The sequence below is a fragment of the Haemaphysalis longicornis genome, unplaced genomic scaffold, assembly GCF_048455015.1.
Source record: "Haemaphysalis longicornis isolate Haplotype H1 unplaced genomic scaffold, Haemaphysalis longicornis Haplotype H1 scaffold_10, whole genome shotgun sequence".
NCBI lineage: Eukaryota > Metazoa > Arthropoda > Arachnida > Ixodida > Ixodidae > Haemaphysalis > Haemaphysalis longicornis.
Window position 1 is genome coordinate 95,686,508 of NW_027526204.1, and position 288,358 is coordinate 95,974,865.

The window sequence follows — 288,358 nt, forward strand, 5'->3', positions numbered from 1 at the left end:
TAACGACAACAAAGCAGCAACAACGCTTCCCACCCAAACCCCTACAGTTTTTCTTGTAGGCACATCGCTTGGACACTTTAAAGACGGTAAGCATACAAAACGCATTTGAAAAGTGGCAAAAGGGACAGCTACTTCTTTTGTCAATTTGTTTTTTTTTTTTCGCATCCCAGGATACGGCTTAACGGAGTATATAAACGGTGAAGCTGTTATCATAGGTTTTGCGGCGGAGACTTTCGTTTGTTTACGGGCACCCGTCAAATCATATCATATATACCATGCGGCATTAAAGGCTGCAGGATCAGCTACACGAAAGACGTCACGTTGCCTTACCACCTCAAACAATAACAATCAATGGGTTTTCACAGTCGCGGCAGTGATATTTTTACGACGCATTCCCAAACCTATAGGCGATGAAAATGGCTGCGTGCCCCGTTGCAGCAGCTGTCGCTCACACATGAAAATACAAGGGTGGGAAGAAATAGACTGCGCCGAAGAGCACGAAGACGAGAAAAGGCCGGAACGATGATAGCGACGTAAAAGCGAGGAAATCGCGTGACATTCACAGCGTGCTTTGCGCCCGCTTGGACCACATTCGAGAAAGCACGAATACGAAAACGACCACGAATAAAAAAAAAACGAAGGAGGGCGGAAAGTTCTTGGCGTTCCCTCGGACGCAAACGCGATCGTTTCTGTCACGCGAGCCCCGTCGAAGCCGAGTGAAACACCGTCGCCTTTTACGCCAGCGACTCTCATTGTTTTCACAGTGACGAGCAGAATCGGAACCAGGGCCAAGCGGGGAGAAGAGAAAGGGGATCGAAGCAGCAAGTGAGGTTGAAGTGACGTTTTCACGCAATGACGTGTTCGCGCTCCCCACTTTGTTGTCCACGCAAACTCGTCCGTTACTCGTCCGTAAACTATGCTTTAAAGGTAGAACCTTTTTGCGCGGTTTGACAGGAACGGAAGTGGAGGCGGGGGCGAATCCAAAGTGAAAAGTTTGCGCCACTGCTTTTCCGTCTTTTCAATTTTTGTCACGCGAGATACAGAGGTCATCGTCCTTGCATTGGCGGAATGCTTAGGCTGTGACGTTTCTCAGAACGTTTCTTGGTCAGCAGGGTCCCGCCTGTGTGTCGAGCATTGATCGAAGGCACCCCTGGTTTACTGCTCTCGATCGAAGTACGTTTCCTTAGTACATTGTCCTGTTACGTTTTCTGTCTTGAGTGGAGTGTAACGCCTCGTCTGCGTAGATTTGACGAACGATTAGCTAGCAGAAATAAAGCGCTAAGCGTGCGGGTTTTTCAATCTGTCTCAAAGCACGTGGAGTGGCTTTAATATCCCAATTTCTTTTATAACATGGGTTTTGTGATGAAGCTGGTATTTAAACACTTCATCAGTTCGTCGATCGATTGAACGATCAGTCAATCAGTCAAATGTTTTTTTCCCCATAAGTTTCAGGTTAGATCCCGAGAAAAGCAGCTCTACGCTGCTTGTATTCTGCTGTTCGAGACAGGCTGATTGTGCTTAAGAGGGCGCAAGGCAAGTGGGTTTTCGATGGTAATTGGTGGCGGCTGTTCCGTCACGTCATTAACAGCACAAGTGCTGTGCAAGCGTAAACCATGCGTGTGTGACTGCCCCTCAAATATTTGAGATTTCCGCGTTTTAGATGCGAAAGCATCTTATGGTCTCGGCATGTCCCGCGTCGGCGTCCGCACTCACACTGCGCAAGCGCAACTTTACAAGCGCAAGCGCACAGCTGCGCGATACTACACTATAAAAAAAAGAAATAGTTAGCGGCACCCGCTTTCGATCCCACGACTCTCTGGCCGCAACGGGATGTACCCCGTGCTCTTCCCACTGCGCTACAAATCCGGGACTGGAGCAAGTGCTACGAACGCGCCTTATGTCCTTGACTCATGCAAACTACGTCAAGAAGCCACTGATACAACGAAGGCACGCGAAGCTGAACGTCAGCGGAAACAACGAACTGAAAACTTTAGAGGAGGATGTTGAATTTCCCGTGGGAAAGCTGTGGCGGGAAGCGCCACACGCCTTGTAGCTCAACCAGTCCCGTCCGCAGCGCCTCTGATGCTGATTGTGGCAGGATGCTCCTAGGGATTGGCCAATCAAAGAATCCATCACGAGATAGGTTCGCGTTCAACCACCGTCGTCATCTTCCCGTAGGGGAACCGCCGAAGAAGGAGAAGGAGAAGACAAACCTGCGAAGAGGAGGGCGTGTACATTGCTCTCAGCGGGGGCACCAATGTCAACAACCTTTACCGCACCAACGCTGACGGAGACTACCGATTCTACCACAGAGACAACATCGACAAGAACATGATGGACGAGTTTCGGCGCCTCGAGAACCACCACCTACTCACCGTAACACAACAGTACTTGGTTGCCTTTGCCACCGGTGTCGACCCGGACGCGGAATTCCCTCTGGCGCTAGTAAAAACCAGATCACTCAACATAACGGCAACATAATGGAACCACACGGAACCGCCACGATGCTTCGCATCCTCATCAGGGTTCCCCACGGGAAGATGGTGTAATTTTTTCGCTAATGCGTCCAAAGTTTTCAAAAATCCACCGCTTTCATAAAACCTCTCAAAAATCTTCTTCTGACCTGATATGTTTCCTAATTTCTTTTTTTTTTGCTGGTTTGACTTTTGTAATTTGCTTGCGCAGTAGTTTTTGTGTACTTTTGTAAACCGTTAGTATTTATTTGTGTATAATGATTATTTGCTTTTTGAGTGCCTTTTTATGTACATAGGTTAATATTTTAGTAAACTCTATGCGGAAACCCTGCACTGGATGTTTTGCTTATTTGTTCCCTTCATTAATGTTTTATTGTACTTGTTTTCACTTCCGCTGTTGCTTTTATAACATTTTTTTGTTTACTTCACCACCGAGGGTCCCAGTGCAGTTGCTGACTCCGAGACCCTTGTCTGTAAATTTTCTTTGTAACCGTTTACTTTTGTTGAATAAACTTCAACTTGACTTGAGTAAAAACGTTCTGCCTTTTCTGCGAAATGTGCGGAACGCCGCTGTCCAACACCGGCCGTTCGTTGTAATCACCCGTGAGACGGGGAAGTCTACAACACATTGATCGTGCGTGCACAAGCGAAAGCTTGATGCTGTTATGAGGATGCTGCTCGTCTTGCGGAGCACCGCTGTAGTGCGAACTGCGGAGCTTGTTGTGTGAGCTTTGTTCCGTACTCGAAGCTTTAGTACTAATAAGCAGGGACGTAAGGAAGTAGGCATCCTCGTGCTACTCCGTGTTAGTACCCACAATGATTGCATACTTGTGATGAGAATAAGCAATACATGCTCCACTTGTACCCCCGCAGGTTTGTAGAAGGAAGAGCAGCTTCATAAAATTGGATGTGCTTGACGCTTCTTTTAGACCTTTTGGCGAGACCACACAATTTTCATGCGTCGCCACTTGTGTCACTGTTGGAGAAAGAATGAAATGATTTCTACTATTATTTTGCAGATGATTATGGGAAAACCGGGACTTACGTGGTGGTACCAAGCTGAAACTACAAGCGGCGTATAAAAGTTAGCTTTATACGGCTATTTCGCTTTTTTACATGTTTTAGGCTTGTAGTATGATTTCAGAATTCTTCGCAGAGCACCAAACAGACCTATATCTTTTAATAAAAAAACAGCGATACTTTCGGTTACCTTCTTGTGCTTTACACGCGGTGTGCTCAATGCTAACGTTGGACAAATGATCTTGACATTTATGAAATGCACAGTCCATCCTAGTAGCTAAGAAAGTTGTTTGCGTATGTACACCTTGTATCCATAGACGCTGTTGTTTACTAATAATTTGATGCAACTGTACGGTCCACGTACTGGATGACTCCCACACGCAGGGAAGACACCTACAGGCTTGAAAGACAAAACTTAGGTGTGTCTCCCTTGCTGACGTTTTTGCAGCGTACGAATGACAAACACATCAGGGTTGCGCAACGTTCGTTCGAGCCGAGACACCCGATGTGATCAGCTGTTGATGGACACGGTGTGAGCGAGGCGGGCACCTGTATTTGAGGCATGGCTAAGAGTGTGAGGCTTCAACAACCTCCAAAATGTTGCTAGCGTAAATGCAGGCATAATAATACTTTACGGCACCAGCTGCTCTCCACATTGAACAATCGCATGCCTTTCCCCGCGAATCTGACATCTTCATTGAATGACGCCACAATGCAGAGCTATTTCGGCGGCACGCATACGTGCTGTTAGCTGAGGGTCCGCGTTCAAAACATACTGCGGAAGAGCTCACCCGGGATAGATGGACGTTTGGCCTGCCCGTATGGCTAGCGGCAAAGCTCCAGATTTCTGCCGCTTTTTCAGCAGCTTCGCAATTCGCCTGGGAGCGCGGATTTGCTGCCAGACCTGTACTAAACTTGTAAAATATGCTTTCCCCTTCTCCTGCGAGCTTCCAGTTCAAGTTTAAGCTCTCAGTGTTGTCGTGACCAATATGTACAGGAGAAATGTGAACCGCTATTTCAACATGTTTTAGGCCATGCACCGTGTTTTTTCGGTTATTATGACCTCTTCCAAGTATTATAAACCCAGTTAGCCTCATATGTCCTTTTCATCGTAAACCTCAAAACCCATTCCACGCCGTCTCCATTCATATATTAAGTGGACAGCTTTCCTATATTAAACAGCCCTACAGCGTGGTGTAGCTTCCTGCTGAGCAACCCAACACACTTATGAATCGACGCATTTTCAAACCTATTCCTCCAGTGACCCAGTAACGGCCGCAAATTATCGCGTCAATCTGGCCGCTGCGGGGTCAAGCGTTCTGTCTTTTGCTCCATCACGCGATTCTCAACGATGCAGAGAAAAAGCTGTGAAAAATAAAACACGTTCGGTTGGGAATTCACTGTGATTCGCTTAGCACGGATTCTCATCCCCGTCTAACCGACGACAGGGCAAACGGAAGCTTCTACAGCATCACCTATATTTTTGCCTTTCCCTCCTGGGTGATGATTCTATTCGTTTTTGTTCTATCGCCTTACTCGCTCACAGCAAAAAGGGGATCAGGCGTAAGGGGGCGCCGCACGGGCCCTGAAATGGGGTATTTCTGTTGCCAAGGTGAACGTAGCTATTTGTAGAGTATGTTAGTCTTTTTAATCATCATTTGCCAATAGGCGTGCTTCCTTCATCATGGAAGTGGTTTACCATGAGCACATTTCAGTTGAAATCAATGCAATTTCGAAAGTGACAGGAATTGATCAACTCCTGCTAAAGATAATTAATGATGGTGCTGATGACGATGACAACGACGATAATGATGTTGATGAAGCTTCCCAACATGTAGTCCTGACGCGCGAATGTGAGCGCTCGGTATCATCTGATGTCGCCAGCTTCATAAAGAAACAATCTATATAGTGTGTCAATCCAAAACACGCGAGACTGAGATTTTATAGCAAAGCATTCTGTGTCTCACTGAGGGTGAATGGCGCGTCGGAAACGCAGTGCAGGAAAGCCACCTTTCTGTGTCAATTATGAGGATCGTGGCTTAAATCAAAGAAAAAAAGTGCTTCCCATGGTCGGAATCGAATACGGGTCGCTCGCGTTATGAAGCCGTCGTCTATCCGATTGCATCTTTCTAGGGACGGTCGAAGCAATTTGGAATTTGAGAGGGGTGCGTGGACGTGCAAAATTATGCAGAAAATGCCCTCCTACGTCTAACAAAGACGATTGTTAAACGCGAAGCTCACTTTGTGCCAAATCAAACGGCCAAGGGTCAAAATCAAGGCTGCTGCGATCAAAAGTCCAAACTGCGTCCGAGACAAAAACTAAGCTCAACGAGTCAAAGTCCAAACTCCGAAGACAACCAACTAATTCCTCACAGGAATGCTTAGCGTTCAACCATCGCCGTCGTTAGACGGAGACATGCATAATTTTTACTTAACTGCCTGGTGTTGATATTGAGCATCTGTAAGAGCCAGCCGTATCACAAGAGACAAATGTCAAAACCTGTAATCTTCTGCGATTTCCTGGGGCATATATATACGACAGCGCTGATTACGACGGCTTTTAACTTCAGAAATTGAAGTAACGAACACAAGCGTAGCAACATAAATGAGTCATATCATCGATTTAATGAAGATTACACTTTTTTAGTGCAACAGAGTGGCACTCCCATTTACCAAATGCTCCCAAATTAGGACTTTCTGCAAATGTTTGTCTGACTTCGTCACATCTGCGACAATAGTTTTGTTGGTCCTGGAATTTTTGATGAATGAAGTGACCCAGAAAACCTACCACAGATCCGTTTGGCCCGGTTGCTCTGCCTCTCGGTCTTCGATACGCGGCCCCGGCCGCAAACTAGTTTCGCGTTCGCGTCCGCTAGAACGATAGATCGCGATTGCGGTTAAGGGCTTTTCGTAAGCTCGCATTGTTCACAGGCCTCTGGCAGATGCTACACTGCCCAGATTAGGAGGTCGTACAGCTTTTTCCCACCATCTTTTTACGTGCATGACTATTGGCTGCTGCCACGATGTATTTCGGCAGCCGCATGAAGGTGAAATTTATACTGGGCCACTCTAACCGAGTGATTAGCCTCTGAGTGCCGACTTGAAATTAAGGCTTTCTACTTGTACAAAATAACTCGACGAGGCAACTCGCGCTGTCTAAGACGTCCGGCTAGAGCAGTGTTCCATTCAACGCGTACAATTCCTTGGGAAGGTATTTAAACTTTGTGGCTTACGGACCAAGTTTTCTTCCTCGGTTTTTGTACAATTGTGTTTTTTGTGCGTGCCCTGGAAAATAACAGCGCCATCTCAGTTTTTTCCCATCAGTGAGTGTGAAGGCGAAGCGTTCATAGGTACAACCTGTCGATACTACTACCACTAGTGGTACGTTTCACATATGCCAACATTTCTTGGCACACAGTTTGACGAGAGGCGACTTAAGAGCAGAACACAAGTACGTGAACAAAATTACAGGATTATTTTATTGGGAAACTCTCGTCGGATCGGTATTTAGGAAAGAAATGAGAAATTGAGCGGTGTGGGTTAATTAAAAGGGTCGAAGAGAGGGGAGATTAAAATATAACACAAACGAAAGGCAGCGAACAAAACACTCTGTTTCGCGCTCCGCGAAATGCACCCACCAAACAACACCAAAATGCACAACTGAGTTCGGCTGGTTTCAACAGCACAGGTCCCTCAGCTTCCCTAGTCAACTGAAACAGAAACGATTGTGGCGGTGCCTTTTCACTAATACTTCGTCGTGCTCTATGACAATTCCCTGGTTAGCAGTTTAGGCTGAAACTTTTTTGCTTGCTGCTCACTGCTGTGAGGTTTTACCAATTAAACGTGGGAAGAAAACTATGGCCGCCATTTGAGGTCCAAGACTGCAGCAGTCTTGGACAACAGAGACTGGCCCCGCGTCGGAACACGTAGCGCAAACCTTAAAAGGGTGGCACTGGTCTAACGATGTCTATGTGCACCAGGGGGAGAGCCAGGTGAAATGTTCCGCTGTCAGAAAACCTCCACCCCACCCCCTCTCTCCACACCCCTAAAAAAATATTTTTCACCAAGCAGCAAAATGTCTAAGATATTGTTTGTGGGGATCTTATTCTTTTTGTTTTTTTCGTGTGGAATGTGACAAAATTGCAGAATTGCTTGGGTTTGGGCGAGTTGGTTTTGCATATCGACTTGAAATTTCAGCTTGAACACAAAAAACGATAGGACTTAGGAAGGAAACACGGACACAGCACTGTGTCCGTGTTTCCTTCCTAAGTCTTATCGTTTTTTGTGTTCAAGCTGAAATTTCAAGTCGGAATGTGACAACACCGGAAACAAATTTTCTGGCTACGCCACTCATAGGGACCACTCCGAAATGTTCTCGGAGCTGTCGAAAGCGGCGACGCGTTTTAGATGGCCAGTCAGTATTTGGGTTATACTAATATTCATTTCAAAGGAATAGGTACCTTGTAGTAAGCGCTGTTTTCTTGTTTACTTAGAATTACAAGTCTGGGAGGCAGCCCACCATAGTACCGCGAATTTCACCGAGGTGGCTTATGATGTGAAATCATGGCGTCTACGTCTTCGTTGTTTTAATGGCGGAAGGAGAGTGACGCTGCGGCAAGCATTTTGTTCGGTAATAATAGCAGAACTTCCCTCTTTGCAAAACAACTTATTTTGAGAAAGGCTGACACTTTAGTCCTGCACAATCAGGGTGTTGTCTTCGTCCCGGAATTGCATCCTCAGAAGCGTAGTTCTGGATGTATTTACGGTGTCCGTTCGTTTCATCGCCGTGCAATGTTAACGCTCGCCACTCTGTTTGTTATGCACTGCGCTGTACTCCCACTGTTTGGCCGCCGTGTTGTAACCATGCACATGAGTCATTTTCTAGCGTGAGCTGCAATTGCCGAGGTTGAACAGTTTCGCGTGGCTCCTGGAGAGCCCTGCTGTGCAAGCGCGGCACGTGACGGCCCGGTCCACTTGATGGTCATGCGAGGGGTGGCTGGGTGTGGAACCGATGGCTTGTGCGTCGCAGCAACACCGACGTGGGCCTGTGGGACCAGCTTAGCTCTGGGCCGATTGATGACGCTGCGCCGGAGCTGCTTGATAAATATACATGCGTTACATATTGCGTATACCATGTGTGTCATTGAAGCATCAGTAAGCATTATAATCAAGCTAATCCTATACAATCAGGAAAGCTAGGAATAACCAGCTGAACCTTAACTCACGCTACGAATATCCTGGCATAGCCGAGCTAAGCCACTGCTAATTTTTCCCGGTGCTGTTACTTTTGCTTCACTGCCTGTCTCCCTTCCGCTTCCTGTATCGTTTACCGCGCTTACGGTCACCCTGATGAAATCCTCCGCCACAGCAAGCGGCAGTGTACCGGCGTCATGGTAGTGCGTCCATGACATCGGCACAATTACACCAGACCCAACATAAACCGTGCCTGCTTGCTTTATGGGAGCACTTTGTTTCTCTATTCGCCAGCCACCAAATTAGAGCAAGCAAAGTCACAACCTGTCGGTTTTCTTTTCTTCTAATTTTTATCTGCAATCTTCAGTTCAGAGGAGCTCGGACACGCGGTGCTTTTATGATCGCCAGGATCGCCTATACTTTCCGATGCTCGCTTTATACGCCTGACCTTGGAAATGCAGGGCTGGTTGGAGGGCGTAGTACACATAGCGGATGCATTAGCAGAAGTGAACAGAACATATCATTGCCGTGGGGCACATAAACGCATAAAAAGAAATTAGTCACCGCTGTGCACCTGACAGGTACTCGTCTGTTGGCCGGTACGAGTTTGGCGTACACATTAAGAGATGTGCGCAGTTTTCTTCTGACGTCGTGTACATTCGTCCCTAGATTGGACTTCCTGAGTCGTAGGGAACACAGTTTTAGAGCCAAATAAAAAGTTTGGTACGGGTCCTTAAGTAGCCTTGTTCCCAACAGATCTCAGTGGCATCATAGGCAATGTTAGCAGCAGAGCTCCGAAGAAAAAGTGCTTTAAAACAAAAAAATACTTTGTAGGAAAAATCTGAACAGCTCTGGAAAAATGTAATTATTATAAATAATTAAATACATTTTTTTATTTTCGCATATATGTGTCTTTGCTTTGGAAATAAAAATAATTTCCCCCTTCTGAGAATACGTTTAGCGAATAAAATTCTTTTGCAAACTGACAGCAACCGACATTCGACGTATGCGAATAGATACGAGCGGTTCAACAAAAAAGGCTGACATACTTATTATTTTCTTGGCATGTGAAGGTGAAAACCTAGTTGGGCCATCTGTTGATCTGCTCTTCATGCGGGAAACGGGTGCGATGTTGTATCTTCAGAACATTCTATTATGCCGTAGGGTAAGCTCTCGCAATTATAAAAACAAACTATCCGTTGAACATTGCGGCCACTCCCGCCAAAAATTGACCACATGACACAACGGAATTTTCGAAAAGAGCTATTTTCCCACACAAAAAAAATGAGAATTATAAGCCAAAAGGAGATAGTGTGGGAGTAGCGAAAAGACCTTAAAGTCTAGCGTCCCTCATTTTCTGTAAGTTAAAGTTAAAAAATCCTGAAGTGTTTACTCGCGGATTTGCTTGAGTAATGTTTATACACGAAACCACTCGATATCCTTAGACACCTAGAAATTGGCACATCACGCTGTCCTTAGGTGATGCCAAATCAGTGAGATAGTAGGTAGGTCGGTGACTCGGTTGGCCTGTGACTATTTTTGTTTGTCTCAATTCTTACGCCGTGCAGGCTTGTCTCACAACAGTGTGAGATTATCGCGAGGTTCCCAATGTGTCTCGAAATCGACCACAGGAGGGTCGAAATGGGCGCTAAGAATTTTATGAAGCAAGCGTCTGGAGTTCTGGTTTAGCAAATGCGAAAGAAAAGATACAGCTTGCGCTTGCGAGTGCCTCGGGGCCCGTCGTTCGCCAGCCTTAAGAGAGTTGCTATTCCAGCACTGTATTCCAGACAATGGCCCTCTCAAATTTAGCATGTCCCGCTTGGGATTTTAGAGCGAAAGCTATACTACGTCTCGCAAGGCCATTCATTGCGTCGCAATGACCTTGAGTAGCCAGAGCGCAAATTTGGAAGGCGGGACGTCGCACCGCGTGATCTCCTCCGCTGCGGAGGAGCGACGTAGCTGCGCGGACTCCGAGCCTCACTGCCGCGTTACCACGTTACCAGGAAAGGGTTTTCCGGCTGCTTCGCCGGCGCGTGGGCGCTCATCTCGCCATGGATGGCACGCTGGGTGTGCCGTCTGTGCGTGGGGTTCAGTGGCCGCACCTGACTGAATCTAATCATTCAGTTCAATCAATCTATTGATGAGTCACTGTGTGCATAGTACTTAAAAAAAAGAAAAACAGACCTTTCGCTTGTGATGAATAGGTTTACAAGTGCTAATATGAACATTTTCCTACCTTCTTTTCCTTCACTTCTTGACGGAAACGAACAATTTCCGAGGTATCGTTCGAGTAAAAAAAAACTGTGCTGCAATGCCCAAATGCACACGGTAAAAGTGAAACCTAAATTCTTACCCTAAACTGCGCCAGGCTACACAAAAACTGATGCTCCCAGTTTCGAGACATGTTAGTCACTAAATAAACGGCATACATAGGAAATACACTCCACCTGTGTCAAATCGATACTTAGAGAAACAGCACTTTCGAACGCTCACCTGCCCTTGTTTTCGTAAAGAGTACCTTAGCCATAGGGACTGGTAATTACCTACCGCCTGATTCTCCTCAGCAGGATCAGTGTAAAGGTAGAGCAAGAAAAAAAAAACCAGTGGAAGTAGCTAGCCGATATTCAATCAAGTGTCGTGATTACGTTACAAATATGGTTAGGAATAAGTACCCATTTTACTGGTGCACACTGCAGATGCCCCTGCGGCGTCGCTTCATGCCCAGGAAGCATTCCATATACGGTATACAAAAAGAAATACATTGTTAATAAAGCAATAGTGCAACTACCCTTCATGCACCGATTTTCTTCCTTGTTAACACATTTGTGTGTTTCTTCTCTTTGCGCAGGTATGTACCATCGAAATATTCCTTCGCCATGCGATCCAGGGGCTTCAACTCTCTGTGCGAGTCGTTTCAAGTGTTGTCGGTGAGTGAAAGAAGCTTTCCATTTGCCCATAGAGGGACACTAAACGTTGAGACATTTTCTGGTAAAACCGAAAGAAGATAGCTCTCGTAGCTTTTTCTGCTTGCGTATGGTTGCAAACGCTACTCTGTCTGTTGGAAAATAAACAAACAAATCCAACATTTAAACAAACCCAACATTTCGCACCGTTAAGCGCGAAATATTTTTCGCACGTAACTATAACTGATCGTGGAATACGAACATGTTCTAAGCCATGTGTTAAGTTTTTTCCTATTTTTTTCCTCGTGGTGGTTTGAAAGATGGCACACTGAATGTACTGACACACATCGAAGTTGCACGCGGGTAACAAGCTCTGCGGCACTGAAGCCTGTTTTTTCATACCGTAAACAACGCGCACACAAATGTGCTTGCCTGGCGCAATCAAAATTCGCATGTATCTCCCACATCTATTAAAAGCTAACCGGCAGGTACCACTAGCATTTATAATTTGGCAGTACAGTCTGGTATAGTTCTGGCGACCTATTCATCTATCGGAGGGGCAAACGCTTAAAATATCTGGTACGTGTTGTGGGCTTCAATAAAGAAAACACCGGAGGCTCCCAGTGAACATTATTGACTCTTTTCTTTTTCTGCTGGTGTAAATTATTCTCATGATAATGTTTGGTTCTTGCTGTTTTTGCTGTCGTCATTCCCTTCGCGTTGACTTCTGTACCATTGACATAATGTCCTCTGGTGCTATGTAATGCGGCGTACGAGCTGCAACATGGGGCGATAGAGTCAGATGCTCGTAAGACGCCCGGTACGAACGGGGAGAACCACGTACAGGAAGAGGTTTATTCCAAATAATATAAAGTGTCACTACAATGATAACAATCTAATAGCATGTTTGGTTGTTCATAGGTCACGGGACTACTATCGTCCGATATGTTCCCACGATAGCCAGTGCTCGAAAGTTGCGGATGACCTTTACCGAACGCGCCTTACTGAACAAAACTCTACCCTACCGCAGAGCACTTGAAAGGGATCTTTCGAAGATCCCTTTACAACAAGGGAGCGCTTGAAAGGGATCTTTCGAAGATCCAAATACAACAATATTACGATGGCCAGGATATCAGGCGCAGTTCTGCAGTCAAAATTCTCGGTCTCACCATACAAGGAAATGCACGGAAAGAACTAGTCTTATCTGAACTATCATCGACATTCATTCAAGTCACGCACAGGCCACAACTTATCGCCAACCACCATCGCGGCTTGAAAGAACAAGATGTAATAAGAATGATTCGAGCGCTTCCAATCTCTCGAGTTACCTACGCTGCTCCATACCTCTGCCTCACCAAAAGAGACTTGAATCTCCTCGACAAACTCACACACAAGGCATTCAAACAAGCATTTGTCCTACCTATCAACACTTCTACTTGGCGGCTTTTACAATAACGATTCATAACATGGTTGCAGAATTCATTGAAGGCCACATTGACAGTCAACGTGTCCAGCTCACTCAAACGCCTGCGGAACTTTGGTTACTCAAGCACCTACTCTTTGTGTAACCAGCATATCCTGCCGCTTTCATATTTTCGCCGAGGATAGAGGCCTGCTATACGGGTTCCCCCAAAATATCCAAGAACATACATCCTTATCTCCATGCGTGGAGAAGGCAAGCACGAAGTCTAACCCACGAGAACATTTATGGAAACCGTTCGGACTTCGCGCATACAAACGCTAGGTCACCACTAAATCAGCCCTCATAACTTGTGCGTCGATTATTACAACATCCACGCACATTGGTGAAGAACTGCCGAGTGCACTCGCGCGCATCCACAGCAAGAGCTCGGTCACCTTAACTGACTCTCAAGCTACCTATCGGAGCTTTTTGGCGGGAGGGCGGCCCCACGAACTTTCTGACTCCTCTCGCAACATCCACCCCCCACAAAAACGTCGCCCTTGTCTGGACACCCGCCCACTGTACATTGACGGGCAATAATTTTGCCCACCAGCAAGCCTGCGCACTCTCCTCCCAGGTCCCAGAAGAACCTGCGGAGTCCCCACCATTGGTCATATTCCAGGCAATTACACAGCCATATCGATTCGACAGAAAACATTTCTCCCAACCGCACTCCAAGTTGTCCAATTCAGATGAAACGGCTCTTCGTTGCATCCAAACGAATACCTTCGTCCATTAAATTCGCTTACACCACATGTTCGCCACTCAATTTCCCGCCGAATGCACTTTTCGCTATAAGCCTGGCACACTAGCCCTCATTTCATTAGAGTGTGCACATATCCCCGACCTTTAACCTGTTTCTTCCCTCAACATCTCTCTGAGCTGTGGGAAAACCTGATTACCAGTGACCTCCTGGACGTCCAGAGAAACATATGGGAAAGTGAGGTTAGCCAGTCTGGACGCCCTAATTGGACGTCCAGCAACTCCTGGCAACTATAGGGTATCGGTCGCCCGGCCATCACTTGGATTCCCGGACTAGGAAACCCCTCCTCATTCATGCCTCAAGGAAGTTTCGTACTATTACTGCTACCACTACTCGAGCTGTCAGGCAAGCAGCGCTTCCCCATCGAGCTGAAATGCCTCCGAAGCGAAGATTCTCATTACCCTTTCCGTTCACCTGAAGCGCCGTGAGCGTGCCCTTGTCTCAGCGGGATACCGTAACCCTTGCCCTTGTCTCAGCGGGATACCGTAACCCTTGCCCTTGTCTCAGCGGGACCATAACCAAAGCACTGGGTGTCATCGAAGCACTCGAAGGACGCATTATGTATATAGGCAAACCGACACCCACGTTGAGGTGTGCAAAAAAGTAAACAGACACAGAAATAGACTAAACTTTGAAACAAAGATAAAATACCCCCGCATAAGCTCGCCCCCAAAGGTGAAAGGAAGACGGCCGCAGGGCGGAACCCGAGACGGGTCAAGGGTCGGTGGCAGTGCCGCTCGATCTCACTGCTGCTATTCTTTGTCGCTCCCTTTGTACCACTGTGTCCTTTAAACACCTTCTAGGTAACACAAGGCCTGCGAGATAACGGTCGGAATAAACACTGAAAGGGTTGTTTCTTTGATTGAGTTTAAGTATTCTGTAGAGTGGCAGCCAACGCGATTATTTAGCACCTCCTTTTCCTAACGGCTTTCGCAAGACGATGAAGGCCATCGATGTTTACAGTAGCCACACATTATCATAGGGCTCTGTAAACTATAAGGTGCTCGCGGCTGTCGCTTTATTATATCGGTACTCTTCCTTTCTCTCGAGCTAGCCTAATACCTTAAAGACCGTCCTGGGGTGTCATACAGGAGGTGCCTAGGTCCAAGCTTTACCGAGAAGCAATAAGTGCCTGCCCAAGCCGCAACGATGTCTAATCAGGCCGACAAATGGTCATAAGCGACGACCAGCGCTTTCTTAATCGCGCAAATAGGGCCGACCTTCTTCCCCTGTGACAGAAGATTGCAATCTATTTCGTTGCTCTTCGAGACTTCGGCCCTTATTCTTGTTCGTAGGACATCATCTGTCCTCTCAACCCAAGAGCTATTTTACTCTGATTCCGAGAGGCGCCCGCAACCAACATACGTCATTTCTGCGTCCCTATGGGTGACCTTGCTTTTTATCACCGCATTTTCTTCAGCGTTCTCTTTTTTTCTTGTTTAGTAGCGCCTGCTTTATTCTTTCCGGTTATTCTTTTGATTCTTCGGTTTTTCTAATATATCGCATCTCCTGTTTTCGTTCCTAAAGAATAAGTCATATTACTCATCTGAGCATGCCAGAGTTCCTCTTTCACATTTTCTGCTATCCGTTTTCTCAAATTATCTGCTCCAGCAATCAGACAGTTTCTGATCCTCTTAAGGAAGGAAAAAAAAACAACATAGTGTGTTTGTGCTATTCGAAACTGAGATATTGCGGAAACGATAACCCTTCGGTCTGAACCTGTTCTCGAATTCCGATACGGGATATTTGTTCTTGTGTAAAAAGGTGATCTTAATATTTACCTTGTAATCCGCGGTGGCCTACCTCTTGTTTTGATCATTCTGAGCCGGCTGGTCTGCCAAGGTGTTTTGGCGATGCGTTTAATATGTAGGGGGGCTAGATTATCCCGCAGTTTACGTGCCGGTTCCGTTTAGGACTGCAGTGTAGGTTGAGTGCGGCGTGGTTTACAAATGGTGAGTTCGAAACCATGGAAATTAGGTAAAATAAAAGAAAAGAATGATACGTGGGTACGACAGCATGAGTGTTAGGGGCAAATAAGGCTCAATGATACCCGCTCTCCGGCCCCTCAGCGTGTTCTCCACAAATATAATCTTGTGGTCGTGTCCTTCTTTTCTTAACATGAATTTCACTACGTTTGCATATCCCTTTTTCGGCAACGTCAAAAATTGATAAATGGCAACGTTTCGGCACTGATAAGTCATTCGGTTTAATACCTACATAATGCTGGAAGTCGTTCGAGCTGCTATCCCCTTTGTTAGGAGATAAATTTTAAATTTCGGGGAATAATTAATTTTTGCCTCTATTTATTAGGTCGCTCCAATCGGTGGGTGTGGATCTTTTATGCCACCAAGGTTAAACTGAACATGCGTACTGGGACAACGAACAAAATAAACTATAAACTCAAAACACTACGTATATTTCGGAGGACACTTCTTTTCATATGTGTGAGGAGGTCTACGGGGAAATTTCTTGAGGCATTTATTGTATCTTTTGTAATCTGGGACCTGTCTAAAAATATATTCATTTATTTACTGCATTTTACGACCGTATTTGTTGTCTGTTTTTATGAACCCCGTACTGTGCAATAAAGAACTATTGAAAATAAAAATCGTGATGTCCAGTCTTGTCTCTTTGGGAAAAACTTGTTTTTCAAGGTTTGTTTTTTGTGGATTTTGTTTGGCTTTAAAAAGGTAGAGACATTTTCAAACGCAAGTTTATGAGTTTCTTTTTTCTGATATGCGGGTTTGTAACCCATGTTCTTTAAAGCATGTTCTACGCAACATTCCTTTATGCCTACAAGTGGTGCATGCATTTTATCTATCAACAATACCCTAACTTTGCCTCCTTATCGCCTCTCTCCTCATCCTAACGAAATAATAGGCCACTTTAAAGATTGTCTGACGTTACTGTGTAGGACTTATGTTTTTGTTTGCATTGCATGTACTGGCTCCTATTGGCACATTTTTTATCGTTTATTTGGTCAATGAAGCCTTTATTAATTTATAGCGCCTGAAAGAAGAAACATTTACTATGCGACATTTTGGGCGGCCGCAACAGTTAAATTAACAGCAGTGACGCGTATTCGTCTTGCGATGTTGAAATTTGAAAGTTGAAAGCTTATTGCGACATCATGTGCAGGAATGGCTATACAGTTGTCGAGGGGGACGGTCAAAAAGGCTACAAAAAAAAAGCCTGACATGTGACAAGGTGACGTCCCTCTTCCCCCCTTCCGTTTTCGCACAACTCTACTGGAAATGGCAGGTCTTTTGTGACAATAAAAAATAATAGAACAATGCACACAATTAACACAAGAAATCAGCTTTCGGCTTTCATAAAGAAACAATATTTACAATAAAAATTCCAATAGAACAAAAGCACAGCAGCTCTCAGATTTGAGGGAACAAAAAGTAGAATTCAAGATTTCACAGTAAGAAAGTAGAACAACAGTTCCTATTTTTCATAAAGAAACAATAATTACAGTACAAGATTTCATACAGCGAAAAAAAATTACCTCTAAGTTTTCTGAAAGAAATAAAAACTTAAAATACACGTTTTTTATTGTAGTTCTAAGATGTACATGTCTAACTTATTTTATATCCTTCTTTATATTTAGCATCTTGTGCCATGGTTAGAATTGCGGGGTGACTGTTTAAAAAGTTGGGAATCTGGTAGCTCAATTTCTGTCATTGGACGAGGTCCAAGATTGGAGTTCGAAACAGTTTCGGTTTCGTTTTCGTGAAACAATGTGTTCGGCATCATCCGAAGTTGGCTCTGGCTGGGCCTTCTCAATATCTAAGAAATCGACATACCGCACTTCCGCTACGTTGTCGGTTTTAGAATGGGTCAGATAAGCCAGCCAGCAGAGCTTATATGATCGGAATGATCTCTAGCCGAGCAGTATGCAGTCGCTGCACCCCCTCCGCAGCATCAAAGACGCTCAACTGCGAGGCGCTCGACACCCACCCTCTTTGGAGTTTTCCTGGCTCGTCCCTGGGTCATAAGAGGCATGTTCACACCAGGCCGACAGTCGCCTGATTCAGCACTGGGCCGCAACCTTTGTCAACACCATGTCAACGAGAACTGGCCAGCGCGTCAGTGCCAGTCTGCATGAAGTCGGCCAACTCGCTCCTGGAGAAATGAAAGTTGTAGCACAAAATGGTGAATGTAGCATAGAAAACATTAAAGTAAAAATAAGTCAACTCCAAAAAAGACCCTGTGCAATGGGGGTTCGAACCTCCTCATTTTGACTCGCCACATTTATGGCTTCAGACCACTCAGCCATAACCCCTGGGGTTTTGGGGAGAACGTTTAAACTATATATCATAAAGGCCGTTTATTGTTTTCAGTTTTAAGGTTCCCAGCAGCATATATGAGTATTTCGTGAATAACGCTTGCTCTGTATGGGTATCCCAAATCTCAACGAATACTTTATGACTGGCGAGTGCGTCCCTTTGGCAGGGAAAGCGATGGCAAATGTGTGGTCGTGATGATGATTGCTGTGCTAGTTCACCATGTGCGAAAATCGCTTCCCGTACCTTTACGATTTACGATATGTTTTTCTTCTTCTTCTTCTTCTTCTTCTTCTTCTTCTTCTTCTTCTTCTTCTTCTTCTTCTTCTTCTTCTTCTTCTTCCTCTTCTTCCTCTTCTTCTTCTTCTTCTTAATCATCATCATCAGCAGCAGCAGCAGCCTATCTACGCCCACTGCAGGGCAAAGGCATCACCCATTAATTAATCTTCATTACCCCGGTCCTGTGCTAACTGCGACCAATTCATCCTCGCAAGCTTCTTGATCTCCTCTGCCCATCTAACTTTCTGCCGCCCCCTGCCACGCTTGCCTTCTCTAGGGATCGACTTTGTTACCCTTAATTATGTTGCCTTTGCATTACATGCCCTGCCCATGTCCATTTCTTCTTCTTAATTTCTACTAATATGTCCTTAACACGCGTTTGTTCCCTGACCCACTCCGCTCTCTTCTTGTCCCTTAATGTTACACCTATCATCTTCCGTTCCATTGCGCGTCGAGTCGTCTTCAATTTAAGTTGAACCCTCTTAGTGAGCCTTCAAGTTTCTTCCCCGTAGGTGAGTACCGGTAAGATCTTACTATGTGTTTAGTTTATTTTAATTTTTTAATATCAATGTTAGCTTCGGTGACTCTTCTCCCGCCTTTGATTCACTCTGGATTTTCTAGCAGTGTATTAGTCGCACAGGCATATGCAGCTTACTCGTCCTGTGAAGCGAAGTCAGCGAAGCGTCGTTCCATGTGCGCTTATGTGGAGGTACCCTGACTTCATTATTTTACTAACTCTGATACACTGTATAAACTAACAAACTCTACCCATATTTTTCCGGGCACAAACCTTGTCGTGGCCTAATTTTAACTGAGCGGCGGTATTCCGACCAGCCACCGCCGGACGGCCCACTGACACTGTCGGAGGGTCGGCGAACCATGCAGTCAAGCCAAACCTCCTATTAGTAAGCGTCACGCAAAACGTCCTAGAAAATCGGCACAAAGGAGGCAGACAGTGGGACAGCCCCTTCAAATTATATTTCTACTAAATAAAGTCACGTAAACGCACCCACAGTGGTCGAAACATGGGCTACGGACTCTGGACTTCCATAAGCGCAAGTGATCCCGCCATGTTTACCAATCACTTCACCATCCCTGTAATGAAATGCGCCTTGGCTATGGTCACAATTAAATAGGTATTGCTGTCCCCACGCGCACCTCGGGGTAGTTTCGCTTGACTCCTTCATCATATAAATCACGTTCTCTTCAAAATCACGCTATAACTACAGTGACCTGGAAACAAATCGAATTTCGATGGTTCAGTCATTTATTCATTCGCTTATTCACTCATTCACTCTTTCGTTCATTCATTCAAGCATGCATTCAATCATCCCTTCGTTCGTTCGTTCGTTCGTTCGCTCGTTCGTCCCTTCATTCATTCATTCATTCATTCATTCATTCATTCATTCATTCATTCATTCATTCATTCATTCGTTCGTTCGTTCGTTCGTTCGTTCGTTCGTTAGTTCATTCATTCATTCATTCATTCATTCATTAACTGATTAGTTCAATCACAGGACATAAACTACAACTATTCATTCTTCAACCTAAACAGGTATTTGCCAGTTTGGACGCTCACTTGCGCATTTTTGTAACGGGTATCTTTTAATAAAGTCGTCTCTCAATAATCATGCGTTTTTTATTGACATTTTCGGTTTACTAGAAGCTATGAGCTGGTGTCGGCAATTTTACAAGCAATTCAAAGGAAGATGCTCAATAATTTCAAGCTAAAACCAATTATATCGTTTAAATGGAAGGTATTTCAAATAAAATACATCGAGGTGATCGCCATTTATCGATGAAATTGAATAGTTTACGCACCAAAACACTGTCGTGCTCTGAACTCGGTGCCATTGCAACTCGGGCAGCCCACAGTCGATAAATCACGTCAGTTGAGATAAGCACCAGCGTCCACATTGCTCTCTTGGCAGTCCCTCAACCCTTTTTCGATGCGGAGCAGCTTATGGTCGCGTTTGTTCCCTCTGCCGTTGTGCGGCGTCTACACCCCACTGCGCATGCGCATCCTCCGCCGCCTCCTCTCCTCTCCTCTCCACAATTCCTCCTCTCCTCTCCGACGCTGCTGTCCTCTCCGGCATTCCTCCTGTCCTCTCCGGGATTTCGCAACGAATGACAACACCTGCGGCTCCACGCACGATAATGCGAAGCAGCTTAGGGTTAGAGGCGCGACGGTAGCCGCTGCATCCTCTGCTGGGGGCGTCACTGCAGCTCCGTGGTATAAATGACGCGCGCGCGCGCACTCCGCTCCTCTCATTCTCCTCCGGCCCCGCCGGTCATTCTCCTCGACCCCATGGCTGCTTCGCATACTCCTCAGGCTTCCTCTACGGGAAGATGGTGCAATTTTTGTTTGTTTGTGCAAAGCGCCATGTGAGCGGTTTGCGTGGCTCACGCTTCAGGCTTAGAATTTAGGGCCAATTCTGAACTACTGTAATTACCCGATTCTAACGCGCCCCCGATTCTAACGCGCACCCGATTTTCCTGGCAAAAAAACCGAAAAAATTTGCACCTCCGATTGTAACGCGCACGGAACTTTGTGAGCAAGAAAAACGAATGCGAGAGAAACGGGCGATTTATTTCTCGAAATAATCTCACTCATCTCACTCCTGGTCGCTCTCCGCTGACCACAACATCTCGTTCTTGGTGCCGTCAAGCGCGTTCGCGATGCCACACTTCATAAAGAACGTTCAACCATGATCGATGGGATCGTGGCCCATGCCTCGCACGCCCATCCTGCGAGCTTCTCCAGAGGCGCACGCTTCAGCCGACCGCTCGTTTTGAACTCTTCCTCCATGTTTTGAACGCGTGAGAGCCGCTGCCGCCATTGCTGTTATCAAGCGCGCAAGTGGAACGATTTGACGATTTGTGTGAACGCCGATAGGAAAGCCTAGGCGCCTATGCTATAGTGCCTAGAATATTCTAGGCACTATACCTATGCTTCCTGCGTATGAAAAATCGTTGCTAAAAGCTTTGGCGCCTGCTTGAGATGGCGATGGTGATGGGCGGGACGAAATTTCCGTTGTTTCGGCAGTTTCGGTTTCGTATCCGATTCTAAACCTATTTTTCCGGAAAAAAAGTGCGCGTTAGAATCGGGTAATTACGGTATCACGGCAACCCGAGTCATACCTTCGAATGGGTTACGAAAGTCAAGATTGTGAACAAATGCAGCATGCAGAAGGCAGAATTTATTCGAACTAATCACAATTCTTTTACTGTTTTTTTTTACTTGAATTTAGGTTACTTCAAAGTTTTTTTGCGTTCCCCGCGGACGTTGCATTAACGGGAGCCGACTGTAAATATTTTGAAGGTAATTTTTTCCGTCCCATATAAATACGTTGCGGAAATATTTCATCATCAACGCTCCGAGTCTTGCGGAGATGAATGTTCTGGCGAACAAAACAATACCAAACCAACAAAAAAGACAACCTATTAGAGGAACCACGTAATGCCTCAACCTCAACAGCCACTGTCTCAAAAAAGGGGGTGGGGGGGGGGGGGTAGACTCTATATATCATCTATTCGAGAAAAGGCAAGACAGCCACTTGAACCTGCGACTTCTGCATGTCCACTGTTTTCCCTTTTCGTGAGCGATGGCCGACTTCAAAGTGAATTATGCATTATGCAATTGGCGCCTCTGAGGCGGCAAGACGAAGACGCATTCGGCCCCGCTTCTCACCTTGAAATTCACGTCTGGGTGTGACGCTGAAAGCGGGCTTAGAATTCTGAGTGGCAGCTTTATCATACTCCGCTGCTGCGTACGCCTGCCACTCGCTGTTGTTGGGGAGAAACTGCCGAGAGATTGCGTTTTGTTCACGTTGCCGGCTGCGGTGTTGTTGTTTTCTTTGGTCATAGCTAAAATTTCTAAACATAAATGCAAGTCCGGAGCAGTGCGGGTCCACAGTCCGCCACTAGCAGTCCGCCATTGGCTTTGCATTTGCCGTGGCTTGGCGTCTGGCTTGGCTTGGAGTCGTGGCGGTTTGTGACGAGGCTTCGGCATTGGAGGGGAAGTGGCGAACCTGCATTGTATCGCGTGTATAAAACCTTGAACAGGTGAACAGTAGGAATGTTAAATGTTCATCAGTTTTGGAGGTATATTCAGTATCAAACAGCTAACATTCCGAGAAAAGATTGAAGCGCTGTAAAACATTCGCCGTGGTTGAACGCCGTTAAAGCAAGTTTGTCTAGCCATAGTTCGGTCCTCGCGCCGAGAGCGCGCAGTGAACGCTCACATAATCGCACTAAGAGACAAAAAATGCAGAGGAAGCTCAAATTCACGCTTACGACTTAAAGGTAGCGAAGGTGTACGCAACATTCACGACCATCACGGCGGTTTAAGCCCCCGATTGCAGACGATCTGCTTCTTCTGCGCTGCCGCAACGACCTTTACTCCATCATTGTTACTATAAGTGCGAGCTTCCTTCATTTTTTTGGAAGTGATAATCATTTGACATCACCTTGGAGGGGCGTACGCTATGACGTCTTTTCCTCGTTCCAAACAGGCGTTGCCACGATTACGGCAAACACTCGAATCTTTCTCGTTCCGAGCAAGTTTTGCCACGGCTACGGCGAACGCCTGAGTTTTTTTTTTTTTAATCTTGGCCCATCTCCCAAAGTGGGTATGCGTACCTTGACAAACGCGCGCCGAGGACGACAGGCGGTCGCCGCGAGGCACGCACACACGAGCGCTCGGCATCATCTTCGTTTAACTGCCTGGCGGTTGCCGCGAGGTACGCTCTCCCCTGCATGCGCTCACGTGAGCTCGGCATTTTCTTGCTATTTTTAACGGCGGACACGACAAATAACGATTTGATAAACAGCTTCGCTGTCAAAACGCCGACGTTGCTCGGCGCAGTCAACACTGCAGACGCAAACGCGGAGTAACTTGGATGCAACCAGCCCTTTGTTGAATCATTTACTGATTTCCCATGTCCTTACTTTTCCCCATATCCCACTCTCTGCAACCTCACTCAGTTGGTGCGAACGAACGATTAGGTGCTTTCAAACCGCGCAACCACACGAGGCGTTCACCTAACCATGGCTGAGCTTGGTGGTCAGATTGATCAAACGACGTGTTTTTTGGCGTTCATCGTAAGCGCACAAAAAAGTTAACACACGGGCACAGAAGACAAGGACAAGCGCTACCCCCAATTGACTTTTGTTGAATCAGGGTGAAATATATGCCAGCAAAAAGACAAGCAGTACAGAAAAGGTTACGATTATACAGAGATTAGAAACAGTGACCAGATTTGGGGGAAATCCCTAAGGTGGAGGAAGATTCTGCGAAGGAAAGTTTGACATCCACATAAATGTAGCCGCGCGGCTACAAAGGAAAGCTATACAGCTTTCTCAGAAACTTCGCAGGTTAAAAAAAGTCGTCCTCGTCCAGGACGAATTTTTCTTCAACTTGGAAGTTTCGGAGAAAGCTGAGAATTTCTGAGAAATTGCTGAGTGTTTTGCAAAATTTGTTAGCCCAGCTTTCATGTACGACCACAACATAAACACCTCTACACGCTCCCTCATATAATGCCCTATCGAAGATCGGCATCAATCATGTAGCCGGGATCCGTCCCAAGCGGATGACCAGCTTTTCAGAAGTGTTTGAGCCGAAAATATCGTGCTATGTACTACTCACCGGTGATATATAAAGTACAGGCATAAGAAGAAGGCGCTAGCAAACTCTCACAGTGTTGTATTAGAAGTGTTATCGTAATCAAAAATACAAAGAACGATAATGGCTCTGTGCAGGAAAAACGCAGCCTTTGTTCCCAACAAATAAAACAGCCTTTTAGTTAGCGAAGCCTTATTCAACTACCGGTTGGGCATCCTTTTTTTCAACAACGTAGCAGGAACAAAAAGTGGCCAACCGGAAAATTGAATGTTTTGCTAACTAAAGAGTTTTGTTTTGATGTTTGTGTTTCATTTGGAGATTTATTCTGGTGGCAGTTAAACAACTTTGTACTTTGGCCTCACCCTCGGAAATTTATCTCAAATGTATTTCTGTCTTTATTCCTGACACGTTTGGCGATTTAACATAACGCAGTGTCTAGAGTGCCGTCCGACGTCATTAGAACATATAAAACTAGGCAAGCCCCGGCCAAAGCACCTATTTCTTTAGTGTACAGGATCCGTCTTAGCTCCGTAATCCCAAGGACGGAGATTCGATACCGGCTCGGCCTCGGTTGTTGTTTTTTTTTTTCATCTTTAAATTGAACTATAATTTTTATGGCTTAGGTTAGTTTTGGTGTTCCAAATAATTTCTTTGTGTGCGTTAGGTCATGTTGTGTTATGTTTAGGTTAGGTTGTCTAGCTTTACGTTATCTAGAGCGATGTAGTGCCATACGCAGCAATTTTGTAATAAAACGCCGGTTGACATCGATATAGTGGAATGCTTATAATACCGTCGGACGGCACTCTAGACACGGCCTTAGCATAAAAATGAATGGATGGATGAAGAATAAAGTGCACGAAAAAAGGATTTGGTGGTGTTTAGGGGCCAGCTCTTGTGTACACCTAATTTTATTTGGGTTTCTCTTGTACTATATTGTAACGCGGCTGTTGACACACAATACACCGGAATTGTAGAAAAACTTGTAGAGCACTCTAACACCGCGATAACTACAGAGAAAAAAATGTTGGCCGGATTACGTCCACCGCCTCTAAATGAGTGCTCGCATATCGAGTGCCTATTTCTCCCCACGCAACATTCAACTATTTCGAACTCAATCCCTCCGGTATCCCGAGAATTATAGGTAAAAAAACTGGAAAACGCAAACGTGTTTCTGAAGCAAGCATCTATCGCTGTAGCCTAGCAGTTGCGGTGAATATTGTTGCCTTTACATTCAGTAGCCTACCCCGACAATTAGGCCCAACCTTAGTGTTAAGTAAAGTTAAGGTCTTATAGCATACCCACTCGCGGGGATTGACTCGTTGATCAAAACAGCGTTGATAACAGCAGCCCTCACAATCTCACAGCTCATTCAATATGTCCCTTTTGGCTACGGTGAAAATCATACGAACCACAAAGTAGTTTTTTTTACTTCTGTATTTTTGTCAATAATTGCTTCCCCCAAGAGTGCTGGCTTTTTGAAGTAGTTCGCACCGATTTCAGCGCTCAGAAGCTCAGATGCTTATTCGGACGCTTATCCGAAAACTCAGGAAACGTACAAAAGCATTAGTCACCACCCATAAAGTACAGGTAAAATACTTCCAATGCCATTTATTACGGATAAACTCTTTGCATCAAACTGCATGACCAAATGCAACAAACTAGAACATGTAATGCAGTGGTCTAAATTGTATAGCTCGTTTTCTTCCCAGTTTTTGTGTAGCGTTTTTTGGGGGGAATATATCGCCTCTCCTCACAAGAGATAAAAGATAAAATGACGTAAATAAATTGTGGGCCGTCCGTTTTCCGTTTTAGTGCTAATTCGGGTAAGTCAATTGATCGAAATTTCAACGCGTGTAGGCACTTCAGAGTTGTGTTTACTCACAGCTTCATCTCAGGGGTTAACGACATTTAAGTGCATCGACCCAAAAAACAGACAATATACAAAAGTGCAGCATTGATAGCACCCCATGCACCAATTCCCGCCGGCATAAGCCCCTTACGGCCCGTTCTTGAAGCCGTGCCCAGCATTCATTTTTTTCTGACACATGGTTGAGCTTGCTTCATTTTCTCCTCTGAGGCAAAGTCAAGAATGATTTATGCTGTCCCTCTATGGCCGCCCACCTCCCACGAGTAGGTAGTGCTACGGGGAGTCTTCCCAAGAGGCTTACACCCATAATATTAGAAAGAGGGCAAAGTTTTGGTCCACAATATATCTGCAGTCTGTTTTTTATTCGCTCCACTATCTTCAATCTCGCTGCCATTCAAATCCCACCTGCCCTTCTTACTCGGCCCTCTCTCTTATCCGCTGAACCCCACTCCCCTCCTTCACACAGTGCCGGGTGGCAAACTGGGCTCAACACCTGCAGTTTAACCTCCCGTCATTTCCGTCTTTTTTTCTCCTCCTCCTCTTTAGCGCCCACATTCTACAGCTGCCGCTTGGCGTTTCTTTGTCTGGTAAGGTAACCTATAGCCGGTATTCAATAGCATGGAATGCACGCAGGCAACCATGTGAGTGCGCCGCCATATCTGTGGCCAAGAGTCTGTTGCTAGGCGACGTTGTGCGCACGGCCCGCAGTTGAGGCACCCCACTTCTCCTCCATGCAACCATGCGAGTGCGCCGTCACTCGCACGTCGGGCTCCGCGGGATGGCGGTACTTGTCCATGCTAAGCACGACTGTGACACACATGACGGTGTTTCACGTTACAAACTCTACCGAACGCAAAGTATTGCCTCGAGTTCATTGTGAGTGCGAATAATAAATCTGTTCACGCCACCGTTTAGAATCGGATTGGAACGGAGCAGATATGACGCACGCCGGTGTTTTTTTTTTTCGGCGTGCGGCCGCAGTGCCCAAGCCGCGCCAAGTCCGTGGCGCGTCGGCCATGTCAGTGGCCGTTTCCAGCGTTGCCAAGCGAAGAAAGTGACGGATAAACTTTTCAACGAATACCGCCTATAGGTTACGCCACCGAAAAAAATATATCAGAAAAAAAGGAGAAAGGTAGTATACTAGTGTCAAATGGAACATCGCTCTCAACCACCCGTGTCTGTAGGCGCTGATCAGGCACGCGGGTACATGCTAAGGTTCCTTTTATCGGGGTGTTCATCCTTAGGTGCGAGCCGAAGAGTATCTAGCTTGAGAGGTGCCGCCCGCACCTACCGTTCTCTCGGCGGCATGGGCGTTTCATGTAGAATATGTTCCTATAAACCGCTAGCCTGCCGCTTTGGCGACACTCCAAGGACGGGCGTTAACCGAGGTATTTAGTCTGTGCTCTGGGAGATTTCCCGGTTTCATGAAGTCCCCCCTCCGGGGAGAATGGAATTTAATGTCCCTCTTTGTTTTGGCTCACGCTTTCACGGTGTTTGCAGAGTGGAGACATGTAGCCTTAAGTCAGGGTTCCGCCTCTGTAGTTTTAGCGTTGTTACAATGCATGCGGCAATGTTCACATCTCACTGCGCTTCTCGTCGGCACCAAGGACAACGCGAAGCTTACTACATGCTAGAAATCTTCGCGAAAGACTATGGTCACCTGGAATGGCAAAGGCGATGCTGTGCGTATTTTTAACGTCATTTGGGCTTCTTCAAAGCCTCCAGAATAAATCCTAGTTTGCTATGATCCTCTTCTGTATGGGCACCTACCTTTTTGTGCGTGCGCACGCGCGCGTGTGCGCGTGAGTGTGTGTTTTTAATTCAGTTAACCCTCATCACATTTTCCCAAACCGTCTTAGGTAGCAACACCTCCATTGTATTAACTGGTAAAGTATCAGGTGCGCATTTCGATGCTAGAGGATTCAGTCCAAACACGGCGTGTATATTTCATACCTGTTTCTTCCGTAACATTTGAAAAATGGACACGCTCATTAGAAAAGCCGCATAATTACTTTCCCTGTGTTTTTCTTAGCGTTCTAGACTGCTGTTCATCACTTGTGTATATATGTCAAGGAGTCTCCTATTTCTATTTGTATGAGCTGCTTATACACACAAACATTAATTCAGCCGTGGGTGATAAAATTTAATAGAATTGTGACAGTTGCAGAGAGAAAGTTGCACTTACTCCCTATTTCCACATTTTCGAAGCCATTGCCCCTCTACTGGCGCAAGTCCGTAGTTCCCGTTTGCATTTATCTCATACAGTTCAACATTTCTTATTCAACCCACCGTAGCAGCCCCCGTGCGGGGTAATCTGGCAGCTGTGAAGATGGAGTGCTAAGTACAGGCGGCGCCACAAACGTAATCTCGGCCAGCGGCAGCCGCAGCCGAACACAGTCGTTTCATCATCCATTTTTCTCCGACAGTGCACAGTTGTTTCCTCTTCCTTCGCCTGGCTGCGGGCGATTCGGCCCCTCGATTCAGGCAGGTTCATAGTTCATAACATTGCGTAATACACACTCGCAGGCCGTAGGCCAAGCGCTCTCGGTGGCGTTTAGATGGATTACTGTGACGGTAGGGCGAATTTATTATATCTACTGTGTATCGGCTTAGCGCAGTTAGGGAAGGCGTAAATTGAATGACCCGGGCTATCTCTAAGCCGATTTCGAACATCTTCTGGGCGTTCAGGCCACTGAAATGCAAGCTACGATTTGACTACACGTGTCGTCGCCATTTTAAATACATATCAAAAATGGAAAACGACGGGTTACTTGTGGATGATTTATCCCGCAACTTGTAAAGAGTTCATTTTAGCTTACGCGTTTATGAGTGTGTATATGTCTCGAAAAAGGCGAGGGCCGGAATCAACTGTCCCGTAGTAGCGGCCCAAAAGGGGTAAAATGAAATAAACGCCTTGTCGCTCATTAATGCCGGAAGACGTCAACTTTTGTTTGCCCCAATACTTTGTGATGCTTCCAGCGTTTGTGTAACCATGTCCCTCGAAACTGTGTGAAAGCCAATGTGGCTTTTGCGTAGAGCAGAATCTAGTCGATATCTGCCTACACCAAAAGTGCGCGAAGGACATCACATGCCCTGAGTTGGCATGCCTCGTGTGAGGTCGCAAATATCGCGCTGCTAATGGGGCTGGCCACTTATACCTTCCTCTTAGTACATCATATGCAACTCGTAACTTTCCAGCAAAGATGACTATATTACTCTTCGCGCCATACCTCATATAATCTTCTCAGTGATGCACTAATGACCACTATTGGGGTCCAATGTGAACAACTTAGAAACGGAGTGGAGGACACAGAACGCAAATTGAGGGAAGGAGCTTGTGCAGAATCTCATGCAAGGCGACAGCTGTTGGCTAGTATTACAGCAACACAAAGTAAGATAAAGGGATAAAGAAGGTAATGAAGATAAATTACAAAACAAAAGTACGGGAATCTTCTGGACAACCAAAGAATCGATGCAACGATCCTCAAAGGCTGATCCACTCGTTGCTCTCTAGCTGAGCTTTGGGCCAACTCTTCCCTTTAGGTGACCTTTTTTTCTGGATTTCTTCTGTGCTGGCTAGACCTTTTTCTGCCCCGCTCACAAGGGTAACGAGGGTAAGCAAATCACGCGGCTGTTCGGCATCCCCTTTGTTTGCCAAGAGGTGATCCGAATGAAAGCGACCATAGTCGTCATGGAAGCGCCAGATTGCCGGCGGGAAAGCGCGCTCGTTATCGCGACTTCCCTGCGGCCACCAGATGACGGCGTTCACGTCCTCTGGACACTTGGAAGGGCATGTTCGATCGTCGTTTCGTCAACAACGACGAAGAGGACAACACCGAAGCTAGTTTCCAAGCAACCAACCATGGAACCAACAAACCAACTCGGGAGGACTGTGGTAGCGACAGCTGAGCAAGACGTAAAATGGCGCCTCCTAAAAGCCTATTTTGTCTGCCGTGGGGCGTTTGGATGGGTTACGTTTGTAGAACGGTTCTTCCTTCTCTTTTAAATGCATGTTCATACGGACATTGCCATTGACAGGCAATGCCTGATATGTTTCCTTCACGGACACGTCACTGCAACTCCTTCGAGCTTTCAGAACTACGCAGCATGCGCTTTACTTCGCACGTGCTTGCTTTTCTTCGGCGTAAGGAAAGACTGCTAAAAATTCTAAAATGCCGGGTACATATATGCCTCTTTCTGCTTTTTCACGCCAAACGCATTCCTTGAGCAGCCTTTGCTGCTTTGTTTTTGATGGCTCTATTTACCTGTATCTTGTAGCCACTGTGAAAACACTGCAAGGTATTACTTGTGGGTAATAGAAAATCTTTTGGACATTTCTGGCAGTACCAACGTTTAAATTTAGCACAATTCACTGAACTGAGCATGCTGGCAATTTAGGATCAAATCTTTGTTCATAGAGAACGCAACGAATCCATTTACCGAGCGCTTTTTTCTTTTTTCGTACGGGAACCTATTACCCTAAAAACTGCTACGTTTGCACCAGAACGCTGCATAATACTCCCAAAAAGTTGGATAGTTGTCAGATGCTCATTTCTTCTCAAAACATTTGATACCTCGCAGAAAGTTGGTCTTTACGGTGTTCTCGAAAACAAAGAAACTGAAAAGAATTTTTGGCAGTTTATCTTCAATAATAATGCAATTTAGCGAATGCTGGCCAATGAAGAGTATGCGGCTGTCATCCGGGGAGAGATGAAGGGCAATGTTGATCAGGTAAAAACAAATCCCGTAATACATAGGGTGGATACCGTGTTCCGAACCAGTATACCTTCGCCTGTGTCGCAGCTTACGGGATAACTTCAAAATATTTTACATAGCAGCGGACGTTATGTCCCTGTGATAAATTATGGCATCCCTGCACTTGGTTTCTCATAGAAAGACTCAACCGAGATGAGCAAACTAGTACGAATCCTGTAACAGAGATAAAACACTGATCAGTCAGTGGAGCCCAAATTTGGCACCTGTTCAAAAAACGTCTGAAACAAAATTCAATCTGAAACAAGGTTTTAAATTCAATCACGTCAATTTCTTTACAAGGCAGACCGACAACAAACCACACATAATAAGGCCACTCTTTGGAACATATTCCCCCTAAACACGCAACAGACACAACAAGGTTACCCTGGCTCGATTACGGATAGGTCACACACATGCAACACACTCCCACCTGCTCACGGGACCTCCAAGACCCCTGGGCAGCAGGTGTGGAGATGGCCTAACCATGATCCACGTGCTACTTCAATGCAAAGCACTCCACCCAACACGACACAAACACTTAGCATTTTCCTGTCTGACGATCCCATGGCTTCCGTCAAGCGTGTTTTCAACTATTTAGCGGAAGTTAAATATTTAAACCTGATTTCATACCACGCATAATCACAACTTGGCATTCTACACCAGCCATCCTAATTGACTTTCACGGATTTTACTTTTGTTCTTCTAACCGATTTTAGTGCTTACCTCTTCAGCTCTCATGAGTACAAACTGTTTTGGCGCTCTTTGTCCTCAGTCACCCTTGCGCCATAAAAATCCAAACATCATCAAAACTCCGAGAAATTCTTTTCCCCAACAGATCTACAAAGCAAGGCCCGAAGAATGTACTCAGGACTGTGTACACATCGTGTGCCTGGATTTTTTTCTCAGACCACTCGCTGCTGGATGCACGGAACCAACAAATTCTCAATGGGAACCGGCGTTTTATATGCCTAAAAAATCTACGCCATGTTCCTGTTTCTTTAAATTTATGACAGCGAAGATGTTCTTGGAGTTCTGGCGAGGGACAGTGTGGGCTCGAGGCCCTCGTGCTGAATGAATGTGTTCGAGTCCAGCTTGATGCACTCGAAAACATATTGGATTGCTGGTGTTTGTTTCTAACATACTACGCGTTCTCTTTCTTCATTTCATGTAAGTTTTTTTTTTTCATTTTGTATGACAGAGATTGAGACTGCTTAGCAGCGCGCGCTGAACGCGGAGGCGGACAAGGAAATAGACGACAGGAAATGGAATATGCAGGAGCGCATTTTGGTAGTACAGCATTATACGTTGCACCAGTTGTATTAAAACCACCGGCGGCGCGTTTCTTCAGCAATTGCGTGCACTACGCACTGTTGGCCTGCGGTCTCTTCTGCGGTAGTCGTAAAATAAATGACACCGGAAAAACCTGCGCCATGTCTATGCGCCATGTCTATGGGGCAAGCGACATCGCCACAGACTGTACAGACCAATTAAGGCAAACATGTAATTCTGTAATAGGGTGGCTGATCAGGATAGCCGAATGAGAAAGCGGATTTAAAAAGGCGGGAATCGATATATTTTCTGAGCGTTCGCTGAGAAATGTCCCAGGAACAGAAAAAACCCCTACGATCTACAAAATAGGGATAAATTGTCTCTGGTCATGATCGGAGGCGTAAATTTGTTGACCAAGCTATAAGGAGACTCCGATCTTTCATCCGTTTTAAAATGAAGCGTATCGGTGTATAAAATAAATAAAAATATTTTAGCATCTGGCGGAACACACGTTTTACACACGCTATTCCGGAAATGTACATTTGATCGTCGAAGCAGCTTCTATTTGGAGGGGAGTGCATTGACGTGCAAAATTAGACAGAAACATCACGCACCCTTTGTCTAACGAAAGACGATGGTTGAACTCAAAGCTGTTTTTTTTGTACGAAATCAAATTGTGAAGCAGTGACTCTGCGAGGCAAGAATTCGTTCCTGTGTTGATCTCATGCGGTCAGCAGTTTTGTGGTATCGTTCACACTTTTTAGCCCGAGCTGATTTAATACATCCTGGTAACTACCAAAAACACCAGACTGATCCAGGGTAAACTAAGCCATCACCGGTACAAATAAACTTTCGCCATTGCTTGCTTTTTTTGTTTTTGTTCTTGATTGACCGGGGAACTAACCACTAACCATGGATTTAGGCAAAATCTTTCGACCGTGACGCAACTGGTAGAAACAATTGATGACTTTGCAAGGGCTTTGAACAACAAATAAAAAATTGACTGTATTTGTCTTGACATGTCCAAAGCTTTCGATAGAGTACCTCATTGTGCCTAATTAACAAGTTGGTACATTTTGGTGTAAACTACAATATCACACAATAGATTCGCGCATACGTAACAGGCAGAACTCAGCACGTAGAAATTGATGGCTCCAAATCAGATTTACTAGACGTCACATCGGGTGTTCCGCAGGGGTCGGTGCTGGGACCAGTCCTATTTCTTGTTTATATAAATGATATTGCCCAAAATATTAAAAAAGACGTTAAAGTACGACTCTTTGTGGATGATTGCCTGGTTTGCAAAAAAAATTAACAATGGAAACGATTCAAAAATCTTTGATGACGCCCTCCTGGTTGTAGAACACTGCTGTGAAGCTTCAAAAAGGAAAATCAATAAAGAAAAAAAACTTGTTTTTCGTGTCACAAATAAAAAAAAACATGTTATTGTCTGTACCTACACCCTGGGACCCTGTACACTTGCCGCAGTAAAAAGTCTTAAATACCTAGGAGCAACTATTTCTAGTGATCTTAGTTGGAAGTAACATGTAAAAAGGTTTGTTCAACTGCAGAAATTAAACTACGATTTTTGCGTAGGAAGCTTAAGCTCGCTTCGAAGGACGCCAAATTAACTGCCTATATATATCTGGTCAGTCCGGTATTAGAATATGCTGGTGTCGTATGGGATCCTTGTGAAACATGGCTAATCAATACACTTGAGAGAGTCCAACGAAGAGCAGCCCGATTTATTTTGTCTTGTTACTCGCGAAGCCATTCCGTTACAGAAATGTTGCAATTACTTAATTTACCTTCCCTAATGGGAAACAGCGCAAAAACAAAACCTGGACAAGAAAGACCTATAGCAACAAGCCCAACTCGCAGTTTTTTTACCTTCCCTAGCCGAACGACGCCGCCTAGCTGGAATAAGGTTTCTTTTCTTACTCTGGAAAAACCATTTTAAAATAGACACCTCTCAATACTTAGTACCACTACAAGGCAGAGCCCTAAGACGTACACATGAACATATTTTCAGGATATCTCAACTACACGTTAATGCATACGCAAATCATTTTTCCCCCGAACAATAAATGAATGGAATGCGCTACCAACAACCGTTATCCAGAGTGACTCTGTATCACAGTTTGAGGACAAACTGAGCGAGTTATGTCCTAAGCAAAAAGTGCATTGTGAAAAAAAAAATCTACCAAACTGGTTGTGTTCATTTGCTTATAGATATTACTGTTAGGTGTGTTCTGTTGTACTTCTGCGGTATTAAATCCATACATTTTTCAAGTGACAATACTGATGTATAGTTTGTGTACACTCTGTATAATGTACTTCCTTGCTGTTCTTCGATTTGTGCTGTAACCCAACCCTTGTAACGGCCTCCAGGCCAACAGTATGCCTAAAATAAAATAATAAATAAACAAGGGTATCTGAAATGTTTTCATTCCGGTGGACATCTTTTCTCGATGCGTACTCCGGACAAGTGTTCCGGCGCTTCTCTACCTTTAACCTCCCCGCGAATGTACCGGGGCGTGGAAAGTTAACCAGGGCTTCGGGCTGCGAGATTCAAGTTCCTGGCCAAAGACGTGGTGGCGGTGGTGTTGCGGGGACGCTCCTGAGTAATGCAGTACGTCGTTGGACCCGTCGCGCAGGCAGTCCATTAATTAGCGCCTTACGTATTCCTCCCCATCTCCCCACGTTTCCCCTTTCTGATCTCCTTTCCGACAGTTTCCCTCTCGCCCACAATCCTATTTTCCCTCACCCCTCACAAGTTTTCCCGCTCCAACCTCGCTGACATTCGATTTGCGCAGCGACGATGAAGGGCCCGCAGCCGCGTCCACCCACTCGCTTGGCCCGATGTTGTTTACCTCGGCGTGGACATGTTGTGTTGTTTCATCGCTGAGGCAGTAAGGAGGGTTGTGTGCTTTAGCGTCGGCTGTTTTGGCCCTGTGGGATTACCTGAGCCGAAGGGGACCTGTTTGCGAATTACGGACGTCGCGGAATAATGTCGTGATTGGGACATGTAGGAGATTGGATGTTCAGTATGGTACGAGGAGGCATATTAAATGCAGATCATTTCAGTAACTCACGATGTCACCCGTGTTGACGTCCGTAGTCGTAGTCCGCACCCCTCCCCCTCCCCCTACACTATATAAAAAAATACTATCCGGCGCCTGGTTTCGATCCCTCGACCCTGCGGGCGGAACGCAATGTACATGGTGCTCTACCCACTGCGCCACAAAGCCGACACAGAATGGGAGGCTACGAACGCGCCTTATACCCTTGACTCATTCAAACTACGTCAAGAAGCTGCTGATACAACGCATTCACTACCACCAACTCCCCAAACACTAAACGTTAACGCGATACACCCACCCCCTATGCGACGCGTTTACTCGAGTCCCCCTCGCGGGGAGATGGGCCCAATTTTTTCGTTGTCGTAAGAAAACCTCTGCGCGCCGATGTCGGTTTAATATATTGGGGAGCATTTGGCGCCCGAAACGGACCTTGTGAAGCCTGAAAACTTTGTTAGGCCACAACAAGAATTTGCGGCAGTTATAGAGGCGTTTCTCTGGGAGCGACTGTAAGTCTTGTGAAGCAGTCCGACGGAGATTCGTTGGAATAACATATTACGGACATGTAAAAAGAATAGTGTATGCGGCAGCAATGACCTTCTAAGCCATGGCCTCTTGGTTGTTCAGAGTGCTCATAGGGGGCCAAGAGATATAATTTTTTCTTACGATGTTTGAATGTGAAAGAATACGAGGCCGCATAGGTTTCTTCTTCAAGCTTTGCGATGAAGAAGCATCTGTAGTTCGCCGGGCACCGATATACTGCGGTGCATCTATCACTCGTATGTAAAGAGGTGCTGAGGTTGGATGTATTTTTTTTACCAAACCGCGAGGCTATCTTTATTTTATTTTCTTGTGTTACTTCAAACGTAAAGGCACGAAAACACTAAACAATATTCATTGCCTAAGGGAGGTATTACTGAGCTTGTGCGATTGCATTTTCGTGGGAAACTATTTTCTACTGCTCCTCTCACTCTTACGTCAAGACCTGATAAATGTTCACCTTTTCAATCGCACGTAGCCTCTTTCTTCTACTGAACGATTTCGAAGCTGCGAGTTTCGTCTGGCTGCCGTATTCAGGCCACAATGGCCCAATTGTCCTGCCGCTTTTATCCCTTGGGAGAGAAAGCGCTCCACGACAATTTCCCTACTGGGTGCCAAAAAGAAACAACAAGGAGGAAAAAACCACAATGGCGGCGGTTTCACAAAAGCGCTGCCAACAATGAAACCGGTGATTTAGGGCTAAACACTTCGTTTTTCTGGGCGTCCACAATCTCAATTCAGAAAAACCTCGAGACCAGCGATTTCGTTTGTAACTCCGCTAGATGAAATATGCGGCCACATACAGTCAACCGCCCCCTTAACGCTAGAGCTCCTTTATTCCTTCCTCGTTTTCCAAATTCTTTTTTGTAGGCTTGCTTTGTGTTTTTGGAGAACCGTTGCTTTGGGGATACAGAAAGGCGTCACTTCATGAATTATATGAAAGGTCTTTCAATGTTCATGTTTACGAGCACTTTTACTAGCTTAGTTCGAGCGCTGTGGCATTGCAGGGGTGTGCCCGATTATTCTCTTTCTACTTCATTTGAACCCAAAACATTTCGTGTAAGTGAAAAATGTTTCTGGCACTTTCTTTTGGAAGCCTCCAAGGGATGCGACTTGTTTGAAGGACGAAGAGGCCGACATTCAACTGGTGACGATATTCTTAATGCGGAAGCGTTAAGCGGTCCACTGTGCAAAAAGCTGGCGTTGTTGCTGTATTTACAAAAACGCGACTGCTCCTGTAAAAAAGAACAAATTTGAGCCTGTGTGGCAACTGAACCTTGGTCTCCAGGGTAGGAGAGGAGTGGTGAGATCCGCAGTACCTGAGCGCATTTTCGGCGGCGGAATAAACGTTAGTGTAGTTAGCCGCGTAGCAGGCAAACGTGTCCGCACGTGAGAAAAATAGATGCACGCCAGCTACCGAGAAGTCTTATCCTGCGAAAAAGCAAGTGCAGTCCGTCCTCCTGTCGCGGTAATTCGCGCTTAAGGACGAAGAAACAAAAGCAAAGAAAGAGCAGGGAACACAAAGTAGCAGCTGATAAGTCATTCGTAACTAACGCTACTTTTGCGCTCTTTGCCCTCAGTCGGTCTAGCGACATTAAGAGCCACGCATCATCATCATAATCATAATTATCGCCTAGGAAGCAATATTGCTTTCGCCTTAGACGCGCGTAAGTGGACGTTAGTGCGCCTAGCAATTTTTAGTAATGATCACATTGCAGGCAGGCAGTTGACAACGCAAACCTGTCCTGACGAGGAGCGCAAAACGCCGCCATGGCGAAAACGCCACCCGATTTAGTACCGAAGTACACGCTGCGGCAATCCTGTGGTTCACTTGCACAAAAAGCAACTCAACCGAGTAATTCCTGCCGCCAGTCAAACACAGTCGGCGAAAAGCGACAACAACGGTCATACAATTTCACTCGAAATGGTGACCTGCGTTGTGTCAAAGCGTAATGCAGAACGCCGGCGGCATGTCACCGGACAGACCTTTTGAAACAAATCGTTACAAATCGTAATTTTATTGTATGCTGCATGTGGTGGTTAGTCGACTGCATTGTGGAGAAGCTGTACGTTAGTAGTAGTAGTAGTAGTAGTAGTAGTAGTAGTAGTAGTAGTAGCAGCAGTAGTAGCAGTAGTAGTAGTTGTAGTAGTAGCAGTAGTTGTAGTACTAGTAGTAGTAGTAGTAATTGTAGTAGTAGTAGAGTACCTTTATCGGAAAGAGAGGACACTGGTCACGATAGAGGAAAGGAATGGCAACTGAGGGACAAGCGTAATAAACACATGGCGATACCATTTCATTCACGTTTAACACGACAAACCCTGCAAGGTGAAAGGTTGCCCATTCTATGCTGTGGTTTCAGAAAACGGCAGCGATTTTTTTCATACTTCTCATTTTGTATTTCGCCCTTTAAGATTTTTGTTCCTTCCGATCCCCAAGCCCCCAATTTTTCACAACTGCCCAAAAAAAAGGAAATAAAGAAAGGCCGCGTACTAGTATTCGTTGAACTAGAATTTTTGAAACATCGTTTGACATTTACTGTACCCCGCTTCCCCTGCGAGTATCCAAGTCAATTAGGAGAACCTCCGCGGTATCTCTTTTCAACAGCTAAACACACAATGTCAATGCCTTCCTTGCATCGTAACGGTGACAGCCATCCCAGTTAAACCGCGCCCCATTCGATCTTCCATTTCTTTTCTATCTAAGCCATTCTTGGGGCACTTTTCTAAAGACGCCATAAAACTCGGAACGACCGTCCATCGGCGCATCGTAAATGTCGCAGCGCAAAGAGCAAGCCCGCCCTCGCTGGTTGTAACGGGGATGACCCGGACGGGGCATGCGGCGTCGACGCTTTTAGGTACGACCCCCACTAACGACACGCTGCGCATTGAAACGGCTCAGAGCGGAGCTGAGAACAAGGAAGAGGGAAAAGAAATATATGCCTCAAAGAAGCCAAGAAAGAAAAATGCTAAATCCTGCAAGACAATCAACGATAGCCGCAGCGAACGACAGGGGGCTCCACCTGCCCCCGCAACAACGGCTTTGTGTGCCGCGACATACCCAGGGACAGGCCATTCACTGGAGTAATCGATGCGCGCTCCCAAATATTTTTTTTCTCTTTTCTTGCTTCAGTTATGTCTTTGTCGCTTGCGTCCTATGCAGGGCTTTGTGTCACATTGTAAAACCGCGGAGTTGTATCAAAATATTAATTACGACACAGGCAAGAAGCACGCGGGGGTTCTGGGGGTTATGATGTGGCGTTCCTCGTTTAGGGTTAGTAGAAGCGAAAAACAGTTTGTGTGGAAGGCGCAATTCCAGGCGGTTTTGTATCGAGTATCTCTTCATTTTTATGGCTTGATATGGTCCATAATAAATGCGATAGAGATGCAAGTAAATAGCGGCACTATTTCCGTTATGTTTGCGGTATTATTTTCTTCGTTTTATCGTTAGCCCTAGTATTCGCCGTCAGTGGTTGTTAGGTTGTGAAGAATGCTTCGATTAAAGCCTGTAAATGTATCAGATCTTTTCATGCTAAGACATTGTGCGCAGCATCAAACCTCGGAACATTGCGGTTCCAAACCATTGTGCGTGATCTTCGTGGCCAACTCAGCTCCGAATTGCAACAAGGTGTTCCTGGAGACAGCTTCACAAAACATAAAGAAAACCATGCCAACAAATAGGCGTTTCATGGCTTGGCTTGGTGTAGGCCTTTCTCGACACTATATCCTGCTGGCCAAGGGGCCATGCATTGAAAACCAAAGGCGTGCTTGTTTTCTTTAACCTTGGTGGTTATTGCTGCATATTGGTTCCTTCGAATGTAGGAGCGGACAGAGCAACGGCTGGTTTCCGAAGTCTCAAATAGACTAGTCATGGTCTCGCTGGAACTAGTGACGCCAGCCGGCAATTGCGGGATTCGGTGTTCACTGCTGCGTCTGTGAATGTCGCGAGATAATAAAATGCAATTGGTGTTCTCTTCCTGTTTCGGAAAAGTTAAGTTGAATTTCTGGTTTGTAAACCACTATCGTTGTTCAAGGTTTAAAAGTCAGAAATTTATGGAGTTCCGTAAAGCTTGATGTCGTGCTAGTTGGTGTAACATACTTTGGAAGGTAAGTTCTCGTGTTATGATCACAGAGACGGACACAGATAAAAGAAAACTTCCACTTTCACAAGAAGACGGCGCAATATTATGCTCACCCAGCGTGAGATTATATAATATTTTTTTAACGACAGCAGTTGACCGGCCTCGACCCCCGCTATTTTTATACGTTTACGTTTTACCTTTGTGACTTCCCTTCCCCATCTCTTCGGAATTTGTTGTCTCATTCTGTGTTGTTCGATATCTGCTTTCGTCTTGTTTAAAATAAATCAGTGATGAGTAAGCGCCGTCTTCTAGTCGTCGATAGTTTCTGGTTGATAGCACAAGCGGCAGTTGTCTGACCAAGGGTTCGACATCCCTTTTTCGCGTAGCCATGGTTTAACTGAAAGCGTTTGTGAATGAAGCCTAAAGGGGTCATGAGGACAAAATACAAGTTCGTTTTATTCGAAAGATTTCGTGTTTTATAGTGCTCCTAGCGCTTGTCTTGCAGGAAATGATGCCGTATGCACTGAGAAATGTTGGTTAAAATATTGACTCTCCCGCCAAATCCTGCGTTTTCGGGGCGCCAGTAATGAAGTCATAAGCGCGCGTATACAAACGAACTTGCACTGCGTGATTCGGCTGCAGCACTGCTTGCCGTTAGTCTTCCCAGATGGTGCTAGCGTACTCATGCACGGACCGTTGTCCGCCGTTGCTGTGTTTTTCGACCGTATTTGCACCTGACTTGTTTTCGTTACTGCAGAAAGTAATCGTTTCGTGAAAGATGGAATATCCTCGACAAACAGGGTCACGTAAGACAACGCCGAATGCGCCAATCGGCCAGTGCGTGTAAGACAACTCGAAAGCGGCGGACTGCTGTGCAGCTAAAGCAAGCATAGTGCGCGCAGTACCAAGAACAGCACGCATCGGTACTTCTTTGTTTACGTGTCATTTCATAACTTCCACTGGTTATCCCCCCATTCTGATTGTTATAAAAAAAATGTGATCCCCCCATTCTGATTGTTATAAAAAAAATGTGCCCTAAACTTAAGTGCAAATAGTTCGTTCGGCAAGCTAATAAGCTCTGCCTAATTTGCGTTTGCTTTCGCCGGCCTCCGCCAATCGCAGAGCTGGCTGGTATGGCATCAATGGTAATGTCGCGAGAAAAAAGCGAGTGGGTAGCATGACCACTTCCTTTTTTCCTGATTATATAGCCTATTTGAGCGAAATGTGTGTTAAAAGTGGTGTCAGTATGATTCTAATGAGGTAAGCTTTCGAATGAACCAAACTTGTGTTTTTCCTTCATTTCCTCTTTTGAGAAAACCTTTGAGGCATTTGGCGGCACGAACATGCGCTTGACGCGGTATAAAACGTTATTCTTATGGTCCAGCAAGTATGGCTGGCGATAAACAGGCACTGAGAACCGTATATCAATTAAAGTGTTCGTCATTGCCTTCCTTGAGAGGCTAAACAGATACTACCACGCAGTAAAGAAACGAAAAGTATCCGTAACTTCCTTTAGAAAACCCCATGGCGGCCTCCCGTTAACGTCACCCGTAGAAGCAAGGAGAAAATGTAAATGATAACTTCTGCGCTTTTGAAGTATAGTAAGTAAAAGTGAATGATACGCCAGCTTGTAGAGGAAAAAAAAAACGAGACACAAGTTGGGGCACAAACATATGCATTAACCAAACACCAACAGACCCCAAGGGAGGAAAAACATTATCCCTACGCATTGGCTCCCATTCAGATGCCCACACGATGGTAGCCAATACCCTGTGTAGAACCTGGACTTTCGTCCGCGCGCAGTGCAGCACCTGAACCACATAAACAAGCAGCGCTACCAAGAAGACATTGCAGACTTGTGCACGGGCAGATTGCTCCGCTTCGCGTGGTCGAAGCGGTTTTGATTTTGAGAGGGGTGCATGGACAGCAAAATTAGACAGAAAAATCCTGCACCCCACCGTGTGGAAAAGTCGATGGTCCATCACGAGAAAGCTTTGCTTTCAACCATCGTCGTCGTTAGACGGAGGGGCGCCTGATTTTTGTTTCTCGTGCTGGGGTATTCGGCATTTTAAGGCATTTATGTGTTCTTCAGAGTTATGCCCTGCAGGGAATCTTTATCTTTTTAGCTTTCCGGAAGCACATTGAGGCCAATTTATGAGGTTCCGACTCGAGCAGTGGTTGGATGTTGTCGAAGTTCTTTCCTTCGTATGTGCTTTTCTCGCCATCCCTTGCCGTGTTTAGGGTTTGCGGACCGCAGTCACGGAAATCGAAATGACGTTCTCGTTCCCTGTGGAAGCCGTACGGAGAGAGAAGACGATAGAGGGCGTATTGTTTTCAGTGGTCGTTTGCTGCCCAGAGAGGCCCCAAAATGAAAACTTAACAGACTGCCATCGGCGTTGACTTTAGGCGCTTGACTGCTCCTTGTTGCTTGAGGCACACCTGCCTGTCCATTGTGCTGCCTCAACGTGTGAACGCAATAGACGGGGGCAAAGCCTCTAAAGGCAAGCATGGGAGTCGTTAAAAGCGTTTAGAGTTAAATATAAGGCTGAGCGACACTTCTATTAATCTGCACGGCGCAAACAGCGCTGTTTTAGTCAACTTGTTTGAATGTTCCCCGTGCCCACCTGTCGTTTCTTAGATTTATTCGGGTTTTTACAGCACACTTATTCTTGTGAGTGGGTAAAGGGGCGCAGATTGTGCGAGACGGCTAATATTAGTAGTTCTGTTGCCTTTCCCGCCGGCGAGTATTTGCAGTATAAATGTGCGTGTGTTACCAATCAAATGAAACATGAAAGCAGCGCTTGTCCCGTGTTTTCTCTTAGTCTTCGTTGACCTTCGCGCTGGAAAGCGTCCCACAGCTGTGAACCACTTTGCCCAACAGCATATTCTTCTGCCAATAAACACGACCATCGGTGTTTCGCATTCGTAAATTTTACTGTCTTTGGAAGTAATCAGTTTGCTCATGGAAGAAACGAAGTGAACCGTGATTGTTTTGAGAAGTTGCACAAAATAACATTTTGTATTGAAGAACGCAGCGGTTTCGAAAGAAATGCGGAAAGCGGTCTTTGCGGAGGCTGCGTCTCTAATGCCTGTGCTACAAGGTAACTTTCAGTTGACAATGGGACTCTCGCCCAAAACTACGTACCATGTATTTACTATGGCTCACTCGATAGACAGTTGGTTCACCGGCCTTCGGAAGGCCTTTGAAACAGCCGTGTAGCACAGGCATAAGGAAACAAAAGGTATACGCGTATTCCATGACACCCTCGTAACGATAGGCGTCTGTTTTCCGTCAGCCAAAGGCACTGTAATCCCAAATGTCATATTTGTTGCGTTTACGCGGCCCTTTATTCAACGAACAAAATTTCTGAAATAAGATACGCTATTTCGCTCCGGGGCTAAAATTACTCATTCCTTGCAATCACCATTTCCTGCAGTTCAAAACCCATTCGTGAACTTATTTTTTCACAGTGAGATATCCCCCTCACAGCAGAAAGATTTCGCCATCAAAATCGAAATCAGATAGCTGAAAGTAATATATGTAGAAATCGAAGGCTGGAAAATGACCCTCTCAATGCTCAAGGGTGCTATGGTTTTCTTTCTCCTGCATAACGGAAGCGTCCGATCCTAACTGCTTCTTTCTCTAATAATGATCAGAACTAGGAGATGCTGCGTTCACTTTTGCTACGAGTGCTTGCGCTGCGTGTGGTATGAAGGCTTCGCCAAAACCTCGAGGATCAGTTCACAATCGTTGCCGTCGTATTCTCTCAACAGCCATGAGGCAGTAATCTAAATTACAAGATTCGTCCGATTTTTTCAAACTCTTAAATAAAGAATAAATGTGGCTTTATTTAAAATAAAAGCTCACTATCTATTTTAAAAGAAACAACATCTCGGTTGTTTAGACATTCCCCAATTCCATAAATATTACCATTTTGTTTATTTGTGTTCCTCATGTAGTACATCGGTAACTAAAGAAATAAAAAGAACGTGATGACATATACTCGTTTTTTTTTTTCGAACCAGTGTGAAAACAGTAACTCCCCCATGATCTTTTTTGGAATTGTTGGAAGCATCACACAAAACTCAAACAGGGGCCTTGTGCACGTGAATTGCTCTAGTTTCTTTCCCGGAAAACTCGCCTCCTTCATACACTGCCGAAAAGAGCTCCTATTCGCCACTTTGCGTATCACGCCTCAATGTCAAGGAACGTCTTCCTGTCGCTTTAAATTCATGGCAGCGAAGATGTTCTCGGCCGTTCTGGAGGAATAGGCATTATGACAAGGTTGCATACCAGAAGGAACGTGAGTTTGCCTTGATGCCCTCTACGGCATTAGGAATTTTCGTTTTCTCCTTTTGTTTTACCGTTTATATTTGGTCGCTTTCTCTACTTCGTCGGAACTTCTCCTTCGTTTCGTATCACAAAGATTTAGACTGCTGACGAGTGCGCGGGCCGAGAAGCCGGACAGGAAAGTACCTGATGAGTAATGCAATATTCAGGAGCGCATTTTGGCTAGTCCAGCATTACGCGGCACCCATTGTATTCGAAACACTCATGGAGCATTCCTTCAGAAAACCCATGTACTACAGTCGGTTCGGATGAGGCTATCTCGCACGAAAGTTCTAAAATAAAGGCTACCTCACGCTGCGTACGATTCGCCCTTCGCACGCGTTCGTTACCCGAAGAACTCCAAGTGGGGGCTGACATAGCCTTGCTTGTGCGACGCTACGTAACCCACCTGCTTATTGCTTAATAACCACGGTAGAGCACGGCAGTTTGAGGTGGGTGGCAGGGCAGTGAAAGTGGGGAGCGAATATGTCTACTTAGGCCAAGTAGTGACCCCGGATCCCAACCATGAGGCAGAGATAAGTAGAAGGATAAGAATGGGGGGAGTGCATTCGGCAGGCATGCTCAGATAATGAGAGGCAGCCTACCTATATCCCTGATGAAGAAAGTCTATGATAGCTGCGTGTTGCCGGTACTAACCTACGGGGCAGAAACTTGGAGGCTCACTAAAAGGGTTCAACCTAAATTTAGGAGGACTCAACGAGAAATGGGACAGAAGATGACAGGTTCAACATTGAGGCACAAGAAGAGAGTGGAGTGGGTCAGGCAACAAACGCGTGTTAAATACATATTACTAGAAATTAAGAAGAAGAAATGGGTGTGGGCATGCCATTTGCGGCGAAGGCAAGATAACCGTTGGTTATTAAGGGTAACAGAGTGGATCCCTAGAGGAGGCAAGAGTGGCAAGGGGCGGCAGAAAGTTAGATGGGCAGGTGATATCAAGAAGGTTGGGGGTAAAGTGGTCGCAATTAGCTCAGGACCGTGATAATTGGAGATCCATAGGAGCGGTCTTTGCCCTGCAGTAGGCGTAGATAGGCTGACGATGATGATGATGACGTAACCCACCTGGGTGACTTATCATAAAAATGTTCTGTATAGAGGCTCTCATTTGTTAAACGGTCATGAAGTCAAAATACAGCTTCGTTTAGGTTTAAATAACGAGTTTTTGGTAACTCTTCCTCATTCCAAACGCAAAAAAGCGTTTTTTTATCGGAAATGCAAGAAATATCACAAAAGTTTCAAAATTCGCGCTACAGTGACGTGGCACAGAAAGCAGTGACGTAAAATTGGCCAACCTTAAAAGCATTGTTATCAGTGTGTTGAGTGTACGTTAGCGTTTATGCGACCGGAATACACTGAACTTGGGGCCCCACTACAACAGCACAGTCATGTTTCTTGGCCGTGGCTTCGGCCAGCCGCCGCCGATTGCACAAACAAGACTCTGACGTCATAGTTAAAACCCTGGAAAGCGGCCATGGAGTCGCCCCTGTTTCACATGCTTTGCCTAATATATTCATAAATTGCTTGAAGTCTGCGATAAAATTCCAGTGTAAAATAATTTACAGCCGTTTTGTATATAACTGACACCCTTACACTATTTCATAAAGCTAAAAAAATACTGTTTGAAAGGGTGCAAATAAAAAAACAATTTAAGGAGTGTATTCTTGTGTTTCATTTAGGGTGTAAGGGTGCTGTAAACGAAAAAAAAAACACTTGAAAGGCTGTTTTCTATTGCTTGTTTCTCTAGGGTATAAAAGGTATAGCAACGTACAGTGATTTACACCTTCAAGGTTGTAAATAATTTTACAGCGTACTCGTTCATCGTACCGTTGACCTACGGCTCGCCCCCTGACATCTTTGAAACTTTGTTGAGCACGCACTTACTTCCTGTCCCCAATGGGCACCCAAGAGACGTGTCTTTTCGTCGGAGCTAAGCTGTGTGAGTGGTCCTTCCTTCACGGTGGCGACAATATTAACGCATTGTTTCCGACCGCAACTTACCCAGGAGGCCACCAAACCAAATGGTTTCGGGTGCACTACCACGTTTTGAGAGCATTTGTAACGGCTCTCAGAAGAATAATTAAGAGGTGCCGAAGACTCCTTACTCAGTGCATGGGCGACAGTCACATGTTAATTTTGCCGTGTGAGTAGATCACACGAATCAGCCGTAGGCTTCTGACGACCGCTCTCATCGTCACGAGCAAATTTTGGCGTGTGGGTACGTGGGAATTGTTGGCGGCGGGCACGTTTCCACCACATCCAATGTGAAACTGCGGATCGGCCATGCGTGGGCTACTAACGGCAGCTGCTAGCTTCACTAACCAATTTACCTAAACGGCTATGTTGTTAGGGCTATATTCAGCCAATACGATGGGTATCTTCCATGTTGATCCCAAGGATGTTGTATAAAGGAGGTTGTATAAATTTTTATACAACCTACTTGGTCGATCCTAAGGACCTGTCACGCAAAGTTCAACAGTTTTACGCCGAGCTTCGGATACGGCGTGACGACGTTAGCGCTGAATGCGTAGCGTTTTGACTAATGTTGGTCCGTCATATGCTCAACGGGGACGCCAAGCCACTACATGCCCTGTTTGCAGCGACATTACGAGCCGCTGCCAGAGGGGACGTCAAGCCAACGCGTAACCACCTTCGCGGACAATGGGACTGAAATTGTGAGTGGGCGTGTTGACATGTCAGCCAATGGGATTTTTGGTACCTCTGTAAGCACACTGGCATCACGTACAACGCCGACGCCGGATTTTCGCAGAAGGGGCTATGGAAGGATGCGGCATTGTTATGAAAGCGCTCGCGCCTCCGTTCGTAGTTTTATCCTCCTACGTCATGGTTTTGTATCTATATTTAACGTCCTGGGCCCCTTCCCCTTGTCTATGAATGGTAGCAAACTATGTGTTTGCGTTGGGATAATCTATCTGCTTTGCCACCTCTTTACCGTCCTCCTGGTACACATACCACCCAATTCAGATGCTGCTACACGCCCACTATTTTAGAAATTAACTTTCCGTAGCCGGATGCGAAAACTAAAGACACTCACCCGAGAGCAGTTTTTGTGCATGCTGCAGCGATTCTCTGAACGCCTCTCCGATGGCGAGGCTTAACTCGTCCGTCTTCTCTGCACCAGCCACCGTTGCATTGCTTGCGGATTTAAAAGGCTGCCGCAGTTGATCGTATTCTTTTTTCTTTTCCTAGTGTCAAAAAGGCTTTCTGCAAAATGCGCTGAACTTTATACACACATGCGCATTACAAATCGATTTCCGTATATACCTTGGTGGTACGGAAGAAAAGCCTCAATTTCTTCTGTTTTTGTCCATTCTATAAGGCTCTTCGCTCGGCCTCTTAACGGCTTAAAAACTACTCGCATAAAAACACATGCAATTGGAAAGTGATGTTTTGTAGGCAATCTTGAAACATTTGTTTATTTTCTTCTCTATCGCCACATTTCTCAATCTCTGTTTCTATTTGAAGTCCTGCTTTTAGTTTCCGAATTTTTCGAGAGGTGTAAAAAATATTGCAGTGTTGACATTGGGTTTTTTTCTTCACTTCATTTTGCATAGCGCCTGTTCTCGTTTCACAGCATCGATGGTATCAAGCTGCCGTCAACATTTCAGTCACTTTCAATTCTAAATATCCTAATAGGCCTGACTTATTTAGCGGCTTCTACGCGTGTGGCCCCTTCATATTATGGGCAGTGCCCGCGGCAGGCAGAGTCATTAGCCCGAAAAAAAGGTTTTCCCAACCTGGCGAACCCCTGCAAACGCCGCGACACAACAGAATAATATAGCTTTTATATTCACACGCCACTGGACAAAGTGTTCAATTAATATTATTTATTAGGTAGTTTAACAGAAAAAGATTATGGCTGCAAATAACGCCATTCAAAACCCTTTCAAAATCTTCAATGGCTGTTTAAACGAGTCCAACACACCCGGCAAAGCCAAAATCTTGGGCCGTCATTGCGAATGAAACACACTCGTCTCACTCGCCCATTATTTCTTCCCTGTGTTTTCATTTCCGTTTCACAGTTGCCGCTTCCGAGATCGCCCGATCGATTCCTTCCTGCCGGGGAATTGCCAGACACCAACTGAGAACCCTCATTTTATGTCCGCGTCATTGACGGCTTCCTTCGCGTATTCGCTAGGCTATCGCTGACGATAGGGTATAAAAGCGTCCGCGTTTAAACCCTCCGTCGCTGCGGGGTGCTACAGCAATTTGCCATCGCGAGCTCCTCGCACGGCCGTCTTTGAAAACTTGGAGCACTGAAATAGGCGGGGCAGACGAAGTTGTATCGTAAGGGAGACGCTTCCGACGGGGCTCTAGTCCTCCAGTTCCGATGCGCTACTGTAACCGTAAATTATAACTGATGACCGGGAGACAACTCATCCATATGAGAAAGCCCTAGCTTGCTGGCGCCCATTTTAGGGCCGAAGCCCCTTAGAGGCTCCGGCAGTTGGCGTCTCATGTCGTCGTCGTAACCGTCGTCTCATTTAGTCACACTACTGAAACACCGGGACACTCGTTTACGCCTCGCACTAGAACGTAACGTATACTAAAAGAACACCGGGGCGCTCGTTTACGCCTCGCGCTGGAACGCTTCGTAACGTTTACAAAGAAAACACCGGGGCATTCAATCAAATCAAATAAAATCAAATCAGTTTATTTTCCACAAGTGGATGGTTCCTCGCTTCCGGTTCACGCTTCCGATTCACGCTTGAACGCTTCGTGCTTAAAGAAACGAGACTTTTACAGCAAAGCTGACGAAGTTCCGGGAGCATCGGGCGATCCAATCTACCTCAGAAATAGAGAACATTAATGATTGGGTTTCATCAATTCGAAAAGATATTAAATCGGTAACGCAAGAAATGAAGACTACGGTTCAGACTCCATGTGTTGACCCCAAGTTGTTACACATGTGGGAGGCCCGCCGCAGCCTCATCAAGAGGTGGAAGCGGCAACGCCACAACAAGAAACTTAAAAAGAGAATAGCTGCACTCTCTGAGCAGGCCTCAAAATACGCAGCGGAGCTCTGCAATCAAAACTGGCTGCAGCTCTGCGACGGGCTGCGGGGGACCCTCAGCGCATCCAAAACCAGGAAACTGCTGAGATACCTCATTGATCCTGCGAAAGGCAAAAGCGTGACTTCCAAGATAATTCAGACCATTATACACAAGTTCAAGGGATCGCAAGAGGATCTGCTCGGCAAACTGCAGCAGAAATACCTGCCCACGCAGCCCCCTTACGAGGCCCCTGATTACATGGGACATCCAAACCCGCAACTGGATGCGCCCATTACCACGGCTGAAGTGAAAGCAGCGCTTCATAAAATCCGCCGAAATACCGCGCCAGGTCAGGACCAAATCACAAACAAAGCTTTGGCCAACCTCGATGAAGCCTCTATTGCATCCCTTACGCGCTAGTACAATGGCTGCTGGGAGCGCGGAACTATACCACTCGAATGGAAATCCGCCGAGGTCCGCTTAATACCTAAACCAAACAAGGACCCCGGCATCGAAACCCTACGGCCGATATCGCTCACGTCGTGTATCGGGAAGCTGCTCGAACACGTCGTGCACAACCGGTTGCAAAACTTCCTCGAAGACACGAAGCAGTTGCCACCAACCATGTGCGGGTTCCGACAGCATCTATCGACGCAAGATGTATTGCTTCAACTGAAGGAGGACATTATAGATCGCGCCAACAGACGCACACCTAAAGCCATCCTAGCGCTTGATTTAAAAGGGGCCTTTGACAACGTCACTCACGAAGCCATACTGACTAATCTCAATGAACTCGGATGTGGAACCCGCACGTACACTTACGTCAGGGACTTTCTCTCTGGACGCCAAGCCACCCTCAAGATTGGAGACTTTCAAACAAAACCCATTTGCACCGGCGGACGCAGCACGCCCCAAGGAGCGGTCTTGTCGCCCCTCCTTTTCAATATTGCCCTCATCGGCCTGCCTGCAAAACTGGCGTCAATCCCCGACTTACACCATGGTCTTTACGCCGACGATATCACGGTGTGGACCGGTGTAGGCTCCGTCGGGGAGGTGCAGGACCGCATCCAAATGGCGGCAGATACGGTGAACAAGTATGCCAAGAATTGTGGACTCTCGTGCGCCCTAGAAAAATCGGAACTGCTCCTAGTGCGCCGTAAAGGCGGTAGGCGAGCTGATGCACCTTCAATGCACATCATGCTGGACGGTGCCACCTCACGTCGTGGCACCTCACGGTGCCACCTCACGTGAGGTGCCACCTCACGGTGCCACCTCACGTCTCCGCAAATCAAAATTCTAGGCATGATTTTCCAAGCAGATTGCGCAAACACAACGATGATAAGGAATTTGGAAAGCACGAGTAGACAGATTGCTCACATGCTTCGTGGGATCACGGTCAAAGGAAGAGGCATGAAGGAGGCTGACACACTTCGACTTGTCCAGGCATTTGTCGTCTCAAGGTTCACCTATGTTACGCCCTATGCTCTACTAACGAAGACTGAAAAGAACAAGTTGGATACGCTCTTGCGAAAGGTGTACAAACAAGCGCTGGGTTTGCTATCCTACACCTCCAACGAGTGTCTCCTCAAGCTTGGGCTTCACAACACAGTGGACGAGCTGATTGAGGGCCACCTGCTCAGTCAGCGCTACCGGCTATCAAGGACGGATGCGGGCAGGGCCCTTCTACTGAGACTGGGCATGAACATCCCTGATCGCCCTCTAGAATCGACGGAAAATATCCCTGGTGAACTACGCCGTAACATCACAGTGGCCCCCTTGCCAAGAAAGATGCACCCGCAGTTCCACGAGGGACGGAGAGAGGCGCGAGTTAGAGCCCTGGAGAAAAAATATGGCTCCAACGAAAATGTTTTTTACACGGACGCCGCCGATTATGCAAGAGGCGGAGTCATGGTGGCGACAGTTAACTAAGATAGACAGCCACGTCACGAGCCTCACTCTCACGATAGTAACGACGCTACAGGCCGAAGAGGTAGCTATAGCACTGGCGATAACGCAAACACCTGCGGAAGTAGTCATCACGGACTCTCAGTCAGCGTGTAGGAGCTACCTTCAAAGCCGCATCTCACACACCCCAATGAAGATCTTAAGCCAGAACCCTCAAAAGAAAAAATTCCCCGCATTTCCCCGAGGGGAAGAATGTGAAAGTGCGAATGCACGAGTTGAATTTGCGCGGTTCGGTAATGTTCGCGAAAGAGAGATCACACACACACACACAGCTACAAAGAAAGAAAGATGCATTTATTCACAGACACCTATTTGTGTTGTCGTTGTACTTGATTGCTAGAGCGGATCTCAGCTTTGAAATTTCGTGTCAGTACTCCTTTAAGCGGGTGCATTAGCCCTTCTCACGCCCGATTCCTGGCCAATCCCCCACGTGGGTATGTGCCATGTCAGCGGCCAGGCAGCGCGCGCCCATCTCCCCCCGTTGCCAAGGAAGACGAGGAGATTCCTGGCCAATCCCCCACGTGGGTATGCTATGCGGACATCGCCGGTGGACGCAGGTTCAGGGTCGCTTAAGAAGTGCATCGCACTTAAAAAGGGTATTGGTTGTCTGGCCACCCGCTCACACTTCTCTCCGTGTCAATGTCTTTGCCCACGAGACTGCTCGAGGTCTGACCAGCCGAGCGCCGCGAGAGAGTTGGCTAGAGACGGCCACCCCCTTGACATCATTCCAGGAGGTGACGCAATACTACAGGCTAGCCCGGCTAACGCTTCCCCCTGCACACCCCTCTCTCAGCAAGAAAGAGGAGCGCTACTGGCGTCTCCTGCAAACAAACACCTTTCCCCATCCTACCAAGCTGCACTTTATCTGGCCTACGCAATACCACCCGCAGTGTCGATTCTGCAAAGCACCCTGCACTCTATACCACATGGTGTGGGAGTGCCAGCTCAACCCCTCAGTTTCCGCGATTTCTAACCCCTCGGTTGAGCAGTGGGAAGGAGAACTGGCCAGCTCGAGCGCCGAAGAACAGCTTCGGCTGATTCACCGGGCTGAGACGGCTGGACGCTCCAACGGGGTCCTGGACTGAGGAAACCGACCACTTGGCTCTTTTTCTTTTATAAAGTTTACTTTCTCTCTCTCTACCCCCAACGAGTTCATCTCCGCTGACGAGAACACCAAGGCGCAAAAAATACGCTTATACACTGCATGCTTCGCCCCTCCACACGTTTCAAATTAGTGGAGATGGCCCGGGATTTTTCTCTAAGCGGCTTCGGAGCGCGTCCGAGTGTCAGCGATGGGCCGTATGAGCTGATGCTAACGGTTATGTTATGGTCACCGGGGCGTATCTATGGACTGTGTGACCAGGATATTCGCTATCATAACTGAGGTATAGTTAAATCATCAGCAAACTGCGGTGTTTCTGTCAAGGCGAAAGTTTAGGTGCCTCATGTGCGAAATAGAGGCGTTGTTGTTTTGTCCGGTTGAATAAAAGAATAATGACTGATAAGTAATTAGCTGGACGAATAAAGTTGCTTAGGTCGGATGAGGCTGGATTGAGATGGAAAATAAACAAATTAGTGGAAACGAATGATTGATTAGCTATTGATAATAGCCATTTTCAAGGTAGGAATGAAGTGGGCTAAGAAATATTGATGCGGATTGAGATAAATAAAGGTAAATTAAGAAGTATTAAGCTAAAATAAAGTGAATTACGAGGAATTTTATATTGAATTAAATTAGCTCGAATAATTTAGAATTAGATGAAATAGAATGAAATTAGAGAATTAAGGGGGATTAAGGTAGATTAGCATAATATCTAGGGGTATAACGGTAAGACTAAGGTGGAATAAAGTGATTAGGGGCGATTTAGGGGGAATTAGGATTAATTAAAGTGGATTATGATGGATTCAGGCTAATAAAATTACGTTGCTGCTGTATCGCCATGGTGACGTCTATATAAAGGGCCCCCGTCGCAATAACACGCCAGAGAGAGAGAAAGAGAAAGAAAGAAAGAGAGAGCACTTCTAAGAAGCACTTATAAGAGGGAGAAGGACCTCTAAGCGAGGGAGGTGGCCGGCAGCCGGAGCTGTGCGGCATCCTTCATGGCCCGGGCTATGGTGATCTTCTGTCTCTCCGGGTCAGAGCAGCTCAACGCTGTCAGGATCCCAGAGCTCCGAGGAATTGATTTGAGAGAGGGGAGCATATGGACAGGCCCACATGAGATGTAGCACGGTGGCCTTGTCTCTCGTCTTTTGTTTTCAAAGCACGGAAGAAAACAAGTGTCCCGAGCATTTTTTTTTTCAATAGTTTCAGTTTCAGCTTCAGTTTTCCGTTTCAGTTTTTTCTCGTATTGAAAATACAGTGTGCAAAAATACATATACAAAAAGTGCATGCGTCGCTTCTGTGCTTCTTCTGTAATTCTTCTATTTTTTTTTTCATTATACAGCCTGATTTTATTGCGACGGGCCATTTACTACTGTTTGCATTTATTTAAATATACGTGTGTCCTCAGACGGACCGAAAGTGAGATAAGGTGCTCTCCTTTAGCGGCGTCGCCCACGTTCGGCATATTTCCGCTTCGCCTTAAATTGAATAGACAGCGCTCCCTCCGTGAACGTACACGCCTTGGCGTTATTCTAATTGGCAGCGTTGGCGTTCATTTCATTTTTTTTCATAGATTTATCGCAGGCTGGGCCGAGTCGTTGGCTTCAGATATAAATATGATGGATGTGCGGCGTGAAGTGGCCGCGGCTCACAATGTTGAAGAAGCAGCCTGACGTTGTCACTTTCTTTCTCCTGGTTCAATAAGTGTCGCGAATGCCTGAATTGCAAGTTTTGAATGGTTGCTTAAAACCCGCGTTACTTGTACTGTTCTTAAGATATCCGTCCTGCCTTTGCACTAATAACTGACACAGCTGTCTTTTAAGAACTACTTTTATGGAATTATTTTCTCAGCCTTTGTTTCAATCAGCTAAGGTTTAAACTGTCACGCCACCTTACTGGGTAAGGCTTTGCCGATTCAGCGCGGAGATGTTACGGCAAACGTTCATTCCGCCATCCTTTAGCATCTATGCGCTACTTACGATTGCTTGCGGCTTTGTACTGTTTTTATAAAGCTTCTTCTTACAACCAGTACGTTCATCTAGATAGTCAGCTGTCTTCTTTAAGTGAAACAAATCACCATTTACTTACTTCGAAAATCGCGCTCGTGTGGCTCCGCTGTCAGCCAATGTCAGTGGTAACCACGTTACTCTGGTAAGGGAGCTTCTGGACGCACTGGAGGAAGTTTCATATACATGCGAGTGTCACTGCTTCCTGTTTTCAAACCCTCGGCCAGACATAAGTTCTAGTTGGTTTTATTTTTTTCTTTGTTCGCTTTCGCTTCTCGTTTCCTTGTTTTTTCGTTTGCTTTGATCGTTTGTTCTTGTGCTTGGCGATTCATTCCTCTGTTAGAGCTCCAGCATAACTCCGAGAGGCATAGTTTTGTGGATGTTGGTACCATAACAGTTTTTTGCACTTGCAGACATGTATGGCCATGTTAAAATATCGGTGGTGTAATCCGCAAGTGCTGTCCAGCGGAGTGCGTGCTTGATGAGCCACCTACCACCGCCCTCACACCCACAGGTGCAACTATTGGCGTTCTACGTGGCTCTGCGCATGTTCAGGCGCCACCTGGTAGCGCGGTTCTCAACTTGTCTTTTTATTAGTATGAATAATGCTGGTTCTATGGAACACTCCGCAGCCGCGTGCCGACCTTTTCTCGGCTTCTGAGGGCACCGTCAACCCCTGTTTTTTACCTCAAGGAACCATTTGATGCGTTCTCTGTAAAAAGTGATCGAAGCTCAGATGGTACACTGTTGAAGCTGTTATCGGTTCTTCGACCTGTAGTGGTGGCACAGTGTCCAAGGCGTTGTGCTGCTGAGCACTAGGTCGCGGGTCCTATTCCCAGCCGCGGCGGCCGCTTTTCTGATGGAGCCGGAAAGGGAAAACGCCCGTGTGTACGAGATTTCGGGGTACGTTAAAGATCCCCAGGTGGTCAAAATTAATCCGGAGCCCTCCACTGTGGCGCACCTCGACGCCTGCGCTGCGTCGGCATGTTAAATCCGAGAATCAACATCATTAAACCCATCAGTTCTTCTGCTTGCTAAGTGGGCTGCGTCCTATTTCCTTTGTGTACTGAGGCAGAGCCTACTTAAAGTGAATTATTGAGATTAACAGCTTTTTGGAGAAATAAGTATTCGCAAACTAAAGCAGGTAATGAACGCTTTGTTCAGAGCACTTGCTTAATAAAGACTCACAGAAAACACGTAAACTCAAATATATCGCATCTATTGGTTCATAACATACTTATTGTTTGAGTCGCACAGCGAAAATTTAAACTGGTATACTTGTTCATTAATTTTTAAACCGATTTCATCATTTTGAGCTTGTTTCTCGACTCTTATTCGGAAATTAGAAATGCCGCTTGAGTACCTTCAACCTCGTATTATCAAATGCGTCTTATTGTTGCAAAAAACGCTATTACAAGTTACCGCGATTGCAACGTTCGAAAAAGCTATGTCTATAATAGGCCACCTTACAAAAACGAAGAAGACACGTTTAGGCGAATTTCTTTTCTAACTTTCCTCAGCACTTTCTCTGTGATTAAAAACTGCAAACTTAATGCAGCAATTCCTAACATAAGGATGCTTCGTCTTTTCCTCTTGTTCTTCGTATAGCATCGAACCCACAGTAAAACAGAGTGATACTCCAAAAAACCTAACCCAGGAACCCGGCAAAGTGCAAAAAGCTACGCTTAGAGCTGTTCACAAAAATATTTATGCGCACGGATATAGAACACGCAAGGAACTATGCCGCACCCACAGCACTGCCCCGAAGAATAGAAGAAAACATCAACTAAGCAACATCCCACTGCACGCTCTGGAAGACAAAAATTAACCCCACAAAGCTTCAATCAAGAAAGGCTACCTTGAGAAAAGTAAAAAAAAATAATAAGTGGGCTCTCCACCCAAACCGCCAACGTTTAATAATTCGATAACCTTTCAGAACAAGAGAATTCTTCCATTGCCTTGAAACAAAGAAGATCTTAATGTGAAAAAGAAACGCTTACCGTCGCGTCTCAGATGAACCTACACGGTGGTAGCGTAATTACTTGCCCCAGGAAAACCAGGAATTTCCCGTGATCTCCTCGTCTGTATCTTTTTTGGGGTTTGCATTGCGTTTTCTTTCTTTCACGCAAAGTTATACTGACTTGCATGCATATGAACAGTTCCAGTCTGCAATAAACACCCAGAAATCAATTAGCTAACTGCCGTTTTATTGTTCTGCCAAGAGCGGAGACAGAGACAGGAGCTCGTTAAATATACCGTGCAAAAGGACTACCGACAACCGCGATATTTTCTTGTTATCATCTTCAATACTTTTTCACGGCACACGTACCGATATTTGTATTTCTTGCTTTTTTTGTTTGCACTGGATACGAAGCGGTTTCTCGCTTCTTGTAGGTTGCGGACATCTCAGCGGTGAAAGTTTTCATTTCAAGTCGCTGTAATCGCGACTTCTGCGTAACTCCGACGTCTTGCGTTGGAGGGAGTCGACGACATTTTCGTGTGTGCGCCTCTCTCGGGGTTTGGTGGTACTTTTGCAGAACTGTTGTGTTCGGTTATTTTTATAGTTGTTGATGAGCCTTTCTTGTTTTTATTTGCTTTTGTCTTCCGAAAACAAGGGGTTTGGCATTGTGCGCAAAAATCTGCATACAATGCTCTGCATTCTTTCTAAACTGAAAATAATTTTCACCCTGAAGAGTGTAAATCACTGTCAATAACTGACACCCTTACACCCCAGCAAAAAAACAACAAAAGAAAACACCCTTAAAGGTTCTTGTTGCTCAAAACACCTTTACAGCAAAAACACCAGAATACACACTTTTAAAGGGTGCTCCATCATAATTACACCCGTCAAAGGGTGTTTTCTTGTTTTATGATAGGGTGTAAGGTGTTGGTTACAAACAAAAAGGGTGTGAATCATTTTGGAGTGTTTTTTTTTACTTGCAGCGAGATATTTGGTTCAAGAATACACCCTTTTAAAAGGTGCTTGATTGCAATTACACCCCGTCAAAGGGTGTTTTTCTTTGTTTTATGATAGATTATAAGTGTGTTGGTTACAAACAAAAAGGGTGTAAATAATTTCGCAGTGTTCCTTTGACTTGCAGCGAGGTATTTGGTTCAAAAATACACCCTTTTAAAAGGTGCTGCACCATAATTACACCCCATCGAAAGGGTGTTTTTCTATGTTTTTTGATAGGGTGTAACGGTGTTAGTTACAAACAAAAAGGGTGTGAATCATTTTGCAGTGTTCCTTTCACTTGCAGCGAGGTATTTGGTTCTCCACATTAATTGCAAGCTTTGCGAGGATAAGTTTTTTTTATAATGTGGACTTTACTGTGTTTTTATAGCTCTCAGTAACCCAACTCTACGATAAAGCAATGGCGATAATTCTATATCTGAGTAAATGTAAAATAAAAATTGCCTTTCCGCAAAGTTTACGTTGGCGCTACGTGTCCGCGGAACGACACAAAGCATATTTTGTTCTACGCAAAGTGCACACAATATAAGCGAAAGGTCGAACAGGGGACCTGATGATGTGCGAAAATGCTTCCTTGTGTTCTTACAACGTCCGCTGTAGTCATTGCAGTGCCCCAATTGCCTGTTCAAGGGACTAAAAAGCTTCAAGCCTGCTTCACCGTGGACCACCATGTACCACGGCAAAGCTAACCCACAGATTCTATTCAACGCATGAAGAAGTTACCATAAATGTATAACACAACATCTTAGGGTGTTCATGGCTTCCTGATACAGATTGACAGCATCGGCTCGTTCACAATTCATTGATATTGCGTTATGTGTTTTCTTGAACATTGCGATTGTATTGCTGCTTGACTTGATAAATCATTGGTATTGAGTTGGTACCCGCCGCGGGGGCTCAGTGGCTGAAGCATTGTGCTGCTGAGACCAAGGACACGGATTCGATGCCGGCCGTGGTGGCTGCCTTCTCATGAAGGCGAAAAGTGAAACCTCCTGTGTGTCGAGATTCGGGCGCACATTAGAGAGACCCAAGTGGTCAAAATTAACCCGGAGCCCTCCACTCCGCCGCACTTTATAGTCAAGGTTATGTTCGGCGCGTGAAACCCCACAATCAAATCGATATTTCGTTGGTACAGCGCTGGTATCGGTGGTTTAGCTAAGAATCGTGAACGTGAACTTGAGGTATCCTACCACCACCTGCAGTTATTTCGCTAACTCTTTTTAGATTTGACTTGATATTCTTCAGATTTCTTTATATAAACAAGCCACGCTGCTTACCTCACGTTCGACGATGCGCTGTACTGTTCTATACAACGTGAGCAATGACTAGGTTCGTTTCTCATGTAATCAGCAAACCCGCTAACTTCTCGCTTTCCTGGGAAATTCAAATTAGGGCGCCTGTTTTGTTATTTCAATCTTTCCCGGGTGGAGGAAGTTTCTCTGAGGAGGCTTCGGGCTGGGGTGGCTCTCACACCTTCAGTCACCTGGACTTGGAGACCCGCACCAGAAGACCCAGGAACATGTCCCAAGTGTCCGGCTTCGGCGGCTGCAGCTGATGTTAATCATCTCTTGTGGACGTGCACAGGAACCAGAACAGCTCGGGACAGTGCGCTAAGAGTGGTTGGTCTTCGGTGGGATAAACCGGGGGACTTCAACCGGTGGGTGAACGAAGACCGCTACTGCAGGTCGCTGCTGAACTTTTTACATGAGACCGGACTCCATGCCTACCTTTAGACTTGTACAGGGTCATCAATTTCCTGACTACCTGTGCTTTTGTACCCGGTATTTTTATTCTACTTAATGTCTTATCTTTTCTTTATATGCCGCATGGCAAAAATGCGAATTTAAAAAAAAAAATCTTTGTCAAGCGCAAAAACATTTAACGGAAGAAAACAAAGCTTCATTTCCACCACACTGTGTCAGCAATGTCAAAGTGTCCTCTTTGCCATGTTGAAGATTGACAAGCGAGTTTGGTTTTACATCAAACAAACCTGCAAATGTAGTAGCAATCGAATGCTGTGCAGAATGACTCGTCCGTATTCTCTTCTCCTAACATCGACAAAAGTAAATCTCCCCCTCTGTTCGTGGATCTATCCGACGCTTTGTAATTTCATCTTCGCGGGCAATTCCCGTTTCTTCTTGACGTCGTTTTCAGGAGGTGCGAGCGGTGATGGAGATACGTACGGACTGCGAAAAAGTTCGCTCTATATATCGCGCAGCGCTGCCGACTCCACCAGTGGACGTGATCAGCCCGCAGTCGGGCGTTGTTGCCCGGTCCGCATTCGACGGCCGTATGACGCCAGCCTCGACCACCAATTCCCGGTCACCAGCTTACTCGCGTACGCACGCCCTTTTGTTATCCTGCCGTTGCGCCCCACTTACCCTTCTCTGCACCTTTCTTCTTTCGGCACGTCCACTCTCCGCTATTTTTCCGCTGTCTTTTCTTCTCTCCCTCCCTCTTCCCCCCCCCCCCCCCTCTCTCTCTTCGTTATCTCCCCTATATTTCTCCTGGGAACAATTTGCGCAGTCGGCGTTGCAAACATGATGAGAATGGCGGAGAAAAACTCACCTAGGAGTGCTGCTTCCCCGCACTTATCCATGGCAGCGTCAGTGGCATTGGTACTTGTCTGTGTCGGCAAAACTCCGAGTACGCAGTTCGATTGAGTCTACGTCGGTGGTGTTGTACTTTTGGGTAACGGCGACCTTAAGAACCAGTTCCCAGCAGACGTGTTAAGTGAGGAAAAAGCACGACCAACTCTACTTGGTCGTGGGCAAAAGTTGTGTACCCCCGGAGTCATAAATCGGTGGCACAAAACGCGGAGGATGATGCCGTTCCCCTCTCTCACTCGCTTTTGGTGTGTGTTTCCGTTGGGGCGATGAACAAGTCCACATTTGTAGATGATGATAATTTCGCGGCAAGCAGTGTTTGGTGCGTCATGCCACAGGGTGATTACCAAGCGACCCGGTATAAGTTAGCTGCGAGGACGTAGAAACAGCAATATCGCAGCACTGATGAACGCCAAAATGACTGCCGTTGCTGACTTTCGTGCCTGAGTGACGGTACAATTACGCCGTATCTAGTGACACGTACTAGCTTAAACTAATACAAAAATGTCGTTAACCTTCCTTCCAAGTAAGAAACATGCCCGTGTTTGATTTCTGTACAAAAGCTGCGACAAAAAAGAACACCGTGAAACACCTCAGCAATGTAACGTTAGAATATACTTGGTTACGTATGGCTTCGGCACAATGGAAACACGGCAAAATTTTGGCGCATGTCGCTGCCTGTTAGCGTGCTCCTGGACACTCAAACAGCAAGAGATCCGTGTGTGCTAGGTCTAAACGATGACAAGGAACCACCTGGTTGGCTTCGCAACCTTAATATATTTATAGACGTCACCTACTGAACGCCAAATAAACCCACGTAGCATGCGCTGTACACGTGGAAATGTTTCTTTTTTAATTTCATGCCATTCCACCCTGTAAAGTAAGAAGACCAGCGAAGATATTTCGTACACTACATGGAAGTGACACAGAAGTTAGGTATACGCTCGCCGTAATTTAACGCGGGTTAACAAAATTAGTGGAGAGCTAGTTCGGTGTTCGCGCGGAAAGCGCCCAGTAAACGCGCACACAATTTCTCCGCAAGACGAAACACAAACTCGGCTCGGCGCAGTTATCGGTCTAGCCGCGAACGTGAACTGTACTGCGGTGTATCCAAGGCCTTCTCGTAATATCTTATAAATTATAACCTTATCTTATAAGTTATAATGGCACGCGCCATCACACGTTCCCCCTGTCTCCCTATCCGTACCCCTTTCATGAAACTAACAAGCGATTGATTAAACACTTTCACTGCACAGACCCACGAGGTGCGCTCTTGACCTTGGCTGTGCTAGCCGGGCAGAGTGGCACCACGCGAAACAAGCCGTTTTGCGGGTTTGATCTGGAATTATAAGGTTCGGTTAAAAAATATCTAAAAGCGCGCAGTAAATGCCATGTAACCCGCCGTGGTGGCTCGGTGGCTATGACATTGTGCTGCTGAGCGCGAGGATGCGGGTTCGATTCCCGGCCCCGGCGGCCGCTTTTGTGATGGAAGCGAAAAGTGAAAGCGCCCGTGTGTTCCAGATTTCAGCGCACGTCAAAGGAAATAATCGTAAACGCAAAAGGGACTAAACGTAAAAGGGACTAATTAATCTGGCGCCCTCCACTAGGGCGCGTCTCATCACCTGCGTAAATGCAACACGTTACCCCTCCCCCCTTAGTCAATCAATTAAACGCCATGTCGAAGTGGTGACAGAGAAAGTTATGCATCAGGGCTGTTAAAGCTAAACCGCAGCAGAGAAGTGTCGTGATATCGGTTTTTCGTGGCTGTTAGGCCTGTGAGGGCAAGTTCTTGCCCGACAAACTTTTAATTAATTTAATTAGAAGGAAGGCTCTTAATTAACGCAGAAGTTCGGCGGTTTGTCAGCCCGACCTCTACTTCGCAGAGCATCGCAACTTATCGAGCTCACGAGCGCGTGCGAACCGCACACGCGGCCTCGTTTTGCGTTGCTACAATAACAGCGCGGACGGAACGCGGACACTGCTTCTCCACTTCCGCGATTTATGCGAAAAATGCACCCCACAGACCTGGGCATCGAGAAGAAGCTCGTTAGGCGAACATCGACGATTCTGTTTAGGATGATCGATCGAAAACCGACGAGGACGAGTTGCCGTTCCGTTCTGCAGCGCGGAGTGCATACAGAACATGCCATGCGTGTACGCAGGCACTTGTTACTCGTCTGATCGAATCTATTTGGCTACGTCGAGCCAGCGGGGTGGCTCAGTGGCTAAGGCGTTGCGCTGCTGAGCACGAGGTCGCGGGTTCGATTCCCGGCCGCGGCGGCCGCTTTTCTGATGGAGGCGAAAAACAAAAACGCCCGTGTGTACGAGATTTGGGCGCACGTTAAAGATCCCCAGGTGGTCAAAAATAATCCGGAGCCCTCCACTAAAGAGCGCCTCATTGCCTGCGTTGCGTCGCGAGTTGTCCTTGTTTGCAGTTTTAAAACCGGGCAAAGGCCTCATAACGCAATCTCATCACCTCAAGATTGTCCCTTGGGATACCGAGCATCCTAAAGGAAAGCAAAGCTGTACAGGTGCCAGGATGGAATGTACGCCTGTAGTGGCACAGTATGAATGCTAAGCTAGGAAGACGCTGGTTCGCTATCCTAAAATTAGCGAATGGAAAAAATCTGTACAAAAAGAGACAGTGTCAGAGATGAGAAGATGAAAAACACGAAGGAAGCTCACACCAACGCGTAAGACTTGAGGTATGCACATCACAGAAAACGCAGTGAACATCCCGCCTGAACTAAAGACCCGAATTATTGGCCGTCCAATACTCCCGAACATGTCCCCTCAACGTCATGAGGGAAGACGCATAGCAAGAGCTGCTGCGCTAGAAAAACAGGACGGAGGACAAGACCACGTCGTCTATACAGACGCGGCGGTATACGTGACGTACGGGGTAAGATCGGTGGCCGTTACCTCCTCAACCGACCTCCTTTCCAGTCTGACGCTTCAGTCCTCTAACACGCAGCAGGCTGAAGGGACGGCTATCGCCCTTGCCCTCTCCCAGACAAACGCCAAAGTAATTATTACGGACAGCCAAGCCGCCTGCCGAGCATACCAAGCAGGTAGGATTTCAAGACAAGTGCTTCAGGTTCTTCTTCAACGACCAGCACAAAAGCAGGTCACAATCATTTCGACCCCGGCCCACTCTGCTCTTCGCGGCAACCAGACGGCACACGTCCTGGTCCGAGAACTGGCTCACCGGGCACCGCAAGAAGAGTTGGAGCGAACCTGGCAACCGCTCCACACATACGCCGACATCACCCAACATTACCGACTAGCGAGACAACTCTATCCACCAGTCACCGCTCAGGCCACGAAAGAACCAGAAGTCATCCTGAGACAACTGCAAACTAATACGTACCCACACCCAACAAGACTATACGCCATCCATCTTACTCTCTATGATTCTCTATGTACTTATTGCCATGCCCCAGGCACACTCTACCATACTGTCTGGGAATGCTAACTAAACGCAGGTCTTCCCCCATCCCCAACCCATCACGCGCGCAGTGGGAGAGTACGCTGGCCAGCTCCTGCCCTGAAACGCAGCTTTTGCTAGCGGAAAGGGCGAAGACTGGCGGCAGTACCAATAGAGTCTTGGATTGAAGACCCGACCCCAAATATGATTGCTTCAATTGTGATTAAAGTTTATCTCTCTCTCTCTCTCTCTCTCTCTCTCTCTCTCTCTCTCTCTCTCTCTCTCTCTCTCTCTCTCTCTCTCTCTCTGTTTTGCTACAAGTGTTAGCTTCCTTCTTTTTTGCCCAAGAGCGCGCGCCATTGCGCAATGTCCGGAGGAGAGTGACGCGCCTCGCGTCGAGGGGTATAAATAAATGACTAGGGCTAGAAGCGACTGCGGTGGAGAGGAGTATTATGGGGGGCTCTAACCATACTCCCTCCATACTTGGCCATGCTGCACTGGACAAGAGAGAGAGAGAACAACCTTTATTAATGCCTTCAATTAGGAGCGAGCCCCGAAGGGGCGAACCTCTAAGACGCGGCCACGACGTCGTGTCGGCGTGCTCTACTAGCCGCTGCCAGACCACGCACCGCAGGTCCCGGGGTGTGCCCGGATCCCGCAGGCACGATCAAAGGCAATACACAATGAAGCAGAGCGGGAAAGACAGTTTACAAAAACAGGATAACGCCAACTTAGCGTCGCTTTCACCTCCAAACAAGAATGCGTCGCTGGGAAGGCATTCTTTAGGTGCAATATCAGCCATTGTATATCAATGTATGGACGCCGTAGCATCTTCTTATTTTTATTTACTTTTTTCCGTGCGCTGAAAATTGTTGGTTTACGCTATAGGTCTGTGGCCGGAGATGATCTGCCGAATCCTAGCCATAGACAGCTACGATTAAAAAGAACAGTAAAATATGTAGACGTTCCTAAAGCAATGCCACATGATTATCCCTAGGGTAGGAAAACAAAAAAGAGGAATAAATGAACCTCCCATTCTTTTCGTTACGCACGGAATCGACGTAGAGATTAAGAGGTAAATGTTCAACGCTCACAAAGTACGTTACGGGCGCTCAATGTAATAAGGAAATTGGAAAGGAGCGAATGCCTGAGTACAATCAAAACCAGGCGCTCCCTGCTTTCCCTACTCCTCATAACGCCTCTCTTTATTTCCCCAGAGAAATCGGAGGGAAAACGGTTCGCGGAATTAAAGTAGCCCTTCCGCTGAAGTTATTCTCAGAAACCGGCTTAAGGAAGGCCAAGAGAGCGAGGAAGTCCTTATGGAATGAAAGGCACGGCGAGGACTTGGTGCGAAAAGTCAGAGGGACGGGCGGCGGTTTACCATTCCCTACCACGTAATAAGGCAATAAGTGTTCAGCTTAGCCTTGTTCACCGTCGTCCTCTATCACCCGAGAAGAAGACTCTTCGGGAGACGTAGGGGGGCACGTCATTTCCGGCACCGACGTCGGCGCGGCACCTCTTCCCCTTACAGCCTCCTGCAGCTCTGCTCCGAGTCGGGATTGATCGGGGCTTTAGGGCGTCTCCGTGTACCGCCCCACCGAGGGGAAGTCACTGGCTCTTCCTCCTGGTCTCGTCTTCTATTTATGTTCGCTGTTGTTACTGCGTGATTACGTACTCCGCCTTCGTTCTTTCCCCCCTCACTCCCCCCCCCCCCCCCCCCCCCCCCCCCAACCAAGTAAAGTCGTATCTCGCCTCTTCACTCGTGAATATGAAAACCAAAGCTCGCTCTCTTCGCTGTGCTAGAAACGTTTTTCCGCGAAAAATGTTTTCTAATTCCTATCCTGCATGCATACCCGCCTTTTCGTTTTCGGTTTCGTTTCTAGAGCGTAGTCGGCTTGCGTGGCTTGGAAACCAGTCCTGCTGCAAGGTGCGAACATAGGCTAGATTACTAAGTAACATGCAGTGATTTTTTTGTTGTTGTTCAAATTGCAAGGTACTTTGGTGGGTCTTCAATATGAACAGTTTATTAGGGACAGGGAACCAACCAGACAGCGCGCTGGAAGCAAGCACCACCAAGCTGCACAAGGTTCGCACTCCTGACAATTGGTCTGGATGCAAATGCTCAGCGCTGCAAACGAAGTCCTACCAAATCCGCCCAGAAATATAAAAACTACGCCTTGTGTCCGCAGCAGAAAAACCCTCGGGCGTACAAGGAAGCGTCCTTGGGGGCACGCTACGAAAACTGCTTCACAGAATGCCTTCATCCTCATCTTGGGCTTCCTTTTTCCCTTCCGAGTTCCTCTCCTCTCGTCCGTTGGCCCATCTAGCGGGTGGGCCTGGGCATTCGGCCGAATGGCCACCACAATGAATGGGTTGGACACTTCCCTTAATTTCCGGACGTTCTCTTTGTCCTCTGGTCCACGCACGGTAAGTTCCTTCAAGTAGTCCCATCTTCCTTTTATTGTCATCATTCTCTTCCGTCATTTCTCTTTTTTTTCTCCTGGTTTCCGACGGCTAGCATCTTTGTTCGCTGAAAGGTCGTGCAGCCGCAAGATTGAACGGGAAAAAGATGGACGCTTTTTCCTCCCATGCTCTATTCTCGGTCTTCAGTATACTTGTTGACTTGCCTAGTGGAGCCAGGAAGGAACGAACAAAACGACAACTCATAATGACTTACTTCATGCGTATTCACGACGCGTTGGCATTGATGACTCGTTCATGACCCGCACTTTTTTTCTAATGCTGATTGATGACGTCGATGTTAGTCTGGAGACCTGTTTTATTCTCTGGTGAAAACAAAGTGGGTCACAGCTTTATCCGGTTCTAATTCGTCTTTGAAACACTAAATGTAATTATTGGCAGTTAGTGTAAGAAGGCAGCTGGGCTGGTTAGTATCGCATTACGACAGCGACTGAGCTCTTATCTCGTCTGCTGTCGGCCCTTGTTAGTAAGCGCACTCAAATGCACTTGTAAGAGGAGTCTCGGAAGAGTACACGCCGCATGAAGCCAATCTGATGAACAAGAGTTGTGCCAGTGAAAATAACTTCGTAGAATACGCTGGAAAGAACATACTAGTTTCAGCGTATTAACGCTTTGAGATGAAATATTTGAACACCGAAAACCTTACACGCCGTGTTATCTATGCTGCGTTGGTTTGGTGTTGTCGACTCCTGGAATTCTTTTAGGGCCCAATCGAGTGGGACATATCTACAAACGTTTTCTTCCTGTGACCGTCTGTGCGCGCTTGTGGATGCGTAGTGGTGATAGGAGTAAAATGAAACCATTGCGAACACATCCTAACTCACGATACGTCCAGTCAAACGCAGCTTTCGCGAAAATTGTGTCCTGTGCCCCCAGCCCTGCTCCGCTCTTCCCCAAAAACGTATCACCGATGGTGATTTGCTAACTCTTACAACAAACGCGTATTTTCCCTTTCCATCATAACTCTTTCATATATTGAGTTTTGTATACCTATTTTCGGAGGAAGTTTCTGTAATTTTTTTGTTGTCTTCGTCCTAGAGTGATGACAATAGGACGTTTTTTGTATTCGGGCTGTCATATATTACGTTTTCGCTGTATGCCGATGTACTGTCCTCTAAAGGCGCACGTATGTTCTAAAGTAGTATGCTAAACTTGCTTCCTGTCTGCGAGTGTGTTTTCTTTCTCACGTTTTGTTGCCTCTGTTCTAAAATTCGGCGTAGTAGTGGTCGTCAGCTCCCGATTATCTTTGTCCTTTATTTTGTTAGCACTTAAATATTCGGCGCCATGTTAGGATATGCGTTCGCATTATCTATTGTGCTTTTCTTCGCTTATAGTTGACCTGTTATTGCGTTCATTGAATTGTGTCTGCTTGTGGAAAGTCATCGTTATTGTAAGGTAACCTGTCCGCTCAAACTTAGTGTTCCCGCTGTTGGTCCGACATGCAAGTACCAAGTTTTTAATGAAAAAATTTATCTTTTACTTCTGTCCTGAACCATCGTGTTCAATGGTGTCACTTCAACCGTAGTGCGAAGCGACCACATTTGTGATTATGGATTCAGTATCCTTCCAGTGCCTGTCAAGATTCTCACCCTTCCTCCGCAGAAGGTAAGAACGCATGTCGTGGAATCCGGCATAATTGATCTCAATGTCATAGGAGCGTTCAAACCATTTTCCAAATTTCGAAGCAGACAGAAAGTTTGGCCTTTCACTCTAGCCTGCAAGTTCGAAGTAACTTTCGCATGTGGCTTTGTCTATAGTGTAATCTTCACTGCAACGTCCTTTCCCTGTTTCGGTTTTTCGTCCTAAGTGCACGCTATGGAATCCTAAATACTTGTTTTCCCCTCAACAGAAGTTCTGTTCTGTGGGCTTTGAGGTGTAGACGGTTTACCTTTGTCCAGGAACACAATGCTTTGCCTTTGTATTGCCCGCACACTAAACGCAATCTACTGTGATCGGTGGTATCACCCAAAAGCTCTTGCTAATTTTTCCTTAGGACACCTCAACTGCGAGTTTTTTTCCATGATACTTGCTGTGGGCTATTAAAAAAGTCGGTTCTCATCCATACTTTTGTTCGTCCTGATGTCCTGCGAGTTGAGATTTTGAGTCCTGCTACAGCGTCAGCTAATTCCCCCCTTCTTCCGGGCGATCGAGGGTTCAGGTCAGCTCGCACTACCGTGGTGTAGCCCTAGGTGTTTCTGTTTTGGTGAAGGATGGCCGATAATAATCGGTCTTTCTTTTCCTGATGGGCAGCCCTTCGCCCTTTGTTCAACAGCCTTGGGCATGGCCGCTGTTAGTGCATATTTGCCTTTGTGCCCTACTGCCGAAAGCCCAGAGAGCGCATTGATTGGCCCAAGGCTACGAAGAGGACACGGTGTTGTGCGCTGAGGGTTCATAAGGAAATGCCCTAGCATCTTACACCTTACAAGCGAGGTTTGCTCTTGTCGTTTTTTTCCTTGGATGGGCCGAGCATGCTCAAGGAGGTTCTAAGAAAATGCTCGTAGGATGGATATGCATTGATGTCTTATAATCGAGTCGACTATCTGGCCAGTGCCTTCAGTTGGATGTCTTCGTGACGATCAGTGCTAGACTGCCCTTCCCTGTCGTTCGTACGACCATACTGCCAAAGAACGAACAAACCATATCACTAGGAAGTCAGAAAGGGTACATTTTTCCCTTATGAAGAGAGCACTCGCCTTTGCGCGTTATCGTTCGAAATAAAGCCACATATTGAAACTACTATAAGGTTACCCCACGAATGAAAGTCACTTTTTCTATATAGTTGTTTACGCCGGTGTATTTTGTAATACAGGCCACCCTTATTCATTCGACCTCGATTATTTAAATCTGACAACAAAACTCAATCCAATTAACGCATATCGTTGACGTAAGACGCCGTGCATTTTAATACTGTCAATTTGGTTTCTCCCTCAGTGTCGCCTGATTTTGGAGGCCATTCCAAAACCGAATTAGTAATGAACGACTCAAAAGGCGGTTCAAAACAGGCGCTACTTTTAAAGCAGTTTTTGTTCCGAATAGAAGCTGCATAGTTTTGTTCAGCCGAACCGAATAAAACTTAGGTATTAAAAATTTGGCGCAGTACTTTCTGAAAGCCGAAATCGGTACAGTATTAACAGGTAGAATCATGCCACAAGAAAGTGTTTTGATGTTGACACCTTATACGGACAAAGGGAAGCTTACCTACGCTTAGAAAACGCGAGTGGGTATGGGAGAAGAAATAGCCGGTGTTCGAAAATGCATTTTTTGTTTTTTTACTTGTAAAATGCTTTCGCTTGTAACGGTCTCGCATCTGCAATACTTCAAGAGATTGAATCTAGTTCCCAAAACTACCGGTACCCCACCCACCACCATGAGAAGCATGCTTTCATTTATTTGGTACAAAAAAAGAGTGACGGATGAGAATAACTGTTTCTCCTTATTCACGATTCCAAGAAAACGTTGTAGGGAAGGTGTCACTTGCATGATATTTTTCTTGCACCATGGAATTGCTTTCTTGTGCCAAGAAATGTTGGGAGAGAGTACTACCGTGTGCTTTCACGACACTTCAAGGCGCCGTCAAGCCTATATTTTTGACTGTGGGGTAATAAATGCTTAACCATGTAATACGAAAAGGGGTGGGATTTTGTTGTAGAATGGTCATATGATCGACGAACGACCGACCGACCGACCGAGCGACTGACGGATAGAATGATTGGCTAGCTTAAGCGGGACATCCCACGTTTTTCTAGGTACACTGTATCTGAAAATCCCATACAAGCAGATTCTAACAAAACTCATCTGACAAATTCTGCCCCATTAAATTTTCTCCACCATTTTTCTCTGCTCTTTGGAAGAACCTTGTGTTCACTACAGACGTAAATGGCAAACGCACTCCAGCGCCGAGCATATAACAAACCAGTGGAAAAAACTTCGAATAATAAATAGTGCAAGCCTGAGCAATATAAAACAAAATAAATAAAAGCCGGAGAAGCAAGAGAAAAAAGGCTTTCCTCACTGCAAGCAGGCCAAAACGGCCGAGAACGGCCGAGGACAGCAGACGATAAGTTTCCAGGCCAACAGAGACACAGAAAAGGGCCAACTTCGAAGCAGACGGCTCTGCCCAGCCATTGTGAGCGCGGCCAGAGCACTGAAAGACCGACGCTGTGCAGATGGCCTTCTCTTTGTACGTTCGAAACCGTCTGCCCTGCCGTGTATACTCACCCTCCACCATTCTTGACTGCCTCGTCCATCATCGATACGGGTTACGGTAGCCTTTTCAATCCTTTCGCTTTTATTTCGCCTTTAAGGCTGGCGTTGCTGCAGCACGCCTGTCGCTTTGATTCCACGGTGTCCATTCAAAGTCGTCGGCTTCATTTTTGACAACTTGCCATGTCGTTCTTTTCTGTAGCCCGAGCAATATACCAGGGAGTTCATGCGGAGACAGTTGCCATAAGCCTACATTGAACCCTGTCATAGCCGATTGGCCTTGCCATCTATTGTCATTACATTCCGGGCCAACTGCTCACAAGCGCACAATGTCAAGCCGTGGTTGTGTTTATTTGAGCTCTTGTGGAATGTAAGAGACCGGACGTGTTTCGGCCTTCTGGATGGCGAATTGCAATGTCATCCGAAGGGCGAATAAGGTACGTACTGGAGGACTCAGTCGATATTTTTTGAGCCGAGTGCTAACGCGATATTGCGCAGTCTTGTTTATTTGGGGAAGCAGTGACCGGAATGTGCGTGAAATGAGAGGATGGCTTCTGTTCTGCTAACAAGTGTGTCAAAATGAATGGCAATCTCTGCTTTGCTGCACCTCACGCTATACTTTTTGCTTTACGACATGCCATCAATTTTAGCTCAGTTTCGGCCTTTAAGCAAACCGCTGCTTCTCTGGAAGCAACTTTAAAATTGTTTTGTTTTTGATAATAATTTTACAGAACCCTGAGAGAAAAAAATTAGTAGGTAATAAAAATCAATTATTGCTTCACTGAGCCAGCCAATGAAAATCATGCAAAAGCAACCACAACATCCTGCCTATAAACCGTTGTTGAATGTACCTGTGCGAATGTCTGCTGCTTTCTGAGCCTGTAGCCAGTGATGTTCCGTGGGGGAATTTTGTCTTTTTGGGGAAATTTTCGGATGTAATTTTAGCTAAAAGAAAAAAAAAGGGAATTGTGAATAGATTCAGGGAATTTTAAGAGTCGCGGAGTAAAAAAGCAAAAATATTGCCATTAAACGGTACCGCGCATCATTAATTACTTTGTTGCGTTTTTAAATTTCACTAACACATCCACGGATTTGCGTTCAAATCTCCGCAGTTGTCTTACCGCAAGACACAAGCATCCAAGACCGCTTCCAATAAAGTTTATAAAACACGAGGGAGCATAGAGGAAAGAATACTCTGTGAGAATGAGGTAGTAAATCGTGAAGCGGCGGTGGCTGAAGGGCTGACGCCTGTTCGCTTGTATTCCTGCGCAATGTAAAAAAAAAGTATTTCGGGTGTGCCTTAGTCCGCATTCTAGCAGTCAAAAACCGACGGTGACAGCAGTCCCGGCGCTGAGCAAAGATCATCTTGATTACCCAACAATGTGTAGTTATTTTTCAAACGGGCAGTTGAAACTTGACTCTTTAGCATGCAATGCAAGCAGGCCATTTGGTGCAAAGCGTGAGTACATAGTCAAATGCTGGTGAGCGGCATGTTTAGTGGAATTTAGTTCACACTGAAACTCGGGTTCACTCAACGGTGCCTGCGTCCGGAAGGCTACGTAAAGTAGACATAGGTGGTGCTGTCTAACGGCGAAAACCGGACAGGAATTCTCGTAAAGATCTATCAGGGTGCAGAGAGAGAACACAGGGAATTTTGAAAGGAATTCTTGAGAACCCTGCGGGGAAGATATGCTAAAAATAGGGAATTTCTGAACCGAGAAATGGGAAATGTCCTCCCCAGTACGGAACATAACTGCCTGTAGCATTGTGTTACACCATAAAAGTAAGAACGAAGGACACCGAACTCCGACACCGATTTCCTGTGGTCGACACTGCTCGCACTCCCGCAGTGATTGATTAATTGATTGATTGATTGATTGATTGATTGATTGATTGATTGATTGATTGATTGATTGATTGATTGATTGATTGATTGATCGATTGATTGATTGATTGATTTATTGATTGATTGATTGATTGATTGATTTATATCTGCGTTTCCTCTTGAATAAAAAGCGATTTGTTCGTCAACTCTTGTGTGTCCTCTCATCAGCTGTGTCTTCGTGTGCTTGCGCTCAAGTAAACAAAAAAATTTACACCAACTCTCTTAATCTGAACGCTAACTTCTTCTATAAAGTCTTCATATACATTACTAAACCTAAAACAGTCCGCAATGCATAAGGGCAATAATAGCTGCGCATTTTTTTGTGTGTTTGGTGGCTAAGCCCCTTAGGGGTAGGGCTATCTGCGTCCCATGCCATGGTCGTCTCATTTCGTCGTTGTATCATGTAGTCACGGCACCGAAACACCGAAACACTTGTTTTCCAACGCCTCACGCTAGAACGATTCATTTCCACGGAAATACGGGTGACGAAAAAAACACACCGAGACACTCTTTTTCAAAAGCCTAGCACAAGAACGCTTGGTTCTCTAAAAACACTTTAAAGGCACGAGACTTACAGACAAGCTGTATACCTCTACCTTTCAGCGGTTATATCTCCGTGGCCAAAAACACCAAGGCACCAAGAATACACTTATGCACTGCATGCTTCGCCCCTCCCCAAGTTTCACGTTACGTTTTCATCTCTGTGGGCGAAAACGCCGAGGCGCTAAGAACATACATATACGCCGCATGCTTCGCCCCTCCCCAGGCTTCACTTTACAGGAATCGGCCCGTAATTATTTTTTAAGCAGGTCTAATGGTTTAAAACCAATTTCCGCGATTTTATTTTAAGTGCTTTTTAAGAAGCTGATATATCTTCGAAACAGGACACATGCACACGCATATGCACACGCCCAAACATGTGCTGGAACACAAGAAAGAAGTGCAATGTTTGAGTCATCGGCCTCCCAAAAAGTTCCCTTCGGAATGATTAAAAACCCATCTTCACGGCGGTCTATCCCAGCTCTTATTATGTTGGCCACCCTTTTCTTAGCTTCGATCTCCTCGCTTTAAAACGTGTCGTGAACCACCGCCCTTTCTGACGTGACAGCGCGGAAGTGCGTTCTTGTGTGTTTTTTCCACCAGGCAGGACGCAAACTACACGCCCGCGGGCGGCGTGGTCGCCCTTCTCTGTCGTCGCCAGGATCGGTATGACCGATGTGGGCGTGGCATCGCGACGACTCTGTCGCCATGCTTCTTTTCGAATATTGCTGTATTGTCAGTGACGGCATCGCTGCGTTCGCTCGGTCGGTGTTTCCAGTCTTGTGTATGCCAAAATAACCCGGCGGGAAGTGATTAATTAGCTTCTGTTATACGTCCGCCTCTAAAATGGCCACAACAAAACTTGTAGTACTACTGATGTTCGAGCACTTCAGCTATATCCTTGCGATAGAGTTTAATGTGTTGTGTAACATTCAACAGCCGGTTGGTTTGCACAGTGCTTAGGCGGGTATAAATACGATCATATGAAAAAAAAACGTGTTAGCTCGTGTCTGTGAGCTTGTCAATGACATTACGGATCAGTTAAGTGGCTCAGACTCTCATCATTGAGTTTACGTACAACAGTGCAATGTTCCATCCCGAGAAAGGTGCAATACCGGCACTAACGGCGCAATGCAGCACGTCAATTAAACGTCTGAAATGCCGCACCCCACTTCTAAACCGACGTACCGAGCCACTTTTATTGCCAAAAGGAATGTGTATAATTGACCTGAAGAAACATATTAATTAAAAAAAATCATGGGCTTCGGATAAAAGTTCAAAGAGCCTTTCTTATACAACAGAGGGTTAAAACGGAAGCGTTGGCCCGTGCAACCTGAGTACTCAAAGTCGAAAATCCAAACTGCTCCAACCATTATATTCCCGGCTTGTTCATACATGGTAACACACTGAAGCTGCACCAGTACGAGCTCTCATGCGTCCAGCTTCTTTAATAATTGACGAATTGCGGTAACCCGTTCTGTGGGAGTAGAAAATGGCCAACCCTGTGAGGCAAGGATTGGCCTTCTGGTGTCAATCGTGATGTCACAAAGCCGAGCTCCCCAGTCGAAAAACCCAACAGGAATTTCTGTCGCACAACAGAAATTTCTGTCGCACGACAGAAATTTCTGTCGCACGACAGGGATTTCTGTTGGGACTACAGGATGGTCTGTCGTGCGACAGGAAGTTCTGTAGTACAACTACAGAAAATTTGTCGTACGACAGGCATTTCTGTCGCACGACAGGAATTTCTGTTGGGACTACAGGGTGGCCTGTCGTGCGACAGAAATTTCTGTGGTACAACTACAGAAAATCTGCCGTACGACAGGCATTTCTGTCGCACAACAGGAATTTCTGTTGGGAATGCAGGATGGTCTGTTGTGAGACAGGAATCTCTGCAGAATGATGACAGAATGTCTGTCGTATGACAGAAATTTATGTAGTACAACAGACATATCTATCATGCGACCGACATTCTGCAGTCCCCACTACAAAAACCTTTGTAATATAACTACAAAATTTCTGTCGCATGAGACATTTCTGTTGTACTCTCATTTAAAAATTAAATGTAAATAATGAAACATCGAGGAGGTTTTCTTGAAGTAGGAGATAATTAAACGGTTTTTTATATGCCTAAATAAAACCCAAACGTCCGCTAACTCTTTACCTTTTAATGTGCGCACAGCGTGGGTTGAAGTATTTCAAAGGGATTTAATCAGGCTTAAAATCTCCAAGCAATGATGGCATCTCACTTGCTGGCGGGTGGTTGCGCAACATATCAAATTTACAGTTTTACGCCTAATGTATATGCTTGTTTTTTGAAAAGCGGCAGGAGACATTGGAGTCAGCGCGGAAGGCTGCGAGGTTGAGGCTACGGGAGTGTTAACACTGCTCCCCAAATGAAACAGTACAGAAGTCAGGAAATCGCTATTTTCCAAAGTTTTGCACAAATGAAGTATAATTCTACTTATTCAGTTGAATATTATCTTGAAGCTTATCACATAACTTGTGCTGAAGTTCTTTTGTTCATTTCTCAAAGCGCTTCAGCTTCTTCGTGAAACCGGCTGCTTCTGTTCTCAGGAAAACTTTGACGTACATCTTTCGTCATGGTCAGTTTCCTTGTTATTTTTTTTTCTCTTCCCTTCAATCAATAAGTGCCGCCGCCTCATTAAAAAGAACTTAGCAGCTTTCTTTTCATTTTTGCATGAGCCATAATTTCAACGACGACTGTCAATAAATATCAGCTATAAAGCTCCAAAAGCTGTGTTTGATTTTTTTTAAAACCGATTATTCCAGAAATGTAGCTTCTAAACTTACATGATATTATAATATTTCCGTTGATTTTTTCGAGCACACAGATAAAACTATAAACTGATTAGAAAACTGCCATAGCATGATTCGACGCGGCCTAATTCCGCGTCGAATCAGGATATCTCAATTCACAGTGCCGAAGAAAGATGGGAGTTTAGCTGGCACAGTCCGTTCATTTTTTTTTTGTTGATAGCCTGCAAAAGTTCACAAACAGTGTAGCCCTCGCGTCTTCCTAGACTTTCGGCCCGACGAAACATCGTCTAACACGCCGTGCATTCTTTTGCGATAGGACGGCAGATGGGACCCAACAACTTGTTTAAATTTTGCACATCCTCCTTTAACTGGTCATTAATGCAGCGACCAGTCTACCCTACATGCGACTTACCGCATTACAACAGTCGCCATGTCGCCAAGCTACCAGCAGGTCGCCCAGCAGCAAGTTCTTATAAATTAAGCTAAATATTTACTGTCGATTTCTGCACACAAGGCAGAGTTCGTTAAACGTAAGCAGCTGCATACATTTCGACCGTGATCAGAGTTGATCCCAGAACTTCCCACGAAACAGTTCGTTCGTTTCTTGACAACACTGAAATCATATCACGCCTGGCACCCATAAATTTTCTGGATCAGCTACACAAACGCGGTCGCACTGCCTTATCGCCTGCAACGATAACAATCGATGTGTCAATTGCACCAATAAGATTTTTAGGCATCATTATCACCCAGAGCCGGGAAGAAAATGGCTGCGTGCCCCATTGAAGCCACCGTACCTTGTACGCGAAAACAATCACGGGAAGAAACAGACGGTGGCAAAAAGCAAAGACGGTGGCAAAAAGCCCTATACACCAGCCATGCGCATTGTGGTTTTGTGATTTTACTTTTGTTTTTGCTGATTTTACTTAATGGTTAAGGTATCACCTCTCATATACGACTATTGTTTTGGCGCTCTTTGCCCCAGTTGGCCTTGCGCCATAAACATCAAACCATCATCATCAAAAAGCCAAAAGACGAGCCAAGGTCGGAAAGCTTATGGCAACGTCAAAGCGAAGAACTCGCGTGACATGCACGGCGTTTGTTGCGTCCGCAGGGACCACATTCGCGAAAGCAGGATGTCGGAAACGGCTTCAAGCAAGAAACTAGAGAGAGTGATAAGTCGTTCGCGTACCCTCGGAAGCAAACGCGATCGTTTCTCTCACGCAAGCACTGGCGAAGCCCCGTCAGACATCGCCACAAGTTACACGAGTGACTCTCAGTGTTTTCAGAGTGAAAAAACTCCCACCTCCCCTCGCGGGAACCCCTGTGTAGATGCGACGCATAGGGGGTTCACGTTGCAGCGTTGGACAGCGGAGGAACGGCGCTGGAACGATGGAGCGGAGCGGCGCAGGCACCGCGTTTTATAGCGCGCATAACGGTGAGGGGACGCGCCGGCGCCAGTGCGTCTGCCGCGGCTATGACTCAACACAATCAACTTTAATCCAACCCATTCCAAATCCAATCCAATCCAAGCCAAGCCAATCCAATCGCTATCGGAGAGGAGAGGGGGTGAGCGGCGGAGAGCGCAGCTGGCGGGGCGAGGAGAATGGGGGAGGGGCGAACGCCAACGACGACAACGCCGACGACGCCGGATGCAGGGACAAGGCGAGTGAATGAGATGCAGTCGCATCTAAAACAGATTCCGAGCTACGACGATGCCAGGGAGAAAGGCGAAGGGGAAAGGGGGGTAAAAGCAAGGTTGAAGCGACGTTATTTCCCACCTCCTTCTTCACGTGCGGTCTTCCATCTCCCACCAGGAAACTTTGTTTTGAAGGGAAATCATTTTTGCGTAGTTGCCCAAGCCTCATTCGGCAATTCTATCAACAGGCGGATTTTTTTTAATCCGGTGGGAATTGTCTGGCACCGGGATTCGAACCCCCATCATTCTGCACACAAGGTGGATGCACTGCCTCTACGTCATCGCTCCACCCGATTTCGATTATTGCAAATGGGGAACAGCATTTTTGTATGCCTGGATGAAGCGTTTGCAGAACGAGCAAAAAAGGTCGCGTCGTTCAACATAGGGAGAGTTTCACTTCTTTTAATTTTTTCTATTATACAAGCTATTATACAAGCACTTTGTTGAAGTTCACTTTTATATTGAGGCATTTCATACCTGAAAGAAGGTCCCACGATCAAACAAAGCTTTGCCGTTTTTGTCCGTGGTCTACTATAAGAAGCAGAAGAAAGTGCTTGTTGTTTTAATATTTAGGTTTTACTCCCTTTTGTACAGGGAGTGCAAAGATAATCGTTTCCTCAACTTTTTTTATGAACAGAAATGATGCAGTAAACATTTTCACTCTCTGCTTCACGTAACAGGTCTAGATAGAGAAATTTGTGGCAGGTAATAGAAGGGCTTAGTACTTGTGAAATTTGTCGAAAGTGTACATAAGGACGTAACTTGGGGAGGCAAGGGCGGATAGGAGTTTTTTACATACTCTAAATCAAATTTTGCTGAAGCAGGACAGAAAGTAAGTATTTCATTTTACAAAATTTTCCGTGAAAAGGCGTCTTCTATAAGGTATAAAATCACAGGATTGGGGAACTTGTTAAACTGCTCTCACTCTGCCGCAACCCCAAATTTCTAATCGCGTGTTGTAAGTTTTAATTGCACACTCGTCATAAACTAAAAAAAACGCGACTCTGGTCTACTGTACACCCCGTATTGCAGCACTTGTTTTGGAATCACCTGCAAAACAGGTGAGTTTTCAACGATAGCAACATTGTGCTCGATTTATTGACTAAGCAATCCTAATAAAAACCTGTAAAGTAAGACACGAGTAAGAAAAATCGAAGCCTAGTAACAAGAAACACAGCGCAGAATTTAATTTACTTACTTTCCACGAGAGAAAACGTAAAAAAAAAACAGGACTCGAGATAGAACACAAGTCTGAGGGCTACTCTGTATAATTACATCTAACAACAAGCCTCTACGCTACTCTGTATAATTACATCGAAGATAAAGCCTCTGCGTCCACTTTTGTTCAGTATAGGGTAATATATTAAGGCTGAGGCTCTGTAGCCTCGCCCTAACCAAGCCATGCACTCCAACGTAAAGGAAGAAAACTGGCGGGCAAAGTTTGTACCCGCCAACCGGATTAGCATATCATTACCCTCCAACAGAACTTTCTCGTTAGCCTGCCAATGGCGTAATCCTTTGCCCTTTTGTCTCAATGCACACATGTAGGGTCAAAAGACGAACAGCGTGCCGCAACGACGTGGATTCAGAAAGACTATGTAAGACAAAATGAAGCCCTGTATCACGGTATTTACAGCTTTGACGCAGCTTTTCAAAGTACCTTCTGTGTAATTTTAAAGACGATGGTCTGTCTTGGGATGCTTAAACCCAGAAATTTTGGTTTGTCTGTATGTCTGTCTGTCTGTCTGTCTGTCTGTCTGTCTGCGACGCGATTCAGCCACCCGGCCAAAGCAAAACAACGCCTGCGCAATAGTCTTATATAGTCACAGCTAAATCCACCCGTCTATGTTCGGTGTAATGTTCATACTTGTCAACATTGTTGAAGAAGAACAAGACATTACACAAATATGAGACAACAAATCAATACAGAAGTGATATTTGCAGTGTTCCTTTATAAAAAAATCAGACATGCTTGACTTTTGCGAAATTAAATACTTCATCAACTGCAGAAAAAGAATTCACTCCGCCGTCGCCTGCTGTCGCCCGCGCCATTTTAAGAAATCAAGTGGCAAGAGTTACGAAAGGTTCCACTAGATAGGCTCCACGTTCTAGTAAAGTACGTTGTTGGGCTAGTTGGTCGATCATTATTAACAGATGTATAGTACGATGCATCAATTAGCGCTTGCAAATTAGCGCTTCGTCCTCGTGCATTCTTTGTCCTTCGTCTTTTTTGCGCTATACATCTGTTAATAATGCCCCACGTTCTGCTTGCAACGCACGTGGAGTAGGGAAACGCGGTTCTATAAACGTTGAAGTAGGGCGCCTCGATTAACGCGCGTCTTCGCCGTACGGCAGCGTTCGCATCGAGTCACCCGGTTTGGAGCAGTGGAACGCGGGAAATTTACAGTGATTGAAGCAAACCTTTCGCGTCTTTACCTTGGGAGGAGCGCGACGCAAGAGAACAACATGAGAGGTGAGCGGGAAAGCGAAGGGAGGCATTTACTTCGCAAAAGCCGATAAAGACTATCGTCTTTTGACGGCATTTGCAACGAAAGGAGCAGATATGCGGCCAATTTTTTGCTATAAACCACTGCCCAGTTGTTATTTGCAGTTAGTGTACCCCTTCCGCAATTCTCTCTTTGAGGCCGTAAGGTATTATAAATAAATAAATAAATAAATAAATAAATAAATACATAAATAAATAAATAAATAAATAAATAAATAAATAAATAAATAAATAAATAAATAAATAAATAAATAAATAAATAAATAAATAAATAAATAAAACTTTTGAGTGAAAAAAAGACGAAATTGTGGGTGTACATCACAGGCAATGGTGTCGAAGGTATGTTAAGCTCTCTCGTCCGGAGCCAAATCTGCGACGGGATATAGTTCGGGCAAAAAGACGGTGGGGCTCCTCCTCTACGAACCCTGCACGCTACACGAGCATTTGTGCTCTTTTTTTCAGTAATGATCCTCTACACCACAGTACGTAAGCCGATAGCTTCAAGCGCGACAATCTCTGCGCGGCGTATAACGGTAATTATACCTGGGAGCGGGTAGTTGTAAAAGCTCTGATCAAGTTTACTTTCTTTTAAGCGCGCTCTCCCAGGCGCACGCATGAGTGTGTCTGCGCATGTTTGTCTTTTACATTACTATATGCACCTGACCAGATGCAAACATTTTATTTATTTACTTATTTATTCATTTATTTACTTATTTATTTATTTATTTATTTATTTATTCATTTATTTATTTATTTATTTTTTTATTTATTTATTTATTTATTTATTTATTTATTTATTTATTTATTTATGTGGGACTTTGCTGTCGCTACTGGCGTTCATCTGAGAATGTAAAGTTTTCCCGATTTGACAGCACCCTCCCCTTTACCACCTTCCCCTTAAGAAGACTTTACAACGCGTTACCATGCACTTAAACGTGACTACCGGTAACAACCCTGCCACCACACCTCATGGCTTCATCTAAACTTTATCCCCACCCTGACGTTCTTCAATGACCCTGACGTTCCCTCAAGCACAGTGCCGCAGAGCTTGCGGAACTTTTCCCGACAACAAGTCAGCCCCTGGCACTCCTGCTTCAGGAAACGGGAGGTGCGACCCCAAAAATTGCAGGCTATCAGGACTACTTTGTGCCATCCATACACCAAAAACAACGCGGGGGACAACTCAAAACAGAAGCACAATACGCCATATTTATCAGGAAAGACATACCTCACACCCAAGTTGATACCTCTTCTTATTGTACGGAAATACAGGAAACGGTTGCTGTTCGCTGCCCTATTACAAGACGAGCTATCTCTTAGCATCTCATTACGCCGCCCTACAACAATTTATCGAGCTACTCCTGGCGTTGATTCTTCTTGGCTACCTAATTTACGCCAGCAAAGCCCGCACGACAAACTCCTCTTCGTTCGAGATTTCAACGCAAAACACCTGGCTTGGCACCACAATACAACAGACCTTTGCTGCCAAGCACTTGTCGATAACTCTACAAGAGCAGGGCTGGAACTTCAGAACGATTTCGATTACCCCACCCATCACGGGCTTCACTCAAATCAGACGGATACTATCCTCGATCTCACGTGGGCCTCAAACAGTGTAGTTCGCGAATGGCGCAGTTGTACGTATTCTATGGGTTCAGATCCGAACATATGAACTTGCACATTGCTATTTATATTTCGTCGGTATGGCACCGTTATACGCAACGCACCAACGTTACACACCGGATTGCACGGGCCGGAGCATTGCGCAAATCCGACTGAAACCACAGGCGCTCGCAAACCATCCATGCGAACGAAACCAAACGGGTTGTCACCGAATAGTTTTGGTGAACACACGGTCCGCTGAAGCGGAAGGAGCAGCGCACGGTGCCAGGAGCGCGACATTCGCAAGTCGGCGTCGATCTTACTGCGTGGTCGTTGCCTTACAGGCTTCTCCGCAGGTTATGCTGCGCGTCCCCCGTACACGTAGGCACTGGCATCTAGACGCCAACTGTCGGCGCTCATTAGCGTCATGATGCACTACTTCTCTTCGGCTCTCCTAGACGGCAGCACAATGTGAAGAGATGGTTATAAGGCGCGTTTGTCGCCCTGTTTCCGCGTCTGTTCATAGCGCAGTCGGGAGCGCGTTTCGTACCTACAGTTGCGGCGAAAAGAGTTTGTGGTTCAAATACCGGCGCATCCGCGTCGAAAGATGTTTTTGTGGTGATGTCATTTCCGGGACGGATATGACGTCAGTCAGATCTTGGTGGACCCCGGCATAAAACACTTTCGGGTTAAAAAACGTACATTTCACGTAAAGACGGCGTGGTCTTAACAATAGAGCGTGCGTTTTTTTTTTCTTTGTCCGTCTTTGTGAGCACACCCAGCGCAACTTCCCTGTAAAAAGATCGACAGGAAAAAGCTGTTCGGCGTGTTTAGACTGTCCAGTGCGTTCCCATCCCAAGTGCATTTCCTAAGACCGTCCTTGAGCATGCTCGGCCCACCCAAAGAGACCATAAAGATAAGAACAAACTTTGCATGTAGATGTAAGATGCTAGATCACTTCTTTACGAACCTCCGCGCACAATTCCGGGCGTTCATTGAAGTCTCTGGCCCATGCACTCTCCGTGCTGCCACCACTAGGGCACAAAGGCCGATATCCCCTAACGTTGTGCATCTCCACGGCTGTTGAGCAAAGGGCGAAGGGCTGCCCATCAGGGAAAAGAAGACCGATCGTTATCGGCCTTCCTCCGCAAGGGGAGGAGGCGCATCGGGGGCTCTAATGACGGGAGTAAGAGCCTAGCCAGTTCTTTTCTTTTTTTGCCCAGAAACAGGCAGGCTTAAAGAAAGGCACTAAGGGGTTCCTCGCTTTTAAGAGAAAAATCTCGGCCGCATATTCATTACCTTCGATCTCCCAACCAAAGGGGGGAAATTTGCTGACGTTGTTCTCGGATTCAAGATCGAAACTCGCGGTGCCTCGGTATGAATTAATGCATGGATGAAAATCGACTGTAGCAATGACCCACGTCTGGTATTCGCCGCGAGCTCGACATGTAGGTGGCGACAGCGTCGCGCTGCTAGTGTGGATGCTCCGCTGAGCGGCCCGTAAGAATGCACACTGTGGGCGCACTTCGTTCCTTTTTCTCGCCGTATGTGCGCACGAAAGGTGCAAACAAGAGTGGTATGCTGTAGTTCGGTTCCTCAACGTTCAATGTATAGCATGGAAGCGGCAGTCAGTTGTTATTACTACGCCAAAAAAAGCGACGACTCATCGGGAATCTCAGAAAGGCCGTAATTGTGACAATGAACTTGTACGCTGTGGCTCGTAGCAAGCTCGATCTTTCCAGACTATGGCTTTGAGCCTTCAATAAAAGCATAAATAGAAACAAATCAGGAAGCCTCGATCTCTGAAATTCAGTTTACAACGGCAATCTCAACCGCTTTCACTGGCAGCATGACGCATTCTTGCATTTGTGGGATGCTCTCAAATGGTAACACTACTTAACTTACCTGAAATTCCTTCTACGAGCTTACGATATTTTTTGTGTGTTCAAAAGGCAACATAAAATTGCTGAATTTTGATCAGCACAGAGATATAAATGTAACCGCTCTAACGGGTCTTTTAAATGAGATTTTAGCGACTCTGAAGGAAGGTTTGATGAATAACGGTTTGGGGTCATTTATTTACGGCTTTCGTCGCAAGTGAACTTGCGAATGGAATAGTCAACGCACGCAGTACAATCATGATCTCATGTTTAGCTAGGTTTTTGCAAAATCACAAGCAGGTTTACAGCGTGCAAACCAAGCTTCTGGGACCTCACAGTGAGCACAAATTTTCTGTTACGGCTGTTCTGTTGACCTTTTGCGTTCCTTTTAAAATCTAACAGGTGCCTGCAACAGTGAGATGTGTTTGCATTCTTGGGTATAAGGTCGTTTACCAACCCTAAAGATGGCAATAGATGAAATTGCGCTGTTGCATATGTAGTAAAACATTTCCTTTTTATTTCTCGTTGCTAATCAGCGCAACGGGTTCCCGGTAACTACTTTGTTTTGTAAACTGAATATCGCCTTTGTCTTGACATTTAATTCTTAAGGATTGGTAAACAATTAAATTCTGTGCATTTCGTTTTTTTGGGGGGGGGGGGGGAAGGGGAGGGGGGGGGGGGGTCCTGCCAACGTTGCAAGAGCAGCGAGAAGAGAACGCATGTAACGCGCGCGAAAAGCCAAACTATGGTTATCAGTATTACTTACAATCGAAACTACACTATGCGTCGTGTTCTGTGGCGGTGAAAAGGCAGTACACGTATTTTCAAAACTGATTACCCCTCTCCCCCCCCCCTTTGGTCGGAGTGATTGTCCAGGAACTGTGGGACGCATTTTTCGAAATTGTATTGAAAGCAAGCATTGTGGAAAAACAGCGAGTCATGGCACACACTCCTCACACATGTGGGCAACAACGTGCATTATATAATACGCGTTTTCTCCTCTTTCTTTAAACTTAGGTCCACCTTAAGAGGTTAAGACGTGACCAAATTAGACATTTGGTTATGCTGAGTGAGACACGTTTCTGGACAAGGTGATTCATGTCGGATTTGAAAATGATATATATGAAAATGACACACGAAGTGCCACATTACTGACGCAAACTCACAACTGCTTAATTTTACCGAAAAATCCCCCCTAAATACTCTTGCGCATCCATAGAAACATATTTTAAATAATACGTAAAATTAGCAACTCGATACAGTTGAATAAATGTTTATTCCTCCTCCTCAGTGTAAACAACGACTGTCCACAAATGGTATTTATTTTAGAAAAGGTACGGGAAGGACATGATCACACAGGCGCTTGCGGGTGTAAAATACGTGTCCGGTAATGTATGGGCGATAGCGCACTGGTCGTGTGCAGTGTAAATTTTTTTGTTTGTTTGTTCTTTCTATAAGGACACAGCGCAATTTTACAAGGGTGTGGAATTTGCACGCGTATGCACAGGTCTTGTCGCGTCTTACCCGTTTCGCGTACTAAACTTTTATCCTTTAAATAATCACCACGCCACCTTCAAAAAGCACCCTTCGACGTTCCCGAAACGGCAGTCGACTGCACTCAACAATACGAAAAGTGCAATGTGTGGAAGCAATGTTGATAACACGTTTCACACTCAAGCGGTGACCACAGCGAAGATGTTTCGTGGAATTAAACCAGCGGATTAACCCGCAACGGCCGCTGATTATTGCGTTTCTAGAGGAAATGCGCACGCAGAGGTAACTATGTCATTGCTTACTGCCAAACAAGCACATATATTGGTTGTTTTGTCGTGTGCAGCACACGTCTTGCGCGTCACGCAACGTGAAAAAGCAGACGACGCGAGAGCGCCATCCACACTAGGAGCGGTTCGTCCCGCCGCCGCCAGGGGCCGACTGTGTTCGCGCTCGGGGCGAATAGGAGGAAACTAGCACTCTCTCTCTCTCTAGCACTTGAGATGCCCTGAGGGAAAATAAGTAAAAGATTCTGGATAAGACCAACGATTATAGAAGATTGCGTATGGTACGAGGGCAATAATAACGCAAAGCTTTGTGCTTATGGCCATTTGTCAGCAGTCTGCACCTCAAGACTTATGCAGGAGTCCTGCCGCACTCAGAGGCCCAGGCATAATCATATGCAGGCGACTTCAGAGCGCCTCCTTTTGTTGAAAAATGAAAACAGGGAAATGATGTCGGAGTAAGGTATACACGCACACCAAGCTACATTCGAAGTTATTCTTGAATTTTCTGGCTGGATAGACAAGATAATAAGCCTTATTACCAAGTCCGATTTCGTTCTGTCCGTACGCTTTCCAATCTTGGAAAGTAGTAAGACCACTTCGATGGCATTTACTACCATCATGAGGGGTGTCACTACCAACGTTCTTGACTATAAATGCTCAGGGTGTTTATAAGCCCTATCAAAATAATTAATCCGCAATAATTACGGTAAAAGCTTTGCACTCCAATTGCTATGAGTCCATTCAGTTCTACGATATAGTACCAGAGCAAGACAGAGAATGTGCCATGGAAGCTTCGTAATTCTCCGAAGGACCAACAGCGTCGGAACTCACAAGTGTGCAGGCATAAGTAACCTTTTGATAATTAATACCTTCTACAGATGCAGTTCATATGTTTAGGAACAACGAACAACCAGCTGTGAAACGAGGGAGACATAATTCACTTCATCCAACGCTAATATTCATTAGTGTGTAAAATGTTGAGGTGCTATTGCTGAGCGGTGTCAGCACGGGCAGCTGAGGTCCAGAAGTATACTAAATACGAAAGTAGACGTAACCAAACCACCATGGAGCAACAACAAAATCGCGGTCAGAAAAAAAAGCTGACTAATATGCTTCACAACAAAGTTTCGCCCTTAGTAAATGGGACGCGAATGTACAGTGTAAGAATATCTGTATAGAGCCCAGAACGCGATTTTATACTGTTGTCACTCTACGGGAAGACAAACGGGAAGAAGACACCGCACAGAAAGACAAATATCGAACTTACGTGCCTGACGAGATCTTTTGGGTAGTGCCCTGGAGTACTAGGGCTAATCATAAAGCCTTCGTCAAAATGGTCCCTGAAGCAAGGTTTTATGACTTACAATGCGTTCGCTATGATTTTGTTTGTCCTCCTGACACCTCACCGAGTCTAAAAAATCGAACCCACGTGGTACCCAGGAGCCTGTGCGGGAGACATTAGTTGGGCTACAAATGAGTCTACGAAGTAGTCCAATGCTTCAAAGACACGTAACTTAGCTAAGAAAAGTCGAACATTTTCGGTGTCAGTCCAAAATTTTAAAATTTGGTGTGTTAGTTGAAATGTTTTAGCTCATTTAGTAAATACGCTCATAAATATGTTCGTACAAGAGTAGAGGAAGAAGCTTCTTCACAAGCACCAGCTAGCTCGTAAAAGCGGCTTCAGGAGGAGTGAGCTCTTCTTGAAGTGCACTCACAAATACATTTGAGCCCTCCGACTAAAAAGGACACCGGCAGCCGGAATGAAAACTCAATCGCACTCCAAATGCAATATCAATCAGCCCAGCCGGTTGCTTACACTAATAGCGTCTGATTACACTTAAGGAGTCGAGGAGGGATGAGAACCTCTTGAACATGAAATCCTGTTCGTTTATAGCAGGAAGTAAATCAGTTCGTGAGGCTCCGACGTCATGAATCATTTTTGGCGAACGGTTTGGCTCATGAATGAGTCATCGGTGCCAACACGCTGGTGAATACACAGGAAGTGAGGCCGTAGGAGTCATTATTTCGTTCCTTTTTGGTAACTCTATACGAGTCAACAAGCGAAGTAAACGGCATACCAAGGAGACAGCAGGGAATAAAGACAGCTCACCCTTTTCGCGTTTCATCTTGCGGTCGCGTTAACGTTCAAGCGAGCAAAGATGCTAGCGGTCGGAAACAAGAAACCAGGAAGCGAAATGGAAGAAGGGAACGATGATAAGGGAGGGAAGGACTACTTGAAGGAACTTCCGGCGGGTCGGACCAGGGGAAGAAAAGAACGTCCGGAAATGAAGGCGAGTGTTCGCCCCATTCATTGTGATGGACATTCCGCCGAATGCCTTGGCACAGCCACTAGACGTGCTGACAGAAAACGCTTGCTTTGAAAAAGGAACGAGGAAGAGAAAAAAAGGATGCCCAAGATGAGGAAAAGGGCATTCTGCGACGAAGTTTTCTTAGGGTGCCACAGAGGACGGTTCCTGCTCCGGAAGGTTTTTGTTCGGTGAACGCGGAGGGCGGCTTTTGTCTTTCTTGACGTACTAGATAAGATTTTGTTTGCAGGGCTGAGCGTTTGCATTTGGAAGCGTCCACTGGTCAGGAGCGGACATCTTGTGACGCTTCGCAATTTTTATTTTCACAACGCTGTCTGGCCATTCATTGTGCCTTTAAGCTGTTCTCGTTGAGGTCAAACCAACGTACCCTGAGAATTGAACCAAAAACAGAAATCACTGCCCCTTACATAATAATCCAACCTACCATGGCAGCTTCAAGCAAGACTGGTGAAACGGTGATGCCAAAGCCACGGAAATAGATTACGCCAGAGAAACAAATCCAAAAAGGAAAGAAGATTATGCACGCAGGTTAACAATTGAAAAAAAATTAAAATGATAAGACTTCTCTAGCGCCGCGAAGAGAGCGGGCTCGAGTTTGCGGATTCGCGATGGAAGGGGTTAGATGGGACAACTCATCGTGATAGAGGAAGTGAGGAGGGTTAGAAAATAACAAAAATGGTGCTCGTGATCACGATGAGGGGACAGTTAACACAAATAGGATACGAGATCGGGACGAAGGATACTGACTTACCCTTCCGGAGGAACACAAACGAACATATGCGGGGAATATCGTCTGAATCACGGCCTATGCCTGTCTTTTCTTACGTCCTTTCGTAGAGCTGAAAGTGGTACGGAGCGGCGCATTATAGCCACGATCAATCACGACTCCCAGTCTAGCCGTGGGACGGTAGGGGAAGAGGACATCCACCGACGTCGTGGCCGGAAATTACCTCCTCTGTGGTCCGAGGCGTCTTCTTCTTCGGGTGACCGAGCAGGCGGCGAACGACGCTAAGCTGAACGCTTACTGCCTTATAAAGAAGGAGGGATGGAAAAGCACCACTCCGTTCCTCTCACCTCCCGCACAGAGTCGTCGTTGTACCATTTCTTTTATAAGATCTCCCTCGCTGTCCTTGCCTTTCTGAAAGCGGTTCCTGAGCAGAACTTCAGCGGAAGGGCTGCTTTGACTCCACAAAGTTTTTCTTCCCATTGTTTTGGAGAAATAAAGGCATGTGGAACAAGGCTACATAAAGCAAGAGGCGTGTCATTTTTTTATTGCTGCTCAGGCATTCGCTGCGTTCTCATCGTCCTGATTACATTCAGCGCCGTTAACTCATTTAGTGCCCGTTGAACCCTCTCCTTCGAATCTCTTGGGCGATGCCATTTTTTAAAGAAAGACTAGCAGTCTAACGTTTGTTTTGTTTCGTCTTTGTCTTCCTACCCTCACGTCTTCCTTCTTACAATTTTCTACCTAAGCCGACAGATGTCGTAACCTTTAGTAGTTGTATACATTATGCACTGCTTTTGTGATTTTTTTTCGCGTTCAGTACGTTTGTTCTCACGATAAAGTACCATACGAATGCGAGAAGCGGGACCGGTGCGCCGCCTACAGCCACCTTTCCGCAACTTCTACGGGAGGGCCACGCATGTGACAGCCGCTCATGCGGTGTTTTGGCGTTTTCTCGCTTTTTTTCCCCTGTGTACGACCTATTGCGGAACCATAAATTCTCACTATAGGAAATGAAGAACAGCTTTAGAACACGTGAAGCAACGACTGGGCTCGGCGGGACAATCAGCGCCAAAGAAACCTTTCCCGGACCACATTGGGAACTAATGTTTTTCCGACCCAGTTCTTTTTATTTAAATGGGCCATGAAAACAAAGTAGAAGTTTTGTTCAATAAAAAGAGTTATCTACCTCTAAAAGAAGAATAGCACATTTTTGGCAAAATTCAAACCAATAAGCGACATATTAAGAGAAAACTGATGAAGCAGTGGCGACTCCACCGCCACTTTCCGGCGCCATCTCTATGACGTCACACAATCTTGTTGGCGCGATTTGTGGACAACGACCTAAGGTACCGCCAAGGAACATAACTGGGTCATTGTTGTGGGGCCCCAGTTAGGTTTGATAGTATCGTTTGAATACTAAACTGCAATTAACGCACTGAACATTAGGTTCCTATTGCTGGCGCATACTACGCCACTGCTGCCCATATACGTCACTGTAGCGCGAAATTTGAAAGGTCTTGAATGTTTTCCGCGTTTTTCTTTCGCCTGTTTTATTGCTGGAATGGAGCTGAGTGAGTTACGAAAGTGTTGTGGGGCTCCAGCTCCGTTTCATAGTATCGTTTGAATGTTAAACTGCAGTTAACACACTTATCATTATGTTCTTATTGCTGGCACATACTACGTCGCTGCTACCCATACTACGTCACAGTAGCGCGAAATTTGAAAGGTTTTCAATAATTCCCGCGTTTTTGTTTCGCGTCTTTTGTTGCTAGAATGGAGCTCAGTGGGTTACGACAGGGTAGTTCTTTTGAATGAAATAAAGTTTGATTTCGTCTTCATGGCTTCTTAACACAAATGAAAAAAAAAAAAATGACAAGCCTATATTACAAGCAACTTCAAGGGTGCTTTCTTACTTTCTGATGTGTGGGAAAGTTCGCGTGCGCTTTTGTCTTTGCTGCTTGAACTGTTCAGAGGCCCGCCAAGGCACTTTTCAGAAATGTAATCCAGAATCGAAAAAGTTGCGGGAACAAAAATTGCGAAACAAGCTTGCAATTTTTGTCAGAAATATTGCTTAAATTCGACCGCCACAGTGTAACGTTTCTGCAGACGTAGCCGCACTATGAACCGTCGTGTTTATTAAAAGGGGGTGAAGATTGCGACGGCGCAATTTTGAAAACAAGCAGTGGATACAAAAAATATGACAAAAAACAAGAAACGTTGAAGGCGCCACCTCCGCACTGGACTGATTGCAGACGACAAAACTGAAAAACCCGTTCATGCGAGGAACCGCAAATCGGCTCGAACAAGATAGTTCGTGCGTTGCTTAGAATGAACGAGGAATAAAAAATAACGAAATCAGAAAAAGTTGTACAGCGGGCTGCCAAACAGGTAGAAATTGAAGCCGGAGGTTCGCTTTGCGGTGATTTTTCTTTTTGGCTGAGTTGCCGTTTGACATTCTGGTGAAGCAATTCCCCACCCTGAAGGCGCTCAGTTTTATGCAATTCCAATCGGTGGAGCATAAAATCGCGTGGCAGCAAAAGTCGAAAATGAAAGCCGTCTGGAATTTGGGATTTGTAGTTCGAAATGGGGCGTATACTACTGTATATGCCCTTGTTAAGAATGTCTGTTCTATCAGAACTGACGAGTTTTTGTATGGCTTGTTTTGTGGCAATCTCACATGCTCCAAACTTTTGTATTTAAAAGGGGTAGTACCTGCCTTAAACCCTAACAATTTCGGTAAGATTGAACAACTCTTATCTGTGAATGCGACATCGTTGTGAAAGTCAATCATTGCCATAGAAGCTATTATATTTTCTTGCGCAACAGAAGCACACAATTTGTCAAAATCGAAGTCGTTTCTTTGCTGTTGGTACAAGTCTGCCCTCGGAATAGTTGGCCCGCAGAAATTATTTCCCATCGTTGTTCTTGCTCTAAAAACGTCGACTTCGCTTTTGCGACCAAGAGCAAAGTTCCGAATTCAAAAATTTAGGGAAAAATTACTATAAACGAGAGCAAGGAAGAACAGGTTCTGTTAACTTCCATAATAGCAGATCTGAAATCTTTCGAAACGAAGTACGATCAGAGAGGCGAAGGTGGAGGGAAAGACGTTAAGTGTGGCCTACATTAAAAGAGAAAAAAATCAAAGAAAACAAACGGGAAGCACGTGGCATTTCCTTATTTGAGAAAGCCGCGGTCCAGCACTCCTCCTCGTGCCCGATTGACCAGCTACTCCTGTTCCTCCGTTGTCCCACAGCCCTGGGAAAACGGAAGGTACAGAGTGCGAATAGAGTGTGGGTCGTTCTCATACGCGGGGGTATTTTGATCCTGGTACGTCACAGGCAGGGCAGTTGATGGGCTATGTAGACGACTGACGCTGTTGTAAACAGTCACATCAACGCAGAGGCAAAAATTCGAGGGTCGCGACCATGATGTAGCAAGCAGATGTGTATATTAAATTTAACGAGATGGTGACCCTTGCGCGAGCCCGGTATACGCCAAAACGCACAGAGGCTTCATAGAAGATGGTTTTTTTAAATAGGCTTCCATAAAGAGGCTTCAGGAGAGAGGCTTCACGAATTTCTAGTAAACTGGTAGAGATATGCCAATACTGCGGTCGCACTAAAAATGCCCGCGAGCGTGAAAACGAGCGAGCCTAAAACGCGGCTCACTTGGAGCGAAGCGTATCCAGCTCCGCTAGATGAAACACAGGAAGGTATTATATCTTCTGTGCTAGAGCAAACTAGATAATGTGGGATCTGTGGAATGGGATAATGTGCGTCCCGGCGGCTGTGGCCGCTGCGAGAAATTCGTAGGTTGAAATCGCTTCATGGTGGCCGTGCCTCACTGGGCCCAACAGCAAAACGACTTAGCCACTGAGACACCCCGGCGGGTGTGTTAACAGCGGACTCGCATAGCTCAAGTCGCACACCGGGAAAATGCTTCTACCAAGCCATGTTCGTTTTTTTTTTTTTTTTTGTGGAATCACATTTTGTCCACGGTTTTGTGTGATGGAATATACGCAGTGCTTTAAAGCTTCTTACGCTCGACAAGCTCGGTAACTGGGCTGAAACATTCGACCCTGCAGCGTTCTGCATACCGATAAGCTTTCCAACGGGTTCCAAGGTGTATTAAAAATTTAGCATGGGTCTTTTTGTCGCGAAATAAGTTTCACTGTTCTCTTTGGTCCCGAAACAAGAATCTGGATAAGATAGGCTTACTTACCTTTGTCTTAAAATGCCGCAATATATAATGCATTCTGCTTGCCGTATTTTTTTGTACGGCACGCGTTGCCATAGTACCTTACGCTGAACAAGAAATAACTTCTACCCCGGATCGATTTATTCGCGTACCCCTTATTTAGTGGCCCTTACGGGTAGAGCGACACGTTCTGTCAGGAGCTTTTAAACGGCCCTTAGAACGAATGGCGTGGGCAATTCTTATGGAAAATTTCCCCGCACTTATATTAAGGGGAAGAAGCGTTCGTTGTTCGTAATGCTCGTAATGAAAAAGTAAAGAGGCGGAAGCAACCTTCTCGCCGAAGTTTGCGGAGCGCAGGAGCTGGAAAGTTTTATAGGCGGAAAAAAAATTAGGGTATTGGGAGGTAAATTATTAATGTAATAGATTAATGAACGTCGTTCTCACAAAAAGCGTCTACCATTCCGAGAGAAAACAGCTGCGCACGCCATCTCTTTTTTTTTTTTCGAACGCTAGGGCGTAATTCTACTTCGCGAGACAGGAGCTAGACAAACACAAGAGACTTTGATGGAATCCCTCCAATTGCTTTCAAACGTTAACCCTTTGATACCCAGCGTTGCTCAGGAGCAACAACGCAAACAATTTTTTTCTCGCGCGCTTTGTCGTTCTTTGGGAATTCAACACCATGTGCTGACAGGCGAAGGTACCTGGACCTTCAAAAAGGGAAAAAAAGAGCAGCCCGTGTATTGCGCGCTAAGAAAGCAGACTTGTTTATGCATCTCGACACGCATCGACCGGGCGGCTTCATGGGTTCATGACAGATAAGGGGAATCGGGCAATTTCGTTGCTATTACACATGATAACAATACAAACTTAAGGTTTATGGTCTCTACTTGAACCATAAACCATGCTGATCAAGGTTGCATTCTTGTTCAAATGATTTATGAATGAGTGAGTGCTTGGTGTTGTTTGGAACCAACACCTCATTTTGTCGGTCCTAATACACCCAATTTCTTTCTGAATTTATATTCGTGAAGTTTGGAGTCTTCTGAACATCAAAGGGTTAAGCACATTGATGCTATCGGGTTAATTTAGCCACTTCACCTAGAGTTTGCCAGTCATCGAAGGTAAGGCGCTTACGCAGGGGCTCGCCACTCACAAAAAAGGGCTCTCTTGAGGACAAGCCCCCAACTGTATTAAAGCACTTCCTAAAGGACCAACCGTATCGAAAATGCTTGAACACATGCTCACTGCTGCAGGGCCTCCCTTCACTTTATTTTTTAAGTGCGAATGCACTTTATAAGCGACCCCAAACCATCCACCGCCGGCGGCGGCGGCGGCGGCGTCCGCAGTGCTCCTCTATATTTAAAAAATAAACAGCATCCGGCGCCAGGTTTCGATCCGAGGACTTTGCGGCCGCAGCGCGACGCTCTACCGACCAAGCCACGGACACGACGCTGATATCAGTGTGAGTAACGCGCCTTATATCTTTAACGCATTCAAACTACGTCGTCAGCGGCGTGCGTTGGCGACTCAGCGGCGTTATAGCGGCTTGATAACTGCATGGTGTACACGTGATACTACAAACCCGATGGAAGAGATGGAAGAGAAGGCGGCGAGGCGGTGGGCTTCGGGGGCCGAGCGCAAGCGCCGCAAGCGGGCCGACAACCGAGCATTCGCACTTTCACATTCTCCCCCTCGGGGAAATGCGGGAGAATTTTTTATCTTCTTACCTCTGACACTGTTTTATGCTTTGCCACTACACGCTCTTAGGACTGGGTCCTCTCACCGCAGCCACCACTGTTGGGAATCAGCCATCCCAGCGCAGTCACTACTGTTGCGACTGGCCGTCCGAGCGCAGTCATCTGTGCTGCGACGTTGCCTTGCTCCGTTCGCTATGGACGCGGCGCAGAGCTGAGCGACGAAGTTCTCAAGCCGACGAAGACTTGAAGCAACATTTACATACAGTATGTACAAAGGTAACAAAAGCGTAGTATATCTCGCACAAAAGCGACAGCACGCCTCCACTCGAGGCCTCCGAAAAGTGCCGCCTCACTGTACTTCCCGGGGGGGGGGGGGGTCCGTTGCGGCTGCGGCCCCGATCGGTTTGAATTGCTCCAATTAGGAATCTCGCTGGCCCAAGTTTGGATCCGACGAATGAAAGCAAAGCGATTGCGTCGGCCGAGCCGCCACGAAGGGAAAAGGAAAGCCAACACAGCGGCACCCTCTCCAGGCAGGTCACTGCGCGTCTGCCGCGGGCCGTTTTTCCAAGGCATGATTCGGCACAGCCGTTGAGAAGTGACAAGGAAAGGCGACTCTGCGGCGCCGCCAAGTTGGGGTACATCTCTGCGCCGGCGGTTTGACAGAGGTGTGAATCGGCCCCGCCGTCGTGCGTCACCAGATGAAGCTAATTTGGGCTGGGCAGCCCAGCTAATCACAGCTAGTGATTGAACATAATGAATATACATGTAGCCATGAACAACGAAATACTACATTTTCAAAATTTTACAACACGCTAGATAAATAGGAAACACAAGTGCGGGAACACATAAGACATTCTAGAAAACACTGCGATTTAGGAAGCTTCACGAGAAACAAAAAAATACAACAATTGTAGCATACAGGTATGTTGATCTTGGGGTACAAACACAGTAAGAATTACAGACTGAATAACACGCGGTGTGGAAGAATGGGAACCTTTATGCGTCTGTTCTCAACCATAGCCGAAGTAAGCGTTTCGCGGTGGTTAAGTAAGGGATATGGGGGTCAAAGTGAAGCTTGATAAAATAAAGTGGAATATAGAAGGGGCCACTTCTTTTACCAAAACTGGTGTTCACGCGAGGTATAACGAATCGCTCAGTGTGACGTATCGGCTTTACTTCAATGTTTGCTAGTTTTATGAATCTTTAAAATAATTCTTCATCATTACATCAAAAATGCGCTTCTGGCAGAAAGACAACATGTCAAAGCAATGCATAACTTATTGAAGACCGTAATCATGCTATCGCTTATCATATGCAAGGTTAACAGCAATTTTATTCAATATTCGCTTTATAACGCTTAATTTGTAACGGGAAGCAAAACCATAAACAGTCAAACCATGTTTGATAATACAGTCACCCATACATTTAAACACCATTTTTATAACGCAAAAGTCACAACACGACCCCAGAGAATACAAATATATACAATCAAGCGCAACCATTTAGCCACCTTCTCAATGTGCAAACTCCAGGATAAGGTTTCGTCAAAGATCAAAACTAAGGTAGTTCACATTGTTCACAAGATCAAGTTCAGAGCAGGAACAACCGAAACATTGAGTAATATGGAGAAAAACAGAGTAAGTCGGCGCTGGGACTTTATGCCGGCTATGAAAACATAATAACTTCGTTTTTGATGTGTGAACAAAAATACTGCTCATGTTAAATCAGTCGACCAAAACACACACGCTTTTTTTGGATAATGGGAGCACCATCGTCGTATGTGTCGTAGGCCAGGGCAAGAACTGTGTCATCCCCTTCAAGAAAAATTTTTGATTTCTAAGGAAGATCGCGCATTTGGTTAACATAAATGTAAATAATAAAGGCCCAGTCCAGACCCCGGTGGTACTCCATGGTCTATGAGAAACCCTCTTAGGAAACCCTCTTTCGTGTTTGTCGTGAGAAGAGCGAGATGAGAGTGGAAGAGTGTGACATATGGGCGGGGTAGAGAGGCATTTATGTCACAAAGGCAGCATAAGACTATCGTGGTTCGACGACATTTGCAGCGACGGGAGTGGCTGATTCGTGGCCAATTCGCGGCCTATTGGTTTCTCTTTTTCTTTTAGCTCTTGCCCGTAGTTATGAGATCTCATCTTCATGCTGGGGACAATGCTTTTCGCGTTTATTTTTTCCATTGATAATCTCAAGAGCCCTTCACAAACCTCTTTTGCGCATAACTGGAATGCCCTGCTGATAAGCTGGCTCCTCGCTGTGAATGTGCGGGCACGCAAGAAATCTGAAATTTCGTGATATAGCCCAATAGGTTCGTACAGAGTAATCTCAAGGGCCGGCGTACACGCGTGTCGCGTTCTGTATGCGCGCTCTGCAGAACGGGCCCGCGACTCATCCTCGTCGGCCTTCGATCGATCATCCGAAGCAGACTCGTCGGTGTTTCCATAACGAGATCGTTTTCGAGGCTCAGATCTGTGGAGGCAATTTTTAGCCGGCTCTTCCATAAGAATTGCATGTTGAGAAGCAGTATCCGCGTTCGGTCGCCTCGTTATCGTACCAACGGGAAACGTCACCGTGTGCCCGCTTCGGAGGCGCTCGTGAGGTTGATAAGTTGCAAACACCTGTTAAGCAAAGAAGGCGGGCTGACAAACCGTCAAACTCCCGCCTTAACTAGGAGCCTTCGGTTTAATTAAAAGTTCAGCCGGGCGACAAGGCTGCTTCTCAGGTCTAGCAGGAATCAAGGCGCCGGTTGTGCGCCAGCTTGCTTCTCCGGTGTAGCTGTGAGAGCATTCATGCGTTGCATCCTCTCGCAATAACTTTGGCATGGCGTTTACGGCGCGCGCTTCCAGTCGTATTTTCACACCAATTCACGTATATACAACAGACTTCATTTGCTGTTTGGTTCCTGTACCCGATGTCCTTCAATCCATTGATGTTGCGAAGGTTACATAGTACTCGTCATATTTGGACTCATTTTCTGTGTCTGTTATCTGCGCCGTTGAAACCAACGTTGCGCTCACTATCATGAACCGTTTATTCCACATTTAATATGCCCTTAAGTAGTAGCCAAGTATATTCTAACGTAACCTTAGTGAGGTGCAGCTTGCTTTTGTTTGTTTTTAATCTCATATTTCTCATAAAATCCAGCGCGAGCTCGTTTTACGCCAACGCAATTAGTGTATCAGTTTAGGCCTGAAGAGAGCGAAGTGTTTAGGGCTAAAAGAAATTAGGCATTTAAAACTGACCAAGACTCTGTGTTGCGCAAATGTGTAGATTAAGAGCCCATTTTCCCTTCTGCCCTCCATTCATTCCAATAGCGTAAATAAAAACAAAAATTAAAATACAAATACAAACGGACTCCCAAGAAGGCGGGGATTATTAAAAACATAAAATTTTCCAAGCCCACGATTCCAGCCGAGGCTAGCTGGGTCCGCCAGACAAGTGAGGTATCTAAGCAAAACTTAGCCGTGAAAGCATCCTCCCCTAACAAAAAGAAAAATCCGATGCCAGATACAAGAACCACGCGAACACCGATAGCAAACCGGGGAGAACGCAGCCTCTCGCGAATAGCAAGTGGGGAAGTTTACCCAAGGAGGAAAATGGCGTATGGAAACGCTCCCATTGAAGAGAGCAATAGTGTACAGAGAGAAGCTCGTAAGTAGGGCGCCCACTAAATGGCATTGCCTTTTCCCCGTCTCTCCACTTCTGCTGTTTATCTTCATTTTCAAAGTAAAGAGGCACCTGAACGACTAGGTGAATCCACAGACCATTTACATTTGGCATTACTACTTTTCGAGCCACTTATCGTAAAGTTTTGGAACATTCCTGCTTTCGAAAGAACTCGCGCCGTAGACATTCTGGCCCGCGCTGGCACGTAACCGCACACAGAATGCCTGACAAAAAACTGAGACCGAGTGCATCACTATGTGACGCCGTATTTTTCCCGTGCCTCGAAGTGAGGGTAAAAGTGCTCCAGCCCACAAGGTTCGTTTTGCGTTACTGAGAAGTAGTTTAGCATCAGTATTGGTTTGTAGCATGTTCCTTATTTTTAACAGACCTAGAAAAGTTTGTACTTTTATCAAATTGTATAAACACAAGGCGACTTGAAACTGGAGAGCTGTTCGAACGAAAACTAAAAGTGGATTTAGGGAGTCGGTGGGGGATTTCGACGAATAAACGTTTGTTAGAGACGCGTACTGAAGCCTAAATGAGTAGTTAAAGCAGAATCAGCGATAAAGACACAGAGCAGGAAGAAGAGGCAAACACACAACACTTCGGGTGTGTTTGCTTTCTGCTCTTTTTCTGCGTCTTTTCCGGTGGTTCCAACTAGGTACGTCATAAACCAACTAGCCCAGCAATTTATTCCCTACGTGAGAAATTCCACCCTGCTAATTACATACGTAGCCATCAGGCGAGTAGCAAGGCCTGTTCACTCTAAATATCTTTTTGCTTAGTGAAGCGAACGCGGGAATGTGCCGTGTCGCGCATTCACAATGGATATCCCGTAGGGACCAACACGTGGCCATGACTCATGGCGCCATCTATAGGCTTGTTCGAGCTTATATGCACGTGCTTCTTATTCTCTGTCTAAACGCAGTAGGACTGCCTGGTTTTGTGGTATCGAGATTCCGTCCGTAGCTGTCCCTCGCACAAACCACGTTCAAATCCCGAAGGACTCGGCTCTTACTTTTTTCTAGTTTTACTTAAAACGCCGCCTTTATTTTTATCACGCTTGGTATCTATGGCAGATTAATGCATTTCAAATAAAATTTTCGGTGATTTTATTGCTTTTAGGCCAGTTCCAGCTCTTCTTTTTAATTTCTTTCGTACTTTTTAGTGGCTTGGTTGCTTTTGTTTCCATTTTGGCTACTTATCCTTAACATGTTTGTAAATTAGTGTGATTTTATCAGTCGTTATGTCGGTTTCTGTTGTGAATGTTTTAAATTCAGCGGTTTGTTTCGTTAAGGTCAGCTTAACTATCCCGCAGTTACCTGAGCAAAAGCTAGCTGGGGTAAGGGTATGTGCATGATTACTGCTTTTATTTTGGATTGTTTTCTATGTTTTGGGTCAGTGCTGCATGTTATTATTTCATTCAGAATGATTTTCCCCTGCTTTAGGTAATTCATAGCTGTCAAAAGTGCCACAAGCAGACACGATACCGTACGAAATATGGTTTCTGAGTACACAGCCAGGTCAGAAAAAGCAAAAGGAAAGCGACGTAAGTAAATAATGGATAAAAATAATAATGTAAAGGCATTTTCGACAAGTGGAAAGTAATTCTTCTACATTCCCTGCATCATAAAAAGCGATGAGATGTCGTAACGTTTTGTTCTAACAGCGACTCCGAATTATCGCGCAATTGTAGCTGAACTGAAACCAATGTAGTTATTTGACACAACGCACAGTCCTTCCATGCCTTCGACTACACATACCATTCAACCCTACGACTGCGTCATGCCAAAGGTAATGCCCTGGCAACATTTACCACGTTTTAACCGCCAGTTGATGCGTTTGAAAGAGGAGAATATTCATATACACTTTAGACGCCTTTATCGCCTCCATGAAAACACACACACACAGACACACACACATACAGAGATAGAGAGAGAGAGAGAGAGAGAGAGAGAGAGAGAGAGAGAGAGAGAGAGAGAGAGAGAGAGAGAGAGAGAGAGAGAGAGAGAGAGAGAGAGAGAGAGAGAGAGAGTACCATCCGCCACGTGTTCTGTTATCGAATACTTGCTTCGGAGCAGAAACTTTTTTCGTCACACCGACCACATCTGCTGGGAGCCGATTCTTAACGTTGGCGTTGCCCCCCAAAATGAGAAGCCGCTGTAGTCGATACATAATCGAATTCGGTACTTCGATATCCACAGACTGGCAAGCACCAACACCACCGTGGCTGCATTAGATGACTGCAGGGTCGCAGCGCTGCAGGCTGAGCGTTTCTCCGCCATGTATTGGTCGTGTTGTCCACGCAGTCTGCGCGAATTGTTCCCCCGAGAAATATAAAGCTGATAACGAATGAGCAGCAGAGAGAGAGAGAGAGAGAACAGAGACGGAGAGTAGAGTGGTGATGTAGAGGGAGAACGATGGTGGAGAGAAGGAAAAGTGCGACGGAACGAGGGACCGATAAAAGGGGGCCCGTGGGAGAGTCAGAAGGTAACCAGGAATGGGCTGTCGGCAGCGTCGGCGTACGGCGGTCGAATTCTTAACGGGCAACTAAGCCTAACTCCGGTCTGGTCACGTCCGCCGACAGAGTCGGCAGCGCCGTTCGATGGATAAAGCGAACTTCTCCTCTATGGCCATACGTTCCCTTGTCACCGCTTGCACCGGGTGCAGACGACGCGGAGAAAGAAAGGGAAATTTCCATCGAAGATGAAATTCGAAAACGCCAAGTTCCCCCACGGATAGCGGAAGATTTCTTGGTGTAAATTTTAGGAGAAGTGAACGAGGAGTAGTCAGTCTGAACTGCACTACCTAGCTTTCAAATTTTTTCCTATGTTTTACGTAAAACAGAAGTCGCTTGTCGGTCGTTGACCTGACAAAGGGGAACTTCTCCCCTGCTCATTCAGTGTTCTGGAACTGAAGTTTTTGGTTAGTCAGGTTAACAGTTCTTGCAATAAAGTAAGATGAAAACAATAGAGCACAACTCACTCATTTGAGCTCCCCAGAAATTTGAGAGATTTTAGTGCTCGTTAACTTCTTAATAAACGACCTTACTCGTGCCCGCGGTATATGAAACAGAAACTGGTGTTGCGGATGTACTTTTACAATCAAGGCGTGCGTTTTTGAACAGGGAGTATGCAGCGCTGCTGGTGTACATAACCAGATCTTAAGAACAGCGCGAAAAATTACAAAATAACCAGAGAAATGATCTCGGGTCACAGGAGGAGGGTAATACGTTAAGGTGACGTGACCCGCTCTCTAGATAAACAATGTCATCGCAATATCGACGATTAGGGAAGTCAAGTGGGAATAACAATGACGATAACGGGCATCCGCAGCACTGATTTTTTCTTCGGACAAGCTCATAAAAGCCGCTGAGATGGCCCATTACCCGTAAATAGGTCAGCACAAAAAATGACAACGACTCCCTGAAGCGCCAGACGTTTGGTTTCCACAAAGGGCGACATTAAAACGACTTCAGATAGAAGCACCACCGCGGAGATGTCTGCAATCAACCATAAACGCAGAAACCACTTCGTCTCGAGTGCAAGACAGAACAGATGAAAACAAACTTCTTCTGACTGCGCCAACAAAGACAGTAAACATTTAAAAATTGATCAATTCCAAATAAAGCACAGCATAGCAGACGTTATTCCTTCCATATTCCACCGTGCTTTTCCAGGGGACGTTATCGGGGTCGCCAATGAGGGCCGAGCATTGAAATTACAAATAGATAAATGATTTCAGGGGGGTTTGCTGCGGAATGAAAATGTTGAAACACATGAACAGCAGGGCGAATGGTGCGTGAAAGAAAGAGAACGACATATAACGAATTAAAAATATTGAGAGAAGGAGAACACGTGAAAAACCACTTGAAGGAGTACCTCGTTTTCGTGGGTAAGCAATTACGCTGCTTGTGGGTGGGTTTTGGGGGGCCGTAAATGTATGTTTTTTATGTATTCTTCTCTTGTCATTTTTAAGACAAAAAAAGACTGTCTTTTGTTCTGACAATGAATGAAACTTATTAGGCGTCAGCCGTTTTGGGCAGCAGCGCAGTTTTTTTCTTTTTGTTTCCTATCCCGTTAGTTCTCCGGGAGTTTGCTGTGTCAATGTTGTTAGGCTGATCTTTTTTTATGTGTGTCGGGCGTGTCTGCGGTTTTCGGATGATTTGTTTCGTGTATCGTATTCGGCACATATACAATTTTTGTAAGCAGGTCTACGAGTGGCTGTGTGCGCTTTTTCGGGGTTCCTGTAGTAGATTTTCAGATTGAGCACTGTGTTTGAAACTATTCGCTTTGGACCCAATGCGAAGAACAAAACGAAAGGACGCAGTGGCTCATTTTTTGATACTCAGTGCTCTAACTTTGCGGCCCTAAATCAGGAAGTAAGAGATAAGTATTTTAAGGAACGGAATACCTCTGAGCGTGTTTTCTTCATTTTGATATGGTGGCTTTCTTGCAGGCATAGCTTTTTGTAGCGTTCTAACCATGGCAACTTGAAATAGCGCTTGCTGCAACGCTCGGACGCCATTACAAATAAGGAGTTTGAAAGTAAGGCTTCGGAATTTTTCATCTGAGATATCGCATTCGAGAAGGGATGCTTTCAGTAATGAAACTGGTATAGTAGTAATGGAGCAAGTATGCCCAAATGACATCATGCGACTCAAACAAGAAACATGTTACGAGACAACAGATGTTGTATATTTCGGTTTAGGCGCTTTCTATTAGTCCCTAAGCAAGCACTGAGAACCATAGGTTTATTATCTGGTTTGGCGTTCTCAATATTTATTTATCAGAAAAGCATTTATTCTCCTTCATTCCGGTGAAGTAAGCTTTGGTTATTTCCGCTCAAGGATAACGGAGCAGCGCCCTTTGCAAGCGAAGAAACAGCATGATTGCAGCCTCGGAAATATTGCTTATGAGCTGCGTTCAGTTTTTAAAGCGAAAGTTATAAATGGCCTATTACGCAATAAAGCAGGCGTTGGTGGCGGCATCGGAAATCGAGAAACAGCTCATCCTGGACTGTAAAGCGTTCCATAGGAAGAGTGCTTTTCGCAATATTAATAAAAAACTTAAGTTGAGGACTGCGCTGCTAGGTAGCACCTATGCATGCGCAGAGCCCCGCGGAAAGCCGAGGTTGTCAGCTGTGGATGTGATTTGGGTGCTCGGAGGTGTTCACTGGAGTGCGTTTTATTTAAGCACACGCCGCTTACCTCAAACAGCGGCTTACAACCACCTATACTCGACGCGGCAAACTACCATGGGAACTCAGCGGGCATTAAATTAGGCACTAGTGCTTTCGCATTCACAGCATACAAGCAGGACACAGGTGACCTCCTAATTTTTTTGTTCTGCACGACCTTGCAGAAACTTGAGAAAAAATACAGAAAATGTTTTTTTTCTTCCATATTCACAGGTACGATGTTCTTCAAAAAAATGAAGGGAGCTCACACAAACGCGTAAGACTTGAATGTAGCAAGGTGTACCTAACCTTCACGACCACCAAGACGGTTTAAATCCATAATTGCAGCCGGTTGGCTTCTTCACTGCTGCCACAACCATCTTTATTCCGTCATTGTTGCTATAAGGGTGAGCTTCCTTCACTTTTTGGAAGGGATAATCATTGGACATCATCTTGTACGGGCGTACGCTATGACCTGTCTTTCTTGCTCCGAGCAAAGGTTGCCATGATGACAGCGAAGGCTGGAGATTTTTTCTGGCCAATCTTGGACAATCTCTTAAGTGGGTATGCTGGACTTGCAAACGTGCGCTGATGACGCTTGGCGGTCGTCGGGAAGCCCCCACACGCGAGAGCTAGGCTAATTCTTCGTTTTGTTAACTGCAGCGCGGTCGCTGCGATGCCCGCGCTCACGTGCGCACACTCGGTAATTTCTTGGTATTTTTAAATGCGGACACAAAAAATTACGATTTGTTAACGAGCTTCGCTCTTAAAACACTTGAAACAATTATGTTCTTCTATTGTACTACGCCCGGCCATTGTTTACCAAACAATTTCAATGATAAGAAAATAATGCAACCATTTTTCCAGGATAATAACGTAAAAAGAGGTCAGTTGCGTTGCCGAGTAGCCAGACGGCTGAGTAGGCGGACAACTTTCATTGGCCCTTTTGCAGACCTTCTTGCAAATAATGCACTAGAAAGCACGTTGGCGTACAGAATAGAGGGACTAGCCGCTAGTCAACCGTGTAGGGTGCAATTTCTGTGTGCAACACACATAAACCACGACAGCTCCTGTGGATTATACACCTTGTATTTTAATAAATTCACATTTGTCTGCTTTGATAAAACGGTTATCGTACCACGTTTCATAATGCTCAATATGTTAAACCTCTAACTTAAAGCAATCGTGTGTATTTCTAATGCTCCTGTTTCCACACCCGCTCGTAAAATATCAACCATGTATTAGAATTTGCAACGCTAATACCCAATACAATCCAAGACGACGAGATGTAGCGTACCGTCGAAATGCGGAGAGACTTGAGTACGAACGTTCCACCGTAGGAGCTTTTATAACGTAAGAAAAGCAAGTGAGCAAGGGTATGGGCAGCAGTAAAAAACAACAAGCGAATAATAATACACACACAATAACAAATAGTGAACAAGCAGCCGAATAAGAAACAAAATATTGAAGGAAGGAGCCGCAGAACTAACGAACAAAGCCAAAGAGAAAAACGAGAAATTGATGGGGTGAAATGAACGAAGACAAATAAATAACATGAGCAAAAAATTGTGTCTAGTATGGTCAGCGAAGCACTCCAATTTACCTCCGACTTAGCCTGGTCCGTTCATAACAAGCTTTCTTACCTGAATGACGTGGTTACCGCTCACAGTGGCTGACAGCGCAGCCATAGAAGCGCGATTAACGAAGTAAAAGGGTGATTTATGGGAATTATAGACGACAGCGGACTATTTAGAAACATAAAATGATCGAAAAAATGCTGCCTTAGCAAAAGAGTACAAGACAGCCAGCAATCGTAAGGATGTAAGCAATCGTAAGGATGCAAATGAAAGCGGAAAGACATGTAGTGCGCAACGTTTGCATCCTCAATTCGCAGTCTTACCGTGCGAAGCGGCGCAAACATTTCAAGGCACCTGAATACAAAACGACTGAATTAAAATACCTTAGTATTCCCTACGCACTTAAAAAAATTCCAGAAAAGTAGAGTTCTTGGAAAAACAGCTCATTGATAAGTGCAGCAAGCCATCTTGGTTTCAAGGAACCATCAAAAGGTGTAAAACGTCTGGAACTCGCGATACTTCCTGAATCAAAAGAAAGAAACAAGGAAAGCCAGGCTGTTTCTCAAACGTTCTGTGCCACATAAACTTCGGGTGGTATATCTGTCATATTTATGTTTGAAGCGAGAGACTCGGTACAACCGGCCATCAATTTAAATACGGAGAAAGAAATGAACGCCCACCCTTCCAGTTAGAACATCGGCGAGGCATTCACAATCACGTAGCGGGCGCTGTCTATTCAACTTAGAGTGATGCGAAAAGACACCGAAAGTCGTCCCAGCGGATAAAGAGGAACATGTATATCTCACTTCTTGCGTGACTGCGGACACCCATTTATTTAGATTAATACGAGCGGTAGTAACTTACCCGTAGCATGAATTTTAGCTGATGGTCTTAGCAATATAATCGACAGGAATGATGACAATATAAATGTCAGAAAAAGTACAGCACCGAGGCACTATTGAAAAAAAATTATCGGGACACTCAAGTCTTTTTGCGTATTTTGAAAGCGAAACCCTCCGCGTGTATTGTGAAGGACACCTTTTTTTATGTACGTCCAAGAGTTGACAAGGGAGCGACGCTATCTTACAGCCCTTTATCCATCTCAATTCACCCAAAATCGTTTTGATCCACCCTAATCCACCCCAAGCCATCTTAATCTACCCTTGTTCGTCTTAATTCGTCTTAATTGAGATCAATTCAACCAGACCCACAAGAATCACAACCGTCACCCACTTTTGTTCACCGTAATCTGGTTTAATTTACTTTATTCACCTTAAAGATTTTAATTCATCTCTTTTTATCTTAATGACGATGGCTGGATTTTCATGGCAAAAGGCCAGCTAAGGCAAAAAGCGCCCAAACCAAGTGATTAACCAATGCAAATCAAACGGTAACTACAAAATTGCTAAGCAGGAGTCAATTGAAAAATCCTAATCGCGAAAAAGTACTCAAGAACCACTGAAAACATTTTGTTGTGTGGGTGTAGGGGCTGCATCACCATGTATCTAATTTCGTCTGCAGGCTGCTCAGCTTGTGAAGTTAGTACGGGGCGTTGTAAGAGGTGCTTGACTTACTATATACTACAGCGTAAAAAACTGCTTTTCAATTGATATTTTTTTGTTTCAAGTAAGTGTTAATTTGTTTAGTGTGCAGAACTGGACGCGTGCTAGAAGTGTTGTGCAAGTGTGTTAGCCTGGTGCTCAAGTGTGACCCTTGGTGTGCTGACCAGGGGCAGGCTTTGTGTCTGTTGCCTTTCGAGTTCCTGTATTCGCGTCCAGACATTGTGTGTGTCTGTGTTCGAGTGTGTGAATGTGAGGAAAGTACGCCAGCTCTCCCACTTTGCCTCAAGGCGCACACGCTTCCCAACAGCCTTTGCCCATTTAAAAGATATCAAAACGTGAGAGAGAAATTTTATCGGTAAGGCAGGTCCACACAAAATAGATCAGCGGGGTTAAGTCACCACCGTGACTTTCGGCACTCTGTATTGGCGAAGGCAATCCCGAGAGGCGAATGTGGTGAACAAGTGCTTGGTGAGCTAAGAAGTTATTCTTCAGGAGTCGCCAAAAGTGCTCTTGATTGTTGGTTAGCTCAGAGTGCGCAGGACAGTATTCACAGCAAGCGAGGTGGTAATGCGTAGTGATATAATGGTACGTGACGAAGTGATCCCTGGTTAACATTGTTTCGTGGTGCGAGACGAGGCTGGAAAGTTGCGAAAGGACGTCGCGAGTAGACAAACGGGCTGGAAGCCCGTCATCGAGTTTGGAGGAATGCTGGTTGAATAGAGGGGAAGCGTGAAGCGGGCGAAATGTATGTTCTCCAGAAACTTGTCAATGTATGAGGTGAAAAGTGACCGTCGACGTCGTCGGCGGAAACACTAATTGCACCAAAAGTCACGTCATTTTAGCGGCGAGAGCCGTGCAGTGGTTGGGAGCGATGGTGCAGTGACGCCGTTGCTTGCCCTGGTATTACCACATTTAATTAGTCCTAAGTGCTTCTGCGAATTTTTTTTCAGGCCAAGGTAACGTTATACCCTGTGCAAAAAGGAATCGCTGCGCTAAAACGGCCATGGTAAGCTCTTCTTGACGAGCGCTGACAGTTTTATCCCCGCTGAAGTTTCTTCGTACTACACTTAATCATGGCTGGTGTACCTTAGTGAACTTCGTGTGATACAAAGAAATAAAGTACCGGAAACCCTGTATCCTTAAAAACAAACCTCAAAGCAGACCAGCGCCTGACGTCCACGCGGGCGATAGTCTCTTGAACTCGAAAAGGTGAGCAATAGATATGGCCTAATTAGGCGCTGCAAATTATGAAAGGGGCAAAAGCCTTCAGTCGATTTAAAGCCTTTGCGCTGAAATCACAACACAAACTGCCCCATTTATCAGCTCCTCTCTGGGAAACAAGTAAACATAGATGAACAAACATAGTAGAACAGCTTTTTGCTCCACAGGACCTCCCAATGGAACGAGCAAGTCATATCAAACTTCATGAATACGGTTCGCAAAGCCAAATCGCTGCACGGAATAGCAAGAAAAGCAAGTACGAAGGACGAAATCGCGACAAATTCTAATGGCTGGTAAGCGTGGGAACGTCATAAACTGGCTTGATCTGCTTCTACACAGGTTTATACACCAAAATGATTACTCTTGGGGCATTAGTATGCGATTTGCGAATAGCGAGGTTCCGCAATTACTCGGTTCTAAGCCCGCCCTTTTTTCATGATCTCGGTGCCCAAACTGTGGGGGTAGGGAGGGAGGGAGGGCTTAGGCTCAAAAAATCGTAACTCACCTCCCCCCATTTTCGCGGCGGTATTACGACGAGACAATCACCATGACGCAATCACAGACGACGAGACAATCACAATTACGACGAGACAGTCATACCTGTATCTTATTTAACAGACACCATAAGAAAAATATTACGGCCCCTTTCTTATAAGAAACGTGGTTAAAACACGAAGGTTTCTCCCGTACAACTGAGACAAAGTCCGAAATTCAAAATTATTCGACCATGTCGGAATGGCGCAATGGAATAGACGTCGGCTTCATGACGTGAGGGACCTAGGGACCATTCGGACCACGGCAAGCATTTATTTTATTGAGGCGCTTGATTTGCGTTTGTCGAAACTTATTGTGGCCTTTTGGATTAATGCCCTTGATTTTGGACTTTCACTTTGAACTTTGAAGACATTGGCTTTCGATCAGAGACAGCTTCGCGCAGGGCCGTACCCAGAAATTTTTTTCGGGGGGGGTTATGAATTTTGGGAAGGGGGTAGTTTTGTTGAAAGCAAGAGTAAGTATTGTTTACGTGCTGCCTGGAAAAGATTTCGGGAGGGGTTTGAACCCCCAAACCCCCCCTCTGGGTACGGCCCTGGAGCCTTCGCGTTTCGACCATCTTTCACTTTACCCACAATAATCACCATCTTCAGAGAAAGTTGTCTTTTCAGTCATGCGTTTTAGAATGATGTCGCCATCATTGAGGCATTAAAAGCTCAGCTTTAAAAATAGGTACGAAGAGTAAACCCACCGCTTACATCTAAATAATCTGTCACTCTCACTACAGTCACTCACTCCAGTCCGGCGCCTGATTTGAACAGCCGCTCTCAGTATCCCACAGCAGGTCGGTCGGTTTCTGATCTGTCGAAGGGGTTTGTAATCAGACACTTTTTTTAAATTACTTGGCCACTAAGTCAACCTGGACCTGCTTTGTGCCTGGCCGCGTGCGAGAAGCTGCAAATGGATCCGCTCCTACAGCTCCGGCTCAATGAGCGAGCGAGCACGCTTAACTGCCTTCCCCACAGAAAAGGGGATGTTTATAATCATTGAGTTGGGGGGGGGGGTCGAAGTGGAGGGGTACTTAGAATTGCAGGGTGAGCAATTGGGCAAGTTTGAAATACGTGTTATTTGGATGTAGCGACAAAAACCACAGCGAAGTAGATGAAATACAAGGCAAGCGTTTTTTTGAAAGTGAAAAACTTATTCTTACGAAAACATAAAGACATAAAGATTGTATGCCCGCACTGAGCAAAACACACAGATGATGCAAAACCGAATGGCTGCAGTGCTCTATAATTAGAATGATCCCATGAACGGCATCGTTTCTATTGGTTCGCCAAGCGCATTCCTTCATCTAACCAGAGAAAACCCGCGAGGGGGACTCGAGTAAATGCGTCGCATAGGGGGTGGGTGTATTGCGTTAACGTTTAGTGTTTGGGGAGTTGGTGGTAGTGAATGCGTTGTGTCAGCAGCTTCTTGACGTAGTTTGAATGAGTCAAGGATATAAGGCGCGTTCGTAGCCTCCCATTCTGTGTCGGCTTTGTGGCGCAGTGGGTAGAGCACCATGTACATTGCGTTCCACCCGCAGGGTCGAGGGATCGAAACCAGGCGCCGGATAGTATTTTTTTTTGTATAGTATAGGGGGAGGGGTGCGGACTACGACTACGGACGTCAACGCGGGTGACATCGTGAGTTACTGAAATGCTCTGCATTTAAAAGATCCCTCCCCTTTCTCTCCTATGATGTGCTTGCTTGGTGCTACAATCCAAGACGAACTCTGGCGGCAACAGTCGCTACAGCGTGCAGATGCAACCTCATTGTATTCATGCTTCCAGAGTGTAAGAGGAAACGGAAACAGTTGTATGGAAAGGAACCTCGCGGAAAGAACAAAAACCTTTCAAACATTAAGCAGCTTTCTAGCTGGAAAGAAACTGTACTGTTGGTATAGACCAGGGGCGAGGAAACAAACGTTACAGCAAATCACATTTCGGCAGAATCGTCGTGCAAAAGCCGAACTTTGGGAAGGTCCACTAAAAAGCGGTGCCTGCCTCCAACTTTTCAGAATTCAGTTTCTCCTAGACATGAGGTATGGATAACGACAGTGCTCGGATTCAAAGAAGGATCTCAATACTTGAAGACGCGCTCATCGGGGATATGGGCAAGGTGTCGCAGGAAAAGATGAGAGAGAGAGAGAGAGAGACAGAGAGAGAGAGAGAGAGAGAGAGAGAGAAAACAGATTTTCTCAGAGCCTTGTGTTAAATGCCGTATCTTTAAGAACATTATGAACCACGAGAAAAACGCATGCCATCTGCGAAGGAAGAGGATGAAACAAATAATGAAAAAAATTGAAAAACTCCCAAGTAACTTTCCCCATCAAGGATAGTCAAGCAGGCGCGGTGTTTAAGAGAGTAAAGAGAGGAGGGTACCGCAGTAACGTTCACGGCAGTGCTCAATATGCCTACCCACATTTTCTTTCCGATGTATTGACCAGAAAAGCGCATGCACACCATGGGAAGGAGGAAAAGAGAAAAAAATCACACATAGGCAAACAACTTGAACAAATCAGTATGCAGATGGCTAAAGACATCTCCGCCCGGCGTGTTGCAGTCTGATCGGGTGAGTTTGCGCTCTTCCATTTTCTTTAACGTTTCCTTTCACTATTGACCTCAATCCTGCTGCAAACGGGAATTTTATTCCGGGATGCAGCGACATCGGGCGACGTAAGGGAGTCTGCCCTTGCACCGTGCCAGCATGCTGTCTTCAAGCTCCTGAATCTGTTTCCTTTTTTTCCGCCTCTTTGTTCGCTGCACCCATCGATGAGACAGCGGGCTGGTCAAGGGAGAGATGACATGTGCCCGGAAAAGAAGATTCGACGCGTCTAGGAAATCCGAAGGAACCGAATGGAGGAGCAGTATCGCGGGGACTCTATACTGCATCCGCAAAACAAGCCGCGAGATAGGTAAAAAATAAAACGCGCTGATTTCTAATGCGCACATTCGCTGCGAAGCAAAAAATTAAAATATTACAATGTTTAAAAAGTCCGCAGCTGTGTTTCCGCAATAGAAGAAGTGAATATACTATTGAACAGGGGGCAAAGTAGTCGGGGGCCAAATAAAACCCACCAAAAGATCGTGGGGTGCCAAAGAAAACCAACCGCGTCTTGGCAGACCAGTCTTGACATCCGTACTATCACATGGAATTTACAAGCATAAAGGTATTTTACTGCAACGTAAATTTTAAAAAAACATCTGCTCGTCACTCTTCTGAAATCGCACCTCGGCGATTATAAATCTGCGAGGAGCTGACTTCTAAGAAGTACTAAATTACCCTAGGGAGTTGTTGGAATCGTAGCATGCTTATCCTGGTCCTGCTGCCGGAAATTGGTACGAGTTGCAAAGCAAGGCCGACTCGAAAAAAGTCTGACGTATTATTAACCTTTCAGCCCTGATTGTTATTTGCCCCAAAAACTACTTTCTGTGCCGTAAACTAAATTTTAGGGCTCCCATAGGCCCAAAACAAAATGAAGCTAGTAGTGTGAGTAGTAACTGACTTATAACTGACTCGCACTCTCGCAGAGTGCGAAAGAAGACCTAGGCCCCTCACGGCAAATCGAAATACTTACAACGAAGCTTCTCGGTCACCTGAGTTCCTAAGCGTGTGTGCGTGGGCTTGTGTATGGGGACGTACGAACGCGGGGTAAGACGAGCTTCCGTACGTGCAATGGTGACACAGGCTAAAATTTCAGCGTGCTCCGGACGCCGTAATAGAGAAAAGTACTCAGGCACGGTACGAGCCAATTACTCACTGCACAACGCCGGGTTTCGCCACCTTGAACAAAGTCAGCGAATCCTGCTCTCAGCGTTATTTCAAGTATTTATCAAAGAAGCTCCTTTTACACTTGTCTATGTAGCGACATCATTACCACCCTATCTACGCCCGCTGCAGGGCACAGGCCTCTTTCATTATTCTCCAATTACCACAGTTATGTGCTATCTGCGACCAATTTATCCACGCAAACTTCTTGAGCTCATCTGCTCATCTAACTTTCTGCCGCCCCCGGCAACGCTTGCCTTCTCTAGGGATTCACTCTGTTACCCTCAATGACCAACGGTTATCTTGCCTTCGCATTACATGCCCTGCCCACGTCCACTTCTTCTTCTTTATTTCTACTGAAAAGTCTTTAACACGCGTTTGTTCTCTGAGCCACTACGCTCTGTTCTTGTCCCTTAATGCTACACCTATCATCATTCGTTCCATTACGCGCCCAGTCGTCCTCAATTTAAGTTGAACCCTCTTAGTGAGCCTCCAAGTTTCTGCCCCATAGGTGAGTACCGTTAAGGTGCAGCTGTCATACACTTTATTCTTTAGAAAGAATGGCGACTATGAACGAACACTGAATGCTTAACACACGGCCAACCTTTCGTGCTTTGCTTAATGAACCGATCTATATTAAAAATGTCTGCCTCCTATCAGGCTTCGGCAGGTCCACCTGCAATTGTTCTGTGTATGTTCTACCAAGTGTCTTGCCCGGCGGTAAGAAGTGCAAAGACGTTGTAACTAAGTTTGATGTACGAAGGAAACTCGACTGTGGTTTCGCACGCAATCACACCAGAGCCGCGGCACACACCCTGTCACGTGATGGAGCAAAATGACAAATTAGACGGAAGAACGCGAGGAGACCACGGGCTACTGTAAGGAGCATCTAGTGCTCGTAAACGCGCCGCTCTGAAAAGTCAAAGAAACCGCAGCGACTTAAATACGAGTAGAGGGATACAACATGCGTAAAACGTAACTGTGCGGCTGGTAGCTACCATTACCCAAGCTTCTACAGTTTTCCGGATAGGTATATCCTTCATACCGCGCGTATACAGTTAGCATATAAAACCCACTCGAGACATAGCAAAGGGAGAATTATCAGGTTTTGAATTCTTTGCGGCTTTCCGGAACAAGGAAAAAATATATAGCTTAAATGTTCAGCTATTATCACCCTTTGTCCCAGATATCTAGACGACCCCTTTCGTTTGTTTCCCGGCACCCGTGAAATCGCATCGTGCCTGTCACCCATAAATGGCCGCAGTATCGGCTACACGAAGCACGTCGCGTTGCCTTATCTCCTCGAACAATAACAATCGATGTGTCTAACCGTGGCACCAATGAGATTTTTACTACGCAGTCTCACTCATTCAGGGTAAGAAAATGACTGCGCGTCCAACTGAAGCCGCGGTCCTCTACGCATAAAGACACAACGATGACAAGAAATAGACGGAGGCTGATAGTCAAAAGACAACACCGGAAAGATCATGGCGACGTAAAAGCGAAGAAATCGCGTGGCACGCACGGCGTACATTGACTCCTCGAGGATAATATCCAAGCAAGCAAGACAACGAAAAACATTACAAAAAAGAAACAAGAGGCGGCCAAAAGTAGTTCGCGTAGCATCTGAAGCAAACAGGATGGTTTCCGTCACGCCAGCACCGGCGAAGCCCCGTGAAACAGCGTCGCCTTTTATGCCAGCGACTCTCATTGTTGTCAGACTGATAAGCAGAGTACTAGCTGAGGCGATGCCAGGGAGAACGGCGATGAGGGGGGAAGCGGGAAGTGAGGACGTTGAAGCGACGTTTGCGTGCTATGGTATATTGACGCTTCCCTCCTCCTACTCCACGCGTGGTCGTCTGTTTCTCATCCGTAAACCCTCTTTTAAAGGCGGACCCTGATCAGGCGGTTTGATTGTCGTGATCCAAAGTAGAGGCGGGGGCGAGTCTAAAGTGAAAAGTTTTCGCAGCTGTATTTTCCCAGTTTTCACTTTTTGTCACGCCAAGTGCAGGCTCCACAGTCCTTGCACTGGCCTAATGTTTAGACTGTGACTTTTCCTGCAACGTTTCTTGGCCATAGAGGTACCGCCTGTGTGTAAGGCGTTCATAGAAGGCGCTCCTCTGTGTCCGGGCTTGATTCCAGTGCCTTTTCTTAGTGCGTTTTACGAGCACGTTTGCTATTTTCGGAGGACTGTACGCTTGTCACTTGAGATTTCACAGACCATTAGCTTACGTGAACAACGCAGTGCGCGTACAGACCTTTAAATTCATGACAAAACGCATAGCTCGGTTCGAATATTCTGATTTAGCTTTACTAACGTCCGCCCTGTGACAGTCAGGTACGGGGGTCATTACCGATAATTTCATTCCATTATTTCTAGTCGACTGTCTCAGTAAGCAGCCATGAATGTCTTCTTTTTCGAGTTATGGTACGTCCTTATTGTACTATACATGGACCATTTCTCTGTGGCACAGCTAACCTAAATTACTACGTGCGTAGTCTACTCTATGTTTTGAATTCCCAAATACGGCACAACCTGCTTTTGCCACGAATATCCTGGTTCAACGAGCTTTCTTCTCGTCTACTGCAGCTGTCTCCGTGCACAGATATGCTGCATCTAAAAACGTCACAGGAAAGCGTCCAAACTTGTCAAAATAATAAAAAAATGGGGTTGATCCTTCTTTCTCAAGAATCGGTAAAACACGAAATTGAAATGTGCATTCACAGGAGCATTTGAATATTTATTGTGCATCGATAAGAACTTGCATATCGCTATTTATATTTCGTCGGTATGGATCCGTTAGACGCATAAACATTACACACTGGATTAGACGCGCCAGAGCATTGCGTAAATCCCATTGAAACCCCAGGAGCTCGCACACCGTGCGAACGAAACAAAACGGGTTGTCAGTGAATCGCTTGGTGAAGTCACGGTCCGCTAAAGTGAAAGGAGCATGATTTGAGGGTCCGCAGCACTCTTGTGGGTGTGCTTGCCAAGCGAAGTCCTGCTTGCGGCGTTCCACAAGCTGAGTGGCGTTCCTCAAAGGCGGCGGACGGATAAACACAGCAGCTTCCGCTGCTATACGCTGCCCTATGGAGGCGCAAACTATCGGCGCTGATTAGCCTCACACCACACTACTTCGTTTCACCTCTCCTAGATGGCAGCACCATCTGAATGGAGAAATCAGAGGGAAGGACATAAGGCGCGTTCGTACAGCTATCCGGGCATGACTTCATAGATCAGTTGGCATAGCGTTACGTAACCTCCCGTTGCGGCCAGAATGATTGTGGGCTCGAATCCTAGCGCCGCCGCGCAAATGGAACTTTTTCTGGTGATGTCATTCCCGTGACCGATACGACGTCGGTGAGGTTTGTGTGCCCCGGAAGAAAACAGGTTCGTGTTAAAAAACATTTATATTTAAAGGCGAGCCTAATATCAGGCCATTTCTAGCGGTCTTGTGCTTCCAGTTAGCGCCGACAACCCCATTGGGCTAAACCACTCTATAGTTGTTCGACGGTATGTGGAACCAGCGTTCTTGCGGCCCGCGTATACGTAGGAGTCGTCCCCAGGCCAAATAACCGCGTTTTCTCGCCTCCCTTTGCCTTCATTTTTTTCCCTGCTTCGCCATGACCCGCATCTCTCCGCTAGCAATCACGCCCAACTGCGCAGCCGCAGACGACTGTGGTCCTCCCTCCCCGAACCATCTCCCGTTCCCTCTCCCGCCATTTCAATCTCCACAACCGCTATATACTGTTATGTACTGCTATATACTCCGCGATATACTGCTTGTTACATACTGTCGTCCGAAACGGCTGATGATTGTACTGAGTTGCGTGCAAGACAAGTTGCTTTTCTGTGGCAATTAGTGGCAGCCGTTCTGCCGCCTCATTAACGGCAACAAGTGCTGTGCAAGCCGAAACAATGAGTGTGTGCCTGCACCCTTCAGACCTTCGAAACGCGCGTGCTTTCAGCTAATGTGTCCAAAGTTCGGCCTGTTTCGCGAAATGTGCGGAGCGCAGCTCTGCAGCACCGGTCGTGCGTGCTAATTACCCGTGAGTCAGGAAAGTCTACGACGGATTTGTCGGTTGTGGGAGAACAAAAGCTTCGGGGGATTATGTGGATGGTTCTAGTCTGTAGTGCAAGGCGGGGAGCTTGTTCTGACTGTTTTGCTTTGTCCTCGCCCTTATAAAGGGCACTAATGACCCTGGGGTGGGTAAATAGGCGTCGTTCTGCCAATCTGCGTTAGTAAATGTACAGATTGCATACTTGTGATGAGAAGAAACAATACATGCTCAACTTGCAGCCCGCAGGTCTGCAAATGGAAGAGTGGCTTCGTGGAACTGGCAGTAGTTACCTTATCTTTTAAAGCTGTTAGCGAGATTCCATCATTTTAAGCGGAGAATTGTTTCACGGAACTAGAAAGGATGGAATGATCTCTGTCATGATTTTGAAGGTGATGATAGAACACTTGTGCTTACGCAATGATACCGGGGAGCAATGGCAAACGGCGTAAGCTAATCAGTTTTTTGCGGTTATGTAGTATTTTTATTGTTTTTCAACCAGGGTTGTGATTTGGGACTCCTTTTCCAATTGCAACAGGCTCATATACACAATTAAAACCAAGTAATTCTTTCTTTAAATTGCGTTATTGTGGTTCAAATTCAAATTCAAATTTATTCAGAAAAGTACAAGAGGGTATTAACTTTGGGGGGAATTTACAGGAGGAGGTCCCAAGGTTTCCGAACTGTCTGCGGGATCTCCTATGCTAGGTGTTTTGGAGATAACAAGTTGTGAGCCCAATACAACCAGTAAGTGTTGCAGACGTTATAGAAATCTTACCAAATATCCTATAACAATGGGATATTGTAAAAAATACAACATTTTGTGGTAAAAATTGAGAAAATAGGAATCAATTGACAACAAAACAAGCAACGAAAAAATGACACACAAGTAAAATATTTCCGGGAGTTATTAGTGAGTAGCTAAGAACATATTCAATTTTCTTTTAAAGGGTTTAAGTGATCTAAGTACCTTATTTCCAGTGGTACGTCATTCCGAAACAAAACAGCGGAAAAAATCTAACTAAATTTGCCATAACTAGTTCTTACCTTAGGTGACAACAAGTTCTGACGGGAGGAAAATCTAGTTCAATTAGCGTTGATTAACATGTGTCGAGGGAAAATGTAAAGTTCCAGGAGGCTATGTAGCACTTCAAAAAACAGAACTACAGCGGTATACGAATACATCTTTGGCAGAGGTGATATATTAAGTTGAGCAAATATAAGAAGAGATGGTGACATTTTTCGGGAAAACGTTATTATACGAATTAATTGTTTTTGAAATTTTTTCTAATGATGACAGGTGATTTTTGTACGATGGACCCCAGGATATGATAGAATTGTTGAAGTGGCTATGAATAGATGCATAATATCAATCCAGCAGATTTTTCGTACTGAAGTACAGTCTAGCTCTAAGAAGCGCACGAGTGCCAAATGATATCTTGTTGCAAGTTGAGGAAATATGGCATTGAAACCTTAGGCGAGTCTACTATAGCACCTAAAAAGGGCGTTTGGTTTCCCCAGTAGGCTGGGATTGTGACGTATATGGAGAAAGTATTTATTAGCAATTTTTCATTCGTGGAGTGAAATACCATGAGGGATAATTTGGAGGATTTAATAGATAGTCTGTTATTACTACACCAATTTTCAAGAAAAGATACGTCTTTTTGAAAATCACAAATTCATATTTCTGCATCAGGATTGCCTGAAAAGATGGTGGTACCGTCGGCGTATAAAATGCATTTAGAGCGCCTGAGGCACTGCGGTAAGTCATTTGCGCAAGTAAGGAATAAAGGCGGCCCTAAAACAGAGCCTTCGGGCACGCGTTTGCTGATATAAGCAAAAGAAGAAAAATTGCCATTGCCACAAACACTTTGCCGCCTATCAGACAAGAAGCTTTTGAACAGTTGAAGTGGAGGTCCAGCTATTCCATATAACTGAAGTTTAGTGTAGAGGATATCGTGATCAATGCTGTCGAATGCTTTAGATAAGTCAACGAATCGTCGGATGGGCTCAATGTCATTACGATAAATAATGTTGACATTTCTGAACAGCGCCGCCCGTGCCAGTAGCCGGAAAGTTGTTTTAGGTGGCGGTCCCACTCGCTCTGCTCGCTCTGCCAGTTACCGACGATATTTTCATTTTACCATTACATACCAAAGTAGCGTGTCGTTGTATCATTACATTACATTACGAATGTGCCATTACAAAGCAGAATTGTTATAGTTTCTGAGCTCGCTAACTAGTGCATTTTGTCTGATTTGGCTTCAGAAGAAGCCAAAGTGCAGTTTGCTTTGTATGTGTCGGTATTTGCAACAATTTCAGAAAACTATTCGACGTAATTACATGCGGCTTGGTATGCTCTTAGAGCACATGTCTATGCAGATGATTGCGCTGGGAATTTTTGTATGAGCGAAAAGGCTTTCTTACGTGGTCATTGTAAAATCGCTGAAATAGTGGAACTTCAATTGAGCTATCTTTGAGATGGCTCAATGAACAGCAATGCGCTTTCGTATGCGCGTTGCCATCGTACGTATTTGTGTACTACCGAAATTTCGCTGCATTGTGGTCAGAGTGTATAAGTAATTTTGATGTAACTAAAATAGTTTACATATACACGTCGGTTATTGTGTGCAAGTTTCGCGCATTCCTGCTGCAGGGGCAACTTGAAGATTTTCTTACAGCTAACTTAAACACCTCATTTATATAATTACGTTCAATTATGGTGCTGCAATGATTAGGAAACTTATACAGTGAGAGCTAACTTGACTTATTTACCCCCCCCCCCCTCCAAGATCGCGCAAACACGCCCATTCACAGAAATCCTGAAAGTGCGTTACATGAAATATACCGTTGATATCATACCTTCAGAACATTACCAATTAAACGTACAACTGCACTTGCTCAATGCTGCAGCGACTATTTTATAGCAGCTGTAGCGAAAAGGTATTGTGTGGCACCATCCCGTGACAAGGCTTGAAGAAGTTCTTTTTTTTTGTTTTCATTTTCCAGTATCGCCGAACGTGACATGGCTAAACCAGTATTGTGTTTAGGAAAGGGCAATTCTGCGGCGGTGGCAGGAACTATTCCCACACAGCTATGCGACAGCTCTTCCCAAATGTTCTGAACCTGCCAGCAGCAAATAACAGCAAAGAGCCGTGACCAGGCTCCAATCCAGGGGGACTTCTTCAAGGAAGAAGAGGGACGGGGGGTGTTGTGGGTCGGGGAGGTGACTCGAGGAATTCGCTACCAGACGGGATTGTTTTGTTACGTTTTTTCGCTGTTATAAGTGCCTACCAGCTCACTGAACAAAAATGGCGCACCAGGCGGTCGATCGCAGCGTAAATAATTATTTGCAGCCTCGTTTTCACGCGTCAATTTCAGTTTCGTCAAAACAAACACCGAGGCGCCCACCAACACAGCAGGGCGCTCGTGACGTCAACGCTATTGTAGCACCACTGCCGGTCTGAAGGCGCGCGCGAGCGGGCGAGTGCCCGCTCAGACAGGCCGTGGTTTCCACTATCCCCACGCACCCGGGCAGCATGACGTCTGTCACAAAACCGTGACGTGCTACACACAGCGCAGCAGCGCGCTCCAACCGCAGCCAGCGCGTCGACCACATCCCGGGAGCCCTGACGTCGGCAGTTTGATGCCAGGAGCAGATGGCGTCATGATGATCCGCTCTGAGCTTTGTCGTGCGGGCGCAGATTAAAATAGATTTAAGATACGTTACAGTGTTGCTGTTGACAATTTATCGCCGTATACTAAGGAAGCCTTTTTCATAGCTATCTCAGCTTTGAAATTTCGTGTCGGTGCTCTGTTAAGGTATGTATACCTCGCCTCCAGTTGTGGACTAAGTGTTTGATGCAATGGTACGGTCCGTGGGGTTGGAAATTGTACAGATTCGATGAACTAAAAGAGGAAGTCACCAATCGCTCTACTGTCTCATCTGCATAGTCACAGAGGGCGCCACTTGCCCGAAGCTTTTGTCGAGTCTTCGTGTCGCTCGATTGTGACAGTCTTATAGGCCGATCTTTCACATGGAAACCCACGTATAAAACACAAGGGGTTAGCATAATTACAAGTTTCAAGTTTCACCCTAACGATCGTGTCAAGGCCGTCGTCAGTCCGTCTTAAGGTATAGCCGCGATTCGGGCACTCTGTTCGAAACAACAGTTGAAAAAACAGCAATGTCTAAGTTTAACCGTTCGTATTTTCCTAAAGAAGCCCTTAGGGATGATTCGGTCTAACTGTGACTCAAGCCAAGTACTCCTCAGGAAGGTCAGTGCAAAGGTGGAGCAGAGAACCAAACTACTGGAAGTCACTACTCCAGCAACAGGGGTGGTCATGTTACAGCCATCGCTCGGAATAAGTGACTTCTTCTACTAATGCGTACTGCGGACGCCACTCCGCCTTCATTTCATACTGAGGAAGCAATCGATTACCGCCATAAGGACGGAACTGCATTTTTAATAAATCAATATATAACTCTTTTTCCTCCTCTGATGTTCTTGCTTGTTTACAAATTCGCTTTTTTCCCTCTTGTCGCAGGTATGTACCATAGCCATTTTCCTTCGTCGTGCGTCCCTTGGAGCCGCAACTCCGCGTGCCAGTCATTCCGGGTGTTCGTGGTGAGTGGCAGAAGTTTACTGTCTCGCAGTTAAGGTAAGCAAAATGTTGAATAACATTGTGTTGCAAACAAAAGACTACAGCCTTCGCAGGTGTTTTAGCTTGTAATCACTACAAACGCTGCTTTCTTTGTAATACAATGGGCATACAAAGCAGGCATTTATTGCTGTCGGTTCTATACGATGTTTCCATCCCTTCTCCACACTGAAAGGGATGGGACCCTTCTAATGTTGTTCTATACTTTCCTTGTCAATTTTCCATAGTGCGCTGTAACCTCGTTTAATAATATATTACCAACTACCCCACCTAGCCGTCGTTGTGAGCTCCTGCCACTGTCGGGATTGTATAGAAAGTTGTAGCAGTGAACTTCATAGCCAGCTAGATCCGGTAAAGCATATCATGTTTTGCCACGGTTGGTCCTGTAAATGTACGCTGACAGTAAGAACAGAAGGGTGTACTCCTTTTCACTTCTATGAATGCTCTATCTACACAAGTTCTGAAAGCAAAACACCGAACAGAAACGGATGCTTAAACAAAGCTTACCGCTTGGGGTAGTGAGGCGGAGTATTAAAGCGAAACGTTCGTTGACTCTTAAGCATGCCCTGAGGGAGCTGCTGCTGAAGCTGCTCCTGGTGCGCCGCTGGGTTTTATCTTACAGAAGATAATGCTCTCTGGCCTCCGGGTATGGCCAACACCGACTGGATTTCAAGGCCGTAGGGCTGCCGCAGTGACGTCGCGGGATGGGGGCCCAGCGGCGCCGGCGAACGCGGCAGAAAACCAGTGTTTCGTGCACGTTTTAGGAAAGACAACGCTCGCGCATCCGCAGATACTGCGATTTTTTACCTTTTACGGTTAGACACAATAAACGATGTGAGAAAAACAATCTGATTTAGCATCCTAACATTGTTCCGCGCGGTAACAAATTATTGCATGGGGCTTGTTAATGTTTTGATGTCCCTGCTTTACCGCCACAGCAATCTAGGGAAACAAACGAATGATTTAAACAACCTGATTATCAAAGACGATCTCTTCAGGTAAAAGAACCCACACCCATTTTACTTGTTACTCAGGTTTTAAAGCTTTTTTTTTGAATTTGCACTCGCGTCATGAATCTCATTCATTATGGAGCATAAGTTGTTCAGAAAAAATGTTCGTACTGCTCCACAAGATGTGCCTAAGGACAACATATTTTGTGTGTACAGCATCACAGCTATCACAATCAAATGGGTCATCATCAGTGAGTAGATCCACAGTGAGATCTGTCGCCAGTTGATACTTATTGGGAATCGTTAAGAAGTCGACTCGTTTTGACAATTCCTCAGCGACTGCGTAGCTGTGTGCAACGGCGTTGACACCAAACATTGGGGGATGTACGAGCCGTCCCCTATGAAGCTCCTTCACAAGGTAGTAGTTCGGATCCTCCACAGAGACAGTCTGATCTGCCTTGTTCACGTTCCTGTCCCATTCCTCAACAACATCAAGTACTCACAAATTTCTTTCTCTTTTGTAACTACATCGGGAACCGAGATGAAAGGTCCGAGCTTCTTAGTCGCAGCCTTCAAAGAATGAAACACTATGCCGAAATCGGGCTTGATGGTGACGGAATACTTTATGCTCGGGGCATCCTCATCAACGGTGTCAGGATGAGGCGTTCATTCGCTTCTATTGTGTGCCACAAAGCCGATGAATCGCACCTCGCGTAGCCTCCCAGATCTTTGATGGACTGAATCCTGTCCTCTTCGACTGCGTGTTGGAATTGTTCGGCCGATTGCTGAAAAACTTTCTGCAGTGCACTTGACTCCAGGCGCAATCGCTTCGCTTCCGGAGCTTCTCTCGCGCTGCAGTGAGGTCAGATATTTCGGGCAATCGGGGAATGTTGACGGAACTGCCCCTGGGAGTAGGCGCGCAAACGCCGAGGGGCCAGTGACTGTCCTCCCAGTTGAGTCGTCCGTATACGACGTTTCAAGTGTGATGTCTGAAAGTGAAGCTCACAGACCTAAACACGCTTTGTGGCTAGTACTTGAGACCTCCGTTTTAACCCTTTGAGGGTCGAATTTTTTCGCCAACTGCGACCCCTCAAGGTCGATTTTTTTATTGCTGATTTAAATTCTTCGGATGAATCTATTTCGAGGAAAAATTATAGTAATTTTTTAGGGTGAACATAAAGTGACAAAAAAATCGTTTATGTTGTTACATATATGTGGTTTGTTCATGAGTAACACAAGAAAAATTGTAAATAAAAACGAAAGAGTAACAAGCCGGCACCTTTTGAGTGAATCAAGATGAGCTAGACATCAGTTTCGCGGGCGTAAAAAGCAGGAAGCGCCCCGAAGACGATACCTAAACCAGCCGCTGCGCACGCGCGGGCGGGCGCGCGCGGCTGGATGCGGAAGCACCGCTCATAAAATACAAAAGAAGGGAGAAAAGAGCCTCATCAGTTTCGCAGGCGACTTTGATCTGTGGCAGGCGCAAGAAGCTTGAGGCGCCCGGGCGCCAGGTGGGCTATACCCAGCGCGCCCTCTCGTTAGCGGATGCGCAAACGATAGCCGGTGCGCCACTGAAGTAAATCATAAAAAAATTAAAAAAGAGCCATCGGCGCAAGAAAAAAATTTGACGTATTTCCTAAGTGTGGCAGCACATGCCAAGCAAGAGAAGTTGGAGAAAAAGGCGCGCTTTTTAAAGATACAACCCTCATTGAAAGTTCCGTATATAAGGAAATATGGGAATACGGAGTACTTTCCTAGAAGGACACAAAGCCGCAACAAAACGCTGAATATTTTTGAGAAACACACGTGAATGAAATAGCGCATACTTTTTCAAAAATGTGACACCAATTTTATGTATGTAAGTTTACCAGAACCGCCAAATCATTGTCCGTATTAATTCCGTATAAACGCAGTTTACGGAAAACATACGGGGCATCATTTTGCGTATTATTGGAGATAAAAACACGAAACCTGTGCCAAACGTTTTTATTGCGCACACTAATGTGATTGCCTGTTTTTTATACTAACATCTACTTTCTGTGTGCTTGGGGGCGGCATAATCCATATGAACTCCGTATTCCCATAATTCCGTATATGCGGAACGTTTCAGTAGGGACGCAATGGCGTACATGTGCGTCATTGACCATTTTGAAAGTGTTTGCCGATGCCGTACATGTACGGCCGTGACCCTCAAAGGGTAAAGTGTAATCCTTGGCAGTACTGCTGAGCTTGTACGTTGCATATCAATATTAAAAAAATTGTTACTGGCTATCTGCAGTTCATCTCGTGCTGAATGAAATACATAAAAAACTGCGAAGAACCACTCATCGTCGGGTTCTCGGTTGGAAGGACGTTTTCCGGCGGAACAGCTCCATTTATTCCGCAACTCTTCATCCTTCCGAAATCGGAGTATCCGTACTTTGGATCCGTGTTTGTAGTTCCCGCGACACCGAGATACACAACACTCGTTCGGCATCACGCACTCACGTGTTTACGCACACACATTATAGAGAAAGACTCTATGCACGCATACGCAACGAAGTCGGTATTGCACACGCGCTGATGCACATAACCACGCTCAGCATGATGACTTCGTGGTTCAACAGTGGCCGGAAGAACGAAGGAGGAAGCGCGTGGATCGGAACGTATGGGTCTCGTGCATTGCCGTTTCAAGTAAACACGTAGGGCTACCTGGTAGCGGCGGCGGACGTTTTTCAGAAGTAGAATAACCGTACAAGAATGAGCTGCTTGCGACGTCGATATGCACAAATCACATGGTACCCCAGAAATTAAAAAAAAAATACAACCATAGTTGCATTTGCGTATCTGCACGGTACTTGCCGTGCTACCGCTGCGAAAAAATACCTAGCCGGGAAAATATAGCCTTAAAACGGAAACAGAACGAATGCTACGCAGCGGCACAATAATAAGCAGATGGGCACACACCCGCCACAATTCGGAGACTCGTATACACAATTTTATTTAAATGACTCTGAAACATACGGTCCTGTACAACTTGTAGTTTGAGTTTTTTGCACAGCAGGTCCAATCAAACGAGGTCAAGTGCAGCTTGTTGCGCACAATATTTTAACATGCACGAGCACAACTGCTTACGCTAACACGTGGTTACACGACCGTCACGTGCAATGGTCTTTTTTCATCGGCAACGAATGCGAGAGGAACCATTTGTGCAAAATTATTCGCCGCGAGCTCGACATGTAGGTGGCGACAGCGTCGCGCTGCTAGTGTGGATGCTCTGCTGAGCGGCCCGTAAGAATGCACACTGTGGGCGCGCATCGGGCCTTTTTCTCGCCGTATGTGCGCACGAAAGGTGCAAACAAGAGTGGTATGCTGTAGTTCGGTTCCTCAACGTTCAATGTATAGCATGGAAGCGGCAGTAAGTTTTAATTACTACGCCAAAAAAAGCGACGACTCATCGGGAATCTCAGAATGGCCGTGGTTGTGACAATGAACTTGTACGCTGTGACTCGTAGCAAGCTCGATCTTTCCAGACTATGGCTTTCAGCCTTCAATAAAAATATAAATAGAAACAAATCAGGAAGCCTCGATCTCTGAAATTCAGTTTACAACGGTAATCTCAATCGCTTTCACTGGTAGCATGACGCATTCTTGCATTTCTGGGATGCCCTGAAATGGTAACACCACTTAAATGCCCCGAAATTCTTTCTAAGAGCTTACGATATTTTTTGTGTGTTCAAAAGGCAACATAAAATTACTGAATTTTGATCAGCGCAGAGATATAAATGTAACCGCTCTAACGGGTCTTTTAAATGAAATTTTAACGACTCTGAAGGAAGGTTTGATGAATATCGGTTTCGGATCACTTATTTACGGCTTTCGTCGCAAGTGAACTAGCCAATTGAATTGTCAACGCACGCAGTACAATCAGCATCTCATGTTTAGCTAGGTTTTCGCAAAGTGACAAGCAGGTTTACAGTGTGCAAACCAAGCTTTTGGGACCTCACAGTGAGCACAAAGTTTCTGTTACGGCTGCTCTGTTGACCATTTGCGTTCCTTTTAAAATCTAACAGGTGCCTGCAACAGCGAGATGTGTTTGCATTCTTGCGTATAAGGTCGCTTACGAACCCTAAAGATGGCAATAAATGAAGTTGCGCTGTTGCTGATGTAGTAAAACATTTCCTTTTTATTTCTCGTTGCGAATCAGCGCAACGGCTTCCCGGTAACTACTTTGTTTTGTAAACTGAATATCGCCTTTGTCTTGGCATTTAATTCTTGGGGATTGGTTAAACAATGAAATTCTGAGCATTTAGTTTTTTTTTTTCGGGAAGGGGGGGCGGGGGTCCTGCCAACGTTTCAAGAGCAGCGAGAAGAAAACGCATGTAAAGCGAAAGGCCAAACTACGGTTATCACTATTACTTACAATCGAAACTACACTAGCGTCGTGTTCTGTAGCGGTGAAAAAGCAGTACGTATTTTCAAAACTGATTAACCCCCCTTTGGTCCGGGATTGTCCAGGAATTGTGGCTCGCCTTTTTCAAAATTGTATTGAAAGAAAGCATTGTGAGAAAAAATTAAAAAAAAAAAAACAGCGAGTCATGGCACACACCCCTCACACATGTGGGCAATAACGTGCATTATATTACGCGTTTTCTCGTCTTTCTTTAAACTTAGGTCCACCGTAAGAGGTGAAGACGTGACCATATTAGGCATTTGGTTATGCTGAGTGAGACACGTTTCTGGACAAGGTGATTCATGTGGGATTTGAAAATGATATATGTGACAATGACACACGAAATGCCACATGACAGACGCGAACTCACAACTGCTTAATTTTACCTAAAAATCCCCCCTAAATACTCTTGCGCATCCATAGAAACGCTTTTTAAATAATACGTAAAATTAGCAAGTCGATACAGTTGAATAAATGTTTATTCCTCCTCCTCAGTATAAACAACGACTGTTAAAAAATGGTATTTATTTTAGAAAAGGTACGGGAAGAATTCGATCACACAGGCGCTTGCGGGTGTAAAATACGTGTCCGGTAATGTATGGGCGATAGCGCACGGGTCGTGTGCAGTGTAAATGTTTTTGTTTGTTTCTTCTTTCTGTAAAGACACAGAGCAATTTTACAAGGGTGTGGAATTTGCACGCGTATGCACAGGTCTTGTCGCTTAATTCTTACCCGTTTCACGAACTAAACTTTTATCCTTTAAATAATCACCACGCCACCTTCAAAAAGCACCCTTCGACGTTCCCGAAACGGCCGACGACTGCACTCAACAATGCGAAAAGTGCAATGTCTGGAAGCAATGTTTATAACATGTTTCACACTCAAGCGGTGACCAGGGCGAAGATGTTTCGTGGAATTAAACCAGCGTATTAACCCGCAACGGCCGCTGATTATTGCGTTTCTAGAGGAAATGCGCAAGCAGAGGTAACTATGTCATTGTTTACTGCCAAACGAGCACACATATTGGTTGTTTTGTCGTGTGCAGCACGCGTCTTGCGCCGCACGCAACGTGAAAAAGCAGACGACGCGAGAGCGCCATCCACACTAGGAGCGGTTCGTCCCGCCGCCGCCAGGGGCCGACTGTGTTCGCGCTCGGGGCGAATAGCTACCGCTGCGGGCTCTACTCTGTCCGTACCCGCGGATATGTCAAGCGATACAAGAGTAAAGAACAAGGTAAATAAACGTTTAGTCGCTTTCATGAAAGCTTCCTCACGCGCATCTACGTCCACAAAATATTGGCATGTTAAGCACGCGTTTATCAACCTATGAAAGCATTAAAAAAAGCGTTAAGAGATATTTTTCTGAGCCCGTCCAACGAACACTCATCGTAGTTTCAACAGTTTTAGGTAGCGTTCTGCGGCGCAGTCGTATAAATACCTGCTTCTACAAACCTGAATCTTCGGCTATTTAAGCCGTATTCTTTGGTGTCGCAATATACACACGAACATTTCGCCGCGATTTCACACACACTTCGAACACTCTTGTCACCGACAACGCACAGTGGAGTTTACACGGGAGACATTGGCTGCTTCAATCACCGTGAAAGTCGCGTCGCCGATATTCTCTTCACAAAGCCGTCCGCCAACTGCTAGATGATACCAATTATGACAGTTATGCCTTGACCCCGACAGGTTAATTTGAACAAATGAAAACGCGTCGTTTCCTGCGTCGTTGGACCGTTCGACGTCAAAATTATCGAAATGCTGTCGCGGGGGCCAGGGGCCCACACGACAGGAGTTTCTGCATTAATGGAGCGACCGCGTCTACTGTCACACATACAGTATCGCTCCCAGGAGGCGACACACACAAGCACACTCCTACAGTCTTCTCGTTCTTCTCGGAAGTTAGCTCGCGGGTTTTCGTATTTTGTTTTTATCTTTTATGTGGCCGGCGCCGCTGGTTTTCAGTAGAAGCCGTTGCGAAATGAGTGTGTCCGCGCGCAGCCCGGAGTGTGATGAATCGCTTTCCTGTCGCCTTTGCGAACCATTTTCCGTTTATTAAATTACCGCGGTTTGGCGGTTCGCCTCACATTCCATCAGAATTACGGTCATTCTTTCTTTCTTTATTTTAACAACAGATTTGTTGTGCACCCGCGGCGTTGTGTAGCACTTCAAAACCTTTATGAAGTTTTTTTTTTTTTTTTTTTTTGCTAAATACGTGGTTTTTTCTTTTAAAAAATCGTTCGCGAGACAAGTTAGTACGCGAGAGATACCGAGAAAACTTAATTGCTTCCCTGAAACGGTCGCCCCGCCGGCCGCGGCAACCCGACAACAGGAACGGCTGCGCGGACGCTCCAACTCGGTGTTGCCAGTGTTGCTCCAACCCCGCTGGCCCCTTCCTTCTCGGACTGGCATCCTATGAAGAGGGCCTCCACCCCGTGACGTAGCTGCCATCGCAAACACGTGATATTCGGCCTCGCATATATAGTCGGTGTTGGTATGGCGCCTGCGGGGAAAGAGAATTAGGGGAGGAGGCTAAGGGTCGGGGGAAGAGGGGTGGAACTACAGTTCCTGCGTGTATCACGTTCGGAGCACTGAGAACTGGTGGCCTCTCGACCATGTTACAGCGAAACGTTGACCGTTTCTCCCTACGGCTAGTATTTTTTGGCAAACTCGCCACGGCTCACAAAAACATCAGCAACAGTAAGGAAATGTCACACATCCGTCTCTTTCAAGCTGTCAACCAAAGTACGCCACGATGCAACCTTCGTCATACTTCGATTACCACCTGTGTGTGGTTTCGTCGATTCTCTTTCTTTTCGCGTATTCTGTGCGTTAGATGCTGGTGGAAGTGGAACCGGATTAGAGAGGAGCTGCACCGAAGACGGAGAGTGGTAGGCGCCGCTCTGGGGGACTGAAGGAACAGCAGCCCCTCCCGGCGACCGGGAGAGGTACGAGATGCACCGAGGCAGTTTCGCTCGCATTACAGAGGTGGCGCCAGTCAGTGTGCCGTCCGCGGCAAAATATGGAAGCCCCCGTGCCGCTCCCAATAATTTCGCGGTTTGATGTGGATACGCGTTCGTAAATTTGGGCGTATTAAATTTCCTTGCAGCTTCTTTAACGAACGTACGAAGCTTTTTAAAGCTATGGGGGCCCCTAAGCAATTGTTATGATGTGTAAGTGCGAGACTATGATGTGTCGCTAGTACAGAGCTGCTTCTCGCTGCCGGCACAACCGACCTGCCACCGCTGTTTGCACTCGTAACTGTTTGTTGCCCTGCCGTGTCGATTGCAGCACCGTTGTACGCCGCTTGTCTGCTGTTGGAGAGTTGCGAGCGCACGTTACCTCAGTGCCCAGGTCTCTTCGCGCTGCCGACGGTTTCGTGGGTGGACGCTTTCCCGCTACAGCAAGGCGCTTCGCCTGTTGCGATGCGTTGCAATGCTCTGGTACTTCGTCGGAATAGAATTGGCGTCTACGATACCTACGGAAAGGCTTTGGTGTCTCGCTTGATGACACGGACGCGAGTGATACTCTATGCCTTGGGCCAGCTGGCACCATCTAGTGGATCACTCATGAGGTAGCGCTCAAAGGAGCCTCACGACTCATCGCATCCAATCTTGTTTGCGACTTACGAGTTTCTCATGACGGCGATGTTGCGAAGGCTGTCGGGAATAACTCAGAAACCATTTCGAAAATTCCAGGTGGTTTCAATTCTGGTACCTCATTTTAGGGCACTAACGGTCGTTAGTGTTGCTGTGTCATTCTGCGAAGTCACCTTTGGCTCTCAGGTGACTCTACTACGGAATCGGCAGTATCCCCAAATGTGCACCGGTTCTGATACCAGTCAGAGGGTGGCTGTTCGCATGCCTTCGTACCTGGCACGCCAATTTTGGAACTAAAAATATGAAAAGAAGAAAGGGTAATGGTCGTTGCCAAACCGAGGGCTTTTGATTTATTGACAGTACACCGCCACCACGAAGGCCAAGCCGGTACGTGCACTAACACAAAACAGCCAGAACATCGCAACAAACAAGTGAATCCAACTCTGAAATAACTTAACATTTATATGAACATATATATGAATGCCTTATATGAACGTCGCCAAAATTGTTTGCTGCTGTGATTTGTTACGTAATACCATAGCAATTCCGAATCACCCACTTTTCCCATTACCCTCTGGCGGGATGACATAGAAAAATTCCCGGGTCAATTGTGGCCTCGAGCACCGCAGGACAGGTGCGGTTGGAGGTCAGTGGAGGAGGCTTTCGTCCTACAGTGACCTGAGATGGCTCAGGGTGATGGGAATGATGATAATGATGTTGATGATGACCATAGCCAATGAACCTTTCGTTCTTTGAATATTAAACGGGCATCCCCTCCTGAAAGTATCTCTACCCTTTGCGCCTGCAAACCTATATGAATATTAATCACTCGCATTGACAATGAAGGTGTGGAATGACCTGCCTCGCCGCTATGACTACGGCACACTTTCAAATTCGTTATCGCAACTGTGAGGACTTATTTTGTGTTTATTCATGCTCACAGTTTATTTCCTTAACTGCACCTATTAGCGTTATCGTTATCTTTTCAAGCAAAACATGTATGGCTCACTAGCGCCGTCGGGGGTGGCGTACGCCGAAACGCCTTGCAGCAAAGCCAACATTATTCACGTGCTCTAATGACGAAAAAGATGATAATAATTTCCTTGAAGTGTTTGGCAAATGTTTGACGCGGGGGTATTGGCCAGGCATAAAGTGTTGACTGTGCCCCTGCTGGAACTGGCGCGCTCGCGCAAGAGTCACGCTATATCACGCCTCGCTGTCACCTCACCCGAGGCTCAAGAGGGGCGAAGCCGTCCTCCTCCGTCAACTACAGACTGGATCCGTGCTGACTCCAGCGCTCGCGCGCCACGTGTGCCCTGGAACTTACGAAAGTGCGGTGTGCAGTGTGTGCGCGTTGGTGACTGCAGACCTGGCCCACATCATGTGGGGATGTGAAAGACACAGTGCAGTGGGGAGCCCAAAAGAGCTACCACCGGACATTATAGGACTCGTGAGCTCGCCCGTATACGAGCGGCAACTGCTGGCAGTCCAGCGGCTCGAGGCTGCTCTGGCCCGGCAAAGGCGAAAAGGAGACCCTCCTTCGGGAGGGGACTTGCCGAGTAGCCTGAACCGGTGCCCAGGCATAGCGTCGGGGTCTGCTTAGTACATAGACAGGGGGTGGCGAAGCCCTGCGTGGCCTGACCCGCCTCCCCGCCGGAAATTTTCAATAAATGTCATTTTCTCTCTATATATATCACGCCATAATGGAAGCCGACCAGTGTCGTCGCTCGCATCAGGCGCGCGGTCGCTAGCTCTCATCGGAAAGTTTACATTCTAGCGCGGCTCCCACAGACCGGGCGTCGTTTTGTCCTCGGTACAGCGGGTGGCCACTGCTGAAGGTAGACGGTCCGGATTACCGCAGGAGAACGATCCACAGTGATGCATACCCAACACTTGCCCTGCGTAAATCTCAACCAAATGAAGTGATTTTATTTTGGTCGATTGATGGCTTGGCGCTTTCATTGCGCTGATTGCGTTTTGGCTTTGGCGAAGTATTTTCGTTTTTGTAGTGCAGTCATTGCGTTTCGGTTTTGGCTGTTTTCGTTGACCGAGTCTTGTGAAGCCCCCTTTCAGGAGGGAAGCACTTCCTTGATTTCATTTTTCGTTTTTGAACTTTTCTCGTGTTGGAGCCATTTAGTCATGCTATCGCCATTTAGGTGCTTTCCACATTGCTGCAAATGCTAAGGCCGTTTTGGTAAACTCTAGACCCTGTTTACCACTTGTTTGTTCTCATTTGCATTCCCCATTATGTAACACCCTGTTTTTTGGACTCTTGGAACAGTTTTATACGGAATAGAAGGAATATATCGGTTTCTTGTAAAAAATAATACGAACACGTCATGCAAATAAAAGCCGCCCAATCGTTGCCCAACAAATACAAACCGTCGGTTCATCAAGTGGGAAAATGTGCATTAAAATCGAGGTGGAAACAAAGATGCGATAACCACGAAAAGATAAATTTGAACCCCAAAAGGAAAACGGGGATCGTGCCCTGGAGCACAGAACTACATTGAAAGGGCCGACAGTAGCGGAGTCTAAATAAAGGCTCAATCTTAACATTTTTATAAATAAATAAAACCAGAAAAAAAATGGAAATAGCGTTTCCTTCTTGAAACTTCTGCACTAAGTTTGTTTCCATCCATTCCATTTAAAATGTTCAGGTTAGACTTATCATACTGCATGACTTCTGTTGCTCAAACTACCAGATATACTTCCGGAAATGGGGCGTTTAACTTTTTTCTGTTCTGTTTCCAACTGTTAAACTTAACCGGATGCACCCCACGGCTCTCTTCTTCCTTTTTTTGATCTACCATCAGTTCCGAATCTGGCCACAAAAACACAACCACGAACTAAAACTCGAATGCCGACAAATATATACAGCATTACCAGATATTCCCCTCCTACACTTTCACTTGCGTCCTTCCGCCTGCAGCCGTCGTCCTCGAGGAATTTACTTGAAGAAGCGCTCCCTACGTTCACCTTCCTCTCTTCCCCAGCGTCCCCAGCATCTTCTCTACGCACGCAGCTTTCTGTAGGCCGTCAAGTAGGTTTCCTGGTTTGGAACGATACCGCACTTTTATTTTTCTTTCCTTACCATAGTACACTCTTTCTACCTCTTTTCTTGGCCCCAAGGGTCTTGTTTTTGAATACAGGCATGCTCACGTTCCACACCCTTTCCCCTCGCTGTCATCCCCTTCTGCTGCCTACACACCAACGACGCAAGCAAGCCTCACAGTTCGGACATCATTTCGTGGCAACCTAGTTCATGCTAGCTCCAAAACGTTAATACAAAGTGCCAGTAAAGATCCCTGTGCGTTGGCCGAAATATTGAATGTGTAACTTTAAATTCTCACGAGGCCATAAGCTCGGTTACGCCTTATTATCACGGTATTCCTCTCTCCAAAAACGCCGGAACCTGCCTTGTCTACTTCCGCTGTCACTCAACGGGTCCGCCTCTTCCAAGCACAGCTTTCTAAGCACCCGTGGCAGTTACGACGTCCACCGGAAGCTGTTTATATTTCAATTTAGCCAGGCCTGCTTTCTCGACGTACTTCTTTCTTTCTCATTTCCCGCCTTTTCGTGTAACACAGTTTCGCTTTCCGCGCTTTGCCCAGATTTCCATTATTTGGTGCTCTTCTCTGTGCTGTCGGAAATGCGTTTGGTAGTCAGTACTTTCACCTTTGCATATTATTCTTTACAAACCCCGCGGAGACGCTGGAAGCTGTCAAATGGCTCCTTGGAAAGGGTTCCATTGCGCGAGGCATTCCATAGCGCGAGATTAAAAACTGTGGTAGCGAAAGGTGGCTTTTCACGATAGTACACAGCAGATGAAGCAAGGGAGTGAAGAAATCAGCCCAGAAAGCGAACAAACAGGCAGTGAAGTCCGCCATCCTCCTCAACTCTCCTGATACCTTGCGGCTGTAGAGGGCAGAGGCGCAACGCGCAGGAGACAAATCGAAGCCATTCAAAAGCGCATGGGTGAAGCGGGTCGACGATCAAAGCGCGTCACGCAGAAAGATTACGAAGCCCCTGGACATAGCGAGACGGAAGCAAAGCGTCTCGGGCGTTCAGTTGAACCTTAATGTTTTTGCATTCAGAACCCTTAAGACGTGGCTTGCGAGTCTTCGGAATTGTTTGCGTTCTTTGAAAGCCATAAAAATCAAAGCTGCTGTCTTAAGAGAAAGATGTTTAAAACCTTAAGCTTCTTCGATTGCAACCTCAGTCAAAGTCCAAAATCCACACACCTTCGACGTGTGTCGGGATGGCGCAATCGGATAGACGTCGGCTTCGTAACGCGAGGCACCCAGGTTGAGTTCCGACCATGGGAAGCGTTTTTTATGCTCTTGATGTGCCCTGACTTATCATCATCATCTTTTAGCAAAACCCAATGTGCAAAGTTCGCTTTCCTGCAGAGCGTCCTACGCGGACTACACACGCCATCAATGGGGCATTGAAAGCTTCGCTCTAATAATCAATGTTGTTCTCAGGAAAAACAGCATCCTCACTAACAACGGGGAATAAATTCATTTATTGCAATTCAATTTAATTCCTATAATTTAGTTATTTTGAAAGAGTGAGTGCTTGGGTAGTACATGGCTTGAATCTACAGCTTTTTCATGAGTTCCCAAGTTAAAAGGTTAAAAAAGCATTTTTTATTAGCATCTTGGTTGGCATCTGTACATTCTTAGTGAAAACGCCCCAGGGACTCCGAAAAATTTGCAGGCCCCTAATAATTAACGCAGAAGTTTACCTCTCCAGTGCACTAGAAGTATCTTTGTTATAATTTCAATGAACAACACTTGCCAGAACTTCACAATATTAAGCATTTTGTTGGATTTTGATAAGCTTCATAGTACGCCATGGGATTGCACGACAGATATTTTTCATGAACGTACGGGGGGGGGGGGGCTGAGTAGGACAAATGTGCTTACCAGTGGCATGTCGTTTTCCTGTGGCCGTCGTTGGCAGTTTACACCACCGGGAAGCTTTCAAAGAGAACTTGTTCGTATGCAATAACACATTGTTCACAAGTTTAACTACTCCAAGAGGTATTCTTTCTTTTTTTGCATACAATGTTGCAGAAGTTACCTGTTTTCTCAAAGTGCGCAGTAAGCGGCTCCTGAGTACGACGAATTAAACGCTTTTTCTGGGGCCTTTGTATTTGACAACAGAAGACGGCAAATTGGGGTAAACAACATTATACGCACCGTCGAAGAAGAAGAAAATTTGTAGCAGTAATTACATTCCGTCCATTTTATTTCTTTTATTACATTTTTCTCGACGAAAACGTCGGGTCTACATTCACGGGTCAGCAGAGACAGGCTGGTCACTTATAGGGAGAAAACGTATCACTACAGGCTCAGTCGCCTCAAGTATCCTGCACCACTCTCTTCCTTCAACAGGTGGCAGTCGGTTGCGTAAACTCGATAGCAGCTAAACACGTTCCGCAAACCCGTCCTCTACAACCGATATTTGCCATATTGATATTCGAGAAGATTCGGCGGCCGCTTTTCTGATGGAGGCGAAAAGCAAAAACGCCCGTGTGTACGAGATTTCGGCGCACGATAAAGATCCCCAGGTGGTCAAAATTAATCCGGAGCCCTCCACTACGGCGCGCCTCATCGCCTGCGTTGCGTCGGCGCGTTAAACGCCACAATCAATCAAGATGTACGTGGCGTGCAGACAAAGCTGGCTTCGAACACACCTTGTCGGCATGCCCACAGAAACCTCACCCATGTAATGGAGTATTAATCATCAGTATTCAAGAGCAACGAGAGACAGCCTTGCGCAGCTCTCACCCCGCGTCACATCATCTCGTCCAACTGGCGGAAAATGCCGCTACGTCCCACGGACTCGTGGCCGCTTTCTGACGGGGAAGGCCAGGTGACTTCCCTCCTGTCGCCCCCTTCCTTCTGCCAGTTTGGGCTTTATGAAAGTACCTTCTCTCTTTCTCACTGCATTTTCCCTCTTCCCAAATTTGAGAACCCTGCAGCCTGCACGTGATTTTCTATTTTCGTCCTCGCAAAGGAACGATATTGCGTCTAACCTACTTTCAAACCCAAGAAAATTTGTGCAGCATGCTTTGTGCATTCCTACCTCTCAAACAAGTATATCTTTTCGTTCGTTTTATTTTTTGCTGATCTATAGGATGACGGAGTTTCGGCCGCGTCCTCAAAGCTCGCGCTCTATTTATGTTAAAAATTTGTTGTCTTGTTTGTGAAAGGCCTCTCTTAACGCCATCCTCTGTCTGCTATTCTCTAAACCCATTAGCATTCAGATCAAACAAGACCCGTTGTTGATCCGGGGAAACCGCCCCCCTCCTTGAACACTCAAAATTCGCGGTTTTTCAATGAAGCGTAAAAAAAAGCGAGGTAGCGTGAATTTTAATCAAGCCTTTGCCCCAGTAAAATGTAATAATTGGAGGCTGAATGTCTTCGCACCAAAGCAACAATGAAGAAATGAGAAGTCAGATGGCTTTCCTAACAACAAACCCTGCAGGCCGTCGATATCCTCCCCAATTATTCAAATCTGTTTTCCGGCGGATTCTACTTCGTCCGGACACCTTTGATTGCGATGCATGCATTATTTGTTTATTTTGTGCAGCCAGCTGATAGAAGCAGCTTTATACGAGACAGTCGAAAAACAAAACTACGGCAGAAGAAGCGACGCATGCCGAGATTTCGAGCTGCCGTTTTTCTACATATATTTTTCTCTATTGCAAAACAAGAAGGCACTATTTAGGAATGCGACGCTAGCGTATAAATTGGAGCTACATACCTTAAAAGCTTATTTTTAAAGCCATGCTAAATCCATGTTATCGGTAAATTTAGTGAGCCTAAATTTTTGTCCTAGGTTGACAAATGATATGCGAATAAAACATGAACTGGAACCCTCAAGTGGTTTGTTTTCGTTTCTAGAAAGACAATGTGTCGCTTTGTTACGGTAAAAGCAAAAGCTGGGGTTGATTCCTCTATCATAGGAATCGGTATATTCAAATAACCAAATAGCAGCACCGCACAACGCCCTTTATCAAAAGACCCGCGGTTTGACGCAGACATGTCAATCAACTTCATGACAATCAAGAAATGGATTCCAAAAACACATCGTCAGGGCATGCGCTTTGAGGCCGAAGCGCGAAATTAACAGACGATTGGTTGCCTCCTGTTCCTCGTATAGGTAACACTCGCTCCTGGTGATTTACGGGGACGAACAAGTCCCTTGACTCTGGCGCAAGCCGGGAAAGTTTTTTTAAAAAATCGCGCGCACTCTACATACCCGGTGCGGGGGTTTAATCGTCGCTAGTGATAATTACAACATAGTAAGCATAGTTCCACCCGCAGGATCACGCCATCGAATTGCATTGCAAAGCCAGTGCGACCGCAACACAGACACACACAGCTTCAGCCGCCGGCCTTGGTGCAAAACTTCGTTCGGCCAGGCTGCGCTACGTGAGGGAGCAAAAAACTGGTTGATTCATCTATCATAGGAATCGGTAAAACAAGAAAGTGAAATGTGCGAGGAATTGTACAGCGGCGCATGATTTGCGGGTCGGCGGCTGTCTTGCGGGTGTGCATGGCGAGCTACGTCATTTTGGCGGGTCGCTTCCCCAAAGGTGTACTGGCGTCATTTCCGTGATGGATATGACGTCAGTGAAATCTTGGTGTATCCCAACATAAAATACTATTGTGTTAAAACATAAAACCCGAAAATGAACAACCCTAAGTATAAAGTACTCTTTTGTACCAAAGGTTGCTTCCCCGCAAGAAGAACCTGTGTAAAGGGGTGCACCTTTTACGGGCCGTTTGCTTCGTTGTGCTGGCGTCATTTCCGTGACAGATATGACGTAAGTGAAATTTTCGTGTATCCCGAAAGAAAGCCATTTCGTGTGAAAATAACAATTATAATGCGTCCTAAACAGATTCCGAACGCTTCACTACTTCGCATTTGGGAAGGGTATTGTTGAATTTTGTGTGCCTGCTTTCGTTGTACCGACGCGTTTGATTTGCGCATGAGTGCCTCAATGAATCAAAACACATTTGGCAAACCGCGAAAAGAAAGCGGTACTTTTAATAACGTGCTCACAATGTGCGACGAATCAGCGCAGGCGACGTTTGTAGAGTCAAATCTTATACAAGCCCCGGTTTTCGGCCATTTTTTCCACGTTGATTGCAATTATTGAATACTCAGGGGACACATAGCAACCACACAGACGACTTTAGTAGGGAATTAGCACTTGCGAAAGGGGAAATTTCGGACCCATTTGTCGCTTTTGAAGCTATATGCAGTCATTCCTGCCAGGTTTCCAGAGTTGTCCGGGAGACTCCCGAAAGTTTGATGGTTTGTTTGATCACTTATCGGGTCGAACGTTTCATCGTAGGTGTGTGCATGCGTGTTTATATATATGGCTTGTTTCTCTAATAAAAGTTCAGTTGGAAGTCAGCGCTCGTCCTGTGTGCCTCAGCATAAGTCTTTGTTTCTGTTGCGCTGTATTGTTAAAACGTGTTCGGCCCTTGCTTCACACCGACTCGCTCATCGGAGCAGAAACCGTCTGGATAGGATTCTGTGCCATAGAAAACGTCTCTTGTTGATCCGTAAGGTTTCCCGCCATACGTTGAAAGCTGGTCGTCGTTTCTAGTGGAATTGCAATCATTTAAATGCGCCGCAGTTACGTTCAGTTTCCCACTTTTTCCAAAGGCTGCACAAAGCTGACATGTAGTTATGACAGTGGTAATGAGCCATTCCCTGCGCTTGCTTCCAAATCAAAGAGGTTGCACCAGAAATGAAAACAGCGGCCCTAAATGTACTGGATCTCCTCAAATATCCCCAAACATTCAAAACCCTTGAAACTTGCCGCATAAGCCGCACCCACAAAGTTGGACGGCATTTATGATAGCCTCCGCCTTCCGTAGTCAGCATCGCGTCCGTACGTATATAGTTGTAGTTTTCATGGATAGCCTGGGTGGGGTCGTAAGTGTAAATTTCCGGAGCGAAAACATCTCGACGGAATTAGTCGAGAGACTGTTAGTGTGAACGAACCATGTTAGCGCTTTCCCGCATTGTACAGCGAGACGCCGGGCACTCAGAGATAGTAAAGCACAGGACTGGGCTCAATCCCGCAACGACGGCAAGCACTCTTGTTATACTGGGGTACAACTTAAGAACAGCAACGGAAGCTGCCTCTGTGCCTCATCACCGCAGCCGGATGTTACTCCGCGCCGCGCAAGTAGTACGTTACGAGGAATATGTTGAACATGGCACGAGCCGTTTGCGAGATTTTTGGAATTAATATGCTTATAAACTACTTCAGCGACGACAAACAAACTAAATGAGAAAGAGCAGACGATATCACGCATTCACAGCGATCTCCTTTCAAAACGCGCGCGCTCGTTGACATCCGGGTCCGTCGCTTAGGCGGAGTGATACCGCACATGAGTTATTGCCGTTCTTAACTTGTTCCCGAGTATACCAACGCGTATATCCGAGGAGGGACAGGGGATAAGCGCCAGCCACGCCATCTCTGCCTGTCTCCGCACATTCCAAGAAATTCCGGAAGGTCAAAATAAAGCTGCCATTTTACGGCAGCAGCCAACGCGATAATGTCTTAAAGGGCCGAGTAGGAGTCCTCATTGCCGAGGGAGAGCTGTATCTCCTGCCTTCGTCCGGTGAGGATGTTTATGTTTTGCAAACTCTACACACGCTGGCGCAGGTGGCTTCTTTTTTCTGTAGGACTAACAAGCTTTGTTCTTGGTTTCTTAAATATGATTGTCAAGGTTAGAAAAAATTCCCGAGTAAGCATTTACGACGTGCCTAACATAGTAAAAGCTTTTTTGAAGTTGTTTGTTACCAGCTTTAAAAAGGAGTTTTTTGGGGTATTTCGGCGTATAATTTCAATTTTATGCGAACATTTAATGCGAGATTTTTTAAATACCTAGCTTCGTTGGGCTACCATACGTGGGTTTCCCTTGGAACTCCAAATTTAGCATAAACTAGGACTCATTCGCGTACAGTGGAAATTTAGTTTGGTTCTGAAATTTCCTGATAATAACATTCGCCCTTAATGGAACAGCAATCTCCGCTTTTGTGAACAGCTGCGCAATGCAATGTCGCTCTGCTAAAGGGTGGATGTAGACGCCTTTATCGGTAAGTAATGCTTGCATCCCTAGACAAAGGCCATTTTTCAAAAGCTTAATCTACCGTGCCTACTTTACACGGGCATAGGGCCGAAGGTACGAGCCCTGCAGCCGCAATACTAATCCAAAGCAATATCACCATTGCGAACTGAGTAGTTAAATTGATTCTTCTCGAAAAATAGCGCTCATGAAACGAGTAAAGACAAGATGCAGCTGCCATACACTTCCGAGCTGTCCGAGCCAACCGCCATCCAAATGTATTGGAACAATACGCTCACAGGCTTCTGTCCCTGTTACCCTTTTCCATTTTTTTTCTTTCGGGCAAGCCACTCCCATCTGTGAATGTCGTCTGCTTCAAGACATGTGACCGCAATTATTTTGTCAGTACGAGGCTTCAAGACAAATGGCATAGGACAACTGAAAAAAAAAAGAAAAGAGGTTTCGAATCTTACAACCACCAAGGATGGTAAACAATAATCCAAGAGCAAAAGTCGCTAACAGAGCAGGCGGAATTAAGAAAGCCAGAAGACGTTGGTGTTCTCAGACAAACAGTTCATTCGACAATGAGAATGCGGCAGAAACTTCGATGCTCAGGGAGACAAAGAAAAAAATAAAAACCCTCCCAAGCTTGGAATAAAGGCCAGACAGGCAATAGCAACGAACGAAAATTGCAAGAACACCACCGTCTAGGTTAGGGTATAGGGTTAGGGCGCTCAAGCTGATGGAGAAACGGCGCTTTTCGCAATGCAGGCAGGGATCCGGAAAAAAAACGAATCGCGCGGCCCACCTACCATGTGCTTCTCTGCGCACCAATAAAATTCGCTCATTGCTAAATGCGCTGCCATTCGTGTCACGTACGGCGTTCGCGTCATGCTCTGCCCCACGAACCCTTTCGCTCGTAGCACAGCCTTCCGCTGCAGTGAATAACCGTTGCTTTCTTGCACTGTTTGTTTGGCGCGTTCCTGTGCTCTTGGCATATTCTTCCCGCCGTGGTAATCCCGCTGTCACTCCTTCTTTCCCCGACATTTTCCTTCTTTCGCAGAGCCGTCTGATTCGAATCGGGGAACGCACCAGATGACGTAATCTGTCTGCTGTGTTCCCTTTACTCACGTGCGTTGCAGACGAAACCCAGTTTCTGCTCGTCTGATCCTCTTGCTTCTGCGTCCCTCCCGAAGCCGACATGAGTCTAGCGATTCGGCATTGCACGTGGTAGCTTTAATTTATTTTGTGCCGTGTAGTTGAGCAGGCAACAAAACTATGCTCTTATGTCCTCCCCTTTTTATTTTGATTTGTTTTTTTTTACGGCGCAGCAGTATATGTCTAACCTTTCGGTTTTCGTTCCGGTGAAGCCACTTCTCTCGGTGCCGCCCCGGCGTTCATTTCGGCCACCGCCGACCCCTCTTTCGCTACCTTTATTTGGCGGTGTCTTTCACTTTTACGCACGCGCTCATAAGCGGTTGCCGCTTTATTCGTGCACGTACGGGGAGGGGAAGGAGGAAGGGGGGCGTGCATGATTGATTTTGATTTGATTGTGGGGTTTAACGCGCCGACGCAACGCAGGCGGTGAGGCGCGCCGTAGTGGAGGGCTCCGGATTAATTTTGACCACCTGGGGATCTTTAACGTGCGCCGAAATCTCGAACACACGGGCGTTTTTGCTTTTCGCCTCCATCAGAAAAGCGACCGCCGCGGCCGGGAATCGAACCCGCGACCTCGTGCTCAGCAGCGCAACGCCTTAGCCACTGAGCCACCACGGCGGGTTTCGGTTGTGTGTTACACGGAAGTAAGGTGCATACGACACGGGAAAGAAACACATCCCCACGTTTGTTCGCCAGAATAATGGTTGAGACCTTCCAAGTTTCATTCACCTATACGTACGGCTAGGAAGTATTCTCAATCGCAAATTACAAACAAACGTGGTTTGTTTCGTGGACGCCTTGACGGCGTCCAGCTTCACGGGTCATGCATATTCACAGAACGGAAGGGCACTAATTTTAAGTGCGAATGCACTTCTTAAGCGAGCCTGAAGCGTCCGCCGCTGTCCGCATTCCGCCGCCGTCCGCATAGCAACAGCTGCGGGTGCGCGCGCTCCTCGTCTTCCTTGGCAACGGGGGGAGATGGGCGCGCGCTGCCTGGCCGCTGACATGGCACATACCCACTTGGGGGATTGGCCAGGAATCTCCTCGTCTTCCTTGGCAACGGGGGGAGATGGGCGCGCGCTGCCTGGCCGCTGACATGGCACATACCCACGTGGGGGATTGGCCAGGAATCGGGCGTGAGAAGGGCTAATGCACCCGCTTAAAGGAGTACTGACACGAAATTTCAAAGCTGAGATCCGCTCTAGCAATCAAGTACAACGACAACACAAATAGGTGTCTGTGCATGGCACATACCCACGTGGGGGATTGGCCAGGAATCGGGCGTGAGAAATGCTAATGCACCCGCTTAAAGGAGTACTGACACGAAATTTCAAAGCTGAGATCCGCTCTAGCAATCAAGTACAACGACAACACAAATAGGTGTCTGTGAATAAATGCATGTTTCTTTCTTTGTAGTTGTGTGTGTGTGTGTGATCTCTCTTTCGCGAACATTACAGTTGTGTGCGTGTGTGTAATCTCTCGACTACTCATTAAGATCACGATATCCACCGTAATCGCGCAATCAACAACCGTGCATTCGCACTTACACACTCTCCCCCTCGGGGAAGTGCGAGGGAATTTTTTTTCTTCGCGTTATAGCGTCATGCTCCTAATATGTCCCTGGTGCTCGCTGCCATTATCCCTTCCGTCGTTTTTCTTCTTTACCGTAGAACAGAATAGCTCCTATTGTAACTCCAACTACTGTGAGTTAATCTGACGTACTGTATGCGAAGAATAACGCTTGTCTACCCAGTGTCAATTGCCGCACTTAAGAGCGAGTACGCTTGGATTATTCATTCTGGCACCTCGTAATGGCATGGAGGATGCGGTAGACGTAATTCCAATATACCAGTAAAAATAGGCGACAACTGGAATTTGTACATTGCAGTGAAATAAAATGCGTATGAGATTCGAATTTTTCTTACAGGCAATTACTCTTTCGACTGAACGTGCGTAATATCAACTATGTCCAGATTCGGTAGCCGTTGCAACCATCGTAAGTAACTGGTGGATAGTTTATGTAGGTTCGAAGAAAAAAAAATCGGCGAAGCATCCAATAAATCATGAAAGGAATGAACCACAGCGAAGCTGGGGGATTGCTTTCTATGTAAGCACTGAAGGACACACCACCGCGCATTGCATTAGGCTTAAAATTCTTCATTTACATATTCCGCCGTCGCTTTGAACAGGGTCAGTAGTAGTAGTCATCGTCACATCCATCTCTATCGTCGTCTTCTTCATGCATGACTGGGAGGCCCGGAGCGTTTCGTCCGCAGGCTTTCCCATTTCTCCCAAAGTGGAAACCGTCAGTACACCCAAGAAGACAGCTCGTGCTACAGACGCCGAGTTAGCGGAGCCGGTTGCGCCTATTCTTGGGCGTACTGACGGGCTCAACAACATTTGTGGCATGGCTCCTTATCTGATGTACAAAATGAAACAATAAGAATAGGTCGTGAACGAGAAGAATTGTGTGGCATCTAGTGTTCTGCGTTCTGCTTCCCTCAAAAAAAAAAAATAGCAGGAAAAAGAAAAAAAGAGCAAAGACAGGAAGAAGAAAAAAAGGAGAACGTAACGAAAGCACGAAAAAAGAAAAGAAAGGAGCTGTCGTCCTTCTTTCTCTCAGGTCTAAATTTTGCGCTCTGAACGTCTGGAATGAACTACCAAATCGGCCGAGTGTATGCTTTAACCGGCACAAAGACCGCAAACTATTGATTCAAAATAAAGACCAGCAGGGTTTATTGTTTGTTATGAGGAACTGCTAAAATTTTTCAAACATTTTCGTAACATCATTTTCCACCTTGAACGGACCAGCGCGGAAGGCGACACAAAGATAATAAGAAGCAATGCCAGAGGCGCGCCTCCATTATCTACACAGGGTAGAGACAGGGTCGTCTGCCAGCGCAGACGACGTGCCGGGAACGGCGAGTGACGCAGACGACGAAAGGGACTACTGCGACAATCACTCATGTCGTCTGCTAGGGGAAAGGAGCCAGCCATTAGCGTTTAGCTGCCCGGCTTCCATCATCAAGCTATAGAATCGGCAAAGAAAAGGAATAACTTTTCAGTCATCTCGCAGATGATCGTTTCGGCGTGCGAGTTTGTAATTCGCGTTGTTTCCACTCAGAAAGCTTAGGCGGAGGGAGGTCAGCTTGGTGGTTCAAGCCGGTAGTTCTTGTAAACGAGTGAGCATACCAAAGAGGGGTGAAGAAGGGAAGCGGACGTTGACAACAGGAGCTGGAGTCATATCTACAAGCTCTTATGCGCAGGTCGCTTCGCTTAGAACAAAGTAAAGGTAGGCGGTCAAATTCATACGCCGCTAGTTCTGTGCACCGCGACAAAGGCGACGGTTGTGGGACGCATGTTATTAGGTAGCAGGCCATGCCGTCAAACGCTCTTCCATCCATAGTAAAATACTCTGATTACACTGTACCCGGTGATCGTGACCCGGTGGCAGGCTAGAATAGTTACCGACCGTTTAGGCAGTATTCGCTACAAAAACGAGAAAGGTGGCTGGCTGTCTCTCGCATCCCGTATAAAAATGAACTCTAACTACTGTGGTGAAATTGTTTTCTCATGAAAGAGTTTTCTTGCGTCACTGATCACAATAACGCCCGTGCTGAGGGAAAACGCAGAATTAAGAGCGCATGTCCTCCATTGACGATATCGCGCCGCGGAAGCCCGACTGGCTAGCATTTCTTCACTCATTACAATAGTCTTTTCCGTGTAGGTAAGCGAGCAAAAACATAAATCAGAAATATTTGTGGGTAAAAAGGTTTATCTTGATATAATGACTGCGCTAGCTCAGACTTGTGGCGATGAAAAACTCTATTCACAGCCGCAAAAATAACAGGGTTCGCTCCGCAAGCCACCAGAGTGCTGCACACATTAATTCAAACGCCAAGAGTAGATGTGGGACGGAGTAGATTAACGCCGAGAGAAGACGGGACCACGGGATGCAACCGGATCGGGGAGAGGGGCGAAGAAAACTGTGACTTGCGCGCAAATCCTTACCTTTTGCACTCACATGCAACAGCCCCGCTGTAGGTGATTGATGAGGGAACACGTGACCGCTCTTTGCCATGGTCATAGCGTATAGGCCATCACAATACTGTCGGCTGTAATCTGCGCTGTTGGCCCTACGTGAATGCCAGGAGCACTTGCAGAGGCAACCGTCGCCCTCTGTACCGGCTGTTTGGATTGATTGATCGTGGGGTTTAACGCGCCGAAGCTAACACTGCGCTATTAGGCGCGGGCTGGTGGATGGCTCGGGATTAATTTTGACTACCTGGGGATCTTTAACGTGCGCAGAGAGAGAGAGACAGAGAGAGAGAGAGAGAGAGAGAGAGAGAGAGAGAGAGAGAGAGAGAGAGAGAGAGAGAGAGAGAGAGAGAGAGAGAGAGAGAGAGATAAACATCTTTAATTTCGAGAGCACCGGTGGCGGGCGTCCGCTAGTCCGGGATGCCGTGGTCCTTGCTGGCTGCTCCTGCCCTCCCTATCAGCATGCGCTGGGTCGAGAGGTCCTTGCTGGACAGCCGGTCCACCCACTACTCGTACGTGGGACGGGGATTGGGTGTGAGGGATGGGGATTGTTGGCACTTCCAGACGAGATGGTACAGGGCGCCTGGCTGGTTGTAAAAGTGGTAGGTACTGTAATATTGGGTGGGGTAGATGTGGTGGTGGTGGGTACGGTGCGGGTAGGAGTTGGTCTGCAGTCGGTGGAGTGCGGTCGCTTCGCCGAAGTCTCGACACGTGGGAGTTTTCGCTTTCAGCCTCAATCGGGAGAGCAGTCACCGCGGCCGGCATAGAACCTGCGTCCTTGAGCTCAAAGACACAGAGCCTTAGCCACGGAGCCCCGTTGTCGGGGTTCCGTATAATTGGGAACGAGGTCATCTTGGCATTGCCTTCGTTTATTTCATGGTTAGCTCAAGAAAGCCGCGGTGGCTGCTCTTCCTATTGAGGCGATGATGATGATGGTGGTGGTGGTTGTAAGGTGGGTTGTTCCGATAGTACTGTAGTATCAGTAATCGATGAGTCGCTCCTGATGAAAGAGTCCTCCAAACACCTTTGACGGCGGCGCCTAATGGAATTGCTATAAAGGGCTTACAGTTGAGGCATTTTGTTGAATAATTTCTGTAAGTAGGTTGCGCCTTCGAGCTAGACGTATTCGCCGAAGAGCGAAAATGCGAAACGCTTTTCTTTGAGATGTGTGGAGCTACGAACACTTAACCTAGGCGCAGTAGACAGACATGCTGGGTCGAGGCTGCGGTGATGACCTGACGTGTGCACGAAAAGCCAGGAGGCTCGTTTTCGAGGACATTTCAACCTTCTGTGCTCTCGTCTTGCCTTGTGAATAGGCAACAGTTTTCTGTTCGGACAGCCTTGTTGGCAGCATCGAGTTGTGGCACTTTTTCAGAAATCAGAATTGGTTTTATTTATTTATTTATTTATTTTTATTTATTTATTTATTTATTTATGTATGTATTTATTTATTTATTTATTTATTTATTTATTTATTTATTTATTTATTTATTTATTTATTTATTTATTTATTTATTTATTTATACAATATACTGCAGCCCCAAGGCATAACAGCAGAGTAGTGGGTGACCAAATACAAATGGCAATGAAGTCTCTAGCACGGTCAACTGTTTTGTCAACACGTAAGTAACTAAAAAGGACCCCGCAATTAAATAATCCTGAGTCAACTACACGATCACAATTCACTAAGCAGGCGAGGGAAGGTGTGAATAGTGCAGTAACGATGGCGGCTGGTAATTTGTTTTACTGCGATATCGTCAATGGAAAAAATAGAAATCGTTCTATATTGATCCCTTTTTCCTGATAACTTTTTTTTGTGATACATAATGGGGTATTTGCAAACATTTGTCGTTCCTAATTCCTGTTAGGTAGTTAGATATAAAATATAGAAGTTTCAATCTATGTTTCTGACGTCGCTCAATAAGAGATAATAAATGAACTGCAAAATCTAAGCTGCTGCCTAGATAGTTTTTATGCTCTTATAGATGAACCTTGACCCGGGGGTGAAATGTTTTCGCCGAGAAGAGAACGCTACGACAAGGATTACATATGACCAGCGGAAGGCGCAAGGGGACAGAGCTTGGCCTAAGAAGCCTCTTGGATTTTGCCGTGGAGCCAACGGTGCTCCAGTAGCCACAGATAGGGTTTTTTGGACACCGTGTTTCGCACCTTCTGCGACACCTAACTGTTAACCTATAATCGGCTGAAGCAACACCTTAATCACAAAACATACACTCACCATCACAGTTCCATTCCCGCACGACGCACTTCAATTCACCCAGAGTTTTAGGCATGGCACTCCAATACGTAACTCATCTTTAATTCGGGCCATTTCAACCTCGATGTGGGCACTTTTAGCGCTCCCTACCTACGACGCTATTGTTCCTTCCCCCACCGTCTCACTGTTTATTTTTTCATTTCAACGCGGATGCCCTTTCGCTAACTCCTCATGAGCTCCACCCCAATCGGAAGCAATACAATAACAAGTCAAGCCAGTCCAATGTGCAAGCCGGAGTCTCGCGGGGCCCGCAATCAGGACGGTCGCGGGAAAAGAAGTTCGACGTTGCGGAACGGCTGCTTGCGATTGCTATTCTCACCATACCGTCTCGCGCATGATGCGGCGTCATCTGCTTCAGGGATGAAGATAACTGGAAATACATGCTGGGGGTATGAGGAACAAACCAGTGAAAGGAATGAAGAAGGATGAAGAGGAGGAAAGCGGTGCCCCCTGACGGATCATCCTTCATTGAGTGTCTGCTCTGCTATTCCTCTTCGGACGCCCTTGTCCTGCTGCCTCTTATTTTTTTTCTACCGCACTCTTTCTGTGGGTCGCTCTGTTCTCCATTTATTGTTCGCTCTGGTGTTCAGCCTCAAAACCGCAATTTTCTTTTTGGCCTCACGGCTGAGTACCAATGTGAAGAAATTCTACAGGAAGTCCGACAAGGGACGCTTTATCACTGAAATAAAAAAAAAGAAATCTTCTTCAACACATTGACTGGTTCTTTCCTCACTATCACGGCCGTAAGCTTGCACTGCTTGTGCACATCACGTGTATACGGTGTACTCGGTGTGCACGTTAGCTCTGCACAATTAAACAAAGCGCACAAATGGGCCGTGGTGGTGCCTGCAAGAGAGGTGCTTTATTTGAACACCTAGGAAAACTCTACCGGACTGCATCAATAAAAGCGACAGTATAAGCAACTGTATATATCATCCAGTAGGCACGTGCTGGTACAGAGTACTTCCCTAAAATGGCCACCCGCCACCTCTACGCCCATGCAAAAGAAATCATGAGCCATTCCACTCGGTAAAGGTGGGGGGCGGCAGTGAATTTTGAGCAAAGGCACGAACGCATCCGTTGTGTTAATCGATGGTCATTGTGATTGAATGTGCGCATACAATTTTATTAAAGGGAATGTTTCTTTTGCTCACCGATGGTGACCGTCCCCACGAAACCGCCCTGCAGGAAAGCCAACCTTCTCATACAGTATGCTGATCGAGGGTGAAGTGAAAGTTGGTTGAAACGCGAAGCTTTCTCTGATCGAAAGTGAATGTGTTTAGAGTGTCGAACGTCACGCCCAAAACGTACTGCAGGAAAGCCAACATACACAGTAGATTTCCACTAAGGCACATCAATCCCGCTCAAGAAGAAAGCGCTTCGCGTGGTCGAAATCGCAACTGGGCCTCTCGCGTTATGAAGCGGACGTCTATCTGACTACGCCATTCCGGCAGGGTTTAAGGAGCTTGCATTTAGGACTTTGACTCGGGATGCACGGGAAGAAAGCTTCGTGCTTTGACCATGTTTCTTTTAACAAAGGGTTTTGGATTTATTGTCTTGTAGTTTTGGTTTTATGTGCATTCCTCGCATACAGCTACCGCCACCCCGAGGAGCCGGACGATACTAGCCACTCGTCACGATTAAACGCGTCCGGGCGGTAAGCAGACGCGCACGACGTACCCGCCACCACTGGAGAGTGGAAGAAAATTAGAAACGCAAACGTTCAGTGTTTAAGTCTTTAAAAACCCCTTTCAAGTTGAAGCAAGTGCGCACCTTGGTAGAACCGAAAAGCAAGCAAGCGAGCCCAGGCGCATTGTGCAATAGAACGCAAAGCGTTACAATTGTTCGCGCTTTTAAAGCCAAGCTTTCTAGCTTTACCAGCCAAAGGTTCTTTCGTGGCGCGGTACAACAAACTCCTAAAGCGTGGGAGGCGGCAACGGGAAACGACGAGGCGGCGGAGAGTTTCACTCACGGAGCACACTAGAGATGGCGCGGCGAATTTACCCAGAGTTCCCCGCGCGGAAGTGCCTGCTCGCCGGCGGTGGTGTCCGCGGTACGACTTTGTCGTCTGCTTCAGCGGCGGTTGTTTTGGCGCTGTTTCGGTGCAGTTTCGCGTCCATTGCACGGTGATTTCGCACGGCTTCATTAACTTGTTCGACAGCCCCTCCAGGGTAACCAGCACCCGACGCAATTATGTGGTCGTACGGCGAACATACTTTAAGGATAGGTTTGAAGGGTGGGAAAACAAAATGTACAAACCCCATACAAACATCTGGCCGCTAGAGAAACGCTACCGTTTGCGCACTCCTTGCAACGAATGGGACTCCGTTTTCTAAATTTGTGATCACCACTTCGTTTGTGTTTTAAAAGGTATTACCAAAGGCGAAAGTAGCAACAGGTTCTCATAAATACCGATTATAGAAGTTCCCTCAGCTTTCTCTCAATTCTCAAACTTACTAAGCTAACTAGTTTAAATCGATATAAATGGGATTCACTAAACTCACATGCCGCATTGTTCCCTGGTCTGCCCTTGTGTCGCGCGGTGTTGTAGCCCTAAGCTAGCCCATCAGGATGGCTAGGTTCCGCTGTATCACCCTTCGAAAGACGCTCCTCTCCGTTTCCTTTCTGCCGACTCACGGCCGGGCTACGGCGGCGGCGTCCACCGCTCTAGCCAGGCCGTGGCCGACGCTGCTGCTGTGTTCAGGACGCCGCCCCGCATATTCCAAATAACGGCTGGTAGAATCTATGGTTTCACTCTTTGTAGATCCACGTGTGTGAAATTAAGTGACGTCGCATGGACAATTGTCCTGGGTGTCGTCTCACAGCTGGGGTGTCGTTTCACACCTTCACAGCTTGAATTGGAGCCAATTTTTTTTCGTGGACCGCCTACAGTCATTGCCTACACACACACAAAATCCACAGAACCGTAGCTGCACAGAGCTCTGCTGTACAAGAAAAGGACTTTGTTGCACACAGTTGGTTGGGTTGGCATCACCGCTTATAGCGCTCACAAAGTTGGCCGTAATTGCGACATTCATGGCTTCCAGACAAAGGGGTATTACGCAGAAAACCTGTTTAATAAACGCGGTGACATCGAATACACGAGGAAAATCAGTGCAGGGACGTTTCAGCACACTGACGGGAGCCTTGCTCACAGTAAAATATATAAAAAACAGGCAAAGAGTTGAAATATTCTGCAGCACATGACCTACGCACTTGTCAGTTGCAGGAGCGAGTAACCACCAAAATCTGTACTGAGGTCCGGAAATCGTCCAACGAGAATGTACAATCTACACAGAGAAAGAAATGAAGAAATTTTTTCCGCTTAAACAATTTCTTTCGGTCCTTCGAATTGTCAGTGGCGGCATTTCCATTCGAAGGGAAAGCGATCAAAGTTTCGCTTATATATATATTCGTATATACAGGGTGTCCCAGCTATCATGCACCAAGATTTAAAAAAAGAGTAAAGGCGTAACTCGAAGAAAACCTAGTGCATAATGTTCGCAGTACTGTGAAGAAGCGGAGAGTAATTTTGTCGTTAACGAGACTTAATTAACTAATTGTAATTAATTATCTAACTCGAGAAATACTGTCCTAATCACTAAAGTGTCAATGAGGCACTTGTAGGTAACCACGAGGGGCATCTAACTGCGGTATTTTCAGCGATGAACTAATTGCGTACACATTTATTCTGACTGATAAAGAAAACCCGCGAAATATGAAAAATACCACGTGACGGCGCCTCCGCGCGCACCGTAAAGCAACGCCCTCAAACAGGCTGCCTCTGAGTTAGCCAGAATGAAATAGACAAAAGAAAGAAAGAAGAAATCGCGACCGAGTTTGTTCCTTATCTGCACACGCGTCCCGCGAATCTTGCTGCTGCTGCTCCTTCCATGCATGCTATTATCAAGGTGATGCGCTGTCTCTTCGGGCGGGTAACACGCAAAGCAGTTGCTTTCAATCAGCTTTGTTTGGGGACGCTGCTTCACAATGCGCGCGTAAGCGTCGTCACGTGATATTTTTCATATTTCGCGGGTTTCCTTTATCAGTCAGAATAAATGAGTACGCAATTAGTTCGTCGCTGAAAATAGCGCAGTTAGATGCCCCTCATGGTTACCTACAAGTGCCTCATTGACACTTTAGTGATTAGGACAGTATTTTTCGAGTTAGATATTTAATTACAATTAATTAATTAAGTCTCATTAACGAAAAAATTACTCTCCGCTTCTTCACAGTACTGCAAACATTATGCACTAGGTTTTCTTCGAGTTACGCGACTTCTCTTTTTTTAAATCTTGGTGCATGATAGCTGGGACACCCTGTATATAAGCGAATATATATAATATAACGTATATATATATATATATATATATATATATATATATATATATATATATATATATATATATATATATATATATATATATATATATATATATATATATGTGTATATATATATATATATTCGTAGAGCAAGCACTCAAAGTTTATTTCAGGCGGCCCACGTCCTGGCTGCCGATAATGCGGTTCTGGTGGGCCCTCTTCTCCAAATGATGTTTACCGGAGTGAAGCCATTAAATTGACGTTGGTTGCTTTCTAGCCGACGCAAGTAGCGGAGGTAGGAGCTCAACAGATGAGCTGAGGAGCTAAACGCTTACGAACATCCAGGGCAAAAAACACAAAGCTGGCACTCCAGCCTGACGATGCCTCGCCCGGAAGGCTAATTCGCTTTCCAGGTTTTGAAGGGAGAGGACGTATATAGGCTTGCATTCTAACTTAATTCCAACTTAATGGGCCCGCTAACTCCGAATGTCAACAGCCGTCGTGTATAGTCAGCAACAACGTCAGAAAGCTGGTTGTTGGCTTATGCCAGCTAGATTGCGCTGTAGCTTGTAGATGCCTTGTGAAGCCTGTTTATCCATCGTCAGCACTTCGTAGTTTAATGTTGTGTGTAATGCTGGACAAGCGTCGGGGTTGCTTAAGAAAGTTTCGGAATTTTTCAGGCGTTCGTTGGTGCGTGTGTGTGTGTGCATGCTCTATTCAGTTAAGACGCAGAGTTGCGAGTGTAATTTAATGAATGCATGTTCGAGGACATTTGAATTTTTTGGAGTATGACTAGGGTAACGCCGAGCAAAATATTTTAACACGAAAGTGTTTTATGCCGGGGTCCACCAAGATCTAACTGAAGTCATATCCGTCACAGAAATTACATCGCGAGAATAGCCTTGGTTGGCGGGTCGGCGCCGGGATTCGTGGCGCAAACGTTTTCGCCGCAGCGGTAGGTACGTAACGCGCTCCCGACTGCGCTATGAAAAGCCACGTGAATAGGACGACAAACGCGCCTTATAGACTTCCTTTGCGATGGTTCTGCCATCTAGGAGAGGCAAAGCAAGAAGTGCATCATGACGCTAATGAGCGCCGACAGTTGGCGCCTCGATGCCAGCGCCTGTGTGTACGGGGGACGAGCAGCGTACACTGCGGAGAAGCCGACTTGCGAATCTCGTGCTCGTGGCACGGTCCACTGCTCCTTTTGCTGCAGCGAACCGTGTGTTCACCAAACGATTTCCTAACGACCCCTTTGGTTTCGTTCGCACCAACGGTTTGCAAGCGCCTGTGGGTTCAGTCGAATTTACGCAATCCTCAATCCAGTGGCTAACGTTGATGCGTCTAACGGTCAAACGACGAAACATAAATAGCGACGAGCAAGTTCACATCGATGCAACATTCAACTGCTCCTGTGAAGGCGCATTTCACTTTCGTGTTTTGCCGGTTCCTATGTAAGATGGAACAAGCACATTTCTTGCGAGCTACAACTAACGCTTTAAAGGAGCCATGAAGACAAAATACAAGTTGGGCTTATTAGAAGGACTGTTTAGTCCCGATAACAATGATACCAATATCATCGCAATCTTCGAACAAATAATGGAGATATTAAAGAAAACGTGTGAAGCAGTCACGACCTCGTAGCCAATTTCCCGCAACTTTTCTATGACGTCACGGAACCTTGTTTGTGTGATTGGCGGCTGCCTAACTGACCAGTCGCGACGACACATGACTGGACGTCTGTAATGGGGCCTCTAGTCCCATTTGACCGCATCACTTGAAGGCTAACGTGCAGTTAACGCACTGAAAATTATGTTTTATTGTTGGCCCGTATGACGTCATTCTTGCTCATAAGACGTCACTGTGTCGCAAAATTTGAAAGTTTTTAAATAATTCTTGCTTTTTTTCGTTAAAAAAAGAATCTTTTGTGGCTGTAATGGAGCTGAGTGAGATACTGAATCCTAGTTCTTTCAAATTAAACGAAGTTGTATTTTCTCTTTATGGCTCCTTTAACTGCCATAATGAGAGATCAGCTTAAGAGCTAAGTGTTATATTTTCAGTATTTTGAGAAATTGGTGAAAGAAAATAAAACCTACTTGCACGAGCTGTGAAATTTGCTAAAACAGCGCAGCTGTTGTTCTCTTGTGTCGAATCGAACGTTCAGGGGCACTCCCGTGCAAACGGCAGCGTCGTCGCCGCGCAAAGTGTACGGTTCACGCAAACGAATCGGCAGCTTTGGTTCAGCGGTGGGAGGCTCCCTCTACGCGCCCTTTCCTACCAGAGCTCATCGGTCTCATCGGTGCTTGTGTACCCTTTATAGCGGCGGCGTCCATTTGCTTGACTCGGCAGCAACAACGGTATTTTCCGCAATGAGGCACTTCAGGCTTGCCCCTTAAAAATACGCTTGCACTCCAGGGGCGGTATTCTCAAGTTTTGTCCCTTTTGCGTCCCTTTCAAAAGTGTCCCTTTTGGCGAGCCCTGATTGGCTAAAAGCAAACTACCGGAAGTGACGTAACGCAAGCGCGGCAAACCTACCGTCAACGCTCATTGCTTAACCGGAAGTACGTCACGATGAAAGGGATTCAAAAGGGACGTTTTCAAAAGGGACAGTTACGAGAATACCGCCCCAGGTATACCGCCGAGAGTCTTCGTTCTGGATGCCTTTTGTAACGCGTCATGGTGAAGAAATAGTAGGTAGGGAATTCGGAAATACATGGATATAAACAAGAAATCTAGCGTGTGCAGGAAATATCCGGCCAAAAAAAGACATAACTGCGATGCGATGCGATGAGGCTTTGAGGGGGGGGGGGGGAGGTAGGAGGAAAAGGCCCGAAACTGTCTGGCGAAGGGTGCCGACACCTTATCAGGCCTGACATAACTGCAAGAAGTGTGTTTCGCCTTTCGCTGTCGTAGCCTCGCAGGCACCCAAATACAGGGCGATTTGTAGGCTTGCAGTGGTCGTAAAAGTGAATGATGAGCATGCTAGGGAGCAAGTATGCACACAAGATCTGTAGCAACCCCAGGGGACGAAAAACTAATAAAACAGGATCAGGAAAATAAACAGCCCTCTAGAAATGGACAATGCCAGACATGCCCTCCGTTAGCTCGAAGGGAAAACATGAAAACCAAATTGGGACGATAAAAACAGAAGGAATGACGACCAACACGGATACACGTGAACAACCTTTCCATTTACAGTTTCCGAGAGCCAGCGGGAATGTTCGGTTGCCCTGGCGGAAAAGAGGGGGAATAAGGTTTGAAGCTCTGCTCGCCGAAATTGGGGAGCGACGGGCACACGCCGTAAGGATAACTCACTGCAGAAACCTGCGAAGGCAACCCAATGTTGAAGGCTTTCTCCCTCTGTTGTTTGGTCATACCGTCTAGCTTCCGCGAACCTAGGAAGAAAAAGAGTGGTTAGAGGTTGCAAGATGGCACTTGGGGATGGAATAAGGATTGAGGTAGAATGGGGAGCGAAAGAGAGGTGGCCGGTATTGCAGAGATGGAAGGATGCAAGGTGCACGAGGTGATGCAACGTTGTTGTCTGTAAGAAGCCTCCAAACAATGGAATACAGGGGCGAAATGTCTAGAAGGAGTATTCTTTGCGGGGAGGCAAAATGGGCCAACGTGCCCACTTGCAAGCAGTATAAAAAGAGAGGAAAACAAGCTTAGATTTGATTTGATACCCTGCAGTAACCAAAATCCAACAGAAAAAATAAATTTGAAGTGATACCTTGTGACCCTGTCATGTTCAGTTTCGCACCTATATACATCGACCCTATCAATTGGTGTGCTTCTCCCTTCTAGGGATCTTAGTTTGATTATTCCCCATAGACTTTTAGCGCAAGTACAGGGCGGTTCTCATTCTGTACCAGTTTCTAAACACAAAAGAAAAAATGCAAGGCCCGCACTAAGTAACGAAACAAAAAGAGGGTAGGCGAAGAGCTTGCGTTTGGTGTCGGGAAACCGGAAAATGTCTAGGTTTACACCATTCCGTAGCGAGATGCCCGTGGTGTGCAATGTTGGCCACAATCTCAGACTTCGGTCTCAAAGTAAATCTGAATTGCTCTACCTGCTAGCAGAACAAATGTACGCAACATAAAACGGTAGATAACTACGTTGAGTGCATCTGGTTAGCCTCCAGTTGTATGAATGCGGACGTGTGTGTGTGTGTGTGTGTGTGTGTGTGTGTGTGTGTGTGTGTGTGTGTGTGTGTGTGTGTGTGTGTGTGTGTGTGTGTGTGTGTGTGTGTGTGTGTGTGTGTGTGTGTTGTGTGTGTGTTGTGTGTGTTGTGTGTGTGTGTTGTGTGTGTTGTGTGTGTGTTGTGTGTGTGTTGTGTTTGTGAGAGCTTTGTGTGCTTTGTGTGCTTTCAGGTTTATTTCTTTAAATAGCTGAGAATTACACAATTACACAAACCCAGAAGAAGAGAGCAAGCAAGTGAACCCCACCGCGAAATTAAAACTTAGATAATTAACCTTACAAGAACGGAACAACACCTTTTTACTGCAGTATTTTTTTTTGGCTTATTAAGCACATCCAGCTTTTGTTTATTCCATACAAAACAGGTGTTCTACCGCCTGCACGCACAAATGTATATCAATATTTGCTACTCATATTCACAATAAAAACAAAAATAACAAGCTTCTTCCCCTCGAAAACAAAATTGCACGCGGGGCTCGACCTCTGGGAAAACAAAACGTCTAAAGCAAAAAACGCAAGAGCGCCAAATGAAAGCGAAAACACGAAACACTTCTGCCAAAATGAAAATGCAATGACCGAAATGAAAACGCAAAACCGTCGATCTACCAAAACGAAGCCCTGTCATTTCGCTGAGTTTTACCCGAACGCGAACGTTTGGTATACGTTATTGAAGGTCACTCTTCAGCGACTATCTTAAACATTTACGCTCTTAAGCGGCTGCCCACTATTCCGCGGACCGAACCACGCGCGATCTACCCATGCCGCGCTAGAGGTTTAACTGCCCGACAAGAACGCGCGACCGAACCTGCATTATGTCGTGATCCGAGTGACGATGCTGATTGACACTCACTGTGGCGTAATAAAGCGCGACACTTGTGAGCGCGCCCGTTCCACATGCGAACTGCGAACGATAACTGTGCCCAAGAAACAGAATGTCCGGGAGGGTTTCAATCTATTATTTCATCTATCAGTTCCAACAGAGGCACAGTCAGCACTTTCTCTCTGCCAATCGTCCAAACTGCCAATCATCATAATCATTATTGTCTTTACAACACGTTGAAGAAGTTGTCTTTACCGCAAGGCTCTTTGGTGTACGGTACCAACGACGGTGCAAGACAGCTGGTATAAGCTTCGCTTGCAAAAGTAGAACAGTCTGTAGTGTCACACTGATTAATTCGGTGACCACGACACAGTTTCCGACCTCTCGTACCAATTCTAAACACCTATTTTATTTTCATTCGTTCCCACTGCTGTTTTGATTGCTATACCAATAATCCTTATCTTGATGTTTTTAGGGCTTTAAATGTTGTCATGCTGAATCACGTTCTTTCCCCGTTTCTGTAAATAGTTGCGCACTTTTATGCCACCATACGCTTAGCTTTCCGCTGCTTCGGTCCTATTATCATTACTCCTCATGATGTACCCGTTTTTGAGCCGCTGAGACTACTTTCGATGTATAAGAAGGAAAACTATACGTGTTTGTTACGAGAGAATAAGAACCGGCTATACACACAGCAAAAAAGTCCTCACCTAGCACGCCGAATAAGAAGCGCTTGTTCAATAGCTGGGAAAACGCATAAATACAAAAATGAAGCAGAGACAAAAATTTGACCTTCAAGAACAGAAGAGTTTCAACCCCGAAGAAAAAACGGGATTTTGTCTTGGAGCGAATAACTGTATGTAATGAAAGAGCAGACAGCAGTGTACTCTAAGGCACGGTCTATTTAACCCTTGCTATACACGAATGAAACCAAACAGATACAAACGAAACTATACTCGGTTACAACTCAAGAACGGCACCACCTCATGTAGTGCATCACTCCGCCAAAGCGCCGGACCCGTGACGTCAGTGCGCACGCGTTTTGAAAGGGGTTTGCTATGAATGCGTGATATCGTCCGCCTTGTCTCACGCAGTTTGTCTGTCGTCACTGGAGTCGTGTATAAGAATATTAAGTCCAAAAAATCACGGGAACGGCTCACGACATGTTCAAAATATTCCGAGTAACGCCCTGCTTGCGCCGCGCGGAGAAACATCCGGCTACGGTGATAACGCACAGCGGCAACTTCCGGTGCCGTTCTTAAGCTGTCACCGAGTATAGCATGGACTTTCTAGACGCTTCTGCACTGAAATTGTTTCCACTTTTTTAAACTTTCAAGCGAATACCGTAAGCTACCGTTAAGATGAAGTGAAAGCGACGGTGAAAATTTGTTCCTGGCATCAGAAGTTCGTCTTAAGCGTACGTTTTTTTGCCTGGTGCACGTTACAAGAGAGCAGAAGGGTCTTTCGTCTTAACCGTGAAATTCGTCATAACCTTGTTCGTCTTAACTAGAGTCTACTGTATATACCATACTTACTTGCGTCTATAATTGAAATAACGGGGAAATTTTTTCTATATAAACGTAATAAAAAAATTTAAAAGGATTGACAGCACCTGCAACTGATTTTTCTTTTTGTTGTTCCGATAAGTAGTGCTAAACAGGGCGAAGGCACGTCACGGCTGTCTTCATAATTTGTTCACCTTCCGTTAGTCCGAATCCATACCGCAACAACAGCGTTCCCATATGTAATACAAAATAGCATCCAGAAAAATTCACTGTGCGTTATAATATTTTGACATGCTTTCACGCCTGTGGTGTCATCTGCAGCCCTCGTCCCAGGGAATTCGGCTTGAAGAAGAGCTTCCAATGTTTACCTACGTCCCTTCCTCAGCGTCCCCAGCGTCGTCCGGACGCACGCAGCCTTTCGTAGGTCTTCACCTAGCTGTCATAGGTTGGAGCAAAACACAACCTTTTTATCGTCTTTTGTTATCATCTTACGTTTTTGCCCCACGCCTTCCTTCTTTTTTGAATCCCAAGGATGTTGTTTTGTAAGCCAGCCGTTAGCACGCTTTACAGCTTTTCCCCTCGCCGTCTGCTGCGACGCACCAACGAGACAAGAAAGCGCCAAAGTTTGGAGATCATTCCGTGGCAATTTAGTTCGTGACAAAGTGCCAGTAAAGCTTAGTACGTGTTCGCCAAAATTCACAACCTGGTAATGTTAAAAGCTACGTAGCCGTCAGCTTGGTAATGCCTGGTTGTCATGGTAGCACGGTCTTAAAAAATACGGGCACCTGCTTTGCCTACCTCCGCTTTCGCTTCCGGAGATGTCTCTTCAGCACGCAACCTCCTAAACATCCCTGAAACTTATGACGTCTACATTGGGCATGTTTATCTTTACATTTGACAAGGAGTGCTTTTTCGCTGTCTTTTTTTTCTTACTCATTTCCTGCCTTATCGTGTGCATCAGTTTTACTTTGCCCGCGTTTACAAGACTTGCATTACTTTTGCCCTCGTCTTTGTGCGTAGCGCTTTACGCTCCACTGCTTGCGGAAGTCACTATTTTTGTATTCGCGTTTGCTTCTGTCACTGCGAAAACTGTAAACACGAGGGGTTGTTGTCTTTTCTGCAAGCGCGCATGCCAGTGCACGCTGTTAAGCTGCGTGCCAGAGTGGCCGGGGCTTCTGACGGATGTCTACGTTCGCGGCGGTACTTTTCAAAGTATAGAGAAGCATCGAGTAGACTACCAAGGGTTGCGCGGCAGCTGTACCTGTGCTTAAATTAGCGCTACACGCTGCTCTACCTGTTCACAAATTTTGTTGCAAAAAGGTAGCAGTGGCTTAGCTCGGTTATGCCAGAATATATGTAGCGTGAGCTATGGTTCATCTGGTTATTCTTAGGTTTCCTGGTTGTCTAGTATTAGCTGATTATCACGCTTACTGCGGCTAAAACTATTTCCAATCCAATCCAATCCAATCCAATCCAATTCAATCCAATCCAATCCAATCCAATCCAGTCCAGTCCAATCCAGTCCAGTCCGGTCCGGTCCGGTCCGGTCCGGTCCAGTCCAGTCACTGCTCCGCGCGCATGCGCAGCACGGCTCTCCAGGAGCCACGCGAAACAGCTATCAGGCGGCTCCGGAGCACCGTCAGACTTGGCTACTGCACAGTGGAGGCGCACTGCTGGGAACTCGCCGGCGCCAGTGCGTCTGCCGCGTCTATGACGTCACTCCACTGGAATGCGCAGACCAGCGAATGTGCAGACCAATTCTCTACACTCCCGTACTGCAATTGGATTGGATTTGAGATACAATCCAATCCAATCAAACTCAATCCAAGCCAATCCAACACAATCCAATCCTATGCTCCTCGGGCTTTTGCAGCACGGCCCTTAGGTCCACGCGAAACTGCTCAACCTCGGCCAGTGTAGCTTACGCTACAAAAGCGATAAACGATCTCGCAAAGCCGGTTCCGCCAAAGGGCTCGAGCGAAAACGTTCCAGAGCGGGAAGCGTTCCGCAGCGCGAGTTTAAACACGGTGGTAGCGGAAGGTGGCTGCCCCCGCCACTATACCAGACATTAGGACAAGAGCGGAAGAACGTATCCCAGAGAGCGAACAGGCAAGCAGCGGAATGCATCATCACCATGAACCTTCCAATACGTCATGGCAGGAAATGGCAGCGGTGCAACGCGTGTGAAACAGATTGAAGCCGTAGGAAAGCTTGAGGTGAAAGCGAATAGAGAAGCAAAACACCTCACGCGGCCAAATTACAGAACCCTCTGACAACGCGTAACGCAAGCGAGGTGGCGCAGGCTTTAAATTAGATATTATAGTTTTCGCATTCAGAACTCTTGAAAAAGGCTTATGAGTCCTTGGGGTTTTTCGCGTTCGTTGCAAGTACTGAAGGAACCCAAAACCAATTTTTGAGAGTGCAAGTCCTCTAATTCATATTAAAGCCATCGTTTTGGACAGTGTAGTGACCACAAGGAATTATATAATGTCCATTCGTTCCATTTGGTTACTACTAATAGTCCTTTTGCAATCTTTAGAATCCTAAACCTTCCCCGGGATTTTATATTTGCTTGCTCACAAAGGCAGAGTAATGTGTCTCAGCTTTTTCCAAAGCCAAGATTAGTTCTGCAGCCAGAAACTTCGCTGTTTGCCAGGTTAATGCAGGCATCGTGTTTTGGGGATAATTTTATCTCAAAATTGTATATATTTTGCTCGTTTTTTTATGGTCTCTAGTAGGACTGTGTTTCGGCCCCGTAATCAAAGCTATGGCTCTAGTTTTTGTTGAATACTTGTTGTCCTGTATGAGAAAGACCCTCTAACGCTGTCCTCTCTCTGCCGCTCTCCAATGGTATTAGCATTCAGATCAGAGAGGAGCCGTTGTTGATTCAGCGAACGCTGTCATGAACGCTTAAAATGCACGGACTTTCAGCAATGCATCCTACCAAACCGTGTGGAAACTGGGGTGGCGCGAATTTTAATCGAACCTTTACACCAGTCGTACGTATTTCTCGGTGGCTGAATGCCTTCACAGCAAAACAACGAGGAAGAAATGAGAATTCAGAGCGTTTTCTTAGGAACAAAATCTCGCTGCTCCTTGATATCGTGCCCCCAAATAAAAGAAGTTCTTTCTCCAGCTGCTTCCACCTCGTCTAGACGCATTTCAATGCCGATTACCGCGTTATTTGTCTCTGTTGTGCGAAAAGCTGTCACAAGCAGCTTTATAAGAAACAAAAATTCAGCGATAGAAGCGACGCATACAGATTTGGAGGTTCCAAAATCAGACATAATTGGTTTTCTGATTGTAGAATTCAAAACGAGCTATTAAGGAATGCGCCGCTAGCGTATGGATTGGAACTATTTACTTTAAAATATTATTTTAAACACTTTGCAAAATCAAACTTCTCGGCAAATTTAATGTGCCTGAATTTTTGTTCTTAGTCGACAAACGACATGCGAATTAAACGTAAAACGGACAGAAACGTTTTGATTCTATTAAGGCAAATTATCTATGGCTTGGTCCCAGTAACAAAAAGCATTGATAGTGCATCCTAAATACCTGCCGAACGCTTCATTACTTCGCATCCGTATTGTTCAATATTCTGTGCCTGTGTTTGCTTTAGTGTCGCGTTCCTACTGTTTATAAGTCCCCCAATATTCAGTGTTTTCGCTTAAGGAAACCCTTTTGGAAAACGATTGAAAGAAAGCGGTGTTCGCGGTTTGATATCGCTATCTAAGAATAACATGCTCGCAATGTGCGACGACTCAGCGCAAGCGGCGTTTTAGATGCGAAGCATCTTATGGTCGGGGCTATGTCCCTCCCTTGTTGTTGTTGCGCCGTCCACACCCCCATTGCGCATGCACGGCTTGCCGAACGCCCGGTGGTGTCTTACCCTTTAATGGCTCCTGGAGCGACAGTGTTGCCGGTGTCTTCCTGGGCCGCCACGAGATGAGCACGCTACACGCGCCTTCGACGTTTCATCGTCGTCGGCGGCGGCGTGCGTCGGCGAGTTTCGGCGGGCCGTGATTACAAGCAGCCCACAACCATACGGAGTGAACTGTGCATCAACCTCATCTTCAGCAACTTTAGGGTTCATCCACTACAACAGCCCTTGACTTTACACTTCACAGACCATAAGGCGGTCATAATCAAAGCGGAACGCCAACCACAGCTCGACGTCACCTACGTTGAAGATGATGGTGATAATGCCTAAATAAAGACAAAATCATACCACGTACAACGTCTCTCTCTCTTTAATGCCTCTCCACTCTAACACCCCCCCCCCCCCCCCCCCGCAATAAAATACACCATCTTCCCGCAGGGGAACCCTGAGTAGTATGCGAAACAGCCATGGCTTCAACGCAATTTCCCATTTCGTAGTTCCGGTAAGTGAAAAGTGTGGTAGTTACCATGGAAACCAAACGGTAAATATAACGGTAGCTACGTACCTTAGCCTAACGGAAACGACGAACTGAAAACTGATGGGAACTTCAATCGGCCCCATGGCTGCTTCGCATACTACTCAGGGTTCCCCTACGGGAAGATGATGTAATTTTTGTTTCGAGCCAAGTCGTCTACCCTCGATGGTCTGAGCTTGTATTCCAACGTTGATTTCAGTTATTGAACATTCAGGGGATACGCCGGCAACAATACACGCAGCCGTGTTTAGTAGTCGACTAGCGCGTTCAAAGGGAAAAATTATGAAACTGTCTTGTGCATTTGAAGTTATCGGCAGTGCACTTAAAAATTGGCTACAAGCCACTCTGAGCACTTCTTCCGATGGTTGCTACGGGTTGGAGAAAATGCTTGCGATCAACTTCGTCATTGTTAGGTATTTATTGAACAAATTTTTTTTACCCAACGTTTTTTTTTGTTTTAGTTACTGGCTGCCCGTTTATATTAGGGAAACTGGAAACAAGTAACAGCTAGCGCTAACCAAATTAAATAAATTTCGTTGACGATCACGATACTCCCTAATGCAGTATTTGTGCGCAATGCGAACGGTTGTCTACCGGCTTACGGCACATATCTCTTGCGTCTCACGAACTGGTTTCTGCTTCAGCGAACGCACGAAGGCGCGCATTATAAGAAAGTTTTTGCATACCATCCCTACCATGCGTACCGTGTGTACTGTGTGTACCAGGCCCCGACTGAGCATGTACTCATTCGTTTGCGTAGGGTGGCTTAGTTGCGTCGACAGGCGGCCCCGCCTCACCGTGCCTACGCATTCATTCCGGTTATAACGTGCCTCTCCTCGCCGTGACCGCACGTGCATGCGCAGTCGGGTTCCGGAGCACACGGTAAGCTAAACCTCTCCGCACTCTGGCGTTATATCGTGCTGCGTAGCCACGGAGGACCATGTCTCGCACCTTTCGCCATACTTGCATCCTCCGCTTTCCTTCTCGCTCTACCATCGGTGGCCTCTTCGTTCTGTCGGTTGTCGCGTAGCGCGTCACCGCCATTAAGAATGTCTCGAGCCGTCTCGGTAAACCGCCCTCGCGTTACATTTTTGCCATACTTTCCTCCTTCGCTTTCTTGCTCGCTCTATCCCGTTTGTCTTCGGTGTCCCCTTCATTCACTCGTTTACATGGAAGTACGACGGCGCCGTGGAACCACAGGAGCGGGCGCTTAAGTGGGGCGCACTAAAATGACCAGATCTAGTTGGTTGCAGAGGGCAGTAGACAAAACTGGACCTCTGATTCATTCGCGTTCTAGCTCATATCGGGCCTCTGCTTCATGAATATGAGCTAGGCGTCGATACGAGCCAGAACACCCCCTTCAACAGAAACTGTGCCGATTGCCAACCCGAAGGTGGAATGCTGCCTTAGAAGGGTGCTTCACAGCAGAATGAGTCTTGCTGCGGTAAAGGCTGCAGGCAGGAGAGTGCACTTTCAGGCGAAAAGTCGGAGCTGTTCCCCAGAGAGGCTCCTGCACGCAGAAGGGGTGAAAGCTTGTGGCCTTCGGCACTTCTGAGCACGGGGAGAAGGAGAAGGAGGGATGAACGAGGTCAATAAAATATTCTACCACCACATAATCGCTGCTAATAACTGGTTATCAGTCGCTCGTCTTCGATGTTGGCTTTCACCACAACAATAAGCAATTTTTAAATGTTTTTTAAATAAAACAAAAATGAACAGAACAATCTAGATATCTTGTTGAGGACGCCAAGATCACCCCTAAGATAATTTTATTTGTATTTTGAAATTTGATTGCACTTTTGTTTTTCATTTTCCGTTCATTTTTTTCCCTACCTTCTAGTTTTGCTTGTTTCTCAGCGGCAGGTTGTGGCCTATCCGCTTCTTTTAAAATAGATCCAGCAGAAATAATTCAAAGTAAATGCGACGCTGAGAGCAGACAACTCATGAATCGTAGCGCCAGTATTTGAACAGACAAAGTTTGAACACTTTCTATATGCTCTATATCTGTCACTGTCCAATGGTCCCAGACTGTGCCCGCGTATTCTAGTACAAGGCAAATGTGAGTCTAACATTGCAGTGTTTTGCGTCTAACGTAAAAACTTCGGCATTGTATCTCAAAAAACCTAAAAAGAATGATGCTTTTGAACAGGCATGGCTAATTCGACGGCTCTGAAGGGTCATAAGCAAAAAAAAAAAAAAAACACCGAGATATTTATCCTCATGTACGAAGATAAAACCTTTTCGTTTAATAACATAGTAATAGGCATCAAAATGTTTCTTCGTAAAACGTATACAAATAGTTTTGGCGGGGTTAATGCTCATGCATCATTTCAAGCACCCTTCAGAAAACCCATTTAGGTAATGTTCTAAGAGTTCACAGTCATCTCGATTTCTAACAGCCCTCTAAAATGCATAATCATCAGCGAAGAGTTGTATAGATGAAGTAATGCTGGCAGTTGCGTTATTTATGTAAACCCAGAAAAGCAACTGACCGAAAACGAAGACCTGAGGCACTTCTGAAGTAACATCCGTATTTTGCAATTTCTCCTACGAACTGTTGATTCCAATAATGTTTCGAACACATCGTAGCACGCCTCTAAGGATAGTGATATTGGTAATGTGCGCGCTCTTTTACAAATGTTTTTATTCATACCGCTATGTCGTTTTATGATGAAGGGAAAGCGGTGGGCGAGGGCGTCGCGGGTGCGGGGGTCACGATTCAATTATTATTCCATCGAGGTGCATCCGTTATAGAGGACATCCTTTATTGCTCTGAGTAAGTAAGCAAGTAAGTATGTTGAATAAGGCGGACTTAGCCTTGCATAGCTGCCGGAGTCGCTTGTGCCCAGGCACGAGATACACAATAACTGAGGACTTTTTTTCTTTATGATCCAAATCCAGAAACCGGAACGAAATGAGATAAAGCTGTGGTACCAAAAAAAAACTCAGCAACTATCTCCTAGAGAACACGTTGCGAAGAAATAGCTCACCCACGAGGTCGCGGGTTCGATTCCGGGCCGCGGCGGCCGTTTTTCTGATGGAAGCGAAAAGCAAAAACGCCTGTGTGTGCGAGATTTCGGCGCACGTTAAAGATCCAGATCCCAAGTGGTCAAAATTACTCCGGAGTTCTCCACTACGGTGCGTTAAACTCCACAATCAATCAATCAATCAATCAATCAATCAATCAATCAATCAATCAATCAATCAATCAATCAATCAATCAATCAATCAATCAATCAATCAATCAATCAATCAATCAATCAATCAATCAATCAATGAATCAATCAGTCGAAATAGCTTAGATAACTCCCGGCGAACGTGTACGTAGAATGTAATTCGTTTCGAAAATTAGCCAGATGCTGTTGTGGAACTGATCACAAATAGCCAAATCCATTTTCCCGGTGCGAGTGTGCTTTTGGGTCGACGCCATTTAATCAACATGGCAGCCTCCTTGTAAGTTTCCGCCTGACAGCTCGAACTGTTCGGCGGAACGAATTAGTTATTCAGGATATTAGTAATTAATAGATTAAAACTTGGCAACTAATATTTACCTAGTTACTTTATAATTACTTGTGGCCGTAAACTTCCCCTAGTTCACATGTAAAACATATTACATGCTAGCATTGACAGCGTTGCATTTAGGTCTCGCAACAAAATTTCGCTGGTTTCTCAAACGCTGTCTGGGTGAATTTCATTCATTTCATTCAAGAAACTCCTTAATTGTGGCCGCATGCCGTCACATGCATGTAACCATCAGCGCATGATGCAAAACGGAGCTTTTGGGCCGAGGTTCTTCACCCAGCGGATTTACTCTGCTTTAGAAATGGCGAAACAAGTAAAAAATGTGCACCATGCACTCCGTACAGGTGGTTAACCAGCGAAGCTATAACGTGCAGCCAGAGTTTTACATCCGAAGCGTCGTCTTCTCAATTCACAATTCTAAGTGACATGCGGCCTGTGCTTGCCATTGCTACGTTGACGTAGCGCCATTTGAACCACTGGCTGCCTTTGGCCGCGGTTGTCGCTTGAGATGGGCATTAAGTATTAGATCGCTGCCCACGTACTTCTGCGAGAGAGACAATCCCAACCAATCTCTCTCCCCCCCCCTCCCCCATACTGAAAACTCTTCCCAGACATCGTTTTGTAGCGTAAGCTGCACTGGCCGAGGTGGAGCAGTTTCGCGTGGACCTTGAAGGGCCGTGCTGCGCAAGCGCGAGGAGCATTGGATTGGAATAGATTGGATTTGATTGGATTGGATTGGATTGGATTGGATTTGATTTGATTTGGATTGGATTTGATTAGATTGGATTGGATTAAATTAGATTGGATTGGATTGAATTGGAAATCCAATTACAAGATTGGAAGTCGTTTTAGCAGCAGTAAGCATGATAATTAGCTGATCCTAGACAACCAGGCAAACTAAGAATAACCAGCCGAACCTTAGCTCCCGCTACGTATATCCTGGCATAGCCGAGCTAAGCCACTGCTATTATTTTTTTCGCGCATACGCATGGGGCTGTGCCGGAGGGGTTTTCTGCCTACACTACACCCCCCCCCATTTCGGTGTACTACTCTTCGGGCACCAAACGCGTCAGAATGCTTTCTCTAAATTTAGCAATGCCGGCCTCCTGCGAGTGTAAGTCACGCGCGCATTCCAGTTGCACGTCTGAGAGTTTTAAGTCGCGCGTCCATGATGCACCTCCTGACGACGACTGGCGCACTGGTCAGTCGGGTAGTTGGCATCTGCGGCCTGCCTACCCACTCGTGGGAATGCACTCACCGCGTCCTCAGTGAGTGCATTCCCATGAATAGGAAGCGACATTCTTGCAATAAACGCCGTGCTCCATGGGGTCACAGTGTGACTATTCTAGGATTTAACGCAGATATGATCTTTTTCATTCAAACTGCAACACGCTTTTTTTCGCGATCACTACAAAGCGACTCGCTTAGCGAAGCAGAAATCACAGCTTTGGGATTAGGAGCAGCAGAACTTGATCTGAAAACTTTTTTTGCTTTGCGCTAAAAAACTATATCTGCGTGCGCCACTGCTTGATGTGCAGTTTCGTTTGTTTAAGCCTAACTGTGAGTCGGCCCAGTTAGAATTACTGCATCTTGACAAATAGCGCACTCAAACGGACACGAACGCACCGCAGTAAAGCTAATATACCTAACCTTTTTTTCCATGGAATGAACGAATTTGGAAGAAAGTTGTGAGTGCGGTGATAACACATTTTCTGCGTAGAGATGAGATCCAGTGATATTCACGCGAAATAAAAACGCAGCAACAGACGGCCTGGGAATTTTCGGCTCCACAAGCATTTCAAACTCTTGAAACTCGCCGCATAACCCACGCCAAGAACGAAGAAACATCACTAGTCACCGCCTACGTTTTCCGGAAGCATAAAGATTTTATTAAGTGTAGTGTTTGGGGTGCGAGTGGGCGGGGAGCGCAAGCCTAAAAGTCTCGGGGGAAAACATCTCGAAGGAATTAGGCTAGAGCCTCTTAGGGCGAATGACCCATGTTGGTGTTTTCGGGAACCCTACTGCGAGACGTCGCCCACTCCAAGATAGCAGACAATATACGACTGAGAAACCTAATGCTGCCACCAACGCAAGCACTCGTGGGCTCCGTAAGCGTCTCCGAGAAATTCCAGGGGATAAGAGCTGGCTGCCCCTTCGGTTCCTGTCTCCGCACACACCGAGGAATTTCGGGTGGTCAAAATTGGTGCTGGCATTTCCCGGCAGCAGCCGCCGCGATAGTGTTTTCAGAAGGGTGAGTAGGAGTGCGCATTGGCGAGAGAACCGCATCTACGCGCTTCGTTCAGCGAGGTTGTTTTGAGAACACTACACTCGCTGGCGGGGGACTGGCTCGTTAGTTACTCTTGTACTAACAGGCTTTGCTGTTAAGATCTTAAATATGATTAGCAAGATCGACGAAATATCAAATTAAAAATTTCCGACGAACTTGACAGCGTAAAAGTAACTTTAAAGTTGTTTGTTAGAGGCTTGAAAGACGCCTTCTTGGTTATTTCTCATGGAAGTTAAATTAGAGGCGAAGAGTAAAGCCAGATTTTTAATATCGACTTATTCCGGCTTGTACACGGGGGTTTCTCAGGGAACTTGCCATTTGGTATAAATAAGGACACATTCGCGTAAAATGCAAATCTAATTTGCATGCTGGCGTGCCGTAGAGATAACATTTGTTGTAAAGTGGACCAGACATCCTCGCCTTTGTGAAACGTTGTGCAGTGCAATGTCGCTCTACTGAAGGGTGGGTGTAGCGTCTTGTGTCAGTCAGCAACACTTGTATCTCTAGACGAAGGGTGTTTTCCAAAAGCTTATCTTCTTCCTGGCTGAGATGATTGCGCCCAAATGTTAAAGTGCACAAGCGCTTACTCAAAACCGTCCGCCTGCTTCGATTTTTTAAGGCCTCCAATTTTAAAACAATAGCTCCACATAGCATATTCTGCGGAAATTCGACTTCCACGTCAGACCTTGCACCTTGGGTGTTGCCAAAACTCGTGTTGTGTTAGCAGGCGGCGAACGAACCCACCCACAATTCTCACATACCCACTCCGAGTGATTGGCCGGCGACGATGACTGCTTCCGGTTGAAATCACTGGCCCATTTATTTGTAAGTATTCACTCCGTGAAAAGAACGCATTTGGCTAGCGCCAACGTCACCCCTAAGAGGTTCTAATTGTTTCTCTCAATTTGTATTTTCCGAAAGGAACGAAATAAAAGGAGTAATATGCAAATGCGAGGCCACTAACCACACGCTATCGTTATGAAATGGCCCATGAAGTATTCATGTAAAAGACTTCATATAATAAATAAACCGAAGCACACAAAAGTAGAAAATAACAGTGGTTGAGGTGGTTTGGAATTTCTGTGTACAGATTTTCTTTCCCCAAATTTCAGCACCCAAACAACGTAGCAGACAATAATGCAGTTGATGTCATCCCCAAAGCAAATGAAGTACAAAACTTAGCAAAAGCAGGGAGGCGTGCAAAATACTATTTCGAAAATGCGTCTCTCAAAATGCACTTCTAGAACTTGAAGTTTTGTAACGTCAGATACTAGCTAGTCTCTTTACAAAACACTGTGTGACATGAGGAAACCCAATGCACGAATTGTTGCGGGCTCCATGCAACACAATAAACTGGCCAAATGTATGCACCATAAACTGTGTAGTAAGCTAGATGAGTAGAATAAAAAACGTAGCTTCACTTCCGTAAAAACAAAGAAATTCAAAGGGGCCATAAACACAAAATTCAAGTTTGCTTAACTCGAAAAAACTATATTTTAGTAGCTAACCCAGCTTCACTCCAGCCACGAAAGATGTTTTCGAACCGAAAGCACGGAAAGAGATTTAAAACATTCCCATTTTGTATGACAGTGCCTTATTATAAGTAGTGTTGGCGTAATACACCCCATCGCTAAAAAAACGTCGTTATGAGTTTATTAACTGCGTGTTAGCGTTGAAGTGATGCGATCAAAAGAAACTAGATGCCCGACTTCAAGCGTATCCAAGTTTCTTGGTAATCGCTTAGACCGGTGGCCTCGAATCACACAAACTAGACTCTGCGATGTCATAGAGAAATCGCCAGAAAGTGGTTATGGAGGCGCCACTGGTTTACATGTTTTCCTTGATATCGCCAATATTTTTTTGAAGCTTGCGCAAAGATTAATTTTATTGGTGTCTTGAGATGGCAGTCTTCTTAATAAACCAAGCTTGTATTACGTCTAGGTGGCCCCTTGAAGTCAAGGCAGTGATATACAGCTGCCTTGAGAGCAGAAAGAACACTTCGCAGGGAGTTATCATAGCAGCGAACTGAAGGGGGGTTTGATGTGTCATTTAAAGTTTTGCGTGTTTATTTAACATACCAAGGTATGGTTGCAAAGTACCTAACAGTGTTCTCTTCTGTTCGGCATGCGTGCGTGCGTGCGTGCAGGAATGCGTCTGTGTGTGGAATTCGAATGTCGAATGTAAGTTGGAGAAAGTAGAGCTATGCCCAATTTTGGAGCAACTGTAATTAAACACCGCGATGTGGACGGGGGCGCTGAACAAAGGGGTTACATACCATACTCGTCTGGGGTTACATACCTTACTACTCTACATACCACACTACTACTAAGGGGTTACAATACTAAGAGGTTACATTACTAAGGGGTTACCCTACTAAGGGCTACATTACCTTACTAAGGGGTTACTACTAAGGGGTTACTAAGGGCTACTAAGGGGTTACTACTAAGGGGTTACATACCATACTACTGTACTCTGCTGATAAAATGCTCCTTCTAAGTCTTCTCTTGAGGTCTGTATCTTTTGAGGTAATATCGGCTGTGCGAACAGTCAGATTTGGAGTCCGGCGCCGTTTTGCTCACACTTCCCAAAAATGCTTTTCTGCGTAACAAAGGTGCCAACAGGGCAAAAAAAGACTCTCTCTCTATTTTCTAAAGGCTCGAGCCTGAAACTGGAGGCACCCGGATTTCCAATGACTTTCCAACCTTTTTTTTTTGAGGAGGGGGGTTTGGTCAAATTCACTTCCTCAAACTTTATCAATTGATCCTTCTTCCAACGCACACACTGCTTCTTTTCTACTTTCATCTTTCTAAATAAATTACCCGACGAAGCTGCCGAGACAGGATAAGATTCCAGCAAGCTACTACAGAGAAGGGAGACAAAGAAAGAGGAAAAATAAAAAATTACGCCCACCTCCCCTCGCGGGAACCCGGTGTGATGCGACGCTGAGGGGGGTTCAAGCGCAAGCGGAGAGCAACCGTCGACCGAAAGGCCGCCGGAGAGCGGCACACCGGTTATATGCGCAGCGCGCCTGAAGGAGAGGAGACCGCGGAAGAGAGAGTACTGCACATGCGCCGGCGCCAATGTGTCTGCGCGGCTATGACGCAACACAATCCAACACAATCCACTTTAACCCAATCCAATCCAAATCCAATCCAATCCAAACCAAGCCAAGCCAAGCCAATCCATTCGAATCAAATCCAATGCCCCTCGCGAGAGAGGGGCATCGGAGAGGAGAGGGGATGGGCGGCGGAGCCCCTCCCCCATTCTCCTCGCGGGGCGAGGAGAATGGGGGAGGGGCGGACGACAACAACGCCGACGACGCTGCATAGACAAGGCGAGTGAATGAGATGCAGTCGCATCTAAAAAAGGGGACAGACAGAAGAAATTTTTCTCGCAGAGTCTATGTCTTCGACAGCGTCGTGAGTCACGGAGGAGATCATCTAACCATTGTCTATTGCGTCGGTGTCCATTATTATCACCCCCTGTTGTTGTCGTAACCTTGCTCATGATTTAATCCTATCCTTAACCCAAATGGCCTAAATTCTTGCGAGAGAAATCGGGTGTAACGCAAGTGCTGCGCGGTAGATAGTAGTAGGACGACATACTGTTCGCCCTTGATAAAGCGAACGTTCGATATGATTCTTTGAATTTGTTTTCTTTTTCCGTCCATTGTTTTTACTGCACGTTAGAACCACCAAAATACAGTGACTACCACAAGGCAGCGTCATTTTTAAATAAATTCTTTTTTTTTCTGACGAAGGAAGCCTGCTTAATCAGACGCTTCTTGCATGCAAAATACGTACGCCCACCCGCTATGCTCTCGAATGAGACTGGCAGTATCGTAAATAAATAAATAAATAAATAAATAAATAAATAAATAAATACCCATTCCTAAGGTGTCCTTTATTTCCAATCCTCACTGCTTTTTTTTCCTGGGAGAACAGATTCCGTTGTAACACTAAGCCAGAAAGGCATACTAGGGATATTTCTCAATGTCAAGTTTATTTAAGATGTTGTGAATATGCCATCAGCAATGTTTCTTGACGTATCAGAGAATAAACTTTAGTGTATTGTTTTCCAGTTGGCGTGCTGCTCACTTCCTGCTTCCGCCCAGGAAAGTACTGGACACGAAATCGAGCTTACAATGACTGATTACGAAATTTTGTGCCTGAAAGCATTTCTTCAGTACATTACTAGAAACCTGACAGCGCTTCGGTATTTATTTCCAGGAAATTCTTGCCTGTCCCAAGAAAATTTGTTTTTCAGCAGAAAGTTTGATTTTACTTATCTTGTTTACAGAAGAATTTGCAGTTTGTCTGGGTCGATGTTTGTTTTTGACTATTCTTTGTTAATTCGTCAATGTTTTTGTGTTCGTTTATTTTTCCGTGTGTGGCATTATAAAACAAAAATTAGGAAAACATTGTGAAAAATAGTGTAGTAAACAAAAAAAGTCATGTTTTCAGCGGAAATGAGAATAGGTTCAGCGTAGTAATGGGCGTCGTTTTTTTAACGGCGAGAGTTATGAATATGGTAAGTAAGAGCTTATCCAAAGATATTTGTAGCGGTTTGAATACGTTGCGTATGCGGATGAAGTTAAGCTACTGAGCTTGAGCTAATGCTGCGGTACAAAATGAGCGACATTTAAAAATAGTTAGTATGAATAAACTGTTGGTTGATTTATTGAACCGATTAAGATTAATTAGAAGGCCACCTTTGGATTACCCTGCGTTTTCAGCTGTAGGTTAAATTCCCCTCAAGAGCTTAAAACATGGATCTTTATGTTTTTGTTGCCTGAATAGTTTATAGGTGCCATATTTTTCACGAACACAATATCAAAGTTACGAACACAGCAACTGCAGTACTAAGCCTTAGCAATAATATTAATCAATTATCAAACTTCATCATTTCTAAAAAACTTGAACAAGGGCCCTCAAGTTAGACAAAACTGAGAAATATTACGTTTGTTTATGGTTTTGGCAGAGTTTTGGGGTAGGGAACACTGATACGCACTTTTATAGGGTGTTTCCCCTGTTACTGCGCGTTCTGACAAAACAAAAAAAAAACGCAAATAACAACGCGTTCCACCAACCTAGCGTCTCCAAATGTATCTCTTTTGTACAATTCGACAGGGAATGACAACTTTCAAAGCAAGAAATACACTTGGTCCAAATTTTCTGGGTACTGAAAGTAGATTGCATAATATCCTCGCAAGACTACAAGAAATGGACGCAAGCAGAATGGTAACGAAGAAAAGCAAATATAAAGAGTGCCAATTACGGAAAAGGACTAATTTGGGTCGAACTTGAACTCCCATTTTCCGCCGGGTCTACTTCATAAACTTTTTAAACAAGCACTTTCTACCGCGCAGAGAGCTGGCTCACAAAACCATCACTTATTGAGATTACACTGCACCCGGACCTCTGAGATTACTTTTGAGGTAACAGACGGAGATGAAAACGTGGAACAGTGAGTCAGTACAGGCATGCCCTTAAAGGAGCCATGAAGAGAAAATGCAAGTTGGTTTTATTCGAAAGATTTCGTGTTTTAGTGCCCCCACGCTTGTCCGGATACAAACGGTGCTTTATCCACTGAGAAATTAAACAATTTAGGTTAAAATTTTGATTTTCCCGCTCAATCGTGCGTTTTCGTGGTCCCAAGTGACATCACTGGAACCGACCGCTCTGCAGCCTAGAGTACCTTCATTCACGCATCCGCCGTACAGGGTAGAGACACGTATACGCTGGCGCCGCCATTTTCGGTTGCTCGCTCGCCGCCGAAGCAAGTCATTGTGTCAAAACCGCGCTAAAATTATCGCCGCAACGGGTTTACTGAAGAAGTTTGAATCATATTGTCTGTTTCGCGTTGCTAGGTCTCGTGGGAAACGGAAAGAATAACGCGTTGAGCCCGTTGGCCCAATTGCGGCGGCACGGGACCGTTCAAACGTTGTCTCCACCCTGTACAGCGGTGTTGGTTTGTTCCCGCGTTTTTTTACGTGCCGTAACCTAGATGGCGCCACCATACCGTGGCAAGCGTTTGGTTTGTTTTTGCCCGCATTTAAACCTGGCTTGTTTTTGTTCTGGGAGAAAATATTCGTTCCCTGAAACAGTGCTCGCTCGACAAATGGGGTCACGTAAGACACCGTTGCTTGCGTCAATCGTCCAGTGTCGTCTGAGACAACCCCAAGCCCCGTAGAGCTGTGCAGGAAAACACCAAGCATGATTTGATTGATTGATTGTAGCGTTTAACGCGCCGACGCAACGCAGGCGATGAGGCGCGCCGTAGTGGAGGGCTCCGGATTAATTTTGACCACCTGGGGATCTTTAACGTGCGCCGAAATCTCGTACACACGGGCGTTTTTGCTTTTCGCCTCCATCATAAAAGCGGCCGCCGCGGCCGGGAATCGAACCCGCGACCTCGTGCAAAACACCAAGCATGCTGTGCGCAGTACGAACAGCAGATCGCATCAGTACTTCTATGTTTACATGGGCTTTCGTAACTTCCACTGTTTGTCCCATCATTCTTATTGCTTTGTAAAGAATGTGCCCTAAATTTAAGCGCAAATCACTCGTTCGTCTAGTTTGTAAGTTCTACCTAATTTGCGTCTGCTTCTGCCAGCCTCCGCCAATCGCAGAGCTTAGCTCATGTGACGACATAGGTTCTGTTGCGGGAAATGAGCTGGTGGGTCGCATGACCATTCCCGTTTTTCCTAATTATGTAGCTTATTTGAGCGAAGTTTACGTTAAAAGTGGTGTCAGTATGATTCTAACGAGGCAATCTTTTGAATGAACCAAACTTGTGTTTTCTCTTCATGGCTGCTTTAAAATCACCGAGCGTTATTGCGCCAGGCCTACCCCCAACTTCCGTACCCCTCAAATCCACCAAGATAATGTAATTCGAGTGTATGTATATACATACATTCCTGCGTTTCGTATTCCGATTACGTTCTTGCCGACCCTACACGTATCTATCGATTTGTGCGCTCGCACGCACTCGACGAGAGGGGTTTTCCAACTAATCATTTCAAATTGCTTTAACAAATAGGGCTTGAACCCGTGCATGCCCCCGCACAAGGGCGAGGTGGCTCAGAACGATCACGGCGGCAAAGAGGGCTCCAAAATCGCTTATTAAATCTCTCCATCCCATTCGCACATTTGAATTTCAACTGTGAGCCGTTAATCAAATTTTCACGCAGCAGCTGCCCCGCTTCCAAAGCATGCACGTCATGTTTTTTGTTTCATCTTTACTTGCTCGCAAAGGCTTTGTCTGCGTTTTCTTTGTATGTTTTTCACGCCTATAAATTATTCCTCGCTCACAGAAAGGGCCTCAACGTTGCGGAGTTTCGCAGTCACTTAATATCGCATGATGAAAAATGTAGCACCCGTCGTCTTCCACGTCCCTCTTAGGCCAAGATTAGCTTACTGAGTTTAGCTTTGTTGCCGCTTGCTTCTCCTTAGCTTCTGATGAAGCCGCCTAATATTGCCATTGACGTACCCAGTGACTATTACACTCAATCTGCTGTTTACGCTGGGTTTCTCCTTTGTAGCGTAGAGGGAATATGACACAGATTTTAAAATAATTAAGTCAGTATGTCCCGGTATTCTCAGTAAGAAATGAAATATTGCAAAACGAGAAGCATAAAACGTTTTGTGAAAACACTCGGAGAAATGAAACCTCCCAGTGAATAAATAAATAAACACCCGGTAGTACGTAACACGATCCTAAGTTGAGAACACTCACACGCATCGGGATCCGCAAGGTGAATGGTGACTGTGAACTCCGATCTGTACCATACTGCCTCCACATGAGTTTTCCTGGTTCACAGAGGACATCGTTCAACCTTCAACATTGTTCAGTTGTGTTCTCACAACACACTCAGCACAGGATAAGCAAAAAAGAGACTGTTTGAAAAAAGCGAATAGGCTTCGGTGCCTCCTTGTTACTCAGTAGAGAGGTTCCAAAGGGAAAATTCACCATCATCATCACCAGGATCAGGTTCACTGCAGGACAAAGGCCTCTACCATCGACCTCCAACTGTTTCTGTCCTGCACAGCTGGAGTCCACAGTTTGCCCCCGAATTTGCGGATTTCATCCCTATGATGTGTTAATGGCCCTTCCCTTCTAATACCCTTTTCTTGGCATGCACTCTGTTACCCTAAATGCCCACCGAATACGAAAAAATTAGGATTTGTACATCGCAGTGATATAAAATGCCTACGAGATTCTACTCTATCCGGAACACGTGGTTACACTTTCGGCTGAACGTACGTGACAACAGCTCCATCAAGCTTTGCTAGTCGTTGCAATCATTCCAAGCAACTGCTGGGTAGTCTATGTAGGTCGCTTCACCTCACTACGTGGCCAGCCCAAGTCCACTTTTTTTCTTTATTTGAACTATATCTTCTACTGTAGTTTGTACTCTGATCCAGGTAGCTCGTTTCTTGCCTGTGAGTGTTATTACTAACAGTATTTGTTCCATGGGCCGTTGAGCCGACCTAAGTTTTCTTTCAAATTGTTCAGTAAGGTGCCAAGTTTCAGGCCCATGTGCTATTACCGGCAGTATGCACTGGTTGTAGATTTTTCTTTTGAGCGACTGAGGTAGCTTACTTTTCATTATTTGTGAGTGCTTACCCAGTGCGCTCCAGCCCATACTTATTCTGCGCGGGATTTCTTTCTTGTGGTTGTGGTCAGCATTAACCATCTGTTCGAGGTAGTTATATTCGTTTGCTTGTTCAAGCGTTTTGCTTCCTAAGCCTAAAAGGATATTTTTAGCATGTTTATTCTTGATGACATTGGATCTATTCATATTTACTTTTAGCACAAAGGCCGGGCTTTCAGATTGTAGTTCCTCAAGCATTGTTTGCATGAGTTTTGCAGCCTCACTCAGCACGACTGTCTAGAAACCTCATATGACTCACTTATTCCCCGTTTATCCTTAATCCTATGTTTTCCCAGTCAACCTTCCTAAATACCTCCTCCACCAATGCTGTGAATAGTTTTCGTGAGATGGCATCTCCCTGTCTTACTCCCTTCCGGATAGGAAATTTTTCGCTTCGTTTGTGGAGGGAAATCCTGTCCGTGAAATACTTAGATATGTCTTCTAGAAGTATCATGTGGGTTTCCTCTATTTCATGACCTTTCAGTGCTTGGAGCACGGCAACGGTGAGTACGTAATCAAACGCTTTTTCATAATCTATAAATGCCATGTAAATGGGTACATTATACTCTGCAAATTTTTCTATCACTTCATTGACGACATGGATGTGATCCATGGTGGAGCACCCTTTCCTAAACTCAGCGTGCTCTGTGGGTTGTTGTGAATACAGGCTCTCACCTATGGGGCTAATTCTAACTTCCCAGTACAATATCTCCTCCTACATTCAAAAGATTCATGGTTGTGCCATCGTCACCAGCATATTTTACTATTTTCCCGACTTTGAGAGCCTTTCCAACTTCTTCTGTAGTCACTAGTGGGACATCGCAATCTGAGCTTCCAATCTCAGTAGTTTCGCCAGTTTCGCCTGGTCTATTGTCGCTGGAATGCAGCCTGGTGTAGAATCGCTTGGTACCTTTGCACCCTCGTCCAAGTTGTGCGTAATGTTACCCAGCTCGTCTATGAGTGCGTACTGTCTTTGTCGAAATACTGTCTTTGCCGATGGCAAGCTTTCTCTTAGTTGCTTTCAAGCTTCGCCCTTATTGCAGCGTTTACTCGATCACTGCCATGCTATATGCGCGAATGTCGTTTGATTAACTTCTGTTAATCACTCGCGACAGCTGATTCGAAATCAGCTGAAATCGGTTTGGATCCGCCGTGCATGGCACTTTAATGTTCTCACGTTTGGCAATTATATTCCTTCATTTTCTTAGTTCTCCAGTTTGTTCCCTGCATGTTGCCTCTCCAACAGCTCCTGCTTATTCACTGATTGTCGATGTTAGGATGTCATTTAACCTGTCTACACTGACATCGTTCTGCTCGGTAAGAAGTGTGGACTGGTTATGAAGAGTGTTTTTAAACTCCTGCGATCTGGCTGTAAGCGACTCCATGCGAGGTTGTTTCATTTTCACGAGTTTCCTTCTTTCTCTTTCGATATGCACCATTAGCTCACACGTAACTATCCCATGATCGCTGCTCCAAATCTTAATTAGCACCTCTACGCCGTGTGTATCATTGCCGCGTTGACGCCACCCCTTCCCTGTGTAATCGCTTGATTTCTGCTTCCCGCAGTACGTCACTGAGCGCGCCCTTTGTGGCCAGAGAGCTAAACACAGTCGATATCTCTCCCCATACTTGTAACACCTTTACAACGTGTTTTAATGCATGCTTATATGGTTTCACAGAGACGTTTTCTGCGTACACGGGACCACCGATTTTTTAAGTCTAGCCACACAAAGCTTCTAGACGGCTAGTTTCATATTTTCTTTAGAAGTACTAGACACTACATCGTTTCGCGGGACTGTACACCACCAAAACACACTTTTATCGGTTGCCTACTACGGAAAGTAAAATGGCTAAATACAGTCAGTAATCGCGAACATCCGCTGAATCGGCAACGCAGGTTGCACCAACCGCGCAAATCATTGATTCGTTGCGAAGAGGCAGTGGTTTTGCATTTCCATCTTCTGGGAGGGCGAGTAGGAGTGAATACCTAAGACACCGAGGCGGTGAGGGTTTATCCGGAGCCCTCACTGAGGCGCACCTCATAGCCAACGTGTAGCTTGGGTTGGTCCCCAGCTCATCGCTCCCCGTCAGACCCACGGAAATAAAATAAGCGTAGTCCCACCCAGTGTAAAATGTGCTTCAACAGCCGAGCTGTGGTATGTGGTACTCGTGTGTCTGCGCGAACGTCAACTGGTGCTCGCCCAAGAATGGTTGCGCCAAGAGCAAATTGTACGGTTCGCGTAGAAGAACCGGTAGCTAATGATCAGCGGTGGGAGGCTCCCTCCCCTAGCGGGATGCAGAGAAACTTCTAATGCGAGACCACTGCCCCATCGCTGGGTCTGGGAACCTGTTCCAAACCCTTCATGGTGCACGACCTACTCGAGACTTACTAAAAGGCTCTACCTACAGCAGCTCCGCTGTTAAAAAAAAAAATTAGCAGTGGCTTAGCTCGGCTATGCCAGGATATACGTAGCGTGAGCTAAGGTTCAGCAATCCAATCCAATCCAGTCCAGTCCTGTTCAGTCCACTCCAGTCCACTCCAGTCCACTCACTCCACTCCACTCCAATCCAATCCAATCCAATCCAATCCAATCCAATCCAATCCAATCCAATCCAGTCCAGTCCAATCCAATCCAATCCAATCCAATCCAATTCAATTCAATTCAATTCAATTCAATTCAATTCAATTCAATTCAATTCAATTCAAAATCCAATCCAATCCAAAATCCAGTTCAATCCTATCCAATGCTCCTCGCGCTTGTGCAGCACGGCCCTTCAAGGTACACGCTAAACTGCTCAACCTCGGCCAATGTAACTTACGCTACAAAAGGCTGCCTGTACGAGTCCAGCGCCATCCGAATTTATTGGAGCCATGCGCTCACATGCTCCTGTCCGTGTTACTTCTTTTTCTTTTTGTTTTCTTCGGGAGTGCCATTCCTATCTGTGGGCGCCGTGTGCTTCCAGACGTGTGACCGCTCCGTTTTCGCAAGCACCGTTCGTCAAGACCCATGACACACGGTCAGTGACAGGAAAACGCGAGAGTAAATGTTTCTAATATCATTACCACCAAAAGGGTAAACAATAATTCGAAAGCAGAAGTCGCTAATCACAGCAGTCGCAAATAAGAAAGAAAAAATTCGGTTGGTGCTCTCGCACGAACAGTGCATGCGAGAATAGAAGTACAGCACAACAAAAATACGATTCTCGACAAGACAAAGAAAGAAAGTTAATATAAACCCACCGGAGCTCGAAATAAGGCTGCAGGTAGGTAATAGTCCCGAACGAAGATTGGAAAAGCACGGCCTCGTAGGTCCGGTTGCGGAACTAGGGCCTTCGAGGTGATGAAATAGGCAGAGCTTTTCTCAATGCACTCCGGGATCCCGAAAAGAGAAATTGCGCGACGCGCCTACCGTGTGCTTCTCTGCGCATCTACAAAGTTCGCTCATTGTGAAATGTCTTGTCGTGATCGTCGCGCACGGCGTTCGTGTCATGCTCCGCAACCCACGATCCTGTTCTCCTGTAGGACAGCCTTTCGCCTCAATGAATAACCTTTACGTTCTTGCACTGTTTGTTTGGCGCGTCCCTGCACTCTTCGCGTTTTCGGCCTACGCTGTTATTTCCCTTTCTGTTTTCTTTGTCTGCATTTTTTCCCAGCGCCGTTTGCTTTGGACCGGGGAAAGTACCAGACGACACAGTCATTTCGTTTCTTTTAAAGACGATAGCCTTTCTTGGGCTACTTAAACCCAGACATTTTGGTCTGTCTGTATGTCTGTGTGTCTGTATGTCTGTCTGTCTGTGACTCGATTCAGCCACCCGGCCAAAGCAAAACAATGCGTGCGCAATAGTCTTATATAGTCACAGCTAAATCTACGCGTCTATGTCCGGTGTAATGTTCATACTTGTCAACATTGTTGAAGAAGAACAAGACATTACGCAAATATGAGACAACAAATCAATACAGAAGTGATATTTGCAGTGTTCCTTTATAAAAAAATGAAAGATGCTTGACTTTTGCGAAATTAAATACCCCACCAACTGCAGAAAAAGAATTCACTCCGCCGTCGCCTGCTGTCGCCCGCGCCACTATAGCTTCTGGCTCCATTTTAAGAAATCAACCGGCAACAGTTACGCAAGGTTCCACTAGATAGGTTCCACGTTCTGCTTGCAACGCACGTGGAGTAGGGAAGCGCGGTTCTATAAACGTTGAAGTAGAGCGCCTCGATTAACGCGCGTCTTCGCCGTACGGCAGCGTTCGCATCGAGACACCCGTTTTGGAGCAGTGGAACGCGCGAAATTTAAAATGATTTAAGCAAACCTTTGGTGTCTTTACTTTGGGAGGAGCGCGACGCAAGAGGAACAACATGAGAGGTGAGCGGGAAAGCGAACGGAGGCATTTACTAGAGTGTACACTCTACATTTACTTCGCAAATGCCGATAAAGGCTATCGTCTTTTGCCGGCTTTGCAACGAAAGGAGCAGATACGCGGCCAATTTTTTCCCATTCGACATCGTCGTCTGCTGCAGACAAAACTATGTTTCTGCTCTCCTGACTTTTGTTCGTTTTTCTGCCTGCTGACGTAGACAAGAGTCGATCCGCCGCGGTGGCTCAGTGGCTAAGGCGTTGTGCTGCTGAGCACGAGGTCGCGGGTTCGATTTCCGGCCGCGGCCGCCGCTTTTCTGATGCAGGCAAAAAGCAAAAACGCCCGTGCGTACGAGATTTAGGCGCACGTTAAAGATCCCCGGGTGGTCAAAAGTAATCCGGAGCCCTCCACTACGGCGCGCCTCATCGCCTGAGAAGCGTCGGCGCATTAAACCCTACAATCAATCAATCAGAAAAGAGTCGAGCGGTTCTCGAGGGATTCCATATTGAATACGGTAACGCTTAGTTTCGCTCGGTCGTGTCGTGAAGCAGAAAAGAGACGCATGGTTACCGTCGTTCGTTGTTAAAAGGAAAGCTTTCTTAGTGGGAACTAGGGAGTTCTGTCAAAACACTAATCCATTTACCCGTAGACCGGTTCCTCGACGGAAAAGCTTTGATAATGTCTCTGGAAATACGGCGCAGGAGTTAAGCGGAGCATCGATTGGGTCACAATGATTGCCTGATAATCGCGTAGGAGGACGTTTTGTAGGTGAGACAGTACAGGCCATGAAGAAGGAGTACAATAGTGTACCTTTATCTCATAAACCACGTATCGATTTGCATTTAGATGGTTCGCAGATGTGTTTACTTAGAGCGCCAAGTATTCTTCAAAACGTTTGTTATTCGTTTGCGAAATGGGGATTTGAATGTTTGACGATCGATTGAATGCAGCCCTTTCAGAAAGGTTGGAAGCACTTTTAGCGTTTGCGCTTCTCCAAACTTTGTTTAGTAATGGACGGTGATGTTTGTTGTCGTTGTTTTAGTGTTACAGAGTCAGTGATCCGCAATGTGTCTCCTATGCTCGGCACAAATCTCGCTTTCGTCCATTTCCAGTTTTACCTGGGAACAAATTTGCTCCCCTTCGTGTATACCACCGTTGTTTTGCAATCTGAAGTTCGGAACGCCAACGTTTATACTTGTGCTCGCCAATGCTAGCTTTCTACATCAAGCTTTTCGATTTATAATGTTAGAGTGTATCCTCAGGATTCTATTGCTCTCGTGGACATTGAAAACCGAATGTATTGAGTGACATCGGAGGCTTTCAAAGCGGTTGGTTTACAGTTTTTTAACCATATTTTTTTGAAACATCATGGCGTACCTTTGACAACCAGGTGGAAATGCGAAGAAATGTTCTTGCATTTATTAATTTGAAAAATGAAGTTTGCGTAAATCGTGTACACCTTCCGTCAACAATTTTTCGTGCCTATAATTCTGATGACTATTTTTTAAGCATGGTGCGAACCAATAGAGCCGAGCCCGAATGACTTTACACTGCAGTTAGCTTTAGAGTTTGTAAAACACTGACACAATAATTTAGGAAAACAGTTATTCTTTTATTATTTCCTTGGGTGAGTTTAGGAGGAGATGCACTGTGTCTTGCCTAGTGATCGAGTGTGCGTTTGGGAATATCCACTATAATTACTGATGCAATTGGAGGTCGCGAGCGAAGAAAAAGTCTACGTCAAAAATTTATCCCCGCTTAACTGGTGCAACTTCAAATATTTTTCAGCGGTATTCAAACGCGCTGTTTCCAATGCTAAACAGACTTACGACACAGATAGATCTTTGTGTCTCTCCAAGCCTAACAATAAGCGTGCGCTTTTTCGCTTTCTTCGATCGCGGAAAGCCGTACCCTGTCCAGATAATACAGACTCTGTGGTGCTATCTCCAGGTGAACTCTCAGAGTCCCTAGAGTCGATAGCTGATGGGCTTCAAGCTCGTTTTTCATCTTCCTTAGCGGTGTCCTTTTCCCCGCCAGACGTGGTAGACGACTTCATAGAGGTAACGCTCTCAGAGCTCGCTGATGTCATGACTAAATTGACTGCTACAGCTCCTGGCCCAGATGGCATTACTACTGAAATGCTGAAATCATTATATGATGAAGCTCTGAATCATTTACTTAACATGATCAATTATTCTATTAGACATGCATGGATCCCCGATGTCTGGCGTCTCGCCAAAATACTTCCTGTACTTAAGAATGCTGGTCAGGGCCTCTTGATTGAAAACATCAGGCCTATCGCGTTGACATCGAACGTGGTTAAATTAGTCGAGCGGATTTTGCAGCAACGCATAATGCAATTGGTGTCTAGTTCTAGAATCTTTAGCCCGAGACAAATAGGTTTCCGCCCTGGGTGTTCCATTTGGAGTGCGCATATTGACCTTGAAAGCCGGATTAAACTAGCCCGTCGCACTAACCAGTTTTCGGCTCTAGTTACCCTAGATGTAGCAAAAGCTTTTGATAGCGTGGAATACCCTGTGTTGTTGTCCCGGTTACAAGTCCTAAACTTCCCAAGGTACATTATAGCTTGGATTTGTGAATTTCTGAAGGACAGGCAGTTCAGTTGTGTTAAATTTAATGTTACTTCCTCACAGCGGCCACAGTCTAGGGGCGTTCCGCAAGGGGCGGTCCTTTCCCCTGTTCTTTTTAACATCCTTGTAAGCGATATTCCGGTGGTTTCTGGTGTCTCCACATATGTATACGCCGACGATGTTGCATTTTTTGCATCAGCCCCTGACATTCAATCACTTTACGCTTTAATGCAGTCATATCTGAACCTCATTGCCTCCTGGTTGGACAGTATTTGTCTCTCTTTGAACGTCAACAAATGTTCCTTATTAGTTTTTCCGATCTCAGGCCCTGTTAACATTACGCTCAGTTACCGGCAGTGCATAATTCCTCAGGTTCCTGCCTTAAAGTACCTTGGGATAATTTACACCAGTGAACTTGACTGGACCCCACATATTGCCCTCATTGAGGCCAAAGGTGCACGTGCTGTTGGGATGTGAAGACGTCTCAGTCATAGAAAGAATGGAATGCGCAGAGAGACCCTTCTTATGATATACAGGATGTACGTTCGCCCCATTGTAGAGTTTGGGTGCGTGTTATTTGCTGGGTCCGCGGCGTATAAGTTTCATCGTCTGGTTATTCTGGAGCGCCAGGCTCTTCGCTGCTGCTTAGGGTTGCCTAAGAATGCAGCAAATGCAGTAGTCTACTTGGAAGCGCGCGTTCCTCCTCTGCTTAATAGGTTCCGGACACTGACTGTTGAAACTTTTCTGAGAGCTTATAGCTCTGAGGTGAACAGGGAGCAGTTTATCTTTATTGCAGAACCAGGTGCGTTTATGGTGCACCAATGGCCCAGGTCCTCATGTCCACAAAGCACTTTGGTACAGAGCCTCCTTTCTCCGTTGAGTGTAGCAATAAATCAGGTTATTTCATATAGAGACAGGAGTTCTCCTCTTTCTATCAATTTCCAGAACATTTTCCCCAAAAATGCTAAACTTTTACCAGCCCGACTGCTCAATCATCTTCTCGAAGGTTATTTGGCCTCCATGCAGCCAGGTGCTATAATATATACAGATGCCTCTCAACGAGAAAAAAAATCGGGTATAGGAATATTTTCCCTTTCCCTTAACTGGTCCTTTTCGGTTCGTCTGGTTGATTTTATCCCGATATTCTTCGCGGAATTCCTGGCAATTGTCCTGGCGCTACGAAAGCTGGATGTATCAATTACATCTCCAATCATAATTTCTGATTCTTTTTCTGTATGCTTAGCCCTTTCTTCCCCTAAAGACACTCCTCTTCTGCGGACGTTTCGGTCACTCCTGCCACCTCACTTCACTGAAATTAACCTTCTTTGGGTTCCTGGTCATGCGGGGATCACATTCAACGAGACAGCCGACTCTCTAGCAAGGATAGCACTTTCTGGTCCTGTAGTAGACGTCGTAGAGCCGACACCTTTAATAACAGCAGCTAGGTACCGTAGGATGCTGAAACTCCGAGAACAGCAAGAATCGGTTTTACTGTCATTAAGTGAATTTAATCATCTTAAATTCTCATGGAAACCTGAATGGTGCCCTTCACGCAACTTATGGGTGGTTATCACAGCCTTACGTTGTCGAGTACCCCAGTTAAATAGGTACTTGCACAGGTCTCGTCTGGCGCCAACAGCTCTGTGCAGCTATTGCAACGAAGACGAGTCTGTCGAACACTACCTGTTGACATGCCGAAGTTTTTCCCGACTGAGACGTCAGTCCCTGGAGGTGCCGCTTTGCAGTTTGGGGATACCACTAATAGGGCCGGCTACACTATCGTTCGGGGCATCCGAAACGGGGTTTGGCCGCCGGGATGTATGCTCTGCTCTCCTGCGCTACATTGAAAATTCTAAACGATTCTCTTTATGATTGAGATTGGTCATCCTCGCTTTAATTTTCCAGTTTTTTTTTCTTCTCAAAGCCAACTGATCTAAATTATCCTTCCTAGGCGTGTCGTGAATTGATAAGAGTACCATTTATTTTTACAATCCTCTGTTGTTTGGCCGATCCCCTGATTGGGTATGCGCCATTAATTATCAGGATCAACAACAACAACAACAACGTTCGCGTGTGCTGTCAACAGATGATTTTAAACCATTTTTACGTTACAGGAACATGTGTTCGTCGCAGCTTCAGCGGACATGGCTGAGTGTACAAAAGAATTCAAAAGTGCCCTAAACACCCAAAGCCCTCACCCTTGTTACGTGGTAGGTGCTATAGCTCAATTTGAAGCGATTCCCGAGTAGACAGTTGAAGGTCGCACATTTAACACTCGACCGTCACTCTCAACTATTCGTTTTAGGTACTCGTCCTGACAATAGCCTTGTTTCTCTACTATGCCCCTCTGCTTATCCTTGCCGCTTTTCTAATCAGCGCTTCAGTGCTCTCCCTCCAGCCAATTTTGTCGAGGAATTTGGTCACAAGGCTGCTTGGTCCTAGCGCGATCAGAGAGCTGTTGTGAAAGGTCGACGCTGTAAAATTTTGGGGCGTCGGTTGTCCTGAAACCACTTCACGTGCTTGTACAAAGCACGAGTGGAGAGAGTTGCTGAAGAAGCACTAAACAAGAAAAAAGACTAAAACAGCTTGCCGCTCGCAAAGTGGCGCCGCTTTCTGTGTTTGGCAGTTGCGGAGGCGACCTGGAGGAATGCAATATCACAGCGCTTGCCCCGTAGCTTGACACCTGCGTTGCCACGCTCGCACTGCGGCGAGTTTGTGTGCTCTCCTTGCCGGTACATTGGCATGCATCGTTTTGGCACTTACACGGTAGCCTTCAGTGCCTTGTCGGTTACATTTGGTTTATTTTTCGCCATTCTTATCAGCCTTCCGCTAATCAAATGTTTTCTTAATGTGTTCCTTTCCCGTCTTGTTCCTCCCAAGATAACACGATAGAAGTTTGCTCAAGTCAATTTAAATTCACCGCGTTTTGCTGCTCCAAGTCGGGTGTCAGCGGTGCCTTACGGAGGGGACGCGCAAGAATTGAGGCACCCTACTACAACATTTAGAGAACCACGATGTCCTACTGCACTAGCGTTCCAAGCGGAACGTGGATCCCATCTAGTGCAACGTTTGGTTGCTATTGCAGTTTCATTTCTTAAATGCTGCCAGGATGTAGTGCTGGCAAAAGTTTTTCTGCCGTTGATGTAGTATTTCAATAGCTATGCTATTTTTTAATGATGGAACACTGGAAATATCACTTATGTATTAATTTTCTACCTTATATTTGCGTAACTTCTTGTTCTTCTTCAACAATGTTGACAAGTATGAACACTGACCCCGGACTTAGACGTTTAGATGTAGTTGTGAGTATGTAAGACTATTGCGCAGATCGTATTTCCCTCTGACCTGGTGGCTGAATCGAGTCACAGACAGACAGACAGACAGACAGACAGACAGACAGACAGACAGACAGACAGACAGACAGACAGACAGACAGACAGACAGACCAAAAGTTTTGCTTTTCAGTAGCCCAAGAAGAACTATCGCCTTTATTAAATATGGGCCTACGTTGTCATGCCTGCTTCATTTCGTATAGTTTTTCAGTGCAGTCCAAGAATGAAGCGCTTTCAGGGACGAGAAAAAAAAAACTCTAGATCTGGTGGCGGTAAACGTCATGAGAACGACAGTGTTTATTATTTTTAATAAAAACGGGCCTACGTTGTCATGTCTTCTGCATTTTATCTAGTTTGTCATTGCAGTTCAAGAATGAAGCACTTTTAACAAAGAGAAAAAACAAACTCTTGATCTGGTGCCCGTAAACGCCATGAAACGTCATGGGAATGGCAGTGTGTTTAGCAGTGTCAAGTTTATTTATTCGGAGGGATTTCAAATTACGTCGTGTGACCACGGTGTCTACAGCAACGCCCCCACAATCTCTCTACCTTGTTCTCTGTGGCCATGATTTCCACCGCGGGGCTATTTTTGTGCGTTATGGTTGAACAAAGCGGAGAATATTTACACACCGTCATTCATGTAAAGGTTAATAAAACGAAAAGTGATAGCTCTGCCAATATAAGTGAAGAGTGATCATCTTTACTCGGGTTAGATTTCCTCTCCTCAAAACACAAATTATTTTAGTGATCCCTTCCTTGTGTAGGTCTCAGCATGAAGGTCAAGCTTGTTGTGAGTAAAATGCGGATGGGAGAAGGAGCAGGAAGGCACACAAAAGCGGTGCTTTCAACAAACATTTATTGGCAAAATACACGCATATATAGGCAGAAACGGTGATCATATCAGGGATAACTGCAAGTTACCGGGCACAGTTAAGTTCCCAGTGAGCACATCGCAACATCTAGGACATTGCTCGTGGCCTGATCTACACAATAGAATAAAATTGGGCGGCCAACGAGAAAACATGTGTGCCAGATGTTGCGCTCTTCTCCAAAAAAGAAGAAAAAGCAGAGAACAAAGAAGAAAAAGTAAAGAAAGGAAGAAGAGGAAAGAACAAAAAAGAAAAAATGTGAAGAAAAAACAAAAAGGACGGAAGGAAAGATGGTGTCATCCTCCTTCCTCTCTGGTCGGAATTTCTCTATTTAACCGTCCGTAACGGATTTTCAACTCGCAAAATGTCCGCCTTAATTAGTGTACAGGCGGCGAAATATTGCTTCAAAATAAAGCTCCCCAGGGTTTTTTTTTGTTTATTATAAGAACCAGCTTTTCCGGTATTTTGCTCACATGATTTCTTAACATTGAACGAACATGCGCGAAGCGGACACAAAGCTAATAAAAAGCAGTGTCAGAGGCACGCCTCCATTAACTCCACACGCTAGAGACAGGGGTTTCTGAAAGCTCGGACGAGGTGCCGGGAACTGTGAGTGATGCAGACAATGAAAGGGTCTACGGCGACAATCACTCATGTCGCCTACTAGAGCAGGGGAGGCAGCCATTAGCGTTTAGCTGCTCAGCTGGCAACGTCCAGCAAGCGTCTGCCACGGAAAGCCAGGGACTTTCAGCGAGCACACAAGAGATAATCTCAGCGTGGGAGTTTGGAATTCGCGTTATGTCGTCCAAGGAAGCTTGGGGGAGGTCAACTGGGTGGCTCACGCCGGAAGTGCGTGTGGGCCAGCGAGGAGACCGAAGAGAGAGACCAAGAAGGGAAGCGGAGATTGGCAACATGGACTGGCGCCATATCTTGAGCTCTATTGCGCAGGTCGCTCGCGTTGAACAAAGTAGAGATGGGCGGTCACATTCAAACACCGATAGTTCTGTATACTGCAACTGTAATACTGCATACTGCAACTGTAATGCGGCGACTGTGTTGCGCATGCTATTAGGTGGCAGGCGATGCTGTCAACCGCAGCTTTCATCTGTCGTAAAATAACCTCATCACCCTGTCCGCCCATATGGTGACCCGGTAGCAGGCTAGAATACCTACCGACCGTTTATACAGAATCTGCTGCAAGAATGAGTCAGTCGGCAGAAGTTGACTCGCATCACGTAGAAAAACAAATGTACTTTATCTACCAGGGGAACATTGGTTGGGAGTGTTGTTGTTCCTTGGCCTAATTTAGGGTTAAGGAAGCGTTCTTCAAGAACTAGTTTTCTTCCACCACTGACCACCGCTAAGACTAGTGATGAATGGATACGCAGAAATGAGCCCCGCTCCAATTACGTGCCCCTCTGTAGAAGCCCGACCAACTGTTCATCCTCCACGAGTCACAAAGGTCTCGTCCGTGAGGTGGGTGACCAAAAGCGTCGTTGATAAATTGTGGGTCAAAAAAGTTTGCGTTGATTTCACGGCCGCGCTAGCTAAGACTTGTCGCGATAAAGAAATGTATTCCTATTCATAAGATTATCAGGGAGGCGATTTCGCTCTCCGTACAACCAGAGTGCTGCAAGCATTTCTTCATAAGCCAAGGGCAGCCATGGTACGAAGAAATGAATAACGCCGGTAGGAGACGAGGACACGGGACGAACCCGGATCGCAGGAAAGCAAACTGTGACTTTTGCGGGGATCCTCACCTTTTGCACTCATATGCACGAGCCTCGCTGTGGGTGATCGATGAGAAGTCACTTGACCGCGCTTTGCCGAAGTCATAGCGTATAGGCACCCGCAGTAGCTAGCGCCTGTAGTCCTCTGCCGCTGTTGGCCCTACGTGAATGCGAGTAGCATTATCAGAGGCAACCGTCCGACCGAATACCGTAGGTTTGGATTGATTGATTGTGGGGTGTAACGCGCCAAAGATACCCGTGAACTATGAGGTGCACCGTAGGGGAGGGCTCTGGATTAATTTTGACCAACCAGGGATCTTTGGCGTGCGCCGAAATCCTGACACACGGGAGGTTTCGCTTTTTCCCTCCATCAGAAGAGCAGCCCCCGCAGCCGGGATCGAATCCGCGGTGCTGAGTTCAGAAGTATAACGTTTTATCCGCTGAGACACCATGGCGGGGTTCTAGAAGGAGGTCATGTTGGCGTGGTTAGCTGGAGAACGCTCGAACCGTTGGCTGCATAAGCGGAGTTTTGTGACATTACTGTGGTATCAGTAATCTGCGACTCTGATTACTGTCGCAGTAATCTGCGACAGTGATCAGCACTAGAAAGGGTTTTCCAAATGCTCTTGACGACTCCTCTCAGAGGAGTTAGTATAGAGAGCTAGGGTCGAGGTGACCAGGGTTGGGGCGTTTTGCTGAATGCTTTCTCTAAGCAGGCCGCGCTTCCTATAGCTAGTCGTTCTACGCACGCACGAGCGATAAGGCGAAACGTTTTTTGTTGAGAATGGTGGAGTTCTCGTCTTGACTGGTGACTAACAAACAGTTTCCGCGCAACCTTGCTGCATTAATTCAACTTGTTGCAGTCTTCCAGAAGTCATAAGTGGTATTTATTTATTTATTTATTTATTTATTTATTTAGAGTATATTCTGCAGCGCCGAGGCATAACAGGACAGTGGGTGACAAAAAAATTAAAGCCGTTCCACTCAATGTGAAAGCCGTCGGAAGTGCAGAGCAGTGATTCACCATAACGAGCTGTAGCGACATTCTCCGCCCACTGTTACCACCCCATGCAATCCAAATTTCCCGCCTTTGCAGTGCTCGCGCGCCCCCGGCCTGAAACTGCGAAAGCGGGAGTTCTGTTCTCTTTGTGCTTTTCTCGCCGCACGTGCCGGCGTTGCGCTGCAAGATTTTGCGTTTACCATAGTAAAAACCAACCCAACGGGCGTCCTTAACTAAAGGGACGCGGGCGCTGCCGGTTAATTACGTATATCTTTCCTCAAATGTACCTATAGTTTTCTTTGCGCTAAACAACGGGAAGATGTATGAGAAGCGCCAGTGTTTCACGAGTCTCTAACACTTATGACCATGTAAACCACTTGGCTTTCGAAGCCTCTGGGGTACGCCGCGAACCACAGCGTTACCCCGGGACGCCGCCTTGGTGCTGTATATACTTGGGTCGAGCGAGTGAGCTAGGACGACAAGGCGATCGCCTAAAGTGCTCTGCACTTAATACCAATGGCACTGGAGTCACTAGCACAGTCAACTGCTTTCTGAATACATAAGTAACTGAACACGGGCACACGACTACGTAACACTGAGACAACGATGACATCTCAATGCACTAAGCAGTCGAGTGAAAGCCTCAACACTGGCAGAGACGGTGTCGGGTGGCGGTTCTTTCCATTGAGATATGGTCAATGGGGACAAAGAAAACTTTGGATAATTGGACCTGCACTTTATATCTCGTATGATGTCGGCGAAATGTTTGCAAGGCAAACATTTCGCCTTGATAATTCCGGTTAAGTTGTAAGACGTGCAATATAGAAGTTTCAATCTATATTTCTTTCGTTGCTCTCTAAGATGAAATAAATGAGTTACAAACGGTAAGCTGTTGCGTAGCTAGCTTTTATTTTCTCCTCAATCAACCTTGACCCGAAGGTGAAATGTCTTCGCCAGGAACAGAACATGGTTACGAGTATTAAATATGACCAGCGAGTGGCACAAGAGGACAATCCTTGGACTATGAACCGTCTTTGATGCTGCCGTTCAGCCAGTCGTGCTTCAGTAACTACGGATAGTGCCTTCTGGACGCCGTATGTCCCATTCCACAACACTTAACTGTTACCCTGTAACAAACAGAGTTAAGCCACACGTTTGCCACAAAACATATACTCATCGTTGCAGTTTTGCCTTGTAATGCTGCGCTTAAATTCAGGCACAATTTCAGGTATTAAACGGCAATACCCACGGAATCTTTAATGATCAGGGCGCATCCCGCACTTAATGGACACTTTTAGTGCTGCCTACCTATACCGCTGTGGCTTCCTTCAGTGTCTCACTGTTTTTATTCCCTTTCCACGCGGCTTCCCTTTCCCTAAACCTTCCTATGCGCCTCCCGAATAGAAAGCAATGGCATAACAAGTCAAGTCTTTCCCAAACCCAAGCGGGGGTTTTAAGGGCCTGGTGGTCCAAACGGACCTGGGTAAAGAACTTGACGTTTCCGAACGGCTGCTGGCGATTGCTATTCGCGCCGCACGGTCTCTCGTGTGAGGCGGTGTCATCTGTTTTCAGGGATAAAAAAAAAACTCGAGAGAGTTTCTGTGAGCCCGAGGAAAACAAAGAAGAGAGAGGGAGGAAGGAGAACAGAGAGGACCGGAGGTGAAGAGAAGCTGAAGGAGCCCGAGCCGTCTGGCTGATCTTTCGTCGAATGTCTGGTCTGCCATTCCTCTTCGCACGCCCTTGTATTGATGCCTCGTATTTTTTTTCTCTGGCCCTGCTGGTTGGCGCTGCTTTTGTGGACGATTTTGTTTTCCCATTAATTCGTTCCTTTCTTTTTCCGCCTAATACCACAAACATTTTTGGTTTAATGCCTAACTGGCAATGTGAAGAAGTGCAGCTGGATGTACGACAGAGGTACGCTTTATAATCCCGCACTGGTCGCTGAAAGAGATAGCTACTGGACATTAAAACACCTGGTTCGCTCGTGCTTATAACCTCAGTGAGCTCCTTTTTCTGTGATACACCAAGCGTATGCGATAGTCTGCATGTTCATGCTTGTTCGGCAGAAATAGAAAATGCTGGGTTGAACACGCCCACGCTACACAGCAGCTATGAGGCGGCGCCGTAGTGGAGGGCTCCGCAATAATTTGGACCTCCTGGGTGATCAAAAGTAATCAGTTGCTGGGTTCTGGAAACCGGGCATCGCTAATGCGAGTAACGCGGCTAGACAAAGACAGAAAGGTGTTCCCCGGGAACCATTCGTTTCGTTCCATCTTATATTCAGCGGGGTGGCTGGGTTTTTCAACTACAGTGGAACCCCGCTCATACGTTTTTTCACCAGACCGGGGAAAAGAAAACGCAACAACACGGAAAACGCAGCAGTGAGGAAACCTTTGAAAATGAACGAAAATAGTGCAGCTTTGACTTAAAACAATAGATTTCTGTAACTTTGGCTTTTGAACCTCAAAAAACTCGAGACTGTAGGATTGCCGCTTTTTGCTATCGCGGGAAAACACCCCGCGTGGGTCCCAGCGATGTCGACTCTCTTCCGCGCTGGCTCCTTGTCTACTGCGTTTAGTACGTTAAGCTTTTCCTGATGGGGAGCACCTCCGGTTTTGAGGACGCCATCAAGGAACGACAAAGTTCGCGGTTGCAAGTTCGACGGTGTTCTAAAAATGCTTGAAGCGCACGATGACGGCGACAGCACGTGCTATTCTTGCGGTGGAGATGGGAAGCACGCACTTCCGGCATTCCGAAGTGAAACTTCCGTTGTAAGCGCAGTGATTATGGTGATAGCATAGAATAACATAGAGCCATCTAGCCGCATAGAGTTTCTTACAATATACACTAGACAGGACTCTGGCGCTAGCGTCTATGCGGCTCACATCAAAGCCGTCTGTGTCGTCAACGACCGCCATTATGCATTGCGCTCGCCGTTGTTTCATCATTGGCTTCGATTGGAATGTTTTATTGACCGCAAATTAAAACAAAGTGCCAGAAAAACGCCAAGAATACTGTGCAATTATGGAAGTGGAAAAAAACAGGCTGTTTTCAAACTAAGGAAAAAGGAAGTAAGGCGTATTTTTGCCAAAACGTTTGTGCCTGCTATTCCGCAGGCCAAGGCTGTAGTTAGGAACAATATTAATATTTAAGGGGGGGGGGACTCATTAGAGACTCTGGTTTTATTCATTTTACTATTACTTCAAATAATAAGTTGTTTGAAGAGTTTGGAAAGTTTTTTGAGCGTACCTATGAAAACGTTCCCTTCGTGGTGAACCGGTGCACGGACCGCCAGCTAGTTTAAGAAGAAAAAAGAAAACTTGGCGTTAAACAGTCGTGGACGATGACATGATAGGACGCATACAAGCGCCCGTATCTGTCGTATCATGTCTTCGTCGAAGTACATTTTATTTCTTCTTTTCGTCGGCTACAAATTTCGCGGCTGCATTTTACCCGCTCAGTCATACGTCTTTCGACTGCACCATGAGCAACGTCAGGTTCGATCACGCGCTGCCTCTGTTTCACCGAACACGGCTACCACAGAACAGGTAGGATTTCGGCCTCCTTGTAGCTCATAAACGTGTTAATGCATAGTGAAGAACGCAAAGCCCAAAAACCGCTTAAGAATTCAATGTCATGCCAAGCCCAAGCCAAAAAGGGGGGTCTTCCAATGAACCCCCACGACGACATGGCTTACGAGGCGCAGTTTCCTATCTAGTATACTTACTAAGAAACTCTATGATCTACTGGCAATGAATCACACCCGGATGCGGCTTCATGCAGTCAGTTCCGTAGCCAAGACTGGCCAATGCTTGCCAAAAGTCAATATGCATGGCGCTCCGCGCTTATTGCCCGGGCGCCTTCGGAGTGTCAGATGGCGAGGAATCAATAATCCGGGAACGTACTGTAAGCCACGACGTAACAGTGCGGATTTAAATACATAGGCTCTATGTGAACTTCACCCGCACTACACAAAAACAACGTAGTAGACGGGCAAACGCAGCACTGAGGAACGTAAGAGCGCTGTCCTACTGTACTTTGAAACCAATTATTCAACGAATGTTTACTAGAGTAAGCCCCCGTTATTAATGGTGCCGCCGTTGTGGCATTCCTCTATGACCCGCACCTCGTCTTGTAGCCAACAGGAGAAATAACTAAGGCGGCGATACGCTTAGTAGGTGGCCTCAAACGCGGTGGCAACTAAGCAAATGCGCCGATACCACGCAGCAACCTGACGCCACAGCTTTGCTCTAATTCGCCTCGCCGTGCGTGCCCTGTTTACATTCTGGGCCGCAAGGTTCACCACCCCGCTTTAATCGGCCACGTCTCGAACGGGGCACCCCGGTAGCCTTCTCATCGACCGGCCAATAATTGATCCGTCGCACTGCCGCGGGAAACTTTAAATTAGATTGGCGTTGGTTGCTTTCTAGCCGACGCAAGCAGCGGAGGTTTCGGCTCAACAGATGAGCTGAGAAGCTAAACCCTAACGAACATCCAGGGCAAAAAGCAGAAATCCTGCACTCCAGCCCTTGGAGGTTCGCTCAGAGGGCTAATGCGCTGTTCCCTGCTTGGAAGGGAAGAGAGGCAGGCTTGAATTCCAAATTAATGGGCCCACTAACCTCCAATGTCAACAGCCGTCGTGTGTACTGCCTTCCTGCGGCAATGGTGAGATGCTGATTGTTGGTTTGTGGCAGCTAGATATCAAGGTACGTTGGGGTTGCTTTGTACGGCATGTGTATTCCTGCTGTGCACTTCGTGGTTTGCTATTATGTGCAGTGCTGATTACTACTTTCATTCTATTACTTCTTCTATTACTTTCAAATTTAATTGGAGCTGGTGAAGAAGGCTTAGGAAGTTTTTTTTTTGTGTGTGTGTGGTGTGTGTGTGTGTGTGTGTGTGTGTGTGTGTGTGTGTGCGTGTTCGTGCGTGTATGTGTGCGTGCGTGCTTGCGTGCGTGTGTGTGTGCGTGTGTGCGTGCGTGTGTGTGTGTGTGCGTGTGCATGCGTGCGTGCGTGCGTCCGTGCTGGCCTCATTCAGTTTTGGAGGGTGATAAGGGAATAGCAGATCGCCCCTATGGAAAGGGGCGGCTACAAAAGCGCAGGAACTTTTTTTAAGCTATGATCATCAGAGTTCACCCTAATGGAGTATTCTATTTTAGCATATTTCGATAAACTTGGGGGAGAAAAAGTTAAACCCAGTTCCACCCAGTGTGCGATCTGCTGGATCCCTCGCGTAACAAAGCAGACGTCTATCCGATAAGGCTATTCCGCCACTATCGAAGCAGATTGGATTTTGGACTGTGACATTCTCTCAAGTTGCATGGAAGAACGCTTCCTGTTTTGCCGTCTTTCTCTTAACCAAGGGGAGTTTATCTTTATATGCTCTGCGAACAATAACGCTATGGGGATAGCGCTGGCGTGGGCTTGATTCGAAAACCGGGACAAGTTGAGGCATACAAACGACGAAATATGAGCGTCAACTAAACTTGATGGATTTTTTGGGACTGTGCAAGGGAATGTGAAGCGTTAAACATGAGCTATAGCCTGTATTCACTGGCGACGCACGCATGCAGGCAACCATGTGAGTGCGCCGTCACTGGTTACGTCGGGCTCCGCGGGATGGCGGTACTTGTCCGTGCTAAGCACATGATGTGTGTTGGACATTCCAAGCTCTAGCCCACCGAACGCAAAGTAATGCCTCGACTCCAATGTGAGTGCGATTAATAACAACTCTGTTGACACCACCGTTGAGAATCGGGTAGAAACGGAGCAGACGGCCCACGCCGGTGTTATATTTTCCTTCGGCGTGCGGCCGCAGTTGCACAAGCCGCGCGATGTTCATGGCGCTTCAGCTTTGTCCATGGCCATTTCAGTGTTGCCAAACGACGAACTTGACAGCTAAGCTTTTCAATGAATACCACCTATAGGGAGGTGAAAGAAGTATTGCCCTAGCGCGCTGCCCTTGGGGCGGCTTGAACGAAGATGCGGGGATCTTTGCAGTGTGGCAAACAGTTCATGGGTCGAAATGTCGAACAGCCTTAGCAAAAAAAGAAGAAAAAGCAGCAATTTCGTAACCCTTTTTGGATATTTTGGTTGCTGTAATTTGTAACGTGCGAAAGCACGGTCGGTTAGGATGTACATTCCTCGGTCACCACAACCTCATTCGCTATAGCGAATCAACGCCTCGAATCCACAAAAAAGGATTAAGTGTTAGCGTGCAGAGGTCATCACCTGCGAAAAAGAACATGCAAAATAATACTCTACGCATGCAGCTTCATACTGATATATACTACAGAGAAATCTGGCGCTAATGTTCAGGCGAGCTGCGCTTCCGCGACCATGCTGTCATGTACACGGTAGGAATGCTTCACTTATCTTTGGCATGGCTCGTGAACAGGCTTAAAAGTTTTTGTCGCTCCACAGAAGTACAAAAAATTATTGTAAAAGCATATAGGAGGTATTTTAACATTCAAAGCGGAGCTCCAAAAACCTATTTGTCCTCCGTTATTCTGAATATTTTTGTGAGAAGAACAAGAAAACAATGCTACCAAGTTTTGTTTATTTTTTTCTTCAAGAGCCAAGAGAAGATATAACAGCGGGGCTGTTGTAGAAGCCCTAAGCTCGCCGTTGCGGGAAAGAATACCACGAAAATGCGGAGCGCTCCTAAGCGCGTGCTTCGCGGCGACCGCTGAGCCTTCCCAGCACTCGCGCTGGCTTTAGAAAAAAAAAAAAAAAAAGCTGGCAAAAACCACTAGAATTGAGAAAGTGCCGAGCGCTCGTGAGAGCGTGCTTTGCAGCGACGGCCAAGTCCCCGGCTGGTTCAGTGGCTTTAGCAAAAAAAGAAACAAAGAAAGAAACTTTACCGCAGTCGTCAAGCACTACCACGCATGTTTTGCTTGGCATGAGGAACATGACGATATCAATGCATATGCCGATGACTACTGCTAGCAGAGTGCCAAGCAATGACGAAACATGTTAATAAACCATTTAAAACTTGTACAAATGCATGGTGATGTTTTCCTTCAGTACTCACGTATAAAGAAATGTTGAAGCTTTGCTATGGTTCAAGCCTTGCGCGCCTTGCGCGTCCTAGTGCAAGTTTTTCTAGTTGAGTTGGTTGAAGTTTACAATGCTGACGAATACTTTGCATCCAGCACTCGCCGCGAAGAGGCGACGACCTCTTCGATGCATATGCGATGATTACTAACACCGCAACTATGCAAATAAACAATGACACTGAAACTTAATTATGTGTCCGGCATTGTTCACCTGCAACAGCTTCGCAATTCAGCGTCCCTGAATTTTTTCGTATGATACTCCAGGACCCTACCGTTAGTAGTTTGTGATCTAGACGTTAGCGAGGCAATACAAACGCGTCCTCGTAAAAAGCTCTTGGTCGGCCTGTTGCTGGGGAAGACATACCTGTAATTGCCCGGCCGATAACGCTTTTAATGGGAAACCATTGGGTGAAAAAGCCTGTGTCGGAGTTGCCTGTAGAAGCAAAATGGCACACAGATCCACATGGGCTATAAATCGTCGTGCGGTTCCATAGAGGGTGCTTCTGAAATAAAGGAAAACGTTCACTGTCCTAGCTTACATTCTGCGAAGGATGACCCACGAGCAGGGCGCAGTCAAACAAGTTCCCAAAATACACATGTTGCCCTGTAATGTGCGAAAAGTATAATTCCTAGTTAATTAGCGAAATGAAATATTGGACGAACTAGAGTTTGTTCGAGGAGACAAGCATAGCGCCGTCCATTTCCTCCCACAGGAGCGCGTGTAGGGAGGCCAGGTGGAAATCCCCCAATGTCTGAAACTTAACCGGGAACAACATATTTAGAAGTAGATGAAACTCGGTGTGAAGTTAAATTCGTGTTAGCGGATAATTTCAGTAGAATTTGTTTTGGGGTAGTTTGATCAAACAAGAGTTACAGCCGTCTTCTGCAACCATACTTTTAAGTAGACTACCATGAATATACAGCAGCTAGGAATACTCCGTTAACAACTTCAATGTTAACTTAGTATGACACGTAACGGAAAAGATATAGCCATACTAGCGGACAAGTTCACTATAGAATTTTTTTTCAGGATACACGAGAGACCATTCGCAGAAAAGTTGGGTTTGCCTAAGGATTGTTTTTGTCGACGCGGCTTTCTTTTAAACACCCTGTCGACGCACGAAGGTATGGTCAGAACCTAACCTATCGCACCACCACTGTAAATACAAGCAGAAAGGGAAAGGAGCACAGGCCTCTGTTGAGGAAGTTTCAACGCATGCGCAGATGATGCTTGGAAACGGATAGAGTGCTGCGGCCGCAGCTGTATCTCCTCGGCTGCCGCCCTCTTCGAAACGTCATTGGGTCAACCAGCTTGATTTCAGCATGCTCCGCGCGTCGCTTTCCACGCTGGTCACCGCTGCTCATAACGCCCGGCGGCGCCCCACTCACAAGCGAGCCAAGGCGTTCTGCGAGGCCCAGAGTGTCCTGTGGCGTTCACTTTGACGCTCGTGCTATTCAGTTCCACACGAACACTTTCGCATTTGCAACTCCTGGAAAGTGCTTAGGCGTCCTCAATATTCATGCTTCGTTTTTCTCATTTTAGTTGCACCGTTAGCGGATATCGAAAAGCGTTATTCGGCTAAATCTGTATTTATGCCACGCGCCATCGCAGTTCACTTGGCGCATTAACCGCTGCCTGTTACTGTCCGGGAGCATTTTTATTGCGTTGGGCAAGTACTATATGGAGAACTGTGTGAGGCTGATCATAACCAAAAATTTATCTGCCAACGAGGAAGCTACTGTACCGATAATGAGAATGTGATTTCCTTGTAAAATTGCTAATTTTATCGGAATTCTTTCGTCAGCTCAAAATATGTGTACGTCGCAGCATCCCCAAAATAAGCCACGACGTGTCGGTATTACTTGAGAGACGTGAACATTTGAGCTTCTTTACCTTGCTTGCAGGGGAATGTTTACAGTGAGACATCACCCCCAAAAGCGATTATCATTGTTCTTTAGCAATTAAACCATCCCTATTTTTTTTACTGATGACACTGTGTTTGTGTTCTTGTGTTCTTGCAGGTAAGCTCAAGACTGAAGGATCGGTCTCCGTGAGGTGGAATGAATTGCATGCCTTTCTTCCATCGCGACACCAATAGCGACACAAGACAATTTTAAAACCTACAGGAAAACATGGACATGGCACGCATGATTTGGGAAAAAGCGATAAAATTTTCACGCTAAGAAATAAATAGGGCAAGATTTTATTGTTTAGAGAAAAGCGAAATTATTTGTGATTCCTAACTGTCAAAATTTACGAATTTTACTTTAGGATATCTTGAGAACATGAAGAAACAAAACACATGTTAGAATACAAATACTACTTCGGTACCCCGGCTTTGCGCATGCTGTTAGCGAGAGAGAGAGAGTATCTTTTATTATCGATCAAAATAACTGCTGCTATGAGCATCACCCTAGAGTTGGCGTCCCTTGTCTCTGATGCATTGGCGTCAACTGGCTGTCTTCGCGCGAGCTACCTGCTGCTATTGGGTCTTCCTGTCCGTGGTCGACAGAAAAAACGGTCGTCGCCCTCTCATGTTTCTTTAAAGGGCCATGAAGACAAAATACAAGTTCGGTTCATTAAAAGGGCTGTTTTTTCCTGATAACAATATTATTAATTTTATGGCAAAATTTAATGAATATTCAAGATAATAAAAAAACATATCCGATAGTGCCGACTACCCTGCCACTTTCGGACGATCTCTTGATGATGTCACAAAATTTTGTTTGCGCGATTGGTAAACGCCGACTCAAGCCAACACCAAAAAACATGAGGGGGAAATTTTGGTGAGGCTTCAAGCTTAGCTTTTTCGCATAACGAATTCCGGCACGCAATTAATACACTGACAAAAATGATTTTATAGCAATCCTATCAAGCGTCACTCCCGTCACTATTGCGCAAAGGTGAAAGTGTTTCAATATTTGTGGCGCTTTTGAGAGGTTAAAACGCCTTTCGTGGCTGGAATGAAACTGGGTGAGTTACCAAAGTATAGTTTTTTTCAAACTGAACAGACATGTATTTTGTCGTTTATGGTCCCGCTAATCTTTACCGCATTCCGGATATGAGGAGACTTAAAAGAGAGAGAAAGAAAGAAAACCGTTAGTGAAACCTGAAGAGGTCAGCCCCACTAACGGTAGGGCTAGGCTTGAACTGTCATGGATGCAATCTGTCTAGTTTACAGTTCGTCGATTTGCTTTAACTGCGTTCTAGACTTTATTACAAATTACTGCCTTTAAAATCTTTAGACAACGTTATATACCTTATGGGATAATTGGAGATTAATGAGAGAGGCCTTTGCCTTGCAGCGGGCGTAGATAGGCTGGTAATGATGATGATATAACTTATGAAGTGAGAAGCCGGTATGCTAGTTAAAATGTCCCTGCAGCATTCAAGCGCAGTGCAATCACATGACTGGTAAATATCCATTCCGTTTGAGCTAAGATATCCGCTGGTATCGACCGCGATAGTATCGGAAAACATAGCTTGGTGATTTTAGTGCGCAAGTGCTAATAAGGGGGCACTAAAGCCTGGAAGGCAATGTGCTTTATTGGTAGATTACGGTTCCGAGAATCTAAATACAGAGTTCTCGCAGCGAGCAGTTGCTTAGTAAAGCAGAAAACGCCAGAAAAATGAAAACAGGTGTCGACTCACTGCAGGCTTTCGGGTACTACGGTTCCTAAAAACACAAAAGTTGTGAACAGCGAGAGCTGATGGGAGATGCGTCCAAGTATGTCTTCCTAAAATAAACAGTTCCTAAGTAGCTGAGCACTTGAAGTAAATGTAAATCAAGGCTTTCCGTAAGCTCATCTAATTTAAACAGCTCAGATTACAGGTTTCATGCATTGCTAGACAGGCTACTTTACTCACGCCTCATTCCGCCATCGTGCTTTCAGTCTCGTTTTGGTAAAGCATTGGTGTGCAATTAGGGGAGTCATTAACCTACTACTGTGAATGCCGGAGCTTCTGCGAAGAATGCCGCGTGAGAAGCGGCAGAAGGAACAAGGTGTAGTCAAACGACCCTTCTGAGCGAATCTCCCGTTCTCCGAGCGTGGGTGCTATTGCTAAAGCGTGCCCACGCCCGGTTCGAACCTTATCGCGAGTAAAGGGCACAGGGTACTTACTGCTGGTAATTAAACGACCGATCGCACCTTGTGCTCTTCCGTTCGCCGGAAGCCACTGTTGATAAACAATCCGTAATGACATGCGTCCCATAGCTCAACCCTTGCCGTTATGCTTGGGCCCGGGATACCCGGCTCACGTACGAGGACTCTTGGGCGCGGCTTCCGGGAGGAGACTGTTTATTCCAGCTCGGACAGCGCGCGAGAATGAAATATGAGATTGCCATAATCGCAGACGAGGTGAAATGAGGGCGCCCAGCTGGCGGTCACGACGACGCGGTGGGCGGTGCGCTTGCACTACATTGGATAGGGCGCCTGCTGCTTCAAAAGGGGGTTCACTCGTCGTTGGCCTGGTGGGATCCGCGTGTCCGGTGTAGGCGGGTACATTGGCCGCTCCATTATTCAAAAGGATTTCTAGTTCCCTTGGTGACAAGAAATACAAGTCTAAACCAGCCTTCCCAGCGAGAGAAACGTCCTGGGGTCGGTTATGGCTAGTTTACGTAACAGCTACCATGACCAGCTTGCGTATTCTTGCTCCGTGCTCTTGCTCCGTGAGAGCGCGTAGCGCCAACACTTTACGCTATAAACCGCACCCGTGCCTCTCTCGTGGTTTTTGCTGCAATGGATACTCAACAAAAGAATAAAATGGGAATGGCAAAGAGAAATTCTAGCTTTATTTTCTTTTTTCTCAGCAAAGAACGAGTCATTGCTCATCGAAAAAAAACCCGAGAGAGCTACGAAACGTATATCTCTCAGTTAAGACAATTTCCTTCAGCTTTCAGGGTCCCTTTAATACAAATTGTTCATAATATTTGATCTGGATCATAGCATACTTGTGACTGATAAAGCATTGCACACATGAATGATCGCTGTCGCTTCACAACATATTTTACTGTCATCTGTCATTCGCTTGGAAGGCTGTTCTTACAAGAACCGACCATGTGGCGTTGAGAAAACTTGTTCTGTATTCCTCATGCACATCTTATAACAAATATATCCATCTACAGTCACCTTTGATGAATACACGACTCCAATGAGAGTGCTGTTTGGCGGCGCATGTCATGCATATATACCTGCGGACCACAGGCACCTAAGAGTACGCTTTGCTGGTAGAGTTGTTTCAAAGCTGAGCACGACGTGGGCAAACTACTTGCCTACTTGTTTTTCTTTGTCCCCGCTCTCCTGCGCTCAATTTTTTTAGCCAACTGCTACTGTTCAGCCTCTTTTGACCACAGACACGACTCTTAAGCAACTATGGGGTTGGAGTCAGACGAGGTCGTGGCCTTGGCATTTAATTTTACCTCGTTGACGGCTTCATGGGCAGTACGAAGATTTCAAAAGTTCCCCACCTTCTCTCCCTTTCTGTCTTTCTCTCTTGAGATATGTTACCAAATACTTCAAATTTAGAGCTTCGCTGTGTGTACTTGTTCGATTATTGCTAAATCATAAAGTATCCATAATTCCGCAGTTTCAAGATTTCCAAAGGGTGTAGGGTGTGCAGATCCCGCTACCCCCGAATAAACAGAACCAAAAGGGTCCGTTTACAACATTGACGGATCAGACAAGGCCGCGATCTCTTGCTTCTTTGGCTTCGTTTTTTCTGTTGCGTATACGCTGCACCACATGTCGCCAGAGCCGATGAATAATGACCTACGCGTACGGTCGCCGGGCACTGTGAGCAAGGAACTCGTTAGGACTAACAAGCAAACCACTGCACCCTTTCGCCGTTGCATTATTAATGTTCGCAAGCCTGTAGTATAAGCTGCGCAGTTCCGCACCAGCGCTACGTGCTCAAGTTTTTGAATCTTCTTTCTGTTACCCTCTCCTCTGGCTGGACAGCGCTGTGCATATATGAAGCATCTCCAACGACGGAAGGAGCGAATGACTGCCTCAGTGTGGAATAATTTTGCGAGGCTTTCCCAAAACATTACTGTTTGATCGATTGATTGTTTGATTGATTCATTTAAATATTGGTTTATTGATGATTGATTGCTTGAGTAATTGATTGAGTCATTGATTGATTGATTGATTGATTGATTGATTGATTGATTGATTGATTGATTGACTGATTGATTGATTGATTGATTGATTGATTGATTGGTTGATTGATTGACTGACATCTCTAAAGTTCTCGCAGTCAATTCCTCGGTGCTTATTTCCTCTACTCTATAAACAATACACGCTAAATTATTAAGCTCTTAAACACTATGATAATTAGTGTGCTTTCTAATGAGTACACATGCCGTCTAGTATCCACGCACATAATATACAGACTTTATTGCAGTTACTGAAAAAACGGCCTTACAAAATATCAATGTTACATCCAGTCCACAGTGAACATAAATCTTTTTCTCTCTCTCATTCTTTTTCGCGGCGTTTACCTTAACCCCTCATTTACCCTTAATTCGTTGCCGCAAAACACACGAACCGAACGCCCAACCTGCCCTATTGTGAGGTCTGAATAATTCCTTCGGATTACCGCTCAAGCTCATTTGACTCCGCTGAGAATGTTGAGCAGAATATTGTCTGGTGCACCGCCCCTGATCGACCATATAGCTCATCCAAGTGCACCCTACTCGTACCTTTGCAGCCCCGGATAACCATTGAAATCACTGCGCTTCTTCATCCTCGCGCCGTCCTGCTAATCTGTGTTCCCTATCCCTTATTTATGAAGCCGAGGAACGGCTTGGTCAGACGGGCGGCCTCTATTGAAAGAGAACCTCTTTCCTGTCAGGGGATGAATAATGCACGTGATAAAGAATTCACGTCTCCCGGTAGCGCAGCAGCGATGAAGGGAGCAGTGGGGGGAAAGGGTTCGGGAGAAGGAGGGAGAGGTATTGAGGGAGAAAGAAGAGGCCGCTTTGGCCAGCCCCTGATCCGTCTAAGGGCTTTAAATTAGTTACTAGCACCAACGTCAGGACAGGAGGTCATGAGAGAGTGATGGACCAGGAGAATGAAAAAAGAACTGTTTGGAACACCGCCAAGCTAACACGCTTTTGGGGCCTTCACTAGCGGTGGAGAAAAAATCTTGCGACTTCCACTTTTTTTATTTTATTTGAACAACAGACCAGTTAACTGTTGTATGGGGTTGGAAAAAACGAATTGTTGTCAAGGTATTACGAAACAAATAATAAACCCTGTTCCTCCCAGTGTAAAATCGGCTGAAGCAGCTAAGCTGTGGTTAATTTGTCTCGGGTCGAATAGGCGCTTACCCCAGAACGGCAGAGCCGTCGAGATGCGCAAATTGTATGGTTTGCTCAACGAAATCGGCAGTTAAGCATCATCAGCAGGCGGTACCCTAAGGTCTTATTCCCCCAGGAACTCTACCGTGCGAGATCACTACGCCCTCTATCGGTAGGTCCGGGAACCGGTGTCTACGAGGCCACCGCAGGATTTGGCAACCTGCTTCGTTACCCCTGCGCTTATCACAACCCAGAGGTGAATACGAAAAGGCTACACGTGCAAAAACTCGGATATTAAAAACGAAATGTGCCATGAGTTGTATGAGAAGCCTCTGCGATTATGTCCCATTCTTCTTCTTTCCTTCCTGATACAAACCACCAGCAGCAACAAAGATATCCTAAAGGGTCGTGTGACACAGAGCTGTTCCATGGTAAATTCAGGGCACAATCTAGCCGCCCTGAGTGGCGGCCGTCATAAAAAGAAATCGCGCCAATCCACCTTGTGAAGGTGGCTGGAAAACGAAAGCGAAGAGGTCAGGAACCAGTGCACGCACAAAATACCAATGGACAAAGCTAATGATCGGTACGTGAACGGCAAACAAAAGAAAAGGTATTGGCGTTCTGTAAGCCTTCGTGAAGGTGTAGGTCCGCAAAAATACGCCGATCCGGGATGTTCTCGCAAGAAGGAAGCGCTGGTGACGCACGTACCTTCAGAAGATAATTCCTCAGGGCACTTAAGTTTGCTTAGGAAATGTGAAGGCGAAAGCTATGTAACACTTACTAATTTGTTTACATCATAACTGCGTCTCTTCCTTTACTTTCATTTCTTTGGTTTCTTTTGGCGTGAATTACATCAAACTGGTTTTTTTCTTGTTCCACCGTGCTTACTTCTCTTCGCTTTTCTTACTTCGTCTAATGGCGCGAATTACGTTAGAAAGCTACACAGATTGTGACGTTCATCGAACTGTTCCCAGAAACTCCACAATGTGTGCTTTTTTTCTTAGTTTTTTTCTCCTCGTTCTTGCGCCCTGTTATCTGTAGGGCATTTTCTACCATCCCCTACCCATCCCCCGCCGCGTAGCATGTCAGTGTAGAGATTCTGGCAAACCTCTCGGCTTTCTTCTTTAATAAAGAGCTTTCTCTCTCTCTCTCTCTCTCTCTCTCTCTCTCTCTCTCTCTCTCTCTCTCTCTCTCTCTCTCTCTCTCTCTCTCTCTCTCTCTCTCTCTCTCTCTCTCTCTCTCTCTCTGCCACACGCCATAACATTTCTGGAACCAGGGTTCTGCGGGGTTGATGAGCACCTGTTTTACTAACCTTCCATCACGTCAAGGTGTGGCGTTGCACGTACGACTCTACAAATTTTGCGTTTGAAATTCGCGGTTTTTGTGAATTTTGGGAAGCGGGAAGATCGCCCCCTAAAGCGCTCGATTCTCGGCCATTTCCGGAAGTGCGTAATTGCCACGAAGAAAAACACAAGTACTTTTCTACGCTGGCAACGTGCGAACATGGCACAGTCGATAGCACACCGGGCTGCTGCTGTGCAGGGCGAGGGTAAAATTCCATCGAATCCCACATTCGTGTTTTTATTTATTTACTGTCTACAGCGGCGGTCATTGTCTCGACCGGGTAGCAACAACAACTGCTGCAACAACAGCGCTTTTTCGCAAAAGCGGGATTTTACGGCTGTGGCCTTAATAAAGCTCTTCCTACCGGATGCTGTTAGAGCAGAAACCGATGTGAGGTTTGCTGTCAAAGCGGAAAGAAACGGTCAGTGAGCAGTAAGAAGCGGAGGGGTGGAAAAAAAATTGCAGTGGCCCCCGCTTTCCTTAAGCAACGCTCCTCCCCGTTACTCATCGACCTTTTTATTTCGATTCTCCTTTCTCCATTAGTGATTGCGAGCCAGGCGAAAATTCCCGTTAATACGACGGCTTTCTTGTGTCACTGCTTCGTCTTTTTTCTTCTGTTCGGTTGCTACTCAAGCATTTACTTTCATTGGCTTTCGCTTTTTCGCGTTCGTTTTTTTTTCTTTTTTCGTACTCTACCCTTAAACGTATTGCTTCCACCGCCGCTCGCATCTCCGGCATCTACAAACCCACTGCTTGCTTCTTCCTCCTTTTACCTCTCTTCCTCCCTCTCCCACTCCATCTCATTCAACGTCTTCTCGTATCCTCGTGCGCTGACGAGCTCTCTCCGTCAGAAAAGCAGGAGTACTGAAGCGGCTCCCCTCGATTTATCCGTCCAGCTTGCGTATGACGTCGATCTGCGCATACGCCTAGAGGAGAATTTGGATGCTTTCCTTTGCCCCGCCACCCAGATTTACCTCGGTTATTTTAACGCCTCTTGCTCTATGTCTCTCCCAGTGACCCCCACCATCAACCCCCAAAAGCTCATTGCGTAGCCTGCACGTCGGAGAGCGCATTTTGCTCTCGTGCGGTGTAGTCGCTTGTCGTGCGAACTCGCGGACCAGAACATCAGAAATAAGAAATCTTTATTTCACGAATAAATCACACATGCAAACATGGGTTGTAACGCCGACTAAATTTCTATTTCCTGTTAGTCGAGAAGAGAGCTGCACACAAGAATAAACTAAATCAAGAGGCAAACAAAAAAGAAAACACCAGCTGATTTCGGTCCCGGCTACGGGAAAAGAAACGTCATTTGTAAGTATCGCACGTGCAACGAAGGCTTTCTCTCGCATTTATTTTTTTTTTCGTAGTATGCTAGCCGCCGTCCCAACGGTTATCGTCTGCACTGGACACGGGATGTTTTACTGCGCCCTCTCGACGTCGACATGGGATTTCGTCGTTCGGGGAACAAAAGAGACTCCACTGCAAGAGCAGACGACACAAGCCGCGCACAAGATGATTTTACGCTATCGTGTGCTCCTTGAGAAGAAGTCTTCCCAGTCTTTTGTGTGAACTTGCGCTTCGTGGTGCGGTGTTCAGACGAGTCCAGATACTTTTGTCGGTTGGGCTAAGCGTTGTCTCCAACCTGGTCAGTGTGTGGTTTTGAAGTGCGCATTAGTAGCAAGTTGGGCTGGATCCGCTTTAACGTCGACTTACTGAATAAAGGTGCGTGTGGGATGGCGTCGTCTCCCTAGGGCTGTGGTTGACAACGCAAGGTTGACAACTTTCGCTGACTTCTACGCTTAGGAGTGTTGAATAGCTTTGTTTTGTTTCGCCTATTCATTTTTTTTATTTGGAAGACACCGGGTTCCTTTTTCCTATCCGGAACATAAAGTTTCGCGTGCTGCGTGGATTGTACGGATTTACGACGACGTTTTGGCTCCTTGGTGTTTTGCTGCTGTGCGGAGACGTCCTCGCTAGAAGAGGTCAGTGTTAAAGGCGTGCGTAAGTAGATATGTGAGCGGTTAAAAAAACAAAAAGGAAGAAAGAAAGACAGGTTTTTCTTCATTTTTTTTAAAGACCAGGGTAACGTTGAAAAAAACAAACACAGCTTCTCCGTTGTGATGCGAGCAATCGGTAGTGTGGGAAACGCTTTCTCAAATCAATGATTTCACGTGAAATCGTACGCAGAGCGGACGCCCTGCTAGGACTTTGTGATTCAGCATTAAACAATCATATTCTTTTTGGCGTAAACGGAAAAATTTTTCGGGTACTTAGGCTTTTAGGTGATTTAAAGGCAACAAGCCAGCGACTATCGAAGACTTGTTGCCTGCTGCCTTGTGTTTTCCCTACCGTCGCGTTCACCTGTCTTGCGGCCCGCATCCGGATAATTCTCGGTCTATCCCGCGACGGTACAGGGGCATCGCTGTAGTTGCCACACTTGCCTGCGGCTTTCGGGGCCACGTGTTCAAATCCTATTCGAACCCAAATACATTTCTTTGTATATTTTATTTACCCATTTTTTTACACCGTCCGTAATTTAATTTCGTGCTTGTAGTCGCCAGCAATTACAGGCCATTTCTCGGATTTGATGAGACATCCACAGCTTCATTCTTAAGAAGTAGGTTGAATTTTTACAGATCTTTGAGAAGTCGTCTTTTTTTCAATTTCTCATATTATTTTGGAAAAAAAACCGAAAACAGATTTTTCAAACGACTGGTTACTTACAATTCGTAAGTAGCCTATCGTTTTGTAAGCTGCTGTTGTATGTAGGAAATTACTGGCTAGTGACAATTAGCACGCAACCAAAGAACAGTTGAGTGTACAAAAAAATTAAACCCCCTTTATTAAGTGAATGATGGTTACAGCGCGAAGCTTTCTGCCCGTGCAATGTGAGTCAAATTCGAAGTCGAAAATCCAAACTTCTACAACCAAGTCAAACTCCGAAATCCAAACTGTTCGTCCGTATCGAAATGGCGCCATACGATAGCTTGTATAAATAAAATAAACCAGAAAAGAAACAGCGCTTGCTTTGTTGTAACTGCTGCACTAACTCATTTCGATCTATTCCGTTTAAAGTTTTCAGGTTAGGCTTGTCATACTGCCTGGTTTCTGTTGCTCAAACCAGGCGATAAACTTCCATAAGTGGCGTATAACATTTTGTTTTGGTTCCGAATCCACATGTAAACGTAATTAGAGACATCCCACCGCCATCTTGCTCCTTTCTTTACAAATAAGGAGTCCCAAATGGATACCGCAACAAAAACACTACACGAACTAAATATTGACTACAGATGAATAGATAGAATATTCTAGAAAAATCCCCTCGTACATTCACTTCCACTCTGCCGTGCTCGTCCACGTGGAATTGACTTTTAAAAAGCGCTCCCTATGTTTACCTACCTCTCTTCCTCTGGTTTCCCGGCATATTCCCTACGCACGCAGGTTTGTGTAGGCCTTCGTGTAGCTTTTGCGAACTGGAACGCAACGCCGCTTTCCTATTTTTTGCGTCACCATCTTATGTTTTTCTTCTCCAATGCATCCAACGTTTTCCTGGGCCCCAAGGGTTTCGCTTTTTATGCCAGCCGCCCTCAAGATTCACTCCCCTTCCCCTCGCCGTCCTGCCCTACTGCTGTTCACACCCTAACTAAACAGGAAAGCCCAAGACTAAGGATATCACTTCGTTAAAACCTAGTTCAGGCTAACGGCAAAACATTAATCGACAGTTGCAGTTATGATCCTCGTGCCTTGGCGAAAATATCGAATCTGTTACTTTAAATTCTGACGTGGTCATCAGTTTTTGGGTACGCGTTATTATCAGAGTAATAGTGTTCAGACTTCGTAAAAGGACACTGTATTCACACAACAAATAACTAACAAAATAGATAAATGAACGTTACCCAATCAAGCCAAGAGCGTCTGTCCTACAAAGAAGTCCTTCCCTCAAAACAGTTCACGCTCACTGGTGGAGTCGATGGATTCGGAGGTCTGGAGCGGTGCGCTTGCCATTGGCGCCGTCCCTTCAAGTGATGACGCGGCTCTGTTGGCCGTGCGCTTGTTGCTCACCGAAGAGCTCTACGTTGCGGACGCTCAGAGCCTTGCCAGTATTGAAGATCATCAAGGGGGTGTGGCTCAAAGCGGAGGTACCCTGGGCGCTGGCGCCCGGCCAGCCGGTCACTCCCGAACACCCCGTTTCTTGTGACACCCAAACGGCTTGCTTCCTGCTCCCAAAAGAGAACTGGCCTCAGTCGCTGTGAAGGGGCCGTGAGTTTTTCAGGACAGGAGGAGTACGTGGCTCGGCCTTGAAGCCCCCTGAACGTTCGCGACCGGCAGAGAACTCGCCGATTACTTCGTTCTTCCTGCCTCCGATATGCCACCTCGCTTCCGCTTCACTTCCTCTTCCTCCTTCTTCCCGGCGCGCTCGTTTCTTTCCGGCACCAGCACGAGCGCTTCGTTATCTTCACTTCTGTTGCTCCGGCTCCTGCATCTTAAGCGCGCCTCCTCACAGTTGCATTGGGTGGTAGCAGTGAGCGGTTAACGGCGCAACAGCCCGTTATGACGAATCGATGTTCTGCACTTCCGACAGCTTCCACATTTAGGGGAGGCAGTTTAATTATTTTTTTGTTTTCTGAGTTCTGAAGCAACTTAAACACAGCTTCGAAGGAATAATACAAAACGCCCTTCTTTTCTACAGCCTGCAATTGTAAATTGTGCGTCGTTATTCAGCTTGCTGGCCACATTCTTCTTCGGCGAAGCTTCTTTTGCATCATCCCGAGTTTATTTCTCACCCGTTGGCGGGCGCCAGTCTTCGCTGCGTAGATGTGTGGTTCAATGGCGATTACTGTAACATGGTCACACGATTTAAAAGGGCCATGCGCATTCTCCAAAACAGTTTAGCAGGGCAACGCAATACACTCTAAAGAGTAAGTTACCAAATGTGCTGCACCGTCTTTGAAAAATAATTAGTAAGACATTTTGAACTGATAAAACGACAGTTTTTGCTGGCTGTTTGACAAGTGCGTGTGGAAGAGAGCGGAACGGAACGTCGAGGACGTAAGACAGTGATTTTATACGGTGTTTTGTTAATGTGATTACAATTTTTTTAGAAAAAGAGAAGGAGAAACGTAATCAGGTATGTTTTTGTTGAAACGGAAATCAGTGCTTTCATACCGTGTTATTGTTTCGCAATGGAGGATGGTCCGAGAGGAGGTGAGGTTGTGGGGATAGTTGAGACAATTCAATTATTAAATCATAGAGGAGTGCCCGTTTTCCAAAGCTCTATTCCCTTCTCTGAGTCTCTTCAACAAACGCGACGGATGTACAACTGTTTCCTCAAGCCGTCTCGGGCACATAACCACCACCTGACGATGCACAACGGAGATTTTCGACCAAGGTTCTTCAAACTCTGTATGTAGCCCATTTATGAATATCCAAACAAACAAAAAATTGCACCTAGTTCCACCCAGCGTTTAATCTACTGAAGCACGGAGCTGTGGTTCTCTTAAGTAGGCTTGACCGTCCACGTGCTCTCGGCCGAGATGGGCGTTGCCGTTGCCGCGCAAATTCTACGGTTCGAGCAAAGGAATCGGCAGGTAAATATCAGTGGTGGGAGGCCTCCACCCCTCTCCCTCGCCTAGTGAGCGGAAGATGATCCCGCCCTTGCGAGACCCCTGCGCCCTCTTTCGGTGCGTCGACAAAATTCTGGCGAGGCTGTTCTCAGACACACCGATAGAGGCCGCCGGCGTGTCTGGGAAGCAGCTCCCACTTCTGCGTGACGCGCGACAAACAGCAGATGGTCGAAAATTTAAGGGTTGACCTAGAACCGCGCACTTTTAAAATGATTCGCTACTCTTCCAGCCTCACGCGCGTCACTGTTCCACTAAACAAACGCACTATCGGCCTCATGCGAGTGGAGTTCACGCTCGATTTCCAGCTACGGGTAGGCTGGTTCATAGACTATTTTTATTGCGCTTTGGGGGGCTTCCTGTCCATCTCTTGTTGTTACACGTCTAAGAGGTTTCAATTGCACTTCCTTGCTGTGTCTTCTGAAGGCGACAGCTACCTTGGTAAGTCAGGCAGTTGGCATTTTTAAGGCACCAGTGCGTTGAGATTGTGGCCCATATTAAAGATAGCCAGGTGGTCAAAATTGTTCCGGAGCCCTCATTTACTACGAGCATCATCACGCCTGATTACAATCCTCAGTGAGTGCATTCTTACGAATAGAAAGCTGCGGTCTTACTATAAACGTAATGATCCGCGTGGTGATAGTGGGCTTCAGAAGGCAAACATCACCCTTGATAAAAGTTGCTGCTGGGCGAGTTGGTTCACAATTCTTCCAAAAACAAGGAACGCATAGCGCACGTGAGAAAACGAATAGACAAGACGACCAATTGTACAGTCTATTCTTTGTCTTCGTTTGTCTAGTCACGCGCTCTTATCAAGCAAATACCACCATTTTCTTTCATGCCTCTATACTCTTGTTTCACGCTTCCTACAAAGTGGCTCGCTTATCGAAGCAGAAACCACAGCGTTCAGATTCAGAGCAACAAGAAAAAGGTTCTGAGCAAACCTGTGAAATTTTCCGCCGTACGTTGGAAACTTTACTAAGGGGGTCTTGGCTTCAACTACTGTTAGGGTCGCTTAAACTCGCCGCAGTGAACCTTAGATTGCCATTCCTTTCCTAAAAAAAGCTAACCAAACTGGAATGAAATAATGACAGTAATAAAAACCCTCCCCTGTGCTTGCTTCCAACATCCACGAGATTGCACGAGAAAAAAAAAAAAGCGACGTTGAAGTCCTGGAAATCTTGAAAACCCTCCATGCATCCAAAACTCTAGAAACTCGCCGCGTAATCCCCACCGACAAAGAAGAACGGCGTTTATTGTCTTCTCCGCCTTCTGCCAGCCCCGCGTCCGTATACGTAGTTGTAGTGTTCGTGGACAGACCGGGCGATGGCATAAGCCTGAAAGTCTCCTGCGAAAACATCTCGAAACAATTAGGGGAAAGCCTGTTAGAGAAAGAACGTAACCTGTTAGTGTTTTACCGAAATGCACAGCAAAACAGCGGGCACTGCGGGGTAGTAAAGCACAGGACCGGGCCTAATGCCGCAACCAACGCAAGCACTTCCGTGCGTATCTCCAAGGAAGTCTAAGGGATAACAGCCGGCCGCTCCGTCGGTTGCTGCATACCCATATACCAAGAGATTTCGGGAGGCCTAAATTGGAGCTGACATTCCACGGCAGGACCCAATGCGATAGCGCATTCAGTGGGCGAGTAGGAATCCGCACTGGCGTGGGAGAGCTGCGCATCCGACCGTCATGTAGCGAGGATGTTTTGCAAACACTGGCACAGGCTGATGGAGGGCTGGCTTGTTTGTTTCTCTAGTACTAGCAGGCTATGTTCTTGCAATTCTAAATATGAACATTAAGATTGTTAAAATCTCTGATGGAAAACTACTGACGTACCTGACCGCGTGAAAGTGAGTTTTAGGGTGTTTGTCAAGAGCTTTAAACGTGCCTTTTTGGTTATTTCTGCGCATAAGGTATATCTTAGACTGAGAGTTAAAGCCGGTTTATTTTATTACCAAGCTTATTCCGTCGCTGAGACGTGGGTTTCTCGCAGAGCTGTGGCATTAGATATAAATTAACACATTCGCAATACAATGCAAATCTAATTTGCGTTCAGAGGTGCCTTTGAAATAACATTTGCAGTAAAGTGGTCCAGACGTTTCCGCTTTTTTTAACTTATGCGCAGTGCAATGGCGCTGTGCTGAAGGGTCGGTGTAGTCGCTTTTGTTTGTAAGTAACGCTGGTATCCCCACACGAAAGCTGCTTTTCACTGGTGAATCCTCTACCTTTGCGGACATGGTTGCGCCCGTAACGTTATAGTATACACCCACTAACCAAAACAGTCCACTTGCTTTGAATATTTTAAAGACTTCAATTTTTAAATGACCGGCAACACTTTTCCTAACTTCGTTTTAAAAATCTCACATACTTTCACAACGTCGTCAGGCAATACTTCCAGTTCTTAGAACAGGGTGTCGCAAAGTATCTCAGCCAAAAAAATTACTGCTCTATGCCTATCATATAAATGGAAAACCTGCTAAAATTTTTCTCCTATACTAATGGGGGCGTTTTTGAGGACCCAAACTCATCATTACAGCACTGTGGCGGATAATGGCACCTTCCTTTTTGCTTCACCTATAAACGCATTCGATAGTCAGTTTGAAAAAAAAACGTCAAAGCAAAGCATAAACGGAAGACGCATAGTTCTGCTGCGACGAGCGAATCACGCAGTGCCGCTCCGTACTGTTCATAAGTATAGCTTTGACAATGCTTACAGAAGCGAAGGAAGCAGTGGAAGTGTTTAGCGGAAGTGTTGCATGGTCGCTTTAAAAGAGCAGCCTCACATAGCCCATTCTGCATAAATCCGGCTTAGACGTCAGGTGTTGTGCCTCTGGTGGTACAAAAATTCCAGTGGGCTAAATCGTTCACGTTCTAATTCTCCAACAATTCAAATTCCGTTGCCTTCGGTGTCATAACGCCCTCCCAAACTTCTCGCATGTCTTACGAAAGGAATTGAGTATGACAGGTGCCGGAAGAAGCTCATGGCTGATTCATGTGGACGTATTCATTCCGTAAAAAGACCGTATGGAGCTATCGCGTATGTCCCCCGGAAGAGGCCCTAATTTTTGTCTAATATATATTTTTTCAAAGAAACGAAATATAAAGAGTACCGCGTTGATGTGAGGGTGCTAAGCTAACGTGACAAAATGCCGGAGAAGGACGTATGTAACAAACTTCCGATAATAAGTAATACCGAAACGCACACGTAACAAAACAAAGAAATTCAGGTCATGGGTTTTTCTGGGCACGGCCTTCCGGTTTCCTTGTTTTTGACCAAAACAACGCAGATGACAACATCGCAACATATTTTATCACCGAAGTACAGGAAGTACAAAATATAACCGACAGAGAGAGGCGTTACTTGAAACTTTTCGAGAATGTTTTAGCCAGTCCCTTCACAAAATGCGGTGCGAAAGGAACAACCACTGCTCGAAATGTGGCGGACTAGGTGCAACACAATGAACTGGTCAAATCTACAAGCCATGTACTTCCTATCCAGATAAATGGTTAGAATAGAGAACGTTTGTTAAGCGCAATAAGAAAAGAACGTTTCTTTACTATGCTGTGTGTCACAAAGCAGTGATATTTTGCTGCGTTGATGGCAAAACGCTTCGTAAAAGTTGTCACCGCAGCAATATCAAAGAAGGTTCCTATGTCAAAGTTTTTTGTGTTCACTAAACATAATAAACTATGGTTTCAAGCTATCTAAAATAGTTATCTTCTGTTGCGCTAGCGTACGTGCATGCGTGCGTGCGTGCGTGTGTATGCTTCTGTGTGAAACCAGCGCCGCATGTAAGTTCTCGGTAGTAGTCATGTGCGCAATTCTGCGGCAACTGTAAATAAGCATCGTGATGCACGTAATCGTTCGCTGACGGGGACAATAAACAAAGGGTTTTCATACACACCACTCATCTTCTAATAACTACTTCCTTCGAGTATTTTTTTTTAAATCTCCTCTTGCGAAGGTTACACCGGCGGTACAACGAGTCAGGTTTAAATCCGACGCCGTTATGCGGTCACCCGTCAGAAAACGCCTCCTTGCGTCACAAGAATGCCAACGGGCTTTTACATTCTACGAGCGCAAGAATTAAATTCGAGGCACCCCGACATCTATTTCTGCAATATTGTTTTTATCAGGGGTTTCCTCAAATTCACAAACTGAAGCTGCATCCGTTGTTCCTTCTTCCGGTGTACACACTGCTTCTTTTATACTTTTATACCTGCAAATCGAATTACCAAAGAAGTTCCCGACAAAGAATAAAAACCGGCAAGCCACCGCAATGCGCAAGTACAAAGACAGAGCATCAACCAAGAGAGATGTCAGACGGCAAACGTTTTATCCGTGGAGTGTATACCTCTTCCAGCGTTGTGAGTACTGCAGACACCTTCCAGGCCCCGTATACTACGTCAGCTTCTATTATACTCAGTCGCCTCTTGTTGATTTAACCTTGAGCTTCAGTCTATACCATCCCTTGTGCAAGTTGCCGAAATTCCTGCGATAGAATTCATGAATAACGGAATTGTTGCGCGGTAGATAGTGGTGTGTGCATGTGACGTTATAACCGCTCACCATTTATAAAGTAAATGTTTAGTATAATTTTCTTAAATTCTTAAGAAGAAGAAGAAGAAGAAGAAGAAGAAGTTTATTCAAATACATTGTACAAAATACACAGGAAAAAAACAGTACAGACAAGGGTCCCAAAGTACAAGACTGTAATGGGACCCTCGATAAATAATAACACGGGTAATAATAATAGTAGGCAGTAACAATTCAACGGAATGGTCAAGAAAACAATTAAAACAGTAAATAGTTCAACAGTGCAAAAAAGAAATAAATAAGGGAGATGGTCACATTAATTATACATAAATAAGCAAAAAAAGGTGAAAGAATACAGTTTAACAGAACAAAAGATGGTTTTTCAAAGATGATTTAAATGACGACATACCATTCATTAGTTTCACAGCAGTAGGTAAGCAATTCCAAATATGTATTGCAGAAAAAGTTGAAGTCATTTTACCATAATTAGTATGAACACGTGGTAGTAAAAAGTTTCTATTTGATGAAAACCTTGTGGTGTTGCTGTTAACTAGGGAGGTGGGATTAATTACAGTAAAAGGCAATTGTAAACACAAGGACTTAAAAAATATTAGGCTTAAATTATACTGAAACAATTTATTAACGGATAACACCTTATAATAACACAATGAATCATGGGTGTTCGATTGAGAATGGCTCCTGGTGATAATGCGAATGGCTTGATTTTGAATATGTTGGGCTGATGAAATATGACAAGGATAAGTATTACCCCAAGCCGCGATCCCATAGTTTAAATGACTTCGTTTCCTTTTTCCGTGTATTTTTTGTTTTTACTGTACCTCAGAACTGCCAACCTACACTGACCATCACTAGGCGGTGTATTTTAATTGAGGTCCCAAAGGGTTTTTCTATTTGCAGTCCTGAATCTTTTTTATATATCTAAGCCCTTAGCGAAAAGTAATACGTTTAAAATACGTACGAGTACTCTTGAAGTGCACTTCAAATATGCTTTGTATTTGTAAATGTATTTTAAGTGCATTAAAAATTTCATTTTCTTAATTTTTAGTAAATATTGAAAATACATTATTAAAAATACGGGAAAAATACAGTGATTTTAAGTACCCTCCAAATAGAATAAAAATGCACTGAACCTCACGAATGTGCGCTTAAGTCATTCAGAATATATTGAAAATGTATTTCTTCCCGCCAAGCGATCATGGTGTAAATGCACTGTAAATATTATAAAAATACACTTACCTAACTACATTTAGAGCAGCACTCTGAGTACACTTTAAAAGTGTGCTGAAGCATGGAAATATACTCCGAATATATTCGAAATACATTTCAAATGCCTTTTACGTTTGTCGAACGAACATGGTAGAAATACACTCTCAATGCATGAAAAATACTTATAGAAAATACATTTTAAATGTATTCATAAAGCTTTGCCGAAATACATTTCGAGTACACTACAGGCGCTGCTTCGATTGCTGAATTGTAAGATTCACGTAAAGCACATCTGAAGTGCCGGATAAAATACATCTCAAATGAATAAACGTTCTGAGAATTTCTCCTCGATGTTTACTTATAATAAAAGAAACTGAGGGAGATACTCTCACTCACTGCGCTGTCTAAAGCAGACATAACTCTGCGTATTAGAGAGAAACTCGGCGTACAAATATGTAGGCGGCGGTGTTCCAACGCAATCGGCAAAGAAAAAACATCGAATTCAACGAGTATATATATGTACGAAAACACTTGCACTTTGCCAGCGTTGTTACGACGGTATCGCTGTGGAGGCTTGGAAAATTTTCGTTTTCTGAAAAATATTCGCCTTAGATGGACAACCCTGGCTATGCTTGGGAGGGCGAGCAGCTCGGCCTAGTTCACTCTAGCTCGGCGCCTCTCACTGCCGATCACTACCTCCTCCTCTGTGCCCGGCACCTGCGGCGCGAGCTGAGCGGCGCACCCCGCCTTCACGTTTTGTCTGCCTTCGCTGCGTTTCTTTTGCCTGTCCTGTTTCGGACTCCTCAACGCGCGGTCGTCGGGTGGACGCAGTCTCTGCTTGGACGGCGCGTTGCAGCGGCGTTGGCCGTCTAGCCAAGGTAAGCACGATATACCGGCTATTTGCGCGTACGGTGTCGCACTACAATTAATTGACGTATGTTTGCCTTGCAATCGAAGAGTGCTAATGCCCTTTATAAAATCCGCCTGCGAGCAAGATTTCCCACCGTAAGTACGCCGTGCAAGGGAATGTACTTACAAATCAACGACAGCAAGAAGACGTAAAAAAATGGATTTTAGTGCTTTCCTTTTTGCGCCTAATTCTGAGTGGACGGGGGACTGTTGCTACGAGTTTCCTTGTAGACCGAGTACTCATTGAGGACCAACACTTGCATTAAACACATAACCGCCATGAACGTTTTTAGCACAGCCTGTTCACAGAAAGTCCGCCGTCCATGTTTACGCGCTTGAGAAATTTGTGAAGTGTATCCAGGGACGCAGCTTTCTTTTGTTTTCTGTTCGCAGCAGCCGCTCACAGCTGCGCATGTTCACAGCAGCCGCCGTACGGGGAAGGAAGCCAGTTTGTGGCATACATTCATCCGACTAATGCGCGTGGCCGGGCCATACGGCGGGAATCCGAGCAGCCTTCGCGATTTTTGTCGGTCGCATGTCGCCATTCTGTCAACTAAAGCCATGAAAGAGTTTATGCCGTCTGTTTCGAAGTGACCAAAAGTGTTAAAAGCGACCCACGTAATCTTTGGTGCATGTGGCAGTAGCGAAGGTGCTTCATGCCCAGGGACTACAAATTATTTGTCCATCTAAGACAAACTGTATGAGAGTAGCCGCTAAGTTGCAATCAGTTTCTGTTCCTACCACCACCCAGAACCAAGAACCAGCAAAGGAAGGAAGGAGAAGGAATGCGGGTGGGGAGGGGGACTTCGAGGCAGGCAACCAGTTCCCTGCGCGAGACCCCTCGGTTCCCGGAACGGGTCCCCCGGGCGGGTTCGTCTCTTTTTGTTCCTTGGATTGCTCCCCCCAAAACTTCGCGAAACTTCAGGACGTTGGCCCCTTCCTCTTTTGTGTTTCCTTGCAACTTTTTCACTCCTTGCTGTATTCATTTCGTAGCGCATTCACGAACACGTGTGCGCGTTCCGAGAGGCCCTTCGGCCGCTCGTGGTCGAGCGACAGGCACGCGGAACCCGACGCGCTAACGCTGGACCACGCCACCGGAGAATTTCAGAAATGTGCCCAAAGGCACCGAAAACAGCATGGGCAGCTTGGCGGTTGTGTGTGTTTAGAAGCCTCAATTTCCCATTTGCATCTAAAGGGTGTACTTAAACGAGTTTCTTTTAGGTGTCCCGAGTATTTATGAAGCAACTATTTTTACTTGATGGTCCCTGAAGCTAACAGGTGTTTATCTTTTTTTTGTATGTTAAAGACGCGAGCATTTACAATTATTTTCCGCGTTGCTCCCTAATTAAATGATGACGTTGTCTGTGTACAGCAAAAAGTATAAAATTACCTGCCGGTGATATGCGGCGGAGAGCAAAAAAATTACATGTGTGTGCAAGCACAAATACACGCTTTCTGGCGTTGCTTGTTTTAATTGCTTCGGTTAGGTGCCTACGATATAAGAGCTTGTTATTTTAAGGACAGCGTGAAATTTTTCTTGTTTTTTGAAATAACCTTACTTTGCCGTTCCTTTGAAAACATTGTTGAGTGCACACGCCAATCTAATGACATTTATGTAAGCTTTCTACTGCAATCCTGCCCATGCATTTTTAAATTGTTTCGCTCGCACTATTTTTTTAGAACGTAATCTCCGAAGAAGGTGACGCCGAAATATGAAACACATAACAATAATTGTAGTTAATAACATTACTACCTATCTTATTTTATTAGCGTCCTGGGAGGTCACAGACCAGTTTTGTCCAAGTTAGTTGGAAAACTATAATTGCCACCGTTTCAAGTTAACTCAAGCGCCTAAGAAAGAGAAGTAGTAGCATAACTCTAAGAACTCTGTTGCATGTTTGGTAACGTAGTTATCTTAGCTCTGTCTTTTTTTTTCTAATTTTCGCTAATTTTTATCCCTCGACAATTTCCAAACATAAGCCTCCCGCCCCCCACCCTCCCTCACCCCTCCTTCCCGCCACCATTCTTTCTTAAAAATGGTATTGAAGATCCGATGCCGCATGACAATATAAACTATGCTTACCATTAAATAAATTGTCTTACGTCCTTCAAAGGGGCATTGTTTTCACGGCGGTTTTTTTTTTTTTCTCTCAAGGGGAAACTATAAAATCCTTGCTCGCGAGGGACGTTGGCACGGCTAGAGAAAAGGCCTGATTGATTTAACATTTATTTGCCTCTAAAAAAAGTGTTTCACTAATATTTTCCCATTTTCTTTTCACTGCAGCTGCTGGTGAAATTTCCCGCGTGGAGAATCCGAAGTACGAAGACTCTGATGCACAACGGTTCATCTGCGCTGGCTGCCGAGGTGGCTGAAAGGCATTCATTCCTGCTACTTAGTAATGGCGAAGTTGGCCGCTCGACTGAGGTGTACAATAAACAACTTTCAAACTGCCAATTTGTGCGCATACATGCTGTTCTTTTCAGTCATTGGCTGGCCCGCATTCCGAGCATGGCCGGTTTACATTTTCACAATGGAGCATATTTTTAGCCTGGTGCCTATTAAACTTTTTGAAACCACAATATGATAGCTTCTAGTTGAACGTTAACAATTCCACCTAAGACACATTGCCATGGTATCTCTCAATGTATTTAGGTTTTATTTAGTATACACTAGTAACACATTTTGAGTATATTTGAAGCAGTATTTTCTGTGCATTTAAAATGCATTACTAATACATTTTGCACGTATTTAAAATTACATTTTCTGAGCATTTCTAATGCACTTAAAATGCATTAAATATATATTTTTCATGCACTGCTTACGTATTTTTGAGGTACGTTTTAAATACATTGTAAATGTATTCGAAATGCAGTTGGAATGCGGACAAAATAATGCAGAATAAATACAAAGTTAATATATGTATTAAATGCATTCAAAATACATTAAAAATACGGCATCTTTTCGCTAAGGGAGAACAGATGCCGAGTGACACTAAACCAGCAAAGCAGACTGGGCATTTTCCTCACCGTCCCGCTTATTTCAAGTATTGTGGATATGCCTCGCGCCATTTATAATGCCTATGCTAAATTATATTTCACCCTACTGCTTCCTAAATGCTGCCCTTTTCACTTTCTTCTTGACGTCAGTGACTAACTACGAACTTTTGTCTACACATCAGATTAATGTTATGCCTGTAAACCTTCACATTACTTGGATATTTCCTTCGACATATTCTTGAATGTCCGAAGAAACATTCTTTTTCAGCTGAAAATTAAATTTCCTTCATCTCGCGTGTTCAATAATGTCAGTTCGTTCGGCGAGATTTTCGGTTTTTAGAGCTTCTCGTTGATTCGCCAATGCTTTTGATGTTCCTTTCTGCTTATCTATGCGACATTCTAAAACAACAATAATGAAAGAGCTTTGTCAATAGCAAACAAAAAAGCAAGGTGTTAAATATAAATGAGGCAAGAATAAGCAAAATAATGTAAACCAGCTACTATTCCTGGCGAGAATCGTAACAAGACACAAAATCAAGTGAGAGGGTTACGAATATGGTTTGTAACAGATAACTCGAATATCTCTATTGCGATTCAATTACGCTATGTTTGCAAATGAAGTTAAACTACTCAACCGTAGCTACTTCTGCAATAAAACGTCAACGACACATACAAATTTTGAGACCGATTGAGCTTTTCAATGACGAGTGGAAGAGAAGAGCGGGGACACAGATTGTAGGCGGGCCAGTTGGTAGGCGGGCCCCGGACTCAGAAGAGCGGGGCCCCATTAGTGCTAATTAGAAGAGCGCAGCTGAGCTTGTGTTGTGCTTGTAGCTGTGTGTCGAAGTGCAACTCGACAGGCCCAAATGCGAAGAATTTCTTTATTGTGTGGACAATGATCAGGTGGCATATTTTACACGAGCCAGCTGTTGAAGTTACGAACACTTCAACCACGTATTCATTGAAAGCCGTATCTTTACGAGCAGCCGGGTGAGTTGGAATTTATTCATCTCGCGAAATAGCGCCCACGAAGAAGGACAAAAAACACAAAACAACAAAAAAAGAATAACAAAAATGAAAATACAACAAAAAGTTTATTTTTCGATAAAACCAGCAGTTGCTGTTGGCGTTTTTTTTTTCTTCGTCCACGTTTGCGCGCGCCCATTTTGCAAGATGAGCAAAAGCAATACGAGTAGTCAATCATCAATCGTCATCATTTTGAAACACCTTAAACCGGCGCCCTCATCAAGTTATGCTAAATGCACCATTACCGCGTTTCTTTCTGGTTTTTGCAGCGTTCTCCGACAAAGAACACAGATACGCAGTGCTATGAGTGTTCGCTGTTTTATTGCGTGTTCTGCCATTTCGCTGCTCTTCAAGAGGCGGTAAAAGGGTTGACTCAAAAAATAACGCAATACGCAACGTGTTTCACAAACCTGGCGTCTGCAAATGTGTCTCCTCGAACCAGTCTTACAAAGATGGTTGGTAGGTTCAAAAAGTATGGAATACATTTTATCCGAATTTTCTTGCTACCAAAAGCCGATCAAATATTATCCTGGCGGCACTACAAGAAAGAACGCGATCAGAATGATAGAAAAAAGATAAAAAAGTATGTTGGGGCAAACAAGTAATTCGGGCCTAACTTTATTTACAATTTCTTCCTTGTCTCCATCATTACTTCTTTAAATTAGCTTTATTATACTGCACAGAGCGCTGGCTCAACTAGCCACGACTGACTAAATTTACACAGCAACCGCTCGTTTTAGATTACGGTTACGGTAACAGACGCCGATAAAAACTCCAAACGATTCTTCAAGACAGACGTGCCTTTAAAATGGCACAGCGTTATTGTCCACACATTATCCCACCTCTCTATTCTTACAATCCTCTAAGATAATGCGATTCGAGTGTATGTACATCCATACATCACTGCATTTCGTATCCCTCCAAACGTGCCTCCCCTTGCTCCACGCTCATTTCTCTACTTGGGCGTTTGCGCACAGTCGACGGGAGACTTTTTTAAAATTATTTTTAATTGATTTAACGAATAGGGCTTGAAGCCGTGGAGTCCTCCGCATGAGGTTTAGAATGGGGTCAACGGCAAAGTGCGCTTTCAAATCTGTTAATAAATATCTCCCTCCCATTGGGAAATTTGAAATTCAATAAATTTCCGCGCCCTAGCTGCCCCGTATGGAAAAGCGGCATGGGTCGTATTTGTTTCTTGTTTCTTTTTATTCGCTGGCGTATGCTATCGCCCTTTTCTTTTCTTTCTCTTAAAACTCCCCCCTACAAAATACTTCCTACTCTTAGAAGGGGCCTCATTGTTGCGGATACTTTCAATCATTCAGTATGGCACAATGAAACATTTAGCCCCGTCATTTTAATGGCCCTCTTAAGCCACAATTAGCTAATGAGTTCAGCTTGGTTGCCCCTTTCTGTTCTAAAAGTTTTGATGCAGCCGCCCAATACTGCCTTTGACGAACCCGGTCGACACCTCCGTTAGCACCATTAAATCTCGGGCTTCGATGGACGATGCGGGATACGCAAGCTGTTTTGACGTACCTGCTGCATAATACACCATGAGTGGATTAAGTTCCTGCGCGGTACCTATGATGTGAACCCGTGTAAAAGCGCCAAACCTTCGCTCGGGCAACAAAACCCGAGACTGCTAATTTTCTCTGTAAAGGGTGCTCTGCCGCAGCAATAGTCTTGCTGCAACGAAGCCTGCCTAAGGGGATGCTGACGGTTGGAAGACTGAAGAGGAGTTTCTTCGCGCAAATGAAACGAAAATTTAACAGGCAGTAAAAAACAAAAGGCAAAGACATCAAAATGTTTTTTGCAGAGCCTAAAATAGCCTAGAAATTAGCATTGACAATAGCAAAAACTCCGAGGACTGAACTCTTTCATTTGAGACTCTGAACACTCACATAACAATATACGATGCGAGAACCCTCCGTGTATTGTTTTGGTTGACGTTGCGCGAAAAGCACACAGCTAGCGCTTCGTCCCTGGAGCGTGATTCCAAACGCTTCGCTGCACAAAGCACCCACGTGACATGTGTGATGTCACTACGGACGCTATTCTCTTGAGAGTCCGCTAAAACGAGCCTACCGATCGGGCTCTGTGGCCTCAATGTAGAGTGGTGAGTCCTGGCGCTGACGGCTTGGGTTCGAGCTCCACAAGGACTATCTTTTAGTTGTATTTTTTCATTGCCTAACTTTTTTTTCTAAATTTAATATTCTTTCTAATTTCAGATCTAGGTGTTGTTTTGGGTAGTAATAGTGATTTCGTATGTTTTCGGTCGCTTTAGGTTTGGGACACAGCCAATGACGACGTTTCATTACCGTTCTCAATCGCGCGAACTGACATGTCACGTGGGTGCTCTGTGCAGCGAAGCGTTTGGAAATACGCGTCCCTGGAATTCAGCGGGGCGGAGCTAATCGCATGCCGTTAGCATAATTGCATTAACTCGGATGAGTGAGGCCGAATGCGACGTTTTTTGGGTTGGCCTAGTGTACGGGAGCGAATGTTGGCTCACACTTAACTTTGATTCTCTCCGCCATTGCTTCAGTCACATACCACAGAAGTTAACCCATCTGACGTATTCACGCACAATCGGGGGATGAATTTTTTGGACCTGACGTCTTTGTCTGGCTGAGTGTCCCTTCCGATAACAAGGAGCGGAAAGAAATATTTCTCAGACATTCCTACGCGAGTCAGTGTTCCAGACAGTGTATTATCGAATAACATCATGCTCCAAAGCCCCACAAGGCACACAATTTTCGATGGTAGCTTCTGTCCATCCATCAGATATTTCTTTGAGAAAGCTCATCACGGCCCTGATTGCTACTATATGTATCTTGACTAAAATCTCTCTCTCTCTCCTAACGTATATCAAGCAGACGGCGCAGAAAATTTCTGCTGAAGTTCATTTTTGACTTCACAAGCTGGGCTACTTCCGCACAGTCTCATCTAAGACACCTGCCTCTCAAGGTCAACCCTACAGGTTCCGGTCGTAAAGACTCAAACAACTAAACTCATTCGCCTAAGCTAAACAAGCATAGATTTCGACGTCGCTGCTGAAAATCACCAAAATTAGCTTTAAAAACGAAATCACTCGCAACGCCCTTTACATTGTTTCGACTAGCGAACGCAAAAGAGTGAGGATTCGAAGTAGTGTGCAATCTATACTGCTGCATATGGAACGGAGGTTAATAGGTGTAACATTAAGGGACAAGAAGAGAGCGGTGTGGGTCAGGGAACAAACGCGTGGTAAAGACGTATTAGTAGAAATTAAGAAGAAGAAATTGACGTGGGCAGGGCATGTACTGGAAAGGCAAGATAACCGTTGGCCATTAAGGGTAACAGAGTGGATCCCTAGAGAAGGCAAGCGTGGCAGGGGGCGGCAGAAAGTTAGATGGGCAGATGAAATGAAGACGTTTGCGGGGATAAATTGGTCGCAGTTAGCACAGGACCGGGATAATTCAAGATTATTGGGAGAGGCCTTTGCATTGCAGTGGGCGCAGATAGGCTGGTGGTGGTGGTGATGATGATGATGATGATGATGATGATGATGAATATAATGATGGTGATGATGGCTGCTGCACAGCCATCAACAATACGCGAAGGGAAGAGACACACAAAGCGCTTGTGCGTTCTTTATTGCTTCGTCAATTGTCAGTTTGTGGCGCTGTGTAGCCCTGATGAACTCGTTTGCAACATCTGGCTTCACACGCAGTGTCAGCTGGCTTTCAGAATCGCAAGCTGGCATTCTGTTTGCTCGCATTTTCTATTTTTCTGGCCCTTGTTTTCACTGCTTTATTAGAGTAGTTGGCGATTAGCACAATAATTTCGATTTTAATAATAGACTGTCAGTACTCACCCCGCTCTTCACTAAGTACACTGTAATATGACTTACACCATTAAACGGAATTTTCAGCGTTTATAAGTAGCACGCCTACATTCTACCATAAACACGAGGAAGCACCCTTGAAGGGCGTGTAGTGTAGCGAACACCCTTACACCCTAACACTCTAGCAAACACGCAAGAAAGGCGCCTTTCTAAACAGTGTTTTCTCATTTATTGCACCATTTAAAACATTCATTTGTTGTGTTTTTTCAATATTTCAAAAAATTATTGTAAAGCTGCAATAATTTACCCTTGGTTAACCACCGCATATAGGGTAATATAATAGTGAAGCCAGCTTTCGTGCCCGCTCAAGTGTGAGCACATGGGGCACACGCGTGTGAGCTCACCCAGACTATACCATTTTAAATGTGAAAGTCAATCTTAGTTTACTAAAACGCAAAAAAAAAAAGAATTGGCGTAGCTTGCGCTAGTGGTGGAATGCTGTGGTGGAGGTCGACCTGGCTTCTTCTCCCCTGGGATCGATCGGCCTTCAATGTAGGGCCCCGACCAGAACGGCCTTGAAAATCCGGCTAAACTTGGCCTGACCATTCAACACTTCACGTAGCCTACCAGGAACATCGCAAAACAAAAAAAAACTAAGTATATAGCCCAGCAAAACCTAGCAAAACTCAGCAAAACCGGAAGAAGCTAGGTCGACCCCAGCTCCGTGTTTATCCAGCCTTGCGCCACCAGTGCTAGCTGCGTCAGTTTTTTTTATCCCTCACTGGCATACGCAGTTTTGGCACAAAATATCTGTTTTTTGCTGCTTCCTAAGAGCCAGTAAAAAATGTGGCAATGCTATGCGTATTAGGTGTGACCAGGTTTTACCCGCGTATTAATCTTCATACTAGTTCATAAGCGTATTTCGCATCAAATGCCCCATCTTGGTCTTATTTTCTTGTTTTCCGGTTCTTTGTCGCGGCGTCGCTCATCGTTAGCTGCCTGCACCTCTGAAGAGCGTATCCCACTTGGCCTACCTACTTCGAAGTCACGTGGAAGAGGTGTTTTCCATTGCCGCACTGACACCAGCCCTGCTCGCCGTTATCGCTGGATCTGCGCTTCAAGCAGTTGCTCGCTGCGCGGGCGCTGTGCAGCCAGAAAGATAAACACAGTCATTCGATTTCGCCTTACTTTATCTTTTTTCCAACAAGTTTTCCGCACGGTAATCGGGTTTCATGGGAGGAGTTTTCTGTGTACACACGACCTCTGGATTTTTCACTAGCCTAGCCATAAAGATTTTTGCTTTAAAACGCCAACATCCATACCTTCTTTACCAGAACTAAGCACTACTTTGTTTCGCAGGACTAAACACCGCGAAAACACACTTCAGCTGCGTACGACTGAAAGTAAACGTCTGAGCGAGTTTGTCAGTAACCTCGAAAATCCGGAATATCTGTAACGCAGCTCACGCCAAGGCACGTTGAGTCATTGCGAAGAGGCATTCTTTTGGCATTTGTATCATATGAAGAGGGTCAGTAAGAGTGACAACCTGTCAACGGTGCACGTTGAAGGCCCGCACGTGATGAGAAATAATCCGGAGTCTCACTACAGCACGCCTCGAAACCTTTGGGTTGGCCACACCCCCACCCCGTCAGCGCTACACTCCCTACCCAAGAAGATGAAATTAAACCCAGTTACAAGCAGTGTAAAATCGCATTCAAATGCTCTGTGGTACTCGTGTCGGCTGGAAGGTCAACAGGCGCTCGCCCAACAATGGCAGGTGCCGTCGCCGCATAAATTCTGCGGTGCGCGCAAAGTAGTGAGAGGGATGGGGGGAGTGAGAGAGGAACCCATTGATTGATTGATTGATTGATTGATTGATTGATTGATTGATTGATTGATTGATTGATTGATTGATTGATTGATTGATTGATTGATTGATTGCTAGTAGTATCCCCTCGCATAGACCCCTCGCATAGACCACGCATACCCCATCATTTTGTGTATACTTCCCCACAAAGGTCTTCATTCTCAAGAAAACTGCTCTAGCCTCAAAAAGCAAAGCACTGCCCTTGGAATTATCGCAGAAATGTTCCTTTCTATTGTCCAATTTCTCTGCCCTCTAAATCTGCAGTGACGTTTCAACCGCCCTGTACAACAGCGAGACAACTGCTCTCGTCTATTGGTGGGTCTGAGAACCTGCTCCTTCCCCTGCGTAGCGCACGGCCTACAGCAGACCTACCAAAACGCTCGACCTACAAAATCTCCGCTGTTAAAAAAGTACTACTTCTCCCAGCCAAGCGTCATCCAATTTTATCGCAGCCTTGTGCCCACATGCTCCTGTCCTTGTTGAATTTCTCGAGGAATTTTTTTCGCTCGTGCGACTCCTGTCTGGCCGTAGTCTGCTTCCAGGAGCGTGACTGCACTTCCTGCTTGGACCCCTTAGAGTCCGCAGTATATATTAAATAAAAAAATAAAGTGCAGTCACGCAGACTGCACTTCACTTATGAAGTGTAGGCTGAAGTGCAATTCTAGTGCAGTCTGCAGTGGAAGTGAAGTGCAGACTGCACTTCAAGACCAACTAAGCACGGCCAATGAGAAAGCACACAAGATATAAGGTATCGAATCTTCTTACAACCGAAAGGGATAAACAATAATCCCACAACAGAGGTCGGCAACTAGAGCAGGTGCAAATGGGAAATCCAGGAGTTGCTGGTGTTCACAGACAAATAGTCGATGCGAGAATAAAAACGCAGCAAAAAAAATACGATGCTCGTCGAGACGATTAAAACAACTAAGGAGAGAGCAGCCGGAGCTTGGATTAAGGCCAAGAAGGTAAAAGCACCGAACGAAGAGTGTTAAAACAAGGCCGGGTAGGTCCGGGTGTGGGATTAGGGCCCTCGAGATGATAGAAAAGGCGGAGATTTTCGCAATGTTGCCCGGGATCCCGAAAAGAAAAATAGAACGACGTACCTACGGCGCACCCCTGTACACATCACCAAAGCCCGCTCATTGTAAAACGCGTTGCCATTCCCGTCACGTACGTAGTTGGCGTTAGGCTCTGCTTCCCCTGCGTGCTCTTGCTCGTTGCCCCGCCTTCCGTGGCAATGAACAACGCTTAGCTTTTCGCTCTGTTTGTTCAGCGCCTTCACCCATTTCTCGGCTGTTCGGCCCGCCCGGTTAATCCCACTGTCTCCCTTTCTCCTCCATTCTTCCTCCCCCAGCGCGGTTTGATTAGAAACGGGAAGGTACCAGGCGACGCAGTCTGTTCGTTTGTATCCCCTTCACTCACGTTCGTAGAAAACACAACCATGTCTCTCCTGGTCCGATCCTTGTGTTTTTTTGCTCTTGCAATATATTTATTTTTCCTTTTAACGCCGTCTGCACCAGCTGAAACCATGTTTGTGTTCTTGTGACTTTTCCCCGGTTTCTTCCTTCTGAAGCAAACTCAAGTCAAGCGATTTCAAATTCCACAACAAAACGTTTAATTTCACTTAGCCCGGTTTGAAAAGCAGACGAGAAAACCCTCGTTCTCTGTCATCTGTATTTTTTTTTGTTCGTGTTTTTTTTTTCAAATGTGTCTCATCTTCTGGGCGCCAAACTCGCTTTCCGCCCTTTTCTGTTTTTCCTGCAAGGTTATAGCTCGTCTTCGTATATTCGACTGCGGTTTTGTTATTCGAAATACTGTGTGCAAACATTCTACAGTTCATCTCACCAGTGTCAATTGGCGCAGGTAACTGCGCGTGCGCCTGCGTGATTCGTAGGAAAACCTGGTCCTGGTCCAGATAACGGGGTGGACGCACCGAAAACTGGTCTATGAGAGTAGGCAACTATTGGCATTTTTTATGTGCAGTTGAATGCATATTGCTACAGCGATTGCAAGCTACTGCTGGATAGCCTAAGTAAGTCGACAGAAAAGAAAGAACACGAGATTAAGGAGGAAATGCCGCTTCAACTGTGCCCAGTTTTCTCGCGTGTTCCGACACTAAACCGCGCTGTGTAGCCTTTTTGTATCTCATTCCGGCACTTGCTTACGCTGCTCATTTTCCCAACCGACATGGTGTGTTTTCAAAGAACCCGCCACCAGCAAGCACACGCAACCTTGTCCTGAGTGTTTTTTTTTCACCTCATACCGGAAGTCACGTGACCCTGGGTGTTTTGGAAAAGCGCCGAACAACCTCCTTTCGGGATTAAGCCCATCGCCCCAGCCGTCGCCGAACTCATTATGGCGGCCCGTTTGAGAACTCGAACCCTTTAATAATAACGAAACCCGCGCGCATCGCCATTTCGGTGATGTGGCAGTTTTTTCTCTCCTCTTCTATATTTCCTTTCTTATTTTGCGGCCCTCTTTTAGGTTCCTACGCTCTTTGAATTGCTACTGTCTTTCTTTTGTTTCCATCCTCCCGGGCCACGTGCATTTACACTTTGGAATTTATTTTTGGCTACTAGTTCACACCACCGAAGCTGCGCGAACACGAACACGCTGCATTTCAGTTCGTATCTAACTAAGCCCAATTGTGCAAAAGTTTGTGTTGCTGTCGTATCTGCACGGTTAGTGGCTCAGGAATCGGAGGCGCGGTAATGACGTTGTATCTTCCGCTGCGCTAAATAGACGCGTGAGGGGTGTTGCATTTCTTTGTGTTAAATTTTTCAGGCAGACGACCTTATCGCAGGCACCTCTGCTATTCTATCCGTGTTTTACTCCTTTTATTTTTACTTTTGTGTTTTTATGACTGAAACTTGTGGGTCGGCGTGTTAGTATTTTGTTTTTGTAGCCCGCATGAGAAGGCTCAAGCCGCTCTGTTCTGATTTTAATTTCGTAAGTTTTGGGATGTCTTGACCCCGAGCTGTCCACATCAAGTGGATTCATTTAGGGCAGCAAATTTGAGGCTTAAAGCGCCGGAGTTCGACATCAGTAATAGGGTTGAGCGCAATGAATGGCTTAGGAATAATAGCGAATATGAAGCTTTATTAGGTATTATTCACTATTATTGGAAATAATAGCGAATCATAAGTGGGAAAATCCGACTTAAACTACGTATTATTCGCTATTATTGGAAATAATAGCGAATCATAAGTGGGAAAATCCGACTTAAACTACCTCGTTACGTAACTTTTCTTCAAGCCCGAAAAACAAGACACAGACATAACCTCTCTATTACGCCAATATTTTCTAAAACAAATTCTCACGTGAATAGTTTTTTGTGCGTACCATTAACGAATGGAATTTCCTCCCCCTTGAGGTTTTACAATCAAGAAACTTCTTACAAGAACTGGAAAACTACTTTCCTCATGAATTAGAATAATCTAAACCTAGGCTTGTGACCACTTGTGCGTTACAGGAAAATTTACCTGCTGTTTTGTTATATTAGTGCTGTGTTTTTGGGGCAGGGCGTTTTGCCCCACTGCGATTTATTGTTTTGTTCTTATGTCGCGGTTGTGCTAAGTCAAGTATTTGTAAATTTTTGTGACTTGTTATAGGTAGCATCCTGTTCATGCGTTCTTTGAATTCTTGCTCTGCACTGCCCTCCCTGCAAGGGCCAGCATCTTGGCCTGCAGAATGAATAAATGAAATGAAGCGTCCCTTATGGTTACGGATTCGTGTTTTAAGAGTTTATTTTTTCTTATATTCGGAGGTTATTTATTGAAGTTTATTTTTCGTGCATCTCCGGCGCTTCCAAATTTCGAGCTTAATTTTCGTATTCTTAATGCCTATAACCTATAATGGAATTACCTCAAAATAGTAACACAACTGTTCACACGAAGCGAATATGCATTGTCTAAAAGTGTTGAATGCAGAAGCACAAATGTATAAGCAGATATACTTTATTACAAAACGTATTACACGTTTGTGCGTACTACAACTTAAGAGCTTGTTGGAGCAGACGCACACGCACCTAAAGCTGTTCTTTCGGTGTGTAAAGATCGCTCTGGGTGATTGACTACCCTCCGCATTAAAGGTTCACTTTTAACGTTGGGCCGCAAACAGGACTTCAGAGATCATTAGCACGTGGCGAGACTTCCCTGGCCACATCAAGCTTAAAATATTTAATTGCCAACAGTCGTGTGAGGGATACGGTTTTTGTCGCACGTTAACTTAGTTCCAGAGCGACCAGACATTGGCTTTAAATGTTCTACATATCATAGGGCTTCGGTTGCTCTGGAGCCACTTAATGTACTTGAACGAGAAGAAGGCGACCTCTAAAAACAAGTTTAAAGATAAAAAAGACAAAAGCAGCTTGCCCCTCGCAGGCTGGCACAGCTTTCTCTGGTCGGCAGTTGCGAAGGCAGCTGGTGGAATGCAATATCGCAGCACTTGCCTCGCAACCTGGCAGCGACGCTGCCAAGCTCTCCCTGCGAGTTTATATGCTTTCCAGGGCCAGCACTTTGGCAGGCAGGATATTGGTGCGTGACTGTAACCTCCTGCGCCCTGTCGTTGCCATTTTGGTCATTTTTGTTTTGCCGCCAGCCTCCTTTCTAGCCTTCCTGTAATCAAATCTTGCTTTAATCATCCGTGAGTCTTCCCTACCTTGCCCTGTTTATTGGTTTGCTGTGGTGCCATCCGTGTTCCGTGGGGAGCCACAAAACTCTCGCGTCAATGTGGGAGTTCCGACGCCGGAGTAAATTCCGTGCCCGTTGATTTAGAGTGAAACGCTAAGCCTAGCCGGTTGAAACGAGCTCGGTTGGTTGGATGGTTCGGCATGCCTCCGACGCCAAACACCGCGTTTTTCAGCGACTATTGCCGCTCACGTCAGTAGAAAGGAATAAAATAGGGTGTCGGCGCAAGGAGACGCTTGGCATCAGGGAGGCTTATTACGGTTTGATTTGTTTATTTTTGCCATGTAGTTTGAATAAAGAAGTAAAAATTCCCATTCCTTGGACCGTCTGGCCAGCGGAGCTGCAGATCTAGTGGGATTTACTATGTTGTGGTTTTGGTATACTGGGGATTTGCTGTGTTGCGCGATCTCTCAGTAAGATACAAAGAACACGCTTGATTGGTGGGCTGAAACCATGACGCCTGAAGAGCGCACGGCATTGCGCGATGTGATGGGATGGCAGAGACGGCACGCGTAGAGAGAAGTGTGCACGACTCGGAAAAAAAGGTAGCTGCAGAGGAAGATTGGGTCTGTAGCCACTCACCCTCCGCAGTGCGCACGGCTCGGGTAAGAGATAGTGCAGAGGGAGAGTGGGCCTGTAGCCACTCTCCCTCCGCATATTGTCATGCTTCAGCGTATAACACATAATGTGAGGAATCCTGCTTACAAAAAGATAGCTTACACGCATTCTTTTAAAGTCGGCTTCACCTTCAAACACAAGTGGATCGTTGGGAAGACATTTCTTTATGGGCAATATAACCCGTCTGATATCCAAATATGGAGGCCTTAGTAGTTTTTTTGTTATGTTTTTTTTTTCGTCAGCTCAAAATTGTTTATGTTTGGCCTGTCACCGGAGGCGATCTGCTGGTTCATAGCCAAGGACAACTTCGCGTTGAAACTGGAAGGCGCACAAGTCCGGCGAGCTGGCCGTGAGCGTTTCTTTTGCGCGCATGAAGGCCAGCAAATCAGATGACCGATCTCGCAAGCACATGCGGCGTACACCTATCGTGAGTTTAAGCTTCTCCATGATGTCATACCATTAGATGATAAAGTTTAATCCAATGCTATCCATCCGGCGGAATAAAAAAACAAGACACGGGACGAAACGTCCCTTTCTGGGGCTACTAGATAACGTCACCAGCACTTTGTTCGTGCACCATTCGTAACTTCAAGCTTCTACATGATGTCATGTCATTAGCTGATAACGTCTAATCCAATGCTATCCAACCTGCGGACTAAAAAACAAGACCCAAGAAGAAACGTCCCTTTCTGGGGCTACTGGATAACGTCACAAGCACTTTGTTCATGTGAAGCCACCGGGATCTGTTGTGGGCAGGGCGTAAGGTTTCACACTTATATATGCTAGAAAGGCAAAATGACGCTAGTGTCTAAGCGAGCCGCCCCTAAGTGAGCGTGTCGTCTTGTACCGAGTTGGAACTTTCTACTTGCACTTGGCAATGCCCATGGAGAGAGAGAGAGAGACAACCTTTAATAGAAAAGGATGACCACTGGTCACGATGGGGGAAAGGAATGGGGAGGGAGGGTAAGAGAAAATAAACAAATAAATGCTGGTCGTTCTCAGTAGACTCAATAACTGGGCCAGTTCTTGTAACCTGCAATTCATGGGCCAGTTCATGGTGGTGGTGATAGGGTTTGTGCACATACACCACTTCGTTCGGGGGAGGACCCGAGGGTGAAAGATGTCTGTGGCTGAAAAAAAGGCATTATTATTGCAAAAGAATATTTCACATTGTTGTGTCAATAAAATAATGGTGCTCCAAAAGTTTGGTTTGTCAGAAATTATCGAGATGTTTATGGAAGACGAACACAAACAAGTGTTGCCGTTTTTTGTAGATTTCCGCTTCAGGAGCAAAATAGGCGATGTGGCTAGACAAGCAAAGTGGAAGGGGAACGTTGGTAGCTGCTATGGCGGGGCTTTGAACGAAGGACAAGAAACTGCAAGAACGTAGTGATTCGCATTTCCGGTTCGGAGCAGGCACAGGGCATGACCACTTTCATCTCGTCGATTAGCTGCCGCTACGTCTCGTTCCCCTCGCTGCTGCGAAGATTCGTAGTCCGCGTTGTTATTACTTGTAACATTACCTTGTACTTGTAACATTACTTGTAACATTATTTGTAACATTATTACTTGTAACAATGTAACATTACTTGTAACATTATTGTAACAATTGGTGTTTCGCTTCCTACGTATGTTCTTGCTCCGTAAGACAAGCCACCTCGCGCTCACCATTCAGGATGCAGTGTGTCGTACCAGACGTGGCGTCCCGAGCAACCAACGCTCCGGAAAAATGTCGTAGATGCCCCTGTGTCCCCAATAGTGCCAAGCCAATGTAAAAAGGAGGAATTTAAAATTACACGTCTCGTTTTTTAGCGTTACGGTGCAACAAGGTGGCACTCATTCAACCGAAGCCATTGGTTTACCTGCAGGTCATTAAAATGAATATTTAAACTGCTGCTTTCGTAAGCGAAACGAGGCAGTTCTACTCGGGATCTTTTTTCCTCTCCTTATATCGCAAATTATTCGAGTGATCTCTTTCTTCTGTAGGCCACACCATAGAGTTCAAACTTGTAGTGAGTACAATTTGGACGGGATACGGAGGAGATGGCACAGGGAAGGGCCGCTTTCAACGAAAAATCCTTGGTAAACTACACACATATATAGGCAGAAAAATCTTGACGCTAGTAATCAAATACAAGTTACAGCGCACAGTTAATTTCCCTGGGAGCACATGGCAACATTTGCGATATTGCTCGTGACATGCTGTCCAAAATACAATACTATAAAGAAAAGTTCCTGCGTTTTTGCAGCCGCCTCTTTCCATAAGGGCGATTTACCGTGCAAGCCATGTGAACTACAAGACGAGGTACAATTGAGGTACAATTGGCTTGGCCCTGTTGTGGGCACAGGTGCATCTAAGAGATTTTGCGCAGCGTTGGTTGCTCGGGACGCCGCGGCTGGTACGACACCCTGCATCCTGAATGGTGAGCGTGAGGTAGCTTGTCGTACGGAGTAAGAACATAGGTAGGCAGCGAAAGACAACATTTGTACGACAGCTAGTGCTTTGTGTTGTGCTTCCCTTTAAAAAGAAAGAACAGACAAAAACATACAAGAGAAAAGAAAGGAAAATGAAGAATGAAGAAAAAACGTAAACGTAAAAAAAACAAGAAAAAAAGGATACAATAAAGGAGGTGGCATCTTCTCTCCGTTTTGTTACAAATTTTGCTCTTTACACGTCTTGAATGGACTACCAACTTGCCCGAAGGTCTGCCTAAAGGAGGATTCAGGCGGTAAAATATTGCGCAAAATAAGACAATAGGATTTTATTGTTTGGTGTAGGAACTTTCTTTTTCGCCATTTCCTGACACCATTCTCGAACTTGGCACGGACAAGCACAAACGCGGCGCAAACATAATAAGAAGCATTGTCAAAGGCACGCCTCTATTAACTCAACACGCTAGAGACGGCGTCTGTAAGTGGACGACGAGAACGGTGAGTGGCGCGGACGACAAAAGCGACTACGGCGACAATCAGTCATGTCTGTTGTGGAAGGAGGGGCAGCCATTAGCGTTCTGCTGTCCGGCTTCCAGCGAAACGCTAGAGTCCGCTAAGAAAAGCAAGAACCTTTCAGCGACCTCGCAAACTATCATCCCGTAGTGCGAGCTTGGAATTCGCATTGTGTCGTCTTCTCAGGAAGCTCATAAAGGGTGGTAAGCTGGTTGGCTCGAGCCGGAAGTGGATGTGAGCTAGCGAGAAGACAAAAAAAGGAGGAGCAAGCGGAAGTTGACAACAGGAGCCAGCGTCATACATTTATTATTGTATGATTTATTATAAGCTTTATTGCGCAGGTCGCTCGCGTAGAACAAAGTAAAAACAGGTGGTCACATTCACACGCCGCTAATTCTCTGCACTGCATCAAATGCGGCGACTGTGTGACACGTGTTATTAGGTAGCAGGCGATGCCCTCAGAAATACAGCTTTCATCTATCGTGAAACATTTCATGACCCTGTATGCGCCTTTGGTTGACCCGGTGGCAGGCTAGAATAGTTACCGACTGGTTGGACAGTATCCGCTAGAGGAATGAGTAAGGCGGCAGCAGTTCACTCCCATCAAGTATAAATACAAATTGTCTTTACCCTCAGGGGGAAATCGGTTTCGAGTGTCGTTGTAGGTCGGCCTAAATTTGGGGTGGAAGAAGTGTTATTTAAAAACTAGTTTTCTGGTGCCACTGGTCACCGTTAAAACTAGTGCCGAAGGGGAACGCAGAAATCAGACCCACTGCAATTATGTGTCCCTCTGCAGAATCCCGACCGACTAGCCATCTTTCGCGAGGTACAAATGTCTTGTCCGTCAGGTGGGCGACTAAGAACATCGTTCAAGAATTGTGGGTCAAAAAAGTTTTTTGTTGATATAAGGGCCACGCTTTCTCAGACTTCTCGCGATGAAGAACTGTGTTCATAGTCGTAAGAATAACAAGCAGACGTGTTCGCGATCTTTGACACCACAGTGCTGCACACATTTATTTAGACGCCAAGGGCAGCCGTGGGACGAAGTACATTAACCCCGGTAGAAGACCAGGAGACGGGACAAAGCAGGATCGTCGGGGAGAAAACTGTGACTGGCGCGCGAATCCTCACCTTTGGCACTCACAGGCACGAGCATTGTAGTAGGTGATTGATGAGGGGACACGTGACCGCGCTTTGTCACGGTCAAAGCGTAGAGGCCATCACAATAGCGCCGGTTTTTGCTCCGGCGCTGTTGGCTTTACGTGAATGTCAGAAGCATTTGCAGAGGCACCCGTCAGGCTCTATACCGTGGCTTCGGATTGGTCGATTGTGGGGTTTAAAGGGCCCAAGCTACACGCGGGCTATGAAACGCACCGTATTGGAGCGCTCAGGATCAGTTTCGACCACCCGCCGCGGTGGCTCAGTGGCTAAGGCGTTGCGCTGCTGAGCACGAGGTCGCGGGTTCGATTCCCGGCCGCGGCGGCCGCTTTTCTGATGGAGGCGAAAAGCAAAAACGCCCGTGTGTACGAGATTTCGGCGCACGTTAAAGATCCCCAGGTGGTAAAATTAATCCGGAGCCCTCCACTACGGCGCGCCTCATCGCCTGCGTTGCGTCGGCGCGTTAAACCCCACAATCAATCAGTTTCGACCGCTTGCGGATCTTTGACGTGCGCCGAAATCTCGAAGCACGGGCGTTTTCTCTTTTAGCCTCCATCAGAAGAGCACGCACCGTGGCCTGGTTCGAAGCCGCGTTATTAGAGAGTTTTAGCAGTCCGTCTGTTCCGGCGTGTGCGTAGTTACCGCGTTGACAGGGACCCGTCTGGGCACTTGGGCATCCGTCACCGTAGGGAGATTAGTTCCGCGGGCCGGTCTTCGCCATGTCCGCGCATTCGTCACGGTGGGGGGCGCCTGTTTTCCCTTACTCCTCGCCCTTCCACGCGCGCAGGTGCGTCCCGGCCAACCCAGTAACTACGTACAGGATGGAACAGACGGACTGCTAAAACTCTCTATTGAGCTCAGCGGCACCGTGCCTTAGCCACTGAGCGACCACGGCGGGGTACCTTAGGTTCGGGAAGGAGATCATATTGGCATGGTTAAGCGGAGAACGTCCGAACTTTTGCTTGCATAAGCAGAGTTTCTAAGACGCTGTAATGGTGTCCATCAGTGTTAGCTACTGATGGTAACAATTGAAAAAAGGTTTTACAAACGGTCCTAATGACGGCTCTCAGCGGAGTTGGTAGAGGGGGCTCACTTAGGATTTAGGCATTTTGTTGAATGCTTATCTAAGTAGCTTGCGCCCTTGAGCTACCGGTATAGACCGCACCGAAGAGCGAAAATGCAAAACGTTCTTTTCGCAAGAGACTCAACGGCTACGTCAAGGCTACGTCAAGTCTGCTGGAAAAGGCGGAAGGCTCGTTGAGAAGAAAATCTCAACTCTTCCAGCTCTCGTCTTGCCTTGAGACTAAGCAGCGGTTTTCGCGCAGCATTGTTCTAGGAGATCAACTCGTAGCAGTCTTGAAGAAGTCGAAAGTGGTTCTGTTTATTTATTTATTTATTTATTTATTTATTTATTTATTTATTTATTTATTTATTTATTTATTTATTTATTTATTTATTTATTTATTTATTTATTTATTTATTTATTTATTTATTTATTTATTTATTTATTTATTTATTTATTTATTTATTTATTTATTTATTTATTTATTAACACCAAACACTGCAGCGCCGAGGTATCATAGGAGGGGAGTGGGTGATGAAATCCGAATGCCAATGAAGTCATCAGTACGGTCAAGAGTTTCGTCAACACATAAATAACTAAAAAGGACCCCACAAATAACTAGCACTGAGGCGACGTCACAATTCACTAGTCACGCGAGCGAACGTCTCTGTACTAGCAGACGCGATGATGGCACACAATTTCTTTTACTGCAATATATCCAATAGGGAAAAAGTAAACTTTTTCAATTGGTCCTGCACTTTATCTCTCGTATTTTGTTATTACGACCCCACCTTTGTGATGCGTTATAGAGTGGTTTCAATTATCTGTACTTTTTATTTCGTTATTAGTTGCTAAATATACAAAGTAGAAGTTTCTAACTATGCTTCCTACGTCGCTCCGTAAAGGCAATAAAATAATTACAAAATCTCGGCTGTTGCTTAGATATTTTTACTCCCTTATCGATGAGCCTTGACTCGAAGGTCAAATGTCTTCTCCGAGAAGAAAACCCGGCGACGAGTATTGATTACATAGTACCGGCGGGCGGCACAAGAACTGGGCTGTATTTTCTCGTTTGACCAGTGGTGTTGCGGTAGCTACAGATAGCCAGAGAGCGCCTTTTGGACACTCCTTCCTGTGGCACTATAATAGACTAAAGCGACACCTTTACCGCAAGAACAGGTTCTCATCATCACAGTTCCGCTCCCGCACGACGCGCTTAAATTAAAGCACATGTTTAGGAATGAAATGCCAAAATTCAACTTATCTTTCAGGCGGACACGTTCAGCCCTGGTGTGGACACTCCTAGCGCTTCCTACGTATATCGTCACTGTTGCTACCCTCAATGTCTTAAGGTTTTTTTTCCCTTTCCTCTCGACTGCCCTTTCACTAACCCTTCACGACCCCGCCCGCATCAAACGCAACATCAAAACAAGTCAAGCCATTCCAAAGCCAATCCGGAATTTCGCGGGCCCGGTGATACATACCGAGTTACGAACGCGGGGAGCTAAACTCGACTTCCCAGAACAGCTACTGGCTATTGCTATTCGCGTCACATCGTCTCGCTTGTGAGGCGGGGTCATCTGTTTTTAGGGATAAAAAAACTGGGAAGACTCGCTGAGACCACTAGGAACAAAAGAAAGGGAGAGAGGAGAGAGGGAAGAGCGGAGAGGAGGTGAGAAGGAGGAGATGGAGCCTTTGCGGCCTCACCGATCGCCTTTCATGGAGTGTCTGCTCTGCTATTCTTCTTGGACGCTGTTGTCCTGTTGCTTCGTATTTTTTTCTGCGGCGTCACCGGCCTGCGCTGCTTCTTCGGATGGCGTAGTTTTCCCTTTTAACAGCGAAGCTTTTTAGCAAATCGTAATTTTTCTTGTCCACAGTTAAAAATATCAAGAAACTGCAGAGCGCGCGAATGCGAGCGCGGCCTCACGGCAACAGCCCAACAGTTAACAAAACCAGGAAAATTCCCAGCGCTTGTAATTGCGTGCTTCGCGACTACAGCCCAGCGTCCCCTGGGCATGTTTGTAAAGCCTAGCATATCCACTTAGGAAGATTTGCCAATATTGCCCCCCCCCCCCCCCCCCGCAAAAAAAAAAAAACACAGAAATTTTCAGCGTTCGCCTTAATTGTGGCAATACTTGCTCGGAACGAGAAAGACACGCCAAAGCGTGCGCCCCTCCGAGTTGATGTCCACTGATTATCACTTCCAAAAAAAAAGTGAAAGAAGCTCGCCGCTGCCGCTGCGAAAAATGAGGAAATGGGCTGCAATCGTGGACTTAGACCTTCGTGATGGTCGTGAAGGTTGTGTACAGCTTCGCTACCTGCACGTCTTACGCGATAGAGTGAGCTTGCTTCATTTTTTTGTCTATGTCGGTCGTACTGACGCAACTCCAGCACGACTTTGAACAAAAACGAACCAGAAAAAACGGAAGCCTTTTTTTTATAGAGCCTGAAATTCGGATTTGTTCTTCGTTAATCAGCTGGCCTTCTGCATTTTTATTAGTCCCGTTGGTGTTCCATCTCAAAAGCGTAACTTTTTTTGGTCTCACGGCTGATTACGAATGTGAAGGAATGAGGCAGGAAAGAGTAAGAGGAAATACCTTTACTGAACATTCTAAAAGACCTTAATAATTACAGAGCCAGCAAAATACTCTAAGGTGTATGCAAGCTGTTCAAGAAAGTAATATTTACCCGCATAAGTGACAGCCTAGATTAGCAACAATCAAGAAAGCATGCTTGGCTCAGGAAAGGATACTCAACAGTAGATCACATCCATGTGGTCAATTAACTAACAGAACAAATGGCGCTAAATTTATTTACATGGCATTTACAGACTATGAAAGAGCGTTTATTTCAGAACACACCCCAGCAGTGCTAAAAGCATTAAAAGAACGGGGAATAGAGGACACCTACCTAAGACTTCTAGACGACATATGTAAGGGATGTACGGGCAGGATAATTCCCGATCCGAAAGGGCGTACGACAGGGAGATGCCATCTGGCCAAAACTATTCCCAACATGTGTGGATGGGCGTTCAGGAAGCTTGAATAGAAAACTAAGGATTGCGGATAAACGGGGAATACTTGAGCCATTTGAGGTTTGCAGACGACACAGTATTTCAAAGTGAGGCTGCAAGACACCCGTAAAAAAATGCTTGAGGGCCTACAATCGGAGAGCGTGCCCGTGGGAACTAAAACGAATATGAATAAATTTAAAATGACCATGAATAAACACGCCGAAACCGCGCTGTTACAAATATGTAACAAAACCATAGAACAATTATAAGGATATAACTAAACAAGTTGTCTCTGCAGATCCCTACCACGAGAAATAAATCGGGGAAGAACACGTATGGCCAGGGGGGGCTCTTGGCATGCCCTTCCATATAACAAAATTTAGCTACCTCTGTCCCGGAACAGAAAAGTAAACAACCAATGGATCAGCCGGTGATTACGCATGCAGCAGAATCTTGGCGCCTTACTCAACAACTTGAAAGCAAACTGTTGTCGGCTGAACGGGCCATGGAGCGAATAATAATAGGAGTAACGTTAAGAGATAGCAAACCACTTCCCTGTATCCGGGAACAAAGTAGAGTAGGCGATATCACAGTCCAAATAAAGAAAAAGAAATGTACTTGGGCTGGCAACGTGGTTAGACGAATCGAGAACCGGTGGATCACCAGGGTAGCGGAGTGAATACCCAGGATGGGGAGGATGAACTTTATTGCGTGCATCGCAATGTGGTGTGGGGCCCTCAGTCCAGGACTCCATTGGAGAGCCCTGCCGCCACGGCCCTTTCCACCAGCCGAAGCTGGGAATCGAGACCGCAGCTGGACAGCTCCTTCTCCCACTGCTCACGGGAAGGGTGCGCGATTCTTGGAATTTTGGGGTTTGCCGAACACTCCCATACCATATGGTACAGGTGCCAGGGAGACGCGTCTAAAAGAAGGGGAAGGCCAATAACAGGTTGGAGGGACGAAGTAAGCAAATTCCGGAGCAAAGAATGAACTTGAGGAGCTCAGGGCAGGAGTTGTTGGAGGTCCATGGGAAAGGCCTCGTCCTGCAGTTGACCTGAGCAGGCTGACGACGATGATGATGATAATAATAATGAGGGTGATTTAAAAGGCCCTGGAGTCTCAGGGCAGTGGTTCCTCCTTAACTGTAGGCTATTTACAGTTCGCGCCGCCCGTTCTCTTTGAACCAACTGAAGTCCAATAAGGAACGCTTTATCGCCGAAATTAAAAAAAAAGATAGTGTTTCAACGAAAGTAACTGGTTCTTTCCTCAGTATTACGGTAGTAAGCTTGCGCTGTTTGAGATACATCACGTGTATACGGTGGACTCGGTGTGCACGTTTGCTCTGCAGTAGTGCTTTTCAATAGGGCTTTACAGAACACTCACGAAAACTCAATCCGAGTGCACGAAAATGTAGGAAAATATATGTAACCATATATAACCCCCAGCACGTGCGCCAAGGTACACAGGATGTCCGTGTAATTGACACCTGACACTTCTACGCGCAAGAGAAATTAGTCTCGGACTATTTTATTCCGAGAAAGTGCATTTCCAGCGACGTAGAGGTGACAGAAAATGTTGAAAAAAAGGTACGAACCCATTCGTCCTGTTGATAGGTAGTCATTGTCACAAAAGGTACGCACACACATTGATTGTCTTGTAATCGCGGTTTTATGCACATACTTCGGGGACGACCACCGCCGCTCTGAGGAGCCTGACGAAACTGGACATCCGTGATGTTTCCACAGCTGCATCTTACCGGTACTCACCTACGGGGCAGAAACTTGGAGGCTCACCAAGAGATTTCAACTTAAATTGAGGATGACTGAACGCGCAATGCAACGGAAGATGATTGGTTTAACATTAGGGGACAAGAAGAGAGCGAAGTTGATCAGAGAACAAACGCGTGTTAAGAACATCTTAGTAGAAATTAATAAGAAGAAATGGACGTGTGCAGAGCCTGTAATGCGAAGGCAAGATAACCGTTGGTCATTCAGGGTAACAGAGTGGATCCCTAGAGAAGGCGAGCGTTGCAGGGCGCGGCAGAAAGTTAGATGGGCAGATCAGATCAGCAAGTTTGCGGGGACAAATTGGTCGCAGTTAGCACAGGACCGGGCTGATTGGAGAATAATGGGAGAGGTCTTTGCCCTGCAATGGCCGTAGATGGGCTGGTGATGATGATGCTGATGATGATGATGATGTTTCCGCGTGCCTGCTGCCCGGCGCTCAGTAGGAACGCGTGACGCACTCCTTACCACGGGAGGCGGGAAGAAAAGGGAACTGGACAGGCAAGTGCCTGGACAGACGACAAAAAGAAACCGGTGCGGGCGTAGGCATGGCCGACTTCGATAGCGCAGCGGCAAATCTTTCAGAAACCTTCTGAGTTAAGGCAAGTACGTACCTTAGTTGAAACATACAAGCAAACGAATGAACGAACTGAAAAGCAAACACGAAGGGAAGGGCAAACAAATGAAGTAACGAACAATCGGCTAACTGAAAAACTAACAAACAAACAGAAACCTAACACACTAACGAACGAACACAAACGAATAGACGAACCAGCAAGCAAGCCAGCAAGCGCGCAAAGAAACCAACACGAATGCAACGCGCAGTGGAACGTCTCGCACTTCAAGGACGCGGGAGATTAGATTGTTTTTGCTGGAACACATGAAAAATCCGAGGAGCCAGAGCCATAAACAGCTTCGATTTATAAAAAAAACACAAAATGGACTTCGTCTCCGCAGTGGGTTTGGTCGCCAACATAGTTATGCATAGCACTGATAACGTAGGCGGTAATTTCGACATGGCGGATTTCCAGACACACCGGTATTTCATACAAAACTTGCTTAGTAAGCGTGGTGACATCGGTCGCACGAGGAACATCAATAAAGGGGCGTTTTGGCCTCCTAGCGGTGGACGTGCTCGCAATAAAAGCGATGAAAAGAAGGCAAAGAGTTAAGATAAACTGTCAATGCAGCCGCCGTTTTGGCATACCTCGACCTCGTTTAGCAGCCAACAGGGGATGCAAATAAGGCGGCCATACGCTCCGTAGGTTGGCTCAAACGCTGTGGAAACTAAGCAAATCCGCCGATACCACGCAGCAACCTGACGCCACAGCTTTGCTCTAATTCGCCTCGCCGTGCGTGCCCTGTTTACATCCTGCGCCGCAAGCTTTACCACCCCGCTTTAATCGACCACGTCTCGAGCGGAGCATGCCGGTAGCCTTCTCATCGACCGGCCAATAATTGCTCCGTTGCACCACCGCGGGAAACTTTAAATTAGATTGCCGTTAGTTGCTTTCTAGCCGACGCAAGCAGCGGAGGTTTCGGCTTAACAGATGAGCTGAGAAGCCAAACGCTAACGAACACACAAGGGAACAAATCACAAATCCCGGGTGACAGCCTAACCAGACTCGCCCGGGAGGCTAACCCTGTTCCCAGCTTGGAAGAAGAGGGAAGTAGGTTTTAATTCCAAATTAATGGGCCCGCTAACCCGTGATGTCAACAGCCGCCGTGTGCATACTACCTGCCAGCGGCAACGCCGGAAAGCTGCTTGTTGACGTATGCCGGCTCATAAGCGCTGTAGCTTGCGGATACTCTGTGCGGCCTATTTATTCGTGCTGCGCACTTACTATGCGGTGTTGAATAAGCGTGTTTTATTAGCGTTCGCATTCCATCAGGCCTGTTTAAGGAGGTTTAGGTAGTTTTGGTGTGCGGAGCCTGTTTACTGAGGTTGCGTACTTCGTAGTGTGTCAATGCGGGAATGCTGGTTAAGGGTTTTTAAACCTTGAATGAGTCGGGGTTAAAAAAGTGATGCAAATTTTGGTGTGTGTGTGTGTGTGCGTATCATTCAGTTATAACGCCGAGTCTTTTGTGCACTCCATTTCATACATCATCGTGGAGCATGTGCATATTTTGGAGGCTTATAAGGGTATGGAGAAGCAAAATATTTTTTTATGCGCGGCATATAAAGAATTAGACTGCTATTATCCGGACCATCATAATAGAGTGTTCTACTGCAGATATTCTGAGACATTGGTGAAAAAAATATAAGCCCAGTTCTACCCAGGGTGAAATCTGCTAAAACAGCAGAGCTGTACTTGTCTGGTAGAGGGAACCCGCCCATCCGAGTCCACTGCGCCCTCTAAATGTGGGACTGGGAACCCGTTTTTTTAGGCCGCCGGCACGTGGCAGACCCTGCTCCCCCACCGCGTGACGCCCTACCTTCAGTAGACGGAAGAAAAGGTTCTACCAAAAACTCCGCTTTGAAAATACAAACAAGGGGAAGGAAGATTGTAGCCGTTGTTTGAAGTGCTGGCTGCTGCCTCGGCGCCCAGAGTCGGAATCAATCCCCCCTACTTTATTTCTTGTATTGCCGTTGGTTCCCTTGCAGCTGTTATTTAGCAGAATTATTAGTCTTCTTATCTAATTTATTTCCGATTAGTCCGAACGACTTCTTTCTTCTAAGCCTCCCCCCCCCCCCCCTTTTTTTGTGTCTGTGAAATTTCACCTCTTTCGTCTCTTCTCCTGAAACCATTACAGCTGTGCAGAAGCGTCGAACACCCGGCATGGTGGCTCAGTGGCTAAAGCGTTGTGCTGTTGAGCTCAAGGATGTGGGTTCGATTTACATATTCAAGGTTATGTACAGCGCAATATACGAAGAAGGACGGAAAGAATGCACAAGAACAAAGCGCTATGTTGGGCTAGTTGGTCGAGCATAGTTAACGGGTTCTATCGCGCTACATAAAACGCAGGACATACATCGAACCTTATTCAATTCTCGGCCACATCGGCCGATTTTCTGATGAAGACGAAAAGCGAAAACGCCCGTGTTTGAAATTCCGTCGCAGGTTGAAGGTTCCCAGGTGGTCGAAATTAATCCGCAGCCCTCCACTACGGCGTGCCTCGTCGCCTGTGTGGCGTCGGCGCGTTAAACCTCTTAATTAATGGATCAACAGTCGTCGAACGTCGTAGGACGAATTTTTGGTCGTTGTGGTGTACCCATGCCGATTTACGGGGCCAAAAGATGACGGTTATAATTGGAGGCAAGGCTGTAGAGTCTTTGAGTGCGGCATTTTATTGCTAGGTCAGAAAACAAATGTTAAGATCAACAACAAAACACAGTAGCCTTCTAATCCGGTCGTTAATACGAGTGAGTTCAACGACCTACTCGTGACGCTATCTAATAACCACGTGCTTATTGTCATTGAACACCACATGCGCTTTCAAGGCAAGTTTCACGATTGCGCTGTCCCAAGTATGTGTACCGGGTTGGTGAAAAATGTCTCTTGCGATAATGTCCACTGCGTGCCTGGACGCCAAATGCGGATAGCGGGCACTTAGGGTTGTTCTCTCTGGCCCAGCCGCCATAAAAAGAAGAATTACGTGGAGCTTAAATGTCGGATTGAGCGAATTTTATCCGACTCTGCGAACAATAATGCTGTGGGGATAGCGGTGGTACGAGGTTGATTCGAAAGCCGGGACATGTTAAGGCATACAGACGACGAACGAATTTGAAGCTCAATGATCCCTGAGGGATACGGGTGACCGTAGAAGGGAATATGAAGTGTTAAACATTAGTTATCACGAGAGAAAAAATTGTGCCCTAACGCCCTGCACTTAAATAGGTGCGGCTGGCACAAAGCTCTTGAAATATTGAGAGCGTGGTAAGCAATTTATGGGTTGAAATCTGTAACCGCCCTAGAAAAAAAAAGATAAAAAGGGAGCAATCATATTACTTTCCTTTCGATATCTTTACTGGAAGTTCGAACGTGCGAGAGCATCGCGCATTCAGATTTTCCCGGTCACCACGATCCCATACGCCATGACAACGCAAAGCCACGATCCCGCAAACATGAGCAAATGTTATTGTTCATAGATCTGCGCCGCTGAAAGAGAACATAAGGAATAACACTCTACCGGTAGAGTTTGACGCTAATACATAAAAATGCTTTTGGCGGTAATGTGTATTACGTGTCCATATGCACAAATGCGGATCGCTGGTACTTCGGGTTCTTCCCTTTGACCCAGCCGCAATAAAAGAGAACAGTTACATGGAACGTAAAAGTGGGAATAGGCGAATTTTATTCTGCTCTGCGAACAATGATGCTGGGAGGATAGCGCTGGTGCAAGTATATCGATGAGCCGTTATGTACCGGATAGGAATGTTCTACTTGTCCTTGTAATGGCTCGTGGACAGACTGAAAAGTTGATTGTGGGGTTTAACGCGCCGACGCAACGCAGGCGATGAGGCGCGCCGTAGTGGAGGGCTCCGGATTAATTTTGACCACCTGGGAATCTTTATCGTGCGCCGAAATCTCGTACACACGGGCGTTTTTGCTTTTCGCCTCCGTCAGAAAAGCGGCCGCCGCGGCCGGGAATTGAACCCGCGACCTCGTCCTCAGCAGCGCAACGCCTTAGCCACTGAGCCAGCGCGGCGGGTAGACTGAAAAGTTGCCCGTGGCTGCAAAAAAATACACAATAACATTGTAAAATATCATAAAAAGTATTATATTAGTTATATTTATTATATTTTAGTAAATATTATACGAAATATTATACATCTTGTACTTATTATTAAAGCGGAAGTCCCAAATTTATTTGTCAGGGAATATTGTGAAGATGAATGCCAGGCGAACAAAAAAAAATTGGTGAAGCTTGCCGTAGTGGTGCAACGCCGGAGATACAGCAGTGCTGGCAGCCCCTCTCCCTTTGTCGGAGACCCACGGCTGTTGAACCTCACATTCATTTCCGACCTTGCCGCGGAACGTTCTCCATTACTAATAGGCGTGAATCGTTTCGTCCGCTGGCTTTCACGTCTCTCCCCAATCGGAAGGCGTTAACACGCGTTAGAACCGGTGGCCGAGTCCGAAGCAAACGCCCGCGCTACGAACCCAAAGGAAATGCTGCTGTCCTAGAATACGATGATAGCTCAATCGAATACAAGCCGGTTTCATAACGCGAGGCATTCAGGGCCGACTCTAACCACGGGAGGGTTTTTTGTTGTCGTTGTTCATTCGCATTGGCTGCACATTTTATTGTTCTCCGCCGCTTCTGACCCCGTATCCCTCGGACCTTTGGGGTGTCTGAGTGGTTAGGTTGCCGGTTTCGCAGCGTAAATATCACTGGTTCGACACCCGATACCTCCGTAGCCACACTTGTTTCTTGAGGCTTCGAAGTTCTTTGGTGCGACAGACAAATCTCAGTCTCAACAGCTCTGCTGTTGAGAAATGTTACTAGTTGATGTTGAATTTAGCTTCAAGAGCGAAAATAAGCCGTATAGCTAGCCAAGTAGGAGGGGAGCGTTGCTCACTGCTATAGAGGAGCCCACGATGTCACGCGATTGCAATGACAGATTTTCCTATTTAGTGAAACTTGTATGAACCTGTCATTAGTGCCTTCACATCTAACCGATAGCGAGGCAATACATATGCGTCTTCGTAAGGAGCTCTCCGTCGGCCAGCAGATAGGGAGCACATACGTGTAATGTTCGGGACGATGACCCTTTTTAATGTATAAGTAAAACTGCACAGAGATTCACATTGAGGCACCTTATGGTCTCAATAGAGGGTGCCTTAGAAATAAAATTAAACTTTCCGTACCCTAGCTGCCACTCTGCGAAGAATAATGACCAACGGAGCTGGGGGTAGGGAAAAGAGGGCACGAAATAAACACGTCATTTGTAATTTGCTACTGAACTTCTGAACACATGCAAGGTATCGTACAAAATATGATTTCCTTCTAAAATTACTCTTTTTTTTTTGGGGGGGGGGGTGGGGGAGGAGTCCCTTCGTCAAATTAAAACATGTTCTTGTCACCGCATCTTCAGGACAAACTTCCACATGTCGGTATTAGGTGAGAGATATCAACATTACACCTGCGTTTACCTTTTTTACAGACGAATGATTTTAGCGGTGGTTCCCCCCTCCAATTAAAACGAAGCGCTTGTCATTGTTCTCTAGAAAATAAACCACCCTCGTTCAGTTTTGACTGACGACATCGCGTATTCTTTTTCCTGTTCTTTCTGGTAAGCTCAAGCATATAGTATGGATTCTGTGGGTTGAAATGTATTGCAGCGTTTTTTGTTATCCAGGCCAATCGCGAATTGGATTGGGTAGAATGAACTTTATTTAAGCCGGCAGAAGGACGTTTTTATGCGCAGCGACGCGGGCCTCTCCGTCTTCCTGGTGGTTAGCTACTACTCAGCCGAGACGTGAACTCGCCGTTGCCGACTGGTGAGTCTCGTGCCTTTGGAGCGCCTACAGTGCCTGCTGGACGGCCCAGTGTTGATGCTCGTAGGTGTAGCTCCTTGCTGCTTCTGCAAGCCGTGGCGGGGTGGCTGTTCACGTCGCTTCTACAGGGTTCATGACACAGTTCAACAAGATGTGCTTCTGGTCTGCGGTCACCCTGCAGCAGAGCTGGCACTTGTCCGTCGGGAACGCGTCCGGACACATTCGGTGCGTCAGAGCGGGGCAGGTAGAGACCCGGTCTGTAGCTGTCTTAGTAGCACTACCTCCGCCCTGTTCAACCCCGGATTCGAATGTGGGAAGGTCCTACGAGCCAGGCGGTAAGCTTTAGTAGCGGTAAGCTTCGCCATAATCCGTCATTCGGTCCTTGGCACCGAACCACGGTGGACGGTCAGTTGCGGGGGACCGGTTGGTTAGTTCTGCCGCCTCCGCGTGCGCCGTCTCGTTTTGGTTTTCGTTCTTACACGACGCGTCCTTGCCCGCATGCGCGGGGTTCCGTTTGACTCGAACAGTATTTGGGCCTTATAGACGTGCATTGCGTGGCACCTGCAAAGGTTCCTTCCAGATGCGTCTCTTGGCGTAGTTACGACAGCCGTTCTTGAGTAGCTGTCACCGACTGGCAGCCTGCGTCGGTAGTGGCCAGGGCGACGGCCTCCTCCCCTGCACGTTCTGCGTCCGTGCACTTGACGCTTGCTCACAGTGTCTCCGGTGGTGGCCTTTATGACAATGGCAGTGAAGGCTTCCTGAGGGTATTCCGCCGCATCTACATAGCGAGCGTGCTTATCCTGGGCGTGTAAGTCGACGAAGGCTTCAGCCCTTGCCGCTCTCCTGCCCTTGTTATATTCTGAGTTAATGTTTTTCGATAGACGATCTACCCTGATCCGGCGACGTAACTCGTCCAGGATGGGGAGTTTGTTGTCACCTCCGCTGTGGCGTACATATCATAGTTTCTTTTCTTTATTCCAGTCTTTGTTGTAGATTGGCCTTAGAACTGGGCCGTACGTTGTGCTTCCGGTATGTCCTCGAGCATATTATCGACTCCTAACTTGAGAAACATGGTGTGCTTGTGATTCAAACAGGCCTAGCATGGACGTATAGGTCTTGCTAATGATGGCGTTGATCATATACGCTCGTGCTGTGAGCAGTTGTAGGCCGCGACATACGTGATGTAGCTGATCACTAGAGACCGGAACTTTAGGCACAAAAATTTACGGTTTTAGGCGCCTATAACAGGCACTGAAAAGTGCCATTTAGGCATTTATAGGCATCACATACTGTTGTTTAGGGCACGTATAGGCTCAATACATGTTTTCTCCAGCACCATATTTTACGACAAATTTATGACTTAAAGTAAAAACAGCGGACAGTTTAAGTCTTGTATTGTGGTAAAGTAATTTTATTTTATTCGTGAAAATCAGCCACACAAGAGTTGCTTTTTTAGCAGATTTACGTGAAATGCAGGGTGATTCGACATCAAAAGAAAAGCTTAAAGGCAATGGCAAGGCAGACCCATCCTAATTATTTGCGGCCTGAAGTTGTACCTCATTTCGGTCGATAATTGCGTGTGAGAAAACAACACTGAAAGTTCACTGAAGTAGGAGGAGCGTGCTTGTTCTTCGGTACGCTTCATGATTCCATCTAGAATATAATTATGTTTGGTGCTCAGAACCTTCGGCAGCTCTTTTAGCACAGGGAATTCAGGAATTTTATGTCAGGCGGAATGGCAGATTGTCAGACCGGAATGGCGCTATCGGAAAGCGGTCCTCTGGGGATTGTGGCGGGAAAGTCATGGACCTTCGAAATGAGCTCAGCATTCTTAGTCAGAGTGGCGCAAAAGCTCTCAGCTGCGGAAATATGCTTTTTGCTAAGAGTGTGAAATGAGCACACAAATGTGCCAAGTCACGTTCAAGTGTAGTGGGGTGTAAACAATTTCGGCTGCGACGCTTTTGTCGTCTGCAATGGCGTTAGTAGTACCGGCGAGTGTATTTGTAGTAAATTTCCACCCTTAGCCGAATTTTTAAGTGGTAGCAATAGGACATGTCATGGAAGAGGCACAATTGGTAACTGCTGCTTGAAGACACAACTGCAAACCGAAGAAAGATATTAACTGCACGTGTTTATTCGTTGACACAGCAGAACGACCTGCTCAGCTCTTCAAGCACCATTGAATCCCATCGATTCATCGGTGCCGTGGTTTTTGTTGAGTTAGCAATGGCGGGGCACATGGGCAAGAGTTCTCGCCGTTGGTTCGCGGACACAGTGCGTCAGAACGACATACAACAAAACAGCTCGTGTGGATAAGGTGACGTCGGAGTAAGATTGGCTGCGGTTCGCTGCGTACGGACCTCTGGCAGCTCGGCCGATGTGACAAGTTCTAGGTGGCGGTGGCTTGTGCACGGTTTGCGTTTATGGGCTTGTTTGGCATGGCTCGCGGATTTTCTTTTTCTTTTTTTTCTTGGGGGGGGGAGGAGGGGCATGGATTGCGACAAACACTTTGTTGCGGGTTCCTGAAGCGAGAACTGTCCGTGCAGATCAGTGACTCGAAAAACCAAGAAAAGCACAAAATAGGCACTAAAAAGCCCATACAGTCAAAACAGGCATTATAGGCACAATAAACTACTGCTTAAAATGCTCCTCTTCCCTTAATTCATGCTTATATGTTAAATAGGCTTGATACGGGTTCAAGGAAAAAATAGGCATTTTGCCTAAAGTCCCGGTTTCTACTGATCACAAAGGAGTGGACTAGTCTGATCATACTGTTCTTATTCATGCCAGCTTTCCGTGGTTGAGCCTCATTGCGTCCGCGGTCTTGGCTGTAATGCGTGTGATAGTCTCGCCGTTTCTTCGTTGCCGTTCGATGATCATGCCGAGTACTCTGATCTTGCTGACTCCAGAAACAACTTGACCAGACCGCGTAGTGATCCTGATTATGCCTTGTCTGTTTGTGATGCGACCACTTCGTGGTGGTATAAGGGGGACTTCTGTTTGCTTGGAGAGCAAACAAGTCCTGACGCATCCACATGTTCTTCAATGGCGTCGACTGCTTCTTGTTGTTTGGTCTCAATGTGACCGTCGCTACCCTTGTTTATTCACAGTGTGGTATCATCGGCACAGATTGTGTGCTGGATCCCTGCCTAGACAAGAGGAGACTCTCTTTAGTCTACGCAGCGGAATTTCTCAGGCGTAAAATATCAGAGTTGTAATCTTTGCAAATTACAGCCCTGTCTTTTGCTCATTTAACCGTTTAAAATCTTGGGGTCACGTTAAAAAACGATTGAGCAAGAAGCCGGTGCGCTTCAGCACTCAAGCGGACGGTCACGGCTTGAATTGTTTATATTCAGTATGTTGAGCAAATATATCTGCTCATATTTACTGTTGTACTAAGGACATAAAATAAGTAGCTTGATGATGACAGTGTGTTAGTACGATTATAACAAAGGGTTCGCATTATTCGGTCCCGGTATATGGCCATTATAGCTGTTGATCAAGCATCGCACATAAGTACAGTTAAACCTGGATGTAACGAACATCTATGTAACGAATTTTCAATTCCCCGTTGCCAGTCCCATTGAAGCCCATGTGTTTGGGACCTCTGCGTAACGAACGAAGGCGTTGTGACGGTTAACCTTGATGTAACGAACTCGCTAAGCTGATCAGTCCTTGTTTTCCGCACTTTTTTTAATAATCAACTGGAGATACGCTGATGAGGCATTGTTTTGTGCACTTTTTTTGAAAAATTTGTTGGATAAATGCACTAATTTATAGAATTCTGTCCGCACCGCAAACTACTTTGCGTTTCCACGTGTGAGCGTGGTGTTAGGGGCTGGCCCTGCTTGTCGGCGTGTAGTCGCATGTCTCCGCCGCCATCTGTGGTGTCAGTGCGTCGGCGGGGAGGTCTATTGCCAGAAAACGAAAAAGTTTGCCTTTTCAAGACAAGCTCGCCATTTTAAATGGCGTCTCCACCGTCGAGAAAGAAGAACGTCGTCCCTCCGTACAGTATCCCAGCTGGCACCCTCTCGTAAATTTTGAAGGCAAAAAAGAGCTTCAAGTTCATCAAATTTATAAACAAGCGCCCTTTCAGCACAAGTTCGGTCCTTGAAACGCCTTAAGACACCGAAAAATGTCAAAGGCAAAAGTGATACCTGAGTTACGTTTCTAAACACATCAACACCCGAGTAAATGACCTTGCTTTTTTGGAGGGCCGTGTAGTGAATACGCTATTGGGAAAGCAGGTGGCGCAAATCACGCAGTTTTCACTGTGAAATAAATCATTGAAGGGTGAGTTCACCATCACTGGTGTCTATCATTTTGGTTTCATTTCTGCTTCACTCACGCGACCCTTAACTAGAAACCTGCATGTAACAAAAAGTTGCGAGTTTTCTTCACCTTCATGATGTCCAGGTTTATCTGTATCCCTGCTGACCCTTCAGATTATATTCATTTCCATTTGACGCTCGCTTGGAAGGATATTCTTACCCAGGTATTATGAGTTCCTCCGCCACTCGAACCTCCGGTCAAAAAGTTCCTTGAAATTGATTTTTTCACCCGCAAGAATTGCGGAATCCTACACTCAGCCGAATCTAGGGACGTAATGGAGGAGCGACTGAGAATACCGCCTGCAGAAGCACAAATCATTTTTCTGTATTCTTCATGCGCATCTTATTACAAATGTTTCATCTACAGGCAGCTTTCATACATAAACAACTGCAATGCAAGTGTCATTTGGCGCTGCATCTCTTGTATACACCTGCGGACCACAGGCACATAAAATATGCTTTGCTGGCAAAGTTCGTTCAGGGCTCAGCACGACGTCGGCAAATTAATTGCCTACTTGCCTTCCTTTGTCCCCGTCCTTCTGAGCTCATATTTATTTTGTGGCACTGCTAATCGGGAGCTTCTTTTTACCGCAGACACGACTCTTAAGCAGGTATGGGATTGAAGTCATATGAGGTTGTTGCTTTGATATTTTTTTTTACCTCTTTCACGGTTTCGTGTGCAGTACAAAGACTTCGAAATTGACCCACCTTCTCTTTTTCTCTCTATAAATTTGTTACCAAACGCTTAAAATATAAAGGTTTGTTACGTGCACTTAAACAGTTATTGCTAAACCCCCCAAAGATCTCTAACTGTACAGTTCCAACATTTTTAAATGGTGTACAAAAAGGCTGATCCGTCCAACCCCGCATACTCGAGACCAAAAGGGTCCGTTTGCGACACTGCCGGAGAACACATGCCGGCCATTTCTTGCTTGTTCAGCCTCGCCTTTTCTTCGGCTCACAACCTGCAGCGGATGTTGGCAGAGCCGATGATTTACGACCGGCGTGTACGGTCACCAAGTACAGGGAACAGGGAGGTAGCTAGAAATAGCAAGCAAACTTTTGTACCCTTTCGCCGTTACCCCCATATCGTTCCTCAGCCTGTAGCATAAGTTGCGCAATTCTGTAACAACGGTAACGCGTAAGTGCACGAATTTTCTTCATTTTACCGCCCTCCTCACTCCGAACACCTCCATGCATCAATCAAGCATCTCCAATGACGACGACGATAGGAGCTGACGACTGCCTCGCTAGGGAATTTTAGGGCGATGACTTGGCGAAAGATGATTGATTGATTGATTGATTGATTGATTGATTGATTGATTGATTGATTGATTGATTGATTGATTGATTTTGATTGATTGATTGATTGATTGATTGATTGATGGACGGGTGGGTGGCCGGGTGGAGTGACAGACCAAACGGTAGACATACAAACAGACAGACAGCTTGTTGAACGACTAGTGTGCCACGAGCACGTGTTCTCCTCAAACCCGATTTTTCCACAGGATCATGTTTTTGTGTTCACAGTGAACACACAACATCAACGATCATGACCGATGTGGGTAGAATTAGTAAATTCTTCGGCATATTTCCTTGACTCCATTAACTACAACCAAGAAATGGTTGAGTTTGGAACGACTATGATAATTAGCGTGCTTTTTAGGGAGTACAGATCTCGCCTTTCATGCAAGCACATATTATGTAGGCTCTAGTGTAAGCCCTGGAGACCGACCGTACAGAATATCAAGGTTACATAAGTTCTGACGTAATCATAAATCCCCCTCTCTCTCTTCGCGAAGTTTACCAATGAGCTCTCATTAACCGCTAATACCTTGAATCAAAACAAATGAACCAAGGGTCCAAAATACTCTATTTTGAGGTCCACATATCTGTGTCGGATCACCGCTCCAAACCCATTTGCCTCCGCTAAGAATGTGGAGCAAAAGTTCGTCTGGTGAACCACTGTAGCTGATGTACCACATCCTAATGCCCACGACCCGTGCCTTTGCAGCCCCGGATAAGCCGAGAAATCACTTCGGTTTTTTAACTCCAGTTCTTCTGTAAATCGCCGTTCCCTATCGTTTATTTATGACAGCAAGGAACGGCTCGTTCAGGCGGGAAGGCCGCTATTGAAAGATAGCTTCTGTTCTGTTAGGTGATGAATAATGCATGCGATAAAAAAATAACGTCTCGCGAAAACGCAGCAGTAATAAAAGAAGCAGTGAAATAAAGCAATTTGGCAGAAAGATCGAAAAAGAAAGAAAAGTCAGTGAACCTGCCGCTTTATTGAGTAGCGGATGCGTCGAAGTGTTTTAAAATGTTTACGAGCACCAGCACCAACATCACGACAGCAGCTCATGAGAGGGGTGGAAAAGCACAATGGGGAAATGGCTGGAAACACCAGCAAGCTACGGAGCTTTCGGGCCCTCGACAAGCGCTCGAAATTGAGTGATGTTCACTTCGTTTCCTCTGCAGAAACATAGCGTGACCCGTGTAGTAGCTAAATGTAGCGGGTCCTAGCTGTAATTAGTTTTAATAAATTCTCTTTTCGACAAGCGATCGAAATAAAACCTTGCGACTTCCCCTATTGATTCTTTTTTGGGCGATATAGAGATAGGTATTCAATCGAAAGACACCACCCAAAATGCCTCTGTGGAAGCCCCTCAGGCTGCACGGGAATAACACCGGCCAAATCGTCGAACCCATTGCCTTTCAACGAGGAAACACAAAACAGAACCTCCAGGGTACAAAAAAGTTCTGAACAACGCCGATTTATCCACGCTTGCTATAGGTAGAAACCGAGGCATGCAAAGCTGAGCTGTAAAAAAGACTTTACCGTTCCTGCTTAAACAAAGCTGAGATAATCGCGAGAGCTAGAAGTGTGTCCAACCTTCGCTGAAATGCGTCCAATCGATACTGAAACCTTCACAGACCCAAATCGCAAACGAAGAATGAACCCACGTGACGACTTTTTGGGAACTAAGTAAATGCATATACAAAAGATCTAAATGTATACTGATACGTGGTTTATGAGACAAAGTACACCATTACACTCCTTCTTGTGATCCGTGCGTGTATTGTCTTATCTGGAACCGTTCCTTTTCGAGATTTTTAAGCAACCGTTTTGACACATAGGAAGCACTGTTTCACGCGCGCGCAGTGTGTCCAGAGGCCTTATCAAAGCTTTTTAATTGATTGATTGATTGATTGATTGATTGATTGATTGATTGATTGATTGATTGATTGATTGATTGATTGATTGATTGATTGATTGATTGATTGATTGATTGATTGATTGATTGATTGATTGATTGATTGATTGATTGATTGTAGGGTTTAACGCGCCAATGCAACGCAGGCGATGAGGCGCGCCGTAGTGGAGGGCTCCGGATTAATTTCGGCCACCTGCAGGGGATCTTTAACGTGCGCCGAAATCTCATACACACGGGCGCTTTTGCTTTTCGCCTCCATCAGAAAAGCGACCGCCGCGGCCGGGAATCGACCCCGCGACCTCGGGCTCAGCAGCGTTATCAGAGCTTTTTGGGTGACAAATGAGTCTATGGGGAAATGCATTGGTGCTTTGACAGAATGTCATCGGTTCTACTAAGAAAGCTTTCCCTTTAAAAGCTCGGCCCGTAGGACACAAGCTATCGTATTGAAGACCGAAAATAAAAGGGGTCGCTGTCGCGCACCCAAGCGAGATTTTGCGGATACCTCCGCTCTCTTTTGTGTGCATTAACCACGCGTCGGAAGAGGTCCGGCCCCTGTGCTCTCATCATATAGTAAACCGCAGCGCTGTTGACCGTTACATGTAGGGGTAAGAAAGAAAATGAAATGGGAAGTTATTTCGGTGCAGTAAGCCGTCGCGAATGAGCAGAGTGCACGAAAATACGACGACAGAGGAGGCTGCGTCGAGATTGCAAGCTTCGCTGAATTGCGCACTTTCAAACGACTATTCGTCTGGACACTTAGGCTTGCTTACGTGCTTTGAAGGCGAAAGTCTGGGGATACTTATTAACTTGTTTAGTGCTACATCATAAGTGGGCATCTTTCTTCACATTTATTTGTTTGTATTTTGGCGGGAATTACTTCGCGCGGCATCTTTTTTTGCTATACCGTGTTTACATATCTTTCTTCGCTCTCTTTACTTCGTCTACGGTAGTATGATGAAAAGTTGGGCGAGTTGGTAAAGCGACATGGTTAGTTGGAAACAGCGCGTTAAAACGTTCTGTCCTGTTCTTTTCTTCCTGATCCCGTTTTCACGCGCTGTTTCCAACCAACCATTTCGTCTTACGGCGCGAATGACGCCAGCAAGCAGACTGGCACACAGCACAACTGTGCTGGAAGTAGAGCTCCGCGCGGCTGGACTGCACCTGTTGTACTCACGTCCCATCATGTTAAGTGGTCATCCGGCACACAATACGCTACGAAGTTTGTGTTTCAAAGTCATAGTTTTGTGAATTGTGGGAAGCGGGCACATCGCTTTTCAGAGCACCCCATTCCTGGCCATTTCCCTAGTAGGTATGTAACACGAAGAAAAACACAACAACGACAACAAATTTTGTTCTACGCTGGTAACGTGTGAAGATTTAATTCTTATTCTCTTATCCAAATGATGTGTATGTGTACATAGTTGTAAAAAATATCATTCCATACATTGACTGTTAGTGAAAAAAAATATTGTGATGTAAAAACAAAAACAGCCCTGTCGGTAGATCACCGGGCGGCTATTGGGCAGACTGGTATTCAAATTCCACCGAATCAATCATGTGTCCCTTTAATTACTTTTTCTGCACTGGCCATTTCATTGACCGGACAACAACAACCACCGCTAAAACAGCAGCGCTTCTTCGCAGAATGGGGCACAGAAGGCTTTACCGTACTCTGCAATAGCAGAGGAGAAACCTGACAGAAGGGCGGACAAATCAAAGAGAAATGGCCAGTGAGCACTGAGATGAGAAGCAGTCGACAAGAAAATTAGGAGAGAAAAACAGAAGTGGTGATCTCCACTTTCCTTAAACAATTCTCCGCCGCGTTTTTCATCGAACTTTCTATTTCGGTTCTTCTCATCTTGTAAGTTGCTCTAAGCCTGGCTAAAATTCCGGTGAAGACGACGGCTTCTTCGTGTCGCTGCTCAGTCGTTTGGCCGATAGAAGCCGAGTAAAAATTATTTCACGTTATCGTCTGCTTACTGAGAAGTGGTCTGTTCAGTCTCTTGTGTGAACTTGCGCTTCGCGGTGCATTGTTCAGCAGACAACCGACACTTTTGTCGGCTCGGTCCTGCGTCGTCTCCAACCTGGTCAGTGTGTGCATGAAGTGCGCGTGGTTGTAGCAAGTTGCTGTTTCGCTTTAACGCTCACTTGCTGAGGAAGGATGTGCCTGTGATGGCATCGTATCCCTAGCTATGTGGGTGACCACGAAAGACGCCTTCCCCTGATTTCGATGTTTAGGAGTGTTCAAAGCTTTTCTTTCGTCTTCTTTACTCGTCATATTATTGGGAAGAGACCTACTTCATCCGTTCGATCTAAAAGATGGGGTCTCGCGTACTGCGTGAATTGTTTGGGTTTACGACCACTATTCGGCTACTGTGTCGTGCTCCTGCTGTGCAGAGACGTCCTTTCAAGCAGATGTGAATTATAAAGCGAGCATTCCAGCTTGCGAGGTTTGGTTGCGCGGCGCTGATTTTATGCAAGCTTCAAAAAAGCAATATCGTTGATGAGGATCCAAGCACGCCATACAAATTTCATGCGAATTCATCCTCGCAAAGAGTGCTTTAGAAACAAAAAAGCTACAAATATACGTTCATTGTATCATTGTAAATACTCATTGTATCGAGCATGAAATCTGCGAAATCTGTTGTAGGAAACCGAAACTAGGGGAGAGCGTAGATTTGGTGCACAGCGAGTTCCTATCGTGTGGGCTTATGTCATAAGAGACACCCAATACAGAGGGCCGCTAGAAGCACAGTAGTAAAGTCATTGGCAAATGCGGCAGTATTAGTTCGTCGACAAAATTTTGATGAGCGAGGGCTGCAGATGCTCACAATAACAGAAATGTATTGCTCACCGCAATTTCTTCGCACGGCCAATGCACAAGGTCGCACGTGTGCGCCGCCGTAACGTCTACTTCGCACGAACGCATATCGTGTTACTTCCAGTGAATTACGCACAGCCGTCGCACAGTTGCATTTTTAACGCCATGTTTCTTGCTATCCTTTTAAACAATCGTCCCATTTTATTTCGGTTTTTGCGTTTAATTCCGTCACCATACACTTTCACAAGAGGCTGGAATGAAGAGCATGATAACTTGCCCCCAAAGCGCATTACTGCGAAATTCCACGATTTTCACGTGATGTCGCAATAATGAGCCCGAGTTTTGTTGTTTCAGCTCGCCTTCGTTTGTTCTCTGTAGGACAGTCTGCAGAGAACACCCATATTTGTTCCGTACAACACCTCGCAGAAAAAAAACATGCAAAAACGTGGAAACTATCATCTCTCAAAAGGGTGAATACATGCTGTAGCAAAGTAACCACAGTTAGGAAATGAATCATTTAACAAATTATCGCGCACAAGGTGAAAACTAAATGCTTATACGGAAGTGCTTGCTCAGAAGGTAATCGTCTACGCGTACTAAGCATGTATAAACGCAAATACGGGTTTGTGACGTGACAATCAGTGGATTTAGAAAGTGTACACCAGCTTAGTTATTTTAACAATAAAATGTTTTATTCCGGAATTCCCTAAGATTTCACTTACGTCAAACCCCTCACGGAAGTGACGCCTGTAAAGGGTGCACCCCTGCAACCAGGATCATCTAGCGGGAAAGCAACCTTTAGTACTAAAGAGTACGTTATACTTGGGGTTGTTCGTTTCGGGTTTTATATTTTAACACGAAATGTTTGATCCGAGGATGCACCAACATTTCACTGACGTCATATCCGTCACGATAATGACGCCAGTGCACCTTTGCCGAAGCGACCCCTCAACAAGACGTCGCACAGCAAGCACACCCACAAGATCGCCGCGGACCCGCAAATCATGCTTAGCTGCAGATTTCGGCGCACATTTCACTTTGGTGTTTTACCGATCCCTATGACAGAGGAATCAACCACAGTTTTTTTTATTTTTCAGTTTACTCCCTATATAAATTCTTTAACCCACTTTTTTTTCCTTTTCGGAATGATGTTACGAGCAGTAAAATACGTACCGCACATTCGGCAACGGCCACCCAGTTTTCAAGGTGTATTTTACAATTAGTGCCTATGTACGCCTGCTAATACAAGCGCCTAGGAAAGATGAAGAGAACCATGATTCCGGTAATAATTGCTCCACTTAATGCTAAATTATATCACTGATCATCATCTACGCAGGGTATACCAGAGCATCGAAAGCGCAGCAAAAGCGGACCACTATTTTTGCTCTTTCCGGAATAGGTTCAACAATGACGATGCGTATTCTAGAAGAACATTTACAAATCAAAGAAATCCAAAACACGGTAGTCCTAAACGATCGTGAGTGGCCTGTTGCTTCGTAAGTTTCAGTTCCATCTAAGAAAATATTCACTAGTGACATTTTGCATAAGAATCAAGCAACAGTTTTGTGTATGAAAATTCAAAATGCGCTGTTGAATATAAGGGGGCATGGATTTTTATACCTTCTTTTTACTAATTATTTCGCAGAAAGTGTTTACGAAGACCATGCTGCGCACGTAAAGCCGGGAATTTTTTAATGACATGGTTGGAGCGTTGACCGGTGGGTGGGTGAGCACCGTATCACGGTAGAAAGCGGCGAAACGACTGCGCACATATCACGTAGTTCGCATCCGCATAATGGTCCCGGCAGTGCAACTGTCGTCTGCTAGGCTGTTCCCCCAATCATGACACAGCGCTTTCCCGCTGTTAATCAACTGGATATCTCCACTGCTCCGTTGTGAGAGCGATCTCTAGTGCGCTTCTTGACGGCAACGGTTGATTACACGCGCAAAGGCGCTGTGTCGCGCTTGCGAGAACACCCGAGCAGGTCACGATTGCACTGGCGGCTTCGTTCTGCGCATGCGACGTGTGCAATCTATTCCCGCTCGTTTCGTCCTTTTCTACGGTGATGAAGTACTGGCCCACCCGCCGGTAGATGCTCCCGCGATATAATTAAAATTCTGCTGCCGTACAATCTTCGGTAAAAGAACTCCAGTCACGCAAAAGTTCCCAGGCCACAAATAATTAACACAGAAGCTGACCTCTCGAGTGTAGCCACGACACTTAGGTTATAATTATAAGGAATAACTTTTCCTCTAACTTCCCAATGTCTCACCTTTCTGTTAAATGAGGTACTTCTTGTAAGATACTTATTTTACAAAGAAAAGCACTTCCAAAATAGAGCAGCCTGCGCGTGAGTTTGTATTAACATTCTTTCAAAAGAAATGCGAATGCGGCTCAGCTTGTTTTCGAAGCCATGGTCTGTTTTGAAGCCGTAAACTTCGCTGTTTGCCGGCCAAATGCCAACATCAGGTTCTGTCAATTCATTTATCCCAAACTTGTGTATATTTTCGCTAGTTCTTTGTTTCCTGATCTCTAGCAGGACGGTGTTTCGGCCCGGACATCAAAGATATATCTCTAGTTTGCGTTGGAATTTTGTTGTCCTGTTTGCAAAAAGCTTTTCAGTGTCGTGTTCTTCAAAGCCATTAGCATTCAGTTCAAAGAAGAACCGTTCTTGATTCTGCTAACAAAGCTACCAGCGCTCCTAATCCCGCGTCCCGCCGAAGCGTGAGGGAAGGCGGGAGGCCCGAATTTTAATCGAACCTTTCCGCCCGTCGAATGTAATGCTTGGCTACTGAATGCCTTCACACGAAAACATTGAGAAGTGAAAATACAGAGCATTTTTCTAGCGAGAAAATCTCCAAGCTCCTCAATATTCTGCCCAAATTATGCAAATCTGTTTCTCCGGAGGATTCAACCTCGCCTGAACGCATTTCAATACCGATTTCCGCATTATTTGTTTTTGTCGAGCGCCAAGCTTGTACAAGCAGCTTTATACGGCAGCGCTAAAAACAGAAAAAAATGAGCAAAGTAACGGACACGTACAGAGATGTGGACGTGCCGCGTTCTTACACATTTGCTTTTGTGATTGATAAACAAACAGGGGCTAATAAGGAATGCGGCGTGATCGTATGAACTTAACTATTCACTTTAAAATGTGATTTTCAACAGCGCGCGACATCCTAGTCCTCGGTAAATTTAGTGAGCCTGAATTGGTGGTTTAATTTGAAAAATAATACGCTAATAAAACATAAACCGGAACGCTCAAGTGGCTCTTTTTTCCGAGTAGACAAATTATCGTACCGCTTTGCTTCAGTAAGAAAAAAAAACATTCATAGTGCGTCCAAAACAGATGCCGAACGCTTCATTACCTCCCATTCAGGAAACGTATAATTGATTTTTCTGTGTGCGATCTTACTTTAACGGTGCTTTTCGTTTGTTTATGAGTGCCTCAATCACAGAAAACACAATTGGCAAACGTTGAAAAGAAAGCGGTAATCACAAAAGCATGCTCGCCATGTGTGACGAATAAGAGCAAGTGCCGTTTCTCGAGTCAAATCTTCGGCAGGCCCTGATTTTTGGCCTGTTTTGCCACTTTTATCGCAATAATTGAACATTCAGGATCACATTTGAAACAACACATCCAGCCTTTCTTAGTCCAGAACTACCGCATACAAAAGGGAAAGTTCAGACAGAAATTGGCTGTGAGCCACTGTGCACCTTTCTCGATGGTTGCTTCGGCCGGGGAGACAAGGCTTGCGACAAGCTTCGTCAGTGTTCCGTATTTATTTGACAATAATTTTGTACCTAATGTTTTTATTACCATTTTATTCAATGGCCGCCCAAGTGTATTCAGCAGAGCTAATAAGCAGGGCTAACCAAGTTTAAAAAAAAATAGCAGATATTTTTTATTGTAGCCGCCTGCATCACCAACCCGGTCCACTAATGCGCTAACGTTCCAGCTCATATAACGCTTCAGCGTCTTAAATGTGAAGTATGAGCTAGGCGTTGATACAAGCCGGAACTGCACCGTTGGCACAAGTTTGCCGAATGGAAGCAGGAAGTATAAAGGTTGCCTTACAAGGGGGCTTCACAGCAGCACGACTCTTGCTGCGGTGGAGGTTGACGGCGCATGAGTGCCCGCTCCGGCGAGAAGTGTAATAAGTTCAGCAGAGGTGCTAACGCAATTGGGAGGGGAGAATATGCTGTGTTGTTTCGCACTTTGGAGCTCAGAAAAAATGAGGGAGTTGGACAAGGTCACTAAATTAACCTAGCGACACATCAGCACTGCTGATAATTACTTTCCAGTCGCAAGCTACCCGCCAACGTTATGCGTCTGCGATGAGTGCTTTCACGACAAAAATCGGTAATTTTGCAAATGCCCCTGGACTAACTGAAACACAAATACAGTAATCTGAAGATCATGTGGATGACCCCGACACTATTCAGAAGTGTTTTCTTTTCAGTTTTGAAATTTGTTTTTTTCTACTTCTGATTTTTGTCTTGTGTTCATTTTTCTTTCCTTGTACCTCTCCGTTATAATAGGCGATGGGTGGGCTATGCCCGCCGCCCTCAAAAAAAGAGCCCGCAAGAAGAAATCAGCAACTAAACACGAAACTTCCCACAGATAATCCAAGAATCCCATGCGCACTATTCGAAAGGAAAGTCCCCCAGCTCAGTTTCGTAAAATTTGCGACGCGAAACGCAATGTTCTCGTTCCTTTTTTACATAGATTGTACCGGCGAGAGCGGATGCTTATTACCCGTCCCTTTCGCACACGTATAGGTGACGGCTGTATGCTTCTCACGGAAGCTTCACCGAGGTTCTCTAAAACTCTCGAAGTTGTCGGCCTTCAGGTTTAACTGTTGACCCTAAATGATAAACACCTCACGCTACAGGCTCCACTGAGGGAGTATCTGTTTAGAAATTTGCTACATTTTAGAATAATACATGTCTCACCTTCGAAAAAAAATTCTTCTAACTTCACTCCCTTCTTACGTCATAACCAGGGCAGGAATAGAGATACCTTCTGTATTCACAAGTTTTATTTTTCCTTATTATTCTTGCTGTATAATGTGGACGTTCTTTATTTACTGCCCGGTAAAAAAAAATAAAGTATAAACAATAGCGCCGCTAAATTCTCTGGAAATCCTCAACACTGTATAGAAGCATTGAAAACTCTAGAAACTCGGCGCGTAAGCCGAGCCGACAGAGAACGGGATTTATCATCGCCTCCGCCTTCTGCCAGCGTTGCGGCCGCGCCTAGTTGTAGTGTTCGCAGCGAGGCTTAGAGGGGGCCTAAGTATAAAAGTCCGGAGCGAAAACGTCCCGAAGGAATTAGGCGAGCGTGTGCTAGTGAGAACGAACCATGTTTAGTGTTTTCGCGAATCGTACAGCGGAACGGCGGGCACTTCGAGGTAGTAAAGCGCAGTAGCGGTCTTAACGCCGCAACCAACGCAAGCACTAATGTGCTCCGTGCGTATCTCCAAGGACGTCTAGGGAATGAGAGCCGGCCGCGCTGTCCGTTCCTGTCTCCGCACATTCCAAAGAATTCTGGGAGGTCTAAATTAGAGCCGGCATTCCACGGTAGCAGCCAACGCGATAGTGTCTTCAGAAGTGTGAGTAGGAGCCCGCATTGCCGAGAAAGAGCTGCATCTGCTGCCTTCGTCCAGCGAGGATGTTTTGCGAGCACGACACACGCTGGCAGATGAGTAGCTTTTTTTGTTTTTATTTTCCAGTAACAACAGGAGTTGCTCTCGCGCTTTTAATTATGAGTATCAAGTGAAGAAAAATGTCAAATGAAATATTTTCCGGCATACCTAACGCCGTCAAAGGGATTTAAAGTTGTTTTAGGGGCTTTAAAAACTCGTTGTGGGGTATTTCTACGCATAGGTTTCAATTTTAGGCGGAGCGTTAAAGCCAGATTTTTTTTTAATACCAAGCGTATTCCGGCTCCCAGACGTTGGTTTCGCAGGGAACTTTCCACTTTGTACCAATTAGGGCACATTCGCGGAGAATGTAAATTTAATTTCCGTTCTGAAGTGCTTTGGAGATAACATTCGCAGTAAAGTGGACCAGACAACACCGCTTTTGTGCACTGCTGCGCAATGCAATGGCGCTTTGATGAAGGGAGAGTGTCGCCACTTTTGTCAGTAAGCAAGGCTTGTACCCCTAGGCGAAACCCGTTTTTCAAAAGCTGTGTATTCTTCCTGGTTTAGATTTTGGGGCTGATAGCGATAAAGTGTACAAGAGCCTACGATGGTTCCAAAAATCATATTGCCGGAAGCGTTAAAGAAACGATGAAAACAAAATGCGGGTTTGTTTCAGCGAACAGGCATCCTTGCTCATATAACAATCACACCACTTTTACCGCAAACTTTGGAAAAATAACGGAAGTATCAGGGAAGAAATACAGAGCAATGGCGGCTTCGCAGGCTCTTTCCGGCCATTTCTTTACGACGTCACAGAATCTTGTTTCTGCGATTGGCGGCCGCTGGTGTAAGCCACGGCCAAGTAACATGACCGGGAAATTGTATGGGGGCATCTAGCTTTGTTTGATCGTGTCAATTGCATGCTAACGTGAACTTAGCACACTGGTTTCGATGTCTTTAGCGCTAGCCCATATTACGTCAGCCCTGCCCGTATTACGCAACAGTGGCGCGAAATTTGAAAGGGCTGCAATAGTATTGGCGTGTTTTTTTTTGTTGTTTTTTTCCTTTTCAAGCGAAGTTTGAATTGCCTGTCGCATCAGTGCTGCCGGCACCGTACGCGAATCCCTCACAGCTTGCACTATTGGCTCGTAGCTGGTGGAACGGGTGTCGGCGGGATTTTGTATGGAGAGAACAAACCCTTTACACCGCAGTGGCAAGGAGCCACGTAAAAAATTGTTAGCAAAATATCACAGCATTCAAGGCATACAATGAATAAAACTTGTTTCTGTTGTTAAGCGTTACAGGTAAGTTTCAAAATGTTTATTAACGCTCATACATCACAGCAACAAACCAAAGCCGGATTTTTTCTTCTCCGCTCTGTCTACCTTCGGGGTACGCATTGTGCTTACGACAGTATTAGAAGAGCAGGATTGAGTTCCGACGCCACGACAAGTGAAGGGTTGAACGCTGGTGCTGTCGATTTCATCGGCCGCTGAGGTCTAGCAACAAAGCAAAAAAAAAATGATGGGAGGGGGCATAAATTCTTTTCCTTACGAACGGTAGCCGCATGTATGACTGCATGGGACGCACGTGGCAAGCGGGGCAAGAAGAGTTCATCTCCATGGCAGTAAGCAAATGCCTTCAAACACACAACCACAGGCTTTTGCCTGAGTTGCAAAATTCAGAGTGTACATCTAAGCACCCTGCAATTAAAGAAGGCGTTTATTTCAATTGGAGACAAATAGTGGACACACGTGCTGCAAGGGCCTCGTAGACAGGCACTTACACTATCTCAGAAAGGGTGTTTGTTTAGTGTAAAAAGCGGTAGCAAACGATTTACAGTTACACGCATTTCTTGGAAGCATTGTTCAGTTCGAACTTCCATTCTCTAGAAAAGCAAACAGCTGTAAAGAGCACCTCAACAGATCGCGAAGATAATCAGCTGACGCATCCAGGGAGGGAGGCGTGTGAAACATGTTAAAATACCGCTTTAGAGACGGGACAACCAATAAAAGACTACACACGACTAGCGCTGCACATCAACTGAATTCTTTTACCACACGCAAAAGATTATATACAGAAACAGCGCATGCTCGAACACCTGGGAAGCAGCCAGGAAGAAAATCAGGGGAAAAAAGCAATCAGGGGGAAGTGATTTGTTTTTAAAGCAAGAAGGAAAATAAATCAACTGGGGATATTAAGCTCTCATGGGAGCTCACCTACTTTAACATATACCGGTAGCAGGAATAGTAGGGGAAATATGATAGGATAGAGAAAAATAAAGATTAGAAAGGTGAGGAAAGAATAGAGAATAGTAGTTCCACTGTGGTGGATTCCGTCGCACACAACACACCACGAGCACTGTTGGCTGGCCTAACGCTGCGTCCTGGAGACGAGAAACCTCGAAGGGAACGGTGAAGCGCGGAGGCGAGCCTGGTGCGACGAAGAGTGAAGTCTGCGCGGTGGTCCCGACCGCGTTGCAGTTCGCTGGATAGGAGTGCGGCCGACAGACGGGTACTAAAGGGGGGGGGGGAGGGGGGGGAGGGGGGGGGGGGGGGGGGACGGTAGCTCGCACACCAGCAGAGCGAAAGCCGGACGACATCCAAATCCAGGGCGGGGCCGCCAAAATGAAGCCCCTCCGAATCAGAGGAGCGCGAAAAAACACGTCCGCTCAACTCCGAAGCGACGATCGAACTCCCGTGACGCATCCGCGAAAGCTGCCTCTCAGAACGTACGAAGTACCCGCTAATCTACGCGCTACCCTTCTAAGTTTCGGAGAATTCAACACTGCATCTAACGCATTATCACGGTACAAAAGATCGCTACCTACCACAGGAAAAACTTCACACAACGTTTTTACCCACCAAAGTTGTCACGGCGCATTCACTGCAACGGAGGCTGCCATGATGGAATTCGTTGGTTGCTAGGTGAATACTCGCTACTGCCGCCAGCTCTAGCAGGCAAAACACAGCGGGCAATGCTGTGAGGGTGGCATCATGGCTGCGCTCGGGTTTAGCACAATTTCAATACACGGGCTGGCCGGGCAGCTTTTCCTCTAGAGTCAGTAGTATTAACTCTATGAGAAGGACATAATGCGCGTTTGTCGTCCTGTTAACGCGTCTATTTATAGCGCACTCGGGAGCGCGTTTGGTACCTCCCGTTGCGGCGAAAGAGTTCGGGGTGCAAATCCCGGCGCTGCTGCGTCAATCGAAGTTTTTTATGGCGATGTCATTTCCGTGATGGATATGACCCCGGGATAAAACACTTTCGTGTTAAAATATATCATAGGGCATTCCAGTAGTATCTGGAAATAGCAAGAACCGCATTGTGTGAACGGTATCGGTGTCCCTTTTAACAGTTAGTTGCAAAACACCCCAAAAAACACCGCATCCCGGCAAAAAACAAAGCAACGAATAATGGTTTCTAACTTATATAAGAGGCAATTATCCGATCAAGAGATAGACATTCCTTTGTCGCGCAAGCGTGTTTTCATAAAGACGTTTGATGTACGCAGTTTAAAGAAAGATTTTTTTTTTTTGCGTCCGTCAAATCCACACAAATGTGGTATCAGTGGAGACTGCTTCTTCGGGTGGGAAAAAAGAGACCGCAAATGTGCGATCGTGCTGCTGACCCGGGTGCTAGCTCACCCTGCGCAAAAAGTGTTTTCATACCTTAGATTTACGTTTACAAAAATAGTATTGGCGCATTTTTTGGATTATTACCTAAATTAAATCCGCTGAATCTTCTCCCATTTTTTATTTGACTTACATTTTCTACTAGCGTACCAGTTGCGCGGGCAAATGCAGCTTATACAGCTCTCGTGAAGCGAACTCAGCGAAGCTTCGTAAGCCAATATACGTATTGCATGTGCGCTAGCGTAGAGATACATTGACTTGAACTTTTTGCAAACTAGCAAAATAAAGCCACATTCTTCCGGGCAGAATTATTGTCATGGTTTAGTTTTACTGCGAGCCGCAATGAGCGCAGTAAACCTGAGCCTACAAGAGTAAGCGGCATACAAAACGTCATAGAAAATCGGCAAGGAGGATGCAAAGATCAGGAGAGAATTTTAAAATTAACTTTTTTACTAAGAAAGTCACCTAAACGCACCCAGAGTGGTCGAACGCTGGTCTTGGGATTCAAGACTACAATCTCCACGAGTAATCCCGCCATGTTTACCAATCACTTCACCGTCCCCTGTAGGTAATTCGACTTCCATACACAAGGTGGTGTGTATGTAGCAATGTCACAGGTGGTCCGCATACGTTTGTAGTCATTCCTGTTGTTAAGGGTGCATATTCGTGCTTTCCGAAAAAAAAATCCGTTCTCCGTCACAGTTGAACTGCGTTAGAACGGTGCTTTCAAAGGCTGGTTGGTGCATATTAACTGAGTTCAAAACAGCCCAAGAAGACGTGCAAAAACATCGCCGTGTGTCATCGTTTCTTGTCTCGTCTTTTTGCGCTGTTTTGAATTCAGTTAATCACATTTGAATGCTTGAAGAATTTGACGGGTATTCGCAACCCTCGGCCGACACCATGGCCAACACAAATAGCGCAGGTACTGCCGTCCGCTAAACCGTCGAATACGTGCTCAGACGTCCCACAGACCACTTAAAACGTGCCGCCGCAACTCTGCCACAAATGTGTACCATCGGCTTTTACAAGAAGTGAACAAAAATGAATTAAGAAGCTTCGTCTTGGAGTCGCAATAAAGAGATCGATAGGCTTTCACCGAACCGCTGTCCCAACAGCGGTTCGTCGCTGGGAAATTGATGCCCGAGAACAACACTTTTGTAGAAGGGTGGCGTAAACACACTGCACTGTTGCCTTTGAGGGTCAATATCCCGCCGTTATTTAACTTACTCAGTTCCTTAAAAAAAGTTGAACAATCACTGAAGAACCAAACAGAAACTTCACCGAAGAACCAAACACACACTTGCATGCTTTATCCATTCACTTTGGTGAGGCCAGTATTGCGCACAGTCGTGCGCAGGATCGAAAGGCGGCGCAACAAAATGGCCAATTTATGATATTTATAAATAGGTAGGCTCCTAGGTAGAAAGAGCGAAGTTATTTGAATTGTATAAAGAGGACTTGTGCACTGCCGCAAACCCACCTAAATTATAAATGAAAATAGCAAAGTGCCCAATTCAGGAAGTGAATGTTCGCAGATTTCAGGTACGCTTGCTTAAGTGCTACACGTGTCCATGCGGCGGGAAGGAACTTTAGTTTGTTCGTATGAAGGTTATGTTTTTATATAGGTGATTGGCTCGTTCTTGTTAAGGCGAATTTAATCAATCCCGCGCACCCGCGCACACGCGCAACCCAGCGCATCCGCAAAACTGTTTGTTGTGGGCGTTTTTTAGTCGATGCGACAGTAATAGCATATATCTTCTAAACTAGACAAACTAGACATTTCCTCCGTGAAGCTGTTGTTCAGAAATAGCGTTCCTGACCAAGTTGCAAGGCCAATGCCGGGAGTACATTAAAATTTATACTATCCTGTACTTAGCCGACGTTTTATACTCGCACCTGAAACGCAGACAGTCTCGCTATGAATTTGCTGAATTGGGTAGTGATGGTGATTGTAGAGTACTTCGGACGTTCATATTATATTATACGGAAGAGCCTGAATATCCACCGAGATGAAAGATCCACCCAGACGGAGGGTACAATCGAGCCTGATTGTCCAACGAGACGAAAGGTCCAACGAGACAGAATATCCACTGTTAGACCTTTCGTCTCGTTGGATCTTTCCTATCGTTGGTCCTTAAGACGCTGAATCATTGTACCTTCCTACTCGGTGGATATTTCGTCTCGTAGGACATTCAGGCTCGATGATTTAGCGTCTGAATGTCCAACGAGACGAAAGATCCACTGAGTCGGAAGGTCCAATCGAGCCTGAATGTCCAACGAGATGAAAGGTCCACCGAGACAGAATATCCACCGTCGGACCTTTCGTCTCGTCGTATCTTTCGTCTCGTTTGACCTTTAGGCGTTGAATCGAAAACCCACACACTAAAATGTGATGCAATGTTGCACGCACCCGTAATAAACTGCTTGCCTGCGTGGCGAGGATGTCACAGGGACAAAAAGTCTGCTTGTGGCTAATACAGGCTGAAGCCTTTCATTTTGTTACGTCGTTTTCTTCTTTCAGGAGGGGTTCCGTCAAATTCACTTACTCTGACTTCATTCAGTGATGCTCCTCCCGACCTCCTCACTGCGTCTTTTCTGCTTTCAGCCCTTGAATTAAATTACCGACGATGTCGCCAAGACAGGATAAGAAACCGGCAAGCCACTGCAAAGTACTGAGAAAATAAAGGAGAAAAACTGAGAGAAGGGATTGATAGAAAAATTTTACCTACACAGTCTCAATCTTCGCCAGCGTTGTGAGTCATGGAGAATACCTTATAGACATTGCCTACTCTGCCAGCATATATTATCATACGCCTGATGTGGCTTTAACTTTGATCTTCATTTTGTTGTATCCCTAAAACAAGTGGCCTAAACTCTCGCGAGAGAATTTACCTACCAGGCAATTTCTGCGCGCAGGGTAGTTGCCTGTGCACAGGTCGATATAAACGTCCGCTGTTTGCAAAGCGAACGTTTCTCATAGTTTCTTGAGCTTCCATTTTTCCTTGTTTCCTTTATTTTTACTGCACCGTCGAACTACCAACCTAGAGTGGCCAGTACAAGTCGGCGTCTTTGTTGATACCAGTACCAAACAGTTTTTGTTTAATTTTTGGTTCTAATGCTTTTTTTATGTCTGAGAGCACATATTCTGAGTGACGCCATTGTATCAAGGCGTGCTAGGCATATTTTTCAACGTCAAGATTAATCCAGGCTTCATGGATATGCCTGGTGGCATTTTTGTATGCCTATACCCGGAAAATCTTCACTGTGTTGTTTTCTCGTTTTTGTCCTTTGAACTTTCGGCTTCAAGTTAATAAAGTTCTTGACACGAGGGTTAGGCGAGCTTACAATGAATAATTACAATTTGTCTACGAAACAGATTATTCATTATGGCTGTAGAACCTTGACAGTGCTTACATATTTCTAACGAAAATCCTTGGGGGTTTTAAGAAACCGTTCTTAAGTGGTAAATTAAATTTTCACGATTTCGTCCGTGAAAAATGGCAGTTCGCTCCGGGGGAGTTGTTTTTGAGGGGTGTTTAGAGTTGATTCGTCAATGGTTATAATGTTCGTTCCCTTTTATGAATGTCGCATTCTAAAACAAAAATATTACCTAAGCGTTCTTTAAAATGATAAAGTAAAAAAAAAAGCGATGTTTTCAGTTCGAATGAAGCTATATTCACCTTACGAATGTGCGCCGTCTATTTTCACTAGCGATAAATAGGGACAAGACAGTATATCAGGCACGAGGGTTCCGAGGATAGTTAGTAAAAAATAAATCAAGGACATTTATTGTGATTTCTTTTTATTTGCGCCTGAAGTGAAACTACTCAACCGTAGGTATTGTGCATCAAAACATGGGCGACATTACGAATTTCAAGACAAATTAAGCTTTTTAACATCGGAGTTGCTGTAGCTGGCCGTAATGTGTGGCACCTTAAGCGCCCTGCGTAACACGTTAAAAATGCAAAAAAAATGTCGAGTGCTCGTCAGCGCGTGCCTTGCGGCGACCACCGACCGTCCCGGCAAGCGCAGTGTCTTTAGCCAAGAAAATTAGCAGTGGCAATTGCTCGGCTATGCCAGGATATACCTATCGTGAGCGAAGGTTCAGCAGGCTATTCTTAGCTTTCCTGGTTGTCTAGGATTAGCTTGATTATCATGCTTACTGCTGCTTCAATGACACACACGCGGTATACGCATTATGTGACACATGTATATTTATCAAGCGGCTCCGCCGCAGCGTCACCAATCTCCCCAGAGCTAGGCTGGTTCCACAGGCGCACGCCGGTGTTGCTGCGACGCACGAGCCATCGGTTCCACACCCAGCCACCCCTCGCATGCTGATCATCAAATGGACCGGGCCGCCACGTGCGGAACAGAGTTCGGCGAAGACGCTGGGCGCATGGGGTGTGTGAGAGACGCCGGGCGGCGAGCAACGTTCTGTGCTCCGTGTGACGTCACTGCTCCTCGCGCATGGGCAGCATGGCTCTCCCGCAGTCACGCGGAACTGCTCAACCTCGGCCAGTGTAGCTCACGCTACAAAAAAAAATGACAAAAACACCGAGGAGCGAGAATATTCCCGGCGTGCCCGTGAGTGCATGCCTCGCGGCGAGCTTCCGATCGTCTCCGGTTCGCACAGTGGCTTTAGAAGTAATAAAAGAAAAAAAAAAACTGGCGAAAATCCTGAGGTTCCCCTCGCGTTGCATGACAACCAGCAACTCTACAGCTGGCGCAACAACTGCTCCACGGAACCCCGACGCAACTCCAGGAACGTCGCAAAAACTTCGTGCACGTACGTTCCGCCACTGCGCAGTGCACACTGCAGCTGCCGTCAAGCGCTACCGCTCATGTAATGCTTGGTATGAGGTATAGAGTTTCTTAGTAAGTATACTAGAGAGGAAACTGCGCTTGGGAAGCCATGTCGTCGTGGGGGGTTACGGGAAGACCCCCGCTTTTGGCTGAGGCTTGGCATGACAGTTGGATTCTTCAGCGGTTTTTTGGATTTGCTTTCCTTACTATGCATTAACCGTCTACGAGCTACGAGGTAGCTGAAATGCTCTCTTTTGTGGTAGCCATGAGCCGTGGCAACTGCGTGCTTGGTGAAGGAGCAGGCAGTGCATGATCGTACTTAACATTGGCCATGCTGTAGTCGAAGGACGTATGACTGAGCGGGTAATATGCTGCCCCGAAAGTTCTAGCTGACGAAAAAAAAAAAATGTATTTCGACGAATACCCGGTGCGACAGATACAGGCGCCTGCGGCCGTCCATATCTTGTCTTCACTCACGATTGTTTAACGCCACGTTTTTCTGTTTCTTCAAGTATGAATCAACTCGCTCAGCAACAAGTTTTTGTAAACTGTAGCTGTCGGTCGGTGCACCGGTTCACCACGAAGGGGACGTTTTCATAGGTACGCTCAAAAACATTTCCATGCTTTTTCAATGAACTCATTATTTGAAATAATGGGAAAATGAATAAAATGAGAGTATTTATTGAGCTTCTCCCAAAATATTAACATTGTTGTTAAATACCAGCTTAACCTAACGATGATTACGCGCAACCGTTCCGGCAAAAATACGCTTTACTTCCTTTTTCCTTAGCTAATACAGCCTGTTTTATTTTCAACTTATATAATAACACACCATTACTTTCGTTTTTGTGGCACTGTGTTCGAATATGCGGTCACTAAAACGTTTCAATCCAAGCCAATGACGAAACTAACGTGCGCACATGGCGTCCCCTGACGAAACAGACGGCCTTTATCCGCCTAGACGCTAGCGCCACATTCCTCTCTAGTGTATAAGAATGAGAATCATAATTTTTTTTTCTCAGTGGAAAAACTGACCTTAGACAAAAAGCTGCCCATTCAGCAGCTTGACGAGGCCTGAGGCCCTGCACACAAGGTGGTATCGGCAGAATACAAGATATTTGCAGGCTAAAAAATAGGAAATTAGAGAGTGAGAAGAGAAAACAAATTGTTCCCAAAAAGATGTGATCAAGAACAACAAAAATAACAGGAAGTATTACATACGCACAAACATAAATATAACACCACAGTACACTCACATCGCATAAACACATGTACACGCGCAAAAATTTGAAACAACCTTGATCATACATACACCGGCATAAAAACGCATGCACGCGTATGACGTACACAAAAGTCCAGTGCACGCATGCATACCTGCAGGGAAAACAACAATTACAAGTTACTTTCGGAAAAAAAACGACAAAAGCTTGGTACACATGGCGTGAGGAACACGATGATATCGATGGGTATGACGATGGCTACTACTAGAACACCGCAAAGCAACGACCGAACATGCAACTAAACAATTTTAAACTTGCACAACTGCGCAGTGATTTGTCGTCCAGTTGTCACGTATACAGAAATCCTGCAGCTTTCCTGTGGTTGAAGCCTTGCACGGCCTAGTTCAAGCTTCGCACGTTTTTTTTTTTTTTTTATGAGTGCAACACAGTAGCTGAGACCATTAAGGTTAACGTGAAGACCACCATTCTGATTGTGTTGTGTCGGTGGCTGTCAGTTAAACTACCACTTAGCGCTGAAAACATGTATCATTGTGTTTTTGTTGCCGGCAGAGTCCTTACGTGGCATATTTACCGCGGGAATAAAACCGAAGGACGAGTCCAAGCAATAATAATAAACCATCAATCCTCATCGTTCTGAGATATCTGAAACGAGTGCCCTCATCAAGTTAGGGTAAAAGCATAATTATTTCTTTTGTTTCTGATTTTTTAACCTTCTGTGGCAAGAACTACCGATATCTCCTTCATTAGGGTGACGTCTTGTTAGCGGTGTTTTCGCAAGTGCAATTATCTTCAAAAATTGGAGAAAGGGGGAATAAACACAAAAAACACAATTCACAACGCGTTCCATCAGTCTAGAGTCTGCCAATGCGTCTGACATATCCAAATCGAGAGAAAATAACACTCTAAAGCAAATAATTCACTTGGTTCGAATTTCGTGGCTACCGAAAGGTGACTGAATAATATCCTCCCAGGACTAGACGAAATGGGCGCAATCAGAATGATAGAAAAAAGAATGCAGAACAAGAAGTGCAAATTGCGGAAGACGAGTCATTTGGGCCAAAGTTGATCTCACGTTTTCCGCCTCGTCTCCTTTTCTCCTCTTTTAAATCAGCTTCTTATACTGCGTAGCGCACTGGCTCAAGAAACCGTAACTAACTGAAATTACACCACACCCGGTCTTTTTATATTGTTTTTAGGCAACAAACGAGGATAAAAACATAGAGGAATGCTTCAAAACCGGCATGCCCTTATATGGCAGAGCCTCATTTCGACCGGCCTACCACACCTGTCTGCCCCTCCAACACTGTAAGATACTGAGATTTGAGTGTGTGCATATCCATACATCCCCGCAATTCGTACCTTAGTGCACCCCCTCCCCCCTTACACTATGCTCATATTTCTATTTGGGCATTCGAACGCGCTTGGCGGGGACCTTTTCGAACTATTAATTGCAAATTGCCTAAACAAATAGGGCTTGAACCGGGGGAGGTCCCCGATCAAAGGCGAAGTGGGTGAGAACGCTCTCGGCAGAAAAGGGCGCTTTGAAATCGGTTATTAAATCTCTCTATCGTATTCGCACATCCGAAATCCAATTGCAAGCCGTTAATCAAATTTGCGCCCAGCAGCTGTCAGCATGCAAAGTCTGCACGTTCCTTATTCGCAATTTTTTTTATTCCCTTGAGTATGCTCTGGTTTCTTCTTTTTTTTTTCTCTGCGTATTCTCCGCCTATAAATTATTCCACTCTCTTAGGAGGGGCCTCGGCATTGCGGAGTTTCGCAATCACTCAGTTTGGCATGATGAAAAATTTAGCACCCGTCGTTTGTCATGCCTCCGGTACGGCGCAATTAGCTTGCTGGGTTTAGTTACTTTTCCCCTTTCTAAACTTAGACTTTAAAGAAGCGGCCTAATATTTCCTTCGAAGTACAAAGTGACTTCGAGCACTCAATTTGGCGTTCGTGCTGGGTTCCTTTCTTATAGCTCGAAGGAAATATGTCGCATATTTTAAAATTAAAATATTTAACTCACTATATCCCGCTTGTTTCAGTAAGAGAAAATATTTAAAATGCGAGAAGCATTAATTTTTTTGCAACTCCACCGGGAGGCATGAAGTCTTGCAATGAATAAACAAAAGAAAACGCATGGGAGAAGGTAATTGTGGTGGTATTAGTGGCTAGAACTTGGGACTTGCGTCGCACACACGAGACAGGCGCCTGGGAAATTCTATGACCACGGGCACAAACTTTTATCTCGGCGAGACGAGCTAACAATATGAAGGTACAGTTACTAACAGAATGATATAATCGCCTCTATACTACGTACACAAAGTTTTGGCAAAAATCAGAAAACTAACGCGTCCACGTGCAGTTTACAAACGGCTAATAAAAATTAGCAGTGGCTTAGCTCGGCTATGCCAGGTTATACGTTGCTAAGGTTCAGCAATCCAATCCAATTCAATCCAATCTAGTCCAGTCCAGTCCAGTTCAGTCCAATCCAATCCAATTCAATCCAATCCAATTCAATCCAATCCAATCTATTTCAGTCCGGTCCAGTCCAGTCCAGTCACTGCTCCTCGCGCATGCGCAGCACGGCTCTCCAGGAGCCACGTGAAACGGCTATCAAGCGGCTCCGGTGCAACGCCAGACTTGGCTACTGCGCAACGGAGGAGCTCAGCTGGGCACGCGCCAGCGCCAGTGCGCCTGCCGCGGCTACGACGTCACACCTCTGGAATGCGCATACCGGCGAATGTGCAGACCCGATTCTCTACACACCAATCCAATACAATTGAATCCAATGCTCCTCGCGCTTGCGCAGCACGGCTCTTCAGGGTCCACGCGAAACTGCTCAACCTGGTCAGTGAAGCTTACGCTACAAAAAAAAAAAAAACCGTCTCACGCACGGTGGCGCACTTGATGCGGAGCCAAAATGTCTTCGATGCAGCGGCTGTTGGTGGCTCGTCACGGCGACACCACTTCGTACATTCGGTGCCAGTGATAATAATGCACGGCCGACAAGAAGGCCGTAGACCTGCCGGCGCCGCAGCCTGGCTCAGGAACACCACGTCGCCCTGTCGATGCCGGCTATTCACTGCGCGGCTGTCAAGCAGCAGGCAGATGTTGTTAGCTCAGTAATCTGGATGCGATTCCGACCGTCCTCTACGACGGCCTCGGCGGACCACGGCTACCACGTCTTGTGGGTAGCCCTCATAACCGTGTTCTTCCGCATCATCCACTACGTCTCCAAGACACGCACTCCGCTCTCTCTTCCTCCCCCGTGTTTTTTCCTCGGGCTATCCTGCCGGGTCCCTTGAGGCGACACCTATCCGGCACATAACCACAAAAGGCGATTGTCCACGGTCTGCCGTGTCATCACCATCACCTCATCGTCGTCGAAGCCTTTTCCAACGCACACACCACCTTTGTCAAAATGTCATCTCATCACATTAATCTAATTGCAAGCCTAGAAAACTTGCATTGATCGGGATCTGCAAGGTCAACGATAACAGTGCTTTTTGAAGCGCAGCATCCTGCTTCAACATGAGTTTTCCAAGTTCACAGAGAACATCCATAAACCTTCACCATTGTAGAGCGGTGTTCTCGCAACAAACTCCGCACAGGATAAGAAAAATGAACACTTTTGGAGAAAGCAGATAGGCTTTGGCACAGCCTGTTAAGGCAGTCGAAATGATTCCAAGGGAATAAAGGCAACTCATATTCAAAGCAGATAGGCTTTGGCACAGCCTGTTAAGGCAGTCGAAATGATTCCAAGGGAATAAAGGCAACTCATATTCCCTTGTTCCAAGGGAACAAGGGAATATGAGTCATGAGGCGCGGTGTTGGAGGGCTCAGGATCAGTTTCGACAACCTGGGGATCCTTGACGTGCGCCGAAATGTCGACACACTGGCGTTATCCCTCTCCGGCTCCTCCACAAGAGCAGCCACCGCACCCGGGTCCGAAACCGAGTCATTAAGCTCGGCAGCAGAACGCCTTAGACACTAAGTCACCGCGGCGTCGTAGCGTAAGTTCGGAAAGGATATTATATTTGAATGGTTAGCTGGAGAATGTTCAAACTTTTGCTTGCGTTAGCGGGGTTTTGACGACGACGCTTAAGTATCCATCAGTGTCAGTCGCTACTGATGGTAGCATCACAAAAAAAGGCTTATCCACAAGTTCTTGATGACGGCTCTCAGCGGAGTTGCTATAGGAAGCTTAGTGTTGAGGTAAAAAGGTTTTAGGGGTTTGGTAAAAAGCATTTTCTAAGTAGACTGCACTTTTGCGAAACACGTTTTCTTCGCACCCAAGAGCAAACATGCGAAACGTTTTTATGAGAACTGTGGAGCTGCGAGTACTTTTCCCACCTGAGGCTACGGTGATGACTTCCAGTCTCAAGAAAAAGCGGAAGGCTTGTTTGGGAGAACATTTAAACCCTGCCAACTCTCGTCTTGCCTTGTGACTAAGCAACAGTTTGCGCTCGGCCTGATTGTGTGAAATCAAGTTGCGGCGGGCACTCAGAAGGCAGCGGTGGTTTTATTTTATTTCTTTGCAGCATACCCTGCAGCGCCGAGTCATTCTAGCATGGTGAACTGTTTGTCAATTTATAAATAACTAAAAAGGACACACAACTAAATAACACTGAGACAACGACAACACTGCATTTCACGAAGCAGGCCCGTGAAGGCCTCAAGTCAGGCAAAAATGACATCGGCTGATCATTGTTTCCACTGGGTATGGTCGATGGGAAAAAAAGAAAAAAATGTATAATTGTTCGTGCACTTCATCTCTCGTGTGGTGTTACTATGATCCCGTCTTTGTGACACATAATGGCGGGGTTGCAAATAATTGTACTTTTTAATTCCCGTTAAGTTTTCAGATGTACAAAATAAATGTTTCAATCGGTGCTTCTTACGACCCTCTCAAAGAGGAAATAAATGAAATACAAAACTGAAATGTCTTCTCAAAGAAGAGAAGGCGGCTACGACGATTGCTTATGACCACCGGTGTGGCCCAATAGTACAGTGATTGGCCTATGAAGACTCTTGAATATTCCCGTTTGGCCACTACTGCTGCAGTAACTACAGATAGCGCCTTTTGCACACCGCAGTTCTTCCACTCCGCAACACTTCACTGTTACCTTTTAATAGGCTGAAGCCACACCTTTACTACAAACCTATACACTCAACATCCCAGTTCCGCCCCTGCATGACATGCCTCACTTCACGCACAGTTTCGGGCATAAAACGCCAATACCAAACTCATCTTTGATGCGCGGACATTCAGCCCAGAAGTTGGCACTTTTTACCGCTCCCTGCCTATATCGCTATTCTTGCTTCCCTCAGTGACTCACTGTTTTACCAGTGGAGCTGTTTAGCAAATCGTAATTTTTTTCTGTCCGCAGTTAAAAATGCCAAGAAATTGCCGAGCGCGTGCACGTTGGCGCGGGCCTCGCAGCGGCCGCCCGAAATCTAACAAAAACAAGAAACTCCCTAGCTCTCTTGTGTGCGTGCCTCGCAAGGACTACCCATAGTCCCCTGCGCATGTTTGTCAAGCCAAGCATACCCGCTCGGGGAGGTTGGCCAACACTTCGGTGACCACCCGGCAGTTAAAAAAAACCACGAGAAGGCCGGGCGCTCGTGTGTACGTGTTACTCCCGACGACCGCCGAGCGTCCCCCGGTCATGTTTGTCATGCCGAGCATACCCATTTAGATAGATTGGCCAATATTAGCCAAAAGAAAAATTGGCCGCGTATCTGCTCCTTTCGTTGCAAATGCCGTCAAAAGACGATAGTCTTTATCGGCTTTTGCCAAGTAAATGCCTCCCTTCGCTTTCCCGCTCACCTCTCATGTTGTTCCTCTTGCGTCGCGCTCCTCCCAAGGTAAAGACGCCAAAGGTTTGCTCAAATCATTTTCAATTTCCCGCGTTCCACTGCTCCAAACCGGGTGTCTCGATGCGAACGCTGCCGTACGGCGAAGACGCGCGTTAATCGAAGCGCCCTACTTCAACGTTTATAGAACCGCGTTTCCCTACTCCACGTGCGTTACAAGCAGAACGTGGAACGTATCTAGTGGAACCTTGCGTAACTGTTGCCGGTTGATTTCTTAAAATGGCGCCAGAAGCTATAGTGGCGCGGGCGACAGCAGGCGACGGCGGAGTGAATTCTTTTTGTGCAGTTGATGAAGTATTTATATTGGGCAAAAGTCAAGCATGTTTGATTTTTTATAAAGGAACACTGCAAATATCACTCCTGTATTGATTTGTTGTCTCATATTTGCGTAATGTCTTGTTCTTCTTCAACAATGTTGACAAGTATGAACATTACACCGGACCTAGACGGGTTGATTTTAGCTGTGACTATATAAGACTATTGCGCAGCATTGTTTTGCTTTGGCCGGGTGGCTGAATTGAGTCACAGACAGACAGGCGGACAGACAGACAGACAGACAGACAGACATACAGACATACAGACAGACCAAAATTTCTGGGTTTAAGTAGCCCAAGAAAGACTATCGTCTTTAAAAAACTCTAGCGTTCGCCGTAATCGTGGCAACACGTGCTCGGAAGTACAAAGGCACGTCATAGTGTACGTTTCTCTAACGTGATGTCCAATGATTATTGCTTCAAAAAAATGAAGGTAGCTCACACTTACGGCAACAATGATGGAGCAAAGGTCGTTGCAGTAGCGAAGAAGAAGCCAATCCAATGCAATAGAGAACTTAAACCTTCGTGATGGTCGTGTACGTTGGGTACTACTTCGCTACCTTTAAATCTTGCACGTTAGTGTGAGCTTCCTCCATTTATTTTCTTTTCTTTAACACGCGGCTGCCATTTCGCTAACCCTTCATGGGCCCCATCTGTATCAAAAGCAGTACCATAACATGTCAAGTCAGTTGAAAGCCCAAGCATGCCGGAGTTGCGCGGCCCCCGCCATCCCAACGGGTCTGGGAAAAGAAACATGTACTTCCGGAACGGCTGCTGGCGATTGCTAGTCGCACTACACCGTCTGACTTGGGAGGCAGCTTCATCTGTTTTCAGGGATAAGAAAAGCTGGAGAGAGATGCTGAGGGCATGGGGAACAACGCAGACAGAGGAAGGAGTGGGGAGAGAGTGAGGAGAAGAACGAGCCTGCTCCGTTTGACAGATCGACTTTCAGCGAGTGTCTCCTCCGGGATTCCTCTTCGGACGCCTTGTACTGTTGCCTTTCTTTTTCTCCGGCACAGGTGACCGGCGCTGCTTCTGTGGATGGCTCCGCTTTCCCTTTAATGTTGCCTCTCGTCTTTCACCTCAACCACTTAATTTTTGTATTGGAGGGTGGGGGAGTCGCACGACTGACCACCAATGTTGACAAATGCGATAGGAGACCCGGCTAGGGAGAGTTTATCAGCGATATTTAAAAAAATATAGCTGCTTAAATTAAAGTAACTGGTCTTTTCTCAGTATCGCGGCAGTAAGCTTGCGCTTTTTGTGATACAGCACGCCTCTGTGGCAGACCCTTGGTCCACTTTTTCTCTGCAGAATTAAACGAAGTTCAGGAATGGCTATGGTGGTGCCGGCAAAAGAAGCGTTTTTCTTAAACACTCAGGAAAGCTCTACCGGACGGCACCAAGAATGTCGAAAATATAGGGAACAGTGTATGCCACCCAGTACGTTCGCGCTGGTACAAAGTATTCCCCTCTAATTGTCAGCTGTTACCTCGACACCCAAGCAAACGAAATCTTGAGAAATTCCATTCCGCGAAGGTCGATGACCAGCGAAGCTGCGGTGGCAGACAATTTTGAGTAAAGGTACGAACCCATTGGTTGTGTTAATCGCTGGTCATTGCCACAAAAGTTGTGCACACAAATTTAATAAAGCGAAGATATTTATGCCTCACCGATGGTGACATTGCCCAAAAACACCCTGCAGCAGAGAATCTTTTCTCCGACGATGATGCTGATCGTAATTGAAGTAGAAGATGGTTGCAACGCGAAGCTTTCCCTAATCGAAAGCCAATGTCTTCAAAGTCAAAATCTGTGCGCCGAAAACACACTACAGGATCGTCAACTTTCACAATGGGTGTCCACAAAGGCACATCAAGCGCACCGAGAAGAAAACGCTTCCCGTGGTCGGAATGTCATCTGGGGCACTCGCGTAATGAAGCCTGCGACTAATCGACTCGCCATTCCGACATGGTCGAAGCAGTCTAGATTTTGGACTTTGACTTTGACTGAGGTTGCATGAGAGAAAGCTTCGCGCTTTGGCCATCCTTCTCCTGTTAACGGACGTTTGATTGATTGTCTTGTAGTTGTGATTCTATGTACATTCCTCGTGCACGGCTACCGCCACCCCGAGGAGCCGGACGATACCATCCACGCGTCACGTTTAAATTCCTAACGTTTAAATTCCTCCCCTTAAAGTGGTCCTGAAATACCTTCCGCCGATGCATAGATGTACCTGCAACTAAATAAGACAATGTATTAGCAATCTCCTCCCGCAAGAATTTTGTTCAAGCGATGAGTATTAGCTGAGAAATCGTAAATCAAAAACCGCGCATTATCGTCGCGCCGCGTTTCCTCCTCTTTTCAACTTACTCTCCGCTGTTGACGGTGCGCCAGCCTTACCTCCCGTGATGCTGCGCTCCTCGGCGGTGACGTACTTCCGCTATCGCGCTGCTCATACTGCCGTCTGCTACGGGCAAGCTTTGTTGACACCTTCAATCCCTCACTCCGCTCAAGGCTGGAAAAGCGAAAGAAAAATCTGGCCGCGTTTGTGCGGCGGCCTGGCCTTGCCCTTTCGCGGTGTGCGTTGCTGCAGGGCAGCACGTCACTTTTGATCAGCGGCGAACTCGCAGCCGCTCGGGGAGGACCGTGCGCTCGGTCCCTCATGCCCCTCATGCACCGCGCACTGTTTATCCAAAAAGCGCCGTATCAGCTGTGGCCCCGCTGGTGCCGGGTCTTATTTTGCGGGGGTGGTAATTCCTGCCGGCGGCGTGTGAAAAAGACATTTTAAACTGATACAGAACCCGTCCACAAAACGCTTCAATCATGTGACCAGTTCAGCTTGGGGCGACGCGTGGTGGAGAGCGGCAACGTTGGCAAAATATGCTCCGGCGCGCCTCTGAGCTTTCTAGCGCTGGAGCGGGCGCCATTTCTTTGACAATCTCAAACATTGGTTGCCTTGGTAACAAGGCACAAACCGCCTCAGAAGTCAGTTACGGTTGCGTCATCCCGGTTCAGCTTGGGGCCCCACCTCGCGGCATATGGGCACTGCAGGCATACTACTCACTCTCATTTGGAAGTGCGAGATGCGTTTGGCATTACAGGAGGCGATGGTGTGTGTGTTGTGGACGCCTTTGTTTCGCGATGAAATGCGACGTTGTGCTTCTGCGGGTGGATAGTGCTTCCCATGGTCTGGATTATCTTTCTCGAGCGACGTACGACTCAACCTCGCATGGGGTATGTGCAGTGTGCGTGGCTAAAAGCCATCTGGGCTTGCGCGCCAGAGTTAATTAAGTGACTTGCTGTTCGTCCCCGCAACCGCGCGTGAGGTGAGTGCCGAATTTACGACGGGCAGGAGGAGGCAACCCATCGTCTGTCAATCGCGGTTCAGACTTGCAACGCATGTTGTGACGTTGTGTTCGTTCGAAACGCATCTCTGGATTGTTTTGAAGTGGAATAAAATGTATCCGTCATACCCGGGCATTCGGCTCAGGGCGTTCTCTGCGATTGCACGACAGAAGTGCCACGGGGCTTCAACGCTTTCTTTATGAAACGTACTCAGGTAAGAGAATATCCATGTCGTGCTATGGCCGTGTTGCATTCAATACGAACGGTTAAGCGTTTGTTTACACTTGTTTCGTTTGTCGTAAAATGTCCAAGCACTCCGACACTCCGCTGGCAGATCAGCCGGCGAGCCGACGATGAGCAGACGACTCATCTCTTTGCCGGAAGTGCGTGAAAAAGCCGCCCAATAGCAGGATTTCTAGCTCATGACGAACATTTGGGAATCGATGATGTAGACATGTGAAGATGGCGGCGTCCAAAAACACGAAGGAAAGGGTGAGAAAAAAGCGACAAACTTTGCAACAAAAGTGTGAGCTTTCCGCTGCGCGTAAAAGAGTAATACTTGACCCAGATGACCTCGACGACCCAATCTAACGATTGCGCTACTTCATTTAGTGTGCTCAAAACGCCTTTCAGGGCCCCTTTAAGCGAGTACGTAGACTCGCGTGACGTTCCCGCCACCACGAGAAAGTGGAAGAACAGAAAACTGGGCACGAAGCCATTTGCATAGGCGACAAAAAGAAAGCTGTGCGAGCGTAGACATCACCGGCGCCGGGCGAACAGCGGCAAATGTTTGGGAAACCTTCCAAGTAAAGCAAGTGCGGACCTTAGTAAAAGCGACAAACAAACGAACAAACAATAAGAAAACTTACAAACAAGAAATAAACAAACAATCAAGCAAGCAAGCAATCAAGGAAGCAAACGCGCGAACATGAACACATCGCGCAACAATACGCCTCACGCTTTGTTTGCTTAGACACGGAAAAATTCACTAAATTGAAGCTTCTCTGTACAATGAAAAAACAAAACTGTACTTTGTCGCCCGCGGAGGCTTGCGTATTGCGCAGAAAACTTGTTTATTAGACGCGATGACATCGATCTCATTCGAATAATCAGTATATACTCAAGAAAAAAAAGGTATGGTAGTCGCTCCCTAAAAGCACTAAATGCGATGTATGATTTGTCCGTCTCCAAAAGGAGCACGTTGCTCCTTTAGCGGAGGGAACAACGGTGCTCTCTTCAACCAGATTTGCCGCCGGTAAACAAGCGCGCTGAGCGGGAGGCTTGTTTTTGATTCTGATTATGTGTATTTTTGTACGCTGTATATTTTGTATGCTGTATATTTTGTACGCTCTATATTTTGTATGATTATGTACGCTGATTATGTAGCAGCGATGGCGTAGAGGTAGAACACCCGCCTCGCGTGCAGAAGGACCGTGGCTCGAATCCCGGTGCCGGACAATTCCCACCGGATTAAAATAAATAAATAAATAAATAAATAAATAAATCCGCGTATTGATGGAATTGCACAAAGGGGCTTGGGGTGCGGCCTGACCCCGGCGACCATTGCCGGTAATGCACTCCCTCACCAGAGCAGGATTGGCCACCCTGGTGTAGTAACGGCCACAACCTCCCATGAATACGCCAATTAACCCTCGGCCCTCAGTCCCCAGCGGCTGCGCAGCAACTGACCACGGCGGAGGTCAGACCTGTGACGCAGCAGAGGGTGCTAAGAATCCCTGGATCCGGACAGGCCGCCAATGGAATCTGAACCTGGCAACGTTAAACGTGCGAACCTTATCTAGCGAAGCAAGTCTCGAGGTGTTGTTCGAGGAATTAGAGGGCATTAAATGGGATGTAATAGGGCTTAGCGAGGTTAGGAGGGCTGGCGAAGCCTTTACGGTGCTGAAAAATGAACACGTCCTATGTTACCGTGGTCTAGAGGACAGAAGAGAACTGGGAGTGGGATTTCTAGTCAATAAAAGCATAGCTGGCAACATAGACGAATACTATAGCATTAACGAAAGGGCAGCAGGTCTTGTATTTAGGCTCAATAAGAGGTACAAGCTCAAGGTGGTGCAGGGCTACGCGCCCACATCCAGCCACGACGACCAAGTAGTGGAACGCCTCTATGAAGATGTGGAATCGGCAATGGCTAAAGTAAAAACACAGTATACTGTAGTTATGGGGGACTTCAATGCTAAAGTAGGCAAGAATCAGGCTGGAGACAAGGCAGTTGGGAACTATGGTCTGGGCTGTAGAAATAGCAGGGGGGACCTACTAGTTGAGTTTGCAGAACGCAATAACCTACGCATAATGAATACCTTCTTCTGTAAACGGGAGAGTCGGAAGTGGACCTGGAGGAGCCCGAATGGGGAGCACAAAAATGAAATAGACTTCATACTATGCGACAACCCTGGCGTCGTGCAGGATGTGGAAGTGCTCGGAAGGGTAAGGTGTAGTGACCACCGTATGGTAAGATCTCGAATTAGGCTAGATCTGAGGAGGTACCGCAACAAGCTAGTACGAAAGAAACCGATAAATGAGCTAACAGTAAGACGTAAAGTAGAAGAATTCAGGATCGCGCTGCAGAACCGATATTCCGCCCTTAACGAGGAAGCCGAGCCTACGACACAGGAAGCCAGCGACAACCTTACACGCATTATCACGGAGTGTGCAGTAGAAATCGGGGGCACTATGGCTAGACAGGATACTGGTAAACTTTCACAGGAGACGAAAGATCTAATCAGGAAACGGCAAACCATGAGAATCTCTACCGCAGCTGACAGAATTGAACTAGACGAGCTCTCGAAGCTAATCAATAAGCGCAAGACAGCTGACATACGGAAGTATAATATGGAGAGGATCGAATACGCTGTAAAGAACGGAGGTAGCCTGAAAGCAGTGAAGAGACGTCTTGGCGTGGGGAAAAATCAGATGTATGCACTTAAGGATAAGCAAGGCAATGTCATCACAAATAGGGATAAAATAGTCACAGTGGCCGAGGAGTTCTATAGGGATCTGTACAGCAGCCGGGACATACAGGATAATGCCGAACGAGGCAGTAGTTCAGAGGAGATAGACATCCCACCAGTAACGACTGAAGAAGTAAGGAAGGCTTTGAAAGAAATGAAAGGGGGCAAAGCACCTGGTGAGGATCAGATAACTGCAGACCTCTTTAAGGATGGCGGAGAAATTGTACTTGAAAAACTGGCAAACATGTATACGCAATGCCTAATTACCGCAATGTTACCGGAATCTTGGAAGAAGGCGAACATCATCCTAGTCCAAAAGAAAGGCGACATGAAGGACTTAAAAAATTACAGGCCGATCAGCATACTGTCAGTCGTCTACAAGGTATCTACCAAGGTAATCGTTAACCGAATCTCTGCAACCTTAGATTTCAGTCAACCTAAAGAACAAGCAGGGTTCCGTAAAGGTTATTCAACAATGGACCATATTCACACGATCAATCAGGTGATAGAGAAGTGCGCTGATTATACTGGACCCCTATATATAGCCTTCATAGATTATGAGAAAGCATTTGACTCGGTCGAAACACTAGCAGTCATTCAGGCATTACGGAACCAGGGGGTAGATGAGCATTATGTAAGAATACTAGAGGATATCTACAATGGGTCTACAGCTACCATCATCCTCCATAGGGAGAGCAGTAAAATACCTATAAGGAAGGGGGTCAGACAAGGAGACACAATCTCTCCAATGTTATTCACAGCATGTTTACAAGAAGTATTCAGAACGTTGGATTGGGAACAGGTGAGAGTAAGGGTTAATGGAGAATACCTCAGTAACCCCAGATTTGCTGATGACGTTGCCTTGCTAAGTAACTCGGGGGACGAATTGCAAAGCATGCTTTCCGCACTGGGCGAACAGAGTAGAACCGTGGGCCTGAAAATTAATATGCAGA

General features: G+C 45.9%; 1 long non-coding RNA gene across 1 annotated transcript; it reads left to right on the forward strand.

Annotated features, from left to right (window-relative positions):
- The first annotated feature begins 217,564 nt into the window (after nucleotides 1–217,564).
- On the forward strand, nucleotides 217,565–220,174 carry LOC144157844 (uncharacterized). Its single transcript, XR_013319888.1, has 3 exons — nucleotides 217,565–217,737; nucleotides 218,520–218,638; nucleotides 220,053–220,174. It is a non-coding gene; the product is annotated as an uncharacterized LOC144157844 (long non-coding RNA).
- Nucleotides 220,175–288,358: the final 68,184 nt, after the last annotated feature.